Source organism: Aquarana catesbeiana, linkage group LG05 (assembly GCF_042186555.1).
Source record: "Aquarana catesbeiana isolate 2022-GZ linkage group LG05, ASM4218655v1, whole genome shotgun sequence".
Taxonomy (NCBI): domain Eukaryota; kingdom Metazoa; phylum Chordata; class Amphibia; order Anura; family Ranidae; genus Aquarana; species Aquarana catesbeiana.
The window spans coordinates 609,300,719-609,589,076 of record NC_133328.1 but is presented as its reverse complement, the minus strand read 5'-3'; the positions used below and the strand labels follow the sequence as shown (position 1 = coordinate 609,589,076).

The 288,358-nt window shown below is 43.9% G+C and overlaps 1 protein-coding gene, 1 long non-coding RNA gene and 1 other non-coding gene across 4 annotated transcripts; 2 read left to right on the top strand and 1 right to left on the bottom strand.

Annotated features, from left to right (window-relative positions):
* Positions 1-1,801: 1,801 nt before the first annotated feature.
* LOC141145494 (uncharacterized) lies at positions 1,802-14,931 on the bottom strand. 2 transcript variants are annotated; one of them, XR_012244567.1, is made up of 3 exons: positions 14,752-14,931; positions 10,308-10,407; positions 1,802-2,569 (listed from the first exon to the last, which is right to left on the bottom strand). It is a non-coding gene; the product is annotated as an uncharacterized lncRNA (long non-coding RNA). The 2 variants fall into 2 exon arrangements; XR_012244568.1 differs by lacking the exon at positions 14,752-14,931 and adding an exon at positions 13,520-13,756.
* On the top strand, positions 8,967-9,038 carry TRNAE-UUC (transfer RNA glutamic acid (anticodon UUC)). Its single transcript has one exon. It is a non-coding gene; the product is annotated as a tRNA-Glu (tRNA).
* Positions 14,932-50,494: 35,563 nt separating the features above from the next.
* LOC141146167 (uncharacterized) lies at positions 50,495-253,128 on the top strand. Its single transcript, XM_073632907.1, has 22 exons — positions 50,495-50,631; positions 85,625-85,727; positions 85,995-86,149; positions 92,462-92,548; positions 95,349-95,499; positions 103,060-103,218; positions 108,463-108,572; positions 113,838-113,928; positions 119,285-119,313; positions 130,159-130,250; positions 130,358-130,472; positions 133,793-133,963; positions 135,327-135,397; positions 164,491-164,661; positions 176,978-177,096; positions 179,093-179,291; positions 182,493-182,694; positions 233,931-234,067; positions 239,575-239,726; positions 245,394-245,460; positions 246,476-246,591; positions 252,431-253,128. Exons 1-21 carry the CDS (start codon positions 50,554-50,556, stop codon positions 246,582-246,584), a joined length of 2,568 nt encoding a protein of 855 aa, XP_073489008.1. The 5' UTR covers positions 50,495-50,553; the 3' UTR covers positions 246,585-246,591; positions 252,431-253,128.
* The last annotated feature ends 35,230 nt before the right edge of the window (positions 253,129-288,358 follow it).

Below are 288,358 nucleotides of genomic sequence, written 5' to 3'. Positions count from 1 at the left end.
GTTGAAGAGAATAAATCTTCCTAAAGGGGGCGCAGACAGCAATAAAAACCTGACAGGGGCTCTAATCCCTCTTCACTCCATTAAACAATAATAATAAACAAGTTTTCCTTTAGTGATAATTTTACATTTGGGCAAGAAATGTAAAAAACACATTTTGGTTTTGTCTGTAAAAGGGTTAAAAATGGGGGGAGGGGAGGGTATAAAAAAAAGAAAAGAAGTTGGTTTGGCGCTGAAAGGGTTAAAAAAAAAAAAAAAAAAAAAAAAAAAAAACACGTACAAAAATCTGTGTTTTGAAAAAAAAATGGTTCATAGAAAGGGTTAAAAATGAAAAAAATTATGATTTTGTAGTGCAAGGGTTAAAAACAAAATGGGGAGGGGAATTGGTTTCATAAATGAAAGGGAAAACATTTGATTTGGCAGTGAAAGGGTTAAAAATGGAGAAATAATTGGTGTGTAATAATGATAAAATAAAAGAAAAGATTTGATGGAGGATTTCTAAGGCTCCATTCACAATGTTATCATAAGAATATATATCTTTATTTCAGCCATGGGATTGTAAGGGTTAAATCTCATTCACAATAACATGTTCTTCCAGGAGCCGTATATCCCTATTAGATCCGTATACTGATCCTACAGGCTGAATTCACAAAGCTCATAAATAAGGACGTGGCTCCTTTAAGAAAAAACGTCAGTTATTTTTCAAAAAAAAAAAAGAAGGTCACCTGACTGCACTCTGTGATCTGATTGGTCCCTCTGCCTATGATGTCATAGGCTGAGTCTCTATATAGCCAGATGCAGGTCAGTGAGCTCTCAGAAGCTCAGAGATCATTGACCAGTGAAGACGTGCTTCTTATCTCTCCTGAGATATTTCTTGCGATTTTATTGGATTTGATTTCGTTCGATTCAATTTCATTGCGATTTCTATTGTCATACATTTAAAGCGAGTTTCTTTATTCCTAATAATGAACCGATTTAAATGTAATCGGCTTCTTTCTCTGAAAAACACCAAAGAGAAAGCCAGCAAAGGAGGGGCAATGGTAGGAGGTATCAGTGACCAGCCTGCAGATAACCCAACCAAAAAGCCCCCCAAAATGAAGAGGTTTGTGCGCGGCTGTTTCAGAGCCGTTGTTGGATGTTTCGGTTCCGGCTGTACAGCCAATGGACATCACCGAGATACCAAAATTGGTAAGTGTTATGGATAGTGATAGATACAAAAAGTACTCTGGATAAGTCACCTACACTCATCGATCACCTTCATCCCAAAATGATTTGTTTTCATAGAATTATAGAACAGAAGGGTTATTAAAGTGATTGATAAGCCACAATCTGATCTTTATATTATCTCCTCTGTCAGATAAAAATCTGCATTCTCGTGCCTGTGCGTTATTTATAAATAAAACGCTTTCTACTTGTATGAAAGAGGAAGGAATCCCATCGATTTAACACTTTCAAAAAACATTTCTATTTCTGGCATGTTGGGAATGCTAACTGTCACATTGGTTGTGCTCTCAACCAAACTGTCAAACCATCCAATGGCTGGTGTCATAACGGATTACATTTGCAGCATTATGGCAGTTGAAGATTCACCACTTCAATACCGGCATTCCCCCCTCTTCCTGCCCAGGACAATTTTCAGCTTTCAGCGCTGTCCCACTTTGAATGACAATTACGCGGTCATACAACACTGTACCCAAACTACATTTTTATCATTTTCTTCCCACAAATAGAGCTTTCTTTTGTTGGTATTTCACTAACCCTGGGGGGGGGGGGGGTCATGTTTTGCAAAACAAACTAAAAAAGACCCAATTTTTGACCAAAAATCTTTTTTCTTATTTTGTCATAAAATTTTGTTTTCTCCTTCACTGATGTGCACTGATGAGTTGGCACTGATATGCAGCACTGATGGGCACTTATAGGCACTGTGGTGGGGACTGTGATGGGCACTGATTGGCACTATTGTGGGCTCTGATTGGCACTGTGGTGGGCACTGAGAGACTTTGAGGGGGCACTGCTGGCAGTTGTTGGGCACCTCTCATGGGGGCTGCACTGATAATCAATGTGCTGATTATCAGCACAGACCCCCCTCTGACAGAGAGCTGCCGATTGGCTCTCCCTGTCAGCGCGAACCGAGGAATGACGTTTACTGGCACTTCCAGGTTTACGCGATGATCACATGGTAAGAAGCCTCTGTCAGGACTCCGGTGTCAGGACTCTGCAGCCCTGATACATGGGAGTCAGCGCAGAGGGGGAAGGGTAGAAACTGGTAGGATCAGCCAGCTATTTCATACACAGCACAAGCACTGTGCTCTATAACAGGCTTTAGAGGAACAGGATCTTCTTTAATGGTGCCAAAACACACAAAAATATATTTTGTTATAAAAACATTGTTATTGGAGTCCAAAGTTTTAAAAGAAACGGGGGGACAATGAATGTTGTCCACATTTCATAAAGACAATTCAGTGCACATGTACAATATACACATAAAGTAGTTACTGTAACCAGCGTGATGCTTGTTGCTTGACATGTTTCACTTTTCAGCTTCTTCAGGAGCTTATAAAGCAATATGTAGCTACAAAAAGACAAATACAATCAAAATAAAAAACAAACAACAATAATTCCAAAAATTTGCATAAAGAATTTTTAGTAAGTATGCATGACCGTAAATTAACATTTCTGTTATCAAAGTAAATGTGTATCAAAAAGATATAACAACATAAATATGTTCAATGAATATTAGGGGTGCAACAGATCGTCATTGATCCGTGATCCGTACGGATCAACCTCTGCGGATCTGTGGCCTTGGCCATAGGAAAGGCCGCGGCTTCGGCCTAGCTCCGGAGGGGCAGCCATCTTGGTACACCCGGCGGCCGTTTACCACGTGATCGCTCCGTCAAATGACGGAGCGATCACTTGTAACAAACCAGCGTTATGTCATGACGCTGGTTCCTCTCTCCCCTCTGTGTACTGATCTGTACAGTGGAGGGGAGAGTTCGGATGGCAGCAATGCCCTGCCAATACTCTGCAATGCCCTGCCAATACCCTGCCCATACTCTGCCAATACCCTGCCAATATACCCGCCAATACCCTGCTAATATATTACAGTGGGGGAGATTGTGGATATTACAGTGGGGAGATATTTTTTTGTTGATCCGAACCGTGACTCCTGACAATACTCTGCAATGCCCTGACAATACTCAGCCAATACTCTTCCATACCCTGCCAATACTCTTCCATACCCTGCTAATATATTACAGTGGGGGAGATTGTGGGTATTACAGTGGGGGAGATTTTTTTTTGTTGATCCGAACCGTGACTCCTGACAATACTCCGCAATGCCCTGCCAATACTCTGCAATGCGCCCTGACAATACTCTGCAATGCGCCCTGACAATAATCTGAAATGCGCCCATGAATAATCTGCAATGCCCTGCCAATACCCTGCCAATACCCTGCTAATATATTACAGTGGGGGAGATTGTGGATATTACAGTGGCAGAGATTTTTTTTTTGTTGATCCAAACCGTGACTCCTGATCCGAGGAACGATCTGAACCGTGAGTTTTTTGATCCGTTGCACCCCTAATTTATTTATTTATTATTATTTATTTATGGTACTTATATAGCGCCATCAATTTACGCAGCGCTTTACATATACATTGTACATTCACATCAGTCCCTACCCTCAAGGAGCTTACAATCTAAGGTCCCTAACTCACATTCATACATACTAGGGACAATTTAGACAGGATCCAATTAACCTACCAGCATGTCTTTGGAGTGTGGGAGGAAACCGGAGTACCCGGAGGAAACCCATGCAGGCACAGGGAGAACATGCAAACTCCAGGCAGGTAGTGTCATGGTTGGGATTTGAACCGGCGACCCTTCTTACTGCTAGGTGAGAGTGCTACCACTACACCACTGTGCCGCCCAATGAATATCCCCTAATGAATATCCATGAGGGTCAGCACTATACAGAGAAGCACACAACATGAACATAAAACTCACCATGTATATAGAATGTAATCAAGCTAATGCACACTACTAAAGGGTCCAAAACTGATGTAAGAGGTACCCAGGCCACCTACAGTGTCCCATCTGATAACAAATAGAGATCATGCACCCATCACCAAGACCAACATACACATAAGAAGGGCCTGAAGATCAAACCTACCAAGCGTATCCTCAAAACTCACCGTATCTGTCAGAGCAAAGACATAGCGGCCACCAGGCCAGACGGGACTGGTGGCCCCAGCCACAGAGCCGGCCATGGAGCAGGAGGTGGCTGCTATGTCTTTGTTCTGACAGATACGGTGAGTTTTGAGGATACGCATGGTAGGTTTGATCTTCAGGCCCTTCTTATGTGTATGTTGGTCATGCTGATGGGTGTATGATCTCTATTTGTTATCAGATGGGACACTGTAGGTGTCCTGGGGGATGCTATTTATTAAATATGTCCGCATTCATCATCACGGGTGTTTAATAATAAGAAACAGAAGCGCGGCAGATTACTCCACCGCACCTGAAAGTGAAGAATCAGACCCCTTTTTCATTTTAGTGGGTCGGCATAACTGCCAGGCAACCAAAATTTTTATATGAAGGCCATTAGTCATCCCTGTGTCCCTGTCATGTTGGGATTATTTATTGTCCCTTGCACTGGAATTTTGAACTTTTCTCTCCATAATTTTATGTTGTGTGTATATATATATATATTGTAGGTGAAGGTGCTAAATCTGATTCTTCTTTTTTATTGCAGATGTACGCGGTATTTACTGCAGACACAGCTCACAAGGCAGGACTACCCCAGTGAGCGAGACAGAATATGAAAGTTACATTGAGACTCCACCAGCATGTGACGTTCACATGGAGACACCACCAGCATGTGACGTTCACACGGAGACGCCACCAGCATGTGACGTTAACACGGAGACGCCACCAGCATGTGACGTTAACACGGAGACGCCACCAGCATGTGACGTTAACACGGAGACGCCACCAGCATGTGACGTTAACACGGAGACGCCACCAGCATGTGACGTTAACACGGAGACGCCACCAGCATGTGACGTTAACACGGAGACGCCACCAGCATGTGACGTTAACACGGAGACGCCACCAGCATGTGACGTTAACACAGAGACGCCACCAGCATGTGACGTTAACACAGAGACGCCACCAGCATGTGACGTTAACACAGAGACGCCACCAGCATGTGACGTTCACATGGAGACGCCACCAGCATGTGACGTTCACATGGAGACGCCACCAGCATGTGACATTCACACGAATACTCCACCAGCATGTGACATTCACATTGAGACACCACCTGAATGTCACATTCATGTTGAGACTACAGCAAAATGTGAGGTTCATGTTGAGAACCCACCAAAATACCAGGGCAGCCATTTGAATATCTCCTCCCATGAAGATGAGGACAAGCTTAAAGAAAAGGATAGGCAGATCCTGGTGATAGGGGACTCTGTTATTAGAGGGACAGAGAGGGCAATCTGTCAGAATGACCACGATCAACTAACAGTATATTGTTTCCCAGTCGCAAGAGTTCGGGACATTGCAGATCGGATGGACGGATTGTTGGATGGGGCTGGGGAGGATCCAGTTGTCATGGTACATATTGGAACCAATGACAACATTAGAAGAAAATGGAGCACCCTACAAAATGATTTCAGGGACTTAGGGGCTATATTGAAGAAAAGGACCTCCAAGGCAGCATTTTCAGAAATACTGCCTGTACCTCGAGCCACACCAAGGAGGCAACAGGAGCTTAGGGAGCTTAGCAAGTGGCTGAAGAACTGGTGCAGGAAGGAGGGGTTTGGCTTCATGGAGACCTGGACTGACTTTTCAATTGGTCACTTGCTCTACAGCAGGGATGGACTGCACTTAAATGAGCAGGGTGCAGCTCTGTTGGGAAAGAAAATAACCAAAAGGGTGGAAAAAATGTTAAATCCACCACCAGCATGTGTAGTTCACACGGAGACTCCACCAGCATGTGTAGTTCACACGGAGACTCCACCAGCATGTGTAGTTCACACGGAGACTCCACCAGCATGTGTAGTTCACACGGAGACTCCACCAACATGTGTAGTTCACACGGAGACACCACCAGCATGTGACGTTCACACGGAGACGCCACCAGCATGTGACGTTAACACGGAGACGCCACCAGCATGTGACGTTAACACGGAGATGCCACCAGCATGTGACGTTAACACGGAGACGCCACCAGCATGTGACGTTAACACGGAGACGCCACCAGCATGTGACGTTAACACGGAGACGCCACCAGCATGTGACGTTAACACGGAGACGCCACCAGCATGTGACGTTAACACAGAGACGCCACCAGCATGTGACGTTAACACAGAGACGCCACCAGCATGTGACGTTCACATGGAGACTCCACCAGCATGTGACATTCACACGGATACTCCACCAGCATGTGACATTCACATTGAGACACCACCTGAATGTCACATTCATGTTGAGACTACAGCACAATGTGAGGTTCATGTTGAGAACCCACCAAAATACCAGGGCAGCCATTTGAATATCTCCTCCCATGAAGATGAGGACAAGCTTAAAGAAAAGGATAGGCAGATCCTGGTGATAGGGGACTCTGTTATTAGAGGGACAGAGAGGGCAATCTGTCAGAATGACCACGATCAACTAACAGTATATTGTTTCCCAGTCGCAAGAGTTCGGGACATTGCAGATCGGATGGACGGATTGTTGGATGGGGCTGGGGAGGATCCAGTTGTCATGGTACATATTGGAACCAATGACAACATTAGAAGAAAATGGAGCACCCTACAAAATGATTTCAGGGACTTAGGGGCTATATTGAAGAAAAGGACCTCCAAGGCAGCATTTTCAGAAATACTGCCTGTACCTCGAGCCACACCAAGGAGGCAACAGGAGCTTAGGGAGCTTAGCAAGTGGCTGAAGAACTGGTGCAGGAAGGAGGGGTTTGGCTTCATGGAGACCTGGACTGACTTTTCAATTGGTCACTTGCTCTACAGCAGGGATGGACTGCACTTAAATGAGCAGGGTGCAGCTCTGTTGGGAAAGAAAATAACCAAAAGGGTGGAAAAAATGTTAAATCCACCACCAGCATGTGTAGTTCACACGGAGACTCCACCAGCATGTGTAGTTCACACGGAGACTCTACCAGCATGTGACGTTCACACGGAGACTCCACCAGCATGTGTAGTTCACACGGAGACTCCACCAGCATGTGACATTCACACGGAGACTCCACCAGCATGTGACGTTCACACAGATACTCCACCAGCATGTGACATTCACATTGAGACACCACCTGAATGTCACATTCATGTTGAGACTACTGATTGTTGGAGGGGGCTGGGGAGGATCATGTTGTCATGCTACCTATTGGAACCAATGACAACATTAGAAGAAAATGGATCACCCTACAAAATGGTTTCAGGGACTTAGGGGCTATATTGAAGAAAAGGACCTCCAAGGCAGCATTTTCTGAAATACTGCCTGTACCTCGAGCCACACGGAGCTTAGGGAGCTTAGCAAGTGGCTGAAGAATTGGTGCAGGAAGGAGGGGTTTGGCTTCATGGAGACCTGGACTGACTTTTCAATTGGTCACTTGCTCTACAGCAGGGATGGACTGCACTTAAATGAGCAGGGTGCAGCTCTGTTGGGAAAGAAAATAACCAAAAGGGTGGAAAAAATGTTAAATCAACCACATCGAGACTCCTCCAGCATGCAACGATTCTGTTGAGACTCGGGCAGAATGTAACTTTCCCACTAAGACACCGGCAGATTGTGGCGTTACCACTGAGACTCTGGCAGAATGTGATGTTCATCAGCAGCTTCTGAATCACAGACTCAACTAAAAGTCTGAGGAACCCTCCCAGGGACCAGGTACGGCTTTACCAACACAGGTCCCTACACTGGTGGCGGCTGCCACTCCAGTATCTAGAGGGCCTTCTCATCAGCCCTCTATTTCCCTTTTTGGAGCTTCTGAATCACCAACTATGAATGTAAATGGACAAACAAGATGATTGACTGTTCCTAGAAGAAGACTCAACAAAAATTCTGAGGAACCCTCCCGAGAGACCAGGTATGGCTGTACCAACACAGGTCCCTACACTGGTGGCTGCCACTTCAGTAACCAGAGGGTTTTCCCATGAGCCCTCCATTTTCGTTTTTGGAACTTCTGAATCACCAACTATCAATGCAGCTGGACAAACAAGACAATTGCCTGTTCCTAGAAGAAGACTCAACAAAAAGTCTGAGGAAGCCTCCCTGGGACCAGGTACGGCTGTACCAACACAGGTCCCTACACTGGTGCGAGCTGCCACTCCAGTAACCGGAGGGTCTTCCCATCAGCCCTCTATTTACCTTTCTGCAGCTTCTGCAGAAGCTTTAAGGTTCGACAATACGTCGCCAAAACATAATCACCTGAAGAACAAGGGGGAGTATGGAAGAGGGAGAGAGGGAGGAAAAGGGGGGGGGGAGGTTGGAGAAAGAAGGGGGTGAGGGTTGGGGGGAACCCCCACACCCCTTCCTTACCCCTAACCTCTCCTCCCCCCTCCTTTCCTCACTCTCTCCCTCTTCCATACTCCCCCTCGGGCGTGTGTTGGACCGGCTGAGGGGAGGTTGGAGGCCGGTATTCTTTGGGTGTGTTTTGGAGTGTTATATACATAGATTTCAGTCTAGGATAAGTTTGGATTTCTTCTGGAGGCGCTTTGAGTGGACACAATTGATGAACTCCGTTCAGCGGGGGGCGGGCCTTAGAGAACAGAGGCCGCATACAGGCAGCACAGAGGCTTAGGGGTTAGCCTTGCAGCACTGGGGTCCATGGTTCAAATCCTGACCAGGACAATATCTGCATGGAGTTTGCATTTTCTCCCTGTGCTTGCGTGGGTTTCCTCCGGGTACTCCGGTTTCCTCCCACACTAAAAAGACATGCTACCTTGCGTTGGTGGTGCAGTGGTGAGCATAGCTGCCTTTCAAGCAGCTGACCCGGGTTCGATTCCCGGCCAACGCCTTCTCCAATACTTGGAGTCCTCAGAGAGAAAAGCGCTATACAAGGGTGGAATGAAGAATGAAGCGAATGTGTGGAATGTTTGAGGAAGAAAATGTTCCCCCAGAATCTATAGAAGGTGAACCCAGCAACTGATAGAAGATGCTTAGGCTGCGATCACACCTAGGCCTTCCGGACCGCGGGCGTAATTACTGCGATTCCATATTGTGATCAGTTATTTTCAATGGCACCCCAATCATGGGACAATATTGTCACCTGACAAATCACACAAAAACAATTGCGGGACGCCTATTTCCCATAGGCCGTCAGGCAACAATCGCGGCAAAATCACGCCTCGATTCGGATGATATTGAAAGTAAAGGGATCGCAAGCGTGTGCTGCGTTTTGCACCGATTCGGGAATCCAGAACAACTAGGTGTTACCAAATCCTCGCCGTGTCCATCATACGCCAAGAACTTCCTGCACAAACGTCCCCCCAACATGATTAATACACCCATACCCCCCCAACATGAATATTACACCCATGCTCCCCATCAGGTATATTACACCGACAAGCCCCAACATGAATATTACACCCATACCCACCCAACATGAATATTACACCGACACCCTCCCAGCAGGAATATTACACACATACCCCCCCCAGCAGGAATATTACACCCATACCCCCCAACATGAATATTACACCCATACCCCCCAACATGAATATTACACCCATACCCCCCCAGCAGGAATATTACACCGACAACCCCCATCCTGACAATGACGTCCCCCCAGCAGGAATATTACACCGACACCCCCCATCCTGACACTGACGTTCCCCAGGAATATTACACGACACCCCCCATCCTGACACTGACATCCCCCCAGGAATATTACACCAACACCCCCCATCCTGACACCCCCCCCAGGAATATTACACCAACACCCCCCATCCTGACACTGACGTCCCCCCAGGAATATTACACCGACACCCCCCATCCTGACACTGACATCCCCCCAGCAGGAATAAGAAAATAAGGATGATCCTCAGATCCATCTAGTGGCCATAATGCAGTACATGTATGACAGGAAGCTACACAGACCAATAGGGTGGTTAGAGGGTTAGAAAGGGGAGGCCACGGCGTGTCCATGCCCAGTAAGTACCAAAATATTTCCTCTGCTCGGGGGTCCACACTTAAGGCAAGGTGATTTCCATTCTAGCAGCAGCTTTGATAGAAAATAAAGTGTGTCGCTGTGGTGAAGCAGGGGCTGTTATCTGCTAGTACTTACCCTTGGAGGATCTTCGGCAGGCTTTGGCACACAGCGCTCTTTGTTGCTCCACTTCATCTTTCTCTTGATAGTCACTTAACAAGGAACTGAGGTATTCTTCCTGTGACAAGAAGAAGGGAAGACGTAAGAGTCCCTATCCTGGACAAGAAGAGCTCAGCAATCAAGGCTTCATAGCAGGACTCCAGGCAGACCTTAAAGTGGACCTCTCAGCAACTTTACAAGTCTGAATGAAGAAATAGAATATACCGTATTCTTCTATCCCTTCTACAAGTGCAAAAATGTCACTTTTCATCCTGCCGGAAATATACAGAGCTCAGAACTTTCTGCTCTCGTTTTCTCTGGACTGTTTTCAGTCCCAGTTCTCTATGTGGACTACAAAACATCACTTCACTATGTTATAGACGGGGGGGAGTATTCTGTAGTCCAAACACACTTTCTGTCCTACAGTGACAACACAACGTCTCCATAGATTCAGTACAGTGAGTGTTGTCACCCTAGGACAGGAAGTTACTGGCAGGTTCAAAGACAAAGGGAAAATAAAAGGAATGCAGCCACCATATCTAAGGACTGGTCAGCTGAAGTATAGTACATTTTTGTATTTCGGATTCCCCCATAAATCAGTTGGCCTCATCCGTGTACCTCCACAAATCACTTGCCCCATCAGAGTGCCCCAATAGATCAGTTACCCCATCAGAATGTCCTCTTAGATTAGCTGCACCCATCAGAGTACATATATAGATCAGTTGCCCCATTACAGTGTCCCCATAGATTAATTGCCCCATCAAACTGCCCCCATAGATTAGTTGCCTCATCATCGTGCCCCCATAGATTAGTTGCCTCATCATCATGCCCCCATAGATTAGTTGCCTCCATCAGAGTACCCCCATAGATCAGTTGCCCCATCACAGAGCTCAGTGTACCTGTAGAACTCCCTATAGCCTGGCAGGCAGAAGGTGGGAGCTGGCAAGAGAAATGTGCTGCAGGGCACACAGCAGGCACGTGAAGTCTTTGGTAGAACAGAAAACCGCGCTAGTCACATACTTGTAATGTGAATAACCTCCTTATATGTAGGGGGTGATTTGGAACAAAGAAATTCATAAAATTAAAATAGAATAAAAAGAATAAAATGGATACATAAGAAGGACACAAACTCATATATCCTCTAAGGAAACCTTATAGATTAACAGCTGGATTCCTTATTACTAATAGGGGCCCACCAAAAATTACAAACAGTGGTAATATAACTTCCCATATCCATATCACGCTATGGTCTTTGTCTTTTTTTCTGATTAAACCCCACGCGGACCCGTTTTGCTGCATGAGTGCGACGGATCCTGTCCATTGGAGTGCTTCTAAAGGCCTGGGCTGGGTTTAAGCCATCTGTCTGATTTGGCTTACGTTCTGGTAAGCAGTTCACCACACAGTTTATTTCAAGTATTTTTTTCTCCCCACCTCATCACATAGAGAAGTCTACTGTTTTGTTTTTGTTTTGGACTATAATTGGACTATTTTTCATCGATCGATAATTGGACTTTACTCATTAGCGCGGTTTTCTGTTCTACTTATTCTATTGGTGTGCCCCACTTATAACCGCAGCTGTATAGAATTTAATTTTTACTGCTAATTTCTCACGATATTTCATTATTTATATCTAGGAGTCAATTTGTCCTTGATTTCTTTTTCTTCACTGTTATATAATTTTTCCAAGCGCAATTTTATTTAATTTTATTGTTTTACGTGAAGTCATTGGTTGCTAGGCATGCCGGCATCTCTAGCAACCAATGACTGCTGCTCAATGGACCAGGACTTGTGGGCGGTCCGCCATGTTAGTGAAGGCTCCATGAACCTATCAGCCTGTGCAGGAGGTGGAGCCAGGGACTTTATGTGGGAGGAGACTCATCTAATCTCTCGGTGTAGGAGAATTCAGACTGAGGAGTGGGTGGAGCAGAATAGGTAGGGGCGGGGCGAAGGAGTATGACGTAATGTTGTGGGGGAGGTGCTAGGAGAGGGAGTCTGTCACCTGTGCCCTGCCCCCGAGCATGACCCCCCCCCCCCCGCCCGTCTTGGCCCCCTGCTTCCAGTCATATGCTCTATTGATCTACTGACCACCCTCCCCCCCATAGATCTCCTGCTCTGTATGGACAATCACTCATGCCCCATACTTGGGGAAAAGGAAAAATTGGAACAGGGAACAAAGGAATATAAATGGAAATATGGCGGAACGCGGCGTGCCGCGGTGACAACTTTCCACCATATCAGTCTCACAGAAATGCACGTTTCCACGCAATCCCGGAAAAATATCTGCCTCATGCTTGTAGTGCCATTTATTGTAAATGTCCCCCCAAAACGTGAGACCCCATTACAAGAAATGTGGCAAAATGCACGGGAAATAAAACAAAGCGGAAGGCGTCATGAGATACTTTGTCAGGCTTGTGGGGCATAGGGCAACGCACGGAAAACAATGGGGGGCGCTATGCTTGTTGGGGGATTGTCATCCAGGTGTATGTCAGAGGAGTTACTAGGACCGGCATTGGTGTCAGCGGACGCTCTGTTAACCCTCAGCATTGGTGTCAGCGGACGCACTATTAACCCCCAGCATTGGTGTCAGCGGACGCTGTATTAACCCTCAGCATTGGTGTCAGCGGACTCACTATTAACCCCCAACATTGGTGTCAGCGGACGCACTATTAACCCTGACACTGGTGTCAGCGGACGCACTATTAACTCCCAGCATTGCTGTCATCGGACGCACTATTAACCCCGGCATTGCTGTTAGCGGACACACTATTAACCCCGGCATTGGTGTCAGCGGACGCACTATTAACCCCCAGCATTGGTGTCAGCGGACGCACTATTAACCCTCAGCATTGGTGTCAGCGGACGCACTATTAACCCCCAGCATTGCTGTCAGCGGACGCACTATTAACCCACAGCATTGCTGTCAGCGGACGCACTATTAACCCCCAGAATTGCTGTCAGCGGACGCACTATTAACCCCCAGCATTGCTGTCAGCGGACGCACCATTAACCCCCAGCATTGCTGTCAGCGGACGTACTATTAACCCCGAGATTCAGTGATGTCCCCTGGTATCCCCCCCCCAGAGATTCAGCGATGTCCCCTTGTACCCCCCCCCAGAGATTCAGTGATGTCCCCTGGTATCCCCCCCCCCCAGAGATTCAGCGATGTCCCCTGGTATCCCCCCCATCCATACTTGTCAGGCTCCATGATGAATCAGACAGCCTCAGGTGACGCTGACCAAAAAAGTACACAATGGATTCCATCTGCTTCTGGTGGTCACAAATCTGCAGAATCAGAGAGCTGAACCTCCAGGAGAGGAAGTCCTTCACCTTCTAGGGGGGCGGAGACACTGCATGAAAGGGGGGGAAATACAAAACCACATCAGGAAGTAAATCGATAATATTCCCTATATATCATTATTATTCACAATAAATATACATTTTATATGGATGTGAAACCATTTCCAGGTGTGTCAATGTCCCAGAGACACACCCCCCACAGACCCTCCCCCAGAGACACACCCCCAGAGACCAGAGGCGTATCTAGTGAAAATGGCACCTATGGCAAGCACTGAAACTGCGCCCATGTCAAAACATTTGAAACTCATCTTTCAGATAACCTAAAGGGGGTGTCGTTAGAGTCTCAGATGAAAGAAGGAGAAGGGAAAGAAAGAAGGATAGAAGGATAGCAGGCCCAGATCCTAGACCACAATAGCAATACAGTATGTGTATTCCAGAAAGTTTAATAATCAGCAGATAAAGATACTCCAAACACCATCCCCCTTGGCAGATCCCATCAGATACAAGAGATGGTTAGAGAATGTGCAGACATGGTGCAGGAGACAGTCAGATACTGCAGACATTAAACAGGAGATCAGAGACTGCAGTTTCTGTCTTACTGACAGTCCATTTGCCAAGCATAGTTAGTAAGACCATAAATGGTTAATAAGTCTGTGAAGATCCAAGCCTGACCAGCCTAAATTCTGAAAGGCAATATAAAAACAAACAAATCATGCAGAGCACACTGGCCTTTGGCACCAAGAGCTCTTTAGAAACAGCTGCAAATCATGATGAACACTGTCACACTTTTCTTCTTTGTCTTCCAGAAGTCTAATCATTATCAGTGTGCTCACCCATCCTGTGTGCAGTGAAAAGAGAAGAGCAAGGGGAATCATTTCCTAACCAGTGTGAGCATTGGCTGATCTGCATATAGGACAAGAGAGCTGCTGCTTAGACATCTGCAGCTGGCATTTTGTGTGTGTGATAGAGAGACTCAGGGCTCCTCCATCCTCTTTAGGTGTCACATAAACAATGGAAGCCCCTCCTTGTGTCGGCTCTATAATGAGCTCCCACCTTCTCCTGCCATCGCATTATCTAGCAGAGCTCCATCCCTTCCTCCCTCCTACAGTCAGCCTGTATTGCTCACCCTTTCTTCTGCTTGATGGTGTCAGGTGTCCTTCAGTGCAGCCCAGGCTACAGCATCCCCCCCTCCTCCTGGGCACAGTGCTGATGCTCCCAGAGAGCGTTCTCCAGATAATAGACACATCAGGGCTGAGGGAACCAGCAGCATGCAGCAGGTGGCAGCCATCTTTCTTGTCATGTGATGGCAGTCAGCTGACACTTGTGAGGGCGGAGCCTTCTGTATCCCGGGCACTGCTATCTTTTTAGCTTGTAGCTGGCTGTTAGCATACTGTGTGGGCGGCGCCAGGTGATGACGAGCCGGTGTTCTGCCGAGAAAGTTCCGCTCGGCGGCTAAGTTCCCCCCTCTACTGCGCAGGCGCTGCACCTGCGCAGTAGGAACCGGCGGAAATAGCCGAAGCGGAATAGCTGAAAATCAGCTGTACACGGCAGCTGTAAGAGGGCCCCTCGCGGGCTCCCTTCGCTCACCACGCTTCGGGCACGGCCTCGCTTCGCTCGGCTCTTTTAGATTCCCCCTCTAGGTCCACTTGGATGGTGGGGAAGGAACCTGGACCCAGAGCGCAGGCACCGTGTACAGCTGATTGAAGCGTTTGAGCTTCGGCTATCTCCGGAGGCTGACAGTAGTGGGGAGGGGGGGGGGTCAGACAACTCGACCCAGTCCATCCTTGCCTGGGACAAAAACAATTTTTAGGGAAACTACCCGGGATGGCCACAGCCCAGAAATGTCCTAGCAAAATTTTGACTGTTGGCAGGTATGCCCTGGAAAGTGCCTTGCTGCCCAGCCACTCACCAGCGCCCCCTTCAGGTGGCGCCCATGGCACTTAACATATCTGCCTAGATACGCCACTGCTGTGCCCATCATATGCAGCCACTGTGCCCACCAAATACAGCCACCGTGCCCATCAAATGTAGCCACTGTGCCCACCAAATACAGCCACCGTGCCCATCAAATGCAGCCACTGTGCTCACCGACCCCCCACTCGCAGGGCTCCGGGCTCTGGCAGCAGTTCTGAAAGACACCCCCCCTCCACACTTACCTCCAGGCAGCAGCTCCTCTCCAAGACAGTCCATCAGAGAGGCGGCGACCTCCGCTCCAGCATATGTCTCCTCCCTTCCTCTTCCTAAATGCCAGGCATCCAATAGGGTGGCCTCGCGCTTTGGCCAATCAGGAAACAGGTCTGACGCCCTACCTCCTGGTTGGCGGGGAGGAAGGTTAGTGTGAAAATAGCGAAAACTATTTTGCTATCGTCACACAGTTGGGTGGAATCAGGGCACTCTCTCTCTGCGTCCCAAGCCCACCCTATTTTGAAGCCTATTAGAGCCTCTGGATTTAATCAGGTGCTTCAAAATGTACCACCCCCTCCCGCCCCCCGACATAGGAATCCATGCGTCCGGCACCCTGAAAGGGGCCAGGCGCATGGATGGGGGGGTGGAGCTCGTGCGCCCACAATGCACGGGCCCTCACTGATAACGTTACCAATTACCAACGTCAATAAAACATCACATTATAAACCAAATTGGCTTCCCACAGGTCAACGAACATCTGTTAACAATGTACAACTTTATTAACAAAAAATAATTGAAACAAAATGTTGAAATTCACAGTTTTAGACCCCATTTACACTGTGACATGTTTCCGCGCTTTCTTCGCATGTAGGGCAGCCCGTTCATTTGATTAATGACCCTGTGCACGACAAACACGCCAAAGAAGCTACCACAGACTTTTTGCTCGTAGAGCCTGTGCTTTTTTTACTGTAGGTTTGTGGTGCCATTAACAAGCATGATGTGCGTTTCTTTTGTGTGTTCACGGTACACATAGATGTGAATGGAGCCCTAATTCTTTATTTTTCTATAAGCCTGTGTCTAACCCACCATACTAAGGGCCGGTTTACACAATGGCCTTATTTACATGTAAGGGTGTAAAATAGGGTTTCCACCTTTTCTTCAAGCCAAACCTGAACACTATAGCGGCGGCATTTTTTTTTTAGGGTGCTATACGCTATAAGATTGTAAAAGACCTGGGACACTTTTGGTGGCCTGAAAGAGAGTAGTAATGTGGCGCATAGCTCGCCGCAGCAAACAGTGCGTGTGGCTGAATTGTGAGAGTTCTGCACAGAAGGCAGGGGTCAGATATGTCCTGGGAGAGGGCTAGTGCTAGCAGGGGGGTGGGGAGAGTTAGATATTTGCTGGGGGGGCAGTGGCGGCTGGTGCTCAAAATTTTTGGGGGGGCGCAAACAAACTGAAAAATTCTGAACAAAAACCATCACTTGCAGCCTCACTGTGCCCCAAAAAATACAGCCACTGTGCCCCATTTAATGCAGCCACTGTGCCCATCATATGCAGCCTCTGTGCCCATCATATGCAGCCTGTGCCCATCATACAGCCTCTGTGCCAATCATACAGCCTCTGTGCCCATCATATACAGCCTATGCCCATCATATGCAACCTCTGTGCCAATCATACAGCCACTGTGCCTATCATCTGGAGCCTCTGTGCCCATCATACAGCCACTTTGCTCATCATATGCAGCCTCTGTTCCAATCATACAGCCACTGTGCCCATTATATGCAGCCACTGTGCCCATCATATGCAGCCTGTGCCCATCATATGCAGCCTCTGTGCCAATCATACAGCCACTGTGCCCATCATATGCAGCCTCTGAGCCCATCATACATCCACTGTGCCCATCATATCCAGCCACTGTGCCCATCATATGCAGCCTCTGTGCCAATCATACAGCCACTGTGCCCATGATATGCAGCCACTGTGCCCATCATATGCAGCCTGTGCCCATCATATGCAGCCTCTGTGCCAATCATACATCCACTGTGCCCATCATATGCAGCCACTGTGCCCATCATATGCAGCCTCTGTTACAATCATACAGGCACTGTGCCCATTATATGCAGCCACTGTGCCCATCATATGCTGCCCATCATATGCAGCCTGTGCCCATCATATGCAGCCTCTGTGCCAATCATACATCCACTGTGCCCATCATATGCAGCCTCTGAGCCCATCATACATCCACTGTGCCCATCATATGCAGCCTCTGTGCCAATCATACAGCAACTGTGCCCATCATATGCAGCCTCTGTTCCAATCATACAGTCACTGTGCCCATCATATGCAACCCATCATATGCAGCCTCTGTGCCAATCATACATCCACTGTGCCCATCATATGCAGCCACTGTGCCCATCATACGCAGCCTTTGTGCCAATTATACAGCCACTGTGCCCATCATATGCAGTCACTGTACCCATCATATGCAGCCACTGTGCCCATCATATACAGCCTGTGTCCATATGTGCTGGAGGCGCTTGGGGGGGGTCAGATATGTGCTGGGGGGGCACGATCGATTTTTAGCAGTATTGCGATGGATATATCTGAGACTTTTGAGACATTTTTGGGACCATTGACATTTATAGAGCGATCAGTGCTATAAATATGCACTGATTACTGTAAAATGTCACTGGCAGGGAAGGGGTTAACTGTGTGTTCCCTCACTGTGTTCTAACTGTGTGGGGATGGGACTAACTAGGAGAGATGACAGATCGCTGTCCCTACTTTGTAGGAACACACGATCTGTCTTCTCTCCTCTGACAGCACAGGGATTTGTGTGTTTACACACACAAATCCCGTGCCGACACTCGTGCATGCGATCGTGCATGGCCGGTCACGCGCATCGGGTCCCCCGCTGTGCAGCGGGCCCGCGCACGTGCCTCCGTGCAGTGCGCTTGCGGGTGCAGGAACAGAGGCTGAGGGGGCCGTGCTGGGAGGGAGAATTACCAGGGCTGCTGGTGATTTCCGGTTAAATGTGAAGCATTTTATACATCTTAAAGTTATAAATAAATAAAAAAAATTACCAACATCTGTAAAACATCACATTATAAACCAAATCTGGACAAGTCAATGAACCCTAATCGTTACTGTTAACAATGTACAACTTTATTGACACAAAACAATAAAATCATTGAAACAAAAAATGTTGACATTCACCGGTTTAGGCCCCATTTACGTCTCCGTGTCGCGTTTCTGTGCTTTTTTTTCCCCGTACATAGGGCAGCACCTACGCACGACAAACACGCCATAGAAGCTCCCGGACACTTTTTGGGCATAGAGCTTTGCATGTTTTTTACTGTACATTTTTGGTGCCATTAACAATTAATTGAACATGCAGATGTGAATGGAGCCTTATTTTTTTTTACTGAAAACCTCCTTGTCTAACCCACCATACTAGGTCCTCTTGCACACTGCAGCTTGAAAAAGCTCAGTGCAGTTTTTTTTTTACTGAACTAAAATACAGCCTATTAATTGTAATGTGCCTATGCACACAGGATCGTAAACAAGCACTGTGTATTCTTCAGTTAAAAAAATAGAAAAATCTTCATTTTTGGTAATTTATGCCTCATGCGCGCAAATGCGCACAAACAGCAGATTGTCAATTGACATTGCCAATGCGAGAACAAGCTTTTGCACATGCGCGGAAATGTGTGTGAAAATTGCGCAAACGCATGTGCTTTAAAATGCACGAAAATACCTTAAAAAAGAAGAAGTCTGAAAAAAGTAGATGCTCAAACAGGAGTATCGCGTGCAAGAGGCCTAAGGGTCAGTTTTCATAATGGCCTCATTTACACATGAGGGCGTAAAACCAGGTTTTTAAGGCCACTGGTTTTACAGACCGCCAAGCTGGAAGTTAACATGGCCAATGGCATGCGCTTGTAGCTGTAGTGTGATGTGACGTCACGGGTTGAGTGTGGCGGGATGGCACAGAGGCTGAGGGGGCCGTGCTGGGAGGGAGAAGCACCGGGGCTGCCGGAGGTTTCCGGTTAAATGTGAAGTACTGAATACATCTGTAGCACCCTGGAGTTTAGGCAGGGTTGCTCACAAATTTACTTACCAGGAATAATTGTCCAGGTTGATTGTTAGAGATCTATTGATTTCTCCCTAATTTTGGCCTTGTTGCCTTTTCTCTTCTACCTCAAGGTGGCCAGGTACTTGGTGGTACTAGACATGAGACGGGCAACCCAAGGTCAGATTATGGGTATATGGGGTATCTCAGACAATGGGCAGGGGTTTTCTTGAATCCCTTGGCCTGCTGGGAGAGCCTATATATTCGGGTGGAGTCAGGTGATCTATGTTCCGTGCCACCTGGACGGCTGTCTGGGTGGACGTGTGTTGTACTGCCAGGCTGGAGAATGGGCCTATCCAAGGCACATCTGGCTGCTAGGCTGCCTGAGGGCCTATCCAGAAGCAAGAGAGCAGTGCAGGGTTGGCACTGCGGCTTGCAGTACAACCAAAAGTGACGGTTCTGCTGGCCGGAGAACCTGTCGTGGTCGGAGGTAGAGGGGTAGCTGTCGCCAGTAAGAGACTATCCGCCTAATTACCAGGGACCGCAGTGAGCAGGGCCGGATTTCCCACAAGGCCACCAAGGCCAGGCCTCGGGGCGGCAGTGGTACAGGGGCGGCGGCGCCGCCCCCCACACTAACATCAGCATGCAGTGCACCCGGGCGCCAGAGAGGTGGGGGCGCTGAAGCGCTAGAGTGCTCCTCTCCCTCCTCCTCCTCTCTGTGTCCAGACTGAGGCGGCTCCCTCCGCAGGCCACCGCTGTGTTTTCGCTGCTCAAGCCCGTCCCCCCTCCCTCCTCCTGTCAGAGAAGGAGAGCAGCCGCCGAAGATCGGAGCGGCTGGTCTCTGTGCGGCGGCGGGGGGGGCGTGTTCTCCTCTCACTCCCGCCCAAGCCTGTCCCTGTCTCCATCTGTTCTGTTGTACACACTTGGAGGGGAGGTTGTCCTGGGGGGTCTGTACCAGTGAAGGGGGGGTTGTCCTGGGGGGTCTGTACCAGTGAAGGGGGGGTTGTCCTGGGGGGTCTGTACTAGTGAAGGGGGGGTTGTCCTGGGGGGTCTGTACCAGTGAAGGGGGGGTTGTCCAGGGGGGTCTGTACTAGTGAAGGGGGGGTTGTCCTGGGGGGTCTGTACTAGTGAAGGGGGGGTTGTCCTGGGGGGTCTGTACCAGTGAAGGGGGGGTTGTCCTGGGGGGTCTGTACCAGTGAAGGGGGGTTGTCCTGGGGGGTCTGTACTAGTGAAGGGGGGGTTGTCCTGGGGGGTCTGTACTAGTGAAGGGGGGGTTGTCCTGGGGGGTCTGTACCAGTAAAGGGGGGGTTGTCCTGGGGGGTTTGTACTAGTGAAGGGGGGGTTGTCCTGGGGGGTTTGTACTAGTGAAGGGGGGGTTGTCCTGGGGGGTCTGTACTAGTGAAGGGGGGGGTTGTCCTGGGGGGTCTGTACCAGTGAAGGGGGGGTTGTCCTGGGGGGTTTGTACTAGTGAAGGGGGGGTTGTCCTGGGGGGTTTGTACTAGTGAAGGGGGGGTTGTCCTGGGGGGTCTGTACTAGTGAAGGGGGGTTGTCCTGGGGGGTCTGTACCAGTGAAGGGGGGGTTGTCCTGGGGGGTCTGTACTAGTGAAGGGGGGGTTGTCCTGGGGGGTCTGTACTAGTGAAGGGGGGGTTGTCCTGGGGGGTCTGTACCAGTGAAGGGGGGGTTGTCCTGGGGGGTCTGTACTAGTGAAGGGGGGGTTGTCCTGGGGGGTCTGTACCAGTGAAGGGGGGGTTGTCCTGGGGGGTCTGTACTAGTGAAGGGGGGGTTGTCCTGGGGGGGTTTGTACTAATGGAGGGGGAGTTGTCCTGGGATGTCTGTACTAGTGAAGGGGGGGTTTGTCCTGGTGGGGGTCTGTACTAATGGAGGGGGGGTTGTCCTGCAAAGTCTGTACTAGTGAAGGGGGGGTTGTCCAGGGGGGTTTGTACTAATGGAGGGGGTTTGTCCTGGGGGGTTTGTACTAATGGAGGGGGGTTGTCCTGGGGGGTTTGTACTAATGAAGGGAGGGGCGGTTTGCCCTTGGGGAGTCTGTGCTAATGGAGGGGGTGGGGGTTGACCTGGGGGGGATTTGTACTAATGGAGGAGGGTTTGTCCTAGGGGGGGTCTGTACTAATGAAGGGAGGGGTGGTTTGTCCTGGGGGGGTTTGTACTAATGGAGGGGGGTAGACCTGGGGGGGTTTGTACTAATGGAGGGGGGTTGTCCTGGGGGGGTTGTACTAATAGAGGGGCGTTTGTCCTGGGGGGTCTGTACTAATGAAGGGAGGTGGGTTTGTCCTGGGGGGTCTGTACTAATGAAGGGAGGTGGGTTTGTCCTGGGGGGGTCTGTACTAAGGGAGGGGGGTGGGTTTGTCCTGGGGGGTCTGTACTAAGGGAGGGGGGTTTGTCCTGGGGGGGTCTGTACTAAGGGAGGGGGGTGGGTTTGTCCTGGGGGGTCTGTACTAAGGGAGGGGGGTTTGTCCTGGGGGGGTCTGTACTAAGGAAGGGGGGTGGGTTTGTCCTGGGGGGGTCTGTACTAAGGGAGGGGGGTTTGTCCTGGGGGGTCTGTACTAATGAAGGGAGGGGGGTTTGTCCTGGGGGGGGTCTGTACTAATGGTGGGGGGTTTGTCCTGGGGGGAGGGTCTGTACTAATGGAAGGGGGTGGTTTGTCCTGGGGGGGTCTACACCCAGGAAAGTACACCCAGGGCTCCAGAGGGAGAGGGCAGTGCAGAGGGAACACCATCAGAGAGAGAACCCCGCTGCCCTGTACCACCAGAGGGAAAGCCACACAGCCTGGCGCCTTTCCTGGCGGAGAAAGGAATGGAGTCATTGCAGGAATACAGATTTGGGTGCTACCCAGCGGAGTCGCCACGGGCAATTCAGAGTGAGCTGACTCCTGATCAGGGGAACCATTGCTGTATTGCTGGGTCAGGTGAGAGGGCCGATTGGCCATTATCTACTAATGTCCATAGGAACTGCAGTCTTTGACCATCTCCTGTATCATGTCTGCCGTCTCTGACCATCTCCTGTACTATGTCTGCAGTCTCTGACCATCTCCTGTATCATGTCTGCCGTCTCTGACCATCCCCTGTACTATGATTGCAGTCTCTGACCATCTCTTGTATCATGTCTGCAGTCTTTGACCGTATTATGTCTGGGGGCTCTTTCTGGTGGTGTGGTGGGGGGGCGGCATTGAAGGGCCCGGCCTTGGGGCGGCAAAGGGAGTAAATCCGGGCCTGGCAGTGAGTAACTGAAGCAAGTACCGGAGCAGCATTCTCACCAACCGGGGACAGTGAAGAATCAGGGAACTTCAGTGGGAATCAAGCCAGGGACCCAACCAGTGAAGGTAACGCTTGCAGAGCAGTCTTGTGTGTCAAGCCAGGGACCGAGCAGGCCAGTGGGGTGAAGCTTGAGAGGTATCTTGAGTGCCAAGCTAGGGACCCAGCAGAGAGGCAGGGGTGACGCTTGAGGAAGATACTACCGTGAAGATTGGAGGAGCTCAAGGGATTCAGTGGCAGTGAATCAGTGGGCCTAGTGAAAGACCGGGAGCTCAGTGGGCTGAAGAACTACAAGAAGTGATTGTAGTGGAAGTGAAGGAACTGTTACGCTTTGTGTTAGGAACTGTTAAAGACTGTTGCCATAGGAGACAGTATTCCTGCACATGCAGATGTGGCATCTTGCTGGATGCCTTTCCCTGCATGACTGTCCTCCTATTGAAGTCTCAGAGTCTGCCAATTAATCTTGCAACTACCTAAAGGTGTCCTGGCCCTAACCCTCTCCCCCCCAAAAAAAAGTTTGTTAAGAGAAATAAACTTTCTTTTGCATTCAAGAAGTGTCTGGCGCCCAATAACTACCTTGCACCCACCATGCCTCACAACCCACTACATATAGAAGAATGTCAGCTATCCCTGGCCCTGGAGGTTCTCATTAGATCAAAGAAGGCCTGGGACCTTGCTACACATCATAAAGTTACCAATTACCAACATCAATAAAACATCACATTATAAACCAAATCTGGTTACCAAAAGTTAATGAACCTCTGTTAACAATGTACAACTTTATTGACACAAAACAAAATAATTGAAACAAAAAATGTTAACATTCACCGTTTTAGGCCTCATTTACACCTCCGTGTCGCTTTTCCACTTTTTTTTTTTGCACATAGGGCAGCTCCCCAACCCTTATTGGGCATAGAGCAGGTATTTATTAGTGCGCGTTTGTGGTGCCATTAGCGAGAGAGACGCACGTTTTTTCGCATGTTCACAGTACACACATATACAAATGGAGCCGGAACTCTTTCTTTTTCTGAAAACCTCCTTGTCTAACCCACCATACTAAGGGCCGGTTTACACAATGGCCTTATTTACATGTGAGGGCTTAAAAACAGGTGGTTAGGCCACTGGTTTTACAGACCGCCCAGCTGCAAGTTAACATGGCCACTGGTATGTTAGTACGCACTGCTGTGGTCACAAAGCAGATTTTTTTTTTACCACAGGTCATATTTGACAGGCAGTATCACCTCCAAACATGACCCATTCAAGTGAATAGAGCCACATTCCCACAACCACCCGCATTGAAAACGCGCTGCTTTGTGAAAACACGCGGGACTGCCATTCATTCTGATTGGCACCCACACGCATGTAAAATTGCAGTGCGGGTGCAGGAAGAGAGGCTGAGAGGGCTGTGCTGGGAGGGAGAATCACTGGGACTGCTGGTAGTTTCCGGTTAAATGTGAAGCACTATATACATCATAAAAGTTATAAATAAATAAAAAAAAAAAAAAAAACATCAGAAAAACATCACATTATAAACCAAATCTGGTCTGACGCCCTGCCTCCTGATTGGCGGGGAGGAAGGTTAGTGTGAAAATAGCGAAAACTAATTTGCTATTGTCACACAATTGGGTGGGATCAGGGCGCACTCTCTGCGCCCTGAGTCCATCCTATTTTGAAGCCTATTAGAGCCTCTGGCTCTAATCAGGTGCTTCAAAAAGTACCACCCCTCCCGCCCCCGCCATGGGAATCCATGCGTCTGGCGTCCTAAATGGGGCCGGGTGCATGGGTGGGAGGGCGGTGCCCATGCGCCCACAATGCACTGGCCACCACTGCAGGACTGATTGGTGGAGTGCTGCAGAGATGGTTGTTCTTCTGGAAGGTTCTCCTCTCTACACAGAGAAATGCTGGAGCTCTGTCAGAGTGACCATCGGGTTCTTGGTCACATCCCTAACTAAGGCCCTTCTCCCCTGTTCGCTCAGTTTGGCCGGGTGGCCCACTCTAGGAAGAGTCCTGGTGGTTCCAAACTTCTTCTATTTATGGATGATGGAGGCCACTGTACTCATTAGGACCTTCAATGCTGCAGAAGTGTTTCTGTACCCTTCCCCAGATCTGTGCCTCCATACAGTCCTGTCTCGGAGGTCTACAGACAATTCCTTGGACTTCATGGCTTGGTTTGTGCTCTGACATGCACTGTTACCTGTGGGACCTTATATAGACAGGTGTGTGCCTTTCCAAATCATGTCCAATCAATTGAATTTACCACAGGTGGACACCAATCAAGTTGTAGAAACATCTCAAGGATGCAGGAAACAGGATGCACCTGAGCTCAGTGTTGAGTGTCATGGCAAAGGCTGTGATACTTATGTACATGGGAGGAGTCTGTGATACTTATGTACATGGGAGGAGTCTGTGATACTTATGTATATGGGAGGAGTCTGTGATACTTATGTACATGGGAGGGGTCTGTGATACTTATGTACATGGGAGGAGTCTGTAAAACTTATTTACATGGGAGGAGTCTGCGATGCTTATGTACATGGGAGGAGTCTGCAATACTTATGTATATGGGAGGAGTCTGTGATACTTATGTACATGGGAGGAGTCTGTGATACTTATGTATATGGGAGGAGTCTGCGATACTTATGTACATGGGATGGGTCTGTGATACTTATGTACATGGGAGGAGTCTGTGATACTTATGTATATGGGAGGAGTCTGCGATACTTATGTACATGGGTGGAGTCTGTGATACTTATGTACATGGGAGGAGTCTGTGATACTTATGTACATGGGAGGAGTCTATGATACTTATGTACATGGGAGGAGTCTGTGATACTTATGTACATGGGAGGAGTCTGTGATACTTATGTACATGGGAGGAGTCTGTGATACTTATGTACATGGGAGGAGTCTGTGATACTTATGTACATGGGATTTTTTTCCTTCTTTATTTTTAATACATTTGCAAAGATTTCAAACAAATTTCTTTCGCATTGTCATTATGGGGGATTGTTTGTAGAGTTTTGAGTAAAATTATGAATTTAATCCATTTTGAAATAAGGCTGCAACATAACACAATGTGGAAAAAGTGAAGCGCTGTGAATACTTTCCGGATGCATTGTATGTGTAAGCCGCAGTGGCCACATCAAGGCACCCCAGTTTACCCCAGCTTTTCTTGTGCCCCTGCTGGGTATCCTGTGCATCCCTGTACATTTAAGGAGGGGTGGGCTCCCTCCAGGCATACCTGCCTGAGCTTGTTTGGCTGGGCTTCTCATAGAAGTGCAATTCGTTTTGCACTCCTGTGACATCATAGGAATCAGTCCAGGCACCACATCATCAAGACAATAAAGTCTGGATCCGCCAGGTGCCTGGACTGACACCCATCTCTGCCTATCAGCGAGTTGCTGAGAGTCTGAGATGGCCACTGCCCGCCCCCACCACAGCTCAGCCCTCCAATGAGCGAGGAGGAGCAGAGTGGAGAGCTGATGATTGACAGTCAGCAGCTCTCTGCTCGGGGAGCTGTGAGAACTGAGTCATCGGTGGTGTTCGATCGCTCAGTTCTCAGTGTAGAGGCATCGGGGGGGACCAATGCTTCATCCACCTAGGTAAGTATAAATATGGAAAGAACCCAAAACCTTTTCTTCTCTTTTAATCAGCACAAGGGACGATACTTCCATTCAGTGAGAAGTGTCCCTTGTGCTGGTGTCTGCTGTCTTTATGGAAATCTTCCATCCTCTGCTTTCCAGCCACTGGACCCGCCATAGACTCTCCTCAGGACTGCCCACCCTTTCTCCCCCCCCTCCTTCTCCATTCATAAAAGTGCTACCATAGCTTCCGTCAATGAAAATGCTCTATGAATGGAGGAGGTAGATCTTTCATTCCTTCATCCTCTCCCTCCATTCATAGGGGGCTTTTCATTCATGGAAGCTATAGTACAGCTTCTATGATTGGAGGAGGGGGGGTGGGAAAGGGCAAACATAGGGCTTATGACAGGTCCAGTGGCTGTATTAACCCCTGTAACACTGCTGGACATTTACTGACATGAGGGGTAGGTGAGGGCAGAAGATGGAAGACTTCAACATATACAGCTGCAACCAGTACAAGGGACACTGCTTGTGGAATGTAAATATCATCCCTTGTGCTGATTTAATTTTTTTTTTTTTTTTTAACAATGTAACTAAACTTAGTCTTTGATGTCCCCTAGGTATCAATAAATGGCCCATTTCACCGATCTGGTTTGGTAAGGTCAGGGTGACTTGTCTCAAGCTGCTTCACTATCCACATTGACCACCCAGGACGGCTCCTCCCCCTTGAGAAACCCTTTATTAGATAAAAAGGAAGATGTGGCCCCCCCCTTCGTTTTAGGGCCAGGGCTTCAGTAATGTAGTTTAATACATACAAGAAAGGAGTACAAGATAAATATAGATAATCCTACTGCCAAGTGCTGGCATGGTGGGGGAGGGGTGACGTGCCCCCTGCAGGATGGGAGGCGGAGCCTGTGATAGCGTTGTCTATATTATTATCCCGGGCTCCATCCGTTGGCACATACACGGCTCCCATTACCGCAGGAGAAATTCATTAACATTTCATAAATCCGCCATTCTAAAGGGCATACAAACCACTAACAAACTATTTCTCCTATTTATCCCTTTTTTGCTTCGTTAACGCCTAACTCCGGGGTTTTAGTGAAGTTTACCACTTGACCTCTGGAAGATTTACCCCCCTTCATGACCAGGCCATTTTTTGATACATAATTACTTTAACTGACAATTGCGCGGTCGTGCGACTCTGTTCCCAAATAAAATTGACATCCTTTTTTTTACCACAAATAGAGATTTCTTTTGGTGGTATTTGATCACCTCTTTTTATTTTTTGCACTATAAACAAACAAAAAAAAAACTGATAATTTTGAAGAAAAAAAACAATATTTTTTTACTTTCTGCTATAAAAAAATCCAATAAAAAAAAATGTAAAACATCAAATTTCTTCATCAATTTATTCCAATATGTATTCTGCTTCATGTCTTTGGTAAAAAAAAAAAAAAATCCCAATAAATGTACATTGATTTTGCGCAAAAGTTATAGATTATACAAGCTATGGGATTTATTTATTTATTTTTACAAGTAATGGCGGCGATCAGCGACTTGACTGCGATATTGTGGCAGACAAATCAGAAAATCAGACACTAACCGACACTTTTAACACTTTTTGGGGACCAGTGACACTAATACAGTCATCAGTACTAAAAATATGCACTGTCACTGTACTAGTGACACTGGCAGGGAAGGGGTTAACATAAGGGGCGATCAAAGGGTTAAATGTGTTCCTAGCCTTTGCTTTCTCACTGTCGGGGAGGTGCTTTGACTAGGGGAAGGCATTGATCTATTTTCCTGCTTTGCAGACACACAGGATCAATAACTTCCCTTCCAACAGAACAGCGATTGGCTTTGTTTACATAGGGCGATCGCCGTTCTGCCTGTGTACTGTATAATCAGCAGGTGTCGGCAGCCATCGAGTCTGCGGTACCTGCCGGGTCGCTGGCGGCATGCGCAATCCCCAGATCCGGAAGTGTCAGATCATGTACTAGGTAGTGTGAGGGGATGGCCGCACTTTATGTATGGTGGGCGGTCCGCAAGCAGTTAAATAGTCTGTTTGGACCAGCTTGCTATTTACTTACCTCTTCACTGCCTGCTTTACCGCCAAACCAGCACACCACAACGGCACGCATTGTGCAAAGTTGAGGGGCGGTTGCAAAATGACCCCATTCACTTAAATGAAAGCGATAGGGGGTATAATTCCTGCAAAGCAACATGGCAGTGATGTGTGTATACCCCTGGCCATTGCCCCTGCAGCCAAAGGGGGTAGCAATAGGGTGGGTTGTTTTACTGCACCCCATCCACAAGTGTAAATGAGCCCTAACAGATGCTGTGTGTTGTACAGTATCTCACAGAAGTGAGTACACCCCTCACATTTTTGTAGATATTTTATTCTATCTTTTCATGTGACAACACTGAAGAAATGACACTTTGCTACAATGTAAAGTAGTGAGTGTACAGCTTGTATAACAGTGTAAATTTGCTGTCCCTTCAAAATAACTCAACACACAGCCATTAATGTCTAAACCGCTGGCAACAAATGTGAGTACACCCCTAAGTGAAAATGTCCAAATTGGGCCCAATAAGCCATTTTCCCTCCCCGATGTCATGTGACTAGTTAGTGTTACAAGGTCTCAGGTGTGAATGGGGAGCAGGTGTGTTAAATTTGGTGTTATCTCTCTCACCCTCTCATACTGGTCACTGGAAGTTCAACATGGCACCTCATGGCAAAAAACTCTCTGAAAATCTAAAAAAAAAGAATTGTTGCTCTACATAAAGATGGCCTAGGCTATAAGAAGATTGCCAAGACCCTGAAACTGAACTGCAGCATGGTGGCCAAGACCATACAGCGGTTTAACAGGACAGGTTCCACTCAGAACAGGCCTCGCCATGGTCGACCAAAGAAATTGAGTACACATGCTCAGCGTCATATCCAGAGGTTGTCTTTGGAAAATAGACGTATGAGTGCTGCCAGCATTGCTGCAGAGGTTGAAGGGGTGGGGGGGGGGTCAGCCTGTCAGTGCTCAGACCATACGCCGCACACTGCATCAAATTGGTCTGCATGGCTGTTGTCCCAGAAGGAAGCCTCTTCTAAAGATGATGCACAAGAAAGCCTGCAAACAGTTTTCTGAAGACAAGCAGACTAAGGACATGGATTACTGAACCATGTCCTGTGGTCTGATTAGACCAAGATAAACTTATTTGGTTCAGATGATGTCAAGCGTGTGTGACGGCAACCAGGTGAGGAGTACAAAGACAAGTGTGGGTGGGAGTGTCATGGTCTGGGGCTGCATGAGTGCTGCCAGTACTGGGGAGCTACAATTCATTGAGGGAACCATGAATGCCAACATGTACTGTAACATACTAAAGCCGAGCATGATTCCCTCCCTTCAGAGACTGGGCCGCAGGGCAGTATTCCAACATAACTACCCGAAACACACTTCCAAGAAGACCATTGCCTTGCTAAAGAAGCTGAGGGTAAAGGTGATGGACTGGCCAAGCTTGTCTCCAGACCTAAACCCTATTGAGCATCTGTGGGGCATCCTCAAATGGAAGGTGGAGGAGCGCAAGGTCTCTAACATCCACCAGCTCCCTGATGTCATCATGGAGGAGTAGAAGAGGACTCCAGTGGTAACCTGTGAAGCTCTTTTGAACTCTATGGCCAAGAGGGTTAAGGCAGTGCTGGAAAATAATGGTGGCCACAGACAATATTGACACTTCGGGCCCAATTTGGACATTATCACTTAGGGGTGTACTCACTTTTGTTGCCAGCGGTTTAGACATTAATGGCTGTGTGTTGAGTTATTTTGAGGGGACAGCAAATTTGCTGTTATACCAGCTGTACACTCACTACTTTGCATTGTAGCAAAGTGTCATTTCTTCAGTGTTGTCACATAAAAAGATAGAATAAAATATTTACAAAAATGTGAGGGGTCTACTCACTTTTGTGAGATACTGTATATATTGGCGTGTGCTGAGGTCTGCAGCAATGAAGGATTTTTGTATTTGAAACTTTAATGTAAATCTAGACAGTTGAGGGGGTGTGTGGTGTCTTGCCATTCACTATATCCATTCAGTGTTTACCAGTGACACTGATAACACCAGAAGAAGAGTGAGGACCAGAGAAAAAGGATGAGAACCAGAGAAAGGCGAGGAACAGAGAAGGACAGGGAACAGAGAAGAAGGGCAGGGACCAGAGAAGAAAGGCAAGGACCAGAAAAGAAGGGCAGGGAGCAGAGAAGACGGGCAGGGACCAGAGAAGAAGGGCTTGGACCAGAGAAGGTCAAGGACCAGAGAAGAAGGGCATGGATCAGAGAAGAAGGGGCACAGATCAAAGGAGAAGGGCACAGACCATAGAAGAAGGACACGGGATCATAGAAGGTCTCATCGCTCAGCTGGGACTGCAGCTGCCGCACAGACTGGACCTCCTGGACCACATACTGCCCCACACCACCACTCTTCAGGAGGTCTCTGAAGGCCAGAGAGATGGTGAACTGCACAGACATGATGGAACTTGCAATAGAATGGAAGGAAAATGTTACATTACTCTTCACTTCAACAGTGGATTTCACCTTTACCTGCCTACACCCCAATGTACACTCCCATTTCCTTCACTCACCCCTCACCCCCTCCAGTGTGTAGCCGAAGGAAATACCTTCTAATTCAAGGGATGGAGGAGTGTGTGACCTGGTCAGGTGACAGCACTGGGCCAATCAGCTCTGTCCTAATAGGATACCAGAGATGAGATTGTGGTGTCTCCCAGCACTGAGAAGAGCGGAGGAACCAACACTGGAGATACCCCCCCCCCACGAAGGGGGCAGAGGCCAGGTGTTCTCTACAGGGATTGTCAGCATAGGAGCAGGTATAATAGAAAGCCCCCTCCCCCCATAGTGTGACATTGGAGATACGACCCCTAAACAGGAACAAATCTGACCTTCTCCTATCGATGGGGTGACGGGGCAACATGTGAGAGGAGAACATGACACCGTTCAACTCAGCAAACTGCGGCCGCCCTCATCCCAGCCAAGCGTGGTGCCCACTGTCCCGATCCACAGCACCCCAAGGGCCCATCCCCCTCACCCCAAACACCCCGAGGGCCCACCCCCCTCACCCCAAACACCCCGAGGGCTCACCCCCCTCACCCCAAACCCCACGCCATGACACTACCACCACCATGCTTCACTGATGAGATGGTATGCTTTGGATCATGAGCAGTTCCTTTCCTTCTCCATACTCTTCTCTTCCCATCACTCTGGTACAAGTTGATCTTGGTCTCATCTGTCCATAGGATGTTGTTCCAGAACTGTGAAGGCCTTTTTAGATGCTGTTTGGCAAACTCTAATCTGGCCTTCCTGTTTTTGAGGCTCATCAATGGTTTACATCTTGTGGTGAACCCTCTGTATTCACTCTGGTGAAATCTTCTCTTGATTGTTGACTTTGACACACATACACCTACCTCCTGGAGAGTGTTCTTGATCTGGCCAACTGTTGTGAAGGGTGTTTTCTTCACCAGGGAAAGAATTCTTCGGTCATCCACCACAGTTGTTTTCTGTGGTCTTCCGGGTCTTTTGGTGTTGCTGAGGTCACCGGTGCATTCTTTCTTTTTAAACTAATATAACAATGTGGCGCTTACGAAATTAATGTTCGTTGTCAGGCAAAAGATTCACCAGAGTGCATGCCTGGAGATCTAATTAGAATCACAACGTTTTAATGAGAGGAACCCAAACCCAGTGGATATATAAAAATATAAATTCCAACTGTGATACTGAGCACCTATGACTAGTGTTTCTTAAAAATTTGTGAAGAATATAGGTAGTGACTTTCTCTACATATCAGTTTTAAAAAATTCAAACTGTGATACTAAACACTTGTGACTAGTGTTTCTTATTATTAGAACTTGTAAAGAATATAAGTGGTGACTTTCTCAAAATGTGAACAAAATAAACCTATATACTCCCCACCGGAGTGTACAGGAAAAAACATTTTTTGATAATCATAAATGCATAAACATCTAAAAAATGTGAAACAAAAAATCTCAATATGAGTAGTCTTTATATATACCCTTTAAATTGATCAATAGGGTGTATATCCCTCAGGGAGAAAAAATAAAAAAATCCTCCACATAGTGTGAATCCGCTCTTCTAATATCCGGAATCATATTCATTTTAAAGCAAGTGCAAATTATAGATAATTTGCACTTGCTTTAAAATGAATATGATTCCGGATATTAGAAGAGCGGATTCACACTATGTGGAGGATTGTTTATTTTTTCTCCCTGAGGGATATACACCCTATTGATCGATTTAAAGGGTATATACCAGCATCTACCCACCTGAACTGGCGGGATTTTCGAGTACAAGAGGACGATCTAGGCGGCTGGTGAGTAGTTGTCACGCCTCGCCAGACCAAGATCGGGTTCCACTTCTATCTCCTCTGAGCAGCTGTCCCTTGGATGATCTTTGAGACAAGCCTATCTGACTCGCAGCCTGTGGTTAGTGAGTCCACCCCCTCTGGTAAGGGTATTTCATTCGTTATACATATCCACCAGACATCCCAGAGCCACACCACCCCAAGGTTCACTCCGGCTTTTATAGAGCAAGGAAACCTTAATATATGGGATAACATTGGAACTGGCTCCCCTTTTTTCTAATTATTTCCAATATTTGATTTATGTACTTTATTTTATCTTGTTTTTGGTACACACAGATATATGATTTATGGTGTGTTGACACGTGTTATCGCTGATTGGGTTGGATTCTTTATCTTCTACCATTCATAGTTACATAGTTACATAGTTACATAGTAGGTGAGGTTGAAAAAAGACACAAGTCCATCAAGTCCAACCTATGTGTGTGATTATGTGTCAGTATTGCATTGTATATCCCTGTATGTTGTGGTCATTCAGGTGCTTATCTAATAGTTTCTTGAAGCTATCAATGCTCCCCGCTGAGACCACCGCCTGTGGAAGGGAATTCCACATCCTTGCCGCTCTTACAGTAAAGAACCCTCTACGTAGTTTAAGATTAAACCTCTTTTCTTCTAATTTTAATGAGTGGCCACGAGTCTTGGTAAACTCTCTTCTGCGAAAAAGTTTTATCCCTATTGAGGGGTCACCAGTCCGGTATTTGTAAATTGAAATCATATCCCCTCTCAAGCGTCTCTTCTCCAGAGAGAATAAGTTCAGTGCTCGCAACCTTTCCTCATAACTAAGATCCTCCAGACCCTTTATTAGCTTTGTTGCCCTTCTTTGTACTCGCTCCATTTCCAGTACATCCTTCCTGAGGACTGGTGCCCAGAACTGGACCGCATACTCTAGGTGCGGCCGGACCAGAGTCTTGTAGAGCGGGAGAATTATCGTTTTATCTCTGGAGTTGATCCCCCTTTTAATGCATGCCAATATTCTGTTTGCTTTGTTAGCAGCAGCTTGGCATTGCCTGCCATTGCTGAGCCTATCATCCACTAGGACCCCCAGGTCCTTTTCCATCCTAGATTCCCCCAGAGGTTCTCCCCCCGTGTATAGATTGCATTCATATTTTTGCCACCCAAATGCATTATTTTACATTTTTCTACATTGAACCTCATTTGCCATGTAGTCGCCCACCCCATTAATTTGTTCAGGTCTTTTTGCAAGGTTTCCACGTCCTGCGGAGAAGTTATTGCCCTGCTTAGCTTAGTATCGTCTGCAAATACAGAGATTGAACTGTTTATCCCATTCTCCAGATCGTTTATGAACAAATTAAATAGGATTGGTCCCAGCACAGAACCCTGGGGCACCCCACTACCCACCCCTGACCATTCTGAGTACTCCCCATTTATCACCACCCTCTGAACTCGCCCTTGTAGCCAGTTTTCAATCCATGTACTCACCCTATGGTCCATGCCAACAGACCTTATTTTGTACAGTAAACGTTTATGGGGAACTGTGTCAAATGCTTTTGCAAAATCCAGATACACCACGTCTACAGGCCTTCCTTTATCTAGATGGCAACTCACCTCCTCATAGAAGGTTAATAGATTGGTTTGGCAAGAACGATTCTTCATGAATCCATGCTGATTACTGCTAATGATATCGTTCGTATTACTAAAATCCTGTATATAGTCCCTTATCATCCCCTCCAAGAGTTTACATACTATCGATGTTAGGCTAACTGGTCTGTAATTCCCAGGGATGTATTTTGGGCCCTTTTTAAATATAGGTGCTACATTGGCTTTTCTCCAATCAGCTGGTACCATTCCAGTCAGTAGACTATCTGTAAAAATTAGGAACAACGGTCTGGCAATCACTTGACTGAGTTCCCTAAGTACCCTCGGATGCAAGCCATCTGGTCCCGGTGATTTATTAATGTTAAGTTTCTCAAGTCTAATTTTAATTCCGTCCTCTGTTAACCATGGAGGTGCTTCCTGTGTTGTGTCATGAGGATAAACACTGCAGTTTTGGTTACTGAAGCCCCCCGATTCACTCGTGAAGACTGAGGAGAAGAATAAATTCAATACCTTCGCCATCTCCCCATCCTTTGTAACCAGATGTCCTTCCTCATTCTTTATGGGGCCAATATGGTCTGTCTTCCCTTTTTTACTGTTTACATACTTAAAGAATTTCTTGGGATTTTTTTTGCTCTCTCTTGGGATTTTTTTTGCTCTCGTATAAAGACTACTCATATTGAGATTTGTTCTTTCACATTTTTTAGATGTTTATGCATTTATGATTATCAAAAAATGTTTTTTCCTGTACACTCCGGTGGGGAGTATATAGGTTTATTTTATTCACATTTTGAGAAAGTCACCACTTATATTCTTTACAAGTTCTAATAATAAGAAACACTAGTCACAAGTGTTTAGTATCACAGTTTGAATTTTTTAAAACTGATATGTAGAGAAAGTCACTACCTATATTCTTTACAAATTTTTAAGAAACACTAGTCATAGGTGCTCAGTATCACAGTTGGAATTTATATTTTTATATATCCACTGGGTTTGGGTTCCTCTCATTAAAACGTTGTGATTCTAATTAGATCTCCAGGCATGCACTCTGGTGAATCTTTTGCCTGACAACGAACATTAATTTCGTAAGCGCCACATTGTTATATTAGTTTAACTTTCCACAATCTGTCTATTGTTTATGTTGGCTGCTAGTTCCGTAGAGTTGGCGCAATATTACTATATATATACTTCATTCTTTCTTTTTAAGGATGTTCCAAACAGTTGATTTGGCCACACCTAATATTTTTGCTATCTCTCTGATGGGTTTGTTTTGTTTTTTCATCCTAATGATGGCTTGCTTCACTGATAGTGACAGCTCTTTGGATCTCATATTGAGAGTTGACAGCAACAGATTCCAAATGCAAATAGCACACTTGAAATGAACTCTGGACCTTTTATCTGCTCCCTGTAAATGGGATAATGAGGGAATAACACACACTTGGCCATGGAACAGCTGAGCAGCCAATTGTCCCATTACTTTTGGTCCCTTAAAAAGTGGGAGGCACATATACAAACTGTTGTAATTCCTACACTGTTCACCTGATTTGGATGTAAATACCCTCAAATTAAAGCTGAAAGTCTGCAGTTAAAGCACATCTTGATTGTTTCATTTCAAATCCATTGTGGTGGTGTATAGAGCCAAAAAGATTGGAATTGTGTCGATGACCCAATATTTATGGACCTGACTGTATATATATATATATATATATATATATATATATATATATATATATATATATATATATATATGTATATATATATATATATATATATACAGTGGGGACGGAAAGTATTCAGACCCCCTTACATTTTTCCCTCTTTGTTATATTGCAGCCATTTGCTAAAATCATTTAACCACTTCACTACCCGGCCATAGTAAAATGACGTCCACAGATGGGATCTCCCATCCTGGGTGGACGTCATATGACGGCCTGGGCTTCCCGGCTGTCTATGGGGCGCGTGCGCGCCCACCGCGTTGCTCGGGACCCTGTGCGTGTGCCCGGAGGCCGTGATGTCCGCCGGGCACCCGCGATTGCCCGTTAACCGGGCCGGACCGTGGATCTGTGTGTGTAAACACACAGATCCACGTCCTGTCAGTTGAGAGGATATCGATCTGTGTTCCCAGTACAGAGGAACACCGATCGGTCTCCTTCCCTTGTGCGTCCCCTCCCCCCACAGTTATAATCACTCCCCTAGGAAACATTTAACCCCTCGTCTCCCCCTAGTGGTTAACCCCTTCCCTGCCTGTCACATTTATACAGTAATCAATGCAATTTTATAGCATTGATCGCTGTATAAATGTGAATAGTCCCAAAAATGTGTCAAAAGTGTCCGATGTGTCCACCATAATGTCGCAGTCACGAAAAAAAATCGCGATCGCCGCTATTACTAGTAAAAAAAATAAATAAATAATTTTTTTTTTTAAAAATGCCATAAATCTATCCCGTATTTTGTAGACGCTATAACTTTTGCGCAAACCAATCAATATACGCTTATTGCGATTTTTTTACCAAAAATATGTAGAAGAATACGTATCGGCCGAAATTTTGTTTGGGTACAACGTCGTACGACCGCGCAATTGTCGTTTAAAGTGCGACAGCGCTGAAAACTAAAAATTGGTCTGGGAAGGAAGGGGGTGAAAATGCCCTGTATTGAACCGGTTAAAGTGGTGTTCCGGCCGAAATTATACTTTTTAAATAAAAATATCCCTATAATACACAAGCTTAATGTATTCTAGTAAAGTTAGTCTGTAAACTAAGGTCTGTTTTGTTAGTTTATAGCAGTAGTTTGTTATTTTATAAACTTACAGCAGGCCGTGGCCATCTTAAGTCTGGGCATCTGAAGCCAGACTGTATTTCTTCCTGGATCTAATCCTTGCAGATCTCGCACATGCTCAGTGCAGCACAAGCAGTGTAATAGGTTTCATGTCAGTTTCCATAGCAACGGCGGTGTTAGAGGAAGTTGCTTCCCCTTCCCAGAAGGCATTGCAAACAGGAAATGATGCGATGGGCCGCGGCCAGGGAGGAAGAAGTGAAAAATGAATACAGCAGATATACAGTAAGTGCTGAGAAAAAAAATAAAAAAATATCCAATTTGTTTACAGTGCACAGTTTAGTGAGGGATGCTGAAGAGTTGTAAAAGTGGGTGGAACTCCACTTTAAGTTAATTTTTTTTCCTCATTAATGTACACACAGCACCCCATATTGACAGAAAAACACAGAATTGTTGACATTTTTGCAGATTTATTAAAAAGAAAAACTGAAATATCACATGGTCCTAAGTATTCAGAACCTTTGCTCAGTATTTGGTAGAAGCACCCTTTTGATCTAATACAGCTATGAGTCTTTTTGGGAAAGATGCAACAAGTTTTTCACACCTGGATTTGGGGATCCTCTGCCATTCCTCCTTGCAGATCCTCTCCAGGTCCAACATTGGTGGACAGCCATTTTTAGGTCTCTCCAGAGATGCTCAATTGGATATAAGTCAGGGCTCTGGCTGGACCATTCAAGAACAGTCACAGAGTTGTTGTGAAGCCACTCCTTCGTTATTTTAGCTGTGTGCTTAGGGTCATTGCCTTGTTGGAAGGTAAACCTTCGGCCCAGTCTGAGGTCCTGAGCACTCTGGAGAAGGTTTTCATCCAGGATATCCCTGTACTTGGCCGCATTCATTTTTCCCTTGATTTCAACCAGTCGTCCTGTCCCTGCAGCTGAAAAACACCTCCACAGCATGATGCTGCCACCACCATGCTTCACTGTTGGGACTGCATTGGACAGGTGATGAGCAGTGCCTGGTTTTCTCCACACATACAGCTTAGAATTAAGGCCAAAAAGTTCTATCTTGGTCTCATCAGACCAGAGAATCTTATTTCTCACCATCTTGGAGTCCTTCAGGTGTTTTTTAGCAAACTCCATGCAGGCTTTCATGTGTCTTGCACTGAGCAGAGGCTTCCGTCGGGCCACTCTGCCATAAAGCCCCGACTGGTGGAGGGCTGCAGTGATGGTTGACTTTCTACAACTTTCTCCGATCTCCCGACTGCATCTCTGGAGCTCAGCCACAGTGATCTTTGGGTTCTTCTTTACCTCTCTCACCAAGGCTCTTCTCCCCCGATAGCTCAGTTTGGCCAGACGGCCAGCTCTAGGAAGGGTTCTGGTCGTCCCAAATGTCTTCCATTTAAGGATTATGGAGGCCACTGTGCTCTTAGGAACCTTAAGTGCAGCAGAAATTTTTTTGTAACCTTGGCCAGATCTGTGCCTTGCCACAATTCTGTCTCTGAGCTCTTCGGGCAGTTCCTTTGACCTCATGATTCTCATTTGCTCTGACATGCACTGTGAGCTGTAAGGTCTTATATAGACAGGTGTGTGGCTTTCCTAATCAAGTCCAATCAGTATTATCAAACACTGCTGGACTGAAGGTGTAGAACCATCTCAAGGGTGATCAGAAGAAATGGACAGCACCTGAGTTAAAGATATGAGTGTCACAGCAAAGGGTCTGAATACTTAGGGCCATGTGATATTTCAGTTTTTCTTTTTTTAATAAATCTGCAAAAATGTCAACAATTCTGTGTTTTTCTGTCAATATGGGGTGCTGTGTGTACATTAATGAGGAAAAAAATGAACTTAAATGATTTTAGCAAATGGCTGCAATATAACAAAGAGTGAAAAATTTAAGGGGGTCTGAATACTTTCTGTCCCCACTGTATATCAGCCTAAACTGATGAATAAATGTGGGGGTTTTTTTATATATTTTTTTGGATATGTATTATAGCAAAAAGTTAAAAAAATGTTTGTTTTTTTTTTAAATTGTCACTCTTTGTTTGTTTAGACCCCTTTCACACTGAGGCGCTTCTAAACTGCCAGTAAAACACTGAGCGCTCTTGTGGTGCTTTTCAGGCTCTTTCCATTCATTTCAATGGAGAGGGGTGCTTTTGAGGTGCCTTTTTTTAGCTCTCCAAACATGCTCCAAAGATGCTGTTTGCATGAGTTTTTTCACCTCCCCGCCAGCGCACCACCCTAGGGAAGCAGTTTTCGTGAGCTTTTCAGGCGCTTTTTTTTTTTAACGCAAAAGCGCTTAAAAAACTCCTCAGTGTGAAAGGGGTCTTATAGCACAAAAAATAAAAAACGCCACAGGTGATTAAATACCACTAAAAGAAAGCTCTATTTGTGGGAAGAAAAGGATGACAATTTTGTTTGGGTACAGGGTCGCACGACCGCACAATTGTCACTTAAAGCGACGCAGTGCCGTATTGCAAAAAATGGCCTGGCCATTAAGGGGGCAAATCCTTCCTGGGCTGTTACTCACCACTGGGATTTTAAATTTTTGCTAAACGTACGTGGAAGCGGTACGTGGTCACGTGATCTCCGCCTACGTCTGGTTTCTCTGGTTGCTACTCACGCCGGGTGGAACGCATGCCGACTCTCGAGGTGGTGCGACGGGATCCCTATCCACAACCATACCTAGACAAGCGAGCAGCCCCAGTGCCGGGTAGGCACCTACAAATGTAAGCGGCCATTTGGCTTTTTATCTGTTTTTCTACAATTTTAATAAAAGGTTTTACACTATGGAAGATCTTATGCCGCGTACACACGGTCGGACTTTTCGTCTACAAAAGTCCAACGGACGCCGACGGACTAAAGCTGGCTGGTAATCCGATCGTGTGTGGGCTTCTCCGGACTTTCAGCAGACTTTTTCAGCCTCAAATCCGATGGACTTTAGATTTGAAACATGCTTCAAATCTTTACGTCGTAACTACGACGGACCCCGAAATCCGCTCGTCTGTGTGCTAGTCCGACGGACAAAAACCCATGCTAGGGCAGCTATTGGCTACTGGCTATGAACTTCCTTATTTTAGTCCGGTGTACGTCATCACGTACGAATCCGTCGGACTTTTGTGTGGTCGTGTGTAGGCAAGTCCGTTCGTTAGAAAGTCTGCTGCAAGTCCGCCGAAAGTCCGCCGGAAGTCTGTCGGACAGGCTGTCGGACTTTTGTAGACGAAAAGTCCGACCGTGTGTACGCGGCATTATTGTTTTTCACATATCCCATGTCTGAACTACCGGGGCCTGAAAAGTTTTTTGCCTAAGTACCATCCAGCATCCTGCCATCCAATGTGAGGAGGCACAATCCTGCACAAGCGCTAATGACTCTCTTTTTAATTAAAGGAGTCATTGGTATCTGGTAAGCAGATATCTATTTACTACCGCAAGGTGCACTCTTTTCCTCTCTTGGTGAAGGAATCTCTATCTGTGAACATCAAGAAATTAATCCATCCTGGAAGAAAGCTTTCCTTTGTTTCACTGTCTATTGAGATAGTCCACTGTTGGGACTGTGTCACTGTCGCTGATCATTGTGTGTCACTTTTTACAATTTGCTTTTTTGATATATGTTTCCACCTATTGGTATTTATTATTTACTTCTCAAGTTTTTTGTGAGGGGTCATCTATCTATTTAGTTTATTCCTATCAGTATATATATTTTTATTCAATTTAATCACAAGCGCCCCCTATTTACCCACATACAAAAAAAGACCAAACATTTTGAAAAGAAAAATTTTTTTTTTTAGTTTCTGTTAGAAAATGTAGCAAATACACACAAACACGTAGTGTAAAACTGATTAACCACTTGTCTTTTGGGCACTTTTACCCCCTTCCTGCCCAGACCAATTTTCAGCTTTTAGCGCTGTCGCATTTTGAATGACAAATGCAACACTGTACTAAAGCAAACATTTTTTTTTGAGACAGATAGAGCTTTCTTTTGATATTTAATCACTACTGGGGTTTTTGTTTTTTGCTAAACAAAGGAAAAAAGAGCAAACCTTTTTAAAGAAAACGTTTTTATTAGTTTCTGTTATAAAATTTAACAAATAAGTAATTTTTCTCCTTCGCTGATGGGCATTGATGAGGCGGCACTGATAAGCACTGATTGACACTGATGGGGCTGCACTGATATTCAGTGCCCTGATTATCTGTGTACATGTCCCCTGTGACACTGCCTGGTTACCGGTGTTCTGCCGAGAAAGTTCCTCTCGGCGGATAGGGACCCCCCTCTACTGCGCAGTAGGAGCCATCGGAAATAGCCGAAGCGAAATAGAGAAGAAATCAGCTGTACATGGCGCCTGTAAGAGGGCCTCGGTTCGCTCGGCACTTATTTATTCCCCCTCTAGGTCCACTTGGTTGGTGGGGCTTCAGCCTGGACGTAGGGCACAGGCGCTGTGTACAGCTGATTGAAGATTTTAATCTTCGGATATTTTCGGCGGCTCCTGGTCATTTGTACTGCGCAAGCGCAGAGCCTGCGCAGTACAGGGGGGACCTTATCCGCCGAGGGAACTTTCTCAGCAAGACACCGGCTCTGCCTTCCATGCTGTGACAGCACACGAGGAAAGTACTGCAGATAACCAGCAAGTCCGTTTACATTGTGATCAGCTGTGATTGGACACAGCTGATCAAGCGGTAAAGGGCCGCTGTGATTGGCCCTTTACCCCTATCTGTGATGGCTATGTCTGAAGGAAAAGGTATACGTACAAAGGAAAGAATGCTTGTGAATAGTGTAAATGGGAAAAAAATGTATATACCGTACTTATAGGTATATATATATATATATATATATATATATATATATATATATATATGTGTGTGTTTTAATTGCTTCACAATAGAAAAGACGGTTTACTAGAAACTAGCGTCAATCTAACAAATAGTTAAACCTCTTGTTTTTAACACTCCTTTATTTTACTGCATCGTAAATGTCAAATCCAACTGAATACAACCAACTCATCTGCTTTTTACATGGGTGGTGATTCAAATCTGTGCAATTTTACCTAATTCCTGGAGTAATTTGTTTCTCGTAAACAGGTGATAAACAGGAAAAATATTAGCGTTACTTCATTCTTTCACAACCCTGCCAGCAAAACAGTTTTAAGGTCGATATGCAGCAAAATGGGATTTATCATTAGCAGATATTCCTAACATTGGTCGATGGCTTGTGAAGAAGCTACAAGATATAATCAGTTGACTCAAATGGCTCTATATACCGATAGTGAAAATTTGGAAGCTGGTTATTATATTTTCTAACTTTCTTCCACAGGTGCTTTTTACAGGTATAATACAGCAATTTTAGATGGGAAAGGGGGCAGTATGTAGTAAGCAGACGTTACATTTTAGTATATAGTAATAATAATACATTTAGCATGTAATAAGCAGAACTTGCATTTACATAAAAGTAATAATAATAATAAAAATAAAATAAAAAGCAGTGGGAATGGGAGAACGTTATACTACACTCTCCCGCCCCTAGGATTGAACCGTCCAGCCAATTATATAAATTGCCCAGACGGGAGAGAGTAATTAAAATAAAATATATTAAAAAATAATTAAAACATATTTTTAGTGTAGCACCCTGGGGTTTAGTCAGGGAGCTACTTACAAATTTACTTGCCAAGAGCAGTTATCTTGGTCGATTGATAGAGATCTATTGATTTCTCCCTAAGTTTGGCCTTGTTGCACTTTTCCCTTCTACCAATAGGTGGCTGGGTACTTGGTGGTGCTAGATATGAGAAGGGCAACCCAAGGTCAGGTTATGGGTATATGGGGTATCTCAGCCAATGGGCAGGGGTTTTCTTGAATCCCTCGGCCTGCTACGAGAGCCTATATATTTGGGTGAGGTCAGGTGATCTATGTTCTGTGCCACCTGGACGGTTGTCTGGGTGAACTTGTGTCGAATGCCCTGCTAGGCCAGAGATTGGGCCTATTCTGGGGTCATCTGGCTGCTATTCTGTGTTAGGGCCTATCCAGAAGTAAAGAGAGCAGTTCAGGGTTGGGATTGCGGCTTGCAGTCCAACCAGAAGTGACGGTTCTGCCGGCCGGAGAACCTGTCAGTGGTCGGAGGTAGAAGGGAAGCTGTTGTCACAAAGGGACCAATTGCCTTTACCAGGGACCACAGTGAGTAACTGAAGCAAGTACCGGAACCACATTCTCACTGAACGGGCACGGTGGAAAATCGGGAAACTTCAGGCGGTGATCAAGTCAGGAGCCCAACCCGCAGAGGAGACGCTTGCAGAGCAGCCTTGTGAGTCAAGCCAGGGACCTCACCGATTAGCAGGGGTGAAGCTTGAAAAGTATCTGGCGTGCCAAGCTAGGGACCCAGCAGAGAAGCGTGGGTGACGCTTGAGGAAGATACCACCGCAACCTTGGAGGAGCTCAAGGGATTCAGAGTCAGTGAATCAGTGAGTCTAGTGAGAGACCAGGAGCTCAGTGTTGAAGAACTACAAGAGGCAGTAGTAGTGAAGCTGAAGGAACTGTTACGTTTGAGTTAGGAACTGTTAAAGACTGTTACCATAGGAGACAGCATTCCTGCATGTGCTGATGTGGCTTCTTGCTGGGGCCTTTTCCTGCACAGCTGTCTTCCTATTGAAGTCTTGGAGTCTGCCAGTTGAATCTACAAACTACTTAAGGGTGTCCTGGCCCTAACCCTCTTTCCCCCAAAAATACAAAAAAGGACTGTCAAAAGAAATAAAACCTCTTTTATATCCAAGAAAGTGTCTGACGCCCAATGACTTTCACCATCTTTGCACCCACTATGCTTCACGACCCACTACATATTGAAGGATGTCTGCTATCTTTGGCCTTGGAGGTCCTCATTAGACTCGACAGGGCAAGAGACCTTGCTACATTAGTATTATAATAATAATTATAAATTTAAAAAAAATTATGCAATATTAATCATAGTAATAATATAAAATTTTGTATGTAATAAGCAAACCTTGCATTTAAAAAAAAAAAAAGTAATAATAATTTTAAATTATAAATTAACAAAAAATAAATAAAAGAAATGCTGCAATTAAAAAAGAATTAGTAAAAGAGAACTATATACAATAGATCAGCCCTCAAATTTTCCACTAGGCTACTCGCATCTTGCGAGTGGAAAATGAGAGCTGGCGAGCGTGGGCTGCTTCGGAGGAGGTGGGGCGAGCACCGCCGGCAGGCGGGATTGAACGGGAGCCGTTCTCCCAGCCAGAGAGAAGAGAGGAGAGGAAGACTCGAGCTGGCCGATCATCAGCTTTCATTTGAATTGGTGGGTTCCCCGCGCCGCTCACCGTCACACAGTCCCACCTCCTCACCCCGTGCCACTCAAGTCACATAGTCCCGCCTCTTCGCCCTGCACCGCTCACGTGACACAGTCCCGCCTCCTCGCCCGGCACATTTGATAGACAGAACACCGGTTCAAGGTGACGTGAGCGGCACAGGGGAAAGAGGCAGGACTGTGTGACATGAGCGGCGCAAGGCGAGGAGGCAGGACTGTGTGACGTGAGAGGCACCGGGAACCCAGCAATTCAAATGAAAGCTGTTACAGCGGGCAATCCCCGCTCTCTGATGATCGACCAGCTTGACTCTTCCTCTGCACAGGTGAGACTATACTGACAGGCACAGGTGAGGCTGTATTGATGGGCACATGTGAGGCTGTTTTAATGGGCACAGGTAAAACTGTACTGATAGGCACAGGTGAGACTGTACTGACCGGCACATGTGTACTGATGGGCACAGGTGAGACCATATTGACGGGTGAGGCTGTACTGACAGGAACAGGTGAGACTGTACTGACGGGCACAGGCGAGACTGTACTGACGGGCACAGGTGAGACTGTATTGACGGGCACAGGTGAGACTGTATTGACGGCACAGGTGAGACTGTATTGACGGGCACAGGTGAGACTGTATTGACAGGCACAGGTGAGACTGTATTGACGGGCACAGGTGAGACTGTATTGATGCCAGTTACAGGTCATGCTGTATTGACGGGCCCTGGTGAGGCTGTGCTGACGGGCACTGATAAAGAAGTTGTTAATATTTATTTTTGTAGCTTATAAGGCCTGGTTCACACTTATGCGAAAATGCAAACTGCAACCTGCATTAGGTGTGAATCAGGCCTAAGTGTCATTTCATGAGTTCATTTATAAGGGCATGTTTAGGGGCGGGCATGGTTGGGGTTGGGTGGGGCAAATGGTGGCCAGTAACTCTTACGGCCTGGCTAGTAGCCCTGTAATATTAAGTGTGTGTTTGCACTAAAATTAATTTTCTTATATTTTTTTTCCTGAAAATTTGCATTTAATAAACAGCAGCCAACTATCACATGACATAAAAATTTGCAATCATCATCTTTTTTATTCTACAGGACCTCTGCTTTCAGAAAATATATAATGTTCTTGGGGTTTAAGTCATTTTATTGCAAAAAATAAAGATTTTTACGTGTGCAAAAATGAAAAAATTTGCTCTAGGGCCGATCTGGTTTACCTGAAAATGGACATCTTGGCGATTGTCATCTCATGTCTATGCTTTAGACTTTGTATTGGTCCAGTAGGTTAAGGGTTATATTATCTTTATTAAAGGAATTCACCTCTGTAATGTATTTGCTGGATTATGTTCTCCATTACCTTACAATTCCAGGCACATACCAGACACCTTTTTATAATACAATGGCTCAAACAGAAAGACAACAGCAGAGGTTAATCACCGGTGACAGGCCAGGCAGCGTGCAGCTGGATTCGGCACAAGTTCCTCTGTTTCACAAACAAGTCACATTTCTTGTATGGTGTGCTAGACAGATTTGTGTCACTAAAAATCTACACTATAATTAAGACTTTGTCAACACAAGAACAAAAAAATATTACCAGGCGTTGCAGTATCTATGGATACGAATGGATACAAATGCCTTGGGACGGGTTCTTTTCTAGATCAGGCGAAAACCTGAGCAGCTGTGTCACAGCATGCTATGTTAGAGGACAAGGACAGGACTGATGTCTTCCATTCATCAGCAGATAGAGGATTTATCACAAGCTGTACTGTCAGGACAGAATAAAGGGGAGCAGGGACAGGTGAGTGACTTTGCTGCCTTTCTATCCTTCTTCTTAACTGCCTCCTTCCAATCTTCCCAAATGTCACAGGTCTCATTGTACAAGATGAGTCTGGTGGTAAAATGGCAACCAGTTTTATCAAAGACAGGGGATGAGCAAAATTGAGAGTTTGCATGTCATGTGTCATTCATTTTATATCTAGTTACTGCTTCATCATAATTACTCCAACTGTCCCTGATTTGGAGGGTCCATCCCTAATTTGGAACCAAATCCCTCTGTCCCTCATTACTCCTCAAATGTCCTTCTCCCTGGTCTGAGGTATAGACTTCTACACAACAGGGGTGTGTTTTTTTTTTTTTAATTGCGGAGCTATTCATCCTGCGAAACGTCATAAACATTCATTCTGTGAGAAGTCCATTCATTCTGGGCTGTGAAGAAGTCCTGGAGGTGAGCATGTAAGGAGGTGACCTAGAGAGCCGGAGGTCTTGGGAGGACGCTTTGGGTGATATTTCAAGACAAGATTGGTTATGTAGCTCATTTCCCTCATCAATATTGTGATATGGGGGGTGATTAGCTCAGTGGTGGATGCATTTTTTTAGTCCCTGTCAGCAGTGGCGTTGCTAGGGGGTGGCTATTGGGGCTATAGCCTTGAATCTGGGGCCCATAGCCCCGAGTCTCCTGCCGCAGGGTCCCTGCCTAACCAGCGGGCCGCAGCTGTGGCGGGCGGGCTGCATGAGAGAGGAAGATGAGAGGACAGAAGAGAGCGGACAGATGAGCAGAGATTACATCATCTCTCTCTGTCCGCTCCACATCATCGCTCTTCCGCCCTCACAGTGCGGGCCTCTTCAATGTCAGAAGTGCGGTGGGCAGTAGCTAGGTGACATCATCTCTGACTGCCCGCCCCGCATCACCGCTCTCCTGCCCTTACTAAATGGACCAGTGCTGCCATCCTGCCACCAATGCAGTGACAATGCACATTTGGTGGCACTGGCTGGCATGGCAAGTGACAATCCACATCAGTTGGCAAGTGACAATCCACATCTGGTGCCAGGCGATGTGGTAAGTGATAACTCACATCTGGTGACAAGTGAAAATCTGCAAATGGTGGCAGGTGATGTGGCAAGTGACAATCTGCAAATAGTGGCAGGTGACGTGGCAAGTGACAATCCGAATCAGGTGGCAGGTGACATGCCAAATGACAAACTGCAAATGGTGGCAGGTGATATGGCAATCTGCAAATGGTGGCAGGTGGCCTTGGCAAGTGACAAACCACATCTGGTGGCAGGTGACATGGCAAGTGACAATCCACATCTAGTGTCAGGTGACGGTGGCAAGTAACAAGTTGCATCTGGTGACAGGCGACGGTGGCAAGTGACATGCTGCATCTGGTGACAGGCGACGGTGGAGAGTGACATGCTGCATCTGGTGGCAGGAGATGTTTCAAGTAACACACCCAGGGCTCCCACTCATTCTGCATTATGGTGAGTTGAACCACTTCATATTATTAGAATGTAACAATAGAAACAATGCTCTTCAATCACCCTGATACCATATCAACCATAGTGCCATGGTGAATGAAGCGCCAACACCAGCCATTGCCTGCGAAAAAATGCTCACCACCGGCGTGGTGTTCCCCCCCCCTCCGGGCCTACAAAAGGTTGGTGACGGCTGCTATCGGCTCTAGCCCCAGATCTTTTGCAGACCTAGCAACGCCCCTGCCTGTCAGTCAGAACAGTGTTTAAGGGCCTGGTAGCCTACTTCTATTAACAAGGAAAAAAGAAAGTCTTACAACATAAGGTTTCCCCCGCAGTGGGTTTCAGTTTTTCACAAAACAGTGATAAACAAAAATGCAGAGGCTCTCTGGCTCTCCTGTAAGTAGCATCACTGCTCTCTCTGGTTTCCCAGACCAGTGCTCGCCAGCCTTTCAGACCACACAGACCACTAAACTCACAAACTTGAATTCCTCGAACAACTAACATGAATTTTATATGCCTCATTTACACAATGCTCTGAGGCTCTGGCTCCCTGCCCCCCTCTCCCTAGACCACACTGACGCCCTATACACATAATGCTGTAACTCTCTGCCCCCAACGCACACTGATGCCTTACACAGACTCCTTATTGAATCTCACCTCCTTATCCAGCCATGTGCTCAAGCTTCATGCTCCCTCCCACACTCTGTGGTCAGCGCTGCCATTGCAAGTCCCCTGTACTACTCCTGGCACCTCCCTCTGAGTTCAGAGGAGCTGGAGCTACAGAGGAGGCAGTATTGACTGTCAGCGTGCATTGAATGAGAACAACATTGGAAACAACATTGGGTGGTATACATCCACAATAAGGTTGATTTGCGGCAGAACCCCTAGGCACCGCCACAATTTTCAGGTAAACCACGGACCACTGGTTGGTAACCACTGTCCCAGATCATGGGCTCTTCCGGCTCACTCAGCCTTGGCTGCAGCACCTTGCTCTACAGGCCCACTCCTTGGCCCCCTGATAGGGTTTGTCCAGCATCCCAGGTCCTAGGAAACTCCTCGGGAACTCAAACTTCTTCCAGCCCCCCTTCCAGCCCCCCTTCCAGCCCCCTGGACTCACTAGTCACTTTAGCTTTCCCAGTCCCTCCAGACCCATGTAGCTGTCCTGACTTTCCCAGTCCTTTAGGCAGAAAGTCCCTCCAACATGGGGCCTCGTCTCCCAAGCAAGTCACCCCTTCCGGCTGGAGCACACCGTTGCTTTCACACACAGACTGTGTCCAAATGGCAGCAACTGCAACTGCTATAGCCCTGATTGGGCTTATAGCGGCCCTGAACATCTGTGCACTCACACAGGCTGCAGGTGTCACGCAAAGTCCGGACACAGGATTGAAGGTTCCTTCCCACCCAAGACACTACAACTGAACCTTTGAGAATCCTGTGTCATCTCTATATCGGTTTACTAAACTCATACCATGGAAGGGCCACACACTGTCACAATATTTAACAGTGTGGATGGAAGAACCTCCCCTGCTGACTATTATATTTAGGGAACTGTGGCAACTGCCTGAATACAATGGAGGTCTGGGGATCTGATAGGATGCAGCTGATAATTTTCCATCAGAAATGGTGATTTTAAAGTAGATTCTTAAATTAACTTTTGCTAAGCCAAATAGCGCTTGCAGGGACACGCAAGGCTCAAATTTAGACTTATATGAAAAAATCATCTGAAATTCAAGGTGACTGTGGGCAGCTTTAAGGCTGGTACACATTATGAGAAAATCAGGCAAACATTTGTCCTATTTTCCTTGTTGTTTACAGGAAGTCGAAACCGAGCAAGGAAATAATGTACGAAAATTTTCGTAAGACAAAGGCTTCTTTTTTGTTGTTTATTGTTTCTGATCATGCGCCTTTTGTATCAGATTTTTCTCGTATTAAAATCATACAAAAACACTATACATTAAACGTAAATCATCTGTTATGTTCACGTTCGAGAACATTTTGGAGTTTGTCCTTTCAGAAAATTATGTTTGCAAAGTCTGAATTGGATGTCTAAAGTTGTGTACAACCAAATTTTCTCATAGTGTGCACCCACCGTTTAGGCTGCATTCACATATGAGCAAGCAGTGGCTCACAGCAGGAGTCCGGTGCGCCCTCGCATTCACCATTTCAGGTCCGATTTCAGCCCAAATTTTGGGCTGAATTCAGACCTGAAACGGGCCAAAAGACGCATAGGGCTCCTGTGCAAATTGCACTTGAGCCGCTGCGGAGATATGTGAACTGGTTCCATAGAGAGCTGGGCACATTTTTCTGCTGTGCGAATTGGATGTGGGCTTGGATGTGGGGAAGCCCACATTCAATTCGCACTAGTGTGAACCCAGCCTTAGAGAGATTTATTCTCACTTCCTGTATGTCTGAGAATGTTGCACCAGACAAAAAGTGAGGAAAACATTATCTTTATTAGAGCTGGGAAGGCTAGATACTAGATACAGATACTTATTTCTCTCTGTGCTTCTGTTGCTGATTTTCCCTCACATTGACCTCATTTAGATGGTAGCCTTTTCAGCCCTCTGAAAAGGGATCTGCTAAGTCTTCTTGTACTGTAAGTCACTTTGCTTTAGACAGATTCTTGACACTAAACATCTACACTATAATTAAGACTTTGTCAACACAAGGACAAAAAATATTACCAGGCATTACAGTATCTATGGATACAAATGCCTTGGGACGGGTTCTCATCTAGACAGCAAAAACCTGAGCGACTGTGTCTCAGCACGCTATGCTAGAGGACAAGGACAGGACTGATGTCTTCCATCCTTCAGCAGATAGAGGATTTATCACAAGCCGTACTGTCAGGACAGAATAAAGGGGAGCAGGGACAGGTGAGTGACTTTGCTGCCTTTCTATCCTTCTTCTTAACTGCCTCCTTCCAATCTTCCCGAATGTCACAGGTCTCATTCTACAAGATGAGTCTGATGATAAAATGGCAACCGGTTTTTATAAAAGATAGAGGATGAGCAAAATTGACAGTTTGTATGTCATGTGTCAGTGATTTTATATCTAGTTACAGCTTCATCATAATTCCTCCAACTGTCCCTGATTTGGAGGGTCCATCCCTAATTTGGAACCAAATCCCTCTGTCCCTCATTACTCCTCAAATGTTCTTCTCCCTGGTCTGAGGTATAGACTTCTACACAACAGGGGTGTGTTTTTTCAAAAAATTGCAGAGCTAATCATCCTGCAAAACGTCATAAACCTTCATTCTGTGTAAAGTCCATTCATTCTGGGCTCTTAAGAAGTCCTAGAGGTGAGCATGTAAGGAGGTGACGAGGGACCTGGAAAGCCGGAGGTCTTGGGATGGAGCAGAGAGGATGCTTTGGGTGATATTTTGAGACAAGATTGTTGATGTAGCTCCAGATCATGGGCTATTCCAGCTCACTCAGCCTTAGCTGCAGCACCTTACTGTACAGGCCCACTCCTGGCCCCCTGATAGGGTTTGTCCAGCATCCCAGGTCCTAACACACTCCTCGGGAACTCAAACTTCTTCCAGCTCCCTGGACTTGCTAGTCACCTCAGCTTTCCCAGTCCCTCCAGACCCATGTAGCTGTCCTGACTTTCCCAGTCCTTTAGGCAGAAAGTCCTTCCAACATGGGGTCTCGTCTCCCGAGCAAGTCACCCCTTCTGGAGCACACCATTGCTTTCACACACAGACTAATGGCAGACTAATGGCCAAATGGCAGTAACTGCAACTGCTGTAGCCCTGATCGGGCTTGTAACGGCCCTGAACATCTGTGCACTCACACAGGCTGCAGGTGTCTCGCAAAGTCCGGACACAGGATTGAAGGTTTCTTCCTACCCAAGACACTTCAGAACCTTCAAGCTCCAGGCCCCAACCTGGGATTACCAAACCCGGAGAAAAAACTTAAAACAGAGCTTTCTCTGCATACAGTCCACATGGTTGAGCTTCTCCAACTGAACCTTTGAGAATCCTGTGTCATCTCTACATCAGTTTACTAAACTCATACCGTGGAAGGGCGACACACTGTCACAATATTTAACAGTGTAGATGGAAGAACCTCCCCTGATGGCTATTATATTTAGGGAACTGTGGCACCCGCAACTGCCTGAATACAATGGAGGTCTGGGGATCTGATAGGATGCAGCTGATCATTTTCCATCAGAAATGGCGATTTTAAAGTAGATTCTTAAAGTAACTTTTACTAAGCCAAGTAGCACTTGCAGGGACACCCAAGGCTCGAATTTAGGCTTATTTAAAATCAGCTGAAATTCAATGTGACTGTGGGCAGCTTTAACACATTATGAGAAAATTAAGCAAACATTTGTCCTATTTTCCTTGTTGTTTTACAGCAAGTTGAAAGCAAGCAAGGAAATAATGTACAAAAATTCTCATATGACAAAGGCTTATTTTTTGTTGTTGCTTATTGTTTCTGATCATGTGCAGTCTTTTGTATCAGATTTTTCTCGTATATAAAAACCATACGAAAACAGTATACATAAAACTTAATACGTCTGTTATGTTCACGTACGAGAACATTTTGGAGTTTGTCCTTTCAGAAAATTGTGTTTGCAAAGTCTGAATTGGATGTTTAAAGTTGTGTACAAACAAATATTCTCATAGTGTGTACCTACCTTTAGGCCAGGTTCACATATGAACAAGCAGTGGCTCACAGCAGGAGTCCAGTGCGCCCTCACGTTCACCGTTTCAGGTCCGATTTCAGCCCGAATTTTGGGCTGAATTCGGACCTAAAACAGTCCAAAAGACGCACAGGGCTCCTGTGCAAATCGCACCGTACCACATCCAAATCGCACTAGTGTGAACCCAGCCTTAGAGAGATTTACCCTCACTTCCTGTATGTCTGAGAATGTTCCACCAGACAGAAAGCGAAGAAAACTTTCCAAAAGCAACAAAGACAGAAAAAAATGGTTATCTTTATTAGAGCTGGGAAGGCTAGATACTAGCTACAGATGCTTATTTCTCTCTGTGCTTCTGTTGCTGATTTTCCCTCACATTGACCTCATTTAGATGGTAGCCCTTTCCGCCCCTCTGAAAAGGGATCTGCTAAGTCTTCTTATACTGTAATGCCCCGTACACATGGTCGGATTTTCCGATGGAAAATGTCTGATCGGAGCGTGTTGTCGGAAATTCCGACCGTGTGTGGGCTCCATCGGACATTTTCCATCGGATTTTCCGACACACAAAGTTGGAGAGCAGGAGATAAAATTTTCCGACAACAAAATCCGTTGTCGGAAATTCCTATCGTTTGTACACAAATCCGACGGACAAAGTGCCACGCATGCTCAGAATAAATAAAGAGATGAAAGCTATTGGCCACTGCCCCGTTTATAGTCCCGACGTACGTGTTTTACGTCACCACGTATAGAACGATCGGATTTTCCGACAACTTTGTGTGACCGTGTGTATGCAAGACAAGTTTGAGCCAACATCCGTCGGAAAAAATCCTAGGATTTTGATGTCGGAATGTCCGAACAAAGTCCGACCGTGTGTACGGGGCATAAGTCACTTTGTTTTACTCAGTAACTTTTTTTTATGGCTTGTGTTGTACGAAATGTAAAAAAACTTTGAGAACTCTGTTCTTCTTTAACTACTTTACGTTGAGCGTATGCAAATATGAGGCCCCACTGCACTGGGCTTATTTTCTTAGGGAGGCACATTTACATATCTCCCTTTGTGGTAGGAGCGTGCTGCACAACGCGATCCCAGCACATAGACCGGGGTCTCAACGGGAGCCCTGGGTCCCGTACTAACGATCGGGACATGGAATTCCAGATTCCAGGTCACCTGATCGCTGTGATAGCCACTGATTGGCAGTGATCAGTCACTATGAAGCTCGCCCCCGTGTTTTCTCTCTCTCTGTGAATGGAGGAGAGAGATACATCGTATATCTCGCTCTCTCCTTGCAGGAAAAAAAAAGCGTGTGTAAAAATAATGATAATAAAAAATAAAATAAAAAACATACCTAGATCAAGGTTTGATCTAGGTCAGTGCCAGGTTTAGTGCTTGGGTCAAGGTCAGGGTCAAAGGTCAAGGTCAGGGTCAGCATTTTTTTTTTTTTTTGGACAGGATATCAGTGTCAGTTCGTGTCAATGTGTTTTAGGTAGGATAAAAACAAAACAAATGCACATTATTGATTTTGGGCTGTATTACGGGTACAAACAACAGCGATGCACAGACGTGATATCGCTGCGATTGTCGGGAGCAGGGGAGTCTAATTTGGGTTGTTCTTTGGTGAAAGGTTATGGTAGTAGCAAGAAATATACAGCTAAATTTAAAAATATAGATATATATTTTTTTACTATTTTGAGCAAGTTTTTCTTTGATAATAATAAAAAAAAATCAGGAGATATCCATTACCATTTACCCCCAAATGAAAGCCCACTTTGTCCTGAAAAAAACAATATATATATTAAGGTAGGTATTAAGGTGTATCACACAAAGTAGTTGTGATGACATGTACAGTTTTACTAACACATGTCAAAGTTGCAAAATTGTGCTTAGGAATAAATATTTCTTTTACACTTAAGTGCGAAGGGATTAACAAACAAAACCTTGAAAAAATAAAAAAAATTAAAAAATGAGGTAGATTAATTTATTTAGGCTCCATTCACACCTAGGCAATTTTAATTACGGGCGGAATCGCCGCAATTCTGCGCGCAAATCCAAATCGCGGCAAAACACGGGACGCATTTACGATGCCAAGGAGCAGAGCTTCTTTTAGAATCGCGGGCAGAATTGCGGCGATTCTGCCCGTAATTCAAATCGCCTAGGTATGAATGGAGCCTTAGATGTTGTTCTGAAAAAAAGAGTCCTAAACACTTAAAATATAACTAATAACAAAACTTTTTTACATAGCTTTGTATAGAGTAAAGAAGATTTAGAACCTCTCTAAAGTTTTTATTACTGCCCATATCCTAATAGGGAGATTCATTCTCCAAGCTTGTCCTGGTGACCATAGTCACTGTAAGGGAAAAATTCAAAATTATAAGTTGTCACCACAGCAGAAAGGAAGGGAAAATCTTCCAATAGTAACATCTGTTATAGTGACAACCAGGAATGAACTGTGGCCATATTAGGTCAATGATGTCACCAACATCCCCTTACCTTTGTGTAGGTTTAGGGTGGGGAATGCCTCAACTGCAGCTGATTCGGTCAGTGGGGATGGAATCATGTGACAGCTTCCCATGGGTTCTACTGAACTGGGTTTGGACTGAATTCAGACTGAACCCAACTCATCCCTAGTGTCAATTGTCTAAGAGAGGACTTTCCTCACGTTGCAGAGGTTTCCTGACTTTTTGTTGTGCCTACGGGACAGGAAGTGAAGAAAAACCTCCATGAGAGGACACAGATGGTAAAAAAAACGTAACAAGGACTTTAAGGTGGTTCTAAAGGCTTATGGCGCGTACACACGATCGGAATTTCCGACAACAAATGTTCGATGGGAGCTTGTTGTCGGAAATTCCGGCCGTGTGTAGGCTCCATCGGACATTTTCCGTCGGAATTTCCGACAAACAAAATTTGAGATCTGGATCTCAAATTTTCCGACAACAAAATCCGTTCTCGTAAATTCTGAGTGTGTGTAGACAATTCCGATGTACAAAATTCCACGCATGCTCGGAATCAAGCAGAAGAGCCGCACTGGCTATTGAACTCAATTTTTCTCGGCTCGTTGTACGTGTTGTACGTCACCGCATTCTTGACGTTCGTAATTTCCGAAAACATTTGTGTGACCGTGTGTATGCAAGACAAGTTTAAGCCAACATCCGTTGGAAAAAAAATCCAGGACTTTGATGTCGGAATGTCCGATCGTGTGTACGCGGCATTAAGGTTTTTACCTGCATGCAGGTAAAAACCTCTGTGCAGCAGGCCCCCCTAATACTCACTTGAGCCCCATCTTGAACCAGCGAAGTGCACAAGAGACTCGGCTCTCCAGGGACTCTCCCTCCTTATTGGCTGAGGCATCAGTGAGAGTCAATCACAGTCAGGGAGCCAATGAGAAGAGAGTTGGGACGGGGTCGAGCGGCAGCTCTGTGTGTGAATGGGGGATTTGACACACAGAGCCGTGGCTCAGGAATGAGCATACGTGGGATCCCCCATTGCAAGCTTCTTGCTCTGGGGGCACTCGGTAGGAGGGAGGGGCCAACACCTGAGAAGAGGAGGACCGAGGCTGCTCTATGCAAAACCATTACACAGAGCAGGTGAGTATTTTTTTTTTTTTTTTTAAAGAAATCTTTTGGAATCACTTTAATCCTTCTCTACTTTATCCAACCAACAACTAAAACTTTTGGTTTTAGATACACTTTAAGAGCAGAAGAGCACAAACCATCACAAATCAAGGTACATAGGGTTTGTACTCATAGCTTGGTAGTTAAGATCTAAAGTACACAACCTAATTAACATCAATTCTTCGGAATGTCATGTGAGACTCTGACCTTGTGTGAATGAGGCGAGATACAATAAATATCATTGGATTCCATCGTCTGTTCCTTAACAACATCCCATAAATGTGATCACTGTATGAGAACTGGACCGTTTAATAGCATCACTTCTAAAAATTGAATTTCTGAACTGATAAAGAGGGTTTATTAACAAGCTGATTAACTTTTATAGGGTTATCTTGTGTTTGTAGGGTGGGCTTTAGGGATATCTACATTGGCAGGTCCATTTCATTCAATATACCGGGGTTACGGCTGATAGCTTCAGCCATAACCCCGGTAAACCACTTGCAAACTGCAACGTATATACAGTATACGTATTGCAGTCAGCAAGTGGTTAATTGTATCTACAGAAGACACAGGAACAAAAATGTAATTTACTGTATAGCATTCTACCAGTCCTTGGATGTGCTGGCTGCATTAGTTTTCTTTTATGATGCTCATTTTCCATTGTTGTCAATTGGTGATCCTGTCAGTAACACACTTCTTGTTCTAGGGTGGCAACAATCACGCACCATACTGTATCTATGGAGGAGCAGCATTGTCACCCTAGGCTGCTCTCCTGATTTGAACTACATACACCCCCTCTCCTTGTCTTCGTAACATAATGGGGGGGGGGGTTCTGTAGTCCACAGAGGCAAACTGGGCAGGGCTGAGAACTTAGTTTGAGATTTAAATGCAGCAGAGGGATAGAGCCAGCGAAGAAATCAGCTCTCTAGAATTCTGGCATTAACAACAGCTATTTTTTTGCAAAATGCACAGATATAACAAACTGTTTTTTATTGGTATAGGTAACAGACCAAAAAGGGCCAATAAAAGTTCTTTGTTAGGGTTTACATACCTCTGAATATTTATCAGTGTACACATGTTCCTAAACTTGTATTGTCTGATCATTTTAGGGAGTAATTTGACATCTATGGATTTGAATAATTGCAAATGACCATCATTTTTGTCTTTTTTTTTTTTTAAACTCATATTGGTGAGAAAGATAATTTGAGAGATATTATAACACAAGAGCTGCACACTGCATGCATCAATTCCACCCGTATTGTTTCCATTTTTCCAGATCTTTATTGCTTTCACCCTCTCTGTTTGTCCTGGCAGTCATTATCACTGGGAGAGAAAGTGATGGAAAAATCCAGAAACATACAGTTGTCACCAGAAATGTAGTCGAGGGAAAATCTTCCAATGGGGACACCTGTTCCTGTGACAGCTGTCCTAAAGGGAGTTGTGTCTCCAGGATAGAAAGTGAAAAGAAATCTCCCCAATGGGGCACAGAAAGCAAACCCCTACCCACACCCAAAAAAAAAAAAAAAACCGATAGGGGTTTTTATTCTTCTCGTCTATATCCAAAAGTATTTTTGACTTTAGATATCCTTTACAGTGACCCTGTCTGTGAAAAAAGAGAGAAGCATAGGCATGCGCCTGGACACACCATAATTACCCTGTCCCTACTGCCAACCCCCCCAGTCCCCGCAGTGCTGTCGGCTTCCTTACTTTCCTCTCCCGCCGGCTGCTGCGGGGGGGGGGGGGGGGTTTATATTTCAAGATGGAGAATGGGGGAGGGGGCTGGAGAGAAAGGCACTGGGGAATGTTTCTCTGCCTCAAAAGTGAGACATCACAGGTCTATTTAGACCCCTGATATTTCACCAAAGGCCCTCCAACAAGGCTCCGCATACAATTTTAAATAAATTATAAAAAATAACATTGTAAAAAATAATAAATAATAATATTGTTAAAAATAATTAAAAAATAAAATTGTAAAAAATAATTTTAAGAATAATAAAAATAAAAAAAACTACTGACACCATCCACTGCTCGTCTGTCACCATCCTCTGCCCCACTGACAAAGTTCACTGTCCCACTGACACATTCACTGCTCTACCGACACCGTCCAATGCCCTTCTGACACCATCCATGTTTTAATACACGTTAACATTTATATATAAGAGTGTGTGTGTGTGTGTGTGTATATATATATAGTTATGCTCATAAGTTTACATACCCTGGCAGAATTTATGATTTCTTGGTCTCCCTAAGGGGAGCATAGACAGCAATAAAAAAAAAAACCTGAGAGGTGTTCTAATCCCTCTCCAATCCATCCAAAACTAAAAAAAGAGTTTTGACTCTGCAGCTCACTCATGTATTTGCAAATGTGTGCTAACGAAACCCCTAGTTTTAGTGCAAATTGTTAGACAGGAGAATTCGGTTGGTTGCAGGCTGGCTGGTGAGTTGAGTTGGAAATTTTCTTTGGTTTTGTTTGACATGTGTCGCTCTTCCATGTGCTGCTTGCTGCAAAGGCCAGTTATGGGGGGGGGGGGGGGGGGGCAGTGTACCGAGAGAGAAAAGCATACTCCTGGAAAGTAGACACCCCAAGCTATTTGCTGAGAGGCATGGTGAGTATTTTGCAGCTCTCATTTGTTTTTGAAAATGAAGAAAGACAAGAAAAAACATTTTTTTTTTCTTTTTTCAATTTTCAAAACTTTGTGACAAAAAGTGAGATCTGCAAAATACTCACTATACCTCTCATCAAATAGCTTGGGGTGTCTACTTTCCAAAATTGTGTCATTTGGGGGGGTTTTGTGTCACCTGGGCATTCCATGGCCTCCGAAACTGTGATAGGCAGTGAAGAGTGAAATAAAAAATTTACGCCCTTAGAAAGCCTGAAGGCGGTGCTTGGTTTTTGGGGTCCCATACGCGGCTAGGCTCCCAAAAAGTCTCACACATGTGGTATCCCCGTACTCAGGAGAAGCAACAGAATGTATTTTGGGGTGTAATTTCACATATTCCCATGGCATGTTTGAGCAATATATCATTTAGTGACAACTTTGTGCAAAAAAATAAATAAATAAATAAATTTGTCTCTTTCCCGCAATTTGTGTCACAATATAAAATATTCCATGGACTCGACATGCCTCTCAGCAAATAGCTTGGGGTGTCTACTTTCCAAAATGGGGTCATTTGGGGGGGTTTTGAACTGTCCTGGCATTTTATGCACAACATTTAGAAGCTTATGTCACACATCACCCACTCTTCTAACCACTTGAATACAAAGCCCTTTCTGACACTTTTTGTTTACATGAAAAAATTATTTTTTTTTGCAAGAAAATTACTTTGAACCCCCAAACATTATATATTTTTTTAAAGCAAATGCCCTACAGATTAAAATGGTGGGTGTTTCATTTTTTTTTTTCACACAGTATTTGCGCAGCGATTTTTCAAATGCATTTTATGGGGAAAAAACACACTTTTTAAAATTTGAATGCACTAAATCACAATATATTGCCCAAATGTTTTATGAAATAAACAAGATGATCTTAGGCCGAGTGGATACCAAACATGACATGCTTTACAATTGCGCACAAACGTACAGTGGCAACAAAATAAATACATTTTTAAAAGCCTTTAAAAGCCTTTACAGGTTACCACTTTAGATTTACAGAGGAGGTCTACTGCTAAAATTACTGCCCTCAATCTGACCTCACATGCATGGTGCAATTGGTGTTTACATTTGACAACAGACCGACGCTTGCATTCACCTTTGCGCGAGAGCAGGGGGCGACAGGGGTGCTTTTTTTTTTTTTTTCTTTATTATTTTTTTGCTTTTTTATCTTATTTTTAAACTGTTCCTTTCATTTTTTTTTTAATCATTTTTATTGTTATCTGAGGGAATGTAAATATCCCCTATGATAGCAAAAGGTAGTGACAGGTACTCTTTTTTGAAAAAATTGGGGTCTATTAGACCCTAGATCTCTCCTATGCCCTCAAAGCATCTGACCACACCAAGATCGGTGTGATAAAATGCTTCCCCAATTTCCCAATGGCGCTGTTTACATCCGGCGAAATCTAAGTCATGAAATGCTCGTAGCTTCCGGTTTCTTAGGCCATAGAGATGTTTGGAGCCACTCTGGTCTCTGATCAGCTCTATGGTCAGCTGGCTGAATCACCGGCTGCATTCTCAGGTTCCCTGTTGGGACAGGAGAGCCAGAGAAAAACACAGAAGACGGTGGGGGGCATTCCCTCCCACTGCTTATAAAAGCAGTCTAGAGGCTAATTAGCCACTAGGATTGCTTTTACATGAAAGCCGACCGCTGGCTGAAAAGAATGATACCAAGATGATACCTAAACCTGCAGGCATCATTCTGGTATAACCACTCAAAGTCGTGAATGGCGTACATGAAGACAAAAAAATGGTTAACAATAAAACACAGTAAATGGTAAAGTATAAAAAATTGCATACCTGAAAAACAAAAATGATAAAACATAATAACAATAAAACATTGCAGAATAGAATACAGTAAAAAAGAGCAGAACAATAGAGAGAGAATAGAGAGAGAGAGAACAATAAAACGACAACTATTTTTTTTTTATTTTATATATATATATATATATATTTTTTTTTTTTACACTTTTTTTTGTAACTGTAACTTTTATAACTGTAACCGGTTCCAGGTTCGGGTCTCTCAAAATGCGATCGCATCTTGGGAGACCCTGTGAAAGTGTGCCTAGTCTGTGCAATGCTGTACCCTACGCTAATACTCAACTAGTGAATGGTAGCGTTCAAAACATTCACCAATGCAAAAACCAGGATTGTCAGGACAGGAGGGACAATAATAGCGGGTGTCACGCCTATAGCCGCGCTTGCTGCAGACACGACATCTTTTTTGGGGGGGTTCGCTGGGTAGGGGTACTCGGGAGGACATAAAAATGCCTCTCATGCAGCCGACTGCATTTGGTTGGGGATGTGAATGGGGGAAGTACGGGCGCTGCAGAAGTGGTGGGTTCCCAATTAGGATTGGCGATTGCAGCAGGTAGGGCATTATGGGCACGACGGGCCTGTTTGTCTTCTTCTTGGTGGCAGCGGGACACTACTTGAGCTTGCCACCTCACCAGCTTGAACTGCACTTATGGGACTCGCCGCGTCACCAAGTATTACTGCAGTGCTGGTTTGACTACGACCGGGGTGTACTAGGCCGCTGGTGCTTGCCAGTTCACCAAAACGCTACCAAAAAAACTGTTAGCGATCGCAGAGATCAGGCCTGACTCTGCGAACGCTGCAGTTATGCGTTTAGTGATTTGTAAGTGACAGTGATCGATCGATACTGCACTTGGGTGGGCTGGGCTGGGCCGGGCGGAGGGGCAAAACGCAGGTGCTAGCAGGTATCTGGGCTGATCCCGCTAACACTGCGTTTTTGGGAACCCTAAACTGCTGGGGACGCTAGTATAGATCTGATTGGATCAGATATTGATCCGATCAGATACTGTACCACTAAGGGAGGCGTATGCTGCGTGCGTGGGTGTTAGCAGTACTGGCGCTAATCTGACGCTGCCTGGGGCGACGCATATCACCGCCGGGCGATCAGGGGGCTAAACCTTTATTCGGTAATAAACGGCGGGTGCCCTGACACTATAAAAAATAATCAAACTAACCAGCGTCACCCGTAACGGTTATACGGTGATCAGTGGTGAAAGGGTGGTGAACATTTATTAGATAGTATATGGGGGTCCCTGTCGCTATAAAACGCTGACGGCGAACCTAAATATTTACCTCCCTAACTAGCGTCACCAGTGACACTAATACAGCGATCAGAAAAATGATCGCTTAGCGACACTGGCGACAGGGGGTGATCAAGGGGTTAAAACTTTATTAGGGGGGGTTAGGTGGGTACCCTAGACCTAAAGGGGGCTAATACTAACTGCCCTACCACACTAACTGTCACAAACTGACACCATGCAGTAATCAGAAAAAAAAACAAAACTGCTTGGTGCCAGTGTGACGGGGAGGGGGGGGTGATTGGGGGGGATCGGGGGGGATCGGGGGGTAAAGGGGGGTGTTTTGTGTGTCTGGCATGTTCTACTGTGTGTGTGTGTTTTACACTCACATCGATGTCTTCTCTCCTCAGGGCCGGAACGGAAAATACCGAGCAGAGGAGAGATGACATAATTTCCTTTGCTGCTGTTTAGCATACAGCAGCATAGAAATGATTCGATTGGCCGGCAGCGATCGCGAGGGGGGGCCACGAATAGATGGCCTCCCCCTCACCTCCGATTGCCGCTGGACAAAAGCCGACCGCCTCGGGCAGCCCGCGTGTCCCGCGGGTCCCCCACCCGCAGGAGCAGATCACGTACAAGTACGTGATTCTGCCTGCCCGTGCCATTCTGCCGATGTATATCGTCGTGAGGCGGTCGGCAAGTGGTTAACAACTTCCATACCGGGCACTTTTACCCCCTTCCTGACCAGGTCAATTTTCAGCGCAGTCACACTTTGAATGACAATTGTGTGGTCATGCAACGCTGTACCCAAATGAAATTCTTATATTTTTTTCCCCCACAAATAGAACTGTCTTTTGTTGGTATTTAATCACCACTGTGTTTTTTATTTTTTGCTAAACAAATAAAAAAAGACCACACATTTTGACCACACATTTTGAAAATTTTCTTAGTTTCTGTCAGAAAACTTTGTAAATAAGTAATTTCTCTCCTTCACTGATGTGTGCTGATGAGGCTGCACTGATGGGCGCTGATAGGCTGCACTGATGGGCACTGATGAGGCGGCACTGAAGGGCACTGACGAGGAGGCACTAATATGTAGCACTGACGGCACTGATAGGTGGCACTGATATGCACCACTGATGAGCAATGATAGGCGGCACTTATGGGCAATGATAGGTGGCACCGATTGGCACTGATGAGCAGGCACTAACTTACATCACTGCTGGGCACTGACTGGCAGGGGGACCCCTGTTGCTGGGACTGGTGAGAGGACCCCCCTGGTTTCCCATACATGTTCCTTCTAGTGGACACTGAGCACATAGTGACTGGCCATCTAACTAGAAGCATTATTTACTGCATGTAGACTGTACTGGGACTATACTCATATGCACCACCGTAAAGGCTGGACCCCAACGCTAGCCAGCTGAAGAACTAGGGCTAAAGACTGCTCACTCAGATAGCTGCTTCACAAGAACTATTCCTATTGTCGTTAGTAATAGATACCTCTTTCGGGAATTTAAAATGTAATTGCTGTCAATTATACAGTATAGAGTGCACTCTAAAGTGGATATAGCCTACTGTTTACAGAGGAGTTATTGCAATATTGGTTATCATTGCTGTTACTGTTTTCTAATGCCATTACTTATCTCTGATTTTGTGGATTACCAGATCTACTCTAATTTAGCTGCATAGCCAAATTTTATGCTTCATTTAGCTCCATTTTATGCTGCTATAGCCTAGTGAACACATTGTCTAGTGACTTGTGATTGACCTAATCCTTTACTTACTCATTTATGTGCATACTGCTATTTACTGCAACCTATCACAATATAGTGGGTTCATTTACCACTAACCGGTCTGATGTTTGCTTTTTGATACTGAACCTTTAGTTGCATGCAGGGTATCTACATTTGTGCTCCCAGTAGCAGTGCAGTATCCATTTGCTTAACCTGCTGTGCCAATGGGGCTGAGGTTGTTCACAGAGTCGAGGCAGAAGAATAGAGAACAAATCTACCAAGCAGCTCATGCAGGGGTAGCGCTACTACATACATTACTGTGCAACATAACATGTTAGTTTGTGTGCTTTATTGCACTGCAGCAGACCCAACAGGAGTAAATGAGCCCTTAATGTATTTCTAAAGACAAATTGAAGTTTAGTTTTGGATAATGTAGGCAGCAGTTAAAACCCTTTTTAGTTTTTTCTCTTTTAACTTTCCTGTCCCAGTGACACCACAGGAAGTGACGACAAACAACTGTAAATCTTGGATTTCTAATTTATGTCCAAGTGACAATGGCTACCAGGACAGCTAGAGAGGATGAGGATCCCCAGCAGAGACACAGAGCAATAAATAAAAAAACCTGGAAGAGGTTGTAGCACTTGCCTACACTGTTCAAAAAACAAAATAAAATATATAAATAAAAATAAATGTTTTAGCTTCAGATATACGGCAATGGCTGTGAAATGAATGGGGATTGACGTCACCCATAGAGTTGTCGGATGTGTCCTCTGCAGGGGCGGACTGACCATTGAGCCACTCGGGCACTGCCCGAGGGCCCTGGGCCACTAGGGGGCCCCGTCTGGGTTGCCAGCCTCAGTAAAACCAGGGACAGTATGCAAACATCTGTGTTTTTTTTACATCTGTCTCTGAAATGTCCCTTACCGACATCCTTTTGGTCTAAAAATCCTGAGATTATAGCTGCCCCACCTCTCCAGTACCTTCTCAGTCAATAGAAACATGTCTGTGTATACTGTGTGTACATGTATGTGTATACTGTGTGATTGTATACTGTGTGTGTGTTTACTATGTGGCCCCATAATCTCTAATTGCCTGGGGGCCCCACAATCTCCTATTGCCCGGGGGCCCCATGAGTTGTCAGTCCGCCCCTGGTCCTCTGCACCGGTCTCCACAGCGAAGCCGTAGCTGACAGCTCAGCGTAGGATCGGGTTGGATCGGCTTCAAAAAAGGTATTCATACTGATTTGTTCTTTACAGGGCTAAATTATTTTGTTATTTAGTGTTAGATCGTGGCTGTCTGTAGATTTTAGTTTTAGGGTGGAATTATCCTTTAATACTTATCAGAAAAAAAGCTTTTAAGATGCATAAGTGTTATATTACCACCAGGTGGCAGTGGAGATCTTCTTCATAAATCTATAGACTAAAGAAATGTTCAGCAGGAATGGGTGAGCAATGCATAGGAAAGTGAAGGCGCAGTGCAGTTGTTTGACAAACCCTATACAGAAACAAAAGGGATTATTTCAAACACAAATTCACCTTGTTTTTTTTTCTTTTTTTTTTTTGTACCTATGACATTTTTGCTGTCCATTCTTCAATTACATTTTTCTCCCAATCCAATTCTATGTGCTGCCTTGCCATTCTGGATCGATTTTTAATGTTGCTTGTTGTTTCGTTGGTGCTTTGAACAAACAGCAATGGCTGCAAAAGAATACATTTAGCTGGCGGTCATTGCACTTCAGCTTACAGCATCCTCGGTAGAGGATCAGTAGGAAAGTTCTGTTGTGTAAAAAAGGAATATATTTTTGGGTATTATAATGTATATCTGCAATTATTTTTATGCAACTTTAAAGTGTTTTTTTTTTTTTAACATCTGTGTCCCATTGGGGGAAATTTCCTTTCCTGACGCCAAACATATGATATAGCTCTGCCCCTATATCCACCCACAGGACCTGTTTAGCTCTATAAAAGTCTGACTGAGAGCTACCTTCCCCATTCTTCTTTTTGTCCTCAAAAGATCAACACCTACAGACCGTTACACTCAGGATAAAGCTCTTACCTGCCGACTACGTCGGTGTCCGTCTGGGTTCAGCCTCTCCCAGTACGCAATCCCACATGTTAGGCTGCTAAACGCACCAACAAGGTGGGGAGCCCCTTCTGGTGGTCTTTTGGGGTTGAGGTGTTCTCTAATCAGAGACCACAATCCTCTTGTGGCATGCCTGCTTTGGAGTCCAGATCCAGCAGCTGGGACTACGTGATGTCTTCTCTCCTATGGAACTCTTTCCAGGTCTGTCAATTTCTATAAAACTTTTTTTCTTGCTTTCATGTCTCTAAAGACCCCATACACACTGTGCAGCTTTTGCTGTCTTATTTCCTTTAGATTTGCCAGGACTACGTGGTGCAGGGGCCTGCCTTATTGCATACAAATTAAGGCTCTTAAGGTTTGACCTCATATTGTGTGGTTTGGTAAAACTGAGGGAAAAAATCTGCAAAGGATTGTATGATGTGTAGCCAGCTTAAAAGTGTCCTTTTGTGTGGATGGGCATTGGCTTCCCTCCTAATTGTACTAGCCCTTTTTTGATTAGAACAGAGGTGAGAGAGGGCTGAGTCTCTCTCTCTATCTCTCTCTCTCAGGTGCTATTTACAGAGCACAAATGGCCAGGTTATGGATGATTCAGTCCACAGTGGCGCAAGGCCATTATTGGCTGTTCAAACGGCAGCCTCCAGAACTACCTCAAGAGGCTGAATCAATTTATCCAGATAGACTCAAGATGGAGTCTCTCCATACCATAATCCAGGTTTTTCAACCAGGAGACTGGAGGATTTCAGTGGACTTGCAATATGCCTACCAGCATGTCCTGATCCTTCAGTCATACCAGCAGTTCCTCAGATTTACGTTGGGGGACAGGCATTACCAGAGCCAGCTGAAGCCTACATAGAATATGGTCTACCTAGGGGCTCAGTTCAATACTCAGTTTCTTTGCCACCTCAGAAACTCCCCAAAATCAGGGAGAAGTTCCAACAGGCATTGGCTGCACCAGCGATGTCAGTATCCCAGTGCATAAGTCCTCTCGGGACATTGGCTTCATGTATTCCGATGATCCCCTGGGCTCACTGGAAACTCAGAGTTTTCCAACAAGGCTTCCTGATGCAGTGGAAGAGTTTGTCTAGCCCAGCCAATCAGGATCACAAGCCGGAGGCGCCAGAGTCTCTGGTGGTAGACGAAACAAACGCTAAACGGCATAGTCCATTAGGGCCACAGCCATTGATCATTGTTACCACAAATGCCAGTGCAGCAGGGTGGGACGCTACCTGTGAACAACTCAAGATGTATGGCAGAGTGGAATTTCCCACTCGGGGCCTAGTTTCCAATATTCTGGACCTTCAAGCAGCATTCATGGTGTTGGACACCTTGCTGCCTCACATACAGAGTCGCCCAGTCCTGCTCCATCTGGACAACACGGCAGCAGTGTTCTACATACAGCAACAAGGCGGGACGCACAGCCAATCCCTCTTGAGAGAGGTGGAACCAATCATGGCATTGCCACAATATCTCCCAGATTTGAGGGCCATATATCTTCCAGGCTGTCAGAACTTGGAAGCAGATCGTCTATCCAGACAATTCATGGACCCCAACGAATGGTCCTTTCACCCCGAAGTGTTCAAACAGATCATCCACGAGTGGGGGTGTCCGCAAGATGGATATTTTTGCTTCATTAACCATCTGCAAGGTGAGCCGCTTCCTCTCACACTACCCTCATCCATTAGCAGAGATGATGGATGCTTTCACCCATCCTTGGGTTGGGTAACTGGCCTATGCCATCCCTCCAATTTCTTTAATCTTGAAATTCATGAGGAGATTGTTTACAGAGAATTTGACAGTCATCACAGTATTTCCTTACTGGCCTCACAGACCATGGGTCTCTCTGCCAATGGATCTCAGCGTGTGCACACCGATCACTTTGCAGGTTACTCCTCATCTCCTGTCTGAAGGAGATACCCTACATCTGCAACCATCACAACTGGCCTTAGCGGCCTAGAGGTTGTAAGGCAGGGGTTACAAGAGTTAGGATGTTCTCCAGAGGGTATTAGAACTTTGCAGAGTTACAGAAAGGGGTCAACCAATGCCATCTACTCCAGAATATGGAATAGGTTCACAAGCTTTGCAGATGGATGTCAGTTTGACCCTAGTGACCCAAATGTATCACAAATCCTGTCTTTCCTGCAATCCGGATTGAATTTGGGGCTCAGTTCGCTTAAGGTGCAAATTTTAGCCATCTCGGCTTTTACCCAAAAGAAATGGGCAGCAAACCTGCTGGTGGAGCACTTCATGAGAGCGGTACTTAAAAAACTCCCTCCCAAGAGAAATAGGTTCCCTCAATGGGACCTGGCAGTAGTCCTCAACTACCTAGCAAGCCCTCCTCGTACTCCAAAAGAGGACTGTTCATTATGGGATATCACCTTAAAAACGGCTTTCCTATTGGCCATAACTTCAGGAGGAAGGGTGTCAAATTCAAAGCATTGGGGGCAGCAGAACCTTATTCCATGTTGTTCCCAGACAGGGTTGTGCTGAGACCATTGGATCATTTTGTCCCAAAAGTGGCATTGATAATTCATCTCTCCAGTGAATGGGTGCTTCCAGCCATCCCAGTGGAATCAGATGCTGATCTGCACTAGTTGGACATTCCAAAAGTCCTCAAAGCCTATCTCCAGGCTACGTCTACATTCAGACTTTCTGACAGACTTGAGTGGTTAGAGCTCACTCAACCAGGGTGATGTCTTCTTCTTGGGTGGCACGGGAAGGATTGTCTGTGGAGACAGTCTGCAAAGAGGCTAGCTGGTCATCACATCATACGTTCTTAAAACACTACAGGGTGGATCCAGCAGCTTTTACTACAGTAGAGTTTGGGAGGAAAACCATCCAAGCTTTTATGTCTATTGTCAAATAAAGACTAAGTTTGTAGCAATAAACTTTCCCTCTCAAAAGCTCATTATGTATCATATGTATGCTGCCATGTTTGGCGTCAGGAAAATGGAAAATTGCATGAAATGCTTACCGTAATTTTCCTTTCCTGACGCCAATACATGGCAGCATGTGACCCCTCCCTCTGACCTTTGTGCTTTATACGAAGAATGGGGGAGGTAGCTCTTAGTCAGACTTTTATAGAGCTAAACAGGTCCTGTGGGTGGCTATAGGGCCGGAGCTATATCATATGTATGCCGCCATGTATTGGTGTCAGGAAAGGAAAACTACAGTAAGTATTTGATACAATTTTCCATTTTCTGTCCTTTAGGCACAACAGGAAGTAAAAGGAAATCCTTTTCTCTCCTGTGACCATGAGCTTTGGACTAGTGTCAATGACCTCAATTTAAGATGCTTCTGAGGCCATTCAGTATTCTTTGACAGGTACGTTTAAGCTGTATTTGACCTGGGTTTTACATTCCAATAGACTTGTATAGGATTGCAAAACCTGCTTTAGGCCCACCATATACTATACAGTCTGACTGTACAATCTCCTTAAGGGTCACCATATACATCATAATCTGATTGTACAATCTGCTTTAGATCTACCAACAACTATACAGTGCAAGGGTCTTCCTGATTTGAAATAAGTTGATTGGATAGATTAGGTAGGTCCTTATATTACATAGTTTTGTTAAATCTAAAGTTGATTGTAGAGATTGTAGGGTCAGATTATCAGCCCTCAAAAATTCCACTCGCCTGCTTGCAATTTGCGAGTGGAATATAATGCAGGGCGAGTGAGGAGCGGGGGTGGACCAGGCTGACCGTTTCCTGGCTGAAGTAATTAGCCAGGAAACTGTCACCCGGAGGACACAAAGCGGCACTACCGGATTGCCCTGGCGCCGCTTTGAGCTGAGGCTGCAGCGTTCCCCTCCCTCCCTCTCTCTCTCCTCCTCTTGTCTTGTGTATCACACACACAGCAGGGATGTCCCGCTGTGTGTCACGGAGCTGGCTGGGTCTGTGTTCGGCGCGTGGTGTAACAAGGTCCCAACCCCCTAGACTGGCTTGTGTGGCAGTATCAGTGTTCCGCCTATGAAACGAGCCAGTCTAGGAGGGCGTGACCTTGTTACACCGCTTACCGAACACAGACCCAGCCAGCTCCGTGACACACAGTGGGACATCCCCGCTGTGTGTGTGATCCATCCAGGGGAGTCCAGGTGAGTCTCTATTGATCATGGGGCACAGTAAAGCTGCATTAATGGGGCACCAAAAAGCTACATTTATGGGGCACAGAAAATTTGCATTGATGGGGCACAGTAAAACTGCATTAATGGGTCACAGTCAAGCTGCATTGATGGGGCACAGTGAGGCTGCGGGCACAGAGAGGCTATATTCCCAGGCACAGAGAGGCTGCGTTCACGGGCACAGTGAGGCTGCGTTCACGGGCACAGTGAGGCTGCGTTCATGGACACAGTGTGGCTGCAATGATGGGCACAGTAAGAGTGCATTGATGGGCATAGTGAGGCTGCATTCATTGGCACCGTAAAAGCTGCATTTGATGGACATTATAAAGCTGCATTTGACGGGCACAGTGAGGCTGCATTGACGGGGACAGTAAGGCTACATTGATGGGCACAGTGAGGCTGCATTCATGGGCACCGTAAAGTTGCATTTGATGGGCACAGTGAGGCTGCATTTGATGGGCACAGTGAGGCTGCATTTGATGGGCACAGTGAGGCTGCATTTGATGGGCACAGTGAGGCTGTATTTGATGGGTACTGATATGCTTTATGTTAATATTGTTAAAGTTGTTGTTGTTTATTTTTGGAACTTAATACTGCTTAAAACATTTAACAGTGTAATTTCATGAGATAATTTACAAGGGCGTGTTTAGGGGTGGACTTAGGGGTGGGGCAGGGGAGAGGTTGGGTGGGGCAACTGGTGACGAGTAACTCTTAAAGCCTGGCTAGTGGCAAGGGTCTGCCTAATTTGATAATTAATAAATGGATTATTTAGGTTTGTCCTCACATTACATAGTCTTGATAAATCTAAAGTTGCACGTTTGCGTATTTGCAAAACACATATGTCGAGCTTGTGGTGCCAATAATTGTTAATGGCACCATCACAAATGTGGCCAGCAAACGTGCAACAGACATGCTAAACTGCGTCAAGCTCCATGCAAAGAAGGTGCTGTAGATTCTTTGGCACGTTTGTGGCATGTAGGGCAGTCCTGTTTGTATCATATGAAAATGCACATAAAAAAACAGTCATGTGATGAGGTGGTGTGAATGGGGTCTCAAGGAGATTGTACAGAAATAGTCCAATCAGATTGTATAATGAATGGCCCCTGTCCAACATCCATCTAGTGGCCAAAATGCAGTGTTTTTTTTCTGATTGAGGTGTTTCATAAAAATATACTGAATTTTGGCCACTAGATTTTGGTCCCCCTTGTGTAGAATGGTGAATCAAAGATTAACCACTTCAATACCAGGCACTTAGACACCTTCCTGCCCAGGCCAATTTTCAGCTTTCAGCGCTGTTGCAATTTGAATGACAATTGCGCGGTCATACAACACTGTAACCAAACAAATTTTTTATCATTTTGTTCCCACAAATAGAGCTTTCTTTTGGTGGTATTTGATCACCTCTGCGGTTTTTATTTTTTGCGCAACAAATAAGAAAAGACTGAAAATTTTGAAAAAAAACAAGTTTTTCTTTGTTTCTGTTAAAATTTTTTGTAAATAAGTACGTTTTCTTCTTCAATGACGGGCACTGATATGGCTGCACTGACGGGCACTGATACGGCGGCACTGATGGTTACCGATGAGGTGGCACCAATGAGGTGGCACTGATGAGGTGGCACTGACGGGCACTGATGATGGGCACTGATAGGCGGCACTGATGGGCGCTGATAGGTGGCACTGATGGGCACTGATAGGTGGCACTGGTATGCGGCACTGATGGGCACTCATAGGTGGCACTGATGGGCACTCGTAGGTGGCATTGATTGGTACTTATGGGTGGCACTGATGGGTACTTATGGGTGGCACTGATGGGCACTGATAGATGGGCACTGATGGGCACTGATGGCCACAGATGGGCACTGACAGGTGGCACTGATGACACTGATTGGTGGCACTGAATAAACTGATTGGTGGCATTGCTGGGCAGACCTGAAACATGTTGGTGCCAATCAGTGCCCATTTGTGGGCACTGATTGGCACAGATTGGGCACATTGGGCACATGTGGATGGCCATGGGGTACATACCTGGCCATCCACATGTTGCCCCTTCCCTGGTGGTCTTAGTGGCGATCCCTGGTGGTCCAGTGTGGTGATCTGAGGGGGGCCGCGCTGATAAACAATCAGCGCAGACCCCCCTGTCAGGAGAACTGCCGATTGGCTCTCCTCTACTCGCGTCTGTCAGACGCGAGTGAGAAAAAGCCGATCACGGCTCTTCCTATTGACATCGTGATCAGCTGTGATTGGACACGGCTGATCACGTGGTAAAGAGCCTCCGCCGGAGGCTCTTTACCAAGATCGGTGTAGCGGTGTGTCAGGCTGACACACCGCTCCGCCGATCGCTGCGATGCGCGGCAGCATGTTATCCTGCTGGACGTCATATGACGCCCAGTCAGGATAACTGAACCACTTCCCGGACGTCAATCCGCTATAGGCCAGGCGGGAAGTGGTTAAAGTGGTGTTCCTGCCGAAATTATACTTTTTAAATAAAAATACCCCTATAATACACAAGCTTAATGTATTCTAGTAAAGTTAGTCTGTAAACTAAGGTCTGTTTTGTTAGTTTATAGCAGTAGTTTGTTATTTTATAAACTTACAGCAGGCCGTGGCCATCTTAAGTCTGGGCATCTGAAGCCAGACTGTATTTCTTCCTGGATCTTATCCTTGCAGATCTCGCACATGCTCAGTGCAGCACAAGCAGTGTAATAGGTTTCAGGTCAGGTTTCCATAGCAACGGCAGTGTCAGAGGAAGTTGCCGCCCCTTCCCAGAAGGCATTGCAAACAGGAAATGATATGATGGGCCGCGGCCAGGGAGGAGGAAGTGAAAAATGAATACAGCAGATATACAGTAAGTGCTGAGAAAAACAATAAAAAAATATCCAATTCGTTTAAAGTGCACAGTTTAGTGAGGGATGCTGAAGAGTTGTGGGTGGAACTCCACTTTAAGTTGTTTGGCCATAGTTATAGAAGAACCCCATACCAACTGTCAAGCATGATGGTAAAAAATTATATTTTGAAGTTTTCTTGCTGATTCTTCCACTCCTCCATGATGACATTATGGAGCTGGTGGATGTTAGAGACCTTGCGCTCCTCCATCTTCCGTTTCAGGATGCCCCACAGATGCTCAATAGGGTTTTGGTCTGGAGACATGCTTGGCCAGTCCATCACCTTTACCCTCAGCTTTTTTAGCAAGGCAGTGGTCATCTTGGAGGTGTGTTTGGGGTGGTTATCATGTTGGAATACTGCCCTGCGGCCTAGTCTCCGAAGGGAGGGGATCATGCTCGGCTTCAGTATGTCACAGTACATGTTGGCATTCATGGTTCCCTCAATGAACTGTAGCTCCCCAGTGCCGGCAGCAATAATGCAGTCCTAGCCCATGACACTCCCACCACCATGCTTGACTGTAGGCAAGACACACTTGTCTTTGTATACCTGACCTGGTTGCTGCCACATACGCTTGACACCATCTGAACCAAATAAGTTTATCTTGGTCTCATCAGACCACGCCGAGGCCTGTTCTGAGTGGAACCTGTCCTGGTAAACCGCTGTATGGTCTTGGCCACCATGCTGCAGCTCAGTTTCAGGGTCTTGGCAATCTTCTTATAGCCTAGGCCATCTTTATGTAGAGCAACAATTCTTTTTTCAGATCCTCAGAGAGTTCTTTTCCATGAGGTGCCATGTTGAACTTCCAGTGACCAGTATGAGAGAGTAATGCCGCGTACACACGATCGGATTTCCCGACAACAAATGTTGAATGTGAGCTTGTTGGCGGAAAGTCTGACTGTGTGTACGGCTCGCCGCCGTACGTCTTGTATGTCACTACATTCGTAATTGTTGGCCAACATTTGTGTGACCGTGTGTATGTAAGACAAGTTGGAGCCAACAACCTTCGAACAAAATTCCACAGTTTTGTTGTCAGAAAGTCTGATCGTGTCTATGGGGCATAAGAGCGATAACACAAACAAATTTAACACACCTGCTCCCCATTCACCTGAGACCTTGTAACACTAACGAGTCACATGACACCAGGGAGGGAAAATGGCTAATTGGGCCGTCCCTTTTTTAGTTTTGTTGCCCTTCTCTGGACTCTTTCCAGTTCCAGCACATCCTTCCTGAGGACTGGTGCCCAGAACTGGACAGCATACTCCAGGTGCGGCTGAACCAGAGTCTTGTACAGTGGGCGAATTATCGTTTTATCTCTGGAGTTAATACCATTTTATGCATGCCAATATTCTGTTTGCTTTGCTTGCAGCAGCTTGCCATTGCATGCCATTAATGAGCCTTTCATGTACTAGGACCCCCAGGTCCTTTTCCATCCTAGATTTCCCCAGAGGTTCTGCCCCTAGTGAGTAGATTGCACGTTTTTTGCTACCCCATTTGTTCAGATCTTTTTGCAAAGTTTCCACATCCTGCGGAGAAGTTATTGCCCTGCTTAGCTTAGTATCGTCTGCAAATACAGAGATTGAGCTGTTTATCGCATCCTCCAGGTCGTTTATGAATAAATTAAATAGGATTGGTCCCAGGACAGAACCCTGGGGGACCCCACTTTCCACCCCTGACCATTTTGAGTACTCCCCATTTATCACTAACTTCTTAACTCGCCCCTGTAGCCAGTTTTCAATCCATGTACTCACCCTATGGTCCATGCCAACGGACCTTATTTTGTACAGTAAACATTTATGGGGAACTGTATCAAATGCGTTTGCAAAATCCAGATACACCACGTCTACGGGCCTTCCATTATCTAGGTGGCAGCTCACCTCCTCATAGAAGGTTAATAGATTGGTTTGGCAAGACTTCCCTGTCCCTGCTGAAGAAAAGCATCCCCACAACATGATGTTGCCACCACCATGTTTCACAGTGGGGATGGTGTGTTCAGGGTTATGTGCAGTGTTATGCCGCGTACACACGGTCGGACTTTCCGGCATACTTGGTCCGGCGGACCAGAGTGTGCCGGACAATCCGCCCGTGTGTGGGCGGCGGCGGACTTTTCCGGCGGACTTCTTCCCAAAAGCCCGCCGGACCTAGATTTTAAACATGTTTGAAATCTTTCCGTCGGACTCAGTTTCGGGCGGAAAGTCCGCTCGTGTGTGTGCTGGTCCGACGGAAAGCCCGCTCGTGTGTAGGCTGGTCCGACAGACCAAATACGACACGAGGGGATGGTATTGCATCTCGCGCTCGCTGCAATAGGAAAAACAAATCTTCCTATTGCGGCGAGCGCGGGGCATACCAGGCCCTTAGGTCTGGTATGGATTATAAAGGGGAACCCCGCTACGCCGAAAAAACGGCGTGGGGTCCCCCTAAAATCCATACCAGACCCCGATCCGAGCACGCAGCCTGGCCGGTCAGGAAAGGGGGTGGGGACGAGCGAGCGCCCCCCCCCTCCTGAACCGTACCAGGCCGCATGCCCTCAACATGGGGGGTGGGTGCTTTGGGGGAGGGGGGCGCCCTGCGCCCCCCCCCCAAAGCACCTTGTCCACATGTTGATGAGGACAAGGGCCTCTTCCCGACAACCCTGGCCGTTGGTTGTCGGGGTCTGCGGGCGGGGGCTTATCGGAATCTGGGAGCCCCCTTTAATAAGGGGGCCCCCAGATCCCGGCCCCCCACCCTATGTAAATGAGTATGGGGTACATGGTACCCCTACCCATTTACCTAGGAAAAAAGTGTAAGTAATAAAACACACTACACAGGTTTTTAAAATATTTTATTAAACAGCTCCGGGGGGGGGATCTTCCTCCGGCTTCGGGGGTCTTCTTCCGGCTTCGGGGGTCCCTCCGCTTCATCTTCTCCCGGCGTCCGGTTGGTTCTTCTCCGCTCTCCGGCCTCTTCTCCGGGTGTCGCAGGTCTTCGGCCGGCCCCTCCGCTCTCTTCATGTAGCTCTATTGCGAGCGGAGGTCCGGACTTCTGGGCTTCTGGGCTTCTTGGCTTCTCTTCTCTTCCCCCAGATGTTGACACGACGCTCTCTCCGGCTGGACTGGTCTCTGAGGGCTGCGTTGTGACTTATATAGGCGGAGACCCCGCCCCCATATGATGTCACAGTCCTTGGGCATGCTGGGACTGTGACGTTTTAGGGGGCGTGGTCGTCCACGCCCCCTAAAACGTCACAGTCCCAGCATGCCCAAGGACTGTGACATCATATGGGGGCGGGGTCTCCGCCTATATAAGTCACAACGCAGCCCTCAGAGACCAGTCCAGCCGGAGAGAGCGTCGTGTCAACATCTGGGGGAAGAGAAGAGAAGCCAAGAAGCCCAGAAGCCCAGAAGTCCGGACCTCCGCTCGCAATAGAGCTACATGAAGAGAGCGGAGGGGCCGGCCGAAGACCTGCGACACCGGGAGAAGAGGCCGGAGAGCGGAGAAGAACCAACCGGACGCCGGGAGAAGATGAAGCGGAGGGACCCCCGAAGCCGGAAGAAGACCCCCGAAGCCGGAGGAAGATCCCCCCCCCGGAGCTGTTTAATAAAATATTTTAAAAACCTGTGTAGTGTGTTTTATTACTTACACTTTTTTCCTAGGTAAATGGGTAGGGGTACCATGTACCCCATACTCATTTACATAGGGTGGGGGGCCGGGATCTGGGGGCCCCCTTATTAAAGGGGGCTCCCAGATTCCGATAAGCCCCCGCCCGCAGACCCCGACAACCAACGGCCAGGGTTGTCGGGAAGAGGCCCTTGTCCTCATCAACATGGGGACAAGGTGCTTTGGGGGGGGGGCGCAGGGCGCCCCCCTCCCCCAAAGCACCCACCCCCCATGTTGAGGGCATGCGGCCTGGTACGGTTCAGGAGGGGGGGGGGGCGCTCGCTCGTCCCCACCCCCTTTCCTGACCGGCCAGGCTGCGTGCTCGGATCGGGGTCTGGTATGGATTTTAGGGGGGGCCCCACGCCGTTTTTTCGGCGTAGCGGGGTTCCCCTTTATAATCCATACCAGACCTAAGGGCCTGGTATGCCCCGCGACGGGGCTCGCAAGGTGTCAATCTAGCCGATAAAAGCGGCAAGATTGACATCCTTTTCTAGTCCCGTCGCACCTGAGTCACGTTCAAAATGAACGGACTTGTCCGTGTGTGGGCAAGTCCGTTCATTCTGAAAGTCCGCCGGAACTCCGGCGAAAGTCCGTCGGAAAGACGGGCGGACTTAGCCCGCCGGAAAATCCCGGCGTGTGTGGGCAAGTCCGTTCGTTTTAAAGTCCGGCGCACCTGGCGGACAAAGTCCGTCGGAAAGTGTGCCGGACCAAGTAGGATAGAAAGTCCGCTCGTGTGTACGCGGCATTAGTTTTCCACCACACATACCATTTTGCTTTTAGGCCAAAAAGTAAAGTTTTGGTCTCATCTGACCAGAGCACCTTCCTACGCATGTTTCCTGTGTCCCTCACATAGCTTTTTGCAAACTGCAAACGAGACTTCTTATGGCTTTCTTTCAACAATGGCTTTCCACTCTTTTATAAAGGCCAGATTTGTAGATTACACGACTAATAGTTGTCCTGTGGACAGATACTCTCACCTGAGCTGTGGATCTCTGCAGTTCCTCCAGAGTTACCATGGGCCTCTTGGCTGCTTCTCTGATTAATGCTCTCCTTGCCCGGCCTGTCGGTTTAGGTGAACGGCCATGTCTTGGTAGTTTTGCAGCTGTGCCATACTCTTTCCATTTTTCGGATGATGGATTGAACAGTGCTCCGTGAGATGTTCAAAGCTTGGGATATTTTTTTATAACATAACCCTGCTTTAAACTTCTCCACAACTTTATCCCTGACCTGTCTGGTGTGTTCCTTGGCCTTCATGATGCTGTTCGTTCACTATGGTTCTCTAAAAAAACCTCTGAGGACTTCACAGAACAGCTGTATTTATATGGAGATTAAGTTACACACAGGTGGACCATATTTACTAGTTAGGTGACTTCTGAAGGCAATTGGTTCCACTAGATTTTAGTTGGGGGTATCAGAGTAAAGGTGGCTGAATACAAATGCACGCCACACTCACATATTTATTTGTAAAACATTTTGAAAACCATTTATCATTTTCCTTCCACTTCACAATTATGTGCCATTTTGTGTTGATCTATCATATAAAATCCCAATAAAATACATTTATTTTTTTGTGAAATATGACAAAATGTGGAAAATTTCAAGGGGTATGAATACTTTTTCAAGGCACTGTATGTAGTCCTTAGAAATTGAGGAGAAGCTGCAAAGCATGCTGGGAATCTAGGAGGTTGTGGAAAGAGACGGCCAGCAGACAAGCAGCATTCACAACAAGAAAGTGTGTTTTGTGCTAAAAATACTTGAAATGCGGTAACAAGGTACATTGGACCATCAGCCAAAATGAATAGCATTGCAGCACACTGCACTGAGGATTGTATGGATTGTTTTACCACGATCTACGTCTGTATTTTTCTTTCTTGTCAGTATGTTTATCCTGGATAAATGAACATCAAAGTCAACTTGCCTTTTGGGAATAATTTTCATGAGCCTAGGGGAATTTTCTGCTTTAACCTCCCTGGCGGTATGATTATGTCAGATTTTTGATGCTTAAAGCGGTACAATCTTTGGCATGGAAATTTGGCGTTTTATATTGTAGGCCTGTAATTCTTATGAATAACACACTTAAATCTGTCCAAACAAAAGTCTAGTAGACACCCCGGATATGATAAAGTTTGAAACACAAAATCATAAATTATAATATAATAAATAACTATAAATAATTATACCAAATAATAATATAATAATAATAAAAATTATTCAATAATGTAATCAAATCAAAAACACTGAAATTTGCTCAGTTGCAGAGTTGTTGCTGTCATTACTTTCAGTGTTTGATGACGAATTTCCCCACAAATCACTATCACTCAATTCTGCAAATGATTCTAATTTATTATGGCTGTTTTCTAGCTGCTCTAAAACCGCTTTTGATGTAAAGGGACACTTTTTGGTTGCTATGGACAATCTCCAGTTTCCAGGCAGAAAGAACAGTATATATAATACAAAACTGCATGCAGGACACTGGACAAACCACTAGGGACAAAAGGGATGTGAAATAATGTGATACAGTAATGTAATGTGTAAGATCACAGTGTACTGTATGTATTGTGTGTTTTTAACTTTTTGAATCTGGCGCTGTGCTCCGTCCCCGTGCGTCGCAAGGCTCACAGGGAACGGAGCTTGGCACTGTGATAGATCGAGCGGGGTACACAGCCATCGCACACAGCAGGGAGACATCGCAGGATCCTGAGGACAAGGTAAGTAACTTTGCCTGGATCCTGCGATGCGATCCCGAGTGTGGCTCGGGGTTACCGCTTTTGGTACTGAAAATTCACCCCGAGCCACACTCGGGAATACCGCCAGGGAGGTTAAAGAGGAGGTCCAGCCTCGGTGAGAAAAGTTAAAAGTCAGCAGCTACAACTACTGTAGCTGCTGACTTTTAATATTAGGAAACTTACCTGTCCAGGGAGCCTGGGATGTCGGCACCCCAGCAGATTTTAAGGTCAGCTCCCATGCTCCCGGTGCTGTCGCCGCCGCCATTCCTGGTAAGGGAACCAGGCAGTGAAGGCTTTCGGCTTCACTCCTGGTTCCCTACTGCGCATGCGTGAAGCGTACTGCGTATTCTAATTGGCCTCCGGGGGATGAGAAGAGGGGCCCAACTTCCAAGAGATCGGGCTGCGGCCTGTCTCCGGAAGTGGGCCTGTCAAAAACAGGTCCCCCGTTTCCCCCTGAAAGGTGCCAAATGTGGCACGGGGGGGGGGGGGGGAGTGACACTTTTGGGTGGAACTCTGCTTTAAGCACCAGCACCCCTTCATATAACATCACATATTGTTGATATTTGAAAGAGTGACTGAACTCTGGAAACTGTGCAAAAGTCTGGCAAAGGGCAAAAGGCTAGCCACCAATATTGCCTTTGGCAAATCTTTAACCATTACTGACCAACAATGCCTTCTTTTGCACTGTTTGGAGGCAGCCATCCTATGGAGCCACCCTTGCATGCAGTGAGTAGAGCTGTGTCTCCCTACATCGGGGTGTCAAACTCAATTTCACTGTGGGCCTCATGAGCAGTATGGGCTGGTTGGATCTGGGGTATGCTACGTACAGAGTGCAGGGTTCAAGGGTGCACTACGTACAGAGTGCAGGGCTCAAGGGTGCACTACGTACAGAGTGCAGGGTTTAAGGGTGCACTACGTACAGAGTGCAGGGTTCAAGGGTGCACTACGTACAGAGTGCAGGGTTCAAGGGTGCACTACGTACAGAGTGCAGGGTTCAAGGGTGCACTACGTACAGAGTGCAGGGTTTAAGGGTGCACTACGTACAGAGTGCAGGGTTCAAGGGTGCACTACGTACAGAGTGCAGGGTTCAAGGGTGCACTACGTACAGAGTGCAGGGTTTAAGGGTGCACTACGTACAGAGTGCAGGGTTCAAGGGTGCGCTACGTACAGAGTGCAGGTTTGTGTGCAACCCCAACCCCAACCCCTCCACCCCTAAACTTCCTGGTGTTTCTCCCTCCTATTTGGCCCGGCTCTAGTACTTCCTTGTGTAGGTGGCTCTCTCTCTGGAGATCTGTCTTTGCCGCGGGAGTGGACGGTGAGAGCTGGAGGTGGCTCATTCCACCTGCAAAACTTACAATGAGGGCCACAGATCAAGGCCTGGCGGACCTTGTGTTTGACATGTGTGCCCTACACTGTGCACATCAATGGAAACACACAGTCCTGTAGTCTAGGGTGGCAAGGCACTCCCCTGCTCTCTCCTGCTCCAGACTGTTTGGAGACTGCACTGTCCATTGTTAACACTTTCCTGTAAAGATTGGAAGTGCTGGGGTAAGAATTTTAACAGTTTATTGGGGAATGTTTATTTTATTGTGCTCATTGTGCTGTAATGTATAAAAAAAAAAACAAACAAACAAAAAAACAAAACAAGGGTTTAATACTACTTTTAAAAAAATTGCTAATTTTATCAACACATTGGCACAATTAACATTTTAACTTCAGCTTAATGTCTGAGAAAGTGTGGTTAAATTGTTAAAAATATAGATGTATACATTAAAGTAAGTGAGCGCACAGGAAGCATCTGACTTATATTTTTAGAATTTTTCTTGCACTTTAAAATGACCCGACATCCCTAATGCTGAATATAATAACATGCTAATAAACAGCCATGCACTTGTTCTGCAATTAATTACTGTAATGTTGGGTGAACCTGGAAATGCCCGGACCATCTGATGGAGACAACAGCAGCCCTGGGAGGCAGAGGAGAGCGCCGGGCTCTGAAGAGGCGCACACTCCCGTAGGATATATCTACCCTCATACATAATGGATGTATCTTCTGGCATGATTCTGATGAGGGTAAAAATAAACCTATATAATTATTTCACAGCCAGGCTGCTGCTGCATTATTTGCAGTATTTCACCACCGCACCACAGATAGACACCATATTATTTATTGTCTACTATACATCTGTAAATATATGTAAACATACACACAATATACATATATTACCAAAAGTATTGGGACTCCTGCCTTTTCACACACATGAACTTTAATGGCATTCTTAGTCCATAGGGTTCAATATTGAGTTGGCCCTCCCTTTGCACCTATAACAGCTTCAACTCTTCTAAAAAAGCTGTCCACAAGGTCCACAGGTGCTCAATCATGTTGGAACAGGAAGGGGCCGTCCCCAAACTGTTCCCACAGAGTTGGGAGCATGAAATTGTCAAAAATGTCTTGGTATGCTGACGCCTTAAGAGTTCCCTTCACTGGAATGAAGGGGCCAAGCCCAACCCCTGAAAAACAACCCCACACCATAATCCCCCCTCCATCAAAGAATTTGGACCAGTGCACAAAGCAAGGTCCATAAAGACATGGATGAGCAAGTTTGGGTTGGAGGAACTTGACTGTCCTGACCTCAACCCGATAGAACACATTTGGGGTGAATTAGAGCGGAGACTGCAAGCCAGGCCTTCTCATCCACATCGGTGCCTGACCTCACAAATGCGCTTCTGGAAGAATGGTCAAACATTGCCATAGACACACTCCTAAACCTTGTGGATGGCCTTACCAGAAGAGTTGAAGCTGTTATAGGTGCAAAGGGTGGGCCAACTCAATATTGAACCCTACGGACTAAGACTGGGATGCCATTAAAGTTCATATGCGTGTAAAGGCAGGCGTCCCAATACTTTTGGTAATATAGTGTATATAGGCTCCAATAGCATTAAAAGTGTAACTATAGCCCAATTTTTTTTTTTCGGATTTTGGATAAAGTGGGAAAGGGCTAGAACACCTGTCAGGTTTTACTGTTATCTAGGGCTCCATTAGAGAGATTTCCCCCGCCTTCTGTTCTGGGAACAACCTTTCGTCTGACAGGAAGAGAGAGAAAATCATTGTCAGGATTTTTCTTTTGCTGTCTATGCCCCATTGGGGAGCTTTGCCCTCACATCCTATCCTGCAGACACAACAGGAAGTGGCAAGTTCTCAATTACCGTATTTATCGCCGTATAACACGTTTAGGAGGGAACTTTAAGGAAAAAACTTTTAGGAGGGAAGTTTAAGGAAAAAAACTTACATTTAAATGCCCATCAATACAGCCTTGTCAGTGTCCATCTGTAGCCTTGTCCATCATTGCAGCCTTGCACCTGTGTCATTTGCAGAGCTGCCGTTTAAAAATGGCGCCACCGCTCTCGGCAGCTTTTGGCCGCTCTCGGCGGCTCTCGCCGGCTTTCGGACGCTCTTGGGCTTTCTCGGCGGCTCTCGGCCATTCTCGGCAGCTTTCGGCGGCTCACGCGGGACTGCGAGAGCCGCCGAAAGCCGCTGAGCATGGCCGAAAGCCGCCGAGAGTTATACGCCGATAAATACGGTAGTTTTCTTACCAAGGAAAACATCCAAGCCTGGCTAAATTTTGCAAAAACACATCTGAAGTCTCCCAAAAGCATGTGGGAAAATGTGTTATGGTCTGAAACCAAGGTTGAACTTTTTGGCCATAATTCCAAAAGATATGTTTGGCACAAAAACAACACTATACATCACCAAAAGAACACCATACCCACTGTGAAGCGTGGTGGTGGCAGCATCGTGCTTTGGGGCTGTATCTCTTCAGCTAGAACAGGGGCCTTAGTCAAGGTAGAGGGCATTATGAACAGTTCCAAATACCAGTCAATATTGCCACAAAACCTTCAGGCTTCTGCTAGAAAGCTCAACATGAAGAGAAACTTCATCTTTCAGCATGACAACGACCCAAAGCATACATCCAAATCAACAAAGGAATGGCTTCACCAGAGGAAGATTAAAGTTTTGGAATGGCCCAGCCAGAGCCCAGACCTAAAACGATTGAAAATCTGTTGGGTAGTCTGAAGAGGGCTGTGCACAGGAGATGCCCTTGCAATCTAATGCCGCGTACACACGGTCGGACTTTTCGTCTGCAAAAGTCCGACAGCCCGTCCGACAGACTTTCGACTGACTTTTGGCGGACTTGCGGCAGACTTTCTAACGAACGGACTTGCCTACATACGATCACACAAAAGTCTGACGAATTAGTACGTGATGACGTACACCGGACTAAAATAAGGAAGTTGATAGCCAGTAGCCAATAGCTGCCCTAGCGTGGGTTTTTGTCCGTCGGACTAGCATACAGACGAGCGGATTTCTGAGTCCGGCGTAGTTACGACGTAAAGATTTGAAGCATGTTTCAAATCTAAAGTCCGTCAGATTTGCGGCTGGAAAAGTCCGCTGAAAGTCCGGGGAAGCCCACACACGATCGGATTGTCAGCCGGCTTTAGTCCGTCGGCGTCCGTCGGACTTTGGTAGACGAAAAGTCCGACCGTGTGTATGCAGCATAATAGATTTGGAGTGTTTTTCAAAGAAGAGTGGGCAAATTTTGCCAAGTTAAGATGTGTCATGCTGATAGACTCATACCCAAAAAGACTGAGTGCTGTAATAAAATCGAAAGGTGCTTCAACAAAGTATTAGTTTAAGGTTGTGCTTACTTATGCAAACATATTATTTTATTTTTTATTTTTACTTCCCTCCACCTAAAAGATTTCAGTTGTTTTTCAACTGAGTTGTACAGTTTATAGGTCAAATTAACTGGTTGCCGCCCGCCCACTGTCAAATGACGGCGGGGCGGTGCGGCTCTTATTCTGGGACGCCGTCATATAACGGCGTCCTAGAACGGCCGCTCTCACACGTGGCATGTTACTAGGACATGCCACGACCCCGATCTATGTAAAGAGCCGCTTCCGCGGCTCTTTAACCATGTGTTTGGCTGTGTCCAATCACAGCCGGTCACATGTAAACACGGAGATGCCGGTAATCGACTCTCCTCGCCTCACACTGACAGAGTGCGTGGCGAGGAGAGCCGATCAGCGGCATCTCCTCACAGGGGGACATATAAGAATGTAATCAGGGCACTGATCATCAGTGCCCTGATTACAATAAAGAAATACAGTGTCACAATACAGTGCCCACCATTGCCCACCATTGCCCACCAATGCCAGGACACAGTGCCCACCAGTGACAGCAATCAGTGCCCACCACTGCCCACAAGTGCCACCAATCAGTGCCCATTAGCCATGCCAGTCAGTCCTGGCAATCAGTGCCGCCTACCAGTGTTGCCCATTACTGCTGTCCATCAATGCCCATCAGTGTTGCCCAACAGTGCCACCCACCAATGCCCATCAGTGCCCATCTGTACCGCCTATCCGTGTCCCCTATCCGTGCCCACCAGTGCCGCCTATCAGTGCCCTCCACTGCCGCCTACCACTGCCCACCACTGCTGCCTATCAGTGCCCACCAGTGCCGCCTATTAGTGCCCATCAGTGCCACCTAACAGTGCCCATCGGTGCCGCCTATCAGTGCCCATAAGTGCGGCATATTAGTGCCTCCTCATCAGTGCCACCTCATCAGTGCCCACATCAGTGAAGGCGAAAAATTACTTAGTTACACAATTTACTGAGAGAAAAAGAGTAAAAAAAGTTTTTTTTCAACATTTTGGGGGTTTTTTTTGTTGTAAAAAATTAAAAACCCAGCAGTGATTAAATACCACCAAAAGAAAGCTCTATTTGTGTGAAGAAAATGATAAAAATATTTGTTTGGGTGCAGTGTACCCTGACTGCGCAATTGTCATTCAAAGTGCGACAGCGCTGAAAGCTGAAAAATGGCCTGGGCAGGAAGGGGGTGTTAGTGTCCGGTAGGCAAGTGGTTAAAGGTGGAAAAAGTTCTGAAATGATTTATCTTTGTCTCATTTTTTTTAAATCACAGAAACCTGACATTAACAGTGGTGTGTAGACTTTTTATATCCAGTAATTTCATTTAGTTTAATTTGTTTCATTTGTTTTTGGAATTCGTTTCATTTCATTATTCATTTTCTTATTCGATTATACTTCTAATTCTAATTTATTCTATTAGAAATTCGAATTTCAAAAGACGGTTATATTCTTTTTATTTTATTCTATTCTATTGTTTTTTTCTATTCTATTCTTTTATCTTCTATTATATTCTAAACAATTCTATTGTTTTCTATTCTATTCTAAACTATTCTATTCAAATTCATTCTATTCGAAATTCTAATTCAGAAGACGGTTATTTTCTTTTTTATTTAATACATTTTTATTCTAAACGATAGCGTTTTTTGTTTTTTTTTTGTTTTGTTCTATTCTTTTCTATTCTATTGTAATCTATTCTATTCTTTTCTATTCTGATCCTTTCATTCCTTTTCTATTTTATTCTATTCTTTTATTTTCTATCCGCTTCAAATTCAAATTTCAGCCAAATTTCATTTCGTTATTTTGGATTTGTTAAAATTCGTTACTATTATAATTTAGGGAATTCGGATACATCCGTATTTCCGAATAACGAAAAATTTGTCTGAATTTCGATTCGGAACGAAACGCACTGCACACGTCTAGTGGAAGCCCCCTGTGTAATGTGGTCACTAACTCGAATCTATGAGAGCTACACTGACCATGTAATGTGCCCATTGGTATCTTTGATAACAATAGTTATATTTGCAGGAGGATGATAAGACTGCTGAGGAGAAACCATCTTGGATCCAAGCTCAGTATGCCAAATACATACCTATTCTGAAGAGATCAAAGGATGACACCTCTAAATCAGGTATTGGATTGACTTGATTCAGGTATTCGATTCAGGTATTGGATTCACTTGAAAATGCTCATATACAGCACAGGAGATCTTGTATATCCAGGAAGAGACTATTTTGAGTTATTATTACAAGAGGTTTACCTAAAAGTAGCTTTAACATGTTTTTTTTAATATATAAGTTGCCAGTATTTGCTAACTTTCTATGAATGAACAGCGCTATCAATAAAACCATGATAATGTCCTCTGCTGTTTTCATGGCTCGTCTTTTGATGACTTCAGGTCGCAGTGCCACAGAAACCTACTCTGGGCTCCAGGCGAAGAATGAGGACCTAAATGAAAATTCTGTTCATCTCCCTGAAGAAGTCCCTATTAAAGGGTCTAATGACACCATCTTGAATTATTTTATAAGGTTATCCAAAAATGAAGATGAACAGGTAACTGTCAACATGTAACAAACACCCTTAAAGTGATTGCAAAGCTTTGTTTTAAAAAATAAATAAAAAATAACAAACATACTTACTTCCTCTGTGCGGTGATTTTGCACAGAGTGGCCCTGATCCTCCTCTTCTGGGGTCCCCTCGTGGTGCTCCTGGCTCCTCCTATTCTCGAGTGCCCCTTCGGGGAGCTGCTCTCCCTGGGGGCACTTGTGCTGGCGCGCTCCAGAGTCCTGCTGCTAAGTCCATTGACACAGACAGCAGGACCCGGCCCCAAGTCACAGGATTTGATTGACAGAAGTGGGAGATAATGGGTCCTGCTGCTATCAATCTATCCAATGAGGACCCAAGACAGTGGCTGGAGCTGCTGTGCTCATCCCTGTGGCTGGAACGATCGGGTTCAGGTAAGTAAAAGGGGGGGTGGGCAGCTGCATCACAAAAGGTTTTTCACCTTAATGCATATGTAGCACTTACCCCCGAAGGATCTGCTGGTTTAGATTGGGCTTACTGTTACCTTGTGTCCGTCACAGGGGTCGCAATGGTGAGGAGGAAAAAAGAGTATTAAATGATGTCTACACCAAACACTTAGTTTCTTTCGTTGCAATTCTTTTATTCTTTGAATCCAAAAGAATAGGAATAGAGGATTAAGGGAGATTCAGGTACCTTCGATTGCGAGTCAGGGTATTACTACTTATCCAGAGGACTAACGGTCTCCCCAACTGAATATAGCAATCACCGGATAGGCCTCTCTCACTGACCTAGCAGCCGGGTGCAATGCTTGAACACAGTCTCTGCCACAGACTTGATGAAAAAAACAGATAATCGTTGCGGTCGTACACATTCCTCTGCCACAGGATGATGTAACCGAACTTTGATTAGATTTAAAGTTTAGCTGCACAGTACCAGATTCTTTCAGCTGACCCGGCGATACTGCGAGTTAGATGATCCAGGTTGCATCCCCCGATTGGGTTTCCAGGCTCCTCCTGAGATACCAGCATACTTGGCTCGGTCACCTCTAGAGAAGTCCTCCCCTGGTCTCCTCCAATCGATCGGCTTCTCCCCGCAGGCAAGACAGCACAGGACCAACCTCTGGATCAGCAGGCCCCAGAACTCCTGGGCCTACTTCTGTACTAACAAAGCCTCGGGCCAGCCGGCCCCAGGACAGCAGAGCTGCCACGGCACACCCTGGGCCAGGAGGGCCTTCAGGTCGGGACCAACGAACCCAGATCAATTGGCGCCTGTACCTTAAGTACCCTTAACCAGAATGCACGGCGAGTGAACCACTCCCACCGGGTTATTTCTGAGTAAAAGGGGTACCCAATGCATCCAGCCTGTTGCATTTCCAACACTTACCGGTGGCCACAGCGACACCCACAGCCAAGTGGAAATTGACACAACCCAGCTGAACTGGTACAGAAACCAGGAAATTTATCATAATCAGTCTGAGCTAAACTACAGCTTTAGACAACTTAAATTTAAATAGATAGCACCTGCCCATCAGGAGCAGGGCGCTACACATAGAATGCATTAAGGTGAAAAACTGTGAGGGTTTACAACCCCTTTACTTTTAAAAAGGGCCTGTCTATCTATACAAGTAGGTTATCCAATATACTGTGTTCTACATGCCCTCATCCCTAAATTCAACATGTACATAGGTGTGCGCACAGGGTATGCCAGGTGTGCCTGGGCACACCCTAATTACCCCGTGCAGATTCCCCCTGTTTGAACCCCTGATGTTTCACCAAAGCTCCCGAACGGGGCTCCTATAATAATTGTAAGAAAAAAAAATGGTAAAAAATGTAATAATAAAACTAAAAACCACTGACACTGTCCACTGCCCTACTGACACCAATCACTGCCCTACCGAGACAGTCTACTGACACGTCCGTATATATACATATGCACACATATGTGTTTGAGCTTTGGGGTGTACACCCTAATGCAATAGGTTGTGCACACCTATGAACATGTACAAGTATCTATATAGGTAGCCAAGTAAAGATTTCAATAAATACAGTATATATTTTATAGCGATATTGATGGTATACCATGTGTATAAAAGCAGGTGGGACCTTACCCGATGAAATGCTAAGGTTTCCTCCGTGTATCACAGGAAGCCAAGATTCTTGCCTGCTACAACATTGGAGATGGCCGCTGGAATGCAGCCAGCGTTCCCCAGAGCGCAAACAGCATCATTTATTTATCTATCCATTTTTTTATCCACTGAATTTACATATATAATTAAATTTTTTCTGGCACACGCACATGATACTGTTGGTCTCCACCCTCCCCTTCTGGGGCGGGGCTTTGTATGTGCGTTCTTATTTAAGTACTTGAACATTGATATGTTGGTCCGCTTAGCTCTGAGGAAGGGGGTGCGCATCTGAAACGCGTCAGTTTGACACCATATTGGGATGCAATTGGAGTAAGCGCATCCTGCACTGTATGGCATCTTGCGGTTTATTGGCTTTTACCAGTTGCATTTTTGTGAGTATCCATCTTTACCAGTTTTTATTGCGTCGATACATTTTTGGTAATGCACTAGATGCTGTCCCCTTCCTGTTTGTTTTTGTACTTTCACTTTGGATTCCCCTGTCCGAGGAGGGCTGCATCCACCAAGCATTTGGATTTGTTGTCCCATAGTCCTATCCAACTGTGGAGGACCTCTTGGCGCTGCAACTGACTGCTTTTTGTTGTCTTCCTCATTATCGTGGTGATATTTTCTCCAGCTGTTGCTGCCATTAAAGTTGATAAAGTTTTTACTTTATTTAGCCTTGTGTTTTCTGTCAGGCCCTTCATGGGCAATTTATGAAACAAAAATGATCTGTGTTATTTTGCTGCTCATTACTTTGGTATTCTTTATAACATGTTTGCTTTACTGTGATAAGATTTGTGTTGCCCTTTTTTAATTTCCAATATTTTTTATTAGAGGTTAACAAAAAGGTATGTAGCACCCTTTACTTAGGTAGGTGCTAAAGGTGTTTTGATCTGTGTGGGCTGGGAGTGGCTTAGAGCAGGCTGGTGATTCACAGATGGCATCACTTCTCGGGTTACCTCCCTCTGGCTTCTAGAGGATTCTGGAAGAGAGGAGGGGAAGAGAGGTGGAGCTGCCTGGGATGTTCTAAGGAGCCCTGACCAATCCCCAACCTGGATTGGCAGGGGGCAGGCCTCCTTAAATACCTAGGGTCAGCCCAGCTGGGGAGTTGTTGGGTGGAAGAACTGAGGATGGAGTGCTAGGCTGTCGGGGCCTTTGAGGGCGCTCCCCATTCTGGGGGGGGTGACCTTGGGTCTGGGCCTCGGGTGCAGGAAGTATCCCTTCAAGAACGCATGAAGGATCTGGACAGGAAGCACAGAGATGAGTCAGAGAGGACAGCAGAAGCTAATGTTGCCAGGCAAGTCTTCAGGAGGGAACCACCGATGTGTGTGCAACCAGGAGGGCTGGTGATTGACATGTGCTATCGGGAGTACTGAAGAGGCATGCCAGAGAGGAAAGAGAGGCAACAGTCAGAGCTAGGTGTGGAGCCATGAGGATTGCAATGTCACAGGCAGTGGAGTCGGGCAGCTGCAGCCAAGAGGGCTGGCAAGGCTTGAAGAGGGATTGCTGGGAGCGGTAGTCCACCATAGGACAGCTAGCACTAAAGACGTTCTTTTTCTTTCTACACCAAAAGGGACCTGCCTACAAATGGCAATTTCTAAAGCCTGACTGAGTCAGCGTTGGGCTAAACCATGTGCTAGCTGTGCCTGGAGTTAAGTGTTGTGCAGAAGATAGAGAGAGCTATAGTCTGCAAGCAAGTGTTGTGCAGGAGGAGTTTGAAGAAGTGTCATGTACATAGTTCTGTCCCAAATTGACTGTTCTAAAATTCTACTGGGCATCCCATAAATTCCCATCCCTATCCAAGTTCAAATCCCTCAATAAAAATACCACAACATACATATGGACAGTTCATTAACTCAAGGTGATTGGGAAGTGAATGCCGGGCTCGGCAGGCTGACAGGTGAACCACAACTTTCAGCAGCCCTTACGGGGGTACCATTACGGGTACAAAAGTACAACATCCATTTTTAAATCAACAGTATTATATAGGGCTGATGGCATGGAAGTTGCATAATTCGGGTTCCACATACTGCTTGGTCAGATAACATGGTGGTAACCAACAAGAGACCTAAGCACAATTGAAATGACAATGACATTATCAACTATAAAATGTTATTATGATGATTTGATCAGTACCATTTAGTGCATATGTTGCCCTTTTTTTGCAGGGCTTGTCCTTGCTTTGTTACTGGTGTGTTAGTGAGTTGTGTCGGTTGAGGGTGGGTCACCACTGGGAAGTGTGACATTTTAGCGGCTTCTAAGGGAGTCACTGCTGAAGTAGGAACGGGGGTCAGTTTATATGGCCATAGTTATGTGTGTAGTAAGACTGATTTAGAATTTCAGCTAAGAATCATATTTCTTGTATTTCATGTTGAAGCTACTTGTGACTTCCCCATCACAGGAATCTGCTACATTCCTCTTTCTGTGCAAAAAGCTTGCTTGCTGACATCATTTAAGACAGATGAAGGAACCGCAAGAGCATACTGCAGAGAAACGAAAATTTTGTATAAAGCTAAAAATATATATGGTTTGCAGAACTTGTCTGATTTTAGCATGCATAGGTTGATTTTTAAAAGGTTAGAATGTCTGGTATAACAGAAGTGTACCGCCTGTTCGCTTGTGACGCAATATGCTGAAAATTATATCTACACTTTATTCACTGTATCTGACACTCTTGACATGTAGACACTAGTCGGGTCAGGAGCTTCCATTCTTTTCTGGCCAGAAAGATGGAATAACTCTCCCATACCAGAGTTCTTTGTCCAATAATGTCATTACCGATATTCTGCTACTTTACTGCTACATCCATTTTGGGTGTAAAAGCATTTTAGGGCCCAGTCATACAAGTATGCTGTGATAACATGTGTTCATTGTGGATGGCACCCCGACACACCTGATGTTGAAGATATTTTGAAGCTTACCCAAGCCACCTCTTCAGTTCTAATGTGTCAGGAACAAAACCCACCATTTATAACCATGCAAGTAGCATCAATACCTAGATTCATTTACCATGGAATGTGTCATAGCATGGTATAATCCATCTTACCTACGCTAATATGAGCCCTTTCAGTATAATGCATCTGGTATCTTAACCCATGTCTCCCAGATTTCCCCAGTAAACAAACATAATCAGCTCCATCATTTGCCCTGATCCCTTCCTGGGAGCCAACTTTATTCATATATCCAATAGAGCCTCATGGTTTCACAATCGACCAATCAAGCACAGGCATTCCCTCAAACAGGAGGGGTTATACAACAACCAATTAACAATGACTAGGGGAGTCCTATGAGCGTGTCTGGGCGGGGCACCCCCTGTCTCTGTAAGCTATAGCTAGAAACAGGAAGCTTGAGATCATGAACTTCACAAAGCATACCCAGACTATACTACCGTCTCTGTGGATGGGAGATTATCTGCAGGTGTACACCATGGCACCCCAAATATGTTGATCAGGCATACAGGGGTGACACAAGCGCACACCTGCTAAACCGATAATGTCTTTGCAGAACGAACACATCCCCCCCAGAAGATCGTTCTGTGCATAGAACATGGGGCCCTTCGCTGGCAGACATATCCCTACTCTGCAAACACTTCTCTACATCCCCAAGGAGCTTTTCCCTACCAAACGGATCTCAGCCAGCGCCAATCTGCTCCAGTCAGCTCTTTATAGTGGGCTGCGGGAGAACTAACACTGGGAGACACTATGGCAATACATATTAAATACATCTTCATAAAATTTCCACAACAAGTTGCGTAGCTGACGGTGTGAATTATCAAATCCCCATGGTAGAGATGTTAAAACGTCACTGTATGTGGAAGACACTTGCTAGAACTAGAGAAGTGGCTTGGATAAGCTACACCGTGTCTTCAACATTACAGGACAGTTCCAGTTGCATGTGACTAACCACTACTAGCTATTTAAAAAAAAAAGAAAAGAAGAAAAAGAAAAAGAAGCCTTTATTATCAACCGCAGAAAAAAAAAAAAAAAAAGAAAAAATAAAGTGAGAACAATGACCTGGCTCGGCTGTCTGGTCTGGTAATATATACAAAGACACAATAAATGTAAAATATACACACATAAGGTAAGAAACACAAAGCATACCAGTAAACGTATATTTTCTTTCAAAGCAAGAGTTACAGCATTTCTTCAAATAAAAAAAAAATGTTTTATCAATTTAGATGTGCGTGAACGATGTAATACATTTGTGATACATTACAGATTAATTTTGAAACCATCGAACGGCTCCTTTCCAAAGGCTGTGATGTGAATGAAGTTGACATATATGGACAGACAGTTATGCATGAGGTGAGACTGAAGATACAATTATCGTCATATACTTTTGATATAATGCATCCTGTTTAAGTACCTAATGGCCAAAAAATATAAGCCCTCACTGCATTGGAGCACCTTTGTCCTTGATAACAGTTGTGGAGACTCCACAAGTGTTCTGCAGGGACCCAGAGCTTAAAGAGGACCTTGATGTAACTTTCTAAGTCCACAGGAATACATTTTTGACATGCCACAATATACAGCAACAGTATCATTTTTTGGAAAAGCTCCACCTATTGTCTGTCTGATGAAAGGTCCACTTGAAGCTGTGACCCCACAGAGATCAGTACAGTTCACACCTCTCATGTTTAATAGGTATATTCTGCATTCCAGTTGATCTAAAAAGTGTTGTGCCAAATCTTGTGTCTACTAGGGTGGCAGGCCAGTTGAACTCCATTTTAGTTGTTGCAGAAGTATTGATGTAAAAATCCTATCCACTTGAAGTTTTTCGACTCTTTATCTATTTTTGAAACATATTCTTTCCCCCAATACATTCTCAGATGCAGTGGTTCACTGAAAGAAAATATATTCTAAAAAGACTTCCATTGAAATACTCCAAAGATATATAGGAATTATACATTAACCTTTCCTTGATTTAACCACTTCAGCCCCGGAAGAATTTGCCCCCTTAATGACCAGGCTATTTTTGGCGATACTGCACTGCGTCATTTTTTTCCCGACAAATAGAGCTTTCTTTTGGTGGCATTTGATCACCTCTGCGGTTTTTCTTTTTTGCGCTATAAACAAACAAAGACCGACAATTTTGAAAAAAAAAGCAATATTTTTTACATTTTCTATAATAAACATCCCCCCAAAAAATATAAAAAAACAAATTCCTTCCTCAGTTTAGGCCAATATGTATTCTTCCACATATTTTGGTTACAAAAATCGCAATAAGCGTATATTGATTGGTTTTGTGTAAAAGTTATAGCGTCTACAAAATAGGGGATATATTTATGGCATTTTTATTTTTTTTTACTAATAATGACGGGGATCAGTGATTTTTAGCGGGATTGCGGCGGACAGATCGGACACTTTTGACACTTTTTTAGGACTATTGACATTTATACAGCGATCAGAGCTAAAAATAGCCACTGATTACTGTATAAATGTCACTGGCAGGGAAGGGGTTAACACTAGCGGGCGATCAAGGGGTTAAATGTGTGTCCTAGGGAGTGTTTCTAACTGTGGGGGGATGGGACTGCATGGAGGAGGAGACCGATCGCTGTTCATAACCAGTATGAACAGGAGATCTGTCTCCTCTCTCCTGACAGAACAGAGATCTGTCTGTTTACATTGACAGTTCTCCGTTCTGTCTCTCTTAGGAACGATCGTGGGCGCCCAGCGGACATCGCGGCCATCGGGCACTCGCATTGGCTTTGTCATCGTGCCGCGGGCGCATGTGCCCCCTAGTTATCTTAAAGCAGCCGACGTACAGCTACCACAATTTGCCCAGGGGAGCCAACCTGCCGCAGTATAACTAATTGCATTTATTATTAGTATACAGGATTTATATAGCGCCAACAGTTTGGGCAATGATTTCAATTATAAAGTGAGACAGTACAGTTAAACAATTCAAGACAAGAGGATTACGAGGGCTCTGCTCATGGGAGCCTACAATCTAAAAGGGAGTGGCAAGTGATACAACTGGTAACAGCTGTGGGGGGATGATTTGATGAAGAAAGTAAAAGTACATTAGTTAGGTGGAGGTAGGATAGGCTTCCACAAAGAGTTGAGCCTTCGGGCATCACACAAAGGCAAACTGAGTGGGAGATAGCCGGACAGCTTGGGTTAAAGTTTCAGAGTATGGGAGATGCTCTAGAGAAATCCTGGAGGTGTACATGGGAGGAAGTGACGAGAGGGCTAGACAACCGGAGGTCTTGGGAGGAGCAAAGTGAACAGTTTGGGTGATATTTTGAGATGATATTGGCAATATACCTCGACGCAGAGTTATGGATGGCTTACTGTTTTTTTGTTAGGTGAATTTTATTCATTGGGTGAACAGAAGTCAGTGGAGGGATTTGGAGAGACTGGACGCTGAGCGGTTGGAAAGGTGGCTGATTCTGGTAGTAGCATTTATGATAGACAGAAGAGGGGATAGCATATGTATAGGTAGGCCAACAAGAAGGGAATTGCAGTATGAGTTTAGAGATAATGAGAGAGTGATTTAGTAGCTTGGTGGTGCAAGCAATTCACCTACCATCACTCCAGTCTCTGTCCAACTGTGGTTACTAAAATGGAGTCACGATGACTGCTGTCAACGGGCACAAGTTGTCTTCATTCTGACTGCAACTACATGGCCCTCTCCTACCTGTGGCTCCATCCTAGAAACCAAAGCTGGACAAAGTCTAGAGTGACCATAGGGGTGTACCTGTAACCATTCAAAACCCAACTCCTGCTAAAGCTTTTCATTTTGTTTTAGATTGTAATTTGGAGTGTGGAGGGGTTAGAGACATTGTTGGCTTTTTTTGTCATCTAGTTTCATTAGCCAGTTTTAAAGCCTGTGTTATCTACTTGCATGCAGTAGGGTTGTATATAGAACTCTTGTGTAGTCACCGTCCACTTTATATGGAACAAAGATTCACAATCACTTTCAACTGCCCTTAATGGCCACCTGTAGCCAGCACAGCTCAGGTTGCATGGTTCATATCTAACCCTCAGGGCCTAGGCACCTTATGTGACTCCTAGTCTTCTGCCACGTATTACATACTGTACACTGTTCTTCCATTGGAAGGCACAGTTTTTGATTAAAATGTTTTGTGTGTTTCACACTTAGGTAGCCAAAAGTTGGCACATTGAAGTCTCCCAGTTCTTGATTGAGCGCCAGGCTAAGGTAAACAAAGCAGACCAGCATGGCATCACCCCTCTACACATAGCAGCTGCTGTGGATTACCCAGATATGGTCACCTTATTACTAAAGAGAGGAGGTAACATAACAGCATTGTCACTTTAGAAAGTAATATAAGATTTTGGTATGCAGAAAAAAAATAACATTATCTCCAAAATCTATCAATGGATATTTTTGTAAGTTTTACATTCTACGTGTTTGTCTGATATTGGTAGTAAAAGAATTATATAAAGTAGATTACAGGTTATGTTTAAAGTAATGTATATTTAAAGCAGAACTTCAGCCTGCTTTTTCCTACGTAAGTTTACCCTAGAAGTAATGACATTACATTAACCAGCCATATACTACATGTACTGTACCTTATAGAACATACTGCGTCATATTAGTTTTTGTCCATGCTCCGTTTTTTCTACTTCATTGCTTGAGTGCGGGCTAGTTTCAGCGACACTATACAAGTCAGGGTGTTGCTCTTCTCCCCACCCCCCATAATATCTACGTCCTGTAATTGACAGGATAAGGATGAAGTCACATCAATTAAAGAGAATGTATTTTGGCATAATATTTGTGTGGACATTTTTTATCTATACACTGTGTAAGCCTTGGAGAAAGAAATCCTGCGGGAGAGATCTCGGGCATGTAGAGGCAAGGACTGGTCTTTGACGAATCTGAATTCACCCTGTGGGTTGCAGCTCTGTGTCCATGGGGGTGATGTTATGGGTGATGGTTCACACATCCACTAGTTTCACTCCCCGGATGACTTGGGATAAGGGATCTTTGGGTCTGTTGATTTAAGTGCAGCTGGTGGGGGTGATCTCTGGAGATCTTGGGATTGGAGGGCAGCTAGTGGGGGGATCTTTGAAGATCCATGGGAGCTTGTCTTGTTTTGGAGCTCCCTTTGTGAGTCCTGTGTTCCACATCTCAGACCCCTTGAAACTAAAAAGAGTTTGCAGGTGCCCCAAAAAGTAGCCCCACCAACCACCTTTTAAATTCCTGTTTGAATGACAGGCGTCAGAACAGGAAGTAAGGGGAAATCCATACAAAGTCATACATACTGTGACAAAGGGAGGCTCTGTGACTGGGAGAATATAAGAAAATGTGACACATGATTCACATTCAGGGTTAATGTGAGGTTCTGCACTATCACTTCTCCAGATTCTGAAGTTCTGGTTTGTAACTTTCACGACTATTGTATAACAGATGTACCTCACCCCAACCTGTTAACCTTAACTATATTAATTGAGAGCACACCGAGATTGGAGTAAAACATAGGCCGTAGCAGCCTAATTTATTTAAACAAATATATATTCAAATTAACATCAACATCAAAACATCTGTTATTAACCCCATCAATCTACCTAGCGTTGGTCTTTGCAGGAACTTCCATAACCATCTGTGTAAACAATACTGCACTGCGGTACCTCTCAAAATGTGTTAATAGGCCTCAAGCGGACAGGCTGGCTCAGAGATAACCACTGACCGCAGTGCACCCATTACCAATTTCTAGCTAACCTCCGTTAGCTGGAACACCACCATAAGGACCCATACCAACGATAGGTCCTAAACACTTCCTTCTGAAATATCTTCCTTCCCCTGCAAAGACCAACACCCGCCACAGCGCCCAAGGAAAACACCTTACCCTTGGGTGCCCCTCCACACCCGAATTGCTCTCTGAATGCCATCCTGCAACCCCAAACCCACATGTCGATTCCCACCTCGTTCAGGTGCACTCCATCTTCCCTCAGGTATCTCCAAGTCTCCAACTTCAAATGCCTGATTGCCAGCCCCCCATTCCTAACCACAAACCTGCTCACATCCCTATTAATCTTCCCCCGAGCCCTGTTAATCCCTTCCGCAGAGCTGACCATCCTCCATGTTGTACGAGCCACCATGTCAGACCAGACAATGACAAAGACAGTCATCGTTCCAATGACACCACAGCAACCGGAAACTATCCGGGTGCACCGGGAGCAACCGAAAAGCCGATTCCACATCAGCCTTAGCCATCAACGCCCCCTCCCATAATGACGCACCCAACCCACCGCAGCATCGAACGATGTATAACTCACCAAACATGCCTCCGGGTCAATGGCATCATTCCCCGACCCTCCTTTTGGAAAGGAAAGGTGGTGAATCAACCTAAATTTGTTGTGTTCCTTCTTCGGCACCACCCCAAAGGGGACACCACCAGGTCAGCGAACGGTGCAGATGGAAAGGGACCCCCATGTGACCCAATGCAACTTCCTTACGCAGATTCTCCGAAACTACATCCAAATGTTGCATGGCTGAACGCAATTTCCGGGACACCGGGGGAACCACCTCTAAATTGCACGGAATCCTAAACCCTTCTGTGAACCCTGAATCTAACAACTGTGCCGCTTTTTTATCCGGATACCTACCAAGAAACGGCCGCATCCTTTCCACCATTACTGGAGTCCTCCCTCTTGTGTCCAGCCTCCCTGGAATGGCCTTTTCCTTGCTTAAAACATCTGGACAACGGGTGAGCCCCTCCACAACCCGAACACTCGTGCTTGTAACGGCACGCTCCTCCGAACTTGCAGGTCCCTGCATTGTACTGCCAACACCCCCTTTTTTTTTCCAGCCAACTGTCCCAGGGCCGCGGGTCCACCAGCCCCTCCCTGAAAAAACTGGTTCGGAGCCCGCGCAGACGTCTTAAGGCGCATCCACAGACTGATGTCTTTGTGATCCCATCTCAACGACGGCTGTATAGCTCTCCGCTGTCGATACTGTTTATCATACCTAAGCCATGCTGTGCCCCCGTAGACTCTATATGCCTTTCCTACTGAATCCTGGTAACAAAAGAGCGCCGAACAGTATTCAGGGTTCTTTTCCCCAATAACGCTCGCCATGATGGCAAGCGCCTGTAGCCAGTTGGCAAAGTCCGCGGAATCAACCTGTACCTCCGCTTTTCTTTGTCCTCTTTTTTGGAATCATCTGGCTTAACCCTACCTAGTTTTAATTTTTCTAGCGGCAGCAGGGAAAAAATCTCAACATACTCACTTTTCCACAGCTTTTCCCGTACTTCCGGCTTCAGGTGCGCACCCAACGGCCCCTCATAGCAAACATATACCTCACATTTGGCGGAATCCGCCAACTGAATGACATCCTGCCTGCCTGTAGCCTCCCCCGCCACTGAACCCTTGGCTGGCACCTGCTGGACCGTACCCGTGGGTTCCGCTGAGGCAGGCAAAGTTGGCACCGCCAGAACCACCTGGACTACCACCCCCCCAGCAGCCGTGGCTGCCCCAGCCACCCCTGCAGGAGGAACCCAGGCCGCTGCATTCTTTCCGCATTCTCAAATTTGTTAACCAACTCTTTGATCCCTGCCAAGAAACCCAGCAATCCTGCAGCCCCCCCCCCAGCTGCCATACCGGGAGTAGTGCCCCCCTGACCAGCAGAGCTTGCAGCGCCCCCTCCCCAGCAACAACCCCAGTCTGTTCTACGTAACCACCTCCCCGGCCTCCTTGCCCTACACTAGCAGACAATCCCAAGTCTTGTAAAGCTAAAGGTGACTCACCGGGCTGCACAGGTGTTGACCCATTAGCCAACCGTCTGGTCTCCATCAGCACCGCACATCTAGGGGGAACAGCATCCTCTTCAGGCCCCGCCAGCTCGCCCTCCGACCTCTGCCCGGACATTTCCTCTTCACCCGAAGACAGCACGCCAGACACCACTGCTCTGGCTGCCGAGGGACCTGCAGCCATCCGACCACTCCTCCGTGCTGCATACCCGCTCACTGACTTCCGGACAGCCTTCCCAAGACCAGTGTGTGGGGCCTCAGTCTTGCTTGCCCCGCCCGCCTCAATGTCCTCCCAGCTGCTCTCCACCGCTCCTCTGTAGGTCCCCTGCCAAGGCATTGGAAGGCCTGGGGACCGCCACGCCATCTCTCCCACGCCAAGGCCCCAGGCCCGCTGACGACACGCCAGGGGTGGGGACCCCGAACAGTATTCAGGGTTCTTTTCCCCAATAACGCTCGCCATGATGGCAAGCGCCTGTAGCCAGTTGGCAAAGTCTGCGGAATCAACCTGTACCTCCGCTTTTCTTTGTCCTCTTTTTTGGAATCATCTGGCTTAACCCCACCTAGTTTTAATTTTTCTAGCGGCAGCAGGGAAAAAATCTCAACATACTCACTTTTCCACAGCTTTTCCCGTACTTCCGGCTTCAGGTGCGCACCCAACGGCCCCTCATAGCAAACATATACCTCACATTTGGCGGAATCCGCCAACTGAATGACATCCTGCCTGCCTGTAGCCTCCCCCGCCACTGAACCCTTGGCTGGCACCTGCTGGACCGTACCCGTGGGTTCCGCTGAGGCAGGCAAAGTTGGCACCGCCGGAACCACCTGGACTACCACCCCCCCAGCAGCCGTGGCTGCCCCAGCCACCCCTGCAGGAGGAACCCAGGCCGCTGCATTCTTTCCGCATTCTCAAATTTGTTAACCAACTCTTTGATCCCTGCCAAGAAACCCAGCAATCCTGCAGCCCCCCCCCCAGCTGCCATACCGGGAGTAGTGCCCCCCTGACCAGCAGAGCTTGCAGCGCCCCCTCCCCAGCAACAACCCCAGTCTGTTCTACGTAACCACCTCCCCGGCCTCCTTGCCCTACACTAGCAGACAATCCCAAGTCTTGTAAAGCTAAAGGTGACTCACCGGGCTGCACAGGTGTTGACCCATTAGCCAACCGTCTGGTCTCCATCAGCACCGCACATCTAGGGGGAACAGCATCCTCTTCAGGCCCTGCCAGCTCGCCCTCCGACCTCTGCCCGGACATTTCCTCTTCACCCGAAGACAGCACGCCAGACACCACTGCTCTGGCTGCCGAGGGACCTGCAGCCATCCGACCACTCCTCCGTGCTGCATACCCGCTCACTGACTTCCGGACAGCCTTCCCAAGACCAGTGTGTGGGGCCTCAGTCTTGCTTGCCCCGCCCGCCTCAATGTCCTCCCAGCTGCTCTCCACCGCTCCTCTGTAGGTCCCCTGCCAAGGCATTGGAAGGCCTGGGGACCGCCACGCCATCTCTCCCACGCCAAGGCCCCAGGCCCGCTGATGACACGCCAGGGGTGGGGACCCCGCTCTTCAGCTCCCGCCACTGAGCGGGCCGCTATGCCACCCCGGCACACCTGAGACGGCCGCCTGGGGAACTCCGACGATGGAGGGGATTACTTACAGGACTCCCCCTAGCCAGCATAGCTGTGCACTTTGGAGGGGGTCCCAGCGGAGGCCCCGTAGGGGGACCCCCTTCTGTTGATGTGACCTGGGGAAGGGGTCCAGTGAGAAGGCCTAGACCTCCGCACTCAAGTAGCCTTCATCCCCCGGGACTCACCTCCGCCTCCGGCTGTGATAACATCAGCCCTAGAGTCTCTTGCAACCACACCCAGGACCCCAAACCACTGCTTCCTCTCTCAGTTGGGCCAGGAGCTTTTCCACCTCGGCCATGTTGCTGCTGGAACTTTCCCCCTCTTGTCCCCTCCCCCTCAGCACCTTCCTAATCCACCCCCTATCTCTTGTTACCTATACCCTGTTTCCCATGTCATGTCAGCCCTGCGCCTATTTTTTTTGCTCCAGGCTTTTCTATCCTGTGGCTGGAGTTTACTAGGTGCCTGCAATCCGTCTGAGTACACAAGTGTGTGGGGTCATTATATACTCAGGGCTGACTATAGCTCAGAGCTCCCAGTTTGGAGACAGCTTCCAGTTTGGAGACCACTCCCAGTTTGAGAGACAGACGGTCTCACCCAGGGTCAGGGGGCCTCAGCCAGGAGCCACGAAACAGAAGTTTCATTGAGGGGTCAGAATGCCCAGCCAGAAGCCAAGAGACAGAGGGTCTCATTGAGTGGTCAGAGGGCCCAGCCAGAAGCCAGGAGACAGCAGGTTGGCCCCTATCGATGTGTCAGGAGAACCCCAATCCATAAGCCAGAGGTGGGCCATGCAACGGGGCATTGCGACTAAAGGCTAGAGAGCCATGTGTTCCAGGAGAGCTGGACAACACAGTCAAAGGGACTGGTAAGAGCAGCAGTGCTGTCAACAAATGTTTTTGTTTGTGCACATTGTGTGGAAGAAACACCTCCATAGGTGACTGATGTACATGTGAAATTTCCATTTATTAAATAAAAATGGGCTGCCACGCCCTAAAATACAGTTTTGGACTGGCGCAACTCATTGCAAATGCACCTATTGCTTGAGTTTAATCACCCCAATCTCACAATACATACACACCTAAAAACTCTACCAACTATCATTTATTAACTTCCCTTTTAAGGCTCATATTTACAGCCTTTCAGAACATAAAGCAAACAACAAGACTAGAGATTTAGAAATCAGAGCAACCAGCCACATAGGATGAATGCCAGGATTAAAATTAGAACCACTTAGCAAACATATCGAGTGAGGAAAACTAGAGTGTTTTTTCAGTAAGTACACATTTTGTGCTTTTATTGTAATACTTGAAATCAGAATATTGTTTCATTATGTAATCTTTCTTTCCTGGTGCCATTATAGCCTACATGTTGTAGTGGCTCTACGACTCTATATATTTTACAACAATGACATGGGATGATGTGGATGACATTTGTATTTTCTGAGCAAGTGTGACATGTTCACACATTGTCATTTGGATTGCTATCAATTGCAAACCTATAAAAAAAAAGTCACTTCCATGCTAATTTGTGTCCTTGCCAACCCAACTCTATCTTATCCTGATGTTATGCTGTTTACACAAACCAAATGTATTTCCTTGTGTGTCCCATTGTGATGTTGAAGCTCAAATGTTTGCCCAGAGCTTTACCATTACTCTATGTTACATAGAAATCACACTTGGAGGTGCGCAAATTACAGGATAATCTTTTTTTTTTTCCACTATTTCTTTAAAAAATCCTTAGATACAAAATGATATTCATAGAAACCTTCTACCAAATTAAAGCCCTATCTGTTCTAAAAAATGTGATCTATAGTACATCAGTGTAGGCCATAAATACTCAAATGCATAACAAAGACATTGCAGAAAATAACTTGGGAATCAGGGAGAAAAAGACCTAGGGACTCAGGTGGTTAAAGATGGAAGCTTTCGGGATCCAAAAGATCCCTTCCTCAGGCTAATTGAATTTATTTAATAACTTGAGTTAGCCAATACAAGGTCTCACTTAAACTACAAACTTTATGCATTATTTAATGACTACTGGTATAAATTGCATTAAATAGGACAATGCCTTTGAACCAAAAAGTCAACAGCCAAGACCGATTAGAACGCTGACCTGGTATGGTATTTATTTGTACTAGAAGACAACAACTTGTAGTACAAATACTGATGTGGCTGACCATATTTACAGATATATAGCTGAAAGACATGGTATAAATAATACAATAGTATCAACCTAAATAGACATATTCTGCGAGGTTTACTAAAACTGGAGCACACAAAATGTAGTGCACCTGTGCAGCACAGTAACCAATCAGCTTCCAGGTTTTTTTGTCAAAGCTTAACTGAACAAGCTGATTGGATAATATGCACAGCTACACCAGATTCTGTGTGCTCCAGTTTTAGTAAATCCCCCCCCATTGTTAACAACTTTCTAATCTTTATATTTTGAGTTTGCACTTTAAATTCAATCACACTAACCCTTTACCAGCTAACGTTAATGCTGAAACGAAAGCGAAGCAGACCCCACTTCACTATGCTGCAAAGTATGATGCCGTTGGTTCCCTGAAGATACTAGTAAACAACAATGCTGACACTACTGCTCGGGATCACAAACAACGCACCCCTCTTCACTTGGCTGCAGGACTGGGTAAGTGCCGGCTACTGTGACACCTGATAGAGAACATGTTAGATTTACTAAATAAGAACTACACTCAAAACTGATCATTCATTTTTGAAGAACCCAAAATCTGCACTCACACCAGAGCGTTGCATTTTTGAGCATTTTTTTTAAGCGTTTGTATGTGCGTTTTTGAACATTTGTGTACAGTGTTTTTAAATGTTTTTGTGCTTTGGAGTTTTTTAATTAGCCAATAGAAAAAAAAATATCATCTGTTTCATCATTTTGTTGCTATGATTTTCAGCTTTTTCAGCCGCTTTTATTTATTAAATTTTTTGTAAGGGGTTAAGTGTTATGGTTTAAAGGTTAGGAGTTAATGTGTTTATTTATTATTATTTATTTACTTTTTATTTATTTAATTTGTTAGATTAGAAGATAAGGTTAGGGGCTAGTGTTAGGGGTTAATATTAGGGTTAGGGTTAGTTAGTTCGTTTTTACTTTATGTCGAACATGTGAAAAAAAAAACCATACAAAATAAAAGAATTAATCATTCATTTGTAGACAATCACAAAACAACTAGTTACAAAAGAAGACAAAAAAAAAACTATAAAAAATAATTTAGTTTACATATCCGAAAAGTGAAGAAGAAAAATAGGAAGAAGTACAAACTTATCTAATCCCACCCCTTCTCCAAAATTAATAATAAACTATTCAATGTCCCATCACTAAAAAGTCATACAATAATTAATAATTTAAATATAATATACTAATTACCAATAATCTAACTACATAATCATACACATATATGCATACATACAATGCACATACACACCCAGACAAAGCTAACAATAATACAAAAAAAATAAAATCAATAACAATATTAATAAACAAACAATAACCACACAATAATAGTTCAAACACCTTCATTCTTATATCCTGAAAAAATTATTTCTTTATACCTCTTTTTAAACTGGTTTATGCTTAAACATTTCTTGAGCTCCACATTGTTCTACAGTTTCACTCCACAAATAGAAATACAGTAGCTTTTCCTAGTTGTCCACGCAGTCATAGTCTTAAAATTAAATATTCCCCTTAGATTATAACTCCCTTATAACATCCCTTGCAACAAATAGTTTTTGTATATTTCCTGAAAATAAATAGCTTTTTGCTTTAAGTATAATTTGTGCCGTCTGTAATTGCACCATGCCCTTGAATTTTAGGGGTTTTACCTGTAAGAATAATTTGTTTTTGTCATCCCTATATCCTGCCCCATAAATAATCCGTATTGCTTTCTTTTGCAATACGGTCAATGGATATATTCTAGTTATATAATTATTGCCCCAAACCCCTGCACAATAATTGAGATATGGAAGAACCATTGAACAATGTAAAATACGGAGTGATTTATAATCCAGAACATGTAGGTTAAGGGTTAATATTAAGGTTAAGGGTTTGGGTAAGGGTTTTTTTTTATCTATTTCTTTTAATAGTTATTTATTTTCATTTACTGATTGCATTTGAGCAGAAAAACATAAGACAAAATGTGTTAAAATGCTTAAAAGCGCTCAAATCAAGTGTTTCTATGGAACAAAAAATGCTTCAAAAACACACCAATCTGCCCGTTTCAAGGTATAAAAAAAACTCCAGAACTTTTTTGAGCTTCACGAATTTGGCTTCAGGCGACTTGGAGTGCAGATGTGAACCATCTCCATAGAGAATAACTATTTTTTTCTCTCCTCCAGCGTTTTGGAGCCTCAAGCTTCAGCTACAAAATGCCATAGGGAAAATAAATACATATTTTGTTATATAGGTGGAGTCCGGTGGGTTATTTCAGTCCCCTGTTTTTTATATGGTTTGGATACTTAAAAAAGAAATATCAGTTTTGAGTGAACTGACCCTCTAACCCTTTTGCTGCCAGAGCTGTTTTTGCATTTTTTGCACACATCTTTAACCACTTCAGCCCCGTAAGATTTGGCTGCTCGATGGCCAGAGCATTTTTTGCGATACGGCACTGCATCAGTTTAATTGACAATTGCGCGGTTGTGTGAAGCTGCACCCAAACAAAATTGACGTCCTTTTTTTCCCACAAATATTTGATCATCTCTGCGGTTTTTATTTTTTGCGCTATAAACAAAAAAAAGAGCGACAATTTTGAAAAAAACAATATTTTGTACTTTTTGCTATAATAAATATCCCTATTTTTTTTTGAAAAAAGCTATTTTTTTTTCTCAGTTTAGGCCGATATGTATTCTTTTACATATTTTGGTAATAAAAATCGCAATAAGCGTATAGTGATTGGTTTGTGCAAAAGTTATAGCCTCTACAAATAGGGGATAGATTTATGGCATTTTTATTATTGTTTTTTTACTAGTAATGGCGGCGATTTGCGATTTTTATCGTGATTGCAACATTATGGCAGACACATCGCACGCTTTTGACACATTTTTGGGACGATTGACAATTATACAGCGATCAGAGCTATAAAAATGCACTGATTACTTTATAAATGTCACTGGCAGGGAAGAGGTTAACACTAGGGGGCGATCAAGGGGTTAACTGTGTTCCTTGACTGTGTGTTCTAACTGTGGGGGGAGGAGACTGACTATAGGGGACTATAGGGGATGACAGATTGTGGTTCCTAGCTATTAGGAACTCAGGATCTGCATCTCCTCTCAGAACAGGGATTTGTGTGTTTACACACACACGTCCCTGTTCTGCCTCTCATGCCCGCGAACGCTCGTGGCCGGCAGTCAACGCGACTGCCGGTCACGAGCATCGGCACCCCCGCAGTGCAGCGGGCGCGCCTGCTATCTCGCTTAAAGGAGCCGACGTATAGCTACGACAGCTCGCAGGAATGTGTCGACCTGCTGCAGTATAATGACGGCGGCTGGTCAGCAAGTGGTTAAGGAATCATTTAGGTCTGAAGATTAGTTAAACCTCCAAACCACGACAAACTTTGGTACCCAAAATTTTCCACAGGTGGCACTACATGTCTACAGGTTAGAATTGACCAAGAATAATGCCCCTAGAGTTATTGCATTCACTCCCACAATATGTAAGATGTGTAGCACAATCCATGTTTTCGTATGTAGGTGACGTGTGTAGGAGGGGAAGGGCTCTATTATTTTTTAATTTTTTTTGGGGGGGGGGGGGTTAAAGTGGAAGTAAACCCTATCTATAACTTTCTTAAAATTGTTTCCTCCCTCCTACCTAACCTGTATTAAAAAAGATCTGTGTATTTATGTTCAATCTGGTCTGGGCTGGTCGTGTGAAGGTATAGTTAGGCTTTTCTTCCACTTTAAGAGCTTTGGTGTAAATTTAATTTTTTTTTGTTAACTTTATTTTTTCACAAATGTCTCCAATGTGATAGCATTTTGTTATGACAGATCCTCTTAATGAAACATTGGGTGTCTATTAGCCCCCCGAAGTCTCACCTGCCTTCCACCTAAAGCAGAACTTGATTATTTGTAATCTTTATGCTGCTAACATTAGTATATCGATAGGAAGGTATGTTATACAGTATTTACTTGTTTTAAACTTTTTTTGCATTTCTTCAGTTGCTTCCTGGTTTCCAGGCCTAGGCAAATGATGTCATACATCCCAGGAGTCTTCAGGAGGGGAGGAGGGGCTTTCTCAGCTAAGCACATCCTTCTGTCTGCATCTGCCCTTACTCAAGATGGCCATGGCCAGAAATGCTAGGGGGTTGTCCTTTAAAGTAATTTCTCAGCAAAATAAAGCAGGGAGACATGGATAGATAGGGGAATTTGCTTTGAATATTTTAAATGAATTACATATAGTTAATGGTTTGTTTGTTCAGATGCAGTGTAGTTCCTCCTTAAGGAAATGGAGTGCAGAACGCACTTCATTAGCTTTGTAGTGCTTGTCGCTACTGTATTCATTCTAGCCAAGGGGGAGCTACTCAGCAACCACGGAACACATCAAATGACATACACAATCTTGTCAAAAGTATTGGGACACCTGCCTTTACACACACATGAACTTTAATGGCATCCCAGTCTTGGTCCGTAGGGTTCAATATTGAGTTGGCCCAACCTTTGCAGCTATAACAGCTTCAACTCTTCTGGGAAGGCTGTCCACAAGGTTTAGGAGTGTGTCTATGGGAATGTTTGTCCATTCTTCCAGAAACGCATTTGTGAGGTCAGGTACTGATGTTGGATGAGAAGGCCTGGATCACAGTCTCCGCTCTAATTCATTCCAAAGGTGTTTTATCGGGTTGAGGTCCAGAAGGACATGGGTGAGCGAATTTGGGGTGGAGGAACTTGACTGGCCTGCACAGAGTCCTGACCTCAACCTGATAGAACACCCTTGGGATGAATTAGAGCAGAGACTGAGAGCCAGGACTTCTCATCCAACATCAGTGCCTGACCTCGCAAATGTGCTTCTGGAAAAATGGTTAAACATTACCATAGGCACGCTCCTATATCTTGTGGACAGCCTTTCCAGAAGAGTTGAAGCTGTTATAGCTGCAAAGGGTGGGCCAACTCAATATTGAACCCTACGGACTTAGGCTCGATTCACACCTATGCATGTTGCTTTTGAGCGTTTTTGGAGGTTTTTTTTTCATGCTTGGCACGTTTTTGAGCAGCGTTTTTGTAGCGTTTTTGCTGCGTTTTTGCGGCGTTTTTGCCGCGATTTGCGTTTTGCGTTTTTTTTTTTTTTTTTTTCATTTTTTTTACAGTCTTAAAAAAAAATTACAAAAAAAAAACGGCAAAAACGCACCAAAAACGCTGCAAAAACGCTGCAAAAACGGTGCACTTGCGTTTTTGATGCTTGTCCACTGAAATCCATTACATGCAAAACGCTGCTTTTTGCATGAAAAAAAGTCCCCGACCCTTTCCAAAAACGCAGAGATACAAAAAAGCATTGATGTGAACATGTTCCATAGGAACCCATGTTAAAAAATTCCCATGCATTTCTGCAAAATGCAAAATGCATCAAAAAACGCGCTAGTGTGAATGGAGCCTAAGACTGGGATGCCATTAAAGTTCATGTGCGTGTAAAGGCAGGTTTCCCAATACTTTTGACAATATAGCGTACTTCGGTGGCAGTGAAAGGGTTAAAGGATAACTCCACTTTTGTTTAAAGAAAATCATATATAAGGCCATCCACAAATGGGCATTATAGACCAGAAGCTATGACGTGAGTCAGAACAATTGTTCTTTGAAAATAAAGTATATTGGGAAAATGGCTGATTGATAAATAAGACACATAAAAGTGAAAAATCATTGTGATGTTTTGATTCATCTTTGTCAGATCGCAGTGAAGCCGCTCGCCTGTTACTAAATCTGAAATGTGACGCAAGTGTCCAGGATGACACCGGCCTGTCGTGTCTGACAATGATGGTGTTAAACATGCCACCCGTGGTAAGTTGGCAGATGGATGATTCCAGATTACAGGGGTTTAAAGTCTCCCTATACAAAGCACTTCCATTTAACCTTTCTTTGTTCCATTCTTTTTTTATCTTTGCTTTGTTTTCTCAAAAAATGACTTTGTTATCTTATTGGCAGTGAATTGTGGGAGCGTACTGTATTTACCTTGGAGCGATTTTTCTCATTGCTAACAGAGCAATTTTTACTATAAGCCTGTTTATTTGCCGATAACTTTGCCTTAAAGCGGACTTTCACTCCTCTTGCCCTGTACTTCTGCAATTCTCACCTAGGCGAGAATGATGTCTGGGTCCCCCTGGGTCCCAAGCCTGCCCCCCCCCCCCTCCCAGATTCTGCGCGTGATCAGATGTGCTGCACGACTATAGATCCCAACAGCCCTGCAGCTAGGGTTGCCACCTGTCTGGGATTCACCCGGACAGTTCGGATTTTGAATCATGTGTCAGGGTATCAGTCCACCTGAAACCCGGACACATTATTCAGACAGGAATGTGGCTTGGACCAGGGCTTGACAGGAGGGTGAGGGGGCACTATGTGTGTCACATTACTATTCTCTTTGGAGTGCCCAAAGGTGACCCAGGTCTGTTGCAATCCTATAGTGTACACTAAAAAAGTTACTGCAAAGTGTTCGGGTTTGGCTTGAAGAAAAAGTGGCAACCCTACCTGCAGTACATCTATGCACGTATGGGTTTCCCCTTCTATCTGCAAACACACAGGACTTCCCCGCAAGTGTGCAAAGACGGGTACCACGGAACTGACAAAACTTCCCTCTCTTTGCAGAAGGGAGAGGAGGAGAAGCGGGCATTCAGTGGTTGCATGGATGGATCAGTTCTCCTACATGCTGCTGCCCCTCCTATCCAGGAGTGCCGCATAGCCCCCCTGGAGCATGGGCCCGGTTCGTAATCGGTACCCCTGTACGTATGCCCCTAGTTATCAGTGGTTACTTATCTGAGAGACAGGAATTGTCCATTGCTCAAGAAACCCCTAGCAATTTCTGGAGGAACCCTAGTTTAAAAATGGCTGCTCTAATGAGACAGAACTGGTTATAGGCCCGGCCTTGTCACATGAGCGATTGAATGGAGCTCACTTTTGGGTGGACTATCCCTTTAGGCATACTGTATATGGAGTTGCTACCATGAAATATTGTCATTGGGTGTAGTAACCTTATATTATGTGTCCTCTCCCCTCAATGTCTCCTGGATGTAATTTTAACAAAACATTGTCAGGTAATTTCCCTACACTTAATAAAATCAGTTCTCCCACATCCTCCAATATATTGATTAATCCAGTTATTTTTCCTTTACTTTGTAATTTGCGTGCGCTTAGTCACTTACACAAATGGCCATTCATGAAGACCTGCATTATACAGCAAACATAGATGGACGTTTTCTGCCCACACTTCCACTTCCTATGCAGTGTGTAGTGAAACAACATCCTCTCCTGACTGTTTAACCTCACCTAATGAGTTCTTTACCTGCTGCCTTCTGGAAATTGTTTAATAATTGTACCACTACCTCATGTGTTTCCATATGAACGCTGCTCTTTGCATGAACCTCAAAGCATAAAAGAGGAACTCCATTCAGATAAATTAAGATGTCCTTTCCAATCGACCAAACCTTTGTGTTGTGGTAATGCATGACTTAACATAATGCATGTTACATGCATTTCTGCATAGTGGTGCCATTTATTTTAAAAGGCATCCCAAGCCTCTAAGGTAGGAGTCTCCAACCTTTTTTAAATAAAGGGCCAGTTTACTGTCTTTCAGACTTCAGGGGGGCTGGATTGTGTCCATTGGGAATAGACAATGCCCCAGCATCAGAGGAAGTAAACAATGCCTAAGGCTTGGTGGTCCAGTGAGAGTAAAATGAATTAGCACCTGTGGTCAGTAGGAGGAGAAATAGTGAACCATCACTGGTAACCCAGGAGGAATAGTGCCCCTCATTGGTATCAGTGGGAGCAATAGTGCCCTGTTATTGGAATCAGTGGGAGGAATAGTGCCCCGCATTGGTATCAGTGGGAGGAATAGTGCCCCCTCACTGATAGCTGTGTGAGGAATAGTGCCTCATTATTGGTATTAGCGGGTGGAATACTGCCTCATCATTGGTATCAGTGGGAGGAACAGTGCCCTATCATTGGTATCAGTGGCAAGAACAGTGCCTTATCATTGGTATCAGTGGGAGAAATAGTGCCCCATTATTGGAATCAGTGGGAGTAAAAGTGCCCCTCATTGGTATCAGTGGGAGGGAATCAGTGGGAGTAAAAGTGCCCATCATTGGTATCAGTGGAAAGAATAGTGCCCTGGCATTGGTATCAGTGAGAGGAATAGTGCCCCATCATTGGTATTGGTGGCAGGAATATTGCCGCATCACTGGTATCAGTGGGAAGAACAGTGCCTCATCATTGGTATCAGTGGCAGGCCTAGCTGGTATTTTCATTCTGGGGGCTGGGTGACTCACAGGTAGCATCAATGTCACTTCCCTCTTCTTTCTAGAAGGTGCTAGAAAGAGAGAAGGGGAGGAGAGGTGGAGTTGCCTGGGGTATTCTAAGGAGCCTTGACCAATCCCCAACTTGGATTGGCAGGGGGCAGGCCTCCTTAAATACCCAGGGTCAGCCCAGCTGGGGAGGAGTTGTCGGGTGGACGAGCTGGAGTGAGAGAGTGTGGAGGCTGTCGGGGCCCACGGGGAGTCTGGGGGGGTGGGTGACCCTGGGCCGTGGCTTGGGTGCATCCAGGAGGAGTGAAGAGATCCTGGAAGGCGAGGCACATGAGAGAGCAAGGAGAGAACACTGCTAAGAGACTCCAGGGAGGACAACTGGTCGCAGCCAGGAGGGCTGGTGAGTGGAGCACAGTTGGGAAGACTGGGGGGGCACGTCTGAGAGAGCTGGGGATTGCAGTTTGAGATGGGTGCAGAACTAAATAGGAGGACTGTGGGAAAGGCAGTGGAAAGTGGTCATTGCAGCCAGGCTGGCAGGGCCTGAAGAGAGCTATCTGGGATTGGTAACTGAATAGAGGACAGATAGCACCTGAACTATTTCTACACCACAGGGGCCCGAGTTCCTTGCCCATAAAAGGCAGTTTACTGAGGCCTGGCTGAGTTAATGGCAGGCCTAACAATGCAGTGCTAGCTGGTCTGGAATAGTAATGCAGCGTACACATGATCGGACATTCCAACAACAAATGTTTGATAGGAGCTTGTTGTCGGAAATTCCGACCGTGTGTAGGTTCCATCGGATATTTTTCGTCAGAATTTCCGACAACAAAAATTTAAGAGCTGGTTCTCAAATTCCGATCGTGTGTACACAATTCCGACGCACAAAATTCCATGCATGCTCAGAATCAAGCAGAAGAGCCGCACTGGCTATTGAACATTTTTCTCGGCTCGTCATACGTGTTGTACATCACCGCGTTCTTGACGTTCAGAATTTCCCACAACATTTGTGTGACCGTGTGTATGCAAGACAAGTTTGAGCCAACATCTGTCGGAAATAAATCCAGGATTTTGTTGTCGAAATGTCCGATCGTGTGTACGCGGCATTACAGTCTGCAGCAAAGGGAAGTTCAGGGGGAATAAAAGTCTGCAGCAAGTGAAGTGCTGGAGGAGTAACGGTATGCAGCAAGTGAAATGCTGCAGGAGTGAAGGATAAGAGATCTAAAGCAAGAGTTTGTGCTGGAGAGAAGACTGGAGTGTATATACTAGAGTGTATATAGATATCCAGAGCAAATTGTGCTAAATATTCCTGGGCATCTCATAGTTTCTCAACCCCATCCAAGTTTAATCCCTTCAATAAAAAAACAAAAACAAAGCTTATGAACTGTTCTATGTCTCTGAGTGTCTGAGAGATGGATGTCGGGCTGGGCAGGGTGACAGGTGAACCACAACATTCAGCAACACCTAAGGGGGCACGGCTACAATTGGTATCAGTGGGAGGAATAGTGCCTCATCATTGGTATCAGTGGGAGGAATAGTGCCTCATCATTGGTATCAGTGGGAGGAATAGTGCCTCATCCTTGGTATCAGTGGGAAGAATAGTGCCTCATCATTAGTATCAGTGGGAAGAATAGTGCCTCATCATTGGTATCAGTGGAGAAATAGTGTCCCATCGTTGTTATCAGTGAGAGGAATGGTGTCCCATCATTGGTATCAGTGAGAGGAATAGTGTCCCATCATTGGTATCAGTAAGAGGAATAGTGTCCCATCATTGGTATCAGTGAGAGGAATAGTGTCCCATCATTGGTATCAGTGGAAGGAATAATGTCCCATCATTGGTATCAGTGGAGGAATAGTGTCCCTTCATTGGTATCAGTTAGAGGAATAGTGTCCCATCATTGGTATCAGTGGAGGAATAGTGTCCCATAATTGGTATCAGTGGGGGACTAGTGTCCCTTCATTGGTATCAGTGGAGGAATAGTGTCCCTTCATTGGTATCAGTTAGAGGAATAGTGTCCCATCATTGGTATCAGTGGAGGAATAGTGTCCCATAATTGGTATCAGTGGAGGAATAGTGTCCCATAATTGGTATCAGTGGGGGACTAGTGTCCCTTCATTGGTATCAGTGAGAGGAATATTGCCATCATCATCAATATACTGAATCCAGGGCACCATGAATAGGGAGCAGGGGCATGATTCCCACTGATCTAAAGTCAGATAACAAGTGTAATGAAAAAAAACAAAACACAAAAAACATAAATAAAAAATCAAATGGGCAGACTCGATGGACTACTCAGTCTTTTTCTGCCATCACTTTTCTATGTTTTTACTTCTTTAGACTGTCACAGAGTCCTTAGTTGCCCTTGCACACTGTTGCTGTCCAGTCCAATCAGCAGGGAATCTGTGAATAGATTCCCTGCTGTTTGGGAACAGAAAAGAATGGATGTCATTTTTTTTTTACATCCATGACCGCTCAGTTTCTTTCTGAATATACAACCTGGAGCTTTCTGGACCCATGTCAGATCTAAAAGCGGAAATTGTCCATTTACATTAGGCTGCCTCCAATCCATCATGTTTAGGTCTGGAAAATGAACCTGGATGGACTTGAAGGTAATCAGATGTAAATGAATGAATGTTCATTTACATCTGCTTTTCCGTAGAATTGCATGGAGCTTCCAATTTGATCCGACCTAATCATACCGCCATTGTGAAAGGGGCCTCATTGATTTTAGAAAGGTCTGTATTTGTAAATATTTCATTTGATTTTTCTTGTGCAATGAATGTATTCTTCCCTACCACTGTATTCTTTTCTGCTTAGGCATCTCTGGCTTTGGATCAGTTCCATACTAAGGATCGGCCAAACAGAAAGCAACACTTTTATCTCAACCATGTGGAGCCCCCGATTTCAGGTCAGTGTAATGTGCTTGGCTGAGCATACCTACCTACTGCTTGTAATTTCTGAAGAAGTGCTAATACTCACATGGGGGACATTTCTCGGAAAAGGGGTTTCTAATGATAATTGGATTGTGGCAAGTTAACTGTATCTGTATGTGTAATTGGACTTCAATTGCTAACTTTCAATCATCTGAAAATGCATGTGTTAAAGCCCACCACCTTGTGATATGAATGAGCCCAGCTAGATTTAAATCATAAGAGGTAGTAACTAGCTTCCGGTTTACTGGATCGTTTTTAGCAACCACCTAATTTGCCTTATAGTTGTCCTTATAGATGAGCAGAATGATATTGCTGAAATTGGTTGTGATGTCAATTTTTCCTAATGCAGAAATTCACTTTGTTACTTCGAGCTGCTAAGGCAATTCCTGTTTAAAAAAAAAAAAAGAATCCATTATTCTGTTTTTAATTTAATTTAGAGAAGTGTATCCCAACCTTCGTAAGATCAGGGCCTGGGAGAATAACCCCAAACTCATAGGTGTCAGTAAGATTGTGGCCCCCATGGAGAATAGCCCCAAAATCATTGCTATTAGTGGGATTGTGGCCACCAGTGGTAGAATAGCCTTCCAAATCAATGGTGTCAGCTGGGGGTTTGGGTTCCTGGAGGACTGGGCCGACTTCTCAGTCGATAACCGGTACTATAGAAGGGACAGACTGCACCTAACTGAGGACATTGCAGATCAACTAGGAATGAAGATGGCCAAAAAGTTAGAGGGATTTTTAAACTAGGCGATGGGGGGGAGGGTCCAGAGGTAGAGCTAGTCAGCGTGGAACATATTCCAGAGGGTAGTATTGGGGGCATTAGTGGTAGGTTGACCAAAGCACATAAACCCAAGGTAAGTATAGTAGTAGGTCCTAGTTGCAATCTTGGAACACCCAATAAGAGGATAATATGCGACCATTCTAAACTACGTGGCATTTTCACCAATGCCAGGAGCCTGGTGGACAAGATGGGCGAACTAGAGATACTGTTGTACGAGAAGGATTTGGATTTTGTGGGAATTTCAGAGACCTGGTTAAACAGCTCTCATGATTGGCTGGCAAACATTCAAGGGTATACCCTTTATCGCAAGGATAGAGAGGGTAAAAAGGGGGGAGGGGTATGCCTATATATCAAGAATAATGTACAAGTGAATGTGAGAGATGACATCACTAAGGGAGCTAGGGAGGAGGTGGAATCCTTATGAGTAGAGCTCCAAAGGGTGGAAGCTAAGGGGAAAATAATACTGTGAGTATGCTATAGGCCCCCTAACCTGAGGGAGGAAGGGGAGACAGATCTCTTATCACAATTTGGATTAGCAGCAAGGATGGGAAGTGTTATCATAATGGGGGATTTTAACTATCCAGACATAGACTGGGCGGAGGGAACCGCGCATTCATCTAAGGCTCGCCAGTTCCTAAATGTCTTGCAGGACAATAATATGGATCAGATGGTAGACGCACCTAGAAATAAAGCATTACTGGATCTACTGATTACCAACAATACAGACCTGATCACGGATGTGGAAATACGGGGCAATTTAGGTAACAGCGATCACAGGTCAGTTGGCTTCAGTATAAATCACACAAATAGGAAACATAAGGGGAAAAAAAAGACACTGAATTTCAAAAGAGCCAACTTCCCTAAACTACGAACCTTGCTAGAAGGCATAAATTGGGATAAAAGGGTTGAGTGATCATCATCAGCATTCAGACTTTAAAAAGAATGTAACAAGAAATGTAAGGGTGCAATAAGGACGGCTAAGATAGAAAATGAAAGACACATAGCGGAGGAGAGCAAAAAAAATTCCAAGAAATTCTTTAGGTATGTAAACAGTAAAAAAGGGAGGACAGACCATATTGGCCCCATAAAGAATGAGGAAGGAAATCTGGTTACAAAGGATGGCTAAGGTATTGAATTAATTCTTCTCCTCAGTCTTCACGAGGGAATCGGGGGGCTTCAGTAACCAAAACTGCAGTGTTTACCCTCATGACACAACACAGGAAGCACCTCCATGGTTAACAGAGGACAGAATTAAAATTAGACTTGGGAAACTTAACATTAATAAATCACCGAGACCAGATGGCTTGCACCCGAGAGTACTTAGGTACTTAGGGAACTCAGTCAAGTAATTGCCAGACCATTGTTCCTAATTTTTACTGACAGTCTACTGACTGGAATGGTACCAGCTGATTGGAGAAAAGCCAATGTAGCACCAATATTTAAAAAGGGCCCAAAATACATCCCTGGGAATTACAGACCAGTTAGCCTAACATCAATAGTATGTAAACTCTTGGAGGGGATGATAAGGGACTATATACAAGATTTTAGTAATGAGAACGGTATCATTAGCAGTAATCAGCATGGATTCATGAAGAATCGTTCTTGCCAAACCAATCTATTAACCTTCTATGAGGAGGTGAGTTGCCATCTAGATAAAGGAAGGCCCGTAGGCGTGGTATATCTGGATTTTGCAAAAGCATTTGACACAGTTCCCCATAAACGTTTACTGTACAAAATAATATGTTGGCATGGACCATAGGATGTACATGGATTGAAAACTGGCTACAAGGGCGTGTTCAGAGGGTGGTGATAAATGGGGAGAACTCGGAATGGTCAGGGGTGGATAGTGGGGGTCCCCAGGGTTCTGTGCTGGGACCAATCCTATTTCATTTGTTCATAAACGACCTGGTGGATGGGGTAAACAGTTCAATCTCTGTATTTGCAGACGATACTAAGCTAAGCAGAGCAATAACTTCTCCGCAGGATATATGGAAACCTTGCAAAAAGATCTGAACAAATTAATGGTGTGGGCAACTACATGGGAAATGAGGTTCAATGTAGAAAAATTTAAAATAATGCATTTGGGTGGCAAAAATATGAATGCAATCTACACACTGGGGGGAGAACCTCTGGGGGAATCCAGGATGGAAAAGGACCTGGGGGTCCTAGTAGATGATAGGCTCAGCAATGGCATGCAATGCCAAGCTGCTGCTAACAAAGCAAACAGAATATTGGCATGCATTAAAAAGGGGATCAACTCCAGAGACAAAACGATAATTCTCCCGCTCTACAAGACTCTGGTCTGGCCGCACCTAGAGTATGCTGTCCAGTTCTGGGCACCAGTCCTCAGGAAGGATGTACTGGAAATGGAGCTAGTACAAAGAAGGGCAACAAAGCTAATAAAGGGTCTGGAGGATATTAGTTATGAGGAAAGGTTGCGAGCACTGAATTTATTTTCTCTGCAGAAGAGACGCTTGAGAGGGGATATGATTTCAATATACAAATACCCTTCTGGTAACCTCACAATAGGGATAAAGCTTTTTTGCAGAAGGGAGTTTAACAAGACACGTGGCCACTCATTAAAATGAGAAAAAAAGAGGTGTAACCTCAAACTACGTAGAGGGTTCTTTACTGTAAGAGCGGCAAGGATGTGGAATTCCCTTCCACAGGCGGTGGTTTCAGCGGGGGGCATTGATAGTTGCAAGAAACTATTAGATAAGCACCTGAACGACCGCAACATACAGGGATATACAATGTAATACTGACATATAATCACACCCATAGGTTGGACTTGATAGACTTGTGTCTTTTTTCAACCTCACCAACTATGTAACTATGGATTGTGACCCCTAGGGGAGAATAACTCCCAAATCATTGGTGTCAGTAAGGTTATGGCTCCCAGGGGAGAATAGATGCAAAATCATTGGTTTTAGTGAGATTGTGGCTTCCTGTGGAAGAATAGTCCCCAAGATCATTGATGTCAGTGGGATTGTGCTCCCTGGAGTAGAATAACTACTCAACTCATTGGTGTAATTTGGAAAGTGACCCCCAGAAAAGTTGTTATTTGGATAGTGGCCACCCTAGAGGAATATCTCCCAAAATCATTGGTGTCGGTGGACCAGGAAAAAATACTCAATCAAATCATGAGTGTCAGTAAAGCATTGGCCCCCAGGGTAGAGTAGCCCCTCAAATTACTGGTGTCAATGAATAAGTGGGACCCCGCAAAATTTTTGGTGACAGTGGTGGTGCTTAACTTATCTTAGAACAGGGGCCAGCGCCACCAGTAGATGATGACTGACAATCCCAAGCACACAGTGCCTCTTCCAATGGCATCTTTTTTATAACACGCTTGACCTATTTCCGATACATTGGGTGTAAATTGTCCCATGCAGTAGCCCATTTCAGCCAGGGTATTGTAATGTTTACCTTTTCGTTCTGTGAAAAAAGTGAGGCTTTCATGTGTTTTCTCATAGGGCTAGTATGGCTAGTATGCCTATCAGTAGTACTTGGACATCCCCAAGATTTATGGAGCAGTGCTAATTTGCGGAACTGGGATTCTTCCCAAAAACCCTCGGCGAGAGAGAGAGAGAGAGAGAGAGAGAGAGAAAGATATTACATACTATCTTGGCTAGCAGCAGGCAGTGATAGAATCAAGCAAAGGTCAGGGCAGGCAGCAATCAGTAGCGTATCTGTTATTCAGAAAAAGGTCAGGGCAGGTGGCAATCAGTAGCATATATCTTATCTAGGCAAAGGTCAGGGCAGGCAGTAGCTTATCCACTTTTCAAGCAAAGGTCAGGGCTAAGAGGGACAATTAGAAGTGGGATATTGGTCAAGGCAGGCAGGAACAGTTAGAAGCAAGGCACTTGATGCAGGGCCTAGGAAACTGAAATAAAGCACCACAGGTGTTCAGCTAGAAGCTGTGCACATAGAGCTGACCAGCTGCTTATCAAAGAGGACACCACCCAAGGGGAATACCCCCCCATCAGCGGCCATGATCAGCAAAGTTATATGGACCCTAGTTTGAATGAACTATTTTTTGTGGCCCTGTCATTGTATTACCTAGTCGTTTTATAGCTACTGAGTATTATGCCGCGTACACACGGTCGGACTTTACGGCAGACTTTGCCCGGCAGACCAGATTTAGTCGGACAATTCCCTCGTGTGTGGGCTCCAGCAGACTTTGTTTGCTCAAAATTTGGAAGGACTTAGATTTGAAACATGTTTTAAATCTTTCCGTCAAACTCGAGTCCGGTCGAAAAGTCCGCTCGTCTGTATGCTAGTTCGAAGGACAAAAACCCATGCTAGGGCAGCTATTGGCTACTGGCTATGAACTTCCTTGTTTTAGTCCGGTCGTACGTCATCACGTACGAATTCGACAGACTTTGGTGGATTGTGTGTAAGTCCGTTCATTCAGAAAGTCCATCATAAAGTCCGTCGAAAAGTCCGCCGGGCAAAGTGTGCCGTAAAGTCCGCTCGTGTGTACACGGCATTAGTATCTGTTATACTATAAGTGATCTATCTAATACATTTTTGTTTGTTTTTTTTTCTAGGTTTCAAGGGAACACAAGCCAAGTCTCCAGTACGTGTCTTTAAAATTATACTAAATTAAACCCGGGGCTTTTCAAAAGAACAAAGTATTCTGCATCTCTCAGGTCCTTTCTGATGAGACATGCTGAACACTGCAGCATTTATTTTCTATGTCTTCTGACACTGAAATGGGCAATGCCAGTCAAGCAGCTAAGGTTGGGTTCACATTTTTCTGGGGGGTTATTACATGTTGTGTCATACATTAATATGCGCTGTGATAAGTCAGCCTATTTGTATTGAACAGCTCATTGCTGTGGATGCTGCAGGCATTCCACACTTTGGAGTGTGTTGAATACCCACTGCCCACTGCACACTATGGTCCCTCTTGTTGGGTTGCTCATCCTAGAGTGACATATGAGCAAGCAGGAGGAACCACATCACGAGTCAGGGGAGAGCAGGTGACTTTTGTATTTTTAGATTGGGAGTGGAAGGTTTAGAACCTCCTTCTTTTTATTGCTGTTTGTGGAGATTCACCCTTTCTATGTGTCCTGGTGACCATTGTAACAGACAGAGGGGGTTATTTACGAAAGGCAAATTCACTTTGCACTACAAGTGCAAACTACAAGTGCAAAGTGCACTTGAAATTGCACTGGAAGTGCACTTGGAAGTGCAGTTGCTGTAGATGCGAGGGGGACATGCAAGGAGGATAAAAAACAGCATATTAGCTTGCAAATGATTGGATGATAAAATCAGCAGAGCTTCCCCTCATTTCAGATCTACCCCTCAGATTTACAGTGACTACACTTCCAAGTGCACTTTCAGTGCAATTTCAAGTGCACTTTGCACTTGTAGTTTGCACTTGTAGTGCAAAGTGGATTTCCCTTTCGTAAATAACCCCCAGAATGTGATAAATACATGTGTTCAGCCAAGATTTGAACCTTGTATGTGCAGGTTGAATATGCCCAAGTTAATCAATCAATCAACTTCGGTACAACCAGCCTGCTGGATTTTACATGCAATTATTGCTAGCGGCTGTTATAATCACTGTGTTCTCCTGGCGGGGACTGCTTCCCCTGTTGTGAGAACACAATGGCTAAGCGGGAGGGATTTCCCCATTAACACTGCCTGTTGATGGGGGAATAAAGCAATTTTCTTTCCTGCAACCAGAAAATCGTTCCATCTATGGCCAGCTTTAGCTTGTTGAGATATCATCTCACTTCCTTGTATAGGACAGAGAGCATTAAAAACCAGACAGGTTTTTAACAACTCCTTACTGGAACCAAAACTAGTAAAAGTTTTGGATATTAATAATCTTTAAAGCTGAACTCCATGTTTCTAGAAAAATTAAAACTGTTCCACTCCCCTGTCTCTGACTAGGGAAGTATCAAATTGGTGGTTCCTACCCTGAGCAGAAGCTGATCAGAAGCAGAAGCTCAATCATTGGTGTCAGTGAGATTGTGGCTCCCATGGGAGAATAGCCCCAATCATTGGTGTCAGTGAGATTGTGGCTCCCATGGGAGAATAGCCCCAATCATTGGTGTCAGTGGGATTGTAGCCAGTCAATTGTGTCAGCTGGATTGTGACCTGCAGGGGAGAATAGACCTCCATATCATTGGTGTCAGTGAGATTGTGGCTCCCAGTGGAAGAATATTACCCCAAATCAATTGTGGCAGTGGGATTGTGCCCCCAGGAAAAATCACCATCAGGCCATTGATGTCAGTGGGATTGTGCTCCTCAATTCATTGGTGTTAGTTGGACAGTGCCCCCCAGGAAAGTCTAACCTCTGAAAACATTGGCGCTAATTGGATAGTTACCAAGGAGGAATTTCTCCCAAAATCATTGGTGTCAGTGTGAACCCCAGGAAAAAATAGTCCATCAAATGATTAGTGTCAGTAGAATAGTGGCCCCCAGACTAGAGTAGCCCCTTAAATGTCTGTCTCTGGCTAGGGAAAGTATCAAACTGGTGGTTTCCACCCTGAGCATAAGCTGACCCCCCTATATTTTCATCAGCTTCCTATGCAGGTACTCCCACGACAAGCCTGCTTTCAGATTTCAAGTGGCAGATGGAATCTCAGTATAAACACACATTTCTGAATTAGAAAATAGTTACTTAACTCCTGGAAGAATACATAAATGAACTATATCAGGTTTATATATTTGCAGTTTAAACTGAAAACATTCTTAGTCTGTATAACACAGGTCTGCTTTGCATTAATGTATGGCAGCTGGTGTTCATGTATGTGATATTGTGAAATTAGCACTGAGCAAAGCATGTTATCATTAAATCGTAAGGGTGTGAAGAGTGGGCAGAAGTTCAGAAACCAATAGCGGCAAGAATGTGTTTTATTTTTATGAAAAACCTGGTGAATAAAATCTTACTTGTTGCATTGTGATATTATTATAGCCAATGTTTGCAATTTTTTTGCAGTGAATATTGTAGCATGTTACAGCCATGTTACAGCCATTTCGCATAACAATCCTCCAAATGACATTTTGTAAGTACAGCCTTTAGTATTCAGACCCCAGCAAAACAGGTATAAAATGGCATTTAAATAAGAGTCCCAGGTATGACAATTTTTACCAGATTGGACCAATGTAACTATGTATGTGCCATTTAACCTCGGTCAAACCTCAGTGCTCAATACAACTCACATCCAAACGTGTGGCAATATCTCAAGCAATGCTGCTCTCCTCGAGTGGGTAAACACCCAAAACACTACGAAGAAGAGAAAGGAGGGCGCATACGCCTAGCGCATTACCTTCAAAGCCATAATAAATTTATTAGAAAACCAAAACACATACTCACAAACATGACAAGAAATAAAAGGCCATCAAATCACAACCCCAGTATGGTGGACACCCAGTATCTGCAGTTGGAAAGCTGACGTGTTGCAGGAGACAAACCCCCTTCCTCAGAGCTGATCAGTTTGTGAATATGTTTTTTGGCTTCCTAATAAATTTATTTTTGTGTTGAAGGTAATGCACTAGGCATTTGCGCCATCCTTTCTTTTTTTTGTTATGTATGTGCCATACCTGTGAGATCCTCGTGGAAGCTGAAAATGACTGTAGTAGGCACCACTTATACAGTGATCTCCACTACCTTCTGGATCTCATGCCGAGCGGCTGCCCTGCTGCTTACTCAACACAAGAGAACACTTTGGAGTTGATTTGCTAAAACTGGAGAGTGAAAAATCTGCTGCAGCTGGGCATAGAAACCAATCAGCTTTCAAGTTTTTTTGTCAAATCTTAATTGAACAAGTTAGTTGGAAGCTGATTTGGTTGCCATGCACAGCTGTACCAGATTTTACACTCTCCAGTTTTAGTAAATCAACCCAACCCCTTTGCATTTTTGCAATGAATGCAAGATGTTCCCTGATTGGAAATGATGGATAGGCAAGACAGTGACCTTAGCTCTCTTACTGTATTGCTGCACGCTAATTCTCATTTTTAATACTTGTGACAAAGCTTTTATGGGATTTTAGAGATCATCACCTGAACTGACCATTTTTGTCCTGACTGGGTGACGGTCATCTCAGATCTATCGGTAACTTTATTACTTATTGTACATAATATCATTACAAAAGATTTTTTTTAAAAAAGAAGATAAAAATTAAACAACTGTCCCTTTTGCAGAACAGTGTTTTCCTTCTGAATCAATTAGAAACCAATTTTCTGATGTGTTTTTAATCTAAAATATCCATTTTGATGTCTGGCACCGTGAACATGTGCCCTCGGGACACTGCGGAAGAACTAATAAGAGAAACATTCCATTTAGTCCGCTTTTAGCCCCGCTTTCTTCGCTAACACCAGTAAATCATTCTAAATGAACTGGGCAGAGTGGTTGCCAAGGCGGAAAGATTTTTTTTCAGCATTGTTAAACTGGACAGCAGATTTAATTAGTTTCATTAATGTGTCCATGGCCGTCAAATTCAGCAGAACGGCCCCGTGGATCCAGGGCAAAAGAACTAATGAATTCTTGCCATGAAGAAGAAAAATTTTGTATATTATCAAGAAGATGAATTATATCGTTGTCAGCAGATGCTGTGCCATAGAAACTCTGATGGAAAGCCCTACGCTGGTCATTTTCTAAGTGTTTTTTAGTCAGACTGACTAAAGCAAAATGCTATTTTACTGGGGGTCACATGCAAGCTAACCAAATGTTCTTAGCAGGGTGGTCTCACTGTAACTCAGGACTTTCCATTTTTTGGAGTAAGGCCAATGTCACTCAAGTGAGGGAAGAGCAAGGTAATAAAGGGAAGAGTTTTTAGGGTGCAGCAGGCTGAGAGGACCCACTAAAAGGTTGTAGATGAGAAGGATGAGAGGCAGAAATTGCTCATCACTCAAGGAACCCCTAGCAACCTCTGGAGGAACCCCAGGGTTCCATGGAACCCTGGTTAAGAAACCCTGGTCTACAGTGTCTCTGTGATGTGTTTGGTCAGAATTATCAGCACAGGTAAGCCAAATATCACTGTCTCTGGTCAGGAATGAGTGGTGGTACCTGATATAGGAAGGTCCTCCTGCATGGCAGTGGTAGGAAAGGTTGCCCTGGATGCACGTGTCTGGTAACCTGGGCCACCATGTAATATAGATGTTCAGGACCCCCTGTGGACTAGGCCTGGAACCACTCGAAAAGCAGAGGCCTCTCAATAAGTGTGTAAGCACTTATAGATGATATGAGGGTAGACTTGAGTGTGGGACCTGAACAGTGCAGTGAACTGGAGGGATGGTTTTTAGGTTCTTAGGCCCACCATCACTGAAAATATTAGGAACTGGCTTAACAATACACAGCAAGGGGATGCTATATGCAGGTTCTAAAACTTCTTTAGTTAGATATCTTGCTGCCCTAGGCGCACTGAAATGATCAATGATCTTTGTAAAGATCTACCTCTTGTTTCAGATGAATATTTTGGTAAAAATTTTAGAATGTGCTTTTGGTGGTACCACATGTTAGTATAAATAATTACTTTTAAATTGAAGAGAAAGAAAATATGGTTTCCTGCTTCTTAAACTCAGGAAGGTAGACATGAGTGAAATAGAAAGTTTATCCTTTGCCTTGTGTGAAATGTCTGAACTGAAACTACTGAATTTTTTTTCAAGCAAATGTGCATGCTTTTGCTTTTATATTTTATTTTATTTTTCCTTTCACACATAGTTACTGCTAATATGGGGTAGTTTTCAGCAAATGGTTCAGGACAATTGAAAGGAACTTCTGTTTCCTTTAGGGGTCATTCAAAGTTCTTTATACCCTTAAAAACCACCAAAACAAATTTCATTTTGCCTTCCCTTTTGACTACAATATATTTCACCAAAATTGTGAAATTTCACAAAAATCTTATGGTTTCCTGAAATTTTAGGTAAATAAAGGCTTTTATTTTATCTCATTCCTACTGTGCAACTGTGGGCTTTATCTGAAATTACAAAAGGAAACATGTTTGGACCTAGTTTTGACATATAGGTTTTATGCAGAACTATGCAACTTCAGTTATGAACCTGGTCCAGGATACTAGCCAGAATTTAGAATCTTATATTGATCAGTGGCTAAACAAGTACTCTCCCTGACACGTGCAGCCCCTCAGAAGCACAGTCAGCACTTCATGATGATCGCAGAGCTGCTGCAGCAGCATTTATCTCTAGAACCTACTTGAAATAAAGAGCCACCCTCGCTGGGTCTATTTATTGCCGTCAGCCTACAAGGTCGGCAGGCTTGGTTAGCCCCAATGTTCAGGTAGTATTATAAATTATACCTAGAAATAAGGTTTCTTTTTACATTCACTATTGAAGAAATGGAAAGACATATATCATGTGTATCCCTGACTTGTGGCCCCTTTAAGCCAAGGCATTTGAAGTTACTGTCCCTCTCCCTGTTAGTGATGGATAGGTCTTCTTGTGGGGCAGGGCCTACTGGCTTGGCACGTGGGGGTGCCTCTTACATGTACTGTATGCGCACACCAATGGACCAGATGAGGCTGTGTTCATGTGAAAGTGAACATTAAGGCGGAACCCCAGCTTAGAGATTAGTCATAATCTTGTGCATACATACAGATCCCTTTTTCTGTAACATCCTGTCCCATTGCACTGCACACCTTGCATCCAAATTGTAGCATTAAGAGGGAGGAAACCATTGAGTCCGTGTCCTACTTTACCAGTCTAGCTTTCCTCTGCCACCTCACTTCCAGTCACAGAATGGGGTCCTGCCGTGCTCTAAGCGCAGACCTCATGCGTGCACTTAATTGACTCTGTCACGTACCTGGTTCGTGAGCCTGACGAGTAGAGGAGGGCCTCTCGTACCACACCGGCTTGTGGGTTACTGAAGGTGAGACAGCAGACACAGAAGCACGGTGGCGTAGAAGTGCCTGAGATCAGTCCTGTAGTCTGTATGGCTGGTTGTCCGTGGATGGATGTGCAGCAGGCAGGCAGCTGGTGGTTAGGCAGACCAGGACCGTGGCAGGCTGGGATTGCAGCTAGAGCAGGATCCAGATGCGGATTGCAGAGCAGAGCCGTGACAGGCTGGATGAGCAGGTGCAGGGTCAGGCAAGCCGAGTCGGTAATGTTCAGGCAGATAGATAGAGCAACAGGCAGAAGAGGAGTTCAAAACAAGCCAGGGTCGGGGTATCAAGCAGACAGCATTAGTGAGAACAAGCCGGATCAAGATCAGAGGTCAGCACAAGTAACAGGTCAGAACACACAGAAGCTGCAGACCAAACAGCAATGAGTCTATGCAGGAGCTTAGTTTAAATAGCCCGCCTGGCGCACGGGCGTATGTGCGTACGCTGATGCGTGAGTGCCCATGTGCATACGCCAAGAACCTCTAAGTGTACTGCGGACCTCTCTTTCGATAGACTCCTTACACTCTCCTGTACCATGCAGCTAGGTTCATAGGGTCTGCGTACCGTGAGTTCGGTCCTGGTTGCTTTTGGGGAACCGACCGCTGGAGAGAAAGCCAGAGCACAGACCCCCTTGTTATTGGAGGACCAGTCCCCCATGCCAGGTACCACTCTCCACTGTCTGGCTGCTAATCATTCCCACCAGTTCATGGTTACCTGTAGCAACTACATTTCTTCCTTTCAACTCCTTTATTGAGTTAACCCTTAATGGTGGCTTTACGTTCCTTGTTCTTTAACCCCGTAAGTGCTTTACAGGCCCTGTTTTTCTACATACACCATGTACTACCATGTTCCCCTTTAAACAACTTCAGACCAGGCTTTTGAGCAGTTAACAGTTTTACTTAACATTCTGTGATAATACACAAGCTCACACTGTTCTTTATCTAACTAGTCCCCAGGCTGCCCAGACATACCTTTCCAGGTAGCAGTACATAATTAGTGGAGTCCTTGAGTGGTGCTTTCCTGTGCAGTGTGTTGTTGGTTACATCTTCATAGGCAGGCTTCTCTCCACTATACCATGCAGTCACAGCTCTCTCGCAAGCCCAGCCTTCCCATTTTATATGCAACACAAGGTGGAGGGCAGTACCCAGAAAAGCCTGGGAAAATGCAGAACTCACATTAACCCTTCCCCACCTTGGCAGCCCAGCTCTAAAATTGGTACCTGTCTACATGCTGAAAACATGCCCGCGGTGCAGAGACATCTAGGGACAGCGCAACCTGTCTGCAGCCATCTTTAACCAGCATAGGGTTTTAGCAGCCTGTGTTGCATCCATTGCCATATGGTCTGGTCTGCTGAGACAGTTACAGTATCTCATAAAAGTGAGTACACCCCTCACATTTTTGAAAATATTTTATTGGATCTTTTCATGTAAAAACACTGAAGAAATGACACTTTGCTACTATGTAAAGTAGTGAGTGTACAGCTTGTATAACAGTGTACATTTTCTGTCCCCTCAAAATAACTCAACCCACACCCATTATTGTCTAAACCGCTGGCAACAAAAGTGAGTACACCCCTAAGTGAAAATGTCCAAATTAGGCCCAAAGTGTCAATATTTTGTGTGGCCACCATTATTTTCCAGCACTGCCTTAACCCTCTTGGGCTTGGAGTTCACCAGAGCTTCACAGGTTGCCACTGGAGTCCTCTTCCACTCCTCCTTGCGCTCCTCCACCTTCCGTTTGAGGATGTCCTACAGATGCCCAATAGGGTTTAGGTCTGGAGACATGCTTGGCCAGTCCATCACCTTTACCCTCAGCTTCTTTAGCAAGGCAGTTGTCATCTTGGAGGTGGGTTTGGGGTCGTTATCATGTTGGAATACTGCCCTGACATTAATGGCTGTGTGTTGAGGTTTTTTGAGGGGACAGCAAATTTACACTGTTATACAAGCTGTACACTCACTACTTTACATTGTAGTAAAGTGTCATTTCTTCAGTGTTGTCACATGAAAAGATATAATGTGAGGGGTGTACTCACTTTTGTGAAATACTGTATAAGGCTACTGACTGCTGAAAGAAGGACATCCAGATGGCATCCATGCAGAAGCCTTTAGCCATTTAAATGTGTATCAATCTTGCTGGTTCCTTGGTTGATGCCAGTGGAATGCTATCTAAAGAGGGCATCTTCCTCTTTTCATCTCCATTCACCTTAGAATACTGTGGAAGTGTTTCATTACCTGTGGATTAGAAATACCCATGTCTTGAAGGTGAGCGCTCCAACGTCAAGTTAAGGGGCCCGCCAATGGCAGACTCTGCTTATATTTCTCCACTGCCCAGTGGCTAGGTCCCATTGTTGCTCATGCTCCATTATTCGCCATGCACAGGCAAATAACGAAATAAACGCAATCTGTATTCACCTCACTGTGTCTCTGTAAATTTTGTGGTTTCTAATGTGTCAAACCTGCTATTGTCAAACCTGTTTATTCTGTTCCTTTCCCACAAGGCTTACTGCTATTTCAATAAAGCCCATTTATTGCTGTTGGTATTTTAGTGTTTTGTTGCGTCCAGTTAAGGGCGGGTCACCACTCGGAAGAGCATTAGAACCCAAACATTCCAGAAGCTCCTTACAGAGTTAGTGCTACACAAGTACACAAAAGTTTAAATAGTACCTCCTGTAAATTTAATCGCATATGTACATTGGCTAAGATGTAGAAGAAGATTTAAATATTCAAATCTACAAAGTTTGGGCAGATCTCCAAAAAGCATAGATTTTAGAAAGAAAAAGATAAGATATACATTTATAGGAAATGAGGTGGAAAAGAACAACTAAAAGTGACTTTCTACATAATGGGAAGGGGTACTGTAAACCCAATTAAAAATTTGTTTCGCAATAAGCTGAAATACTTTCAATATACCACTGTCATGAAAATTCAACCACTTGAACCAAATCATGTTACTGTAAATTGACTAACTTTCCTCAGTTGACTTTCCCTTTTCTTCTTGAGAAATGAGAAAGATAAAAAAAAAGAACTGTATAATCCTCTTAAAGAGACTTTTGTAGCCTAAAAATCCTGTTCAAAGATCCCTGCAAGAGAAGAGCCTTTATACTCACCTCTCCGGTGGCCCATGTCTCCTACCTTCCCTGCAACCTCTATCAGACTCTTCAACATTCGACACTTGCAGGAGAGATGTTTGCATCCCCCACCACATGCTTTAATTCATCCTGTAGTGACGTAGGGGGTCAAGCAATAAAGTCAGAGGGCACGGGACCTCATTCAGCCATGAGGAGGACCAGCACTGGACCACAGAGTGGTGGGTGTGCAGGAAACCGTGCTGGGCTGAAGGTGAGTATTGCAGTGAGAGTTGCTTAAAGTTTATTGTAAACATTTACATATACCCACTGAAGTGACTAGCCTCAAGTGATAGACGGAGATGAAACAAATCCTCCTGCATAAGTTGTACCTGTTTCTCTGCAGCACTCTCTCCTCTACATCCACTCAAAGTACAGAATGTACACAGCATTTCCCAGTTCCAGAAAGCAGGGGGTGGGGATCCGATGTCACATACTCAGCAGAATACAGCAGGCAGCTGAGTGTAATCTGAGATCTGAGTGGAGGGAAGAGACACACACACACCCCTCTACACAGTCTTGCGCTGTGTGCTGGTGGGTGTGCTGGGCTGTATGTCATACAGGATTCTGTTGTGTCAGCACAGACTATAATGCCCCGTACACAGGGTCGGATTTTCCGACGGAAAATGTGTGATAGGACCTTGTTGTCAGAAAATCCGACCGTGTGTGGGCTCCATCACACATTTTCCATTGGATTTTCCGACACACAAAGTTTGAGAGCAGGCTATAAAATTTTCCGACAACAAAATCCGTTGTCGGAATTTCCGATCGTGTGTACACAAATCCGACGCAAAAAGTGCCACGCATGCTCAGAATAAATAAAGACATTAAAGCTATTGGCTACTGCCCCGTTTATAGTCCCGACGTACGTGTTTTATGTCACCGCGTTCAGAATGATCGGATTTTCCGACAACTTTGTGTGACCGTGTGTATGCAAGACAAGTTTGAGCCAACATCCGTCTGAAAAAATCCTAGGATTTTGTTGTCGGAATGTCCGATCAATGTCTGACCGTGTGTACGGGGCATTAGAAGTTATGCAGATAGCAGAGGAAAGACAGATCAGACAGAAATTACACTCTGTGCTTCGAATTGAGGCTAGCACACACAATAAACGGATATGCATTATTCATTTTTTATGTTAGAGGATTACAACCACTTTAAATTTTAAAAACTCTGGAAAATATTAAAACCAGTTATCCTGGAGTTGGGCTTTCCTAATAAATTAAAAAGTAACGAGTCACTCTTGAATCGGGGTCAGATTAAAGCCCTTAAGGGCTAAGAGCTTGGAGACGGCTTCTACCTCATTGGCGGTACTGTTACACCACTGACGGAGAATTCATCATCCGCGGTGATCGCAGGTGGACTGTACATGATGTGCGTGACAAATAGCAACCGTAAAAAATCTGCTGAAACTAATATTATATCTGTCTTTGTCATGCTTCTCCAGCTGGAAGTCATTGTGCAGGCCCGGCAGCTAGACATCATCAACCACCCTGTTATCCAGAAATTAATTGAAGTAAAGTGGAAGTTTTTTGGCAGGTAAGCCCAGAGACCATTTTCATTGAGCTAACCGATAGTGCCTGTGGCAGAGCTCCCTCTCAGCTGTCGGAGATGAAAGCAACCACTGTGTTCTGTTCCCCTTGCAGGAAGCATATCTCTATATTGCTGTCACTGAATCTTCTATTCATCTTATCATGGACGGCTCTCGGGATTGGTTCCTCACTTCAGAGACCAACGAATGCCCCGTACAAGTTTCCTGAGGTACGTCATAACATGCGTGTGGAGGGGTTACATCACACGGTTCACAGGACAAGGAGTGGAAATAAGTGTTTCCTACACAAATGTGAATGCTTAGTAAAGCAATAAAGCTAAGGTATACTCCTTTAAAGTGAAGCTGTGCCTTGGCTATGTAAGGGCAAAGAAACAGCTTCTAATTAATTGCCCCCCAACCCAGCAGGATATTTTTTCTTTCCTTTCATTCCCCCACCTCTCTGTTCATCTGCTGGAAGTGAAGATGGGAAACCGTGCGTAAGATCTCAGTCGTAGCACACACAAAGATATGGACTGCCCATGTGACAGCGCTGGCTTGCCCAGCACTGTCACATGCTCTTCTATACTTAGCTGAAGGATATACCTATTTACTGCTTTCAGCCATAGAGTGAAAGAATCGTTTTAGAGAAGGCACCATTTCTGTCACAATATACTGTAAAGCCGCATACACACGAGCAGAATGTCCGACGGAAGCTTTTCATCGTCTATTCCGATCGTGTGTAGGCCTCCACTGACTTTTTTTTTTTTTTAATTCTGACGGACCTAGAAATGGAACATGTTCTAAATATTTCCGATGGAACCAATTCCTATCGGGATAACCGATCGTCTGTGTGCTGTTCCGACGGACCAAAAACAACGCATGCTCTGAAGCAAGTACGAGACGGAAGCTATTGGCTACTGGCTATTGAACTTCCTTTTTCTAGTCCCGTCATAAGTGTTGTACGTCACCGTGTTCTGGACGGTCGGACTTTGGTTGGACTTTGGGTTGACCGTGTGTAGGCAAGACCACTTGAATGGAATTCCGTAAGAGTTCCGTCGGAGAAACCTTCAGTTATTCCGAACGGCAAAACTGGTCGTGTGTACGCGGCATAACAGTATCATTTTTCACAAAATTTCCACCTTTTAACCCCTTCCCGCCGACCGTACGCAGATGTGCGTACTCGGCTTTCAGGGGTTATACCGGGATGATGCCTGCAGCTGCAGGCATCATCCCGGTACCGTTGTTTAGAGCCGGCGATTGGCTATCCGTGTATAACAACCGATGCGGCTAAAAGCTGCTCGGCTGTTATACCGGAGCAGCGGGAGGGGACGTCCCCCCCTCCCGCCGCTCTTACCGGGCCTCCCGTGCCATCGGGAGGCCCGGTGACCAATCCGATGCCTCCGGCGGCTGGGGGCGGGCTGGAACGAAGCTGTGGGTGGCTTCGTTCCAGCCTTCAAATTGTAAACGCGGAAGCGACGTCATGACGTCACTTCCCGTTTACTCGGCTGCCAATGGCACCGGTTTTAAAAAAGTACACAGTATACAGAATCAACGTTTTCGGCGATCTGAATGCTTTGAAGTGTAAAGGAGGGATGGGGGGTCTTTTATACCCCCGATCTCTCCATAAAGAGTACCTGTCACCATCTCTTACTGTCACAAGGGATGTTTACATCCCTTGTGAAAGCAATAAAAGTCATCAAAACATTTTTTTTTTTAAACACAATTTATGAATTTAAAAATAAATAAAATAAGAAAAAAAAAATTTAAAGCGCCCCCGTCCCCGCGAGCTCGCGCAGCAAAGAAAACGCATACGTAAGTCATGCACGCATATGTAAACGGTGTTCAAATCACACATGTGAGGTATCGCCGCGATCGTCAGAGTGAGAGCAATAATTCTAGCACTAGACCTCCTCTGTAACTCTAACCTGGTAACCGTAAAAAAAATTTAAAGCGTCGCCTATGGAAATTCTTAGGTACCGTAGTTTGTCGCCATTCCACGAGTGCGTGCAATTATAAAGCATGACATGTTTGGTATCTATTTACTCGGCATAACATCATCTTTCACATTATACAAAAAATTGGGGTAACTTTACTGTTTGGATTTTTTAAAACTCATAACAGTGTCCCTTTTCCAAAAATTTGCGTTTAAAGCACAGCTGCACAAATACCGTGTGATATAAAATATTGCAACAATCTCCATTTTATTCTCTAGATTCTCTGCTAAAAAAAATATACATAATGTTTGGGGGTTCTAAGTAATTTTCTAGCAAAAAATACGGATTTTAACTTGTAAACACCAAATTTCAAAAATAGGCTTACTCATAAAAGGGTTAATATTAAAAAGCCATTCTGGAGCTCCAGTCCAGTGATTTTTGTCTAGGGTAAAATTATGTCATCTGTCTGCTGCAGGCAGGAGAAAATATTTCCTCAGTTCTTCTTTTCCCCAATGGTCAGACTCCAAAATTGTAACTTTGTAGCAATCAACAGGTAAGAGGCTACAGTTGAGGCTGATCTGTGTCTTCTCAGAGCCAGCATCCCCCTTACAGATAGCTAAAAAAATAATTATTGTCAGCGGGAACCTATCTGAGAGGCGGAAATTGTTCTTTTTGCTCAAGGAACCCCTAGTGACCTCTGGAGGAACCCTAGAGTTCCATGGAACCCTGGTGAGGAAAGGCTGTTCTGAACAAATGTGAAATTAAAGTAGAAGTCCAATCTAAACCTATCTATACTTAGACAAGTATATAATATAATATAATATATATAATAATATATATTTTATTAATTATCCAACGGAAAAATACAAGTAAGAGCAAACCTAAACCTATCTAAGCTTAGTCAAATATATATATAATTTAATTATCCAAAGAAAAAATACAAGCAAGAGCAAACTTCAACCTATCTAAGCTTAAACCTGCTCCCATCCCTAGTCTAAGCCTTATACCAGTGATGGCGAACCTTGGCACCCCAGATGTTTTGGAACTACATTTCCCATGATGCTCATGCACTCTGCAGTGTAGCTGAGCATCATGGGAAATGTAGTTCCAAAACATCTGGGTGCCAAGGTTCGCCATCACTGCCCTATACCAACCAGCCTGTAAAGGAAAGACGTGTATACTTACCTATTCTGAGGACGCTCCAGTCTAGTCACATGATCCCAGCGCCCGCTTCAGGGAAGAGGAGGGACAATGAATAGCCTAGAGTAAGCCTATGGGTGACATTACCGCCCAGGCACTACAGCCGTTGTCACTGCTCTCTCCTCTCCCCTGAAGCCAGCCGCTGGAGAGATCTCATGACTGGATGCCCTTAGATTAAGTATAAATGTCTTTCCTTTACAGGGGAGTTACCACAGGGCTTAGAATGGGAGTGGGAGCAGGTTTAAGCTTACACCAGACTATTAATTTAAGTGAACAAGGGCAGGTTTTATTCTGAAGAGCAGAAAAGAGAGTCATTTATGAATTAAGCCACCTAATTATCATAAATCCTAATTATCATAAATGTCCAATGAACCCAAAATTGAGGAAATCACAAAATTTCTGCTTTTTTTTCCTAGGACATTTGGAGAATCGTCCTCATCGTTATTACTCTGGGCTTGACGATTTATCAGATGGTGGAAGAATTTAAGGAAATCTATCAATCCAGGAAAAAACTGAAGTTCTGGAAAGAATGGAGGAAAAAGGAACTAGAGAAAGACCTTAAATACTGCCATCCAATGTGGCCAGAGGTACAGTGCTATGTTTCATTTCTACATTATGTCCTCCAATATTAATATATTTAAATAAAGCTAAATTCCCGTCAAACATCTAAATACACAAATAAAATACACACACTATCTTGCTAAAAGTATCGGGACGCCTGCCTTTACACGCACATGAACTTCAATGGCATCCCAGTCTTAGTTCGTAGGGTTCAATACTGAGTTGGCCCAACCTTTGCCGCTATAACAGCTTTAACTCTTCTAGGAAGGCTGTCCACAAGGTTTAGGAGTGTGTCTATGGGAATGTTTGACCATTCTTCCAGAAAGGCATTTGTTAGGTCAAGCACTGATGTTGAACGGGAAGGCCTGGCTTGCAGACTCCGCTCTAATTCATCCCAAAGGTGTTCAATCCGGTTGAGGTCAGGCCAGTCTAGTTCCTCCTTCCCAAACTCTCTCATCCATGTCTTTTTGGGCCTTGGTGAGATTGAATTGTTATTGCTTCACTGTCTAAACAAATTTTCATCTGCATGACTTGAATAAAACTCCTTTGCATTGTTATTGGTGTGTTAGTGAGTTTTAGGCCCAGTTAAAGACAAGTCACCACTGAGAGCCCAACATTTCAGAAGCTCCCTAGAGAATTAGGACAGCGCCAGGGTTGTAAGTGTCATTGATCTTAGGCCGGCCATAGACCGCAGGTTGCAGGAAAGAAATTTGTGATTCCCCCATCAACACAAACAGTGTTGACATGGGAATCCCTCCCGCTGAGCCATTGTATTCTCCCGGCGGGGAGCATGGGAAGCCGTCCCCGTCAGGAGAACACAGTGATTATTACTAGTGCCTTTAACAACCGCCAGCAATAATCGCATGTAAAATCCAGCAGGCTAGCTGTACCTAAGTTGATTGTTCAATCAACTTGGGTACATTCAGCATGCCCATACATAGTTTGAATCTCGGCCGGCTCAGCAGGAACCGGCCAAGAACCATCTATGGCCGGCTTTAGTGAGATGTAGTAAGTGAGATGAAGTGAGGAGAACTCCCCAACAGCAACAATGGAAAAAAATCTTATGTAGAGTGTGAAGGCTAGAAGCCCTGTCATATTTTTGTTTCTGTGTTCCTGATGGCTGGGGAAACTGCTGTAAGCCTCTAAGAATGCCCCAGGTAGCAATAAAAAAAAAAAAAGTTCTAATCCTTCACCACTCCATCCAAAAATAGAAAAAAAAAAAAAGTTTTTGGCTAGACATACACTTTAAAGAATATTTCCTGCTTGTTAAGACTGTGAAGAGTATCATCTTTATTTCCTTTCATCTGTGATGTACTGACTTTAAATAATAGTAATTTTGTGTTGTTTGTTGTCATCTTTGTAAAACTGTTATTTACTGTCGTCTGTCAGGAAAAAGAATACTTGCAGAAAAGCGTGGAGGATCTAGAGAAAATTCATCCATCGTATTTTAAAGATTTCTGGTAGGTGACTCCAAATCTCTGATATTTTGCAGCCTGATATTATTGGAGCGGACAAGTGTGTTCATCGCTGCAGGGAGTAACGCGACTTTTTCCGTAAGCACTAATGTGCAGCGCGGAAGCCTTAATGGAAGTGGTCTATTTGTCCTATATTTGGTGATGGCCACAAAGGGGAGACAGTGTTACACTGGACTCATAGCTTGGAGGGATAGTGTAAATTTACTCAGTCCCAATCTAGATCTGGCTTCATACTATTGCATTGCTTTAAAAATGACAGCTGCATAGGAGAGAGACAATATACTAAATAGATGTGTAAGGCACATGAGAATCATTGCAGATATAATGCATTGAAGGAAAAGCAACTTGCACTGTTGAGTTCAGCTAATTTAATGTGTATCTAAAGGAAAAACTTTTTCTTTTATTTTTATTTTTGGGAATTGGTAAAACCCTTATTTATTTTGCTGTCTATGTACCAATGTGGAGATGAGTGTAATTGAGATTTAATTTCCCCAAAACATTGGAAAAAGGTAAAAGATTACAGTAAGGTTGACTTTTTTTGTAACCCAATAGAGCTACTGTGGGAACCTCAGATGAGCTATTGGCTATGTCTGCTACTCCAATGGAGTGTTCTCCAGCTCCCCCAGTAAGAGAGCTGTTCAGCTCCACTAGCCCGCTGAGTACATTTTTAGGGCAGAGTAAGGGGTGGTCATCACGTCCTTCATAGTTCCCTTCTTCTTGGGTGCCAAGCAAGGATCACATGAGAGGCCTGCCCCGGGCTGGGTTCTTCTGGGCTACGCTAGGCACTAGCCTTAAACAGGGGCACCTTTACTGGAATAGTCGACTGATCTTTAATAAACTCTTGCCCTCGCCACCTGTCCAGTGTATCACCACTACCTCACTCCCAGTAATGATATGGAGCCCCGACATGCACCTAGCGCTGAGTCCATGCGTGCACTTCACTTAACTCTTCCTCTTTGGTACCTGTGTACAGGGTATGGGAGCCCCATCAGTGCAGATCTTCTCCTGTTGCTATGGGAGACAGACCTGCTCATGGAAAGAGTGCCAACAACAACTCCTCCTGCTAGAAGCTATCACACCTGGCATCAAGCTTATGATAGGCTGCTAAAGAGACCTTCGTTATCCTTGGTAACCACTGTATCATCACACTGTATTAACTCTAATACTATTATCTTCATACCCCAATGTGCTTAGTAACCCCAGCTGTAGACTATGAAGGACATTTACTAAAACTGGTGCACACAGAATCTGGTGCAGTTCTGCATAGTAACCAATCAGCTTTCAGGTTTTATTGCCAAAGCTTAATTAAACAAGCTGACGTTGGAAGCTAATTGGTTAATATGCACAGCTGCACCAGATTCTGTGTGCACCACTTTTAGTAAATCTCCCCCTATATGTGTCAGTTACTTGCATTACACCCCTTTTGTAACTTCAGACCAGGCAAAGGCAAAGTCCATCGTAAAGTGCAGTCTTTTCCCTAACATCCTTTGATCCTAACTTCAAGCTTGTGGCTGCCCCAGCATACCTGCATAGAATGAGAGTCCATACTTGGTAGAGTCCATAGGAGGAGAATTGCAAGTCCTCCAAAAGTGGGAACACCGATTCCAGTCTGATGCTGGCGATCCAGACTCCAGTAACACCGATGAACAGTACATCTCTGTCGCTCTGAGTCCCAGTTCCTGGCTTTCTTATGGTACAAACCCCTTTTTCCTTTTTTTTTTACAAGGAATTAGTGGGTTGGACCCAACAAAGCATGCCAAAAAGAGAACCTGGGAATATAAATAACCATACACTTCCCAACTGGGGCAGCGTTAACCACTATCTGCCTACAGGCTGGGTAAGGGGTCTGGTTCTGTGGAGAGCTCCTGCTCAGTGAAGTGCAGGGCAGCTGGAAGTTAGAAGGGTACACGATCCATATCTTACCACGGGAGAGGGGCAGAGGCAGCGACTCACTAAATTCTCATGGCTATTTAGATCTATAAATATGATTCAAGTATGGTCTTAAATTTCCATATATGCTGGAGATCTGATCAGATAAATCAGCCTTTTTTAACCAGGGTTCCCTGGAAAACAATAGTTCCTCCTGAGGTTGCTTGGGGTTTCTTGAGCAGAGGACATTGGTGAATTGATCTACCACCTACAATGACCAGCAATACAAGGGAGTAATTTTAAACTGACGACCACTGCAAGGGTGCTTTTTTACACTAACTACTAATGTTGGGGTACACCACAATTTATTACATTTCGAGATTGTTATTGAAAATAATTTGTAGTATACTGCTGGTGATTTTTTTTTTCTGTCATGTGTGTCAAATACCCCAGAAACACCACATTCTTTATTCTTTTATTCAAAGCATTACTGATCACGCGAATGTACCATGAACTGTGGATACAACCATTTTTAGCAGGGGTTCCTCTGTAACAAAAAAGATTAAGAAAGGCTGAGATAGTTTGTGAGAGACAGACTCCCCTTGAAGAGACTGTGAGGAAATATTTTGATGTACAACAGGATAGCCCTCTCTACAGAGAATTTCACTTGGTTTTCCAAGATTTTGTTTATGGGCGTCACATCTTAACCACTTCCCTACCTGGCCATAGACAAATGACGTCCACAGATGGGATCTCCCATCCTGGGTGGACGTCATATGACGGCCTGGGCTTCCCGGCCGCCTAGGGGGCGTGCGCACCCGCCGCGTCGCTCGGGACCCGGTGCGTGTGCCCGGCGGCCGCGATGTCTGCCGGGAACCCGCGATTGCCCGTTAACCGGGCCGGACCGTGGATCTGTGTGTGTAAACACACAGATCCACGTCCTGTCAGTTGAGAGGAGACCGATCTGTGTTCCCAGTACAGCGGAACACTGATCGGTCTCCTCCCCTTGTATTCCGAACGTGAGAGCGCGGTGACGTACAAGACGTACGACGAGCCGAGAAAAAGGAAGTTCAATAGCCAGTGCGGCTTCTTCTGCTTGATTCCAAGCATGTGTGAACTTTTTTGCGACAGACTTGTGTACACACGATTGGACTTTCCGAATTTCCGTGAGATTGGCGGAAAATTTGAGAACTTGCTCTCAAACATTGGTGTGCGGAAATCCCGACAGCAAATGTTTGATGGAGCATACACACGGTCGGACTTTCCGACAACAAGCTCACATCGAACATTTCCCGTCCGAAAGTCCGACCGTGTGTACGCGGCATAACAGTATGAGTATAGAGTAGTGGCCATTGGTTTTGATGACTGCCATTTTAAAGGGGATGTTTGCTTCTGGCTGCCAATGCAAAAGAGGGCTTTTATCACTAACTTTCAGTGTAAAATAGTAAAATAGCTAGTACTGAGCGTGCAATATAGACATCAATAGTGATAAAGGCTATAATTGATGCAATATAGGCTGCTTGCCATCAATGGTGATAAAGGCTAAAATTATTAATGGTGCAATATAGGCTGCTGGCATCCAGTGTAAGGTGATAAGTACTGCAGAAAGAAGCCATATCTATGCTTTCATATGTGGCCTTGTGATCTCTACTAACACTGCTTGTTCCTTTTATATGTATCAGTAAATAATGAAAAAAAAAAATGTTTAGTTTTGACTGTAGTGTTTCATTACCAAACACAGGCTGAGTGCAAATGTCTCGTACATAATTCTGCCATTTGTCCATTATATGGGAAAGCTTCCTCCTGAAGTCTTATTTCCCTTCATTGTCTCCTCATTTGACTTTGTGTGCCAGTCTGAATCACACTGACACAGTTTATCAATTTGCCTATTAGGCCGTTCATTACTCTTCCTTTAGTCTGTCTCTTCTTATTCCATCACTGTGACCCAACCACCCAGCCTCTGTATTTTTTTTTGATTTGTGACTCCTGAGATTATTCTCCGTTTGTACTGTATGCTTTAAGACTATTGATTGAGAATGTAGTTCAGCCCCCAGTTCTTTAATGAAATAAGTGAGTCAACAGTACTTCTCATGGCTCCTGGGGCTATTAAAGCATAGTGTGGATTCCACAGATGTTAAATATCGATCACTCTTGGTTGGGTAAGAATGATTTGGAGCTGTGCTTTGTTTTCCATAGTCAGTCATTTTTTTATAGGATGAAGGGAACTAAGTTTAACAGTCTTTGTGCAAAAAAAAAACAAAAAAAACCTACTTTATGCTATCTTAACTGTTAATATAATCGACAGCAAATCCTGCTTTTAGAATACCACCTCAGACTCGCTCATCCATGTCTTTATGGACCTTGCTTTGTGCACTGGTGCGCAGTTGTGTTGGAACAGGAAGGGGCCATCCCCAAACTGTTCCCACAAAGTTGGGAGTATGAAATGGTCCAACATGTCTTGGTATGCTGACGCCTTAAGGCTCGGTTCACACTAGGACGACTTGTCAGGCGACCTAGTCGCCTGACAAGTAGCGTCCTGTTCTGTACAATGGAACCGTTCTAATCGGAGCGACGCAAGTCGCTCCGACTTAGAAAAAGGTTCCTGTACTTCTTTTGGGGCGACTTGAGGCGACTTGCATAGACTTCTATACAGAAGTCGTTTTGCAAGTCGCCGTGGCAGTCGTGTGCAGGTCGCCTTGGTGAGGCGCCCTGCAAGTCGTGCCGCCCCTAGTGTGAACCGAGCCTCAGAGTTCCCTTCACTGGAACTAAGGGGCCAAGCCCAACCCCTGAAAAACAACCCCGCACCATAATCCCCCCTCCACCAAGAAAATTTGTTTAGACAGTGAAGCAATAACAATTCAATCTCACCAAGGTCCATAAAGACATGGATGAGCGAGTTTGGGGTGGAGGAACTTGACTGGCCTGCATAGAGTCCTGACCTTAACCCGATAGAACACCTTTGGGATGAATTAGAGCGGAGACTGGGAGCCAGGCCTTCACGTCCAACATCAGTGCCTGACCTCACAAATGCGCTTCTGGAAAAATGGTCAAACATTCCCCTAGACACAATCCTAAACCTTGTGGACAGCCTTCCCAGAAGAGTTGAAGCTGTTATAGCTGCAAAGGGTGGGCCAATTCAATATTGAACCCTACGGACTAAGACTGGGATGCCATTAAAGTTCATGTGCGTGTAAAGGCAGGAGTCCCTATACTTATATAATATAGTGTAGGTGTGTGTAGGCCGGTGCAGTGTATAGTCTCCACTGCAGATGATGCTCAACAGAAGTGGCAATGCAGGAGGGGAAAGGAAGTTGTGAGGAACTCGGTTCATCTATGACTTCCTACAGTCACAAGGAGATAGCTGTCTGATTGGACACTGATGCCCCATGTGACCCCAGCAGCCTCTTAGGTCAAACAGAGTCTATTTAAGACTCTGGCTGCCAGGTTTGGCAAGTGGCTAGCGTAGGTACAGAATTCCCATCTGACAGGGACAGTGCTTAGAGATAGGGAAAGGTTCCAGAGAAGTAGGGACAGTGCAAGGACTATGTTTACCTCACTTCAGGAATCCTCCCCTTTGGGTGTGGAGCGGCCAGGCTGCATTTCACTCCTCGTTGCAGACACTGCCAGCATCCTCAAGTCTTTGGATCGCTGTCACTGGTGGCTCTGGATGGGTGTGCCTACCAACCGTGCTTTAATAAGCTGTGTTTGAACCTTTTCTACAATATAACTTAGTTGTCTGCATTCACTGCCTGCCACACCATGTTGCACACATGTGAGGGGGCATAAAGCTGGCCATATATGTATGCCCCGCTGGGCCGAACAAGTGAAATCCATGGACTTCCCCGAACTTCCATAGACTTCAAAGAATTAATACATTTTCCTGCTGCTGGCTATTGTATTCTGATTGCCGGCACACGCAGCTATCAGAATAAAAACAGAATAAAACAGTGACTGCAGCTGATTGGCTGTAGTCACTGTTCAGCCTTTGATTTCTCAGTCCAACTTTGTCAAGCCAAGCTGTCACAGCCTCCCACAGCTTGAAATTATTGTGAGGCAGCCAAATTCCAAGAAGAACCCTTGCACGCTGTCACAGGGTAGGGAAAGGGGTCACACTTTATTCTTATATATAAATGAAATAAAGAATTTCACATTTTTTATTTATTTATTTGTAATTATTTTTAATGTGACACTACCAATACATAGGAAATGTGTCAAAATGAAGGAACGAAGAAATGTAATATAAGAATAATTAAAATGAAAAAAAATTTAAAAAAATAGCTAAGAGAAGAATGGTAAGATCATTTAAGGTTAACTAAGGGTTAATAAAGAGGTATATAGGGACAACATTTTTATATAAACCCTAACAATAAACTTTTCCTATGTGCTTCCTTTTAATCTAATAAATATAAGATAGAAGGAATTTTGTTATATATAGTTACATAGTTACATAGTTAGTCAGGTTGAAAAAAGACACAAGTCCATCCAGTTCAACCTTAAAAACAATAAATAAATAAAATAAAAAATATTGTACAATACAATATACCCAATTTTATACGCTCAGTTGATACAGAGGAAGGCAAAAAACCCCAGCAGAGCATGCTCCAATTTGCTACAGCAGGGGAAAAAATTCCTTCCTGATCCCCCAAGAGGCAATCGGATTTTCCCTGTATCAACTTTACCTATAAATGTTAGTACCCAGTTATATTATGTACATTTAGGAAAGTATCCAGGCCTTTCTTAAAGCAATCTACTGAGCTGGTCAGAACCACCTCTGGAGGGATTCTATTCCACATTTTCACAGCTCTTATGCCCCGTACACACGGTCGGACTTTGTTCGGACATTCCGACAACAAAATCCTAGGATTTTTTCCGACGGATGTTGGCTCAAACTTGTCTTGCATACACACGGTCACACAAAGTTGTCGGAAAATCCGATCATTCGGGACTATGAACGGGGCAGTAGCCAATAGCTTTCATCTCTTTATTTATTCTGAGCATGCGTGGCACTTTGTCCGTCGGATTTGTGTACACACGATTGGAATTTCCGACAACGGATTTTGTTGTCGGAAAATTTTATATCCTGCTCTCAAACTTTGTGTGTCGGAAAATCCGATGGAAAATGTGTGATGGGGCCCACACACACAGTCGGAATTTCCGACAACACGCTCCGATCGGACATTTTCCATCGGAAAATCTGACCGCGTGTACGAGGCATTACTGTGAAGAAACCTTTGCGTATTTGGAGATGAAATCTCTTTTCCTCTAGACGTAAAGAGTGCCCCCGTGTCCTCTGGGTTGACCGTAAAGAGAATAACTCAACACCAAGTTCACTATATGGACCTCTTATATATTTGAATATGTTGATCATATCCCCCCTTATTCTCCTCTTCTCAAGAATGAATAAATTCAGTTCCTCTAATCTTTCCTCATAGCTGAGCTCCTCCATGCCTCTTATCAGTTTGGTTGCCCTTCTGAGGTCTTACTAATGATTTGAACAGGGGAAAAATTATATCTCTCTCTCTAGAGTCCATACCTCTCTTAATACATGAAAGGACTTTGCTCACTTTGGAAACCACAGCTTGGCATTGCATGCTATTATTGAGCTTATGATGAACCAAAACCCCCAGATCCTTCTCCACCATGGATTCCCCCAGTTGTACTGCCCCTAGTATGTATAATGCATGCATATTCTTAGCCCCCAAGTGCATAACTTTACATTTATCAACATTAAACTTCATCTGCCACATAGTCGCCCAATTAGACAGAGCATTGAGGTCGGCTTGTAAATTGGAGACATCCTGTAAGGACGTTATTCCACTGCACAGCTTGGTGTCATCTGCAAAGACAGAAATGTTACTTTCGATCCCAGACCCAATATCATTTATAAAGATATTAAAAAGTAAGGGTCCCAACACTGAATCTTGGGGTACACCACTGATAACCTTAGACCATTCAGAGTAAGAATCATTAACCACTACTCTCTGAATTCTGTCTTTTAGCCAGTTTTCTATCCATAGACTGATATTTCCAAGCCTGTAGACTTTACCTTACACATGAGCCGTGTATGGGGAACTGTGTCGAACGCTTTTGCAAAATCCAAGTATACCACGTCCACAGCCACCCCACTGTCCATTAAGGTGAAAAAACTTTTGTAGTACAGCAGCCCCCCTGTCTCAGGTCCTCATTGGCTGGATTGATAGCAGCAGGAGCATTGGCTCCCGCTGCTGTCAATCAAAGCCAGTGACACGGGAGCCGGGGGCGGGGCCAAGTCCTGCTGTCTGTGTCAATAGATGCAGCAGCAGGATGCAGAGTGCGCTCACACGTGTGCCCCCAGGGAATGTGGGTCTCCGTGGGGGCACTCGAGAAGAGGTGGAGCCAGGAGCACAGCTGGGGGACCCCAGAAGAGGAGGATCGTGGCCCCTCTGTGCAAAACCCTTGCACACTGGAGGTAAGTATGACATGCTTGTTATTTAAAAAAAAAAAAAATCTAACCTTTACAACCCCTTTAAAGCAGCAGTCCGGCGACCGATCTTTTTTTTTTTTTTTTTTTAGGTCATTGAGACACTTTGCTAACCCCAAAATAATACTCACAGTTTGGGTGTAATATTTCTGCCTCTGTCTGTTTTCGTACTGAAGAATAACTTAAAAAATGTGATGCTGGCTGTTTCCATCTTGCTTGTGGGCATGTGAAGCCCACAAGCATTGATTTCCTGGATGCGGTGAATGCTGTTCATTCACAGCTTGTTCACACGCATGATCATTGTTCCCGCACTGAATCTTGGGAAGCCTGACACTAATGCCGCGTACACACGAGCGGACTTTACGGCGGACTTTGCCCGGCGGACTGGATTTCGTCGGACAATTCGATGTGTGTGGGCTCCAGCGGACTTTGTTTTCTCAAAAGTTGGACGGACTTAGATTTTAAACTTGTTTAAAATTTATCCGTTGAAATCGAGTCCGGTCGAAAAGTCCGCTCGTCTGTATGCTAGTTCGACGGACAAAAAGGCACGCTAGGGCAGCTATTGGCTACTGGCTATGAACTTCCTTGTTTTAGTCCGGTCGTACGTCATCACGTACGAATTCGACGGACTTTGGTGGATTGTGTGTAGGCAAGTCCGTTCATTCACAAAGTCCGTCGGAAAGTACGTCGAAAAATCCGCCGGGCAAAGTCCGCCGTAAAGTCCGACCGTGTGTACGCGGCATAAGTTCCCAGGAGACAGTGCGGCGCCGGGGAAAGGCAATAAACACACCTACTCCCATGGGAGGAGAGACAGGAAGTGCCACAATAAAGTACAATATAAAGGTAATTACAGCGATAAAAAAAAATTTTGTGCGGCATTTGAACATCTATGCAAATAACTGAAGGGGGTAAGATTAAGTTAAAAATTTGAGTGGAACCCCGCTTTAAGCACTTCATTACCCATGAATCGTCATATGATGTCCGCAGATAGGATCTTCCATCCTGGGCGGGCATCATATGACGTCCTCGGCTTCCCGGCAGTATAGGCCGCGTCACTAGGGAGCCAATGCGAGTGCCCGGCGGATGTCTGCCGGTACCGCAATTGCTCGTCACAGAGCAGGAACGTGGATCTGTGTGTGTAAACACACAGATCCACGTCCTGTCAGGGGAGCGGAGAGACAGATTGTGTGTACCTAGTATAGGAACATTGATTGGTCTTATCCCCAAGTCAGTCCCATCCCCCACAGTTAGAATCACTCCCTAGGTAACACATTTAACCCCTTGATTGCCCCCTAGTGTTAACTTCTTCCCTGCCAGTGACATTTACACAGTAATCAGTGCATTTTTATAGCACTGATCGCTGTATGAATGTCAATGGTCCCAAAATAGTGTCAAAAGTGTCCGATCTGTCCGCAGCAATGTCACAGTCACGATAAAGATCGCAGATCGCCGCCATCACTAGTAAAAAAAAAAAAAATACCAAAAATGCCATAAATCTTTCCCCTATTTTGTAGACGCTATAACTTTTGCACAAATCAATCAATATACGCTTATTGCAATTTTTTTTTTACCAAAACTATGTAGAATACATATCTGCCTAAAACATGGAAAAAATTTGTTTTTTTTAATAAAAAGAATTGGGATATTTATTATAGCAAAAAGTAAAAAATGTTTTTTTTTTTTCAAAATTGTCGCTCTTTTTTTGTTTATAGCACAAAAAATAAAAACCTCAGAGGTGATCAAATACCACCATACCACCAAAAGAAAGCTCTATTTGTGGGGAGAAAAAATGATAAAAATGTCAAATGGGTAGCATGACCGTGCAATTGTCATTCAAAATGTTACAGCGCTGAAAGCTGAAAATTGGCCTGGGCAGGAAGGGGGTAAAAATACCCAGTATTGAAGTGGTTAAGGACCGCCCCGTGTACATATACTGTGACAGGGCAGTATATACCTGTATGTGATTTTTTTTTTCTTCAGCTCCGGGGCGTGTCACGGGAGCCCGGCTCCTGCTGTGATTGGCCAGTCTGAGGCAGAACGGCGATCTGCCTATGTAAACAAGGCAGATCGCCGTTCTATAGGAGGGCAAAATGGAGATCTTGTGTTTCTGCTAAGCAAAAACACGAATCTCTGTTTTCCTTTAGTCAAAGCACATTCCCCAGTTAGAAAACACCTCCTAGGAACACACTAAACCCTTTGATCGCCCGAGGTGTTAACCCCTTCCCTGCCATTAATATAGTAACAGTGCATTTTTTTAGCACTGATCACTGTAATAATGTCACTGGTCCCCCAAAAAGTCAAAAGTGTCAGTTGGGTGTCCTATTTTCAGTTTCAGTCCAGCTAAAAATTGCTAATTGCCGCCATTGCTAGTAAAAAAAAAAAAAATTTAAAATTCCATAAAAATATCCCATAGTTTGTAGATGTTATAACATTGAAACCAATCAATATACGCTTATTGAGATATATATATATATATATATTGATAAGGAAATAAGATTTTTTACATTTTTTTATTGGGTATGTTTTATAGCAGAAAGTAAATAATATTGTTTTTTTTTAAAAAATTGTTAGTCTTTTTTTTGTTTATAGGGCAAAAAATAAAAACTGCAGAGGGGACAAAATACCACCATAAGAAAGCTCTATTTGTGGGGGAAAAAAAGGAAATTTATTTGGGTACAGTGTTGCACGACCGCGCAATTGTCAGTTAAAGTAATGCAGTGCTGTATCGCAAACATTGGTCTGGTCGGGAAGCGTGTAAAAAGCATCCAGAGCTGAAGTGGTTAAACTGCCCACTAGATGGCGCTTTTCCCTTTCTACACACCCACACAAAGAACGGTAGGGGAAATTGCATGCGATTCAGACAGGAATCGCACCGCATTCCTATTCAAATTGCATGCGATTCTTCACAATGCGATTTGCGCCTATTTATTTTGTACCGCAAAATATTGGTTTCAGTATTGGGAGCATTTGGGCGAGTGTCGATACTCACGCAAATGCTTGGTATCGGCACTGATACCGGTACCAGTGCATCTCTAGTTAAAATTGTATTCGTGAGTGAAGCCTGCAAACCCAGTTTGCATGTCGGCGCTTCTGCTACACAAGATGACAGCTATTTTCTTTTAATTACATCATAAAAGCATGAATGAAAACAAAGTGTGGCGCTAAAATGTACTTGTTCCTCATTTGGGTCAGCCCCTCTGAAAATGACAAACAGAGGGTCAAAACTTCCCTATGAGGTATTTAATTAAATAAAATCTTTTCAGATCTTCTTTTAAAAAAAAAAAAGGAAAAGGAGATAATAAGTGCTTAAAGTAGACCCCTCTATAGTCTAACCCATATATTGTACTGTAACAAATCCAGTGTACCTAACTAGAAATCAGTATCAATATCTTTAAGGGGGGATATCTAAGTGGGGATTAATAAATGTGCTATCTAAAGTAAAAAGGAAGATCCCCAACACGGGGAAGAGAAAAATATATAATATTTAAATCTCGTGGGTAAAACACAAAATATACTAAACCCTGGTGTCACTAGACATGTGAACAAACATCATGAAAATACATATATTCTATTAATAGGTGAAAAATAAAATTGATAATAAAAAAAATAAACCAATATAATGACAGTAATGAAAATAATGTTCATGAGTAGATAGAAATCTGATATCAGTCCCAATGATGGACCTATAAAGGTACACCTGGATGCTTGGCTGCTTGAACTCCCTCTGAACTGCCCAGATGGCTCACATACCGAAATAGGTATAGGAACTGAGAATACAGATATGTATAAAATACTCTTACCAAGAGTGGTGGACTCACCGGCCAGCGGCCTCGGAGTCAAGATAAGCTTGTACTAACACGAACGTCAGTAGATGGAATGCTGCTTCATCTGTTTAGTAGAGATTCTGTTACTTTAGACACTTTTTATTGCTGACTCCCATTTACATTACCGAGAATTATAAGTATGGACGTATTTGACTATCGTACTAATCGGTCAGTGAATACGGAAGGGGTTTTTACTCTTCTGAAAACAGACACAGAAATAGGGGGCCTTTTTTTGAGATTGAAGAACCTCATGGTATCCGAGCTCCACCTAGATTGGGATATAGTTTTCCTGGAACAATACTCCAAGGAGCGTATGGTTCCAAGGGGACTTAGGTGGAATGTATATCCCCAACAGGGCGATTTAGACGTTGAGTCTTGGTTTAGATACTTTAACGAGGCAGGCATTTCACTGTTAAAATTTCTGTTAGACAAAAAACGAGCACGAATGACTATGATAGATAAGGAGATCAAGGAAATCAGAGAAAAACTGACTTCCCATAGGTCTACCCCAGAATATGCCTCCCATTCTACATCTTTAAGGAACCATTTGGAAAAGGAGGAGAAAGACCAAAAGATAAAAAAGCAAAAAAAGTACACCAGAGATGTTAACGATTATAAAAATGGAAGCGTTTTTTCTTGGCAAAACAAACAGGAAGAGACTGTTGCTCCTGAGAGGGGTGCTTGTGAAATGGATACCTCGGAGCCACAGACTCTTCAGTCCCAGCGACCTTCCTACTCTTCAGAAAATAAAAAGATTATCACTTACAATCATCATCTGATTCCTCCAAGCACCCCGAAGCCCCGGAATGGAGGGCCCCCCTCCCATGGCAAAGGTAGAGGTGGTAGAGGTAGGGGACGTGGACATAGAGGTCATTCTTATAATTATGACCATCATAGATCTACACCGAGGAGAGAATATCAACATGATAGACATCAGGATCAATATGAACATTACTATCCACCAAGAACACCCATCCCTACGTACAATCGATATCTACCATTAGAAAATGAGAGACCACGTGACAATTACAATTCTTATCACTCTTACAGAGAAATAGATTCTGGGTACCACAACAGGTCACCTTTTAATTATAATCAACAGCAACCAGGACCATATAATAGGGATTTTCCCAACGTACCAGAAAGACACAAACGAGCTATAGACGGAAACGCGGGACTAGAGGGGGGAGGCGCGCCAGAAAAAAAACAACGAGTTTAACCGATGGCGGGATTTTCAATCTTAGTAAATCCAATCTTTCAGATACGGAACTTTCAGTCCTTAACAAAGGCTTGAAGTTTGCTCCCCCGAAAAGACTTAATAAGTTTAACACCTTTATAGACATACAAAAATATGTACGTAAACTCAATGTGCAACGCTATTTACTCTCTAATCCTATGAGACCACAAATTGAGGCGAGTTCTCATATTGTTCACACAGGGCTTTCAAACCCTTCCCTCTTTAATCCCCCGGGTTCCACGGCTCCCTCTATTAAGGTCTTTCGTGACCTAGTGCTAAAAGATTTAGATAAGTTACCTGTCAAAAAGACTTTTAGCAACCCCAATATAAAAACTGGACTTAAACAATTATGCGAGCGCAAGGATTTAATTATCCGACCCGCCGATAAGGGGGGTGGGATAGTCATCTTAGACAAAAGTGACTACCACCTCGAAATGACTAGGATTCTGAGTGATACAGAAACTTATTCAAGACTATATACCAATCCTACCACTTCCTATAAGAAATCACTCACTGATCTAGTTGACACAGGTTTCCAATTAGGAATTCTAAATAAAAAAGAGAGGAGTTTTTTAGTTCCAGTTGCTCCTAGGATTCCTGTCATCTACTATTTACCTAAAGTACATAAAAGTATTACTCACCCCCCTGGCCGCCCCATCATCAGCGGCATTGATTCCGTTACTTCCCGCATAGGGAAATATATTGATTATTTCCTTCAACCCATTGTACAAGCTGTACCTTCTTACTTGAGGGATACTAAGGATGCTATTACCAGGTTGAATGACGTCACTTACAGCAGTGACCTACTTTTGGTCACGGCTGATGTGACGTCGTTATATACCTGTATACCCCATAATTTGGGGATAGCAGCAGTGGAACTGTTTCTGTCTAGGGAAGAATCCATCCCAAGAACGCAGCAAAGATTTATTTTGGATCTGCTGAGGTTCGCTACCACACATAACTACTTTTGGTACAATGGTGATTTTTACATCCAACAGAAGGGAGTGGCTATGGGCGCTAAATTCGCCCCGAGTTTAGCCAACATTTTTATGGCCCGGTGGGAGGAGGATGTCGTCTATGCCCTGGATCCCCCAGAGTTGGTTCTCTGGGCCAGGTACATAGACGACATCCTCCTCCTTTGGAGAGGAAGTGTTGAATCTCTTAAAGTTTTTCTGACTACACTGAATGCCAATGATATCGGCATAGAGTTAAAGTATGAGATTAGTAGTTCAACCATTCACTTCCTCGATTTGGAGATAGTGGCCGTTCATGACCATTTAGAAACCAAGACGTTTTTCAAACCTACCGACCGGAATGGTTATATTCCGGTCGATAGCTGCCACCATGCGACTTGGCTGAAATCGGTACCACGCAGTCAACTCACCAGGATCAGGCGCAATTGTAGTAATCTTTCTGATTACCACTATCAGGCACAGATCTTAAAATCTAGATTTATTGATAAGGGTTATGATCCAATGTTGGTGGAAGAAGAAATTTAAAAAGTTTCTTTAATTAATAGGGAGTCTTTGTTGGTAGGGCAACCCAAACCCACACAAGATAATAAACATAAGTGGTCTTTTATAACAGGATTCTCTATACAACACAAACAGATCAAGCAGATTTTATCCCAGCATTGGAAGGTTTTAAAAAACGACCCGATATTGGGCCCTGCACTCCCTGAATACAGCGGGGTTATTTTTAAGGGAGCCCCAACAATTAGGAATCAGATTGCTCCCAATACTGTTGACCCTCCAGCTGTACGTCCTCCTTTCTTCCAAAACATGAAAGGGTTTTTCCCCTGCCGACGCTGTAATGTTTGTCTACACAGCGCTTGTGGGAGAAAGAAAAGTGATACATTCATTTCAACTTCCACTGGAAGGGAATATCAAATTAAACATTTTTTGACATGTGAGACACGTTATGTGGTCTATTTGATCACATGTCCGTGCAATAAACAATATGTTGGTAGGACCATACGCACCTTTTCAGTACGTGGAAATGAACATATTGCTAACATTAAAAAGGGCTTGATAAATCATAGTGTCCCTAAACACTTTTTAAGGTGCCACAATCAGAACCCTATTGGTACTCGTTTCCAAGTAATAGACAAATTTATTCCACACTGGAGGGGTGAGTCTCTCAAAAGAGGTGTGTCCAGGCTGGAAACTTTCTGGATTCATCAATTAAAGAGTTATTCACCATTTGGCCTCAACATTAACTGGGACATTAATGCCTTTATCAATCGTTCTTAACCATCTGGCTTTCTATTTGGCCTGATAGTTGTTTCTTAAGTTATTTAGTCTCGTTGGATGTTCGAGGTATTTGCTACGTAGGGGTCAAATACCATTCGAGTATTGTATTTGTCTAAGTATGTTGATAGTTTTACAGTTAATTATTCTATGTTACTGACATGTACTGTATGTTCTCAATATAGAATAGGAGCACTGTTTGCGCTCTGTGAGACGCCTCATATTTTTTAATTTTTTAATTTTGGTGTATTTTTTATTTTTCTAATCACAAATATTCAATTTAGTATATTTTTTGTATGTAGGATAATCTTTTGGTAGATTTTAGAGCCCAACGGTGGATATTGGTTATGAAGTCTGTGAAGTCCTATTGACTTTGCCCAAAACCTTCCCCCTCTATAGGGAAATTGATTGTTGAGACGCATTTGCGTTCCATCCATCCTTCACATACGGAGATATTCTCTGGATCGAGGTGTGCATCGCATATGCGTCTCACCTCATAGATATACTGTCATCAACTTCCGGTTTTTTTCTCAATAGACGTCGTGTGCTGTTTACGGAAACCCTGATTGGTTGCCGTCTTCACGTGACACCTTCCGATTCGTGAATCTTTGTCTGTGAATGCCACGTGACTTGTAGGGAGTCACTGTAGGCGGTCCTGATTGTTAGGTTCCGGCGTTGATATTACGACCGCCCATGATGACCCTTATTGGCCCAGAGTAACCATCTGCTTGGCGAATGGTCACGACAGCGACGGCATACTTTTCACCCAATGAGCATCCAGTTCACTTATTTGTATACTAGGTTGTATGATCTTACTCTTGCTCATCGGGATAGGTTAAACACCGTGCTGACGCCATCTTGTGCGACCCGGAAGTGGCGTCTCGCACAGTGTAAGCAGGTGCTGTCAATTTCAGATTATATTTTAGTATATATATAGGCATTGATGTGGCATATAGGCACACACCCCAGTTGAAGTCCTAGCGGACGAAACGCGTCGGGTTAGATATGCCTATTATGCCACTACCAAACTCAAGCGCTTTTTATTGATTTTAATGTATTTTATTTTTTGGCTTCTGTCATTGTTTATGGGCCATTAGACTTTTGCCAGACCTGGTTTCTGATGTAGCTCATGAGCCGGGGGCTCCTTTTATTGCAAAGCTTCTATTAAAGTTTTTGAAGCGGATTTACGCTATGTGGAGTTTCTCTTTTTGATTTCTCCATCGGATGAGCTATATGGTAACTGGAATACCGGAGTGTAGGGGATCGTTTGGTGGGGACTCTCACTTTCCAGCATCTCTACTAAACAGATGAAGCAGCATTCCATCTACTGACGTTCGTGTTAGTACAAGCTTATCTTGACTCCGAGGCCGCTGGCCGGTGAGTCCACCACTCTTGGTAAGAGTATTTTATACATATCTGTATTCTCAGTTCCTATACCTATTTCGGTATGTGAGCCATCTGGGCAGTTCAGAGGGAGTTCAAGCAGCCAAGCATCCAGGTGTACCTTTATAGGTCCATCATTGGGACTGATATCAGATTTCTATCTACTCATGAACATTATTTTCATTACTGTCATTATATTGGTTTATTTTTTTTATTATCAATTTTATTTTTCACCTATTAATAGAATATATGTATTTTCATGATGTTTGTTCACATGTCTAGTGACACCAGGGTTTAGTATATTTTGTGTTTTACCCACGAGATTTAAATATTATATATTTTTCTCTTCCCCGTGTTGGGGATCTTCCTTTTTACTTTAGATAGCACATTTATTAATCCCCACTTAGATATCCCCCCTTAAAGATATTGATACTGATTTCTAGTTAGGTACACTGGATTTGTTACAGTACAATATATGGGTTAGACTATAGAGGGGTCTACTTTAAGCACTTATTATCTCCTTTTCCTTTTTTTTTTTTTTTTTTTTAAAAGAAGATCTGAAAAGATTTTATTTAATTAAATACCTCATAGGGGAGTTTTGACCCTCTGTTTGTCATTTTCAGAGGGGCTGACCCAAATGAGGAACAAGTACATTTTAGCGCCACACTTTGTTTTCATTTTTGTTTCACAATTTGTCTGATTGTTGTGTCGGCAGCTTTTCACACTTTTCTGGGATTGGCGCAATATTATCAATATTAATTTTACATCATAAAAGCAGCCCAGGAATTTCTGAGCATGCTTACACATTCTTCAACAGGTAGAAGAGGTAAAACATCCTCTATGTATTACATTTAGTAAATCAGCTATAAATATAACCGGAAAAATGAAAAATGCACAACAAATAGGTCATAAGCGGAGAATGTGAACTTTTCTAGCGGGAAATAATTTCATCCTCTGGTTCAATGTCTTTCGGAATCCTATCCAGTATCAGGCAATTATTTTTCTGCTCTTCGAGCCCAGACTGGCCCAGCCTGTGTAGATAAAGGATTCCTTAATCAGATATATCAGTTTTGCCTGACTGCTGCTATTTTTGTCATCCACAAAGCTGAAAGCTTTATCATGTGGGCTACAAGGCAAACACTGAAACAGTGTCACGCAACAGAGTCCAGCGCGGCGTAACCTGACCGGACCTGTCACATATCACTGAACAGGAGACTCCGAAACCTGAGCTCACTATTACTGGGGGGAATAAAGGAGCACCGGACCTCAGGGGCATGCGTCTTTATAAATAAGGTCTGATAATAGTATTATTTCCTGCCAGGCTGTCTAATGTATGAATAAAAGTAATATAGACATTTAGTAAACTGCTCAAGTCAACCTGTCAATCAATGTAAGTGTATGTATACCCAAACAGTGAACTTCTCTTATTTGCTCTCTTTTGGTCTGTTAAATATACCATTGAACGCATTTCATTTTGAGATGATAACCTCCCGTATGCTCTGTCTGTGCTGCACTTATCAGCCTTATCCGTTATCTGCCTTTGGACTGCAGAACACCTCCCACTGTGTTATAGAAATGAGCAGTAGCATAGAGCCCTCTGGTCCAAATCAGGAGCAAGTATTATTATTATTATACAGGATTTATATAGCGCTAACAGTTTACGTATCGCTTTACAACATTAGGGCAGACAGTACACTTACAATACAAATTAATACACGAGGGATCAGAGGGCCCTGCTCGTTAGAGCTTACAATCTAGAAGTAGGGTGATAATGCTGCTCCTCCATAGATACAGTAGACAGTAGGGATAGTTTACACTTGCTTAAAAACAAGGCTTCAGACACGCTTTGTTAAAGCTCTCTGAACGCCAGTTAAAGCTTCTGTCACTAAACAAAATGGTTAGCTTACAGTCCTGTTTACATATACTTTTGCTTGGTGCTTCGATGAGGCTTTGATGAGGTTTTGGTGGAGCTTCGATGGGGCTTCGGTGGGGCTGTGGTGGGGCTTCGGTGAGGCTTCGATGAGGCTTTGGTGAGGCTTTGGTGGAGCTTCGATGGGGCTGTGGTGAGGCTTCGGTGAGGCTTTGGTGGAGCTTTGATGGGGCTTCGGTGGGGCTGTTGTGGGGCTTCGTGGGGCTTCGATGAGGCTTTGGTGGAGCTTCGATGGGGCTGTGTTGGGGCTTCAATGAGGCTTCAGTGAGGCTTCGTGGGGATTTGTTGAGGCTTCAGTGAGGCTTTGGTGGAGCTTCGATGGGGATTCGGTGGGGCTATGGTGGGGCTTCGGTGAGGCTTCGATGAGGCTTTGGTGAGGCTTTGGTGGAGCTTCGATGGGGCTGTGGTGGGGCTTCGGTGAGGCTTCGGCGAGGCTTTGGTGGAGCTTCAATGGGGCTTCGGTGGGGCTGTTGTGGGGCTTTGTGGGGCTTCGATGAGGCTTTGGTGGAGCTTCAGTGGGGCTTCAAGTGAGCTTTGCCATAGACTTTGAAGACGCTTTGAAGCTCAACTAAAGCTACATGTGGTATAATTTTTAAAGCAAAGTGGCAGCAAAGCAAAAGCAAGGTGTAAACAGGACTGTAAGCTAACTATTTTATTTAGTGACAGGGGCCTTGACTAGCGTTCAGAGAGCTTTAACAAAACCTGTCCAAAGCCTTGTTTTGAAGCAAGTGTAAACTAGCCGTTAATGTGTGTTGAAGCCGAAGCAAGTGTAAATGAGCCCTAAGTGTTGTCACCCTATCACATTCCTGGGAGGATCATCAGCAGAGTTCCAGTCCCCCAAATACTTTTTTTTTTAAACACTCCCCTGTACTTGTTTAAACATATCTGGCAACATTTAGAACATGTCATATGTGTAGTCCCTGTAGTTTGTGTTAAAATATTTGAAGACTAACCAGATCTCGGAAGCAGGCGGGTTCCATGTCATCTGTGGACATTTGAAGCCCTCTTCTCTTCATTCCTGGGATTGGATGCAGCTGGCTACCCAGCATGCACCTCCCGATCTCACGGCTGCGCAGTGAATCCACTGAGCGTTTCTCTCTCTTCCCGTCAGGTTGCCATAGCAATGGTGGCGTCGGCGGAAGTTCCCACCCCATTGCTATAGCAACCTGTGAATCATGACATCCTGGTCCTAGCAGACTGGAAATGACACAAGATTTTGTCACTAGGTGACTTGTAAGGACTCGGATACAGTGCCTTGAAAAAGTATTCATACCCCTTGAAATTTTCCACATTTTGTCATGTTACAACCAACAACGTAAACATATTTTATTGGGATTTAATGTGACAAACACAAAGGGGCACATACTTGTGAAGTGGAAGGAAAATGATGAATGGTTTTCAACATTTTTTACAAATACATATCTGAAAAGTGTGGCGTGCATTTGTATTCATCCCCCTTTACTCTGATACCCCTAACTAAAATCTAGTGGAACCAATTGCCTTCAGAAGTCACCTAATTAGTAAACAAAGTCCACCTGTGTGTAATTTAATCTCAGTATAAATACAGCTGTTCTGTGAGGCCCTCAGAGGTCTGTTAGAGAACCTTAGTGAACAAACAGCATCATGAAGGCCAAGGAACACACCAGACAGGTCAAGGATAACGTTGTGGAGAAGTTTAAAGAAGGTTATAAAAATATATCCCAAGCTTTGAACATCTCAAGGAGCACTGTTCAATCCATCATTTGAAAATGGAAAGAGTATGGCACAAACCTACCTGCAAACCTACCAAGACATGGCCGCCCACCTAAACTGACAGGCCGGGCAAGGAGAGCATTCATCAGAGAAGCAGCCAAGAGGCCCATGGTAACTCTGGAGGAGCTGCAGAGATCCACAGCTCAGGTGGGAGAATCTGTCCACAGGACAACTATTAGTCGTGCTCTCCACAAGTGTGGCATTTATAGAAAAGTGGCAAGAAGAAAGCCATTATTGAAAGGAAGCCATAAGAAGTCCCATTTGCAGTTTGCAAGAAGCCATGTGGGGGACACAGCAAACATGTAGAAGAAGGTGCTCTGGTCAGATGAGACCAAAGTTGATCTTTTTGGCCTAAAAGAAAAACGCTATGTGTGGTGGAAAACGAACACTGCGCATCACCCTGAACACACCATCCCCACCGTAATACATAGTGATGGCAGCATCTTGTTGTGGGGATGCTTTTCTTAAAGCGAAGTTCCACCCAAAAATTAAACTTCCGCTGTCCGGATTTCTCCCCCCCTCCGGTGTCACATTTGGCACCTTTCAGAGGGGAGGGAGGAGCAGATACCTGTATAATACAGGCATTTGCTTCCACTTCCGGCGAAAGATCGCCTCAGTATCCGCAGCGATGTACACCATGTCCGGCCCCTCCTCCGCCCCCCCGCTGTCTTCTGGGAGACACACAGATCTCCCACTCCGGGACCACTCAGAACGTGCAGCGAGACTTGCGCATGCACAGTAGGGAGCCAGGCTCTGAAGCCGCAAGGCTTGACTTCCTGAATCCCTTACTGAAGATGCCGGCACCTCCACCCGGGAGCCGAGGGACAGGTCAGCTTTGGGTGAGGACATCGCAGGCACCCTGGATAGGTAAGTGTCCTTATTTTAAAAGTCAGCAGCTGCAGTATTTGTAGCTGCTGACTTTCATTTATTTATTTTTTTTCGGCGGAACTCTGCTTTAAGCAGGGACAGGGAAGCTGGTCAGAGTTGATGGGAAGATGGATGTACCAAATACAGGGCAATCTTAGAAGAAAACCTGTTAGAGTCTGCAAAAGCCTTGAGACTGAGGTGGAGGTTCACCTTCCAGCAGGACAACGACCCTAAACATACAGCCAGAGCTACAATGGAATGGTTTAGATCAAAGCATATTCATGTGTTAGAATGGCCCAGTCAAAGTCCAGACCTAAATCCAATTGAGGATCTGTGGCAAGACTTGAAAATTGCTGTTCACAGACGCTCTCCATCCAATCTGACAGAGGTTGAGCTATTTTGCAGAGAAGAATCGGCAAAAAATCTACTCTAAATGTGCAAAGCTGGTAGAGACATCCTCAAAAAGACTTGGGGGGCTGAATACAAATGCACGCCACTCTTTTCAGATATTTGTTTGTAAAAAAAAATTGGAAAACCATTTATCATTTTCCTTCCACTTCACAATTATGTGCCACTTTGTGTTGGTCTATCATATAAAATCCCAATAAAATAGATGTATGTTTTTGGTTGTAACATGACAAAATGTGGAAAATTTAAAGGAGTATGAATACTTTTTCAAGGCACTGTACATAACGCCGTTATCCCAGGAGCCCTTGCAAATCGCCTAGTGACGTAATCGCCTAGGTGCCCGCAGCTGGAAGTGCTGCAGAAAAAACGTGAAAAAAGGTGAACAAAGAAAGAAAAATGTATTGCCATTTATTACAGCATTCAAGATCCAGAGACATGCTGGTAGGTTAATTGGATCCTATCTAAAATTGTCCTAGTATGTATGAATGTGTGTTAGGGACCTTAGATTGTAAGCTCCTTGAGGGTAGGGATGTAAATGTACAATGTATATGTAAAGCGCTGCGTAAATTGACAGCGCTATATAAGTAACTGAAATAAATAAATAAGATGGACATGACAGTAATTGGACTTTCAAAAAACAGGTGGAACTCTGCTTTGAAGAGGAGCTCCAGGCTCCTTCAGAACATTTTTTAAGTCAGCAGCTACAAATACTGTAGCTGCTGGCTTTTAATATTAGGGCACTTACCTGTCCAGGCATCCAGTGGTGTCCTCGCCTGCGCCGATTGTTCAATTGGCTATCGTGTGCTGGTACCGCCATCTTGACTACAGTCACATACAGTCACCACTCAGTATCCCTGATCACCACCACACCAGTCATATAATGATGCTGTACTGCACTGGTGACAGTATGTTAAAAAAAAAAAAAAAAAAAATGGGGAAAAAAAAAACACATTTTATTTAATTTCTTCATTTTCTGAAAAAGGGACGAGTCTCCCGTCTGTCGGGGACAGCATTAGCAGTGGGGAAAGGTTTCACACCAGGAAGGAAAGTGTAGAGATTCCCCACTCTCCTGGAAACCTCCCCACTTGGGTTCGGACCGGCCAGGCTGCATTCCGCCCCTTGAGACAGACGCTCTCAAATCGGCTGAGACCTTCTCCACTACACGCTGCAGTCACCCATGAGTGTTTTGCCTCCTTCCACCAGGCTTGTTGTGAACTGTTGTACCTTGATTTCAATACAAGTTTTTCAACTGTATCTGGACTATGTGTATGTTACTGCCGCCACACCATGCTGCACCCACCCACACAACGAGCTGTCTGTGGGTCCCTAACTGCCTCCCAGGGGTAAAGGAGTGCTACACTTATCATAAGCTAATGGACCATGTTCCTGTACACCACAGGTGGCAAACACAAGGCCTGCCAGGCCTTGTCATGTGGCCCTCTGACAGGTATCCCAAGCAACAAGAAAACATCCCCCCCTCACGAGCAGCGCGGCCGGTCAGTCTCCATGAGAACAAGTAAACATCTCCCCCTCCATGCTGTCTCCGCCTCCTCTCCTGCCTCCCTCAGCTTTGCCTCAGCCAACGATGCCGCTCTGTCTCCGCCTCTGCCACTGTCCTGTCCCCGCCTCTACCCCGCCTCTGCTCTCTCGCCTCCCCAGTCCCTCCAGCGACGCCGGTGTTGTGCCAAGAATGGTTTCCCATCGAAATCTGTTCCCCCTATCTCTCGGCTGAGATCGGAACTCCGCCTCTCCAGCCCTTTTTACATAGTGGCATTTTTCGTGCATAGTGGCATTCTTTGCTTAGTGGCATTTTTTGTGCATAGTGACATTTTTCGTGCATAGTGACATTTTTTTTTCTTGCATAGTGACATTTTTCGTGCATAGTGACATTTTTCTTGCATAGTGAAATTTTTCGTGCATAGTGACATTTTTCGTGCATAGTGACACCCCTCCACTCTTTACGTAGCACACTCCTGACCCCTGCACTCTGTACGTAGCACACTCCTGTCCCCTGCACTCTATACATAGCACACTCCTGACCTCTGCACTCTATAGGTAGCACACGCCTGACCCCTGCACTCTGTACGTAGCACACTCCTGACCCCTGCACTCTGTACGTAGCACACTCCTGACCCCTGCACTCTGTACGTAGCACACTCCTGACCCCTGCACTCTGTACGTAGCGCATTCCTGAACCCTGCACTCTGAGCATATACATAGTCCTACAGATACAACCGACCCTTCAAGGGCAACCATACTGCTGATGCGGCCCCCGATGAATTCGAGTTTGACACCCCTGCTGTACACCTTCCTTTATATGAGATTTTCAAAATTTGATTAAGGTTCTTTAAGGTATTCAAATAAAATTTGGTTCCTTGAGTCTTTTGTTCATGAATGACAGATCTAATCCAAATCAATCTGTCACATGCAGTAAAAGAACAGTGCTGAAGAGCAAACTGTTAAGTGAAGGCATCTTGCATAACATATGGATTTCAGACACTTAACAGCCTATGTGGCATTCTATCAATCCATATAGTCAGGGAAATAAATGGGTAATCACTATTACAAAGAAATATTGAATTCTGATATAGATGAGATTAATACACAGAATGATAGCATTTGTTTATGAATTTAGATCCTCTTTAACGCTGGTCAGAAGTTAGCAATATTTATCAGAACGAACAACTGCAATAATTATAACTTTATTGAATTAGAATTTACGCACCAAAAATACAACAAAAATGATTGTTCTAATATGCACAAGGTACATGAACTCTATGTAATGTAATTTTTAGTGAATTAAAAACATCTTCAGCACTAAAAATTAGCAAATCATTTCCTGCAATGAAAACTGCATATGCACTAATGCTTCAGTGAATTGACTCTGAAGTCCTTTCCGTTTCACATGCACCATCCAGCCATTTTCTTGGAGCCTGTATAAGGTTAATCTGCAACCCAGTTCTCAATTATAAAGCATTTATAAATAGAGGGAGAAGAAAGGCCGGTGGACCCATTAAACTCTTCTCATTCAATAATACATTTCCCTGAGGTCACAGTCTAATTAGCTTTTGATGAGGCTGTCTTTCTTTGACTTTGCCCACTGGGTTCTGTATGCCGCTATCCTGCTCATCCACAGCAAGAAATATTTCCTTTGTGTCTGTTTTGAATTTACTTCCTCTAAATGTTCTGTATGTATTGGTGTCACAATGACTCAACGTGCAGATGCTGCCCTAACCTGCTTAGGGCTGGAGGTGGCCTATAAAACAGAAAAAAAGAGAACTCTATCTGCTACCGAAATCCTTTCAATAGATCACCCCCAACCCCACCCGATGAAACTGAGGCCCAAAGGGTAATTATCAGTCGCCCTTTACTAAGGTGTCACTCGGGGCTGGCCCTGTTTTAGATTCAAGAAAAGTAAATTTAAGAGGTATTGGGATTTCAATGCTTCTTCCAATGGTTTAAACACAAGGAGACTTTGAAGAAAGCTCGCTAGCTCCAATAAGGCAACTCTCAAATACACAGGCCTCCCTCAATGGGTACCTAGAAGCATCTCCAAGTTCAGAGATATAAATGGGCAGCAAATCAAAAGGTGAAAGAGTCCAAAGTGTCTTAATTTGTTGAAAATCCTGTCACATAAATCATACAGCATGGTGCCAGAGCAACTAAACTTTGCTTACATCAGAGCTATGAAACAAAACTTTTAGATTTAAATCTCCCTATTCCTTTGTCCTCCACAAGCCCTCTTGTAGGTGTGATGTATAGCTTCTTCTAAACAAATCGAAGCCCAACTGCGGACTTCGAACCCTCTTCCCACTGGAACACCCATTCACCTTTTGAAAAACAAATCTACATACATTCTCCTCACCCTTTTATTCCTATGGCAGTGGACATTCCTAAATACTACAGAGAGCAGTACGACATAATGACGTCACATTTCGTTCCACAGCATCATCCTGTGAGTCCAGGGTGGTGAGTGGTGCCACGATGCTATGGACTCCCAGATTGTAGGTTAAATTGCACTAGGCATCATTCAGCCCATTAGAGGACCAATGCTGCATCTAAATGCTGCATCTCAAGCTTGAATTGGGCTTCAACTACAAAAGTCATTTAAGTGACCTGTTATCACAGGCTAGCACTGTGGAAGAAGTCCATCTATAAAACCCTTCTAGTGGCTGGTGGCTTGAAACACTGCTTCACTGCTCCTTGGCCGTTGCAGGTATTTCACCATTTCAGATGAATTGAATATCTGTTTTACTGAAGCATGCAGTAGTTTCTCCTTCAAGCTTGTACATCCTATAGCAACTTGTAGAATATCCCATTTCTAAAACCATGGTTTTTATAAAGTTGTGAGTATTATGGCTTCCACTCTTCTAGGAAAGCTTTCCACAAGGTTTTGGCGTGTGTCTGTGGGGATTTGTGCCCAATATAACGAAAAAGCATTTGCAAGTTGAGGTACTAATGTTGGACGAGAAGATCTGGCTTACAATCAGAGTTTCAATTTATCATAAAGATGTTCAGTAGGGCTGAGGTCAGCATTATAAGCAGGGCATTCAAGTTCCCTTACACTAGACTGGTCAAACCATATCTTTATGAAGCTGGTTTTGAGCACAGGGGACAGTCCTGATGGAGTAGAACCCTTCCCTATTGATGCAAGGTTTGGAGAGCACAATTGTCTAAAATGTCTCTGTATGCTGTAGCATTAATGTGACTCTTCATTGGAAACTCCTAAACTTGATCATTTGGTGGAGTGTCTACATATTTTTGGCCATAGTGTATAGCTGGTTCAGCCCTTGGCTTTTAATACCTTGGTGCTTGAACAGCAGGGTCTGCCTGTCACAATTTCCAAATCTGTTCAGGTCCTCATGTTGCATTCTGTAGAATGTAGAATACATAAAAAACTGAACAAGTGGAAGCCCTTCACAATGGGCAATGCATGTTCGCAGGCCCAGAAAAAAGTCAAGGAACTGTCAGGTGGTTTAACTCGCCAACATTTACTAATGCAGCGTACACACGACCGGTCTCTCCATCAGAATAGACCCCGACGGTCTTTCCGAAGGAGTTCTGCTGAAACGGACTTGCCTACACACGATCACACAAAAGTCCGATCGTTTAGAACGCAATTATGTACGGACTAGAAAAAGGAAGTTCAATAGCCAGTAGCCGATAGCTGCCCTTGCGTCGTTTTTGGTCCGTCGGACTAGCATACAGACAAGCGGTTTTCCCGATAGGAATTGATTCCGTCGGAAAGATTTGAAACATGTTCTATTTCTAGGTCCGTGAGAATTTTAGAAAGAAAAAGTCCGATGAAGCCTACACACGATCGGTATGTCCGTCGGACCTTTTCTGCCGGAAAGTCTGGTCGTGTGTACGCGGCATAACAAGTGAAAAAAATATCAGTTTTGGGTAGACTGATCCTTTAACTTAAGTGGCAAAACTGTCATTTTTGGTCCGTCGGACTAGCATACAGACAAACGGATTTTTCGATAGGAATCGAGTCCATCGGAAAGATTTGAAACATGTTCTATTTCTAGGTCCGTCGGAATTTTCGATAGAAAAGGACCGATGAAGGTCTGATGAAGCCCACACACGATCGAATTGTCAGACGGATTTGTTCCTTTGATGCCGAAAAGTCTGGTCATGTGTACGCGGCATAAGTTCACCTTTCAGGAAGACTTTTAGAAAATCCCCTTATCCAAATCCAATAATTAGTGCATACCATAGCTCCTGCTGTTGGAAATGGTGAAGGTCCTACCATTACAGATGCTGTTTTGGGTCCTCTCCAGAAAAAGCACTGGTCCCTCATTCCTCTGCATCCTGCTGCTTGCAGGATGGGCTGAATTTCTCCAAAATACATTCCCTAGTGGCCGCTCTGGGCCGTTCAGACACTGCGCATGTACAGTATCTGATCTCCTTCTCTAGATGTGTACACTTCACACCCCTGGAGTTTGATTGGCACAGAGCGATCACTAATAAGCTAAGCTGAAACTGGCAGAGAAAGCACTGTGCATGCACACCCAGACAGCCCAATAAGGGATGTATCATTGAGAACTTCAGCCTATCCTGAAAACAGCAAGATGGAGAGGAATGAGGGGCCAGTGCTTTTTCTACAGAGGACCCCACCAGCTGCATCTATAATTGCAGGACCTTCCCAATTTCCATCAGGAGGAGCACTGTTATGTACTATTCATTGGATTTAAATTTGCATTGGGAGATTTTTTTGAAAATCTTCCTGAAAGGTGAACTTGCACTGTAAATCTGCTGGGGGGGGGGGTTGACATCACATCCAAGATGGTGGGTCCCAGCAGCCGTCTCAGTGTTTTTAGATGTCTACACAAGGGAGGCCTTTACAGTAAAAACATTGATCAAAATATACTATATTACCAAAAGTATTGGGACGCCTGCCTTTACACGCACATGAACTTTAATGGCATCCCAGTCTTAGTCCGTAGGGTTCAATATTGCGTTGGCCCACCCTTTGCAGCTATAACAGCTTCAACTCTTCTGGGAAGGCTGTCCACAAGGTTTATGTGTGGATATGGGAATATTTGACCATTCTTCCAAAAATGCATTTGTGAGGTCAGGAAATAATGTGGACGAGAAGGCCTTCGCTCTAATTCATCCCAAAGGTTTTCTGTCGGGTTGAGGTCAGCACTCTGTGCAGGCCAGTCAAGTTCCTCCACCCCAAACTCGCTCATCCATGTCTATATGGACCTTGCTTTGTGCACTGGTGCGCAGTCATGTTGGAACAGGAAGGGGCCATCCCCAAACTGTCCCCACAAAGTTGGGAGCATGAAATTGTGCCAAATGTCTTGGTATGCTGACGTCTTAAGAGTTCCCTTCACTGGAACTAAGGGGCCAAGCCCAACCCCTGAAAAACAACCCCACACCATAATCCCCCCTCCACCAAATGATTTTGACCAGTGCACATGCAAGGTCCATAAAGACATGGTAGATCAGCCTTTAATCACTATTTTATTTATCCATCTCAGTGGGATCTGTAACATACAATAGCTTTAGTAGCCACTACATGGTTGTGGGTAACTGGCAGGTGAATTGTGACAATCCTGTGTTGTTAATGTGTCCGTTTTCTCACCCCCAGGAATGTCTTTGATTGGATTGTGTACTTTCTGCTCTGTGCTGTGATCGCCACTCATATAGCTGATCTGGTTGTCCAGAATAACAACGACCTGCATATATCTCACATCCGAGTGTTTTCTGTCACCATTATTTTCCTCTGGCTGAGAGTGATGAAGTATGCAAGAGCCATTCGGTAAGAACCCTTCACCCCTTCCAAAACTCTTCAGTAGCCATTCTTAACTAGGGTTCCATTGAACTAGGGTTCCTCCAGGAGTTGCCAGGGGTTTCTTGAGCTGTGGCTAATTGATCTCCAATTTGGTGTTGCCAACTAAGTTCTGGGTCCAACACTTGGCAGAGCCAATCATCTGTAATCTTTTTAGCTGACTGTGAGACCCCTTTCACACGGGGGGGCCATCAGCGGTAAAGCGCTGCTAATTTTAGCGGTGCTTTACCATTGTTTTTGCGGGGGTTTCCGGACGCTAGCGGGGAGGTTTTAACCCCTGCTAGTGGCCGAAAAAGGGTTAAAACCACCGGCAAAGCGCCGCTGCGCTTTGCTGGTGGTTCTGCAGCGGTGCCCATTCAGTTCAATGGGCAGGAGCGGTGAAGGAGCGGTGTATACACCGCTCCTTCACAGCTCCAACGATGCTGCTAGCAGGACTTTTTTTAGCGTCCTGCCAGCGCACCGCTCCAGTGTGAAAGCCCTCTGGCTTTCACACTGGAGAGACAGGAGAGGCGCTTTACAGATGCTATGCAGGCGCTATTTTTAGCCCTGTAGCTCCTCAGTGTGAAAGGGGTCTAAGGGTGGCATCCTGGCAACCAATGTAAGGAAGCACTCTTATCAATGACCACCAATGTAAGAGGCATTTTCCCTGATGGACTAATTTTAGCAGGGGTTCCAGCGCTCCTGGCCACTCCCTCCTGTTAAGTACCCCCCACAGCAAGCAGCTTTCTATGGGGGCACCTGAGCCAAGCAGCTGCTCTGTGTGTCCATTCAGACACAGAGCCCCGCACCCCTGCTCCACCCCCTCTCTCTCCTGATTGGCTGACTGACACACAGCAGCGGAGCCAATGGCTCCGCTGCTGTGTGTCAGCCAATCAGGACGGAGAGTCCCGGACAGCCGAGGCACTCGTGCAACATTGCTGGATAGAGATGGGGCTCAGGTAAGTATTAGGGGGGCTTCTGCACAATGAAGGTTTTGCATTAAGATAAAAAAACCTTCTGCCTTTACAACCACTTTAAGCTTCTGAAAAACAGCAGACTTGCTGGCTGAATCACCAAATGAAAGTAGAAGAAAGAAAGCCTAAAAAGGAAAACTAATGCAGCCATCACATCAAGGAATTGGTAAGCTGCAATATAATAAATGTTTGCTTTTGGGTTTATTACCGCTTTAAGTTTCCTGGGTGCATGGTGTTTATTAGGTATCTGCAGAATACAGGCACTTGCAGAATAACATTACATCATTCTAATTGCTTTGCTGCCATTCTGATTCAGGTGGTGGAACTGCTGTAATCTTTTATAATTACCAGTCTCAGGTATGAATTATCACAAGTGTTCAGAGAAAATGTAACCTCTGAGGTTTCCATGAACTCTACCTGCGGCAATGAAGTGTATACACAGCCAACAACAGTTCCTCTTTGGGACCCAAACCCCCCCCCCCCCCCAAACCCCCCCATTCATTATGATATTGTCACTTAGAATTTGATCTTCAGATCTGCATTATTAAATCTACTTCTAAACTACAGGCTTATTAAATAAAGCAGTAATAACATAGCAACCTGATGTCATATATAGTCAGGCCAAGTTAAAGTGTATCTAAATCCAAAACTTTTTTTTTAGCTAGAGTTTAATCTGCTCACATTTTGCCTTCCTTAGTACATCCCCCCCCCCCCCATCAACATGCCAATAAAATGTTTACATTTCATTACATCCCTTATTGTAGAACCAGTGACATCATCACTGGGTCTCTTTTAGTGGTGCACTGAAATGAAAATTCTGGTGCCGAAACCAAAAATTCAGGATGCACTTGGTTGAAAACCGAAACAGACAGTTTTAACCACTTAAGGGCCAAGCCTCTTTCTGAGATTTGTTGTTTACAAGTTAAAAACTGTTTTTTTTTTTTTTACTAGAAAATTACTTAGAACCCCCAAACATTATATATTTTTTTTTCTAACACCCTAGAGAATAAAATGGCGGTCGTTGCAATACTTTCTGTTACACTGTATTTGCGCAGCGGTCTTACAAGCGCACCTTTTTTTGGAAAAAATACACTTTTTTGAATTTAAAAATAAAACAGCAGTAAAGTTAGCCCAATTTTTTTTAATATTGTGATAGATAATGTTACGCCGAGTAAATTGATACCCAACATGTCATGCTTCAAATTTGTGCCCACTTGTGGAATGGTGGCAAAGTTTTACCCCTAAAAATCTCCATAGGCGACATTTAAAAAATTCTACAGGTTGCATGCTTTGAGTTACAGAGGGGGTCTGAGGCTAGAATTATTACTCTCGCTCTACCGATCGCGGCGATACCTCACATGTGTGGTTTGAACACCGTTTTCATATGCGGGCACTACTCAGGTACGCATTCGCTTCTGCATGCGAGCTCGTCGGCGCGTTTAAAACATTTTTTTTTCTTATTTATTTTACCTTTTATTTTTTATTTTTACACTGTTCTTTAAAAAATAATTGTGTCACTTTTATTCCTATTACAAGGCGTGAAAACATCCCTTGTAATAGAAAAAAAGCATGACAGGTCCTCTTAAATATGAGATCTGGGGTCAAAAAGACCTCAGATCTCATATTTACACTAAAATGCAATAAAAAAAAATTGTCATTTAAAAAAAAAAAAAAAAAGGCCCTTTAAGACCTATGGGGGGCCCCTCTCCTGCCGCTGATAAAAGTGATCTCGCGGTGAATCCGCCGCAGAGACCACTTTTATCTTGAAGTGGAATGCCTGCTGAAGAAGAGAATATTGGAGTTATGGCAGCTAGCTGCTGCCATAACAACGATATTCCTCTTCAAAGTACCGACGTATAACGACGGTGGGCGGTGCGGAAGTGGTTAAAAAATGTTTTTCTTTTATTTAATTAATGTGGCTGGCGTTTTTTTGATTGAAGTCACTAGAGGGCGCTTTTGCATTGAAGCCAATGGACGTGAATTTGCATTGAAGTTAATGGGACGCGATTTTCCATTGAAGTCACTAGGGGGTGTTTTTGCATTGAAGTCTATGGGACACAATTTTGCATTGAAGTCTATGGGACGTGCTTTTGCACTGAAGTCACTAGGAGGCGTTTTTGCAATGAAGTCCTTGGGACGTGATTTTGCATTGAAGTTTATGGGATGTGATTTTAGAATTGAAGTCTATGGGACACAGCATGCCATTATTGCCACCTTTTTTTTTTTTCTATTAGCAAAACTCCGATAACCCTATTTTTGGCCGATAATTTTCGGCGGCCGATATATATCAGTGCACCCCTAATCTCTGTGCTTCCTGTGCAAAGCTAGCAGATCACAGTTGGTGGGAGGAGCTGTACAAAGCTTGCTGACAACAGCAGACCACCTTAGGTAGGGTCCTGGGCATGATGCTTTGCATCTCAGCAGCAAAAATTATCCCCACCGTCATGTTCTATTGGCAGCACTGCCTGTCGGTCGCAACCCATTCATGTGATTGAAGCACAGCTTACAAGTGCCTTATTGCAATTATGATTGTCTACGGCAGTAAGACTTAGTTTACACTTGCAATTGGGGGGCAGTTGAGCTGTGTTTTTACTGCCCCCAACTGCGCCCTCTAAGCTGCAAAGACAGCCAGACAGAGGCATGCACATGCTGCAGGCGCAATGCTTTGCATTGCAGCACAGCAAAAATTATTACTGCTGGCAGTACTGCCTGCCGTATGCAACCCATTGAAGTGAATATGGTCGTGTATGGCAGTAAGATTTAGTTTAGACTTGCGATTGGAGGGGGGCAGGAAAAATACAAGGATGAGCCGCATTTTTTGCTGTCCCCTCAAACACTCCCCTTAAGCTGCAATGGCAGCCATACAGTGGTATACATATAATACAGATGTGATGCTTTGCATTGCGGCACTGTGAAAATTATCCCAGCTGTCGCATTTTCCGAGCATTACCACCCACCAAACACAGCCCAATCAAGCGAATGGGGCACGGCCTGCGAGTGCCTCATGGCAGATATGGTTATATATGACGGTAAGACTTAGTTTACACTTGCAGTTGAAGGGTCTGTAAAAACACACAGTTGAGTTGCATTTTCACCACTCCAACCCCCAACCTGTCCCCCTAAGCTGCAAAAGCACCTGCACAGTGGTATACACCTACTTAGGAAGAAGAGGATGAAACGCTGCACTCTAGAAAAACAACAGTTTTAGTATAGACGTAAGTGAAAGTGGATTCAGCCCGACTACTCCCAAATCATGCTACCGACGCGTTTCACCTGACACACATGGCTTAGTCATAGGGTCAGGGCAAAATGTGTCAGGGGTGTGGCTCAGATGTGTTGGACTGAAGCCCCTTCATTTCCTTCTATACTTGGTCTGCTTTTCTGGAGTGCAGCGTTTCATCCTCTTCTTCCTATGTGTGTATATAAAGCCAGAACCCGCTCTTTCAATGCCAGCCCCCTTAATCAATGTAAGTCTCCTGAGCATTACAGGGTAACAGCTTGGACCGGCACCCAAAGCTTACATAGTTCTTGGGTATACACCTGCTGTTGTATTACAGCATGGCAATAACGATCTCTGCTGTCGCGTTTGGTAGGCAGCACTGCTGGCCGAATGAAAGCCATTCAAGAGAATGCAGCCATGCCACAATTGTGTGCGGTTCATGTGGTTAAAGATGGTGGTGCAGGCTTTTAGGAGTTAAAACAGGTGGTCACATAATGCCTCCTCACCACCTGTCAAATGCTCACATTAAGGCGAATGGAGGATCGCTCTTCGGAGGGCCAACCAAGCATACACAAGCTCTAACTTCACCACTAATTATTTACTAACGTGTACATTTTTATATATGCTCCACCTCTCCCCAATAAATAAAACATATATTCCCAATGCTTGCATAGTGACCTCTTCCAGCAATGAAGTGATTATTGAATGCCACGCCATTGGCTTCCCTCCTGTGCACACAGTTTGGAAATATAAGACTTACCAGAGCATTTGAATTATTCAAAACATGTACAACTTTATTCCATGGCAACACACATGTTGTCCCTTGTTGGTAAGCGAGCAGCGTATTCACCATTAACATTCAAAGGATTCCTAGCATGTTTGTAGGCTTTGATGATGCAGGAGCAATGCCAGCATGTTGGAAATATTTGTCATTCTACTGCCTGGTAACTGGACGTCTTCAGGCTACCACCAGGCTACATTTCCCTGCTGGTATCCTGGATAACCGGCCCTCAGGTCATTCCTCTGACGGCTTTCTTGACAGCCACCATGTTATCTGAAAGGTCCTTTGCTCCATGATTGATGGTCTCGTTCTGCCCAAGATCAGGTTCTTCATACAAACTTCCAAAACATGGCAATCCATCTTCAGTTCAGCAGGTGTTCCAAACGGCAAAAGATTTACAGCCAATCAAAATTGTGATCAAATTTGCATCTGTCATTAAGGAAAAAATAGAAGCTGTTAAAAAAATTTGTCGACCAAAAAAAAGAGTCGACCAAAGATGTTCTAAAATTTCCTTCTCTCATTAGGAAAAAAATACATTATAAATAGAATGTGTTGGGAACACAAAAGCTCTTTTCATCACTGTAAATGATGAAGACATCTACATACAGCTGTGTGGTTCACTAGATAATGATACATTCATCACTTTTTTATGACTGAAGTTTGTGCTCTGTGTATTTCATGTAGTGCTACCCCCGAAGGAGCCGCTTTAGATGTGACAGGGTCTTTCCCAAACAGTGCAGAACCAGCCAGGCACACAGCAAAGGAACTCCGTTCACTCTGGCTCATTAGTCAGCCTAGGGTGTCGGTCCATGGCCTACTGGGAGCCAGGCCGCGTGATGGGGGTTGGCGGCACGCAGAGCGGGCCAGCACAACCTCCACTGTCACCCTCCAAATACCAGTGGATGCCTGCTCCCCTTCTCCCAGCATCACTACTCCCTTCCCTCTGAATGGTCACAAAGAAGGAGAAAGGAAGGGTGGAGAGCCGGGACGGGAACAGAATCTCATAGAGCACTGACGAGACCCAGGCTGCACCTCCCCTGAGGAGGTGACAGGCTGCGCCCCCAACACCACCCCCGAAGTGTCAGGCTGCAACTCTCCCACCCCAGGGCCAGGGAGGTTGGGGACCGCTGGTCTAGGGGTTTCCTTTTGGAAGTTTATTTGCTAGTAGAAACATGGGAGGGAATTTGGGGCGGTGCAGGATACTCCAAACGTAGCGGGTTGCTAGCAGAGGATACCTCTTGCTAAGCAGCTGTAGCACTATTATAGGTAGACTGGAACAGTTCACGGTTTACGGTTGGGGATCATGAAGTAATACGAATACAAGCAGGGGCTTTATTGGATCCTGGTACACAGCTTCCAGATGAGGAGCACCAGGGACATGCAGTCCCTCTCCTTTCAGCTCACAAATCCATCCCTACAGGGGGAAAAAGACAAACTCCTCAGGGCTCCTGACCATTTAACAGCAACCTAGCTCCATCTGGGCTCACCACCCCAGGGATTGGCTAAGCCCTGCTGAATATTCAGACTGAACATTTGATTTATCCCGCTCTAAACTCTAGAAACTTCTTCTAAAGGCAGGGGGGAGCAAATAAACTCTCAGCCTGTGAAGCTCTGAACATATCAAACCAAACAATCACTGCTCCCGTGATTACAACAAAAGCCAAAAACTAGAAGGACAACATAAATTAAAACAAAAGCCAAAAACTAGGAGGACACTACATCTGCTTTCCCTGGTTCCTCCCTCCCCCTCATCAACATGCTAATGGCATTAGTTTTATTTTAAAATTTTAATTTGGAACGCCACACCACTGCTAAGAAATTCAGATGCAACGTTACTCAACGTTAAAAGTCAGGATGACAATTCAAAAAGTAGCCAACATGTCTCGGGTCCAAAAGCGCCCCCCTTCATCAGGGCTTCATTGACAACAATGTGAATAGACTAGAAGTGAACTGGATCTTTAATGGGATTTTTTTCCAGCGAGACTTGCAAGCACAGACCTTGTCAGCAGCTGGTTTGGCAGCTTATTCAAACTGGAAAAAAAACACATTAAAGGTCCAGTTCACTTCTAGTCTATTCACAATGCCCTGATGAAGGGAGTGCTCCTAGACCCCTGAAACATGTTGGCTAATCTTTTTGGATTGTCCTCCTGACTTGGAATAAAGTTATATCTGGACCTCTTAATTATTGTTTGGCACTTTAATTTAAAATTGTGTTACATAATACTACAAACCAAGGGGACCATGGAGATCCTCTGGGGTGTAGAAGCGGCCTGCTCAGGAATAAGATCCTTTACATCAACATCAATACCTTAAGATATTAAGATAGCATTACCATACAGGTCCAACACTATTTTTCCACTTTCCTCAACATATTATTATCCGTTTCCCGACTGCCTCATGTATGGTGGCAGAGCGGCTCTCCTGTGCTGGCACTTCCGGGTGGGAGGTTTGCACGCTGTCGGCATCACGGCTGTGATTAGACACAGCACAGTGCATTCTATGCATTAAGGTGAAAAACCTGTGCTGCAGCTCCCCACCAGACCCCCCCCCCCCCCCCCCGCTTTTTTCTTACCTGAGCCCAAACCGATCCAGCGATGTACACGAGCGCAGCGGCTCCAGCCGCTGTCTCTCTCCTCATTGGACAGATTGATAGCAGCGGGAGCCATTGGCTCCCGCTGCTGTCAATTAAATCCATTGACACAGGAGCGGGGGTCAGGGCCGAGTCCTGCTGTCTGTATGGAGGCAAAACTATTGCACAGAGCAGGTAAGTATAGGCATGTTTGTTATTTGTATAAAAAAATGGGTGTTTACAACCCCTTTAAGAGACTTAACATAGATGGCTTCAATTGATATCCACTACATTTTGTTATCAATAAGTCCCTGGAAACCAAGGAAGATAGAGGGAGAAGAGCTGTGATATGTGATTTCAATTTTGAAGATAAATTTCTTCACAGTACATGCATCTGCAGGGGTCAGTGTGGGCTTGTTTTAAAGATTTTTTTACTGCATGTTAAGAATATGAAAATACTTTAATGTCCATAGTTTGGGCCGAAGTGCACATTAAATTATGAGCCACAGGCAGACCCCAAACCCATTTTCATTTGTCTTTTGTGTGATATCGCATTACTTTCCTCCTCTGTGCCTTGGACGACTGCCCCTTCTGCCCTCCAGGGTCAGATTAACATAGGGGCTATTGGAGCTGCAGATCCAGGCCCCTTACCTTAAGATAGGCCCATTTGCCCAAAATCACAACTTCGAGGGTCGTGGCTCGGCTCGGCTTGGATAATCAAAATTTGTGGGCTGAAAACCTACCCCACCACTGGTAAAAATTTGGGGCTCCTGTCATCTATGGTTCCGGAGATACAGGGCTCCTTGCGCAGCCTGTCAGAAGCTACATACAGAGCAGCCAGTTTAAATACAAGCTGGCACACTCTGTTTGCTGCAGACTGAGAGGATGAGCTCACAGTGCCTCTCCTCGCTTCTTGTCAGAGGCACTGAGCTCAATAGACAGCTTGGAGCCTGCAGAGTTTGACAGGCAGCACTGCCTGTCAAACTCGCCTATTGATTTTAATGGGGCCACTCTGCAACTGCAATCCAAACTCGCTCGCAGTAGCAGCATAGTCCATCAATATAAAAATATAATTCAGCAATGTAAAAAAAAACGAGGTGGCAGTAGCACCTCATGAACGCCTGTCAGCTGTTGCTATGCCACTCGTTGAAAAGCAATCCACCACAGATCACTTTTCAGAGGGCAGTAAGCATTTTCGCAAATTTGAAAGAAACTTGAAACACATCATCCATTTCAAACTCACCACCAACCAGGTCACTCCTCAACCACTTCCCATGTTAGCCACCTCCCTTCAACTTATAACAGGTGACCATTTCCCAACCTGCAGATGACAGGTACTACTCCAAAAGATATCACTCCCAGTTACTCCCCCCCCACCTGCTGATTGATATCCCTTCATGACCACCTCACACCCCCCTACTGACAGACCTCTCTCCCCAACCTGTCCCCACAGACCCTCTCACCTGCAGATTGTGGATGGGGGAATCACACCCACAGTGTTATTGTTTTCTGCCAGTGGGGAGCCTTTCCTACCCACAGAATACAATGTTCAGTGTTGCTAGCACTGATGTTTTGGGAAAAACCTGACAGGCTGGTTGTACTCAAGTCGATTAGTAGATTGACTTATGTACAACCAGCTAGCCCATACATAAATCGACTATGGTTGGTCTCTGCTTAATTGGCATAATTTCAATCCATGTATGGTCCGCTTAACCACTATGCTGTCCCTAAACATCTTTCCACAAACCTTTACATTTTTCCTTCCCAGATTCCTACATCCTCCTCACCTGTACATAGTGTCCGCTGTCATACCCTCATACCCTCCACACTCCTCTTCTGTACATACTGCTCACTGTCATACCCTCCACACTCCTCTCCTGTACATACTGTCCTCTGTCATACCCTCCACACTTATCTCCTATACATAGTGCCCACAGTCATTCCCCCCACAATCCTCTCCTGTACATACTGCCCACTGTCATACACTTCTCTCCTGTACATAGTGCCCGCTGTCATACCCTCCACACTTCTCTCCTGTACATATTGCTCACTGTCATACCCTCCACACTCCTCTCCTGTACATACTGCCCACTGTCATACCCCCCACAATCCTCTCCTGTACATACTGTTCACTGTCATACCCTTCGCACTCCTCTCCTGTACATACTGCCCATTGTCATACCCTCCACATTCCTCTCCTGTACATACTGCCCACTGTCATACCCTCCACACGCTTCTAGTTTACATACTGCTCGCTGTTATACCCTCCACATTCTTCTCCTGTACATACTGCTCACTGTCATACCCTCCACATTCCTCTCCTGTACATACTGCTCACTGTCATATCCTCCACACTCTTCTCCTGTACATACTGCCCACTGTCATACCCTCCACATTCCTCTCCTGTACATACTGCCCACTGTCATACCCTCCACACTCCTCTCCTGTACATACTGCCCACTGTCATATCCTCCACACTCTTCTCCTGTTCATACTGCCCACTGTCATATGCTCCACACTCCTCTCCTGTACATACTGCCCACTGTCTTATCCTCCACACTCCTCTCTTGTACATACTGCTCACTGTCATACCCTCCACACTCCTCTCCTGTACCTACTGCCCACTGTCATATCCTGCACACTCTTCTCCTGTACATACTGCCCACTGTCATACCCTCCACATTCCTCTCCTGTACATACTGCCCGCTGTTATACCCTCCACACTCCTCTCCTGTACATACTGCCCACTGTCATATCCTCCACACTCTTCTCCTGGGGCTCCTATCATCTATGGTTCTGGAGATACGGGGCTCCTTGCGCAGCCTATCAGAAGCTACATACAGAGCGGCCAGTTTAAATACAAGCTGGCACACTCTGTTTGCTGCAGACTGAGAGGATGAACTCACAATGCCTCTCACTTCTTGTCAGAAGCACTGAGCTCAATGGACAGCTTGGAGCCTGCAGAGTTTGACAGGCAGCACTGCCTGCCAAACTCGCCTATTGATTTCAATGGGGCCACTCTGCAACTGCAAGCCAAACTCGCTCGCAGTAGCAGCATAGTCCATCAATATAAAAATATAATTCAGCAATGTAAAAAAAAACAAGGAGGTGGCAGTAGCACCTCATGAACGCCTGTCAGCTGCTGCTATACCTCTCCTGTACATACTGCCTACTCTCATACCCTTCACACTTCTTTCCTGTACATACTGCCCACTGTCATACCCTCCACACTCCTCTCCTATACATACTGCCCACTGTCATATCCTCCACACTCTTCTCCTGTACATACTGCCCACTGTCTTACGCTCCACACTCGTCTCCTGTACATACTGCTCAGTATCATACCGTCCACACTCCTCTCCTGTACATACTGCCCATTGTCATACCCTTCACACTCCTCTCCTGTACATATTGCCCACTTTCATAAACTCCTCTACTGTACATAGTGCCGGCTATCATACCCTCCACACTCCTCTCCTGTACATACCACCCACTGTGATACCCTCCACACTCCTCTCCTGTACATACTGCCCATCATACCCTCCACCCTCCTCTCCTGTACATACTGCCAACTGTCATACCCTCCACACTCCTCTCCTGTAAATAGTGCACGCTGTCAACCTTCCACACTCCTCTCGTGTACATAGTGCCCACTGTTATACCCTCCATATTCCTCTCCCTCACCTGTATATACTTCCCACGTTTATACCATTCATACTCCTCCCCTATGCCTCGTATCCCACAAAAACAGTTCTTTAAAATTATATTGAATATCCTCAATTTTACCAGCTCTAGAATGGGCACGCTTTTGTTAGTTCAACTAAAGGAAATCTTCTCAGTCCTCATATTTGTTCTGCCCATTATTAGTACTCATTTATTTTGTGATTACTATTGCGATGTATAGAGGAATATAGTCAGCTATTCTAAATATACCACTGTAAAAAAAAAGTCTCCCTGAAAATATTTTTGAAATGTTGGCAACTAAGCACTTCGACACCGGGTCATTAGGGGACCCCATGAGAGGGTTCTGGGATCCTGTGATATTAAAGCGGTAGTAAACTTTGCTAACATTACTGCTTTTTAGAGGCCCTGAGGTAGTTTATGCCATAATGTACTAGTATGCACAGCATATTAGCACATTAGGGTACACTTACCTGTCAGACTGAGCCCTACAGCGCTGCGCTGTGATCAATCCGGCGGGTCCCGGGCGCTTCCATCTTCCGGGTTCTGTGCCTTCGGTCACTTTCCTTGGCCAGGCTGCGTTGCATGCTCATGCGCATCCTCTCTCTTTCTCTAATCCCCTCTCTCTCTCATCCTCCCTCCCTTACCCCTCACCCCTATATCATCCTCTTTCTCTCTCATCCTTCCTCTATTTATTTAATTTGTTTGCATTTTAACTTTTTTTTTTTAATAAAAAGCCTCACCAAAATCCTCAGCACAAGGCCCATGATGTTCTTAATCCGGCCCTTCTGCCCTCCTCTAATTACGGCTCTGGAAACCAGAAGAACTATAACCTTGGCAACAAACCTAAAACATTAAAGTGAATTTCCCATCAAGTATTAAATGACCTTTAATGAACATAAGCAGAATGTAATATTGGCCTCTAATGCTTCATAAATGAGCATGTGAGCATCCAGACACACGGCTAACAAAATATAACCACAACCAGAGGTCATATATAAGTGGGGTATCAGTCAACTGAATGTATTACACATTTCTTGATTCATTTTTGTTGTAATGTTTACTTTTTTTATCTTAATTAGACTTCTTGGTCCTTTCATTGTGATGCTTGGAAAGATTGTGAATGACCTGCTCAAATTCCTCTTTCTCTATGGAGAATTTTATATCCCCTACGCCTGTGCCTTCTGGATCATATTTGGAGGTTTGCTTCTTCTTTCTCTGTTTCCTCTTTTTGTATTCTGTTTTAAATATTAATTTATTTAGAGGTAGCCTAACCCTTTAGGAACAGACAGAAGCTGTGCTACTACCTGTAGAAAGTGTAAATCTCTGGAACCAGTCCTCAGGCTGTAGGTTTTATGAAGGCTCACATACACACAGTCCACTAGGAAAGTCATCACAGTGGTATAAATCAGCCAGTGAAAGTCAACGCATTTCAGATATTAGTCATGATTAAGGTGGTAATGGCTGAAACTCTTTGACCTTTACTGGCTGTACTGTATCTCCTTGCATATCATAAATAAAGGAGTTATTTGCTGATTTATACCACTGTGCCGGCTTTCCTAGTGGACTGTAACCTAACCCTTTCACATCCAGCCCCAGGATCTATTTAGGTGGGTCTTTATGGCTTGGAGGTGGGTGGATTGCTGGATAATGTGACCACTAGTTGGCTATCACAGTGGTCAAATGATCCCACCTGCTTTCAATCATTATTTGAGACCCAGAACTGTCTATTGCCCCGTACACACGGTCGGACTTTGTTCGGACATTCCGACAACAAAATCCTAGGATTTTTTCCGACGGATGTTGGCTCAAACTTGTCTTGCATACACACGGTCACACAAAGTTGTCGGAAATTCTGATCATTCTGAACGCGGTGACGTAAAACACGTACGTCAGGACTATAAACGGGGCAATAGCCAATAGCTTTCATCTCTTTATTTATTCTGAGCATGCGTGGCACTTTGTGCGTCGGATTTGTGTACACACGATCGGAAATTCTGACAACGGATTTTGTTGTCGGAAGATTTTATAGCCTGCTCTCAAACTTTGTGTGTCGAAAAATCCGATGGAAAATGTGTGATGGAGCCTACACATGGTCGGAATTTCCCACAACAAGGTCCTATCACACATTTTCCGTAGGAAAATCCGACCGTGTGTACAGGGCATTAGGCAGCTTGGTCAACGTACTGGGAGCACAGTCACTGTGCCGTCCATGGATGCTTATGTGCAGCATGTGGGTGTAAAAGCCCACCCTCTTTGCTGCTCATACAAACATTCATTCAATGCAACTAATCAAGCACAAATTGAATCCATTTGATCGATTTATTGAGCTCTCACACAGCTTTGGTTCCGTCAAAGAATTGTATGTGGCGGTATTTTGACAATCAAACTAACCTGCCAATTTTTTGAAGGGCTGATCAGAATTCAGAGAAATTAAATTATTATTTTTAAAAGATCATTCACATTTATAACTGATGGATCGTATTTTGGATCAAACTTTTCAGATGATTGCAAAAGTGCAGAACAATGCCATGTGTGTTGCTTCATTTGAGATTATTACTAATGATAAATCTTGTGTATGACCACTATAAGAGAGGATAGACAGGGTCATATTAGGGAGCATAAACATATTATAACTACAAGTTTTAAAAACATAAACGCCTGCATAAAAAAAAAAGTCTTCATAGGTTTTAATTCAGTGAATTACTTGGCTGAAGGTGTGAATTGTTGTCAAATCACCAGGTAGAGATGTTAAAATAGGCCTTATATGTGGAAGACAGATGGTGAGGAAGGTCTCAACCCTGTTCAGGGATGGTTGTCACAGTTTGGCTTGGATGTCCTCTATCACACCCCCCAAGGATGGGATTATGTAAGCAGAATATGGTGGGTCCACAGCTTTTACACCTTCCTTCCGGATCTTGGATTAGGGTGTCTGTGCTATTTGTGAGGATGTAAATACTGGGGTATCTTCCCAACACTCAAGAAGAGGCTTGGAGAAGCTATGAAATGTCTTCAACATTCCAGAACAAGTCCAATTGAATGTGACCAACTACTACTAGCTAGTCATTAAAGTTTTTTATTTTATTTTTTATTTGCTACTTATGATGTTTTTACAATAACCCTGGCGTATTTTTAAACTATAAAAGGTGAGCAGGAGCCGTATGAGTTGATAACGCAATATCATCTTGTTTGTCTAGGCCTAGTAGAAAATATGGCTACTGTTCCTCAGATGCTGTTCACCGTCTTCCGCATCACATTGGTGGATGATTATGCCTTTTCAGACATGTATGGAGTTGATCCTGTCATGGCCTATATTTTGTGTGGCACATTCCTTGGAATCTCAGCCATCCTTTGTATCAACCTGCTTATTGCTTTGCTTGCTGATTCCTTTCAAAGGTAAGTTATGGTTAGTAGAACATGAGACGGCCATAGAGTGTGTAAATGTGCTGCTGTAAATTAGTCTAAAAAGTGGTCCTGACCTGCCCAAAACAGTTGCATTGACCTCAATAATGACTTCGGTTAGTACAGGGAAGTAATTTTTTTACATGCAGTTTTGAGCATTAGAATTATTTTTTATGGGTTCAGTAACAGGCAGCAAACGCAGGTCAAAATGGCATGTTAATATAAACTTCACACATAAAGTACGATGGGGTTTTTTGTTTCCTGATTTTTGGAGGCAAAGCACATGTACAGGCTGGAGCCCAACAGAAGCACTGTGATTGATATGCTAAAACTCGAGAATCACTCTCCTCATGGTCAGCCGAAGCTGTCCAACAAGTACTAGGTTGAGTGGCTCTCCTGAAGACAGACTCGGTTCGGGGAGAAAGGAACCTAATGGCCACGCATCCTCCACCTAGACTTCAGGGTAGGCCCGAGGACCCACACCCTCCATCCAGTGAAAAAGCACACACAAAAAAGAAAAACGTGAAGGAGAAAATAAAATAAATAAATAGTGGCTGTGCAATGTGCACTGAGTAGGCCTCAAGGCCTGGTAGCAAAAATTGCCCCAGACTTAGCCAAAAGGCCTAGCCCATAGAGGAGCAGTGCAGAAAAAGTTTTAGTGCTGTGACCATGTGCTCATTCACACTGCGGGTTTCCCATGCCTAAGTGTTACTAAGGGCACCTCTGGGGCGACCACTCCCAGGGGACACAGACACTGCGGACTCTCTGCCTTCCCAGCCCATTGCCAGACAAGGTAGACCCATTCAAATCAGGAGACCCCTCCAGTTTACTTAGGGGAATTACTCATGTGCCCCAACTGCCTGTGGGCTCCCCGGTTTCTCTTCCAGACGATACTAGTCTTCAGAGCCCCCATTATACCAGCAGGAATACTATACAGCCAACCATTTCTACCAAAATGCCAGCATGACGGCAGAGCACCCCTACTGAACACTGATAAGAACAGATACTACACTTGATCTTAGCCAAAAGGTTTATTGTTTATGCAATAGACAAAAGACCTAACAATTAACGTTTTTTTTTATCCAATCATCTTTATAAAAAAAATAATAGAATAGTAGATAGCATAGTAGATAAAAATTGACCCATTTATAGTGACTCTAAAGTTATGTTTCTGGTAGGAGCTTGACAAAATATATTAACTAATAAAATGCAGGCTTTTTTTTTTTTTTTTTTTTTAAGTGTTATTTTTATTGCATACTACAAAAATCCAAAAACAAAATGAACAAAGACAAAAAAAATTGAATTGTAAAAAATTAAAAGGAATAAATAATAGAAACATAGAAAACGGCAGAAAAAGAAGGAGTAGTCCATCCGTTAACTTAGGTCAGAATGGAGGTTAACTATTGGTATAATTTGGTACATCTAAAAAACAACTTTTTTTCAGTTTTCAGGTTGCTATACCTGATTTGATGTGCAGATAAAAGGAAGCTCCTTTATTCTGCAAATAATAAAATCATTAACAAACACTGAAACAATAGTATTGGAACAATATACAGTCCATTCGGAAAGTATTCACAGTGCTTCACTTTTTCCACATTTTGTTATGTTACAGCCTTATTCCAAAATGGATTAAATTCATTATTTTCCTCAAAATTCTACAAACAAAACCTCATAATGACAATGTGAAAGAAGTTTGTTTGAAATATTTGCAAATTTATTAAAAATAAAAAATGAAAAAATCCCATGTACATAAGTATTCACAGCCTTTGTAATGACACTCAAAATTGAGCTCAGGTGCATCCTGTTTCCACTGATCATGCTTGAGATGTTTCTACAACTTGATTGGAGTCCACCTGTGGTAAATTCAGTTGACTGGACATGATTTGGAAAGGCACACACCTGTCTACATAAGGTCCCACAGTTAACAGTGCATGTCAGAGCACAAACCAAGCCATGAAGTCCAAGGAATTGTCTGTAGAGCTCCAAGACAGGATTGCATTGAGGCACAGATCTGGGGTAGGGTACAGAAAAATTTCTGCAGCATTGAAGGTCCCAATGAGCACAGTGGCCTCCATCATCCGTAAATAGAAGAAGTTTGGAACCACCAGGACTTTTCCTAGAGCGGGCCACCCGGCCAAACAGAGCAATCGGGGGAGAAGGGCCTTAGTCAGGTGACCAAGAACCCGGTGGTCATTCTGACAGAGCTCCAGCATTTCTCTGTGGAGAGAGGAGAACCTTCCAAAAGAACAACCATCTCTGCAGCACTCCACCAATCAGGCCCGTATGATAGAGTGGCCAGCCGGAAACCACTCTTCGGTAAAAGTCACATGACAGCCCATCTGGAGTTTGCCAAAAAGCACCTAAAGGACTCTCAGACCACGAGAAACAAAATTCTCTGGTCTGATGAAACAAAGATTGAACTCTTTGGCCTGAATGGCAAGCATCATGACTGGGAGGAAACCAGGCACTGCTCATCACCTGGCCAATACCATCCCTACAGTGAAGCATGGTGGTGGCAGCATCATGTACAGGTACATGATCCTGCGCAGAGAAATCACTTTACCACTGTATATATGTATACGGTCGGCAAGCAGTTAGAAAGATTGAATTGTAAAAATACAATAAATAAATAAATAAAATTAAAAAAAATACTGACACCATCCACTGTCCTACTGACACCCACCATGTTTTAATACATTTTAAATGTTATATACATTTTAATTTTATAATACATTTTATATATATATATATATATATATATATATATATATATATATATATATATATATATACATACATACATACATATACACATACACGCGCATGTGTGTTTGAGCTTTAGGGTGCACACCCTAATGCAATAGACTGCGCACACCTATAGGGACCTGTAAGTGCTAGACAGGGTTTTGCTGTGTGGAAGATCTGTGTAAATCTCAGGTGTGGATGGAAATACAAATCCTTTGGCAAATAAAACAGCTCCTATATATGTATTTCACCTGTGTATTTAGCTTTAACAGTCTCCTAACTATTTAAAACAATTTAAAGCAAACATATACAGTCCAATTTAATGTGGTAATCAAGCCACTTAAAAATTGTATAAAGGAAGAAAAACTTTAGTGTCTTTATAATGAATTCACCACTGAAAACATATTCAGAGGTGGAGTTGCTTTAATTTCTTCCATAACTCTGCCACAGGGTCTATGATAATGCCGCTGCAAATGCCGTAATGCAACAAGCGTCTACACTTCTGCAGATAGAAGAGACCCTCAGCAAAAAGAACAAGGCCAAGCTAGAACGGTACATCCAAACCGACTGTGCTCCATTATCGCTCTTTTACGACGATGACCTCACCATAAACCAAGATGACGATCTGAAGAAAGTCACCATTCAGATAAAGGTACTTCTTAATATCTGGCCATATCCTCTATTAGTTGCAAGTTAAAGAATATATCAACCCAAAATGTCATATTCCTGATATGTGCCTGCTGTACCATGTACAGGTATGTGTACTAGTATGTCCCTCTGCTTTCCTATTAAAAACTGGGCATGAGAGCCCAGCGTGGTCAGTTTTCTGGCTGTGCTGGGAGCTCAGACTGCTCTCCTCCTAAGATCAGACTTGACACGCCCTCTACCCCCCTGCACAGCCATTCACTGGGAAGTTCAGTGCGCTCCAACTTCTCATACCCCAGCTCTTATGCAGCTGAGAACAGAGGGAATGTGATCACTTAAAAAAAAAAAAGGGGAAAAAAGGTATTTATAATGATTTTTATGTCTATACACAAATGTTTTGCCTTTCAGTTCTATTTCTAAACCAAATGGGTTATTTTACAAGGTGAGGGTTTAAATATACTTTAATTGTATCCCAATCATTTGGGAAGTCAGGGTGGCTGGGTGATTAGGAGTTTTGTCCTAGGGCTTATGTAGATTGGGCATTGCTTTCCTGTGTTTGATATGCGTTTCAAACGCATGTCAAACACAGGCCATAGAATTCCCATTCATTTCAATCATATGAAAGTTCAGAGGATGCTTTTAACTTATGTGTTACATTTCTTGGGAGGCTGCATGTCCTATCGAGGTGTGTTTGAATTGTAGTCAAACACTGCGTTTTCCTTTCAAATATATGCGCTTCAGCAGCGCTGCATTCAATTAGAATCGGCTGTGTTTAACAAGAACATCTGTCTATATAAGCCCCTTTCTTTATTGTTCAATAAAGCAGTATTAAAACCCAAACCAAAATTGTAATATATTGCAGCTTACCAATCATTAGATGTGGTGGCTGCATTAGTTTTCTTTTACTTTATTTCACCTGGTGATCTGGCCAGTATTACATTTCCTGTCTTAAGCCCCGTACACACGATCGGACTTTCCAACGGTAATGTTCGATGACAGGTTGTTGTCGGTAAATCCGACCGTGTGTACGCTCCATCGGACAATTATTGTCGGACTTTCCGTTTGGCTAGCAGGTTTTCAAATTTTCAGCGGACAAGCATGTGTACAAAAGTCCACAGTACAAACACGCATGCTAGGAAGCAGAAGCGGTCGGTCTTGTAAACTAGCGTTCGTAATGGAGAATTAACATTCGTGACGTGGCAAATTATGAAATCTCCAAATGCAGCACACAATTCTCTTCTTCTTTAATGGGATAATAATGAAGCTGCTTTGCTGGTGATACTGATGAATTTATTGCAAACACGTTTTCAAAGGTTTTTTTTTTCTGGTGATATCAAGAATAATATTATTATGTTTTTTTTTTGTTTGTATTTTTTTTGGGTAAGTTAACACAACAACATTATCCCGTAGTTCTTAAGATCAAAGATACAACAGATACATGTTGGTGTCCCTTGTCAATTTTACATTGTATTTTTTAAAATGTAACTGCCTACTCCCAAACTGTCATTTGAAGTAAAACACATAGCCAAGTATTATTCTACACAGTTTTGTTTATTGTGCATTAAAAAAAGAAAACAAATAAAATTAGACATGATATCTGCCAATAGAACTTAACCAAAAAGTGCATTCTATGCATCCAAAAATATAGAAAATATACCAAATCAAATCATTATTATTCAACCAAAAAATAATGTCAAAGCAATAACTCCAAGGCCAATAATAAATAAAACGTTATCTCCTCCGATTCCACAACATGTCTGGTTGATGAACGGCCGTTCAGAAACTAACTGAAAAGCACGATCTGAAAAGCGCAAACTGAAAAGTGCGAAATGAAAAGCGTGAATCAACACTCACCAAACTCCTACTAACACGAAATTAACAGAAGGAGCCCAAAGGGTGGCGCCAAAGAGCTGAAAAACCCTGTAGCATGTCTAGTAAGTCACTACGTTCGTGATTGTTGGCCAACAATTGTGTGGCCGTGTGTATGCAAGACAAGTTTGGGCCAACGCCCTTCGATCAAAATTCCACGGTTTTGTTGGTCAACAATCCGATTGTGTGTATGAGGCTTTAGGGTTATCTGGATAAAGAAGTAACAGAAACACCTTTGGACAGCAGCATTGTCAGTTTGGGGGGAGGGGAGTGTTAGATGTACTAACAGATTTGGATGCACAAATTGAAGCCAAACTCCAGCTCACACTGCAGTTACAGCAACATTTTTTTTTTTTACTTTTGGGATAAAGGTTTTACATGAATAAATAAGAGCTGATCATTGTAAGTACCCGTCAGTGGTAAATTGTTTGTCTTAACCCTCTAACTGCTACATCTACAGGACAGCTTGTTCTGTTGAAAAATAACAGACTTACTGTCCAAAACAAAAAGTGAAAATAAAGGAAAAAAGCGTAAAATATAAAACTAATGCAGCTATGACATCTAATAGTCAGTAAGCTGCAATACAATAAATGTTTGCTTTTGGGTTTAATACCACTTTAAGGGATACAGGGTTAGTAGAAATTCATATACAATAGGGTTATACTGCCACCTTCAGGAATTGCACAAAGGCAAACAAAAAGAATGTTGTGAGTATAACACCTCCCACTCTGTCAGGCTTGGAGACTAGTAGCTATAGAACTAGAGAGGGTCCCACCTGAGGTTCACCTGAGGCACAAGGGCTAAGCACTAACTGGCTTTCACCGGAGCTACTTGTCGTGGAAATGGGTTTTGTTGCATGCTAGTTCCAGGTCATGGACCTCAGGAACGCCCTACCAGGAGGTGAGCAAGCCGGGGTCTAGTAGCAGATGTAGTAGGCATACCTCCCAACTTTTTGAGATGGGAATGAGGGACACCTATCAGCAAAAGTATGCAGGCATAGGACACACCCTTGCCACGCCCCCTTAAGGAGAATTGTACAAAAAAACAAGATTGGTTAAACCCCCAAGTGCTTTTTTTACCACTACTCTTCCTTTATATTGGCTTTTGGAATTTACAAATGCAGCAATTTAGAAATCAGATGAAAGGTTTAGCACCGGGAAACACTTTTTGATGGATAAAAAGTGCATTTTATATACATCTATATAGATCAGACCAAAATGAGGGACAAATGAGGAGGAATGAGGGACAGAGGGACATTGCTCCAAATCAGGGACAGTCCCTTGAAATCAGGGACAGTTGGGAGCTATGGTAGTAGGTAGGGATCAAACAGAAGCATAGTCATTAGCAAGCCAAATGTCAGTAACAAGAGGTTGTAGATTGGGGTCAAGTGGAAGCGTAGTCAAGGAACAATCCAAGGTCAGCAACCAGTAGTAGTGAAGATACAGATGACAGCAGAAGAGAAAACAACAAGATATTGGCAGGAGAAGAGCACAAAAATCCAGCAAACAGGAAGTGCAGAGACATGGCTTTAATAGGAAATTCATGGGAGGAGCAAAGAGTTCAAGGTTCACCAGAAACAAGGTACAAGGCAAGATTGTCTAAAAGATCAGACAGTGTGCTGTCTGGCATCCCAGATGGCTCAGCAAGAGGAGCTACTGCCAGATACAGCAGTTGTGGGTTCAGATCCCGGTCATGTCATGATTTGATTTTTTCCTAGAAGCAACCAGAAGTCTTGCTGCATCAGAAAAAGCAGAAAAAAATCCAGCCTTGTGGCAGGTTCATATCCCAGAGTGCGGTTGATTTACTAAACCTGGAGAGTGCAAAATCTGGTGCAGCTGTGTATGGTAGCCAATCAGTTTCTAACTTCAGCTTGTTCAATTAAGCTTTGACAAAAAAAAAAAACTGGGAGCTGATTGTTTTTTTATGCAGAGCTGCACCAGATTTTGCAATCTACAGTTTTAGTAAATCAACCCCAATGCCTTGGGGTTGATTTACTAAACCAGGAGGACCTCTGTTGCAGGTGTAGGATGCCAGATGTGGATCCCCCTGGACCTCCTGGCCTCTAGGTTCAACACCAAAGTATGCAGTTTTATCTTAAGATGCAGGGATCCAATAGCGGAAGCAGTGGATGCTCTGGCGGCTCAGAGAGATCAGTGCAACCTGATCTATGCCTTTCCTCCTCTAAAACCCTTTCCCCGTCTGCTCCACAGAATCAATATATGGGGCATTTCCATGATACTTATAGCACATAACTGGGCCCAGTCACATGTAGTACTCTGATCTCATCAGGCTCCTGGCAGACTATCCATGGGTGCTTCCATCATAGTTATACTATCATAATAGATAAGGTTGGAAGAAAAAAACACAACCTATGTTTTCTAAGAGTATACCTACCCCATATGTTGAGCTGATGGAGGAAGGCATCTAGTAGCAGTAATGTTGATACATCCTGTGCATAGGGTTGCCACCTTTTCTTCAAGCCCAACCCCAACATTTTTGGCGGCACAGGGCAAGTTTTTTTTTTGTTTTTTTTTTTGCAGTAAACACTATAGGATTATAAAAGACCTGGGACACATTTGGGTGCCCCAAGGAGAGTAGTAATGTAGCGCACAGAGCACGCCAGTGGGTGTGGCCAAAGTGCTCTTGCTGACATCATCATCCCACCCTTCAGTGATGCAAAATCTGCCCCTAAACAGCCGCCCACAGCGGCAACAGATTTGTGTATGACTATCTCGGTCACTTGGGGAGCCACAGCCTGGTCTGAATAATGTGTCCGGGTTTCAGGTGGACTTGAACCCGGACACATGATTCAAAACCCAAAATGTCCAGGTGAATCCTGGACAGGTGGCAACCCTACCTGTGCAAGTTATTCATCTGCATAATTATGTTTATTAGCTTTTCAAGTCTGCTTTGGACCCCATTTTCTGGCAACCACAATGCTACTTCCCTACCATTGGTATTAAAATTATTACCTCTTCTATGAAAATCCTTCTTTTTTCTGTGTATAACCCAGAAAGGAACATTTATGCAACAAATCACCCATGCCATTTGTGACCAAGATTCCTTCTGCTTCTATTAGAAAGTCTGACTATCTTTGTGTAATTCCTGATGGCTTCTGTGAAGGGGAAACAGCTTCTTGATTCCACCATTTCCTGGTGGCTCAGACAAATTACTATTTTGTTTGCCACTGTCAAATTCCTCTTGATGATGGCAATACAACTACTAATTTTCTGCAACGGTAACACATATTAGATGCAGAGACAAGTTCAGTAATATGCTTAGTAAAAGCACAGTCTTACTTCCCCTAGCAAGACCTGGTTGACCTAGTCTGAATTTTCTGTTAGCCCATGGTGAGAGAAAGACTGGATGATAAGTGACCAACCCATACAGGAGCAGTATTCAGCACAAGGTTCACAGTTATCTTTTTTTTTTTTTTTCAAAATCATACCTTCCTAGGTGGATGCTGCACCTGTCTCCCGCTGGCTCTAAGGCTGAGAACCAAGTGATCAAAGACTGCTGATCGCTCAGTTCTCAGACCTCTGTGAGCAGAGAGCTGGTGACAGTCACCGGCTCTTTGCTCTGCCCCCCTCCCCACGCTCACTGGAGCGCTGGGCTGTGGAGGGGGCCAGAGCGGCTGGCTCAGACTCTCAGCGTCTTGCTGAAAGGCTGAGCCAGGTGCCGGTCCAGGGTTGTGGACGGATCTTGACTATTGTCAAGCTCTTACCCCAGTCTGGAGTTTCTCTGTGATGTCAGCCAACAGCAGCTGAAAATGGGTCACAGGAGTGCAGAACGAATTACACTCCTGTGATCCATAGGAGAAGTACATCCAAACAAGCTTTGGCTGTACTTCTCCTTTAAGGCATGTGAGAGCTTCCAGGGGTAGATTTGTGTTAGGAATAAGTGATAAATGCTGGGATTTTAAAATAAACACCGGTCAGTTTAATTTTGGATAGAAGTGGGGGTGGTTTGAAATGTCTATGAGATCCACCACCCAGTTCTGTGAGATTTTGCGCATATTGCGCCTCAGTGAGGAGATCTCTGTCCATTTCCTGTCTTAGTTACCATGTGTCACCTGGGAAGGAAGTTACATAGTTACATAGTAGGTGAGGTTGAAAAAAGACACAAGTCCATCAAGTCCAACCTATGTGTGTGATTATGTGTCAGTATTACCTTACATATCCCTGTATGTTGCGATCATTCAGGTGCTTATCTAATAGTTTTTTGAAACTATAGATGCTCCCTCCTGAGACCACCGCCTGTGGAAGTGAATTCCACATCCTTGTCGCTCTTACAGTAAAGAACCCTCTATGTAGTATATATCCCTTTCATGACTAAGCCTATTTTTGAAATTTGGTGTTTACAAGTTAAAATCCGTATTTTTTGCTAGAAAATTACTTAGAACCCCTCAAACATTATATATATTTTTTTAGAAGAGAATCTAGAGAATAAAATGGCGATTGTTGCAATATTTTTTATCACACGGTATTTGTGCAGCGGTGTTTTAAACGCAAATTTTTGGAAAAGTGACACTTTCATGAATTTTAAAAAATCCAAACAGTAAAGTTACCCCAATTTTTTTGTATAATGTGAAAGATGATGTTACGCCGAGTAAATAGATACCAAACATGTCACCCTTTATAATTGTACGCACTCGTGGAATGGCGACGAACTACGGTACCTATGAATTTCCATAGGCGACGCTTTAAAAATTTTTTACGGTTACCAGGTTTGAGCTACAGAGGAGGTCTAGGGCTAGAATTATTGCTCTCCCTCTGACGATCGCGGCGATACCTCACATGTGTGGTTTGAACACCGTTTACATATGCGGGCGCGACTTCCGTATGCGTTTTCTTCGCTGCGCGAACTCGCGGGGACAGGGGCACTTTAAAAAAATTTTTTTTTTTTTTATTTATTTTATTTATTTTTGTACTTTTATAAATTGTGTTTAAAAATTTTTTTTTTTTTTTTACTTTTATTGCTGTCACAAGCAATGTAAACATCCCTTGTGACAGTAATAGGTGGTGACAGGTACTCTTTATGGAGGGATGGGGGGTCTAAAATTCCCGATTGGACACCGGGCCTCCCGATCGCACGGGAGGCCCGGTAACAGCGGCGGGAGGCGGCGGGAGGGGGGGGGATGTCCCCTCCCGCTCCTCCGGTATAACAGCCGAGCGGCTTTTAGCCGCATCGGTTGTTATACTCGGGTAGCCGATCGCCCGCTGAAAACAATGGTACCGGGATGATGCCTGCAGCTGCGGGCATCATCCCGGTATAACCCCGGAAAGCCGAGTACGCATATGTGCGTACGGTCGGCGGGAAGGGGTTAAGGTTAAATCTCTTTTCTTCTAATTTTAATGAGTGGACATGTGTCCACTCAAGTTAGCCTTGCATACACACGGTCACACAAAAGTTTGCTGAACTTTCGATCATCAAGAACGTAGTGACGTACAACACTACGACGAGCCAAGAAAATGAAGTTCAATGCTTACGAGTGTGCGTCGAATTGTTTCCGAGCATGCTTAGGAACTTTGCACGTCGAAAAATCGAAAAATTCGAAGAATCGAAAAATTGAGAACATGCTCTCAATCTTTTGCTGGCTGGAATTCGGACAGCAAAAGTCCGATGGAGCATACACACGGTCGCATTTTCCGAAAGCTCTCATCGGTCATTTGCTGGCCAAATTTCCGATCGTTTGTACGCGGCATTAGAGTTTTGGGGGATAGTTGATGTGTTAAGGATTAATATGTTGGGTTAGATCGGGGGTCTCCAGACTTCAGCCCCAGGGCCGGATGTGGACCTCGCTTATCTAGCCCTTGGGGCACTATTTCTCCCGATGATATCCCACTAACACCAACAATGGGGCACCATTTCTTCCACTGATACCAATGATGGGGTACTATTCCTCCCACTAATACCAATGATGGGGCACTAACTCCTCCTCCTACTGACCATAACACTGAGGCCATTTTCAAACTCACTAATGCTGGGCATTTTCTACCCCCACTGACCACAATCTGGCCCCCCTTAAAATCTTAAAGACAGTAAACTGGCCCTTTGTCTGCAAAATTTGGAGACCCCTGGGTTAGATTAAAGTGGTCATGTTTATCCCCTCTGTTTTAGACAGATATAAAGACCTGTGTGTCTATTTTTTAAAGATTATATTTCTAAATACCTTTTTCTACACCTCCGCTATGCGGTCATGTGACCCCCCTCCGCTCTCCTTTCCCAATCTAAGGAGAGCAGTGGGAGGGGCTGAGATTCCCCTCAGCTGGCCAGCAGAGGGAGACCATGTGATCATTCAGCAGAACGGTGCAAGAAGGTATTAAGGAATATCATTTTTTTTAAATGGACACACAGTACTTGAAATCTGCTTAAAACAGAGGGGATGCCAGTGATTTTAATACATTACTAATCGATTACAGGAATAGCCTTGGAAGGAGATCGGCTCTCACACAGACTGCTGAGCTGGCAGGCAGGAAGAGAGAGGGAGAGACTCACAGCAGAGAGCGGGATGGCGGAGGCACGTAAACTGACCAAGGTATCATGGATAAGCAGCCATGATTACCGTGGTCAGAACACAGGAACAGGCAGGATCAACCAGGCATTTTATATCATACAATGGGACAAATTACACAGCACAAGCACTATCCTATAGATTATGTTTTTTTTTTCTATGGTTTCAACCACTTTAAAGTGTTACTAAACCCACAACAGTAAAATCAGTCAGTATATGCAGTAAAGCATGCTTGTTATACTCACTGTGGAACCTAAGGGGTTAATCCTCCGCATTGTGTAAAAAGGCTGTTTGATCCTGTTTTCTCTGATCCTCCCCTTCTTCCACAGTCCCCAATCCATCTCCTGATAGAACAGAGCCTTGGAGGCATTCTGCACTTGCTCAGTTTGGTGTGTATTGCTAGAGAGTTGTTCTTTTTTTTCTTGGGTGGGTGCATGTGATCAGCACAGGGCCAATCAGCACTGTCCAGACATAGGGTCAGGGGTCCAGTAACCTCATAGGACAATCAGAGGAGAATGAAAACTCCTCCTACAAGCTTTAACCAGACACTGATAGAAGTCACAAGACTGCTATATACTGCCTATGAGAAAAGGTATTTAGCAGTTTATATTTACTGAAATAATTGTATTTCCGTGTTCTGTGTACTGTGGGGGACCAGACATAGTGAATGCAGGGTCCTGGGTTTAGTAACACTTTAATTATTAGGGTTCAGGTGAGGGTAGGGTTAAGTGTTAAGATCAGGTTAACTAGTAAGGATAGGGAACAGAACTAGTAAGCATAGGGAACAGATCATGGAATTAAAGGACACATTTATTTATGCCTTTAACAATCAACGGCAGCCAATATTGCTGCACAGTGGTACAGAAAAGACCAACATCTTATCACTTGTCGAATCTTGTCTCATTTAAAGTGTAACAGCAGAATGCTTCTCTGAGCTTGTAGAAATGTTCAAATCTGTGCCAGCTCAGCAGGCGCTACATGACTTCCCATCATGCTCCTCACTCCATAAAGAATGATGTACCCATAGACTCCGGGAGACAGAATGTGTGAGGTCAGGGAGCTGACAAAGCAGGAGCTGTCAGACATCAGATGACTTCTGTCCCTTAACACTCAAGATAAAGAGACAAGCTCAGGCTAAGTGAGTAAAAGCTAAATGTGGGACGCAATATAAATCTTTCATAGGCCAGCCTGTGCACTATAATAATATAGTACTGAAAAATCACATTGCATAACCCCAGTTGTGACTGGTTCTATTTAAATAAGACACTTAAAGCTTCATAACTAAATAACTTGAGTCTGCTGTCTCCCCTGTCAATCCTCCACCCAACATTTAGATAAGAGTTAGCTTAGAGATAATGCCACTTAAACCCCTGATATTCAGGTATTTTTTGTTATTGTTGGAAAGGCCAAATCGAAGTTAACATAAAATGTGCTTTCTTACCAGATGGATTTCTCATATTACTTATAGAAAAGCCCACTTGCACCACTGTAAGAGCTTGGTAAGCTTTTTGCCTGCAAATTTGGGGACCCTGTCTATAGTGCAATGGTACTGGTCACCTAACACTCCCCTTAGGATGTGACTTACCCCCTTGGTGCTGGCCGCACGCAAATATGTGGCCTCCCAGCACCAGGTGCTTGGCGCCAAGGGGCTGCACATTCGTGTGAATTACTGTCCATACAGTCGCGCAGAGAGCGGGCGCGCTGCGTGCTCCCGACACAGTTACCTAACCAAAAGGGAGTTTTCAGATCACGTGACCGCTGTGACAGCCAATCACGGTGGTCACATGCTCTTAAGCCCCACCCCATATCCATAAACCTCTGTGTCATAAACCTCTTAAAGGGTCCGGGAGGCGCCAGCGTGAAGAGGGTATCCACTTCAGTCCCGGAAGAATTTACCCCCTTCCTGACCAGAGCACTTTTTGCGATTCGGCACTGCGTCACTCTAACTGACAATTGCGCGGTCAAGTGACGTTGTACCCAAACAAAATTGACGTCCTTTTTTTCCCCACAAATAGAGCTTTCTTTTGGTGGTATTTGATCGCCTCTGCGGTCTTTATTTTTTGCGCTATAAATAAAAAAAGAGCGTAAATTTTGAAAAAAAAGCATTATTTTTTACTTTCTGCTATAATAAATATCCCCCAAAAATATTTAAAAAAACAATTTTTTCCTCAGTTTAAGCCGATATGTATTCTTCTACATATTTTTGGTAAAAAAAAATTGCAATAAACGTATATTGATTGCTTTGCGCAAAAGTTATAGTGTCTACAAAATAGGGGATAGATTTATGGCATTTTTATTATTTTTTATTTTACTAGTAATGCCGTCGATCTGCGATTTTTATCGTGACTGCGACATTATGGCGGACACATCAGACAATTTTGACACATTTTTGGAACCATTGGCATTAATACAGCGATCAGTGAGATTAAAAATGCATTTATTACTGTCAAAATGTCACTGGCAGTGAAGGGGTTAACACTAGGGGGCGGTGAAGGGGTTAACTATGTTCCCTGGGAGGTGATTCTAACTGAAGGGGGAGGGGACTAACCACAGGAAGTGACCGATCGTGGTTCCTTTGTCAACCTTTTCAACACAAAGGAACTCTTGCAATAATTTTCTGGTCTCAGGGAACCCTTGATAAAAATAACTATATCTGCAACTCATGATACATTAGTGTGATGGTCAGTGGAAAAAATGCTCCTTACACTTGTGGTCATTGGGAAGAATTACCCCATTACAGAAAGCTAATAATATCAATGGTGTCAGTGGGAGGAAGAAATTGCTCATTGCTCAAGGAACCCTTACTAACTTATAGAGGACACAGCAAACAGCTGTGCCCTTCCTCTGGTGTCTTATTCAGGAAACCTTTTCAAACTTGCGCAGTGCAATATGGCGTTGCTTGAGCAAAGACCTCACATTCAGGTTCCTATGACTTTGCTCCTGAATCCCATTTTCCGACTTCTGATTTCCGACTTCTGCGCCAAACTCTCGCTTTTCTTTGACTATGATGTTGCCTCTTGTTTCTGTACTTGTCTCATTTCTACCAGCTCTGAGCTGTTGACAATTGTGGGGGGTAAACCAGGGTCCACAACCTGGAAGCTGTTTTGCAGCAAAATCCACCACCCCTTTCAGGTTGTGCTGGTAATGAAGGAAAGCTCCTTGGATCCTGTGTATTGGCCCTAGGGCTGCTGATAAGGCAGCACAGCCAGCCCTCCTGTACCGGGCCTGGGCCCCATCAGTTCAAAAGTGGGGCCCGGGTACCTGCCGAGCAGGAGGGCTGGCTGTACTGCCCTATGGCTAATACCCCTGCATACCCCTGCAGCGATGCCTGCTTCTCCTCATCTCCCTCTATGGCTGCAGGGCGATTAGTTATATTATCTACACCCCCACCCACCTTCCACTGCTCTAATTATCCTCATCCCCCTGCTGTTTGGGCCCCCCTGTGAGCCCCCCTTTCACCTGCTGTCTGGTCCCCGTCTATGTGCCCTGTGTCTTACAGCACTGCCAGCTTCCTTCTTCCACTCTCCCTTCCACCGGCAGCTGCTGATGGCACATAGTGGGGTCATTTCAGGATGGAGACCTCATTCTCGCACATCATTTTATTTATTAGCGCAATACAGTTTTATCTTTTAGATTTAACAGGAGTTTTGTTGTGTTTGTGTCCACTAATAAGGATTTTAGTGTATTTTTTTGCGAAAATATTATTTGGCCCTGTCAGGTAGGCTGTAGGCTGATTTTTAACAGCAGCCCTGATTCGACTTTTTTAGGGTTCTTCGTTCACCTGGTTATTAGCTGAATATTGAAATCATGCGCTGGAAGCTTCTTGGATGCAGAGAATACTTATTGCCATGGAGAAAAATCAGAACATGTCTTTATCATCTCGGAACAGGAAAAAGGAAGCTAAAACACAAACAATGCACACTTAGATACAGAGGGTACTTCCTCTCATATCATAGAATACATGAACTATACACTATAATACTACAGCGCCACCTGCTGGCATAGATAGGTATAATGCATATGTATATACAGTATATAGTCAGTTTATAAGCAACTTTGCTGTTGTACTTTTCCAACACTGGTAACTGTACACTTGACCAAATGTCCAGCTAAATCATTATTTTATTGGGCAGTAATATAGGACTGTACCATAGTCTTGTAAATCACTCAGAGGCCTAAAAACGTGCAGCCTAAATCAATCCCAGCAAGTAAAAGTTCCTAAGAGGGCAAACTATTTGTAAGGGGTTCTAGACTATATTCATTCTACTCCTTCAAACAGTACACAGCATGTTATCTGTGAATGATAAAGCACGGACAGTAGGCATTATGCAACTGTTATTTTGCCTAGGCCCTGTTTTTCCTTGTCAAAAGAAGTTTATTGAGTATACAATGTTATAAAGATACATAAAGTAAGTTTACAAGGATCTATAAAGTAAGCTCATTGTTTTACAGTAGGGTTTATATAGGTAAATATCATGAAATTTCAAATATTAAACATTGGGTTCACGTAAACCTAAATTAAAGATATATATCATTTCCTTAGTTACTTTTGTAGGTATTTAAATGATTTATACCTACTATACATATTGTTTACAAGTAGAGTGTATATAGGTCAAATAAATTCTGATAATGAGCTTTAATCGTAAGGTGGAGAAAAGGAAAGAGAAAGAAGAAAAAGGGTTGAAAGGTAGAGGTATGGTCCACAAGGTTGTCCCGCTCGTCAGTTTATTATTCTTTTTAGTTCTCTTTGAAGCCTTAGAATGGGTGTCTCTGTAAGTCATTTAATCTGTTACCATGGCAACAGGACAGAGTCATTGAAATTTGACTGGAACTGTTGTTTTATCCAAGGATGCCAAAGTTTTTCAAATTTTGGAATTTGATTTTGATCGATGGCTACCATCTTAGCATGGGACATTGTATTATTCATTCTGTGAATTGTTTCTGCTAGTACCAATGTAGGAGATTTCCATGCCTTGGCCACTGTTTGTTTTGCAGCCGTTATTAGTTGGATCATAAGTTTGAATTGAGAGAGTGTTAACCATTCCGGTTTTAGATTAAGTAAAGTTAAATATGGATCTGGTTGTATTATTTTTTTAAATATTTTAGATGCAATCACGAAGACTTCCTTCCAGAAGGTTTGGATTACTGGGCACGTCCACCATATGTGTAAATATGTGCCTATTTCTGGGCATCCTCGAAAACAAAGAGCTGAGGTATTAGGTGAATATTTTGCCACTCTAGCGGGTACAAGGTACCAGCGAGTTAGGACTTTATAATTTGTCTCCAGTGCCAAGATGTTGGGTGAAGATGACTTAGATGTGAGCCATATATTAGACCAGTCCGTGTCTTCTAAAGTTCGTCCCAGGTCCTCCTCCCACCTCTGAACGTAAGAGGGTCTATTAAGATTTGCTACTCCATATAATTGATTATAAAGTGATGAAATTGTACCTTTAGCAAATGGATCTTTTGTACAGATTGATTCAAAAATGGATAATTGGGATAATGGTGTATCCCCCTTTAGGAATGGTGTATAGAAATTTTTGATTTGGAGATATCTAAATATCTCAGAGTTTGGTAGATCATATTTTTCTCTAAGCGATGGGAATGAAAGGAATGATTTAGATGCTATGAAGTCATTTAGTGTCTGAATGCCTGATGTTGTCCAAGCTTTAAAAGAATTTGGGTAGATCCATGCCGGATAAAAGGCCGGATTTCTGATAAAAGAAAGGAGAGGATTGTGTGGAGATTGTAACTGATATTTGGTTTTTAGTTTATCAAAGAGAGATAAGAAGTGTTTAGTTATGGGATTATGAATTTTAAAGCGGTCTTTAGGATCAAGCCATAATAAATTTGATATTAATAGAGGGTCATTTTCTGAAGCCTCTATAAATACCCATAATGGGATTTCCTGTTTTGCATGGTATTTGGACAGACTGGCCAAATGTGCTGCTCTGTAGTAGTTAGTAAAATTAGGGTATCCCAGGCCTCCTTTATTTTTGGGAAGATGTAGTGTGTGTATAGGTATACGTGGTTTAGAAGATCCCCATATAAACGAAGTTGCTCTTTTTTGTACTATTCTCAAAAAATAGGAAGGAATTGGAATAGGGAGGACTCTGAATAGATAAAGCAATTTGGGTAGAATAGTCATTTTGATTGCATTAATCTTCCCTATCCAGGATAAAGGAAGTTGCGACCATTGTTTTATTAGATTTGTGATCTGTCTTAATACAGGAGGATAATTGGTTGAGAATAAGTCAGAATGAGATGCTGTTAAATGAATTCCAAGATATGGGATTGATTTTTCTGCCCATGTGAATGGGAGTGCAGCCCTAGCAGGGATCAATTCCATGTTTGTGAGTGAAATATTAAGCACTAGGCATTTCTTAGGATTAATCATAAGGCCGGATAGGGCTGCAAATCCATCAAGAGCTGGTATTAACCACTTGAGCCCCGGACCATTATGCTGCCTAAGGACCAGAGGTCTTTTTCCAATTTGGCACTGCGTCGCTTTAACTGCTAATTGCGCGGTTATGCAATGCTGTACCCAAACGAAATTTGCGTCCTTTTCTTCCCACAAATAGAGCTTTCTTTTGATGGTATTTGATCACTTCTGCAGTTTTTATTTTTTGCGCTATAAACGGAAAAAGACCGAAAATTTTGAAAAAAAATGATATTTTCTACTTTTTGTTATAAAAAAAATCCAATAAACTCAATTTTAGTCATACATTTAGGCCAAAATGTATTCGGCCACATGTCTTTGGTAAAAAAAATGTCAATAAGCGTATATTTATTGGTTTGCGCAAAAGTTATAGCGTCTACAAACTAGGGTACATTTTCTGGAATTTACACAGCTTTTAGTTTATGACTGCCTATGTCATTTCTTGAGGTGCTAAAATGGCAGGGCAGTACAAAACCCCCCCAAATGACCCCATTTTGGAAAGTAGACACCCCAAGGAAATTGCTGATAGGCATGTTGAACCCATTGAATATTTATTTTTTTTGTCCCAAGTGATTGAATAATGACAAAAAAAAAAAAAAATATTTACAAAAAGTTGTCACTAAATGATATATTGCTCACACAGGCCATGGGCCTATGTGGAATTGCACCCCAAAATATATTCAGCTACTTCTCCTGAGTACGGGGATACCACATGTGTGGGACTTTTTGGGAGCCTAGCCGCGTATGGGACCCCGAAAACCAATCACCGCCTTCAGGATTTCTAAGGGTGTAACTTTTTGATTTCACTCTTCACTGCCTATCACAGTTTCGGAGGCCATGGAATGCCCAGGTGGCACAACCCCCCCCCAAATGACCCCATTTTGGAAAGTAGACACCCCAAGCTATTTGCTGAGAGGCATATTGAGTCCATGGAATATTTTATATTTTGACACAAGTTGCGGGAAAGTGACACTTTTTTTTTTTTTTTGCACAAAGTTGTCACTAAATGATATATTGCTCACACAGGCCATGGGCCTATGTGGAATTGCACCCCAAAATACATTTAGCTGCTTCTCCTGAGTATAGGGATACCACATGTGTGGGACTTTTTGGGAGCCTAGCCGCGTACGGGGCCCCGAAAACCAATCACCGCCTTCAGCGTTTTTAAGGGCGTGAATTTTTGATTTTACTCTTCACTGCCTAACACCGTTTCGGAGGCCATGGAATGCCCAGGTGGCACAAAACCCCCCCAAATGACCCCATTTTGGAAAGTAGACACCCCAAGCTATTTGCTGAGAGGCATGGTGAGTATTTTGCAGCTCTCATTTGTTTTTGAAAATGAAGAAAGACAAGAAAAAACTTTTTTTTTTTTTCTTTTTTCAAATTTCAAAACTTTGTGACAAAAAGTGAGGTCTGCAAAATACTCACTATACCTCTCAGCAAATAGCTTGGGGTGTCTACTTTCCAAAATGGGGTCATTTGGGGGGGTTTTGTGCCACCTGGGCATTCCATGGCCTCCGAAACTGTGATAGGCAGTGAAGAGTGAAATCAAAAATTCACGCCCCTTAGAAAGCCTGAAGGCGGTGCTTGGTTTTCGGGGTCCCGTACACGGCTAGGCTCCCAAAAAGTCTCACACATATGGTATCCCCGTACTCAGGAGAAGCAGCAGAATGTATTTTGGGGTGTAATTTCACATATTCCCATGGCATGTTTGAGCAATATATCATTTAGTGACAACTTTGTGCAAAAAAAAAAAAAAAAAAAAAAAAAATTTGTCTCTTTCCCGCAACTTGTGTCGCAATATAAAATATTCCATGGACTCGACATGCCTCTCAGCAAATAGCTTGGGGTGTCTACTTTCCAAAATGGGGTCATTTGGGGGGGTTTTGAACTGTCCTGGCATTTTATGCACAACATTTAGAAGCTTATGTCACACATCACCCACTCTTCTAACCACTTGAAGACAAAGCCCTTTCTGACACTTATTTTTTACATGAAAAAGTTTTTTTTTTTTTGCAAGAAAATTACTTTGAACCCCCAAACATTATATATTTTTTTTAAAGCAAATGCCCTACAGATTAAAATGGTGGGTGTTTCATTTTTTTTTTTCACACAGTATTTGCGCAGCGATTTTTCAAACGCATTTTTTGGGGAAAAAACACACTTTTTTAAATTTTAATGCACTAAAACACACTATATTGCCCAAATGTTTGATGAAATAAAAAAGATGATCTTAGACCGAGTACATGGATACCAAACATGACATGCTTTACAATTGCGCACAAACGTGCAGTGGCAACAAAATAAATACATTTTTAAAAGCCTTTAAAAGCCTTTACAGGTTACCACTTTAGATCTACAGAGGAGGTCTACTGCAAAAATTACTGCCCTCGATCTGACCTTCGCGGCGATACCTCACATGCATGGTGCAATTGCTGTTTACGTTTGACGACAGACCGCCGCTTGCGTTCGCCTTAGCGCAAGAGCAGGGGGCGACAGGGGTGCTTTTTTTTTTTTTTTTTTTTTCTTTATTATTTTTTTGCTTTTTTATCTTATTTTTAAACTGTTCCTTTCATTTTTTTTTTTTTTAAATCATTTTTATTGTTATCTCGGGGAATGTAAATATCCCCTATGATAGCAATAGGTAGTGACAGGTACTCTTTTTTGAAAAAATTGGGGTCTATTAGACCCTAGATCTCTCCTCTGCCCTCAAAGCATCTGACCACACCAAGATCGGTGTGATAAAATGCTTCCCCAATTTCCCAATGGCGCTATTTACATCCGGCGAAATCTAAGTCATAAAATGCTCGTAGCTTCCGGTTTCTTAGGCCATAGAGATGTTTGGAGCCACTCTTGTCTCTGATCAGCTCTATGGTCAGCTGGCTGAATCACCGGCTGCATTCTCAGGTTCCCTGTTGAGACAGGAGAGCCAGAGAAAAACACGGAAGACGGTGGGGGGGGGGGGGCATTCCCTCCCACGGCTTGTAAAGGCAGTCTAGAGGCTAATTAGCCGCTAGGATTGCTTTTACATGAAAGCCGACCGCTGGCTGAAAAGAATGATACCAAGATGATACCTAAACCTGCAGGCATCATTCTGGTATAACCACTCAAAGTTGTGAATGGCGTACCTGAAGACAAAAAAATGGTTAACAATAAAGCACAGTAAACAATAAAGTATAAATAATTACATACCTGAAAAACAAACATGATAAAACATAATAACAATAACAATAACAATAACAATAAAACACTGCAGAATAGAATACAGTAAAAAAAGAGCAGAACAATAGAGAGAGAGAATAGAGAGAGAGAACAATAAAACGACAACTATTTTTTTTTATTTTATATATATTTTTTTTTTTTTTACACTTTTTTTGTAACTAACTTTTATAACTGTAACCGGTTCCAGGTTCGGGTCTCTCAAAATGCGATGGCATCTTGGGAGACCCTGTGAAAGTGTGCCTAGTCTGTGCAATGCTGTACCCTACGCTAATACTCAACTAGTGTATGGTAGCGTTCAAAACATTCACCAATGCAAAGACCAGGATTGTCAGGACAGGAGGGACAATAATAGCGGGTGTCACGCCTATATCCGCGTTTGCTGCAGACACAACATCTTTTTGGGGGGGGTTCGTTGGGTAGGGGTACTCGGGAGCACATAAAAATGCCTCTCATGCAGCCGACTGCATTTCGTTGGGGGATGTGAATGGGGGAAGTACGGGCGCTGCAGAAGTGGTGGGTTCCCAATTAGGATTGGCGAATGCAGCAGGAAGGGCACTATGGGCACGACGGGCCTGTGTTTGTCTTTTTGGTGGCAGCGGGACACTACTTGTGCTTGTCACCTCACCAGCTTGAACTGCACTTATGGGACTCGCCACGTCACCAAGTGTTACTGCAGTGCTGGTTTGACTACGACCGGGGTGTACTAGGCCGCTGGTGCTTGCCAGTTCAATAAAAAGCTTCCAAAAAAACTGTTAGCGATCGCAGGGATCAGGCCTGACTCTGCGAACGCTGCAGTTATGCGTTTAGTGTTTTGTAAGTGACAGTGATCGATCGATACTGCACTTGGGTGGGCTGGACTGGGCCGGGCGGAGGGGCAAAACGCAGGTGCTAGCAGGTATCTGGGTTGATCCCGCTAACACTGCGTTTTTGGGAACCCTAAACTGCTGGGGACGCTAGTATAGATCTGATCTGATCGGATCAGATATTGATCCGTTCAGATACTATACCACTAAAGGAGGCGTATGCTGCGTGCGTGGGTGTTAGTGGTACTGGCGCTAACCTGACGCTGCCTGGGGCCGGTGCTTGCTAGTTCACCAAAATGCTACCAAAAAAACTGTTAGCGATCGCAGGGATCAGGCCTGACTCTGCGAACGCTGCAGTTATGCGTTTAGTGCCTTGTAAGTGTCAGTGATCGATCGATACTGCACTTGGGTGGGCTGGGCTGGGCCGGGCGGAGGGGCACAACGCAGGTGCTAGCAGGTATCTGGGCTGATCCCGCTAACACTGCGTTTTTGGGAACCCTAAACTGCTGGGGACGCTAGTATAGATCTGATCGGATCAGATATTGATCCGATCAGATACTATACCACTAAGGGAGGTGTACGGTGCGTGCGTGGGTGTTAGCGGTACTGGCGCTAACCTGACGCTGCCTGGTGCTTGCTTGCCAGTTCACCAAAATGCTACCAAAAAAACTGTTAGCGATCGCAGGGATCAGGCCTGACTCTGCGAACGCTGCAGTTATGCGTTTAGTGTTTTGTAAGTGACAGTGATCGATCGATACTGCACTTGGGTGGGCTGGGCGGAGGGGCAAAACGCAGGTGCTAGCGGGTATCTGGGCTGATCCCGCTAACACTGTGTTTTTGGGAACCCTAAACTGCTGGGGACGCTAGTATAGATCTGATCAGATCAGATATTGATCCGATCAGATACTATACCACTAAGGGAGGCGCATGCTGCGTGCGTGGGTGTTAGCGGTACTGGCGCTAATCTGACGCTGCCTGGGGCGACGCATATCACCGCCGGGCGATCAGGGGGCTAAACCTTTATTAGGTAATAAACGGCGGGTGCCCTGACACTATAAAAAATAAACGAACTAACCAGCGTCACCCGTAACGGTTATACGGTGATCAGTGGTGAAAGGGTTAACTAGGGGGCAATCAAGGGGTTAAAACATTTATTAGGTAGTATATGGGGGTCCCTGTCACTATAAAACGCTGACGGCGAACCTAAATATTTACCTCACTAACTAGCGTCACCAGCGACACTAATACAGCGATCAGAAAAATGATCGCTTAGCGACACTGGTGACAGGGGGTGATCAAGGGGTTAAAACTTTATTAGGGGGGGTTAGGGGGGTACCCTAGACCTAAAGGGGGGTAATACTCACTGTCCCAACACTGTAACTGTCACAAACTGACACTATGCAGTAATCAGAAAAAAAAAAAAAAACCTGCTGGTGTCAGTTTGTGACAGGGGGGGGGGGGGGGCGATCGGGGGGGGGATCGGGGTGTTTTGTATGCCTGGCATGTTCTACTGTGTGTGTGTGTGTTGTGCACTCACATTGATGTCTTCTCCCCTCGGCGCTGGAACGGAAACTACCGAGCCGAGGGGAGATGACATCATTTCCTTTGCTGCTGTTTAGCATACAGCAGCAAAGGAGTGTTCCCATTGGCCGGCGGCGATCGCGAGGGGGGGGCCACGAACGGATGGCCTCCCCCTCATCTCGGATCGCCGGGGAACAGAACGGGACCGCTTCGGGCACCGGGGGGGGGTCCGATCGGACCCCCCACCCGCGAGAGGCAAATCACGTATATGTACGTGATTTTGCCTGCCCGTGCCGCCTTGCCGACGTAAATCGGCGTTAGGCGGTCCTTAAGTGGTTAAGTTAGGACCAGAGACCTGTGGTGATGATAGAAAAAGTAATATATCGTCTGCAAATATACATAATTTGTGTGTAATACCTCCTACTTCAATGCCAGTTATAGTTTGGTTTGTTCTGATGTATTGGGCCATGGGTTCGAGTATAAGGGCAAATAATAAGGGAGATAATGGGCAACCCTGTCGGGTACCTCTTTCGATATTAAAGGCTTCAGATTTGTATCCAGCATATTTTATATAGGCTTTGGGTTTATTATATAATGCTTTGATCCATGTTAAAAAGTGGGGTCCAAAACCCCATTTTTGTAATGAATATTGCATATATTGCCAGGATACTGTGTCAAATGCCCTCTTAATATCGAGAGATAGAAAACATAAAGGGATTTTCCGTTTTTTAGCAATATGTGCCAATAACACTGCCCTGCGTATATTATCGCCTGCCTGTCTATTTGGCATGAAGCCTACTTGATCTCTATGTATTAATTTTCCTATAATGCTATTGAGGCGTTTTGCTATTATTTTTGCTAATAATTTAATATCGAGGTTTAACAGAGAGATAGGCCGATAATTCACACAGGAAGTATCATCAGAAAGGGGTTTTGGGATCATACAAACAATTGCCATTAGTGTTTCTTGCCGAAAAGAATGTCCATCTAGAAGTTTGTTAAAAGTTTCAGTGAGAATGGGAGAGAGTATTTCTGAGAATGTTTTATAGTATAAAGCCGAGTAGCCGTCTGGGCCTGGTCTTTTGTTAAGTTTTAGGTCTTTTATGGCGTTAGCAACTTCATCTATAGTTATAGGCTCATCCAAACTGCTTTTTTGATTCTGAGATAACTCAGGTAAGGTTATTTTTGAGAAGAAGGATTCAGCTTCTGTAGGATTAAATTCATTGTTTGTCTTGTATAAAGTTGCGAGATGTGAGTGAAATTTATGGACTATTTTAACTGGATTACAAGTGTAAACATTTTTTGATAATTTCAAACGTATTGGTTTGAAAGATTTGTTAGTTGAATTTAATGCCCGAGCCAAATATGTACCTGGTTTGTTTGTATTCATGTAGAAATTGTGTTTGGAGCGTTTGAGGGATTTATCAACTGACTCAGTGAGAAATATTTATTTTATTTATTATTTATTTCAGGTACTTATATAGCGCTGTCAATTTACGCAGCGCTTTACATATATATATTATACATTCACATCAGTCCCTATACCCTCAAGGAGCTTACAATCTAAGGTCCCTAACTCACATTCATACCTATACTAGGGCCAATTTAGACAGGATCCAATTAACCTCCCAGCATGTCTTTTGGAGTGTGGGAGGAAACCGGAGTACCCGGAGGAAACCCACGCAGACACAGGGAGAACATGCAAACTCCAGGCAGGTAGTGTCGTGGTCGGGATACGAACCAGTGACCCTTCTTACTGCTAGGCGAGAGTGCTACCCACTGCACCACTGTGCTGCCCAAATAGATCGTATTCCAATCTAGATTTTTCCAGATGAGATTTTGTACTCTGAGATGGATTATCTTGAAATGATATGTAGGCTGCATTAAAATTGAGCTCTAGTTTTTTTGCTAGATTTTTGCGTTCCCGTTTAAATAGTGCCATTTGTCTTTGTATTGTACCACGCAAGACAGGCTTATGAGCTTCCCACAGTGTTATTGGGGAGATGTCTGTTGTATTATTAATTGATATGTATTCCTTTAAAGCTTGTTCAATGGCCATCTGATGTAGTGGGTGTTTGAGCATTAAGTCCGGTAAGTACCACGTTGGGTCATGCGCTTTTGGTATGGCTGAGGCTATAGTAGTGTATACTGCATTATGGTCAGACCACGGAATCGGAATTATATCTGATGCAATAATTTCTGGTATCATTCCTATTGTTAGAAAAATATGATCTATTCTGGTGAAGGTTTGATGAGGGTGCGAGAAATAAGTGAATTTCTTTTTCATTGGGTTACTTTCTCTCCATGAATCTACCAGATTGTATTTGGAAAGAAGTTGAGAAAAAGGTAATCTAGAGGTTATTTTGGATGGTGTAAAAGGTGATTTATCTAGAAATGGGAGGAGGACCTGGTTCGAATCCCCACACATTATCACTGTTCCTATTTTGTGTGTATTAATCACTTGTAATATATGTGAGAGGAATGGTGTAGGTTGTTTGTTAGGAGTGTAGTAGGAAATCACCGTGATTGCTGTATCCATTATATAACCCATGAGTATCAGGTATCTACCTTCTGGGTCTTTAATTTCTGATGATAAGGTGAATGGTGTGGATCGGTGAAATGCAATTAGAGTTCCCCTTTGCTTGGTACAGGCAGAAGCCGTGTAAATTTGTTGATAAAAAGGAGAAATATATTTTGGAGTAGAATCTTTGGTGAAGTGTGTTTCTTGGAGGCATACTATGTGAGCCTTCTTGTTATGGAAAGTACGGAAGGCTTTGGTCCTTTTTTGAGGGACATTTATTCCCTGAACATTCAGGGAAAGTATATTCAGTGGTGCCATGGCAATAGATCAAATAGTTTTGACTTACTTTTTGTTATGCAGAGCTGACTGCGCAGATCAACCTGTGTGGACTAAAGAGATGAATAGATAGAAAAGAAACCAGTGAATTCTGGAGTAAAGAGTAAACAAAAAACATATGAGATTAGATGATACATTGTATAAATTATTTTTTGCAAGTAATCACAATTTACCCGTGAAAGAGAATAAATATCTCTCTCAGGGGAATAAGTGCCTTCGTCACACTCCGGCCCTGTTTTTCATTCATTCCACACAGCTGTGTGCTTAAAAAGTGACCAACATATTAGACATAGCTCCCAACTGTCCCTGTTTTTGAGGGACTGTCCCTGATTTGGAGCAATGTCCCTCTGTCCCTCATTCCTCCTCATTTGTCCCTCATTTTGGTCTAATCTATATAGTTGTGCATAAAATGCACTTTTTATCTTTCAAAAAGCGTTTCCCAGGGCTAAAACTTTCATCCAAATTCTAAATTGCTGCATTTGTAAATTTTAAGAGCCAATATACAGGAATAGTAGTGGTAAAAAAAGCACTTGTGGATTTAATTATCCTTTTTTGTTGGTTAATTCTCCTTTAAGGAGGTGTGGCAGGGGGCGTGTCCTATGCCTACATACGTTTGCTAGTAGGTGTCCCTCATTCCCATCTCAAAATGTTGGGAGGTGTGATATTAGAGAAGGAGCGAGCTATGATCAGATACAGTATCTCACAAAAGTGAGTACACCCCTCACATTTTTGTAAATACCGGTATTTTATTATATCTTTTCATGTGACAATACTGAAGAAATGACACTTTGCTACAATGTAAAGTAGTGAGTGTACAGCTTGTATAGCAGTGTAAATTTGCTGTCCCCTCAAAATAACTCAACACACAGCCATTAATGTCTAATTGACGTTTTGGTATAGGTCTGCTTTAAATGTGAAAATGGCATTTTGAATTTGCGCTTTTATTCCTGAAGATGGAAATCAACTTTAAACCTCTGAAAACAAGTTGCATATAGCTGCAGTGTTAAAGCGTGTTTTGACAATTCCTCAGCCTCTTCCAAGAAGCGTGTGAAAGTGGGAAGTGTTTTGTCAGCGTATCACTTCAGCAGCGATGAGTCTGTCTGTTAAGTGGTTTGTTAAAGGGAAATGTAACTTTTACAGCCATTTTTCTTGATCTGGATTTTGTGTTTTATTAGAAGATCGCAAAAAACTCTCCTGCCTTTAGTTGCATGGTGCATATTCAATCTATTGTATATGCAAGAAACGTGTGCGCTGCATTGTGAAACCTAAAATCAGTATTAATTAATAGTAATGTGAACAGCTGCAACCACTAGGGAGTGCACTCAAAACACTAACATAAATTATTAAACAAGGATAATGCTGCGCTTATTCAGTACAAACCCACAATCATGAATTGCATCAAACAAAAATAAATAAAATTAAGTGACAACTGAATAGAGAGAAAAATCGTGAAACAAAGCAAATTAAAAAAATGAATAAATTCCAAGTAGGAAAAAAAAAATACATATATATATATGTGTGTATATATATATATATATATATATATATATATATATATATATATATATGTGTGTGTGTATGTGTATATATATATATATATATATATATATATATATATATACACATACATATATATATATATATATATATATATATATATATATATATATATATATATATATATATATATATATATATATATATATATATATATATATATATATATATATATATATATATATAATTTGTATAAAGTCCAGTGCAGAAAATGGCAAAAAATAAAAATTGTGTCCAAGTGCAAAGAATATATAAATATATAGATGACAAATTAGTCCATTTGATAAAAAGAGAAACCACCTTCAATGGCAGAGGAGATCAGACAGAAAAAAACACCACCAGTAAGTGTATAGATTGGTCGCTAACCTCCAAATATGACCAAAAGGTCAAATAAAGCTCAATGAATAGCTGATGGAAACCCAGCTGGTGCTTATATGCAGACACCTTCTGATCTTATGCCTCCATCCTCAACCACCACTCCAGAGATAATCATAGGGTCAGAGAAAGATCAGATCTCCAATGAAGATTCCAATAGGTCTGTAAGGACTCACTCCAATAACATGCCTCTTGCACAACCGTCCCTCAGAGGGAACAAAAATATCCATAGTGCAATAATGCTAATTAAAAAATAACAATTTATTCAATGACTGCTTACATAAAGGTAAGGTAGCATCCGCAGTAGAAATAGGAGTAGTGACACTTGCCTCCTCACCACACTTCCGTTCACGCTGGACACCGGAAGTGACGTCACAAGGCTCCATCAGACGCGTTGCGTCACTGGTCACGTGACTTTCCCAATCTTTGCCTTTCTAGAAACTTTTAGAATTGGAACTAAGACCCATAATGCATTGCTTCAGAAGGTGTTACCTTTAAAAAAAATAAATAGAAAGTTATCTTAAATAGAAAATTGTTTATGTTCACCTGTTCCACCAACTGTTCTTCGAATCTTTGCTCTGTTAAGAGCTATGGTCACCCAAAGAACCTTCATATCTGAGACTTCTCAGTATGTACTGGGTAGACCAGGCATCCAACACACTTCCAGGTGACAGTTCTTCAGGGGTAATAGAGTTGCAGCTCACAAAGTCAATTGTTAGAAATTAACAATGACAAAAAAGGCCCGGCAACCATTTGTGAAATTAAAGTGTACCTGTGTCCTATTGGGAAGATTAGGAAGATTTTCCTTCACTTCCTGTCCCATAGTTAAAACAAGAAGAGCTGCAGCTACTACAGTGATTCTCTGCTGCCCCAGGGATTGGCCAGGTATGGAATATGCATGCTTACATTGGTTTAAGGTGGACCGATCTAACTAAGCAACAGCTGTTGTTCAGTTTTAAAGCAGCTCACTACTGAATAAATAGTAAATAAAACAATGCAAAGGTAGGCAACATAAAGTGCTGCCTGCACACATCCTGGCTCCCTGGTTTGCCTCCGGAGCACTGAGAAATATCCGACATATCTGGCTATGTTAGAAAATTCTGTGTATAGCCCTACAGAACAGACAGTGCACAATCCACATGGCCTTTGCTGTTTCTTTACTGCAAACAGGAACTTTATTACAGAGAAAATACATGGAGTTTAACCATAGAGCAGCTACAAACTTTTAAACTCATCTACTGGTTAGTGTACAAAAATACATGAACAATGTTTCCAACACAACAACTACTTCTTATATTAGTCCTATCTTAGATCTCAGTTCTATAAATCGGTTTCTTGTAAGCGATTTCATCAAAGCATCTGATCCACTTTTGTTTCTCATGAGTTGGAAGTCTTTGAATCTCATCCTATGAATCTGGCTCTGGTTTTAATGCTACGCAAGCAACATAGGACAGATGTTCAGCTGGGATGCCTTTAGTGCTTCTGGTGGATTTCCTGATTGAAGCCTCTTGTGGCCTGGTTTCTTCTTCTACAGTGTTTGGATTGTCTGAAGTTTCATCGACAATTACACTTCTACCGATGGTTACCTTGTTTGTGTCTTGGTGTAGAATTCTGTATCACTTTTGAGATACACTGTACCCCACAAGTACACCTTCCCTTATGCAAGCTTCCGATTTTATACGTTTTTTGTTTGGGATGTGCACATAGGTTTTGCTTCCATACATTTTTAGATGGTTCAAATTTGGGGTTTTTCCATTCCACAATTCATATGGAGTTAACTCCCCCCCAGTATGTGGTTGGCATGTCTGCATCAAATAGCATGGTTCTTCCTCTCTCACACAGTTCATTCACACTGCCCTTGGAAACATGTGCCAGTGCAAACAAATAAAAAATAATAATAATTTGGCCAACAGCAGTGATTTTTTTTAAAAGCACAGACATTTTTAACCACTTCAGTTCCGGGCCATTTTTTGCGATACGGCACTGCGTTACTTTGAATGACAATTGTGCGGTCATGTGACACTGTACCCAAATAAAATTGATGTCCCCTTTTCCCCACAAATAGAGCTTTATTTTGTTGGTATTTGATCACCTCTGCGGTTTTTATTTTTTGCGCTATAAACAAAACAAGAGAGACAATTTTGAAAAAAAACAATATTTTTTTACTTTCTGCTATAAAACATCCAATAAAAAAAATATAGTCTAGGTAGTCATCAGTCTAGGCCAATATGTTTTCTGCTACATATTTTTGGTAAGAAAAATCCCAACAAGTGTATATTGATTGGTTTGCACAAAAGTTATAGCGTCTACAAAATATTGGATATATTTATGGCTATTGCACAAAATCACGTACAGGTATGTGATTTTGCACAATAGAGCCGCCCTGCCACAGTAAATATGCGGTAGGCGGTCGGCAACTGGTTAAAGGAATAATGGTCTTAAATTGACAACACGGGATATTTCCATTCTGGTTTCTATTTTTTTTTTTAATTGGCACGCAGACTGCTCCAAAGGTGCCAAAAAATACAAGGCTGCTATGTATTTTCTGGGACTTTGGAGGAGTCTGTGTGTTTTTGTTTTGTTTTTTGTTTTTAAAAAGCCAGCCCAGTCATTTGCTAGAAATATAAAATCTAATTTTTTTTTTTCTTTGTAAATGCCACTTTTGCTGTAGCACATCCTTAATGGCCCGTACACACGGTCAGACATTGATCGGACATTCCGACAACAAAATCCTAGGATTTTTTCCGACGGATGTTGGCTCAAACTTGTCTTGCATACACACGGTCACACAAAGTTGTCGGAAAATCCGATCATTCTAAACGCGGTGACGTAAAACACGTACGTCGGGACTATAAACGGGGCAGTAGCCAATAGCTTTCATCTCTTTATTTATTCTGAGCATGCGTGGCACTTTGTGTGTCGGATTTGTGTACACACGATCGGAAATTCCGACGGATTTTGTTGTCGGAAAATTTTATAGCCTGCTCTCAAACTTTGTGTGTCGGAAAATCCGATGGAAAATGTGTGATGGAGCCTACACACGGTCGGAATTTCCAACAACAAGGTCCTATCACACATTTTCCGTCGGAAAATCCAACCGTGTGTACGGGGCATTAAACAAAACAAAAGGGGCCAAATGGTGAAAAGTTAAGACATTCGTTCCGACACCTGAACAGCCAAAGTTCGTTAAGAACCTAGGTTCGGATAAAACCGTTGGTTCATCCCTAGAGTTTCCTTAGTTTTGTTTGCTGTCACATATACAGATTGTATACTTAAAGCAGATAGGTCATGTATATTCTTCTGTGAATCTTGGCGTACTTTGTATATTTCTTACAGATCTACACAGTAATCCAGTGTCTATCAAAGTAACTAATGAAACCGCTAAATCACAAAAGGTGTAATAGACCGCTGCTGCTCCAACTTTTGATGAACCATCAAATTGTGATTGGCAATATAGTATGAGCAGCGCTGGTCTGCCCCCCAACTCTGTATCCCCTATTCAAAAATACATAATAAAATACAAATAAAATGTTAATACAAATAAAATGTTAATACATGTGTAGAGCCTACCCTGATTTTCCAGGAGCCTGATGGTGACTACTGTGGGTAGGGATGGCTGACATACATTCTCAGGGTGCAGATTTGTGGGCATGCTGGGTGATGAACAAGAAAGAACATTGGGCGCCAGTCACTTTCATGCTTTAAAGAAGAGAGAAGTTTATTTCTCAAACAGGAAAAATGTGGGCGAGAGGGGAAAATGTGGGAGAGAGGGGAAAAGGGCACAGGGCACCATTAATAATGATCAGCAACAATCAGATTGGCAAAAATAGGTGAGACTAGGCAGAAAGCAGTACAGGAATAAGAGCCTTTAAACTGAACCAACACATCTGTACTTTGTAGGACAGGTGTTCTCCTCTAATAACTGAACTTTACTCACTGCTTCATCTGAGATTCCCTTTGGATGAGTTCTTTCTGAGGTCCTCCCAGCCACTCCATTGCCTCCAGCTCATGAAGATGTCCCCTCAAACTCCACCCCGCTAGAACTGTTTCTGGATCTTTGGCAGGGTTTCCTCTGCATAAACTTGAACACCTGGATAGGCCTTGGCCAGGCCTAGTAGCTGGAAGCCACCTGGATAAGCCTCAGGCTTCATGCCTAGCAGCGAGGAGCTGTACTCACATCCACCCAGGCCGCAGCCCTGGGTGGGAGGACTGACCCTGATTACCTGACTTTTTCCCATTAAATAGCTTTTCCCAGCATGCATCTCAGCAAATATGATTGGCTGCGAAAAGTATATTTATCCATAATTTGAGTAGACTGTAGCTCAGGGGTAGGCAACCTGGGGCCCTCCAGCTGTTTTGAAACTACATTTCCCATGAGGCATTACAAGGCTGGCAGTTACAATTACTCCCAGAGGCATGATGGGACTTGTAGTTCTGCAACAGCTGAAGGGCCCCAGGTTGCCTACCCCTGCGTGTAGCTCATCACTCTAATGTCAAAGGCAACAGCACCACCTACTGACAGAAGGGAGAACCCACAACTTAGAACAGAAGTCAATTGACCATTAAACACTACAAATTAGCCAGGCTGGCTACCACCCAGCACAACTAAATTTACCTGTAGCCCTATTCTAGGGACAAGGGTGCTACACATGTCATAAAAAAATCCAGAAATACTTCATAACATAAACGTTGTGCAAGCATATATCATAAAAGTGCTGTAGTGCAAAATGAAATCAGTGCAATACAATCACAATCAACAAATCAAAAATGTGTCCTACAGATAGATTGGACAGTGTAGTCTCCAAAAGTAAAATATATTAAAGTCCCAAAATGGTCCAATCCAGTGTTGTGTCCACATTTTTTACATGTGAGTGTAAAACTTTGTTTTAAATAAAAGCCTGTTTTTAAAGATCTCACACAATGGAAGCTTCCTTCTTTCTATCCTCTATGTTGAGCATTATTGCATAGGAGAGATGTCACTAAATGGAGCCTAATCGGGAGAGGAGTGGAATGAGTGATCGTATTTGGAGAGATTGGGCGTATGTGCTGGTTTATAATGTGACCAGCTTATATTTTTGGTGAGTTCAGTTTAGTGAGAGTGGTGACGGATTCACACTTGGGTGCTGCACAGCGTTTTGAGAAACACTTCTCCATAGTTCCCAATTGTCCCTGATTTAGAGGGACTGTCCCTCATTTCTCCTTATTTGTCCCTCATTTTGGAATGATCTATTCTATATAGTTGTATATAAAATGCACTATTTATCTATCAAAAAGTGTTTTACTGTGCTAAACCTTTCATCAATTTCTAAATTGCTGCATCTGCAAATTTTAAAAGCCAGTATAAAGGAATAGTAATGGTAAAAAAAAAGCACTTGAGGGTTTAACCAATAATTTCTTAGCATAATTCTCCTTTAAAGGAGACGTGGCAGGGGGTGTGTCCTATGCCTATATACTTTTGCTAATAGGTGTCCCTCCTTACCATCTCAGAAGGTTGGGAGGTATGCTTCTGTGGAGTCATATTGGTTATGGACACAACACTGGATTGGAAGATTTTGGGACTTTTTAAATATATTTTACTTTTGGAGACTACACTGTCCGGTCTATTTGTAGGATACATTTTTTGAGTCGATAAGCATTTTCACTATAGCACTTTATACATTTGGGACTGTTTTGCACAAAAAGATATATATATATATATATATTTTTTTTTTGGCACTGATTGTATTGCACTGATTTCATTTTGCACTACAGCACTTTTATGATATATGCTGTGGATTTATGGATTTTTTTTTTTTATTATTATTTTATTATTTTGTATTTTGTATTAAATGATTTGTATTAAATGATTTTTTTTGTATTAAAACGTATATTTTATTATGTATTTATGAATAGGAGATACAGGATTGGGGTGTAGACCAGTGCTGCTCATACTATATTGCAAGTAATCCAGTGTGAAACTTTCCCTCTGTGCTGGAGCATCCGGTAATAAAGACCGCTCACTGCTGCTCTCTCTCCTTGTGCAGGGTGACTGGTCTTTTCTCCGCCCCCTCCTGTAGTTTACTATGGGCAGCCTGTAGTAGGTGGAGCCTGCTGGGTCACTCCCACCACTCTGCTTTCTGCACAGGTTATGTACAGCACAGTGATGGTGTCAAAGCTACTTTTACAAGGTTTGCAAAGGCATTAGGTGCAAACAGAGGGAATTTATATCCTTTTGTGACTATTGAGGAATATATGTAAATTTAAATTTTTGCTTCTGCAGTTCAGTTTTTAATACAGATTTTATTCTACGTGGAGGCATGGTGCAGCGGTTCTTGGGCTGGGACTATACCATGTTCTGGATATTGTCTTCATTTGGATAGTAGCACCCCTTTAAATAATGAGCTCCCTTGTTACACCGTATCATTGTTACCACACAGGATGAACAGAAAGAGCGAGACCAATGTTTTCATTTAACACGGAGGGGGAAACGGGTGCTGAGGAAGATGAAAGCGTATGACGGGGAAAAGAAATGATCAGGGAAACAACATGCTGAAATCTTTACTGATTGTAAACGCCACAGAGATTATTCAAATTGCACTTCAAAGAGACTTTAATTAACTTCTGATCATGAGCCAAACCGCGGGTGACACACTTTGACGAAGTTGCACACATAACGATTTTTTAACACATGCAATGTAATCATGTCAGGGCTTTAAAGGAGAACTGCAGGCAAGGCAAAAGCAATATATTTGTAAGGCCAAACTTGGGTTACTCCGTCTGCATTTTAAAGCGGTATTAAACCCAAAAATAAACATGTATTATATTGCAAACTAGTAAATCTTAGATCTTGTGGCTGCATTCATTTTCTTTTTTTGTGTGTGTGTTTTTTTTTTTTCTTTTCTTTTCACCTGGTGATCTGGCCAGTCTGTTATGTGTAAAACTTCCTTTAACCACTTCAGCCCCGGAAGGATTTACCCCCTTAATGATCAGGCCATTTGTTGTGATACGGCACTGCGTTACTTTAACTTTACTGACAATTGTGCCGGCGTTTGACGCTGTACCCAAATAAAATCGATGTCATTTTTTCACCACAAATAGAGCTTTCTTTTGGTGGTATTTGATCACCTCTGCGTTTTTTCTTTTTTGCGCTATAAACGAAAGAAGAACAACAATTTTGAAAAAAAAAAAAAACTTTTTACTTTCTGCTAGAATAAATAACCAAAATAAGATGTACAAAAAAGAAAAAAATAATTTCTTCATCAATTTAGGCCATGTATTCTGCTACAAATTTTTGCAAAAAAAAAATCCAATAAGCGTATATTGATTGGTTTGCGCAAAAGTTATAGCGTCAACAAACTACGGGATAGATTTATGGACCTTCAATTTTTTTTATTGTTTTTACTGGTAATGGTGGCGATCATCGATTTTTAGCGGGTCTGCAACATTGCAGTGAACAAATCTGACCCTAATTGACATTTTTTTGGGGACCAGTGACACCAATACAGTGATCAGTGCTAAAAAAATGCACTGATCACTGTACAAATGACACTGGCAGGGAAGGGGTTAACATCAGGGGTTAAATGTGTTCCCTTAGTGTGTTTAACTGTGTGGGGGAAGTACTGACATTAACAACACAGAAATCGCTGTTCCTGATTGCTAGGAACAGACAATCTCCATGTTCTCCACTGTCAGAACGGGGATCTGCCTTGTTTACATAGGCAGATCCCTGTTCTGCCTCTCTGTGAAGCGATCGTGGGTGGCCGGCAGACATTGGGTCCGCCGGACACGCACATCGGCTCCTCCTCCGTACAGCGGGCATGCACCCACACTATTTATTGCATAAAACAACGTACAGGTACGTTCTTTTGCGCAATAGAGCCACCCTGCCGCAGTATACAGCATATGCGGTGGGCGGTCCTTAAGTGGTTAACAGGCCAAGCTGTCCAACAAAGTGGCAGTTAGAGGCATGACACAAACCATTTACCACTGACAGGGGTACTTACAATGATAAGCTTTTATTCATTTATGTAAAACTATTATCCCCAAAAGTTTTAGCAGCTTTAGCAGTTCAGCTATAATATGTTAGTCGAGTTTAAATCTGCTAATGCATCAAACGCTACCCTCTCCTTAGATTGCTGCTGTCCAAAGGTGTCTCCATTACTCCTCCATTTAGAGCGGAGTCATCCTAAAACAAGGAGTGTGTTACTGGCTGGATCAGCAGGAGAAAATAAAGGAAAAAGAGCCTAAAAAAAAAAAGGAAATGAATGCAACCACCACATCTAAGAATTAGAAATCTGAAATGTAGCACCAATATTTAAAAAAGTACCAAAATACATCCCTGGGAATTACAGACCAGTTAGCCTAACTTCAATAGTATGTAAGCTCTTGGAGGGGATGATAAGGGACTATATACAAGATTTTAGTAAAAAGAACTGCATCATTAGCAGTAATCAGCATGGATTCATGAAGAATCGTTCTTGCCAAACCAATCTACTAACCTTCTATGAGGAGGTGAGCTGCCATCTAGATAAAGGAAGTCCAAAGACGTGGTGTATCTGGATCTTTCAAAAGCATTTGACACAGTTCCCCATAAACGTTTACTGTACAAAATAAGGTCCATTGGCATGGACCATAGGGTGAGTACATGGATTGAAAACTGGCTACAAGGGCGAGTTCAGAGGGTGGTGATAAATGGGGAGTACTCGGAAAGGTCAGGGGTGGGAAATAGGGTCCCCCAGGATTCTGTGCTGAGACCAATCCTGTTTAATTTGTTCATAAATGACCTGGAGGATGGGATAAACAGTTCAATCTCTGTATTTGCGGACTATACTAAGCTAAGCAGGGCAATAACTTCTCTGCAGGATGTGGAAACCTTGCAAGAAGATCTGAACAAATTAATGGGGTGGGCAACTACATGGCAAATGAGGTTCAATGTAGAAAAATGTAAAATAATGCATTTCGGTGGCAAAAATATGAATGCAATCTACTCACTAGGGGGTAAACCTCTGGGGGAAGCTATCATGGAAAAAGACCTGGGGGTCCTACTAGATGATAGGCTCAGCAATGCCAAGCTGCTGCTAACAAGGCAAACAGAATATTGGCATGCATTAAAAAGGGGATTATGGAGTATGCTGTCCAGTTCTGGGCACCAGTCCTCAGGAAGGATGTACTGGAAATGGAGCGAGTAGGGCAACGAAGGGCAACAAAGCTAATAAAGGGTCTGGAGGATATTAGTTATGAAGAAAGGTTGTGAGCACCGAACTTATTCTCCCTGGAGAAGAGACGCTTGAGAGGGGATATGATTTCAATTAACAAATACTATACTGGTGGCCCCAAAATAGGGATAAAACTTTTTCGCGGAAGGGAGTCTAATCAGACACGTGGCCACTCATTAAAATTAGAAAAAAAGAGGTTTAACCTTAAACTGCGTAAGAGCGGCAAGGATGTGGAATTCCCTTCCACAGGCGGTGGTTTCAGCGGGGAGCATCGTTAGTTTCAAAAAACTATTAGATAAGCACCTGAAAGACCTCAACATACAGAGATATAAAATGTAATACTGACTTATAATCACACACATAGGTTGGACTTGATGGACTTGTGTCTTTTTTCAACCTCACCTACTTGTAACTATGAAATAAAATACATTTTTGATTTTGGGTTGAATACTCTAGAGAGGCCTCTACAATTAGGTCCCAAAAAGGGCTTAGAGGGAGTTTAGAATCATTCAATAGGGCATGACTTGTAAACAACAGAATGGTATATAAAGGTGGATAAGAGAACAGGCAACCATTCATCCCCGAAGACATCAATAACAGATGAAACGCGTAGGATGGGGTCTCTTGTGTGAGGTCATAGCTGCCTGTGTTCCCTCCGGTCTGTAAAACACACGCCAGAAGTACCGGAAATTAGGAATAGCGGAAGCAATATTGGATTATTTTAAGATGACAGAGAATTATCTTGGAGTAAATTTGAGTATGCATTTTTTATGACACTGTTTTTATTTTAATTAATAAAGCATCTGTTCTTGGCTTCTGTGTCTGGCAAAAAAAAAGCATCCTGGTGAAGGAAAATTATGAGGTGGTATCAAAAAGTTTTGAGACTAATTTCGTAACACGCCAACAGATGGCAAAACAAGGCTGCATGCACAGTCACCGGGAGCACCGACCTTCATAAATCAGTGTGCCAAAAGACATCACCCTGTGTACATTGGGAGCTGTGCAGCTGGTGCTATTCTGACCACGTGCGTTACCTTGTCTATTTCATCATGGACAGCAAGTTAGAACAAAGAGCGAATGTGAAATTGTGCGTGAAACTGGGCAAATCTGCCACAGAGATGTTTGACATGATTCAGCAAGTTTACAGCGATGCTGCAATGAGTCCTTTGAGGTGTTTTGAGTGGAAAGTGTGCTTCAAGAGCGGAAGAACATCACTGGAAGACGAGAGATCAGGAAGACCTTCAACAAACTCAACCCCTGAAAATGTCTTGTGCATGATGATCATCAGAGAACAACCCACAACATTGCTGCCATTGTCGGTGTGTCATAGAGAACAGTCCAGGCAATCCTCATGTGAGATGCTCCACAACGACAATGCACCCTGTCACCGAGCTCTCCTCACATGTGAGTTTCTCACCGGAAACAACAGGATCTCAGTTCTGCACCCTCACGACTCACCAGATTTGACTCCTGCTGACATCGTGATCTTCCCCAAGATGAAGATCCAGCTCAAAGGTCGCTGTTTTGACACCATTGCGGAGGTCCAGTGTGAATCACAGAAGGTGCTTGACACGCTTCGAAAAGAAGACTTCCAGAACACGTTCTGGAAGTGGCAGGAACGCTGTATTGCTTTGCAAGGGGACTCTGAAGGTGATAGTGTGTAAACGTAAATAAAGTACTTTCTTGTAAACCGAGATAGTCTTGAAACTTTTTGATACCACCTTGTAAAGTGTTGCATGAGATTTATGGAGGAGAAAAGATAAGTGATTGGGAAGTACTGTGAAGGAGTGGAACAATACAAAAATCTGTTGTAGGTTCATATAGACCTACTTATTAATTTCAGGGGTCAATTTGTCTGGTGAGTGCAGATTAGCAAACGTCTGTCCCTCCCCTTTACCTGCGAGCGGCACTTATTGGGCTTTGTGTAAACAACCGGGCAACATTTATGGTGATGTGTGTAAGCAATCAGGTGGCTGCACAGCTGTTCCTTTCCATCTGACAACTGAAAACCTGACGTAAGGCTTACAGTGATACCAGTAAAAGGGTCAAAGTGTATGTATAGCCAAAGCTTGGATGGAATAGGGAAGGGTTAAAAACTCTGCTTATTTGTTGTTGTTTGTGTCCTGTTGGTGAGACTTCCCATTGCTTCCCATCCATAGATGCAACAGAAAGTGCAACAGAAAGTGAGGGAAATTTCCATCTCATAGTAGTCACTGGACTAAATGGGACATCCTTTCTAATGACTATTCGAATACTGGTTCACATGCTGGCATGACCTTTTGAGAACATGTGCAAATGGCACACAATCCCCTTTCCAGTCTGCTGTACAGGGATTTAAAATAGGCTGATACCAAATCAAATTCAGGTACAAACACTGTATTAAAAAAAAAAAAATCAATAATGTATTTAAAACACAGAGCTCTGCTAGTCTTTTATAACAGCCTGGAGTTCAGCTTTAAGCCAAAGTGCCATAGCTCTTATGTGATTGCAAAGTAGTATCATGAGATAATGGCTTGCAAATTGCCCCAGTTGAATCCGTGTAGCCTCTTTACAGCTCCCCCTAGTTTCATTAGTAAAATGGCAGACAAGATTGTGTGTTGCCAAGTTCTCAAGGGCAACCACCAGGCAAGGATCTCAATGCTTCCCTAATTAACACTTAATGAATCAATTAGTCAAGCCGAAATTAGAACTGGAAAATCTGCTCTAAGCATGTGATACTCGATTCATGTTGATTGTCCTTGAAGACAGATCTAGGAAAGAGAGATCTACAGCAAAGCTTTTCAAACTTTGTTGGGGACACTTTGATTTGAATTTCCTAGGATGTGTTGTACTCCCTTTGTATCTCCATTCTTCTTTAAAACCAATTAAAGCTGAACCCCAGGCAGATATAAAAGATAGAGATTAATTCAGCTCTGTGACCATTAACATATGTATTTTTAAAATACAAGCAGTGTTTGTACCTGAATTTGACCAGTATGAGACTATTGCAGTCCCTGTACATCAAAGTGTTACTGCTTTACATACTGGGAACAGAAACATGACAGCCTGGAGGAATTTAACTGGATTATTATGGCAGTCATACAACCCAGAAATCTGATAACATCTTATGGTGGAAAAGGAGTACTGCAAGGATCAGCTTCAGGTTGAAGGTAAGTATTGCCGCACAAATAGCTTTTTATTTTATTTTAGTTTCATAAAGGTTTATTAGGAAAAAGAATATATAACAAACAGTATGCAGTCGTTACGGATACAGGTGATAACAGTTTGGTCTATGCGTCCATATGTAGCACTGTAGATAGAAATGTGCATAATGCGAACAATTACACTACAATAGTTTTATTTTATTCTATATTTTAATAAACTATATTTTTACTGGATACAAAGAGATTTCCAAGCTCAAACTTACCAACCAGGCAGCGACCAACTCAAATTGACCTGTCTAAAAATATGCATTAAGATCAGGGGTTTAGGAGCTCCTTACAGGTTCACCTGCCCTCTGCTTATCCATTAAAATGCATGTGCTTCCATTATGGAGACTTTCAGAAGTTAGAGTTAGGGACTACAGAAAACAGGCTGCCTTGACGGGGCCTGTAGCTTACACGTGTATTTACAAATGTGTGCAGACTAAACCCCTGTTCTTAACGCATATTGTTAGACAGGTCAGTTTGGTTGGTTGCTGGCTGGTTGGTAAGTTGGAGATTGGAAATCTCTTTGTATTTCTTTGACATACATCGCCCTTCCATTGCTTCTTGCTGCAAAGACCAGTTATAGGTGGGGGCAGTGGCCACTTGTTTGTAGCACCCTTGTCCTAAACAGGGCTGCTAGTAAATTTAGTTGTGCTAGGTGGTAACTAGCCTGGCTAATTGTAGTCTTTGATCAAATGGGTTTCTCCTAAACTTGGGTTTAACTGTGATATCTCTCTTTTGTCAATAGGTGGCACTATTACCTTTGGCATTAGTATGATAAATTACAGTGAATTCAGGTTATGAAAAAATATTGTTTTCTCAGCAGGAGTTTCTTTGGCCGCTGAGGCTGCTGGGATAGACTCTTTATTTGGAGAGAGTCAGGTGATCTGGATTCTTTCCACCCGGGCTGCAGTCTGGGTGGGTGTGTGGAGCAGCAGCCGAAGTGTAGGCCTGAAGCCTGAGGTCTAACCATGTGTAAAGGGGCTCTGCCTGAGGAGAGTCTGATCGCTGCCAGGAGGCAAGAGAGAAGAAGTTGCCAGAGGGTCAACCACTCTTGTTGCTAGGGCAGGTGTAAAGGGAAGGAATTCTGAAGGGGTACCAGAGGAGATTCTTCATCAGCCCGGGGACTGTGAAGTAGCTGGGAAAGCTTCAGGAGAGAACTCATCCACAAAGTACAGTGGGTAGCTGTGAGTAAAGCTTAAAGTAGTACAGCGGGTAGCTGTAAGTAAAGCTTGAAGAGAAGTACAGTGGGTAGCTGACTATCTGTGTGGAAAGCTTGAGGGATCCAGCGGATAGCTGTGGGTGAAGCTTGAAGAATACAGCGGGTAGCTGTGAGCGAAGCTTGAGAAGTCCAGCAGGTAGCTGTGAGCTAAGTTTGAGGATCTACCTTGGGATAGAGTAGATAAAGTTGTTGCCATAGGAGACAGCAGTTGCTACAAAATACAGATTGCTGCATTTGGCTTAAATGCCCTTTTACTGTATTGCTGTCTGACTAGTTCTATTTTTGTCCAAGGAGTCTGCCAATTTGCTTTTGCATTTGCCTAAGGGTGTCCTGTGCCCTACCCCTCTCTCCCCCTGTTCCTGTTTAGAGAAATAAAACTCTCTTTGTTCATTTTTTTTTTTTCGTTATTTGCATATTTTGGGTATTTTATTCAGATATTGCATTACAGGTAGAGGCATTACCCATCCAGGTGTCCCAAATTTTGCCATATTTTGCGGGGGCAACCCCTATGAACGTATATTTCCTTCTTATATGGTAAGACATTATTTACAGCCGAGATCCACTCTTGAAGTGTCGGAGATATGGATTGCAACCATTTCCTGGCTATCAATAATCTGGCCATAAAGAGTGTTTCTTGAAGAAAGATCGTATGAAACTTATCTGAGTCAGGATCTGGGAATATTCCCAGCAGACATTGTTTAGGGCATAATGTGAGGGGGGAGCCCATTTCATCGTGGATGAATTTCACTATTTGGGACCAATAATCCTGTATTGCTGGACATGACCAGAGGAGATGAAAAAACGTACTAGAGGGGCTGTCACACCTGGGGCATTGCGGGTTCTGGTTGGGTTTATATTTAGCCAGACGGAGAGGGGTCAAGTACGTCCTGTGCATGATATAGAGTTGTGTAAGGCGGTCTGATAGTTTTGTGGAGACTTTTTTGCAAGTATCCAAGGCATCTTCCCATTCATCATCCTCCAACCCACCCACATCTTCAGACCAGGGAATTTTTAGCCTATATGCAATGTGCACCGCTGTAGGTCGTAGCAGAGAATTATAAAATCCTGAGATCAGTTTACGGTGATCTGAGTCTAGCATAATGTAAAGTATATCTAGTTGTTATAGCTCCGGGGGGTTATCACTAAATTGTGCTCTTAGGGCGTGTCGGAGTTGGAGGTAACGGAAGTGCTTGTTGTTAGGGAGATTGAACTCCTCTTTGAGTTGTTGGAATGATTTTAGCACATTATCAAAATAAACATCTGACAAGAACCCCACTCCATGGTCCAACCACATTTCGTGACCTGGCACTTCTAGCAGTTCCCTTAAGCTCGGATTATTCCATAATGGGGTATGAGAGTGGGTAGCCGGCGTTTTGAGTTTTCGTTGCACCACCTCCCATATTCTGCAATGGTGGTACAGTAACCCTTTCTTATTGTCTATTTTACTGGTGCCTCGGAATAGAATTTGGAAGGGATGTGTGAATCATGGTTGGCCTGGATATTCATATGAAGTCTACGTAGGTTATATGCCGTATTTTTAGCTGGCATGAACCCAGTTTGATCTGGGTGGATCAGTGTATGGATGACGCTATTCAGGCGGAGCGCCAGGGTCTTGGCCAAAATTTTGATGTCTAGCTGAAGAAGAGAGATTGGGCGGTAGGATTCTGGGTGTTCTAGGTTTTTGCCAGGTTTAGGAATGAGTACAATATTTGCCTCTGACATGGAAGGGGGCAGACTCTCAGATTCAAATATGTGTGTGAATAATTCGTGAAGTTTGGGAATTAGACTCTCACTATAGGTTGTGTAAAATTCCAAGGGTAATCCATCTGCTCCTGGAGCTTTGGACGGATTAAGTAGGGATATTGCCTTAGTTATTTCTGTTTCAGTAATGGGGGCCTCAAGTATTTCTACCTGGGTTGGAGTTAGGGAAGGTAGTTCTACATCCGATAACAGTGAGACAATTTCCTCCATGGGGTTGTTTATGGTGGATGAGTATAGAGATTCAAAGAATGAGCGGAATTCCCCAGTCACCCCCTCAGGGTCTGTCACTAGGTTGCCATCAGTGGTCCGAAGTGAAACTCCTGTAGGGGGCCTGTGATCTAAGTGTGCTAGGTACGCCAGCAGGCGACCCGCCATCTCTCCACATTCATAGTGTCTTTGTTTGCTGTAATATATTTTTCTGTCAGCTTTTTCAAAGTGCAGGTTGTTTACAATCCTAGCCTGTAGCTTCATTTGATCTGCTGGGAGCGATGAAGGGTTGTCTGTGAAGTTCTTTTCTGCTTCTATTAAGGATTGTTCTGCTTGTTGGAGGATTTGGGAAGACGCCTTACGGTAACGGGAGATGCGATGGGACAGGACCAGGCGAGCATGGGACTTAAAAGAATCCCATACTGTGCCAAAGGGTGCCGTACCCCTATTTGTCTGGAAGTAGAAATCCCACTCAGTGACAACCTCTCCCAAGTCTGGGACTGCCGTCAGCCAAAAGGGATTCAGCCTCCAGTTGTATGTTGTTGGGGGTGAGTCAATTTTAAGTTTAATCCAGTAGGGGGCATGAGCTGATAAGATGCGGGGGCTGAAACCTACCTCTCCCAGTAGGGGGGAGATTGTGCGGGATATCATGATCAGGTCAATGCGAGACATGGCATTGTGCGACGCAGAAAAGCATGAGTATGCCCTGCAGAGTGGGTTGCGATATCTCCATGTGTCCACAAGTGCCAGGTCAGTAAGGGTTCTACCAAATCTAGTATCTGCTTGAGAGGGTTCAGTGTGAGGTGTTATGTAGGCACGGTCCAATTCCTTATTCATAACATTATTAAAGTCGCCTAGCCACATGGCAGGCACAGTAGGGAATTGGTACATAAATGCTAGTCCCTCATGTAGAGCACTAAATTGAAAGGGAGGAGGTATATAGAACGCCAGTATCAATAGTTCTAAACCATTCAATTTAGCGTGCAAAAATAAAAATCTACCCTGGGGGTCAGACCTGAGGGTTAATAGTACAAATTGCATTGTTTTCGCCACTAATATTGCTATACCTCTGGAGTTAGCCGTAAACGGAGCTTGGTATAACCATCCTACCCAGGGTTTCTTGAGTGACATCTGAAGCTGACCTGTAAGATGAGTTTCTACTAGTACCATGAGACCTGCCGACTGTGATTTGAGGAAAGCGAGGACTGCAGTCCGTTTAGTTTTAGCTCTAATACCCCTCACGTTCCATGTAATACATTTAATCTCCAGCATGTTATTTTACCCTGGTAAAAGTATGTACCAGATATTCGCCGTCCAGGGCGTCACAGACCACCCCAAAATCGGGGGAGTCCGCGGCGTCCCCCAGCAATCCCCAAGTGTGGGTCTCGCGGGGCAGGACAACCAATTCCGCACAGATTGACACATTTCTGGGTTGGACACAATTCCAGCCCAATGTAGCGTAGCTGCATTTACATATAAACACCTGACACTGTTACTCTTCAATACGTGGTTCATATATCGAACACCAACCCAATCAGAACAGTCTGATTGAAACTTTAACAACACACCAGAATGCCCGGGTAAGCAATGCATCCAGTAGATAACAAATGCAGTTTGCTGAGACCGGGCAGACCAGGGAAACCAACTTGCGATTATAAAAAAAAATAAACGTTGCATTGAAATTGAAAAACAGTGGGTTCCATAGAGACACGCGTATCTAGTGGGGCGAAACTTCGCTGTAAAACAAGCAGTAGCAGCAAAAGGGGGACTACTGGAATAGAAAACCTAGTGTCCAGAGTCCTTTTTTTTTCCAAGTGTCACCTCGGGTTAACCCTTGCCATAAGGAGTTAGACAATTGAGTTCAGCAGCTTGCTTACACGCTGGGTATCTAATCGAGTCTCTCCAAATTGGGGACACTGCACTCTTTGGTTGAGGATATGCACGCACATGATACTTAAGTGCTAGGGCAAGTGCTGCAGTCAGGAGTGGTAGTGGGACAATAAGCTGGGGGGTCAGTAAGTCTTGTGGAGGAGAGGGATTCGTGCGTGGGTGGTATAACAGCAAGTTAGTGTCTAATACCGGCATTACAGTACCTGAGTGAGGCAGTTGTTCCGGGCGCTGTTAGTGTTGTAGATGGCATATGTCCCTCTAGGCTTTTGGTGGCGTAAGCAGGGGGTGAGAAGGACCGAACATCGTCAAGCGGGCTCACGATCCGGCACCGCCTTGTCTTCTAGCCAGGCAAACACTGCCTCTGGAGTGTCGAAAAAATGAGAGCGATCTTCACCGACCACCCGCAGTCTCGCAGGAAAGAGCATTGCGTAGGTGTAATGACGGAGCCGAAGTTGACGCTTGGCTTCAGTGAATAGAGCTCTCTTCTTTTGGACGTCTGCAGAGAAGTCCGGGAATACCTTGATCTCGGTGTTCTTGAAGGGAATGTTGCCTTTTAGTCTGGTGAGCCTGAGGACCGTGTCCCGGTCTCTGAAGTTGAGCAGTTTGGCGATGAATGTTCTTGGCGGTGCACCTTGGGGAGGAGGTTTCGCCGCCAGCCTGTGCGCCCGCTCCACCACAAATGAGGTGGAGAACTCGGTCCTTCCAAAAGTGTTGATTAGGAGGTTTTCTATAAAGGAAGGAGGGTCAGGGCCTTCTGAACCTTCTGGTAGGCCGATGAACCGCAGATTACACCGTCGTAAGCGGTTTTCCATGTCGTCTTGTTTAGCAAGGATCATGGTAAGCTGGTGTTGTAGACGCTCAGTATGAATTTGCAATGGCGGTATCTCATCCTCCATGTTGCTGATTCGGGTTTCCGTCTCAGTGACCCGGTCTCTCAGTTTTTGCAAGTCCTGACGAATCAAAGAGACATCCACCTTTACCTCCTCGATTTTACTCGTGAGTGTGCTCTTACAGTCCGATATGGCTTCCAGCACACGTGCCGTGTCCTCTGCAGCCGTATCCGTGTGAGAGGAGGATCCGGCGCCATTTTCTCCCCCAGGCTCCTTGTCCGTGTTGCGGTATTTTGCCAATTTGGCAGCGGGATCCGTCTTCTGCTTCGGTGGCGACATGATCCCCGTGTGGAGGAGGGTGTACGGAATCCAGCGGTAACCGAGAAAAGATAGTTTTAAGACTAGGATATATAGATGCGGATTATGGGCAAGCGGAGCTCCCAATTCTCACTCCTCACGCCATGCCAGTTCAGGCCACGCCCCCCTCTTTGTTCATTTTTAAAAGTGACTGGCGCCAATCTTTCCCCATTTGCACTACACCCACCATGCCTAATAACCTGCACCCTGAAGAGGAATGTCAGCCCTCCCTGACTCTGGGGGTCAGCACCGGCCCTCTGGAGGTTGGGGAGAACGCTACATTTGCATATTTTTACTGGAGTTCTGCTTGATCTTGGGATGTAGGAAAGGGCTACCTGAAAATAAATATTTGAAATGCATACAAGGAGCATGGCCTACCTAGGTTGAAAAAAGACACTAGTCCATCTCCTTGCTCAACATCAAGATAAGAATCTGTATCTCTTAGAAACAGGACTGGCCATCACTCGGAGTCTGGAGAGTGAACCTGGAGCTGTGTGGAGGTGCATAGCTCAGGAAAGATACCAAGAGGTATCATTCCTCAAAGAGTCATCAAGGAACACTGGAAGCTTAGAACATGAAGTCAAACAATCTGGAAACTCAATTAGATGTGGGGGACACTAGTGGAAAGAGCAGGAGCAGATGTGAAATAAAGCAGAGGAGGAAACACAACTCAGAGTGCTTGCACATTCAGTGGAGGAGTGGGCAAAAAAGGGTCAAGGTGCAGGTATAAGGAGCCACCTGGTATTCACCAAATCACCCCGCAATAAAATGATGGCTTTGCTTCAGGACACTTCCCAGGTTTCAGCCCTCTGACTCACTTTAGCAGGCAGCAACTGACCAGAAAACTCACATGCACTGAGTGAGGGGTACAGTAGAAACAACAGGATGACAGAGTGCAAAATGTCTCTGGGAACACTGGAATACTGTGATCATAGGAACACAGGATTGAGAGTCTCTTGGAGCACTGGGGTGCTGGAATCATAAGAACACAGGAATGAGAATGTCTTGGAGTGCTGGGATCACAGATGTGAGAGTTCCTGGAGGCCCTGGATGCTGCGATCACAAGAACACAGGAATGCTCACACTGCGTACACAGGAGTCCCAAGCAGGAAACACAGAGGCATGCTTTGTGGGATGGCAGGAACTCACTATAGATCCACAGAATGCAAGATACAATTTCTGGAGACACAGGGGACTTGGTATCTAGTATACCAATGTGTATACCGATTTGTTGCTGGAACACTTGAACAACAACACGTTCACCTGGCCATGGTTTGGCTGTAGTGCTGGTGGCTTGATTGGCTACACATTGGTAGCCTCAGACTGAGGTAAGGACCCAGCATTGGAATGAGGCACAGGTGAGTGCAACACTCAGTGCTGCATATAGACTTTGCTGCAACATACAGTGCTAATACGAGGTTTTACTGTTTAATGACTTTCTGGTGACTAGTGGTATAATAACCTGTGTGATAATGATCAAAAAGCAGCAGGGCAGGTTGAGAAAGCACAGGTCCAAACAGTGGCAACCCGTCCATATGGGCGCCGCCCCCCATCCATGCGTCCTGCCCTCTGATCTTCATGCAGGGCGCGGGATGCATGGATTCCAATCGGAGGGGTTTTTTTTAAGCACGCCCAAAGCCCACCCAGTTGTGTGACAATACCGAATTAATATTCGCTATTGTAATACTAAATCTCCTCCCAGCCAATCACTGAGACCCGTTGCCCAATTGGCTGAAAGGAGATTCAATCGGATTGGCCACCAGAAGGAGGAGGGAGACACAGGGGAAGCAAGGAAGCCCGGAGAGAAGCTGCCACTGCCGGAGAGCTGCTTGCGAAATGGGGTAAGTGTGGGGCCCCGACTACTGACTGACCCGGCCGGCCAACCGACCGCCTGGGGGGGAGGTGGGTTTGCCTCTGTCCCTGACCCGACTGACTGGGGGGGCTGATGGCTGGGGGTGGATTGTTTGCCGCCCCCCCCCCCCCAAAAAAAAAGAAAAACAGCTGCCACTGGATCCAAAGAATGACTGACTGAAGCAGTAGCAGGAAGATCCTTGCATTGCAGATCTCCAGGTACAGCTTCCTCTCCAGTAAGGAGAATAGATGAACATTATTATAATGACCTCACTAAATCTTACTGCAGATCTGAAGAAATTCTAGACAAATGTTTATTTTTCTGGAGGCATTTTTGGAACAAATAATGTTTCTAGATGCTTCTTATACCATAACAAATATTTACTGTCTACTTTAGGACCTCATGCAGACTGGGTGTCAAAAATGCCACTTTTAAAGGGGTTGTAAACCCATCCAAAAAAAAGAAAACCCTGCCAGACAAAGGCATAATATGCATCGCAAAATAATTCAACACATTACGTTACTTCTGACCTTGAATTCTTTCGTCAGAAAATTTTCTGATGGTTAGTACCCTCTTCACGTTCGATTTGAGACTAGCATCCAACAAAAAACTGACGAAAATTCGTCCAATAATCTGACCGTGTGTACAAGGCTTTAAGACCCCATACACACTATTAGATTTTCTGCAGATTTTTGTCTTCAGATTTACCAAAACCATATAATATGAGGTCAAACCTTAAGAGTTTCAATTTGTATGCAATCAGGCAGGCCCTTGCACTACATGGTTTTGGTAAATCTAAAGACAAAAACCTGCAGGAAATCTAATATGGGGCCTAGGCACATTTTCAGTGCTGCTTTTTCCTCCCTTGAAGCAAAGAAATTAAAAAGAAAAAAGAAACGTCCTTTGTGCCTGAGGCCTAATACTGTTCCACCTTTCATCAGGGGCTGATCATTGTTTGAACTAGGTCACCATATAGTAAATAAAAGTGTATGGGAACCAATGTCTTATGAGTACAATGGTTTTAATATTTGGACATTTGAGACGTTGGTCCTCATTGGTTCGAATACACTTCGATTTCCTAGTCTTGGCTATACAGTTTTTCCAGGGACCCCCCAGTTTGGTATGGAACTGCTCTTCCCAAGTAACCAAACATGAAGATTGACTTCCGAAAGTTTGAGTTACTCTTACTGGGCCATATAATTAAAGGCTTTTAACTTCCTTTGGAAATTTTAGCCAATGTTTTCCCAAATAATTTTCTGTTAAGCGAACAGATACTTACATTTTAATATCTGACCCCTGCAGATTATTAACCACTTCAGCCCCGTAAGAATTTACCCCCTTCCTGACCAGAGCACTTTTTGCAATTCAGCACTGCGTCGCTTTACCTGACAATTGCGCGGTCGTGCGACGTTGCACCTAAACAAAATTGACGTCCTTTTTTTCCCACAAATAGAGATTTCTTTTGATGGTATTTGATCACCTCTGCGTTTTTTATTTTTTGTGCTATAAACAAAAAAAGACCGACAATTTTGAAAAAAAAACACAATATTTTGTACTTTTTGCTATAAAAAATATATCCATTTTTTTTTTAAAAAAGCGCAATTTTTTTCTCAGTTTAGGCCGATATGTATTCTTCTACATTTTTTGGTAAAAAAAAAAATCGCAATAAGCGTACATTGATTGGTTTGCACAAAAGTTATAGCGTCTACAAAATAGGGGATAGTTTTATAGCATTTTTATTATTATTATTTTTTTTACTAGTAATGGTGGCGATCTGCGATTTTTATCATGACTGCGACATTATGGTGGACACATCGGACAATTTTGACACATTTTTGGGACCATTGGCATTAATACAGCAATCAATGCTATAAAAATGCATTGATTACTGTAAAAATGTCACTGGCAGTGAAGGGGTTAACACTATAGGGCGATCTAGGGGTTAACTTTGTTCCCTGGAAGGTGATTGTAACTGAAGGGGGAGGGAACTGACTAGAGGAAGTGACGGATCGTGGTTCCTAGCTAATAGGAACAGACGATCTGTCACTCCTGTCAGAACAGGGAAGTGTGTGTTTACACACACTCGTCCCTGTTCTGTCTCCTGGTCACAATCGCTCGTGGCTGGCGGTCATCGCGACCATCGGCCACGAGCATCGGCACCCCCGCTGTGCAGCGGGCACGCGCGTGCGCCTCCAGTGGGGCGTGCCTGCTATCCCGACCCCGCGAGCCGACGTACAGCTACGACAGCTCGCGCAGGGGAGCCATCCTGTCGCAGTATAACTGCGGCGGTTGGTCGGGAAGTGGTTAAAGGGGTTGTAAACCCTCGTCTTTTTTCACCTTAATGCATCCAATGCATTAAGGTGAAAAAACACCTGGCAGTCACCGGCCCCCCAGCCCCCCCCCCCCCCGTTTTACTTACCTGAGCCCTGGAATTTCCCAAGGCGGAGACGCGTTCTTCCTCTGCCCGGGGTTCTCGGCTCTTGATTGGATAGATTGATAGCAGCGCAGCTCCCGCTGCTGTCAATCACATCCAACGATGCGGACGTCAGGGGGCAGGGCCGAGTCCGGCATTCATGTCTATGGACGCAAATGCTGGACTCGGGAGTGCGCCCGCAAGGTAACCCCCTCGGGAGAGTGCTTCTTCTAGGGGGTTATCTGATGCGGAGAGGAGCTGCGAGAGCTGCCAGGGGACCCCAGAAGACGGTGTTTGGGGCCACTCTGTGCAAAACGAGTTGCACAAATAAAAAACGATCCTTTACAATCACTTTCATGGGCCAGATAATACCTAAGCAGGTCATGTAATATAGGTTTGTACTCAGCCTGCATCATAATCAGCAAATATTATCCAGGTATATTGGGACCACCATGCCCATCACACACACTGAGCTTCTCTACTAAAAGGCTCAAATGTAATTGTTAGCAATTTAAAAGTGGCAGTCTCTGATCTTAATTAATTTCTTTCATGACCTAATTGAAATTCACCAGTCAGGCTTTTTTTTCTCTGCTTATCCTCTTAGATCTCATTTGAGTTTTGCTGTTGATTTCTATTGCCTCATTCACAATAAGGCAATTAATTTCTGATGTAATGATTAAAACAAGGCTTGACATGAAAAAGATACTGCAGGCTAATTAACAACCCCTGCAAACGAAGCAAGAGCTGTCATCGACACACATCCAAGATTAGTTGTGTTTCCTAAAGAAGAACTCCAGCATGACATTGTACGTTCTGGTGTTTCTATACAGCAAGTACTTTGCTACTCTGGAATCCAGTCCCTTCACTGCCAAAGCATACCTCCCAACTTTTTGAGATGGGAATGAGGGACACCTATCAGCAAAAGTATGCAGGCATAGGACACACCCCTGGCCACGCCCCCTTAAAGGAGAATTTTACAAAAAAACAAGATTGGTTAAACCCACAAGTGCTTTTTTTTACCACTACTATTCCTTTATATTGACTTTTGGACATTACAAATGCAGACATTTAGAAATCAGATGAAAGGTTTAGCATTGGAAAACACTTTTTGATAGATAAAAAGTGCAATTTTATATACATCTATATAGATCAGACCAAAATGAGGGACAAATGAGGAGGAAAGAGGGATATAGGGACATTGCTCCAAATCAGGGACAGTCCCTTGAAATCAGGGACAGTTTGGGAGGTATGCCAAAGCACTTTAGCCTCCAGGGACAAAATCGTTATATTTTTCCAAGTGGCAGTGGCAATTTTCCTTGTGTGAGAAGCTGTTGTGACTGTGCTTGGTTGGCTGAGAACTTTGAGACCTCCCTAACTGTGTATGGATGGTAGAATGTTGTTTCAAACGCAACTGGCAAGTCAAGCAACAGAGTCTAGAGGCTCATTTACACGGTCCATGGTGGATCTCACTTCAGAGGGCATTTGACAGGTGGTGGGGAGTTTTAATATCACCTTCTCACCTCTTTTTAACCCATAAAAGGCCACACCACCACGCTGTTATGGATGGCCCCATTAACTTGAATGGGTCATGTTAAACAGAAGGTACTGCAACAGGGCAGTTAACTCTTGATGTGGCTGCAAAGCAATCCGCTGTATTTTCAGTTTAAGGGAGAGCGGATGGATGAGCAGTAAAAACTCAAGCCAACCACGTGTTTTTAAAATTCCCTAAATGCAAGTGTAAATGAGCCCTTATCCTCAGTTCACACTATGAACCGTATATGAATCGCACAGGAACTGTACCACATTCCTGTGCAATTAACATGCAATTCAGTGCGTTGCGATTTGAGGCTATTCATTTTGAATGGGCCCAAATCACACTGCATCGCGCCAAAGTCATGCATGCACCAATTTTGGAACCGCACTGCAACCAGATCGCATGGTCGTTTTGTATCATTCGATCCGCTGCAGGCACTGCTTATGCGGCCTATGTTTGGGATGTCGTTAAGATTGCACTGACAGCCGCTGCAGATCGCAAGGGCAGTGCAATTTGAATGCGGTGCGGGAAATGTTTACAGATCGTGGGTTTCCTGCGCCACATTCCAGTGGGCACCTAGGCTTAGTAGGGATGATTTATATAATAAAACAGCGTAGCATTTCACTTCAGCCTACTGCACACTGGGAATTTTTACAGCTGCTGTTTTGGGCATCCGATGTTTTTGTTAACTGCCTCTAAATTCCCCTGCATGTTATTCTATGTGTTCATGCATACAGGCTTTTCGTAGCTTCCAGCATTTTTTATTATTTTGGAAGCGGAGGCCGCCGGCATCCTTAACAACCAGTGAATAGCCGCCGTGTCGTTAACAATGGAAGAGTCGTCAGCTGTCAGTGGGGTTACCCGCTGGAGAGGAGGAGAGCCGAGCTCCGAGTGGGGATCTCACGCAGCGGCTGCATTGTAATTCCTGTCTTCTGGAGCCTTCAGTGCCTATGATGGACGTCACACGTCCCGCAGTCCCACCATTGGACCAGTGGGCCGTCCATCAGCGCTGCAGGCTCCAGAAGGTGGGACCTGCTATGTGACTCGGCCGCACTCGGCGGCGCTCGGGATAAGATCGGTCCCCCGTCGGCGGTGCGCTCGGGGCTTTAAATAGAACAGTGCCCACTCGAGACTCCGGGCTTTTCGGGACCCACTCGGGGGTTCAGCCACGGTGAGCTCCCCCCCTGCCGACGCCACTGCCTTTAACAGTTTTCTGCACTGAGCCTGTCTGTGCGACTGAAAAAAAAAAACAGAAGTTTTGCGACTGTACTAGCATAGATCCTTTAAATAGCCGTTGTTTAGAAAAAAAGTTATGCTCTTGTTTCATCGGTTTCCAGGAAACTCCATGCATCTAGGGCAATTGTTTAAGCTTGAACCTCTAAATAAAAACATATTTTTCTACTAGATAATTACCTAGTGGCTACAAATCTGGCTCTTGTATTCAGATTGTCAGTTCCTTCCCCCCCCCCCCATCAGCGTTTAGTCTTAATACCATGAAATATTCCTCTTTATCAAGTCTCTGTGATGTTCTGGTGGAAAGAGACTATTGAAAAATGTATGAATCCTCGTTCCTCTCGGCTAATGTATTCAGACTACTCTCCAGTGCCCGATCACAGCAACAACCTACTTTCTCTCCTGCAGGAAGAACTGGGGGAACTGATGCAGATAGTCAAAGAGAAGAAGCTAAAGAGCGAGTTAGCCGGCATGCAGAAAAAGAAGTGTATCCATGGAAACACGAAATCCAGCCCGAAACCTCAACAGACCAATAGCCAGCAGAGGTACGTCACTATGAAACGCATCGGAGACAGCAAACACGACTCGTGGGATAAATCTCTCCTCAGCATGAAGTTTTAATGCTGAGAAAGTGACTAGTTTCCTGTAGAGAGGCATAGAATAATCATAAGACGGAAACATATGAGGTTTCAATCTTTAAATGTGTAATGGGAGGTGTAGTGGTTCTTAAAGTGAACCTGCTCCCAGAACGTGCACACCAAAGGGTCTACTTATAAAAACAATTTGCACTGAGAATGTCTCAGCTTGTGCGCAAAAGTCACAAATAATAACCATAGTGCTTGTAATACGCGTGAAATGTCAGCTTATACTTGCTGCCCGTTGTAACATGTCCTACCATTCAATCCTAAGTGAAAATGTCATTCGACCAGAAGAACTGAAGAGACGGGCCACACACCAATGACGTTTTAAGCATCCAAAAGTATCCAGTAGGTAGATGACAAAGACCTCTACCTCTGGCCACATCTCCAACACTTTTTACCCTTGACAGGGTACATTAATGGAGATCATGTCAAGGATAAAACACGTTGGATGTGTGGCCAGAGGTAGAAGGTCTTTGCAGTGTGTTCTGTCATCTACCTGATTGCCTAATAAAACTTTTTGGATGCTAAAGCCATTATTGGTGTGTGGCCTGTCTCTTCAGTTTTTATGCCAAATGAAGAGAGGGTGGGCTCCTGGGCTCTAGCACCCGGTGAGTCCTTGACATTGAGGGTAGAAGAAGCGGCTTCTGCAGTGGTGAGACGTCCTTGAGTTGACCAGTACAGAAAATAGCCTAACACTATAGGCCAACCTTTCGCAAAAGTTTTACTCCAGAGGAACCCTTAAAAAAAATTCAGGTCTCAGGGAATCCCTGCTAAGATTAGTCCATAGGGAGTCATTGGGAAATGCCCCTTATGTTGGTGGTGGTAAAAAGAAAGAATGCCTCCTTTACAGGTGTGACGTGAATGACACCCTTGCATCATGCTCTGACAGGCATGCAGCTACTGACAGGTGGTGAGGAAACAATGCAATGTGTCCTCATTGCCTGTTTTGACCCCATTTTTACCAACAAACTCGATGCAATTATGTACATTATGGTTGAAGGGTGTTTGTGACGCTTCCCCATTGACTTGAACGTGTAGCAATCTGTGGGCTTGCCACCCGCTGATTGCTACATGTTTTGCTGCAGGTGCGAAGCATTGTGGCCGCAGCATGTAAACATCCCCGCCCGCTGCAGCTTAAGGAGGGGGTTGCGGTTGCCGGACAGCAAAATTTTGTGGCTCAACTGTGCATTTTTGCTGCCCCCTCCAACCGCAAGTCTAAATGAGGCTTAATGAATCATCTACTGCAGAGTGTAAACTGCTATACAGAAATAATACAGTATTGCAAAAATAAAACTTTGTTTTTGACAAGTCTACAGGACTGAAACCCTTTACAGATAATTAAGCTAAAGAAAGGAGTTCTATCTCTGCAACATTGTATCAATTCTGTATATCGGTTACCTCTGCAGTAGCTGATTCATTACACTGTCAATGGTGAGCATAGGAATCTCCATACACATTGTACATAGTGCAGAGGTCTCCCTCAAATTATTATTGTTATACAGGATTTATATAGTGCCAACAGTTTGCACAGTTCTTTACAAAATGAAGGCAGACATCATAGTTGCAATACAATTTAATACATGAGGAATCAGAGGGCCCTGCTTGTTAGAGCTTACAATCTAAAAGATAGATTATTTCCTCTTCTAGTTGAATGTTCTTAGCAGTGGCGGAACTACCAGGGTCACAAAGGTCACACCTGCGACCAGGCCCTGACTATTCGCCACTGTCGGGAGGCCCCAGCGGGGTTGCTGGCCGCATGGCTCTGACCTGAGAGTGTCACTCCCATGCAGCCCAGAGCCTGCACTGACAGTTCCCCCTCCCTCACACAGATGGGAGGGGTGAGAGACGATCAGCCCCTATCCAACTGTGTGTCTGTGGGTAGTGTGAAGCTAAGCAGGCGAATTTGATCATTCAGCTGCTGGACTTCATACTTCCCACGGTGCACACACAGGAAGAGAGGGGCAGGAGGAGAAGTAGCAGATCGGCTCTCCTATCTGTGCGAGGGAGGGAGAGAGGGAACTGTCAGTGCAGGCTCTGGGATGTATGAGAGAACGCTCTCAGCTCAGAGTCCTGCTGAGGAGGCACTGCTACGCAGCACTGATGGACTGCACTAATAGGTGGTACTGATAGGTAGCACTGTTAGGCAGCACTGATGAGCACTGATAAGCGGCACTGATCGGCAACACTGAAAGGCACTTATAGGTGGTATTAATGAGCACTGATAGGTGGCACTGATAGGATGCACTCATGGGCACTGATAGGCGGCATTTATGAGCACTGATAGGTGGCACTGATAGGATGCACTCATGGGTACTGATAGGCGGCATTTATGAGCACTGATAGGTGGTATTGATAAGCAGCACTGATGGGCACTGATAGATGGCATTGATTGATTAGCACTGATAGGCAGCACTGATAGGCTACACTGATGGGGCTGCACTGATAATTAGGGCACTGGTGATCAGTGTCCTGATTATTAGTGTAAACAATGTACTAACAGTCTTGCCAGTTAACGTCTCTCCTTTCCTCTCACAGACACAGAGTTGGAGGAAAGGACTGCCGATAACCGGCAAGTCTGTTTAAATGTGATCAGCTGATCACATGGTAAAGGGCCGCTCTGATTGGCGACACAGCAGTCACAGAGCGAGCTGGATGCATTCCCCAGGGGCCATACAGGAGGCAGGGTTCTGGAAAGATGTCCATGGACACCCACCCAGATCTGGATGCCTGGGGCTTGGATGGAAGGGGGGTAAGGGGGCCCTTCATGGTTTCTTGCACCGGGACACTGAAGATTCTAGTTACACCTCTGGTTCTTAGTCTATAGTGTTGTACTATTTTCTCTGATGGTCAAATGTTCTTTAAATCTTTTGGTCAAATGTTTTTAAAGAGGAACTCCAGTCGGTTTTAAAAATATTGAAAGTCAGCAGCTACAAATACTGTACCTGCTGACTTTTAATAAACAGGTACTGTTCTTTGCCGTTTTTTTTTTCCCTGGCATAACCAACTTGGCTGTGGGAACTGGTTGCGACTTCCTGCTGTTTCACAGCCAACTCCCCACTGCACATGTCCCAGAAGGTTGCGGGTAGGGATGAGGAGGGTGGGCCAAACTTACATCATTCTTACCTAAGTGAAAGAAAAAACTTTAAAGTATGGCAGGGAAGGGAGACAGATTAGTGGTACTTTCCGTTTTTAGGCTATTTTCTCTTAAGATCGAATGACAGGGAATGTTACATTTGCCCTGCGAAAGGTAATAAGTAGAATCTGATGTTTCATCCATATTACAAACATTACGGGCATTATTATTTGATTATTTTTTTTTTAAATAAATGGACTCTAAATATTTACAGTAAATATTCTGAAGCAGTGAAAGTATTCATCCATCTCTGTATCTTTAAGCATTGTGAATCAATTGATTTTCAAAATTCACAACGCAGACATTAAATTCTTAGCTCTTTCCTGATTTATTTTAATTGCTGCAGAATCTTAATGTAAACACGCAACAGGTGTTTTTAGGCTGTTGAGCTGCTAATACTCCAGTAGAAATTTGCCTGAACGTTTCTATGGAAATTCTGAAAAATCGTTCCTTAGAGCATTCAGTGATGCCATCATTGAGTCATATAAATCTCTTCGAAATCCCTTAAAATGTCTTCCAGACCTGTTACATATATTATGTAAAACAAAGATAGAAGCGCCGCTTAGACTGTATGACATTTATTTAAACAAGGCATAAAAGCACTTACATCTAGGTAAGGTAAATGAAGTACATCGTGGAGTCCTGTAAGGGCTCAGAAAACCTTTACAGGTGTTTTGAGTTAATTAGCTTATTAGTGTGTGACACCATGTGTCTACAATATATATTCACAATATTCACATTTTCTGAGATATTGAATTTTGGGTTTTCACTAGCTGTAAGCCATAGTCATCAAAATTAAAAGCAAGAAAATTCTTTAAATATATTATTCTGTGTGTAATGAATCTATATAATATACGCGCTTCACTTTTTGAATTGAATTACTTAAATAAATTAACTTATTGATGATATTCTACCTGTATATACATATCATTTTTTGTGTGTGTTTATTTGAATATCTGAATCTATGAATGGAGGAGGTGGACCTTTCAATTCATCTGCCCATCCTTCATTCATAGAGCATTTTTTATTGATTGAATCTATAGTACAGCTTCTATGAATGGAGGAGGGGGCAGAAAGGATGGACATAGTCTGCACTCTTGTTGAGTACCTGTGAAAACTCCAGCAGCTCTAATAACCCCTGCAATACTGGAAGATTACTTCTACAGGAGTATGGGGGGGGGGGGGGGCAGAGAACAGAAGATTTTAACTAAGATAGCCAACACCAGCACTTCACTTTAGCTCTGCTAATAAGGGGGTAGCACCTGCCCTCCTGTACGGGGCCCATGCTTCATTAGTTCAACTGAGGGGCCAAGAGCAGCAGGAGTGGACACTATTTACTGGAACCTTTTTCCCTGTGCCCCTCGTGTTTACAATGCTTCAGTTTGTGAATGAACAGGGTTCCACCCGTACAGAGTGCTTCCTGTTCATTCACTCTGTAGCTGAGGCTGCAGAGAAAGGATTGAGGAATTTGTGTCCTCAACCTCTCAAAAGTGAGATGTTGGGTGTCTGTGTAGACCCCTGATATTTCACCAACCCCCACAGGGTTGTTCAAAAAAAGAACAAAAAAAATTGGAAAAAAAGTAATTAAAATAAAAACCTAATTGAGGGGTCATTCTCACAGCTATCCTGGTTGCAAGAATGAGTGGTTTGTTCATTTGGCTAAAACTGCCTGTTAGGCTTGGTTTGCCGTTCCTGTCAGCTAGGCTGTACGGGGTCCCATGATTTCTAACAGCAGCCCTGCTTCTCATTGAATGTAAGTACCATCACTTGTGCTGATTTTTTTAAAAAAACAGTTGCTAAATTTAGGATTTATTCTATAACTGGGCAGGTATGTCTTGACACTAGATGGTTATTGATACATTTTGCTGGTCCAAAAGAGCCAATCTAGGAAAAATTTGGCTGATGTACGATAATTCAATCAATAATAGCATCCAACTTTCATATACAACTTTTTCTTTAGAGCTTTTGTCTTTTTTTCTGAGCTGCAGGTGCACTTTAAGGTCAGGCGAAATGTTCCATAGCATATGGCAATGTTTAGTCTGACAATAACAGAGGTCAGCAGGCGTTCAGTAATTGCTTTACTATACCCAGCTCTAAGAAATGAATTTTTGTACAGAACACTTGATCTCCAAAATGTACTCACTTGTAAGAGAAGGAACTATTTTTACCTTTAATTGCTCCTTGAAGATTGGAACTATGGCGGGGTCTATGGCCTGCACAGTCTATAGAAGATGAAGAGTGTGCTTCTAAGGTCCCTGTTGCTTTGTTTTCTTCCCAGGCTTCAGCCACAGAGTTCAGAAAGTTCACAGTCATTATCCACGTTGATAGCAAGTCAGCAGGAACAGAGAGAAGCTCTCCAGCAGATGAACCAGAGGCTGAAGTCTTTGGAAAGGATGATTCGTCTCAGCCTGCAGGCTAAAGCTCCACCAGGTAACAGGATTAGGGGGTGACAAAGGCAATGTGTCCATCTCAAAGGTTCACACTTTAGAAACGGCATTCCGGGAAACAAAAACATGAAAATACTGCCCTGTTTGGCTCAGTTTTCTCAGTTCATTAAAAAACATTAAATCTGTGAAAAAAGCTGGTTGTTGAATACCAGCACATACATAGTGCCTGCTAACATGGGCCCCAAATGCCAAGTGGACCCATCAGGCAGTTGCAGGTGCAGGCTGCATGATCACCATATGAGAAGACTCCTTACTTACTGCCAATCATTGGGGCTGCTCTATAGGGTGACCAGACCCATATAAGCATTTTTAGGGTCCATTCACACCTGCGGCAGTTGGGAGGCGATTTGTTGCCTCTTCATCATCTGTTCTATCGCAGAAAAGCCTGCACCATCATGCTGCAATTGCGTGAATTGTAGGGTGTTTGTGGCATAGCCCCATTCATTTCACTGGGTCTCAATCGGCTGTGGTACTGCCAACTGAACACAACACCAGATATAATTATTTCTGCAGCAACAAAGCTTTTCTTGGCATGTGTACAACCCCCCCCCCCCGGCACAGGGGACAGTGAAACTGTGTCTCCGCCACCTATCCCCCGCCGGCCACCCATGTAAATGAGCCTATAAAGAGGAACTCCCCCCCTTTGTGTTTTTTTTTTTTCTTCTCTTGTTACCTTGATTGCTGGTTGTCCTACAAAAACATCCTCCCACATCCAACAAATCCAGCGTTGTCTGGTGTAACAAGCAAAGAACCACACTGCTATCTTCTATATTGATGTCAGCAGGGGGGTGGTTGTCTCTCTAGGTTCTTGCACCTTGGGATGGATAATACAAGTATCCCAGGATCCTTCAGGAGGAGGGTGGAGGGGGTGGAGATGTCATTCTTGGGCCTAGGCAAGAAAGCTGAAAAAGTCGGGATTGGACTAATAGAACAGGTATTAGAAAAAAAATTTGAATATCTGATTGTTTAACAGGAGGGAGGAGAAGGAGCAACAATATCTAAAGTGCTAAAGGAGGGTCAAGGTCCACTTTATTGAGGAATCCTATCCTAATCCATTCCAATGGTAAATATGGTGCATAGGGGCTTAAGTAGACCTTGTTTCTCCATTTGGCATGCATTTGAAGAACATTGATAAAGTCACCTGATTCCCAGTTACTCCAATGGTGTAGTGTGGATGACCATTGTGAAGCTATTTTTGACATGCTTTGGACCCAGCAGGCCCCATTGAGATTGTTCATATTGCACAGTGCAGGAGCTCACGCTCGTTGGATTTTAAACTCCCAGCCTTCCCATGAAGTAGTTTGCCGTTAACAGTGCTTCTAAGAAGTGGATGGGGTCTGATGTAAGTATTTTTAATAGCTATTTTACACATGCTTCAATTTTGGCAGCTTTCACCCTGAAGTTCATTTTTTATCTATTTTTACCTGTTTTGGTCGGTTATCTTCAGAAAACTCACATGTCCAAGAGATCCAGCACTGTCCTTTTGCAATTCCCCCAACTGTCTGCTGCAAACTGTGTCCTGAACTTCCTTGGCTACGTCATCAAGGGCCGCTGTCTCCTCTAGGTTCTTGCCAACGATGTGCTGTGGTGTGTCAACAGGTGGCTGAGTGCAAGAACCAGGAAGACTCAGCTGGCCCCCTGATGACATACATAAGACTAAATAGGGCCTGGGAATACCCTGAAGAGAAAGTGGGAATAAAGTAAGCTCCATCATTGTCAGTGGGTACAATAATACTCTCAGCTTTGGAGTCAGTGATTGCAATACAACCAGTCAGCATTCGGGTCAGTGAGTGCATTTTTTCATTATTCACCTCTGCACCCTCATCCACATCCACTCCTTGTTCACAGCCCCCCTTGTCCACATTCTGTGTCTGCACCCCTTTCTCTACCACTCACCCCTGAACTCCTTGCCCACAGCTCAACAGCTCACCTGAATGCAGCTTACCCAAACCCCCTGCATATTAAGAGGAAGGTGTGAAAAGCCTATAACCTCTGAGCTGTTCAGTTAGCAGAGCTGAAGCCAAGAGGTCATAGAAAATCCCAAGTCCTGCACTGTGCCTGCACAATACCTGGGAAACTTAGAAAGGCGGCAAGGCAGGTAGTTTAATGTCAGGACCCTTACCTGTAATCAGTCATGTTGAAGTACTTTGGTTGTTAAGTGAGACAAAGTTGCTGTCAGAGATATTCATGGAATTGAAGAGTTATCTGTGGCAGTACCTTCCCTAACACCCTGCCCAGCATGGCACATCTAGTTTCCGATAAGGGCTCAGACATTCAACAGCCTTCACTTATTTATGAATGAACCGAGAGTTGTTAATCACTAAATGGCACCCAGATCCATAGTAAGTGGAAAGAGCAAAGCATGTCACTGGTATGGAAACGGTAAAATAGAATGTATTTTGTTATAGTTAAAAGGAAACAATATAAAGAATAAACTTAGGGCAACGCCAGAAGTTGAAGAAGTTTTATTGCTGTGAGCTACAGAGATTGTGCTAATCCAACTTTAAAGCTTTTTAAGAAAAGAAGCAATCCGTCCTAACACAACAGCATGAAATCAAAGATGACTGGCTAAAATGCAGGAAATCAATTGTGTCAAACGTCACCGAGATCTAAGAGAATAAAGAATTTATATTGAGCCTTTCTAGGCTGATGGTAAAACATCAATGTCATAAAAACAGACAAGTAACTTTTAAAGCCATTTAATTATTGGTTTAAACAAGCCAAAGATATTGAAGAGCACCTGTCATTTTGGTTCTAACAGTATGCTGCTAAGTAGGGAGGGGAAGATGGCACTAAACATATTATCTTGTAAACGTTTTTAATGTATTTTAAAAGAGATTATAATAATCCACACCTCATATGTGGTAAAAGGAAATTTATGATTTTTGTCAACTTTATTAAATTATTTTTAAAGTATTTAGCAGTCTATAGATTGATCTTTTAGGTTATGTTTTCATTAATTAGATCCAATCTTTGGTTTACAACTAATATTTATTCTGGGATCACACTATTACATTGGTGTAATATGTTATTGCATCATAGAGCCTTTTCATATTAAATAAAACCCCAATACACTAAAACAATTCTTCTAAACCGTAGCTCAGCACTGCACATGGCAGAACACTACTGCATGTTACATTCCCCAAAAAGGGGTCAGGTGCTGTTTTGACCATGTATTGGTATGTTCTCTCAACTCCAGCCAAAACTTTTTTGGCTGGGAAGGGATAGAACTTTTGCTTCGTTTTTTTTAATTAATTTTTTTCAGTACTTGTTTCTACTGGGGAGTAGTATCGGGGCACACAGAGACAGAATATGCAACAGAGTGGCACTTGGACCTCTTAGCAACAGAAAGTATGCCCAAACAATTGCTTTTGTTAAAGGAATGAGACTGAAAGAAACTGGGAACCTTCAGACATAGGGAAAAAAAATCTCAAAAACAAAAGACATTACAGAATCAGACGTAAGATTTAGAGGTTCTAAAGGGTCAGTCTGGGGGAATTCCTCAAAGGGTCCTCAAAGGGAATCAGAGCTAACACGGTCTTGGAAAAGTGTGGTACTGACAAGATTGGAGGCGAGCACCGCTCTGGCAAAGTCTCAGGAGACCTTGGCGCTGGCAAAGTCTCGGGAGAGAGTGGTACTGATAAAATCTTGGGAGAGTGTGGTACTGTTAAGGTCTCGAGAGTGTGGTACTGACAAGGTCTTAGGAGAGCATGGCTCTGGTAAAGTCTCAAGCGACCATGGCACTTTCAGGGTCACAGAAGAGTGTAGAAGACCAGTTTGGATCTGGATTTTGGAGCCAGATTTGAAGCAGTGGGCCCCAGGAACAGGCTGGAGGTATATGTCAGAAGTTGCTAGTTCAGTAATAGAAGACGACATGAGTGCTGATAAATCTTGTACAGGAGTCACAGGGAAATTGGCCTTTTTTGCCCTCAGATTTAAACTGTTTCTCTGAACTGTTTTTCCAAAATGTTTTAGTGTTTGAGATTAAGATACTTGCCTTTGATATCAGTCTTTTGGGGATCACAATAGTCTCAGAATCACAAGATCGATACTTGGTTCTAGACATAGACACAGAAGCTGGAAGGGCTGCAACTGAATTGGATTCTTCATCTTATCCTCAAAACAGTCAGTCTAGTCTTCAGGATCCACTTGCCCAGAACTTGGGGTGGCAAGAACTATCATATTCTGCCTCATCATACTCAAGAAAGTGATTGATAGTGTAAAGGTGTGCTGATTCCATGTAAAGGGTAGGAAAACCCACAGTGATATAAAATATAATGCACAATAATGTTGCCCAATGTGAACACAATGGGTAAATTGGGAAAAAGTGTGTGGTCTAGATTGACCTATAACACATGTGGATAAGCAAAATTTCTTAAAACTTGTGTCCATAATCAAAAAATATAAACAGTGCAATTCAAACATGCAATTGTGTATATAATCTAACAAGGAAAAAAAAAAACTGACGAGAGTAAATACACTTTACACTATCAATCACTTTTCATTCCTGGTATTCAGGGGTTTTCCGGTGCAGCAGACTTAATTAATTGAATTGTCAGCGCTTCCCTTCACCTACACACACATACTCATCAATAAAGTGTACAGAAGGATTGCATTAAAGATCTAATGGGTTAGATTTAAAGGAATTGCTGAGATGAGTTGTTGCTGTGGGAGACTGGAACAGTAAGCTCGCATTAGAAACAGGTTTAGCCTGGGGGGAAGTCTCTGAACAGGAAGTACACTGCTTCAGAACTTAAAAAGGAAGCATAGATCCCCAAAAGGAAGACGTTGTACAGAATCTTCACATAGATAGATGTGATAATCCAGAATATCATCCATCCAACCAAATCCCATTCTAGAAAGAAATACTCTCTATGAAGAAGTGACAGGTTGTGAAGGATGACTGCTGGATGAAAGGTTTGTTGCAGGAACTAATAAAACTTCTGAGGATCTAAGTCTTTAAATCTAGGCAGATGAACAAAAATATATTACCTATGGTCTAGATTCCTATATAATATAATTTTTTGAGTAAGCAATCAGAGCATACAGGATTGCACCATTCTGGACTGGAAAAGGGTTTTTTATTTGGATTCATGCGTTATTCGGGTCTGGTTGTGCCGCATACAAAATTCTGGATACCAGCTTAGGCTTGCTTCTGACCATTCTCTGCTTGCTTCCCTGGTACTGACCTTGGCCTGCTCCTTGACTTTGCTCTGCCTGCTTTCCTGGTACTGACCTTGGCCGGCTACTGGACCTTGCTCAGCCTGCTCCCTGTCCGCGCTCCTGCTTCACCGTGTTTGACATTGGCTCATCTTGACTAGATCTCTGCCTGTGGCAATCACTGCTACCTAGCTACCGGCACCCGTGCTTCTTGGAGCCTTGTACCTCTGTCATCACATTCAGGGGCGCTTTGACCGGAGCCACAATTGAAGCCCTCTTGTCAGCTCGGCCTTCAACCAAGGTATATGGCACAGAGCTTACACAGGCAATAGATAGAATTAAGTTGTTTTGGGGGCTGTAGCAAAGGCAAAAAAGTTGTTGTTGCTTTTGTCAGTATGTCTATGCATTGGGAATTGGAGTTTAAAGTTATTTTGGGAGTGCCTTTAGTAAAAACGAAACATACATTTTGTCCTCTAAATGTCTCTGTCAGGATCATCATCTGTGTTGGCCTGGGAGAACAGAAGCATGGAGTACAGTGGCAGTGCGCCAGTAGAGAGGTGAGTGTTAAACTGAATCCATCATCTCTATATTCCTTATGTTTGCTGATTTTTGCATGTATCATTTGCTCTACAATCTTAAAGTGGTTGTAAACCTGTTAAAAATTGTTTTACCCCAATGCATTCCCTGCATTAAGATAAATAACCTTCCATGAGCACCCCCCCCCCCCCCCCCCAAATACTTACCTGGCTCCTCTTTCAATTCAGTGCTGTGCCCGTCTGGCCCCTGTTTTCAATCAAATCCTATGAGGAGGGAGTGCGGCCTGGGAGTGTGCCCCTCAAGCACGTGGCTTGCTATGGGGGCACTGGTAGAAGAAGAGGAGTGAACAGCGTGGCAGGGGACCACAGAAGCGGAGGTTCAGAGCCACTCTGTGCAATGCCATTGCAAAATATTTGATCTGCTTTATTACGAATATAGGTATTTTGACCCTGAGGTAGGACCACATGAATGACCATTATAGAACACCCCAGGCTTGTTTAAAGATCCCCTGGAAAAATAAATATTTTGCTGTTCAGTGCATAGGACTGTGGGAACAGCCTTTCCTAAACAATTGTCTGCTTTTCTATTCTTGATATGAAGATTCAGCAGTGCTGATGACTAGATAAAACATATAAATTGGCATACTTGTTTGTGGTAGGGTATGGATTTAGTGACCTCAATAGATCCGGCACCTCATCCCTTAATTTATTAGAATATGAATACAGGGTTCGGACTTGGGATTATGGCGGTGCACCTTGGGCACCGCCATAATCCCAAGTCCGAACCCTATATTCATATTATTTGGAATGTCAAATGCTCCCTTCTTAACTCCACTGTCTTCTCTCTTTTGTAAATTTTTATTCACCAGTAATTTAGAAATTTTTTCCATATGCTATACCTCTTAAAAATATCGATATTCAAGGTATCATTCCAAAAATCAGTTGGCTCCACTCTTGGTCTTGCCTCTGCAGTATGTCCATATGGTCCTTTTTACCTGTGTGCAATAAACTCTTGCTCTTTCTATCTTATCTTTAGGGAAGATCATCTGGGAACAAACTATCCATCAAGAAGACAGTATGACGATGATTCGGAACCTAGTGTGAGAGTGGATATCATTGGCCAAACAAGAGATATGCCATTGTGAACATATGGTGAGTGTCTCCAAAAGGCAGAATGCAGGATGGGCCAAAATGGTTCAGGGGCGGCCCATTCATTAAGGGCACGCGGGCACCGCACCCCCTATCCATGCACTCAGCCCCCATGCAGGACCCCGGATGCATAGATTCCAATGGGGGGGGATTTTATTTTTAAGCATGTGATTAGAGCCAGAGGCTTTAATAGGCTTCAAAATAGGGAGTGCCTGGGGCGCAGAACACTGCGAACCGAGCCCACCCAGGTGTGTTATAATAGCGAATGATAATTTCACTATTGTCACACTGATCCTTCTCCCGGCAAATCAGGAAGGGTCACCGGATTGGCTGAAAGGACAGGCAATTGAATTGGATGCCTAGAAGTAGGGGGAGGAGATGCACGGCGGAGCCCACTGTGATGCAGAGGATGAAAAGACCCGATAGAAGCCACAAGCCACCGCCCGTCTGCAACCTAGAAGGGGTAAGTGTGGGGTTGGATAACCGCCCACGACACCGCCCACAGGGGGGGGGATTGGTAGTGCGGTTGACCAGACCAACTGACTGACAGCGGGGGGGAGGGGGTGGTTGTTTGCCGCCACTGGGTTTGGGTATACTTGGACTTCACCTTCGGTCTCTAATACATTTCAACTCTTTTCCCTCAATAGTCTACAAAAAGAAATTTTTGGAATTCTGTTTTTTGTTTTATTAATGGCAGCAGGTGGGTTTATTTATTTCTTTATTTATTGTCCCACCAGTGTCTTTTCTTTCTTTCTTTCTTTTTTCAATTCTTTATAGTGTTTTTTTTTCTTTCTGTCTAGATCATGCAATGTTATGTTACCAACTCTTCTTTTGTCAAATCTCAATTATTGCAGGGCTTGTCTCTAACTATCATTTAGTGTGCATTCACATGTACATATATTTACTGGAACACTGTATACTGGCAATGTTTTTGGAATTTTTTAAGCCTGTGCTAACCCTATTCCTTAATCTTTTTATCTGTTTTCTTTATCTGTCATGGTTGGGTTTGGAGGCTGCTTTGTGGCACAGACTGAAGGTCTGAAAGCAAAATGAAGACTAAATAGAACTCTGTGGGGAGAATTTATCAAAACTGGAGCAGCTGTGCATGGCAACCAATCAGGTTCTATCTTTAGCTTTTTCAGTAAAGCTTAGAAAATTAATTTTAGAAACTGATTGGTTGCCATGCACATCTGCTCCAGATTTCTGGCAGCCCAAATTTTGATGACTTCCTCTCAATGGATATGCAAGTGGGGTCAAATAAACCCAAACACTAAAATCCAATATCAGTTTTAACATGGAGTTATTTACAGCTTTCATTAAAATAATACCTGGTTATTCTGTTGTAAATGTCTTTGCCTGGTCAATTTCTGTTAAGGGGTGACAACTGTCTGCTAACTGTGCTTCTGTGTTGTCACCCTGCCACACACATACCTTGTGCAGACTACAAGTAACACACATTTCTCCTGTTTGGCAGGTGCCTGGGCTCCCTTTTTGAACTGATGGGGCCTTGTACATAAGGGCAGGCTGCACTGCCTTATCAGTGACCCTACTGCCGGCACACAGAGCGATAATGCTAATGAACACAGGGTAATTAGGGTGTGCAATACAAAAAAGACGCCACTTGCTCCCATCTATAGCTGGCTATCTCAGTAAGAAACATTGGAAGGCTAACAACAGGTACAAACAAAGCCAAGGATAAATCCAAGGGAAAAACCAAGCTTAACTTACCACCAGCCTGCAGACAACCAAATAACCTGTCTAACAGTATGTGTTAAAAGCAGGGGTTTAGTCTGCATACATTTGCAAATGTATGCGGAAGCCACAGAGCCTTGTCAAGGCACCGTGGTATCTGTGGTATCTAACACTAATTTATAAGTGTCCCCACAGTGGAGGCACATGCATTCTGATGGATAGGTGAGAGCAGGTGGACTGAAGGGGAGCCACCCCTTCTTAGAGGTACAGGGGCGCACTGAACACCCAGCATATAGCACAATGGCTGCAAATGTGTCAGTGCGCTTCCTGACCAAAAACATGACAGTGATACAAAAAAGACGGCACTTGCTCCCATCTATAGCTGGCTATCGCAGTAAGAAGCATTGGAGGGCTAATAACAGGTACAAACAAGGTTTTTATTTGGTTGTCTGCGGGCTGGTGGTAAGTTACGCTTGCTTTTTCCCTTGGATTTATCCTTGGCCTTGTTTGTACCTAATTAGGGTGTGCCCAGGCACACCCCATGCACACGCCTATGTTGCTCGGGTATGGTCCACTGTTCTCAGTATAAGGAAGTAAGTCCAGTGCAATGGTGTGCAGCAGAAGCTGGAGCGAGTACATGTAGACAGTAAAATGCTGCAGAAGATCAGTGGAACTGAGATTGAAAAAAGGGTGAAAGTAATATATTCTAAAGAAAAACTTACAGCAAACACTTGTTTGATACACAGTGCTTTGGCAAACTAAATGTGATCCAGCTAGGCTGAATTAACACTACAGCATTTTAAATCGTGGGCAGATTTGCCACAGATCTGCCCACGATTTGACAGCGCCGAGGTGTGAATGACAAAACGCGGGACTCGCATTCGAGATGCCATTCATTTCAATGACACCTAAAATCCCTGTGCGGGTCTGCCATGATCTGATCGCATGACGATCACGGCAGACCTGCACCGCAATTTGAGGTGTCATTCAAATGAATGGCATCCCAAATGCGAGTCCCGCGTTTTGTCATTCACACCTCAGCGCTGTCAAATCGCAGGTAGATCCGCTGCAAATCTGCCTGTGATTCAAAATGCTGTAGTATGCAGCCTTAGTGTTTACATCTACTTTGAAAAGTAAAAGTAAAAAGTGACTAAAGAACATCTCTATGAAGTTTATTTGTGTAGCTTTTGGGAAAGTAACTTTAAAGCTGAACTCTAGGTAGGTATAAAAGACACAAATTAATGTAGCTCTGTATTCAATAATGCATCATTAAATGTAGTTTTTAAATACAAGCAGTGTAAGTAATTGAGTTTCACCTGGCATCAGCCTCTTGCAGACCAACATACAGCAGGGCTGGAGTTTGAGAGGTAGAAGGGGTGCATGGAGCCAATCAGTTCATTTACTGACAAGGAGCATTTTGTTAGGAGAAGAAACTAGAATGACAGATAATCTCTTCAATGTGCTGCTTCTCCTTTCACTGTCCAGTCATAGGCTCAGGAAGGTCTGGGACAACCTGGGCTTAGAAGCAGTGGGCTGAATGATGATGGCTAGCAGACCGAGGACATCTAGAGGTAGAAAAAAAAAAGTACTGTATTTAAAGTGAATATTGCTATACAGTGTTGATTAACTACTAAAATATCAGCTCCCCTTGGCAGTTATGCTGCCTAGCACAGCACTTTCAGTGCTTTGAAAAACGTTTGTCTCCAGCCGTGGAGGAAATTAAAATTGCCTGCACTATTTTTTGCAACTTTGGTCCGGAGAATATATTTGAAGCCCACAAGCATTTATTTCCTGGATGTGGTGAATGCTGTGCTCCCAGCATTCACCACTCATTCCCGCACATGCTCAGTGGCATCCTGGGAAGCCTGAGACTAGCTCCCAGGAGTCTGGGAGAGGCTAGAAACACGCCTACTCCCACAGGAGGAGAACCAGGAAGTGCAAAGAAGAATAGAAAAATAAAAGGTAATTACGGTGATTTAAATTTTTTTAAACGGCATGTCAGCATCTAGGCAAGGAAGAGAATACATACAGATATTGTTCAGAATTTGGGTGGAACCCCGCTTTAAGCTGGCCATACATCATACAATTTATATTTACCATCAACTATGTAGTGGAAGGGCCTGCCTCATTGCATACAAATTGAAAGTGTTTAGGTTTGACCACATATTATATAGTTTTGGTAAATCTAAAGGAAAATTGTATAATGTATGACCAGCTTTACTTTAGTGTTGGCACTGGTTTCACCCTTCAATACAGCCTTCCTCAACCCTTTTAACACGGAGGGATGCTTGAAAATACTTTCTGGTCTCAGGGCGCCCATTATAAAAGTTACTGTATCTACAGTTCACTGTACATTTGTAGGATGGTCACTAGGAAGAATTCTCCTTACATTTGTGGACATTGGGAAGAATGCTACTTAAATTTATTGTCAATGGTAAAAATGCCCCCCCCCCCCCCTCTTTAGTGGTAGCTAAAAAGATCATTGCTTTCAGTGGTTGCTTATCTGAGAGTCAACATTTGCTCATTGCTTAAAGCACCCCGACATCTTCTGGAGGAACCCTAGGGTTCCACAGAACCCTGGTTGAAAAAGGCTGCTCCGATATCCAATATCTACATCATAACAAATGTATAGACTACTGTGGTTCAATTTACAAAATGGCCTCTTGCAAGGATATTTTTAGAGGTAACAGGTACATTATTGTATTAGTTAAGGAACATCAGCTCAATCAGACCTTTTCTCAGAATATAATCAACAGTAAAACAGAAGTGCTGATATGAAAGGCAGACTTTGCCCCTGGAACACAGAATTGTTATGATCTGCTGTAGCTGGCAGATTGCAATGTGTTTTCTTTTTATGGGCCAGGAAATGAGTCAGTTCATTACAGTACAGTGTACATGGTCATTAATTAGATTGCAATCATTTATTGGGCGCCTTGTGTTCATCTATATTAGTGTGAAGCAATATCTATTTATCTATCTATATTATCATTCTATTTATATATCTTTGTATCTATCTATCTATCTATCTATCTATCTATCTATCTATCTATCTATCTATCTATCTATCTATCTATCTATCACATTGACACCCCTCTGCTCTTCCACGGTGCATTATTTAAGCATCACAAGCTCAGGGCTCTGGGCTTCTGATAACCTGAAGCTACCTAGCTCCTGTACCTCATGCCTTGCCTTGTCCCTGATAGCTCCCTAATGGACTACCTCCATGACTGCTGCCTGCTTTGACCTCATGCCTGGACTTGCATTACTCTCTTGATTGCTGCTTGCCCTGACCTCTTGCCTGGATATGGACTGCTCTACTGGCCACCCTCAGCCTTGATCCTTGCTTGGATAACAGACAATGCCAGCTATTTGCCAGTCCTGACCTCAGCAAGCCTGGGGTCCAACCAGTTGATAGCCCTGGTCACATCAGCATAGAGTACCTGCCTTAAATCTCTTCCACTTCCTGAGGCCATATGATACAGTACATGAACTCTTCCTTTCAGATGGTTGCTTTGAAGCATCCTGTGAATATGACGTTGCTCCTCAAGCCCTGGGGGCATCCAAGTACCACTAGGCATACTGGCCTCAAAAGAAAGGCGGCCGCTATGAGTGAAGCTCACATTAGCTCCATTACTTTTGCAGAGCAGGATGTGGACTAGTAAACCTTACACTTGTCACAAAAATTGGACTTATACAGCGTCTAATTTTTTAAGAATGCTACCATGGTAAATGGATTAAGGTGACTGAATTGCTCATATGGGAATAAATTCTGGGGTATGATGTTAACACTCAACTTAACTGAGAAAGCCACTTGGATGATGGGTGAACATGTTCAACATTACTAAATACGTCCATATGATTAGACTCACTTAACCATGGCCTGGATAAATTAGATGCTTCATAGGTAATAGTGTATACATCAAAGGCTGACCCTCCCATTCAAAAATCAGTTTTTGAAGGAATGCAGTGATTAAAAAAATCTAAAAGTCATTGTAAATCCTTTCTAGCTGTATGGTTTACCTGAAAGGAGTTGATTTTTTTCTCAACAAAAATGTACTCACAATTAAATAGTATAGTAACAGCTCACTTTTTTTAAAGACAGAGCTGTTCTTCAACAGGAACTTATTCCTTATCTGCTTTTGTTTTCCAGAATGATGAGCCTTTTTAACACAGAGGAAAGGAAATGAGCACTGTATTGTACTGTCTAGCGATTGGAACAAAAAAAAATACAGAAGCGGTTTCACTTCTAGACACGTGTGGTGATTTCAATACAAGAACGCTCATCTTCCCAGCACCGTGGCTTGGAGCTGTAAATCCATAATTTACAAAAAATGGTTTGCATCGTTGCCTGATGTGGAAATCGACCAAAGAGAGATATTTTTTGAATTTTATACACTCAGAACTGACTGTTTTATTTTTTTAATAAAAGTAATTATATATATGTACATCTTCTGTATCTGTAACAAGGTGTTAGACCCCTTAAAAGGTTAGATCCCACCTCATGGGTACCAGGCTTGTCGCTTAGACTCCCAACTGAGGTTATATAAGGATGGGTGGTGTCAGTGATTGGAGTACGGCTCATGGAGTATGCGGTTAGGTATTCCCTGTCATGATGGGCTAATGAACATGCTGTATCATTGGGAATGAGAGCAACAGGAGGAATTAAGACAAAGAACCATATTTATGGGAACTGATTGAGCACCAGGTTACTTGAAGGAAAATAATCTTTGCCGTTCAAAAATGGATTTTATTGCCACTTCGCTGGAGAAGTTAACAGTTACTTGTTTCGTTTCTTACTGGAATGATTGCCAAATATTTAGAAATAAAGTTGGAATTTCTTTACCTGAACCTGACTGGACAGTCTTCTGTTGTGTGGTGGGAAGACGAGGGAAAGGTTAATTCTGGGTGGGCTCTGTTCAGTTACAGGGGTAGGTTTGCCTGGTGTCCTAAGATCAGGTAAAATAAATGCTGCAGAGTAAAATCATGGGCTCTGTCCGAATTGGGACAAGGGATTCCTGAAATTCATGTTGAAGAAACCAGAGAAGGTCAGCCTATGGACTACAGAGGTTTGTCCTGGGAGAAGGAGCTCCTCTCATTTGGCCACACTTATGTTAAATGTGCTTTGTGAGTTGCAAAAAAAGGCCTTTGGACATTTGCAACTGGGCAGAATCCTGTGACCACCAAGATGGTACTTTCTGTCTTCAATGAGTGATATGCCATCAGTTTCCTGGAGGAGCGTCGTAAAATGTAGTAGACTTTGCCAGAACTATCCAATGTAACCAGCTAATTTATTCCTAAAGCAAACTCAAGAAAGTCTTTTTAGGAAAAACAAAATAATTCAGTTTCCAGTGTGACTGTTAGAAAATATAATTAATGTGTATCTTGTGCTAATTCTTTTTTTACATTTTGATAGCGTAGGGAAGAGTTAGCAACTCTGTCTGTTTTATATTGAGTATAGTAACAGTCTAATAAGAGTGCCAGGCCAAGGAACTGAAAGTCCAAATGTGTTAATCATACAAAAAGACATAAAAACAGCCAACGTGTTTCAGGGGTCATAAGACCATATTGGCCCCATGAAGAATGAGGAAGGACATCTGGTTACAAAGGATGGGGAGATGGCGAAGGTATTGAATTTATTCTTCTCCTCAGTCTTCACGAGTGAATCGGGGGGCTTCAGTAACCAAAACTGCAGTGTTTATCCTCATGACACAACACAGGAAGCACCTCCATGGTTAACAAAGGACAGAATTAAAATTAGACTTGAGAAACTTAACATTAATAAATCACCGGGACCAGATGGCTTGCATCCGAGGGTACTTAGGGAACTCAGTCAAGTGATTGCCAGACGGTTGTTCCTAATTTTTACAGACAGTCTACTGACTGGAATGGTACCAGCTGATTGGAGAAAAGCCAATGTAGCACCAATATTTAAAAAGGGCCCAAAATACATCCCTGGGAATTACAGACCAGTTAGCCTAACATCAATAGTATGTAAACTCTTGGAGGGGATGATAAGGGACTATATACAAGATTTTAGTAAAAAGAACGGTATCATTAGCCGTAATCAGCATAGATTCATGAAGAATCATTCTTGCCAAACCAATCTATTAACCTTCTATGAGGAGGTGAGTTGCCATCTAGATAAAGGAAGGCCCGTAGACGTGGTGTATCTGGATTTTGCAAAAGCATTTGACACAGTTCCCCATAAACGTTTACTGTACAAAATAAGGTCCGTTGGCATGGACCATAGGGTGAGTACATGGATTGAAAACTGGCTACAAGGGCGAATTCAGAGGGTGGTGATAAATGGGGAGTACTCGGAATGGTCAGGGGTGGGTAGTGGGGTTCCCCAGGGTTCTGTGCTGGGACCAATCCTATTTAATTTGTTCATAAACGATCTGGAGGATGGGATAAACAGTTCAATCTCTGTATTTGCAAACGATACTAAGCTAAGCAGGGCAATAACTTCTCCGCAGGATGTGGAAACCTTGCAAAAAGATCTGAACAAATTAATGGGGTGGCAACTACATGGTAAATGAGGTTCAATGTAGAAAAATGTAAAATAATGCATTTGGGTGGCAAAAATATGAATGCAATCTATACACTGGGGGGAGAACCTCTGGGGGAATCTAGGATGGAAAAGGACCTGGGGGTCCTAGTAGATGATAGGCTCAGCAATGGCATGCAATGCCAAGCTGCTGCTAACAAAGCAAACAGAATATTGGCATGCATTAAAAAGGGGATCAACTCCAGAGATAAAATGATAATTCTCCCACTCTACAAGACTCTGGTCCGGCCGCACCTGGAGTATGCTGTCCAGTTCTGGGCACCAGTCCTCAGGACGGATGTACTGGAAATGGAGCGAGTACAAAGAAGGGCAACAAAGCTAATAAAGGATCTGGAGGATCTTAGTTATGAGGAAAGGCTGCGAGCACTGAACTTATTCTCTCTGGAGAAGAGACGCTTGAGAGGGGATATGATTTCAATATACAAATACCATACTGGTGACCCTACAATAGAAATAAAACTTTTTTGCAGAAGAGAGTTTAACAAGACTCGCGGCCACTCATTAAAATTAGAAGAAAAGAGGTTTAACCTTAAACTACGTAGAGGGTTCTTTACTGTAAGAGCGGCAAGGATGTGGAATTCTCTTCCACAGGCGGTGGTCTCAGCGGGGAGCATTGATAGCTTCAAGAAACCTGAATAACCGCAACATACAGGGATATATAATGTAATACTGACACATAATCACACACATAGGTTGGACTTGATGGACTTGTGTCTTTTTTCAACCTCACCTACTATGTAACTATGTAACTATGTAAGATCTCCCCCTTCTTCAGGACTCAGATACCATATATATAGTTAGGAGGACTCAAGAACGTCAAACACAGCAGAGATGAACATTTGAAGAATGCACTGTGGAAAGTGCCTAGAAACTAAAAAAAAAAACCTATAAGGTTCTACCCTTAAATACTCTACCCAAAGCTAATCTAGTTAATCTAATTTTAAATACTTCTTGTATAAGAACCTGAACATATCTTCAAATTAGCTTCCTGTAAACTCACATACAGCTGCGCTTAGACTGAGAAATAAAGGGTTGCCAACAATAATTGGTTTCCACGGGCATGATATCAGCTGAAGAGTAGCATTGTTTCATTATAGCAACTATACAACTCTGCTTGAATGTCCTTTCACTGGGCCTCTTTAGCTGAAGTCATGTGACCAATGCAGTCTTCATTTGGCCACATTACTATGGCCATAGACAGAGTTGCCAACCCCTATGACTTTTCTTACTGACAAAACTTGGAAGATTTACTGACAGAGCAAAGGTGCAGCAGGTGCACCTGTCAAAATGTCATGTCCCAGTGGAGGGGATTCTTCCTTGCACTTTGTTTGGATGGGGAAATCTGGCTTAATGATAAAGAACAGTGTATGGCCAGCGTAAAGCATACCAAGTTAAAGCAGACCTGCACTTAAAAGTGAAAGAGGCACTCATCCATCTCACCACCCCACCTCCACCAACATATTTATATTTTTTTCTTTTCTGGGAGTGGGTACCTTTTTTTTTGACAGGTACTAGATCCATAGGTGTGCGCAGCCTAATGCATTAGGGTGTGCACCCTTAAGCTCAAACATACATGCATGTGTATGTATCTACATATATATGACCCCGGCACATTGATCTCCCTGCTGGCACAGTGAAAGAGAAAAGGATAAACACTTCTCTTATGGTAGAGCCAGTAAGAGGGAGATCTTTCCCATGTTACTGTTGCTACACAGAACGATAACAATAATGCGCACGGGGGGATTAGGGTGTGCCTGGGCACACCCGGCACACCCCGTGCGCACGTCTATTCCTCTGTTTCATTGGCGATTATGTGGAGGAATATAATGTACATACTGATAATCAGAAAATGTCTATTTGCTTATGTGTATATATGTTTCTATGCAACTCCTTACCCATTATATAAGTATAATTATTAGCTCTGCTTCTTGATTCTGAAAATGTCGGCTACCCCCTGCTTCCCACACATTAGAAGAATGCGAAAGTGAAGACAGAACCAGCAACAACCAAGCCTCAGCATCAAGTCTCCCCATTTCCCTTGTATTTTAACTAATGAGATGTACCTATTAGACTGACATAGCAATTACATATAATCTATTATCTTCTCTGTATAAAACATTAGCACCGCCCTGAAATAAACCAGAAGTGTAAGAAGTAACCGAGCTGAACAAATCTCAGAGTGTTTGGTTCTAGAATGCATGCATGTACACACTTTTTAAATAGAAACAGCAGCAGATAACCTTGAGCTCGATTGAAGTTGTTAGCCTTATCAATTAGTGTAAACTCTCCCAATGCATTGGTGGTCAGTGTAAATACTCCTGGTACATAGGTAGTCGATGTAAATTCCTCTGCTTCATTGGTGGTCAGTGTGAACTGCCCTGTTACATTGGAGGTCAGTGTATATTCCAGCATAACAATGCTAGTCGGTGTAAATTCCCCCTTAGTTCTCAAGGTAGGTACAATGAGTTATTACAAGGCATTCTCTGACTGGATGAGGTGGATAGGAGGGAATGTGACATCATGATCTCCATCTTGACCAAGCAGAGAATGCCTTGTATTCACTGACAAAAACACAAGGGGGGTTATTTATGAAAGGCAAATCCACTTTGCACTACAAGTGGGAGGCACAGTGGTGTAGTGGTTAGCACTTTCACCTAGCAGCAATAGGGTTGCTGGTTCAAATTCCAACCACAACACCATCTGCCTGGAGTTTGCATGTTCTCCCTGTGCCTGCGTGGGTTTCCTCCGGGTACTCCGGTTTCCTGCCACACTCCAAAGACATGCTGGTAGGTTAATTAGATCCTGTCGAAAAAATTGGCCAAATATGTGTATGTGCTTGTAAGCGTGTTGGGACCCTATGGGGCAAAAGACCGCGCTATGCCGCAGATGGACACCGGTGGCAAAAGCGCCCTGAGGCGATTCAGTTCGCATAGGTAGCGCTATAGAAGTCATTCATTCATTCATTCATACAAGTGCAAAGTGTACTTGGAAGTCCAGTCGCTGTAGATTTGAGGGGGACATGCAATGAAGATAAAAAACAGCATTTAGCTTGCACATGATTGGATGATAAAATCAGCAGAGCTTCCCCTCATTTCAGATCTACTCCTCAGATTTACAGCAACTGCACTTTCAAGTGCACTTTGCACTTGTAGTGCAAAGTGGATTTGCCTTTTATAAATAACTCTCAAGGTGTTCTACAGTATAAATGGTGGCAATGCCAAGCATACAAACTCCTATGGTCAGTGTGCAGAAGGGTAGCCACCTGCTCAGAACCCGAACAGGACCCTGAAGATCATGGTTATAATTGTTGTAGTGCTTACTACTACAGTGATTTTCAGCCCCCCAGTGCCATACGCATACTTACATTGTGCCAAGCTGGATCAATGCAAGATTGCAATAAAGATAATTCCTGGAGTTCTGCTTTAAAGGAAATTGTAAAATAATAGATCAGTTGGCAGGAGCAACAGGCGATACAACTATGTTATAGAGAGACTCAAGATAACAAAAATGTCTGTGTTAATGAATGACAATCTGTATTGTATATGTACATTTTGTCTTGTCCATAGTTAGAAATAAAGGAACCCGATACCTGATGACCAGCTGTAGCCAGATTTGGGCACAAACCTGCAGATGACAGCACTTGGCACATAGCTTTGGGGTAGAATAAGGGGTCTCAAACTCACTACCCTAGGCACCTGGTGAGGACAGGAGGGTACAAAGGTGAACTGTGGATGGGTGTGCAAAGATAAGCCGTGGAATGGGGGGAGCAATGATGAGCTGTGGACGGGAAGTGAAAAGGTGAGCTGTAGATAAGGGGTTCAGAGGTAAGCTGTGCACAGTGAAGTGCAGAGGTGAGCTGTGGAGGAAAGGGGGGAAGAGGTAAGCTATAGATGTGTGTGCAGAACACATATGTAATGGAAAAGTTTCATTTTTTACAATGGATTTTACTGAGGTTTGTAGACAGGGTTGCAAAGGTTAACTGTGGAGAGGAGTGTGTAGAAGTGATCTGTGGATGGGGATGCAGAGTTAAGCTGTGGCTGGAGGGAGCAGTGGCGAGCTGTAGACAGGGAGTGCAGAGGTGAGCTGTGAATGGGAGGTACAGAGGTGAGCTGTGGACTGGGGTGAAAAGGTCAGCTGTGGATGGGGGATGCAGAGGTGAGACGTGAATGGGGGATGCAGAGGTGAGACGTGAATGGGGGAAGCAGAGGTGAGCTGTGAATGGGATTGCAAAGGTGATCTGTGGATGGGGATGCAGAGTTAATAATCAAAAATTTTTATTGTTTATTTCATTTATAAATACACCATTTATACAACATTCTATACCCCTTTGTTCAAACAATAGAAACATACTACACATTACATTCTACATCACCTACCACCGTTTTCCCCCCTGTCCCAGCGGCCGACATTTACATATGCGAGGGGGAAAAAAAAAAAAAAAAAATAATTAGTACCCACCCCACTGTGTTTATCGTGCTTATGTTTATAAAGTGTAAAAAAAAAATAAAATTATAAATACTTCCCCCCTTATTCTAATTGGTGTCTTTAGTCCCCTCCATTCCTTGTTATGTATTGTGGAAGAGAGAGAAAAAAAAAAAAAAAAATTTAAATAAATAAACAAATAAATAAATGGTACCCACCCCACCATGTTTATCGTGCTTATGTTTATAAAGTGTTAAAAAATAAAATTATGAATAAGTTCCCCCTAATTCTTATTAGTGTCCTTAATCACTTCAATTCATAATTATACATTGTGTGAAGAGAGACAACAAAAAAAAAAAAAAAAAAAAGGATGCAGAGTTAAGCTGTGGATGGAGGGGGCAATGGTGAGCTGTGGACAAGGAGTGCAGAGGTGAGCTGTGAACGGGAGGTACAGAGGTGAGCTGTGGACAGGTGGTGCAAAGGTGAGCTGTGGATGGGGGATGCAGAGGTGAGCTGTGGATGGGGGATGCAGAGGTGAGCTGTGGATGGGGGGATGCAGAGGTGAGTTGTGGATGGGGGGATGCAGAGGTGAGTTGTGGATGGGGGGATGCAGAGGTGAGCTGTGGATGGGGGGATGCAGAGGTGAGTTGTGGATGGGGGGATGCAGAGGTGAGCTGTGGATGGGGGGATGCAGAGGTGAGTTGTGGATGGGGGGATGCAGAGGTGAGCTGTGGATGGGGGGATGCAGAGGTGAGTTGTGGATGGGGGGATGCAGAGGTGAGCTGTGGATGGGGGGATGCAGAGGTGAGTTGTGGATGGGGGGATGCAGAGGTGAGCTGTGGATGGGGGATGCAGAGGTGAGCTGTGGATAGTGGATACAGAGGTGAGCTGTGGATGGGATTGCAAAGGTAATCTGTGGATGGGGATGCAGAGTTACAAGGAGTGCAGAGGTTAGCTGTGGACAGGGGGTGAAAAGGTGAATTATAGATGGGGATGCAGAGGTGAGCTATGAATGGGGGATGCAGAAGTGAGCTGTGAAAAGGGGATGTAGAGGTAAGCTGTGGATGGGGGATGTAGAGGTGGGCTGTGGATGGGGGATTCAAAGGTGAGCTGTGCATAGGAGATGCAGAAATGAGCTGTGGATGGGGTTGCAAAGGTGAGTTGTGGATAGGAGGTACAGAGGTGAGCTGTGGATGGGGATGAGGAGGTGAGTTGTGGATAGGAGGTGCAGAGATGAGCTGTGGATGGGGATGAGGAGGTGAGTTGTGGATAGGAGGTGCAGAGATGAGCTGTGGATGGGGGTGAATAGGTGAGTTGTGGATGTGGGGGAGGGTGAGGAGGTGAGTTGTGGATAGGAGGTGCAGAGATGAGCTGTGGATGGGGGTGAAGAGGTGAGTTGTGGATAGGAGGTGCAGAGATGAGCTGTGGATGGGGGTGAAGAGGTGAGTTGTGGATGTGGGGGAGGGTGAGGAGGTGAGTTGTGGATAGGCGGTGCAGAGGCGAGCTATGGATAGGGGTGAAGAGGTGAGTTGTAGATAGGAGGCACAGAGGTAAGTTGTGGATGGAGTTGAAGAGTCGTGGATGGGGGGTGAGGAGGTAAGTTTTTGGATAGGAGGTGCAGAGGTGAGATGTGGATGAGGAGGTGAGTTGTGGATAGGAGGTGCATAGGTGAGCTGTGGATGAGGGTGAATAGGTGAGTTGTGGATGGGAGTGAGGAGGTAAGTTGTGGATAGGAGGTGCAGAGGTGAGCTGTGGATGGGGGTGAAGAGGTGAGCTGTGGATGGGGGTGAAGAGGTGAGTTGTGGATGGGAGGTGAGGAGGTAAGTTGTGGATAGGAGGTGCAGAGGTGAGCTGTAGAGCAACAGTGAGCTTTATTACAGGATGCTCCTGCACAGAGGCATCATTTCACACTGGATTACTGCACATGTCTGGAAGAAATACACAAATTACTCCAAGATCCAAAGAAGAATACATGAAACGTTTGTATATAGGCAATGTGTGCTATGACTTCTGTGGAATAAAATGGAATAGTAGTATAAGGTCTGTAGTGTTCCTCCATGGAATTACCCAGGAAGTTGGCTGTCATAAAAATATTCAGTTTTGATAAGCTCCTGAAAATTTTACATATTTGTGCTTATATATATGTTTAAGTCTCCAGTATAATGAAGGTGTGTTCAAAAGATGAGTATCTGTGATTACCCCTACCTTATACACTTCACCAACCTTCCTCAGTCAGAATCCCACTCAGACATAAAAGAATTCTTATCCTGATATATCTCTTATCTCCATCCCCTCATAGAGTGCTTTCAAGCCCCACAGAGGATAAGAGGCAGTATTGGCTAGAGATAATATGCTCAGGTTGTAGGAATGCAATATCCTTGTATCCTGCAGCAAGGAAGATCGACTGAATCTGTAAAACTCCAGCGAATGGAGCAATGCAATTATAAACAACTCAGCAACAAGTTGGATTAATTAACTTTCATTGGGATTCAATTTAAGTGTGTAACATGATTATGAGATCCTAACGCTGATTTGTATATAAAATGAACCTGTGTCTAAAATTGCAAAGTGAACAGCAGCAACAGGTAGCTGACAGCACAAGTTTATAGCAAAGACCTGAAGCAGAATTTCTTACCTTTGAATCGGTGCTGTAACAAATTGGTGCCATTTGTACCCAAGACTGGTGCCCCAATAGTTTAGTAGTTTTTGGGGTTAACTAGGTTAAAATCAATCCTGTGCTTTGCTCAAGCATTGCACAACAAGGTGTTTTCCTTACTTACTCTCCAATTGATGAATCCAACTAGGTGGATGGAGGAATTAGGACATTGTATTTTGAAAGCCAAAAGCATAATCTCGCCTCTGGATTTGAACTCTTCAATGTGGCGTTCAGTCTTCTGACCCAACTACAGGTGCCCTTGGAAGTCCCTCGGTGTATGGAGTCCCTCGGTAAAGCAGCCCACATAGCAACCAGATGCACCAATGGGATAAAAAAAATATATAGTTTTGAACGAATCAATCACAGGTACCAAGCAATGTCTAAACAACACGAGTGCAGCGCTAATATTGATGTAGACTATGATATCGTTATGATAATAAAATTTGTGAAATAATCAAAAAACAGTGATACATACAATGGTAAGTGAAATAAAAAAAATAAAAAAATAACTACATAAAAAAAGAAAAAATATTTTAAAAAGAAAAAAGGAAAAAGAAGAAAACTAAAGCAGTGTCCCATAGTGATCAATGAGAAAATCCATAAGCAATATGCCTCCACAGGAGAAAAGATGAATTGCAGGCAGGGGCGGACTGACCATTGAGCCACTCGGGCACTGCCCAAGGGCCCTGGGCCACTAGGGGGCCCCATCAGGGTTGCCAGCCTCAGTAAAACCAGGGACAGTATGGACCAGGGACAGCCAATAGACAGTATGGACCAGGGACACTGTGTATACTGTGTGTACATGTATGTGGATACTGTGTGATTGTATACTGTGTGTGTGTGTATACTATTTGGCCCCATAATCTCTGATTGCCTGGGGGCCCCATAATCTCCTATTGCCCGGTGCCCCATGAGTTGTCAGTCCGCCCCTGATTGTAGGAAACAGAAGCTGTGACACCAATCTTCCCAATGCAAAACCAACGTGTGTTCAGGTCAGCACCCAAAAGTGAGGTAGCTTGCTTACCAAAAAGCCATGACTGCTGCTAGCAGTCTCGCCCAGCACAGGGAATTTAAAAGTGAAAAGGGGATGATTAATGCGCTAACCAAAAGAAACAAAACCAGCTGTTACAAACCATGTGACAAAAAGGTGAACAAATATTAAATAAATTGTAGCACTAAAACACACATACACTATATAGATATAAATAAAAAATCTTTGTGCATGTGAACATAGTGTCCCAAAGTAACATGTAATCAAAATGACGATAGTCCACAGAGAAAGTAAATAATCCGTGTGCCAATTCTGTCTGCTTCCCAACTGTCAGCTTGAATGTCATCAGCTTTAGCGAATAGATGGAATACGCTTACCAGAAAGGTTGGATTCTACTGCCATGAGCATAGAATCAATGGAGCTTGATGCCACCCAGGGCAAAGTTGTGAAGTGTTGGAGGCAAGGGTAGAGCCTGTGCAAGGCCGGGACGTCCCCTCTTTATCCACAGAAGCAGAGCAAAAATGGATTCCGAAGACAGAGTGGTTTCTCAGTTCCCCAGGATATGTGGAAAGAAAGAGGAATGCTTCCACATAGTGTAACTCAGGGTATTTTATTACTAAAAAAACACGATACATATAAAAAGTGATCACAAGTAAAAAGCAGTGTATAGGGTCTATAAAAGCCACCCTACGCGTTTCGGTCAAGTGACCTTCCACAGGGGTCACTGGAGTGATGTTCCAAAAATGGCACTACAGGTCCCTCACAGCCAATAGACAATCCAGCTGTTTCTATGAAAACGGCAGCTATAAATGTAGACATTTTGATTAAAGTGTATTAAAAAATTTCATAATGTGCATCAAAATTATTAATGAATATGATGTATGAAAAGTGACAGGTGGTAGTGGATGACAGGTCCTATGACCCATTGCAAGTGACAACTGATGAGAGGTCACCTGACCTCTTCCAAGTATTTCCTCTCTAAGTACTCCACCTGTTGCTGGTTGACAGTTGATACTGAAGCCCCATATGACCATAAAAGTATTGTACTTTAAGAACATTTCAGATACACCATTCAGAAATTAACACATAAATACCAGCAGCAAGTGACTTTCTTCAGAAGTTCCTGGCACTGGTGGGGTTAATCTTGGCAAGTAGCTTCTTCCATTAATCCTTTCTGGATTTTGCATACAGGGATTTTCCTTAATCTGATTTTGCCCGTGCTTATTTTTCCTGAGGCCCAGGAATTTCTGAGGAGCTTTATAGTTATAATGACATAAAATACACTGTGAGAAATGAGCTGAAGCAAATCCACTACGTGTTAGTGAACGCGCCCCTGCCATGAGCGAGGCCTTCTTGTGCACCATACATTTTCTAAACTCAAGAAAATATATTGCAGCTTACCAGTCCTTAGATGTGATGGATGCATTTGTTTTCTTATATTTTTTCCTGGTGATCCTGCCAGTAACACACTACTTTTCCTGGAGTTGCAATTCTCATGTATTGTACTATATTTATAGAGGAGCAGCTTTGTCATCATAGAACAGGAAGTGTGTTAGGACTACAGTATGCCACAGAACACCACCCCTTCTCCTTGTCCCCCTAACATAGGGGGTGTGTGTTTTGTAGTCCACAGAAGAGACCCTGGCATGGCTGACAGCACTGCTTGAGATTTCAGTGTAGAAGAGTTCACCAAGTCTGGTAGGATCAATAAGTATTTCTCTTCTCTTCTCTTCTCTTCTCTTCTCTTCTCTTCTCTTCTCCCTTTTCTTTTCCTTTCCCTTTACTTTTCCTTTTCTTTTCCTTTCCTTTCCATTTTCTTTTCCTTTCCATTTTCCTTATCTTTTCCTTTCCATTCCATTTCTTTTTCTTTTCTCACTTTTTCTATCCTTTCTAAATTCATACCTATCCTTTCCTAGCCTTTTATTTTCGATACTTGACCTTTTATTGCAACCCTTTATTCTCATATGCTTTTCATTCCTTTCCTATATTTCCTTTAATTTTCTAAAAATTATTTTCCTTTACTATACTTTTGTCTCCTTTCCTTTCATATACTGTACTTTTCTTTCCTATCTTATCATTTCTTACCATTTCCAATGTTTTACTTTTCTATGTTTTCATTTTTATTTCCTTTCGTTTTCTATTCTTTCCTTTACTATCCTTTCATTTCCCTTCTATTGTTTCCTTCCCTTTCTTATATAATATATTTTCCTTTCCTATTCTATACTTTATTTTCCCTTCCTATGCTTTCATTTTTCTATCCCTCCCCCCTTTTAGTTTCCTTTTATACAGTGGGGAAAATAAGTATTTGATCCCCTGCAGATTTACTAAATTTGCCCACCTGCAAAGAATATAAGGGGCTATAATTTTTTATCATAGGTGTATCTTAAATTATAGAGACAGGAGGCGCATGCACGCAGCGATTTATGGAGGCAGCCTGATCCTCCCGCTCCGCACCGGACGAACCCCTGCTGATATCGGTGACATTCAGGAACCCAGCCAGCCAAATTCAGCTCTGCAGGCTACCTGACACCCCTAGCCCGCTGTCTATGGCCAGGAGGAAGCTGAAAACCACCCCAATCCCGTCAGTCAAGGATTGGCGCTCGGAGCCCACAGAAGCCTAGATGGCCACCGCACCGTCCTGCAGTGTCTCTGCTCCACATGGTGAGTCGGCTGCAGCTATTCCATTTGCTTGTCTCTCCCCCCTGGAGCACATCCCTAGTCTCTTACAGCTGACCCCACACCCTGGGACTGAGTTACCAGGCAGGGAGTCCCTTTCATCAGGATCCTCTATGGACCGGGCTATGGGAGAAATTATGTCCAGCCAAGGGAGCCTGTTTGCTGGCTCAGAACTCCCTGATTTACCCTCCCAGCCTCCCCAACCTGAGTATTCTGGGGACCCCATTGTTTTGGCCCGTTTTTCTACTCTCTTGGAACAGGGTCTAGAGAAAGCTAGCGGGCAGATCACCTCTGATCTTAAACAAGAATTTAAAGAGCTGGGCAGCCGAATTAACACCATTGAGACTAAACTTGATGACACAGTCATTAGAACCAATCAGAACTCAGACCAGATATACCTGCTATATCAACAGCTAGAGGGCGCTCTGTCTGAGATTGAGGATCTGGAAAATCGCTCCAGGCGATACAATTTTTGGATTCGGGGCCTGCCAGAATTTTATATTGATACCCAGGCGGCGGTTTCAGATATGATGCACACTCTTTTACCTGATGATGCAGATCATAAATTGGAAGTAGATCGGGCGCACAGGGCTCTGATGGCTCCCCGTCCTAATGGTCCCCAAGAGACATTATTGTGAAGCCTCATTACTATGGAACGAAAGAGAAGATTATACAAAAAGCTTCTACTGACATCCAAATCGCAGGCCACAGTGTTCAAATTTTGCGGACTTGTCCCCTGCTTCAGTCCATAAGCAGAGAACCTTTAAACCATTACTGCAACCCCTACAGCTCAAGGGCATCAGATATCGTTGCCAGTTTCCCTTCCGCTTTGAATTTACCTATCGCAGCAAGACACATTCCTTCTCCACTTTCTCTGACGGGGAATCGCTTCTGCATCGCCTGGGCCTGATCTCCCATGCTCCTAATTCGTCACCGCCTCGTCGGTCCACTCGGCAACCAGGGAGGGAAGGGTATCCTTGAGGAAGTTCCTTTGTCCCCGCTCTGGCGGACCACCAGAAGCCGCTCTCGTCAACAGACCAGACCTCCATGATGACCTCAGTTGTGTCTTCCTTTGTCTACTTTACTAAACAGCCATGCTATTGGGTTCCCGCTCATTAGCATCCTGGGACTCCTCAGGCATGAATGACTTAGTGCCATTTGTGCTTTTAGATTATTCTGCAAAGTTATATTGTTTCTAATGTTTAGTGCCTTGTTCTGGGCTCTTCCAGTTAAAAATGTTGCAGTTACTTTATGTCTTTTGTGCTTAGTGTATTACTTGACTGGTGTGGACTCAGAACTGTCTCTGCATCTTGCAAGAGGTGATTTTCTTGTGACACTGTTGTGCTTCGGCACTCCAGCATTTTTTCACATTTCTGTGTTATTGTTCCTGTACTTAAAGTGCTAGTCTTGATTCAATCTGCTGATTTACAATGTATGTTTTCTCCTGTTTTAGATTGTTGCCCTTCTACACCATTTCAGGGTAGTATGTCTGTCTTCTTTCATCTTCCTTTTTTCTCTTCTGTCTTGTCCGGACGCCCACTCCTGCCAGCAACTCCTGTCCTACACCCATGAAGTAACACCACCGATGGTTGGGGTAAGTCAGCTCTCTCTCCACTCCCAAGATATAAAAAAGGAAAAGAAAGGCGCCTCTAAGTGCAGTATGTAAAATTTAATAGAGTGCACAAAGGGTTAAAAGCACTTACAAGATTGTTGAGTGTTAAAAGACATGATAAAATCAGGAGTCCTCATCTGTGGCATGTGTCCATCCTCAGCACGGTGGTAGAGAGCAGTGTAGAGCCGTCCAGCAGCTGTAATGCGTTCTCATGCGTGTTGAAAAGAGGAGGCAGCAGGGAAGCCTGTATTCACACAAGGCTGATGGTGTCAGTGGAGAGAAGGGGGCGGTAACGCGTTTCGGAGCATGTGCGGCTCCTTCGTCAGACCTACGCCCACACTCCTCAAGCTGGCTTATAAATGGTGAGGGGGAGGAGCAAGGGGAGGAGTGTGGGCAGATACTAAATACACAATGATAAGGGAAGTGACAGATGTATTATGAGGACGGCCAAGACGACCGTGCACTCGCAAAATGGATTATTAACGTCAGTGCTATATACAATGAAGTCCTGAAGGAATTTGAAACAGGGGTACAGGGCACAGATGTTAGTGATTAAATTAACAATAATAAATAAATAAATAAATATACAAACATAAGGTTGACATTGAATTAATATACAGGTGTGTTACATGGTCGGCCGGGTGTCTATATGAATGTGTTATAAAGGCGGCCGGGCATTTGTACACATGCAAATAGGGTCGTAAGTCTAATGTTGAGTTGACAATGAATAAATCTACAGCCGTGTTACAAGGGCGGCCAGGCGTATATACACATGTGTTACCGGGGCAGCCAGGCATCTATGTGCACGTGTTACAAAGGCAGCCAGGCGTTTGTACACATGCAAATAAGGTCGTAAGTCTAATGTTGAATTAACAATGAATAAATAATAAATAAATATGTAGCCATGTTACAAGGGCAGCTGGGGAGCTATACACCTGTGTTACAGGGGCGGCCAGGCATCTGTTGTAAGGGGATAAAAAAAAAAAAAAAAAAACTACAGAAGGATAATAGGAGGTGGTGGATACTTATACAAATAGTGCAGATTATGCCTGTAGCAATACTCTGACGATAATAGATAATAATAGATAATAATAGACTGTAAATAAGTATGCGAGTGTGTTACAGGGGCGGCCGGGCATTTACACACCCGCAAATAAGGTCACACATCTACTATACGGAATTAACTTATAGGAATAGGTAATAAGATGTAATGGATGCTCTACAAATAGTATTTTATTGTGACAGATGGCAGATATGTACATGTATAACTTGCAAACACCATGACGTATGGATATGATAATAAGCAGGGATGAATGATAAATGAACCATAATATTACAGTCTGTATGTTAAATGTGGTATCATCTAGAGTAAGGTGCTAATTTCCAATTCTTCATTGATACCTCCAGGTGAAAGTACGTCAAGAGCGTATATCCAATAAGTCTCCCGTTGGCAGAGACGTTTAAATCTCTCTGCCGCAGGGAGAGTGGCTGGTATGGATTCGATGATCCATACTTTTAGGCCTACGGTAGATTTAGGGTGATGTTGGGTGAAATGTCGTGGGACGCTATGATGGTCTTTACTGGCCTCTATGAATCGGCGGTGCTCTCCAAAACGCTGGCGTAGGGGGCGTATAGTTCGACCTACATAGTGGAGGCCGCAGGGGCAGGTCAGGCAGTATACTACATGGTCTGTAGAACAGGTGTAGAATTCTGAAATTTTGTATGTTTTATTTTTAATCGTGAATGTTTTTTGACCATGTTGTACAAAACTGCATGTAAGGCAAAGGGGTTTGCGGCATTGATACATCCCAATCATAAAAAAGAGTTGGAGTGAAGATGACGTATTTGTTTTCTTTTTGAGTTTGCTTGGGGCAATCTTTCCCTTAATGTTAGGTGCTTTCCTATATGAAAATGTAGGTTTATTTGGTATACTGTCTTTGAGATGGGGATCCTGCAGTAGTATTGGCCAATGTTTATGAACTATGTGTTCCATATTTTTGTATTTGTTATGAAATTGAGTCGTGAACCGAATGTCCTTTGATGAATTCATTTTATGGGTATGGGTATCAGGATTGACGTATGTGGTGTAGGCTTGTTCGATGAGTGAAGGAGGGTAGCCTTTTTCAATGAATTTTTGTTTGAGATTTATGCTTTGTGTCTGATAGTCTGACTGCATGGTGCAATTATGTCTGAGACGGCAGAATTGACTTTTTGGAATATTTTTTAACCAACGAGGGTGATGGCAACTATTGTAGTGCAGACAGGAATTCCCAGCAGTGGGTTTGCAATAATTTTTTGCATGGATGCGACCAGTATCATGAAATAGATCAAGGTCTAAGAATGCTAGATGTGTTTTATCGTGAACAGATGTAAAGGATAGGCCCATGTTGTTATCATTACAATGGGAAACAAAAGATTCAATATCATCGGTATTACCGTCCCAGATAATAATGATGTCATCAATATAACGAATGAATTCATCAAAGGACATTCGGTTCACGACTCAATTTCATAACAAATACAAAAATATGGAACACATAGTTCATAAACATTGGCCAATACTACTGCAGGATCCCCATCTCAAAGACAGTATACCAAATAAACCTACATTTTCATATAGGAAAGCACCTAACATTAAGGGAAAGATTGCCCCAAGCAAACTCAAAAAGAAAACAAATACGTCATCTTCACTCCAACTCTTTTTTATGATTGGGATGTATCAATGCCGCAAACCCCTTTGCCTTACATGCAGTTTTGTACAACATGGTCAAAAAACATTCACGATTAAAAATAAAACATACAAAATTTCAGAATTCTACACCTGTTCTACAGACCATGTAGTATACTGCCTGACCTGCCCCTGCGGCCTCCACTATGTAGGTCGAACTATACGCCCCCTACGCCAGCGTTTTGGAGAGCACCGCCGATTCATAGAGGCCGGTAAAGACCATCATAGCGTCCCACGACATTTCACCCAACATCACCCTAAATCTACCGTAGGCCTAAAAGTATGGATCATCGAATCCATACCAGCCACTCTCCCTGCGGCAGAGAGATTTAAACGTCTCTGCCAACGGGAGACTTATTGGATATACGCTCTTGACGTACTTTCACCTGGAGGTATCAATGAAGAATTGGAAATTAGCACCTTACTCTAGATGATACCACATTTAACATACAGACTGTAATATTATGGTTCATTTATCATTCATCCCTGCTTATTATCATATCCATACGTCATGGTGTTTGCAAGTTATACATGTACATATCTGCCATCTGTCACAATAAAATACTATTTGTAGAGCATCCATTACATCTTATTACCTATTCCTATAAGTTAATTCCGTATAGTAGATGTGTGACCTTATTTGCGGGTGTGTAAATGCCCGGCCGCCCCTGTAACACACTCGCATACTTATTTACAGTCTATTATTATCTATTATTATCTATTATCGTCAGAGTATTGCTACAGGCATAATCTGCACTATTTGTATAAGTATCCACCACCTCCTATTATCCTTCTGTAGTTTTTTTTTTTTTTTTTTTATCCCCTTACAACAGATGCCTGGCCGCCCCTGTAACACAGGTGTATAGCTCCCCAGCTGCCCTTGTAACATGGCTACATATTTATTTATTATTTATTCATTGTTAATTCAACATTAGACTTACGACCTTATTTGCATGTGTACAAACGCCTGGCTGCCTTTGTAACACGTGCACATAGATGCCTGGCTGCCCCGGTAACACATGTGTATATACGCCTGGCCGCCCTTGTAACACGGCTGTAGATTTATTCATTGTCAACTCAACATTAGACTTACGACCCTATTTGCATGTGTACAAATGCCCGGCCGCCTTTATAACACATTCATATAGACACCCGGCCGACCATGTAACACACCTGTATATTAATTCAATGTCAACCTTATGTTTGTATATTTATTTATTTATTTATTATTGTTAATTTAATCACTGACATCTGTGCCCTGTACCCCTGTTTCAAATTCCTTCAGGACTTCATTGTATATAGCACTGACGTTAATAATCCATTTTGCGAGTGCACGGTCGTCTTGGCCGTCCTCATAATACATCTGTCACTTCCCTTATCATTGTGTATTTAGTATCTGCCCACACTCCTCCCCTTGCTCCTCCCCCTCACCATTTATAAGCCAGCTTGAGGAGTGTGGGCGTAGGTCTGACGAAGGAGCCGCACATGCTCCGAAACGCGTTACCGCCCCCTTCTCTCCACTGACACCATCAGCCTTGTGTGAATACAGGCTTCCCTGCTGCCTCCTCTTTTCAACACGCATGAGAACGCATTACAGCTGCTGGACGGCTCTACACTGCTCTCTACCACCGTGCTGAGGATGGACACATGCCACAGATGAGGACTCCTGATTTTATCATGTCTTTTAACACTCAACAATCTTGTAAGTGCTTTTAACCCTTTGTGCACTCTATTAAATTTTACATACTGCACTTAGAGGCGCCTTTCTTTTCCTTTTTTATATCTTCAGAGTTGCTTCTCCTCTAACCAAAGTGCTGCCAGAAGTGCCATCTCATCACTATCATCCCTCTGACCAGCTACCCACCTCCACCAGAGCGCCCTTATCACCTCTCTGTTTTATACCTCTCTCCACTCCCAATATGGCTATGTGCCCACAGCTTAAGCCCATAGCTTTAGTGTCTCACAATGTTCAAGGCCTGAACTCGCCTGTTAAGCACCGGAAGGCATTTCATTATTACCATTCAGTGGGGGCTGATGCAGTATTTTTACAGGAGACCCACTTCCCTTCCTCTTATGCTCCCCCCTTCTTGCATAAACAATATCCCCATTTTTTTGGCTATTTGTATATCTAGGAGGCTCTCCTTCTCCCCCTCTACTGTTAATAAGGACCCCGGGGGTAGATATCTCTTGGTTGCTGGGGAGATTGAGGGCTCTCAGGTCACATTTGTAACGCATTATACCCCAATTCAGAACAACTGACCTTTTTCACAGATTTGATCCATACCTTCTCTCCACACTTTATAGGGACCCTGTTCTTGGGTGGGGACTCGAACTTTGCCTTAGACTCTGCATTGGACAAGACTAGGCCCATAGGGTCCTGGGTTCTTCGGCCTACCAGGTTGGGTACTAAGTTTGCAAAATTTCTCCATCAATGCGACCTGATTGACATATGGAGGGACATTATTCCTACTAAGAGAGATTATAATTATTACACTAGTGTTAATGTTACCTATTCCAAGATCAACCACCTGTTTTCTCACTCTCGTGATGTTCCCCGTTTCCACTCTTCAAAAATGTTAGAAGTGCCGTGCTCAGACCACTACCCAGTCTTAGCGAAGATTTCAAGCCTCCGTACCTCTAGTATGCCCTTCTCCTGGCGACTCAATGAAGCTCTACTCAGTAACCCCCGCAGTCTGCTTTGATGTAGAGTTACAGCTGAAGGAGTTTTTTGCCAATAATGACCCCCAACAGACTTGCCCTCAAATTAATTGGGCAACTTACAAGGCCTCTGTGAGCGGTATCCTCATCCAGTTGGTGTCTCATTACACAAAACATTCCAAAGCCCTTATCCACCAGAAAGAGTCTGAATTGACAGCTCTTCTTAAAGACCACAAACAGAACCCCTCCCTAGATCTCAGAGGAAAAATTGACACAGCGAGATTAGAACTTAACCTTAGATAAATGCTAGTATAAACAGCACATGATCAAGGTATTATATGTCACAAACATAAATCATATCATGCGGAAATTATATTTAGCATTTAGAGTCCATATTAGTGTACAAAGTGCGGGTTCATAAAGATGAAACTATTGTAGTGTTGGTGTTCCAAAGCTCTTATGTTTCTCTGGAAGCGCTAGGAGTGAGCTAACATTCAGGTAAATGCTTTCACATCGATAGCTTCAGAGGGTAAGAAAAGATGAGGTACTCTTACCAGCAGTTTTGGACTCACAAGCCATGAGCGGTGAGTGAAATACGCTTGTACCGCCAATCGGTGAATGAAGGTCTGATCGATGGAATATTCTTGTCAGAAGGGGAACCAGGAACCTTACTCACCGAGGAGGGAGATGAGCTAAGCCTGAACGACCAACTATCTTGGTTTGCCGTCCTATCCTGAGGTGTAGTGGGCTTTAGTCATCATCCATGATCCACTTATTATGTGACCCATATAACATACAGGTCTAAAAGCGCTTTACTGATGTTAACCAGCAGATTAACAAATCAGGTCCTCATCATCCCCACAGGTCTTCAACGTCTCCACTTGGATTTTCCATTTCTAGGTCCGTCAGAATTTTGGAAAAAAAAAGTCCGATGAGGTATACACACGATCGGAATAGACGATGAAAAGCTTCCGTCTGACTTTTTCTGTCGGACATTCCGCTCGTGTGTACGCGGCCTTAGGTAAAATTTTATCACCAGACAGATCGCCCAGGCAATCTGTTAACTAGAAAGTTGACCCCTAGGAGCTTGGTGACGTCGGTGCCTAAAATCAGGAAACCTGATGGCATGCTTACTCAGAATCCACTGGCGGTCCTCGGAGAGTTCTAGGAGTTTTATCAAAATCTCTAGCAGGGACCTCAGCTTTTTGGCTCTCAGGAATTTGATAGCTTTGTATCCAACTTACCTCTTCCATCTCTTTCGGGTGCTCTTCGGGAGTTATTGGATGGTACTCCAGGCAATCAAACGGGCCAAGCCAGCTAAGGTTCCGGGCCAGGATGGGTTTTCTGCCCTTTATTTTAAAAAATGTGCTCATATTTTAGCTCCCCATTTAGTTACTTACTATAATGCTTTGCGAGAGGGCAGCTCCATAGATGCGGATTCTAATAGAGCTTTCATTTGTTTGGTCCCTAAACCTCATAAAGACCTCTGTGAGGTGGCCAATTATAGGCCTATCTCACTAATTAATTGTGACCTCAATTTATTGGCAAAAATTTATGCTACTCGATTGAACCAGTTTATAGCTAATATATTCATGTAGAGCAGGCTGGTTTTATATGCGGCCGACAGGCCTCGGATCAAATACGGCGTGCCATAGACTTGATCTCGGTACTTCAAACCTCCTGGGATAGGAGGGATGCGAGAAAGGGTATGCTGCTTTGCCTTGATATACGGAATTTCCGTAACGGAAAGCATTTGATAGTATTTCCTGGGACTATCATGGGACTATCTATTTAGGATTCTACATAGGTGGAACTTTGGCCCTCAATTCTTGTAATTTTTGCAGGCACCTTATAGCAACCCCTCGGCCCGGATACACCTACAGGGTTACCTCTCTGATCCAATCTCTATCTGGTCAGGTACTAGGCAGGGATGCCCTCTCTCCCCTATTCTTTTTGTAATTGCCATCGAGACCCTGGATATGGCAATTCATGCTCACCCAGATATATTAGGCATTAACAGTGGGGGTAGACAACAAAAAATGTGCACTGTTTGCAGACGATCTACTCCTGTTTCTGTCCTCCCCCCATACTTCCCTGCCGTCAGTTCTGGATCTCCTTTGGCGCTTTGGAAATATCTCCGGCTTAGCTGTCAGTTGGGAGAAGTCAGTAGCCCTGAAAGTAAACCTGGATGAGGATGTCATACGGAGTCTCCGGGGCATTATAGTTTTGCGTGGCAATCTAATTTTATTCCCTACCTTGGCATTAAATTGACCCCTTCTTTGGCATCACTCCGCTCTAATTATTCGCGTCTTTTTACTCAGTTGCTGCAGAAGTATCGCAGAAGTGAAACAATGATCTTCAAGGGTGGTAGTGCTCCCCAAAATCCTTTATTATTTCTTTTTTTTTTTTTTTATTTATTCTGGGAAAGAGGTCCCAATTTAACAGTACAGTGGAAAATAACAGGTGTACAAATACAAAAACATAAACAAGAGCTATATGACTTGTCTTTCATGGTGTTACATTTTATCACGAATTGTGCTGGTGCAGGCAGGGAGAGTACAGGGGATGTTATGGTGTTGGATCCTTTATCATTTTCATGTTCTACCTGTTGCAGTTCCATCCCAGGAGTTACAGAAATTCCAAGCCCAGTTATTGAAGTTTATTTGGGGTCCTAGAGGTCGGAGATTGGCCTGGCGTACACTGTATACTTTGCGCAAACTTGGGGGTCCCAGACCTTAAACAATACTATAGAGCAGCACAGGTGGCCCAGTTGGTTCAGATATATACCTCTCCATGCAGACCAGAGTGGCTGGCCCTGGAGGAGCAGGCTTGCAAACCTCTTCCCATTGACCTTTTGATGTGGGTCCCATTTCGTCAGCGTCCGTCGATCCTGTGTCCTTCTCTCTCTCATTCTATGCAGGTCTGGGATTCATCCTGTAGGGCTGTGCCCCTGTTCAACAACCCGGCATTTCCACCTGGCCTATGCCGACAGGAATTCCAGCGGTGGATTGATAAGGGCCTGTATAGAATAGGTGATTTCTTTGACCATAAAGGAATTTGTCCAGTGTCCTACTTTGTGCAGCGGTTGAAGGTGCGTCCATTTGGGCATTTCTATCTCCAACAGATCCTGCACTTTCTGCGTTCGTTGCAGAGATCTACATCTGACTATGCGCTCTGCTTTTGAATCCAGATGTTTCCATAGGGATGCTCGGAGGGGGGGCATCCTAATGCAGTACAAATTGTTTATTTACCCATCTGTGAAATTGCCGTATATGTTGGCGTGGGAGCGGGACTTAGGGGAGGAGGTTGATTTGAGTGATTGGTGGAAGTGGTCTCCTCGTATAAGGGTATCATGAGCACAGCCCTGGCGGAGGGAGGATATAAGGTGCTTTCTAGATGGTACCTGGTGCCTGACCGCCTCTCCAAAATGTACCAGGGAGCTTCCTCTCTGTGTTTTCAGGGATGTGGTCAACCTAGTACAACGTTTCACGTATGGGGGACCTGTGCCAAAATTCGTTGGTTTTGGATTAGAGTTCATTCCCTGATCTATTCTGTGACCATGGTGAATATAGTTAAAAATCCTAAGGTGGCTCTTCTTAATGAACCTGTTGTTGATACTCCCAAACACGTTCAGACTTTAATCTATTTTATGTTTCTCGCGGCGAAAAATCGCTATAGCAACCGATTGGAAGAAACCGGTGGTAGATTTAGCTGTTATGAAAAATAAACTGACATGGATCATGCTCAACATAAAGCTGGTCAGTATTTTGCAAGATAAAACTGCTAAGTTTGACCATGTTTGGGATCCTTGGGTTAAGTATCTCCAACTTCCAGCTGACTGAGGGGCGTGGTTGGTGGAGGCAGACGTTCGGACAGTCCTTTTCCTTTTGCTGTGTCTCATCCTTCTCCTCTCTCCCTTCCCTTCATTCTTTTCTTCGTCTTTCTTCCTTTTATTTCCTCTGCTCCCCATTTTCTTTCTGCGATCCGCATTTCCTCTATTATCTAGTTGAGTTGCTATCACTTGCGGTTGCGTATTACGTTTACCCACGGCCCATTGTGGCATGCTGGTAGGTGAGAGCAAAATCTGGTTCTAATGTTTTCCTTGGGGGGAGGCTTTCCGAATGGGATGGCTGTTGGCTACGTATGACCCTTCTCTTTATGTTGAATTCCTACTTTACCTGGCATCCTTTTGGGTTGGGAGTAGCTGGTGGCATATTATTTGATTCCCACTTTATACTTGTTCTTACTGTTTTAATATGCACCACCTGTGTTGTGGATTCCCCCTTGTTTTTAAAAAATTATTTTTCAATAAACATATTGAAACAGAAATTAGAGACAGAATATCAACCAAAAATAAAGGAAAAAAACACATGATACAAATGTTATAAATTGAGTTGCAGTTCAGTGAGTAAAATAAGTATTTGATCCCCAAGAAAAACATGACTTAGTACTTGGTGGAGAAACCCTTGTTGGCAAGCTGTTTCTTGTAGTTGGTTATCAAGTTTGCACACATCTCAGGAGGGATTTTGGTCTACTATTCTTTACAAATCTTTATCCTTAAGGTTTCTTAGCTGTCGCTTGGCAACTCGAAGTTTCAGCTCCCTCCATAAATTTTCTAAAGGATTAAGGTCTGGAGACTGGCTAAGCCACTCCATGACCTTAATGTGCTTCTTCTTAAACCACTCCTTTGTTGCCTTGGCAGAATGTCTGGTTCATTGTCATGCTGGAAGACCCAACCATGACCCATCTTCAGTGTTCTGGCTGAGAAAAGAAGGTTCTCATCCAAGATTTTACAATATCCATTGGCCCCTCAATGTGGCAAAGTCGACCTGTACCCTTAGCAGAGAAACAGCCCCAAAGGCATAATGTTTCCACCTCTGTGCTTGACTGTAGAGATGGTGTTCTCAGGGTCAGAGTCAGCATTTTTTCTCCTTCCAAACACGGCGAGTTTGGTTAATGCCAAAGAGCTCAATTTTGGTCTCATCTGACCACAGCACTTTCTCCCAATCCTTCTCTGAATCATTAGATGTTCATTGGCAAACTTCAGATGTGCCTTCTTGAGGAGGGGGATGTTGCAGGCGCTGCAGGATTTCAATCTATAGCGGTGTATCGTGTTACCAATGGTTTGTTTGGTGACTGTGGTCCCAACTGCCTTGAGATCATTCACAAGCTCCTCTCATGTAGTTCTCGGCTGATCCCTTACTTTTCTCATGATCATCCTTACCCCATGAGGGGAAATCTTGCATGAAGCTCCAGACCAAGGGCGATTGATAGTTATTTTGTATTTCTTCCATTTGTGAATAATAGCTCAAACAGTTGTCTCCTTCTTACCAAGCTTCTTGCTGATGGTCTTGTAGCCCATTCCAGCCTTGTGCAACTCTACAACCTTGTCCCTGATGTCCTTTGACAGCTCTTTGGTCTTGCCCACGATGGTGGGTTTGAAGGTAAGGAAGAGAATCTGTGGACAGGTGTCTTTTATACATAATGAGTTGTCGTTAGCAGCACCTTCTTAAATTGACAGGACTAATCTGTGTTCCTCATGAGCACATACTGTAACCAGTTTGTGGGAGCCGGAATTACTGTAGGGTATAGTAGGGGATCAAATACTTATTTTATTCACTGAACTGCAACTCAATGTATAACATTTGTATCATGTGTTTTTTCTGGAATTTTTGTTTGATATTCTCTCTCTATCATTATCAAACTTACACAATCAGGGGATCAAATAATTATTTTCGCCACTGTATCAATTCCATTTCTTTCTATTTCTTCCCCTTTCTTTTCTTCTCCTTGCCTTGCTTTTCCTTTCCCATCCTTCTCTGTCCTTTCATTTCCTGTGTTTTTTTCTTTTCGATTTCTATTTTTCCTTTTCTTAAGAATTCCTTTCCTATCCTAACTTTTCCCTTTTATCTTCTATCTTTTCTTTTTCTTTTCTTTCCCATCCTTTCTTTTTGTGTCTATCCTCTTTCCTTACTACTTTATTTTCCTTTAAAGTGGATGTAAACCCAATGTCATCCTTTCTAAACTACTGCCATAGAGGTTATCTATAAGGATACACATGCCTCCTGCACGTATCTTTACCTGTCAAATGTCTCCCCTCTGTCTGTTATTACACCCAAAAAACTGCATATTCTGTGGGCGGGTCTGTTGTCTGGAGCTCGGTGGGTGGAGTCGTGATGTCAGTAGACTCCCCGCCCACCTCTACACTCCCCCTTGACAATATGAATTTTCTCCTGTGTATTTCTTACACTGAACTTCTGCTATGATCTCTAACATCCAGTGAAAAGACAGGAAAGTAACCACATGACTTCAGCATGCCAAATCATGCTGAGGTGTGGAACAGCCAATCCTTGCAGAGCTGCTGAAGAAAGGAGTGGGGGAGGGAATTAAAAAATAATGCATCTGTCTTAGGCTAGTGCAGAGATATGTAAATCACCTGTCACTCACAGCAAGGGGGAGGATTTGACAAAGTTTTTCTCAGTTTGTCAAGAATTATCTCACTGAACAATAAAAGAGGATTGCTCAGAGCTGGATTAACTCTGTGTGGCAAGATTGGGCTCAAATGATAGGAAATCTTATACTCTACAGTATGATATAAAAAAATAAAATAAATAAATAAATAAATTATGGTTTACATCCACTTTAACGTCCTTTTCTTTTTCTTTTCTCAGTTTTCCCTTTTACCTTTCCTTTATTTTTCCTTCTTTTCTCTTATATTTGTTTTCTTTCACCCTTTACATTTCCCCTTCCTCCCTTTCTTGCCCTATTACTAAAGAACTACTATTGAGGTCTGAAGCAGCTACCTGACATTGCCCTTAAGGTAACCCTATTGCCCAATTGATGACACTTATCTATTCTGTCCTAACATGCCCCGTCCATTTCAAAGAGAGCATCTGAAGTCAAAAATCAATAATTCTCTGCAGACCCAAATCTGGTAGAAAATCATTTGTAAAGTTCAAGCGTGCCAATGATAAATGCTGAGAATGGCTGCGTTGGCTCTGCAGCCCTCTGCAATGCCTCGCTTCTTACTTCAAACAGCTGTCACTTTGGATCAGATTAAACTAAGATTAAAGTAAGTGAACTTGTCTACATCACCAATGGTTAATGTATACTTGACCTAGTTTGCTTTCTGAGAAAAATGCCAACTGGGTTTGATCAGTGAAAAGGAGCTCTTATGAGAGCAAAATGGGATACAAATGAAAAAAAAAAATTATGTTGTATCGTTATGTAGTTTAGATAAATTATTTAGATCTCAGAAAACTACAGATATGAAGAAAGCTAAAAGAAAACTGAAAAAGCTGACATACATTTTCTTTTATATGTGCAAGAAAAATGATATAATGCATTTTTTGTAGTATTACGTTGAATATATCTCAGCTATTACACGAGCAAATAGTAGCAACTGAAGGAATAATAAATGGAGGGTTTTACACATAAAAGTGTATTTAGGGTAAACAGTCCATGTTCTCTAAAATTACCAATCAGATTTTTCTTTCTGCCATGCTGCTACAGAGCCTTGAGAGGGAAACTCAATTTTACGCTATGGTCAACAGTAGACACAAGTTTTTGCAACCCTGAAAAAAGTTTTGTTGATTTTTGTTTAAATCTGTAGTCTCCAAATTCTGGCCTGTAGCCCAGATGCAACCCTTTGCTTGCCTTTATCCCACCCTTGGGGGAATTTTCCTTTCACTAATACAAGGCACTATTCTTCCCATCAACAATGTGTGTCATTACCAATAGTCTTTTATGGGTTAGTCTCCCAATAAATGCACCATTTATCAATTGAACTTTCTGGAGGCTTCATTCTTGAGGGATATCGCAGCTTCTGTACTTCAATCATATTTTTAGCCATGAGGCCATCATACACATAGCAGTATAGTTTTGAATATCCTTTTGTACATTCCAGGCCTTCCTATAGATGGATGACAGCTGTTCTATTCATTCCATGGCCAAGCATCTTGTTTCAGTCCACGTAGATGTAGCTACAGTATGGAATGTGAATGCACTGCCCCAGATTGCACAACAGTGGATGGTGGCGTTACATCGAGGGTGGGGTACACAGAGATGGATTGGATGGAAATCATTTTATCAGGTCATGGGAATGCTATTTGAAATTAAAGTGCTGTATTTTGCAGAATATTGAGCTGTAGTAATTGGATTTGAATGCTGTTACTCCAACTGCTAATTTCCATTGCAGATTGGAACTGATTGGTTGTTTGGAAGCAATACAGGTAGTCATTTTGATCATTTAGACTCATAGTTAGATTGCCATTTCAGATACAGAGTGATGATGTCATTACATCAGGCCTCTCATTGTCACCTTTTCCTGTGAGTGCTGAATTATCTGTTCTAAAAGTCAAAAAGATTAAGCTAAGGTCATGGATATCTAATATGTTCTTATCATCTTGCTGTAAAGACTATTTACAACCCCCCAAGGGTTAGGAGGAAACTAGTGAACTACATTGTCAAATAAGTATTTAAACTTGAAGAAACAAAGCTGTGGCTTATTTTTTAATTATAGTTCCCTTAAAAAAAAAATATCAGTCACAATTTGATTACTAACTATGCATGTTAAGCTACCAGTTGAGAGGAACAGGAGTGGGACTCCGAAGCTGGTCCCCATGGGACTTGGTGGGGCCTATTATATAAAAATGTAGTGCTTCCTGAGATTGATATTCTCCAGCTGGGGAATAACTGGAGAGGTCCCGGTGCCCTGGATAGGAGGACATTGGGGACAGGACATAGGGTGGGAAAGTGCTGACAACCGCTACTATGATGGTGAGAAGCTCTATGCTCTGAAGTTGCATGTCAAGAAGAACCCCTACGATGAAGTTGTACAAGCAAAACCTTGAAAAGGTATTGAACTTACCTATTTGTATTACTAATGCCCTATCCTAGCAACTGATACCTGGTTTTGCTGGACAGAATTGGCTCCCTCCTGAAGCAGGTACTCACACTAACATGAAGTTAAGGCAGGAAGCATGTTAATGGTACCCGTTATGCTCAAGTTTGGATAGCCCTGCCTACATGTAGGTTTACATATAAAAGATATACAGTATATTTTTCTCCTTATTCAGCTTTACGTTTTGTAAAAGTGACTTTTCCACTTGAGATTCAAGGTTGTGAGGTCACTTGAGATCTGACTGCTCTGTAAACTCCTGGACTTCACACAGTCACCCAGCTCTTGAGAGTACATGACAGTATCCAATAGCAGAGCTCTGTAGTTAGGACTCAGAAGGAATGTAAAAAACAAAAAAAAAGCTGAATCATTTGACAGTGTTGTGCATGCTCCAAAGTTGGAAGACAGCAGTAAGATCAGGCAATTGACGGGACAGTTTTAGTTGACCTTTGACTCTCAAGTTTAGATTCAGCTAGTACACCCCGGTCCAGTTGCCTTTGCAGCTTACAGCGGAGTTCCAGTCTTTTTTTCAGTTTATTAAAAGTCAGCAGATACAGAAAGTGTAGCTGCTGACTTTTAATAAACAGACACTCATCTGTCCCACGGTCCAGTGATGCGGCCACCCGAAGCCTCGCTCCTTTCCCCCTCCTCTCCGTAGTGCCGTCATTGCAACAGCCGGGCACGCACTAAGCTGCGCTCTCCTAGTGGCCAGGCAATCTTCTCGGACCTGTGACATGTCCCGTAAGATTGCAGAGAGGGAGGGGCCGCCTAGGGGGAGAGGAGGAGTCGCCTAGGTGGCTAAGCAACAGAAGGAGGAAGTGGCACAGGAAGTACCTGTCATAACCAGGTACCCACCCCACCCCCCAAAAAAAAAAAAAATTACATGCCAAATGTGGCATGTAAGGGGGCAAGGAGTGCTTAAAGGGGAAGTTCCACTTTTAGGTGGAACTCCGATTTAAGGGGGGAGGTTGGGGTGGTACAAATGCAGCTTTATTTGTGTTTTTACCCCTTCCCCCCAACCACAAGTGTAAATGAGCTATAGGGAAGCTTGAACAATCATAATTATTTAAGACTTAAAGTGGTTCTAAAGTCTTAAGGTTTTTTACCTGAATGCATTCTATGCATTCAGGTAAAAAAACCTTCTGTGCTGCAGGATCCCCCCAGACCACCCCTTTTTCTTAACTGAGCTCAATTGGATCCAGCAATGTGCACTAGAGCAGCGGCTCTCGCCACTGTCTCCCTCTTTATTGAGCAGATTGATAGTAGTGGGAGCCATTGGCTCCCGCTGCTGTCAATCAAATGCTGTGATGGGGACGGGACCAAGCCTCCTGCTGTGTTTTAATAGACGCAGACAGGGCAGCTTGGGGTAGGGGATCTCGCGGGTGCCCCCCATGGAAAGCAGGTTTCTGTGGGGGCACCCGCTAAAGAGGAGGGGCCAGGAGTGACAGCAGGGGAGGACACCAGAAGAAGAGGATTGTGGCTGCTCTGTGCAAAAGCATTGCACAGAGCAGGTAAGTATGACATGTTTATTATTTTAATAAAATGTTCTCTTCAAATAGGCTCTGTTTCTAGGGGGGGAAAATGCTGCTGATATTAAATGCAGAGTAGGAAGGGGTGCATTGCTACTTTCCTGTAAAGGGTGCCTATTTATATGATCTCATGCCACCCACCTTAGTAGAGCAGCAGTGAAAGAAAGAAAAATGGGGTGCTGGATGCTGGGCAGAGGAGGCAGTCTTCATGTTAGTAATAGCCTTTTTCTGCAATATGATCACTCAACAATGCTCCTCTGTCCTTGGTGGTACACATAGGGAGGACCTTGTTCCTTCAGGGATTTCCCTATTCTATGGTCAGTTGTGACTGGTTCTCTTTAAATAGACAATGTCTCAAGAACAAAAAAAAACTGCTGCTGGTATTAAGTGCTGAGCAGGAAGGGGTACATTACTACTTTCCTGTAAGGGATAACTACTTACAGTATTTGCCCCCATGCCACAAAACGTTAGTAGAGCAACACTGACATCAAGAAAAAGGGTGCTGGATGCTGGGCAGTGGAGGCAGTCTTTATGGGAGTAATACCCTTCTTGGTGTTCTGCAGACACCCAGGTCTGCAATTTGATCACTCAACAGAGTTCTTCTGTCTTGAGTGAGGATCTTGTTCCTCCAGGGATTCCCCATCCTGTGGGATATTTAGGAGACTCTTGCGTAGAAGGACCGCTACGTAGCTACGGATGCATCAGCCAACTGTTAATGAAGTTCTTACTGTTCAAAAAAGCATCTGATCCAAATATCAAAAGGAGTTTAGTAAATGTTCTACAGCAAGAACTTGACCAAGCTTAATCCCAAAAGTTGGTCCTTGCTGACAGAGAATAGTGTTTATTGCCCACTGAGACAGCTGCAAGACTTGCTTAAGGGCATTGACTAATTGTGCAGCCCAGGAGCTCCCAGCAGTCTCTCAGATTATGAAATGTTGTATGTTGTAGTGCAACAGTCATCAACCAGTGGTCCCTGAACCACTGATGGTGCAGGAGAAAATTTTGGTAGTCCCCAGGGGTTCTGCCACAAATCAACATTGTGGCGGATGTATACCGCCCAATGTTGTTTCCAGTGTTGTTCTCAAAATGCATACTGTCAGCGTGTATTGATACCCAATGCCTTCTTCCGTAGTTCTGGTTCCTGTAAACTCAGAGGGAGGTGCTGGGAGTAGTACAGAGAGCGGGAGGTGAAGAAGGAGGGGACTTCCAATGGCAGCACTGATCACAGACTGGCAACAAAAGTGAGTACACCCCTAAGTGAAAATGTTCAAATTATGCCCAAAGTGTCAATAATTTCTGTGGCCACCATTTTTTTCCAGCACTGCCTTAACCCTCTTGGGCATGGAGTAGCTCACCTTTTGTGAGATACTGTTTATCTTGTATTGCATTCTGAGTAGGAGGAACCACTGGGAGGGGATCCAAGAGATCAACACTCCGAGATGGAAAGGTAAGTACTGGGTGTCTTCTTTTACAAGGACACATCTCTGGGCTTTGTTTATTTTATGACAAGTCAGAGATACTTTAGGTAGTTTGGCTTTTAGTCCTGTGATAGATAGTCATGCTAAGTCAGGGTTTCTCAACCAGAGTTCCTCCAGTGGTTGCTGGGGAAATGAGCAATTTCTGCCTCTCAGATAAGTTCCCACTGCCACCCTTGATATTTTTAGCTATCTGTAAGGGGTAATCCTTCCCAGTGTCCACAAGTGTAAGGAGCATTCCTCCCATTGACCATCACACTAATGTATCATGAGTTGTAGATATAGTAAATTTTTAGCAGGGGTTCCCCGAGACCAGAAAGTTATATCAAGGGTTCCTCAGTGTTGAAAAGGTTGAGAAAGGCTGCTCTAAGTGGTGGAAAGTCTTCCTCACGGTCTCAGACAGTACAGTAAAGATCTATACTTGGGCCACCAAGAATAGAGAAACCTTACTTGGGTGGGGGTTGCAAAATTATTAATGGCTAAGCTTGTGCATCCCAAACTAATATAGAGAACAAGCAGGTCTGCCTTTACCTCAAAGAAACCCAGAAGACTGTTTGCCTCCCTTGTCGCCGCAACAATAATAGAATCACTTTGACAACCAATAGGAAGCTCTATAGTGACTTTACTAGACAGCGTGTCCATGGTAACCAGGGTGTCAGTGTAATTGTGCAACCAGGATGCATAGACCATCAAATCAAGTTTAAAATCAACATAATTGGGTTTCATCTTTTTGCACGCGAAACTGGAACGCAGCCGCGTCTCTGTGAAAGATCAAGATGCTGAAGGAGATAACAGAGCGGAATAGAGGAACATTCAGATAACATTTAAATTAGCGCAGTTCAATGTCCAGAGTGCACAACTTATAGGTTATGATGATATCATTGTTCCGAGAATGCTTATTCCACCAAATATGACAGCGCTTAGATGTCCATAATCTGCAAAAACCTTAGCGTTGCCCCCCCTTAAAGCTGATCTCCAAACAAACAACTTAATGCATGGATTAAATCAATCTCTGAGAGCTATTTTACCTGCCAAAAGATTTGTATTTTTCTCCCTTCAAGCAGTATTAAACCCAAAACCTAAAATGTAATATATTGGAGCTCACCAATCATTAGATGTGGTGTCTGCATTAGTTTACTTCTTTTAGGCTTTTTATTTTCTCTATTTTCACCTTTTGATCTGGTCAGTAACACCCCTCCTGTATTAGAATGCCCTTACTCTGGATGAAGGAGCACATGGGGCATATCAGACAGCTGCATTGTTAGGCCATTCTCCAGCTCACACCTTATAAGCAGTTACAGCAAGTTTTTTGTTTTTTTCCTTTTGGGATAAAGGGTTTTATATAAATAAATAAGAGTCGATCATTGTAAGCACCCCTGCCAGTGTTAATTGGTTTGTCTCATCCCTGTAACTGCAAGAAAGCATGTTCTTTAGAAAAACAACAGACTTACTGTCTGGATCACCAGGTGAAAATAAAGGAAAGAAAGTTTAAAAAGAAAACGAATACAGACATCACATCTAAGAATTGGTGAGCTTCAATATAATAAATGATTGCTTTTGGATTTGACACTGTTTTCAGTTCTGATTATGGCAGGGGAGGTGACCTGATTTTTTTAATGCTGCAGTTAAGTAGCCGTTACAGGTCTTGTCCCTCCCCCAGCCTGTGACTGGACAGTGAAAGGAGAAGCAGCAGACTGATGAGCTCATCTCTCTGTCACTGTGCTCTCTCCTCCTATCAGCAATCTGTTTACACTGCAACAGAACTGACTGGCTGTTGCTTCTCCCTTTCCGAGCTCTGCTGTACTGGGACCGCGAGAGGCCGATACCAAGTCAAATTCAGGTACTTACACTGCTTGCATTTAAAATATATGTTTAATAATATGTTAATAAATACAGTTATAATATATAATATATATATATATATATATATATATATATATATATATATATATATATATATATATATATATATATATATATATATATATATATTTTTTTTTTTTTTTTTTTTAATTTATTTATTTATGTATTTTATCTGTGTCCCATTGGAGAAACTATCCTCCACTTCCTATCCATAGCCAAAACAGAAAGTGTGAGGAAATCCCTTCTAAATGAGAGAATCCCTGGCTGTCCCCAGAGCTAGTGTCCCTCCCCATTGGAAGATATAACCTCTATTCCTTTTCTGCTGACAGCCCAAAATGAGATATTTCCTTTCATTTTCACTTTCACTTTCGGTGATTAAAGAGGTTGTAAACCTCTCTGTGGAAGATGTACCTAAAGGTAAGCCTAGAATTAAGCTCCATACACACGATAGGACTTTGTACAAACTTTCCCTTGGATTTTTGTACAAAGGGCGTTGGCCAGAAGTTTGTCTTGCATTCAGACGACAGGACTTTTCCAGCCAACTTTCACCAAATCACGTGGTTTTTCAGCTCTTTACCACCACCCTTTGGTTAACTTCTGTATTGTTGTCTGATATTGTGTCAATCTCGCCACTTTTATTGGTGAGATTGACACCTTGCGAGCCGGGTTCACACTGGTGTGGGGATCCGACTTGGATCCCCGCCAATGCCAGGCACTGTGTTTGGTATGAATCTTGAGGGGGAACTCCACGCCAAATTTTAAATAAAAAAACGGCATGGGTTCACCTCCAGGGGCATACCAGGCCCTTAGATCTGGTATGGATTTTAAGGGGAACCCCCTACGCCGAAAAAACAGCATGGGGGTCCCCCCAAAATCCATACCAGACCCTTATCCGAGCACGCAGCCCGGCCGGTCAGGAAAGGGGGGGATGAGCGAGTGCCCCCCCCACCCCTGAGCCGTACCAGGCCGCATGCCCTCAACATGGGGGGTGGGTGCTTTGGGGGAGGGGGCGCGCTGCGGCCCCCCCCCACTCCAAAGCACCTTCTCCCCATGTTGATGAAGACAAGGGCCTCTTCCCGACAACCCTGGCCGTTGGTTGTCAGGGTCTGCAGGCGGGGGGCTTATTGGAATCCGGGAGCCCCCTTTAATAAGGGGGCCCCCAGATCCTGGCCCCCCACCCAATGTGAATGAGTATGGGGTACATGGTACCCCTACCCATTCACCTAGGGAAAAAATGTGTCAATAAAAAAAAAACACACTACACAGGTTTTAAAAGTAATTTATTAGGTAGCTCCAGGGGTCTTCTTCCGACTTCAGGGGTCTTCTTCCAACTTTGGGGGTCTCTCAGGCCTCTTCTCCCTCTCTCCAGTGACGTCTCCACGCTCTCTGGTTCTTCTCCGGTGCCTTCTTCCTTCTGCTGGGCTCCACCGCTATCTTCTGCTCTTTTGCTACTCTTTTGCTAGCGGAGGAGCCCGGACATCTGGATCGTCTTCTTCCCTTTTCTCTTCCAGAGATGTTGACACGACGCTCTCTCTGGCTGTAATGCTGTCTGTGCGCTCTGCTATGACTTATATAGGCGGTGACCCCGCCCCCCTATGACATCACAGTCCCGGGGCATGCTGGGACTGTGAGGTCATAAGGGTGCGTGGTCATGTCATCCTATGACCCCCGAAGTCGGAAGAAGACCCGTGGAGCTGCCTAATAAATTACTTTTAAAACCTGTGTAGTGTGTTTTTTTTTTTTATTGACACATTTTTTCCCTTATTAAAGGGGGCTCCCGGATTCCGATAAGCCCCCCGCCTGCAGACCCTGACAACCAACGGCCAGGGTTGTCGGGAAGAGGCCCTTGTCCTCATCAACATGGGGACAAGGTGCTTTGGGGTGGGGGGGCCACAGGGCCCCCCTTCCCAAAGAACCCAACCCCCATGTTGAGGGCATGCTGCCTGGTACGGCTCAGGAGGGGGGGCGCTCGCTCGTCCCCACCCCCTTTCCTGACCGACT

Bases quoted from the DNA above. Each gene is read 5' to 3' on its own strand.
- LOC141146167 (XM_073632907.1), top strand. From the start codon at position 50,554: ATGTCTTCCATCCTTCAGCAGATAGAGGATTTATCACAAGCCGTACTG. The intron at 85,728-85,994 runs GTATTGGATTGA...TGATGACTTCAG, and splicing joins GGATGACACCTCTAAATCAG to GTCGCAGTGCCACAGAAACC. The intron at 133,964-135,326 runs GTACAGTGCTAT...GTCGTCTGTCAG, and splicing joins GCCATCCAATGTGGCCAGAG to GAAAAAGAATACTTGCAGAA.